This window comes from Diorhabda sublineata, chromosome 2 (assembly GCF_026230105.1).
Source record: "Diorhabda sublineata isolate icDioSubl1.1 chromosome 2, icDioSubl1.1, whole genome shotgun sequence".
Lineage (NCBI taxonomy): Eukaryota > Metazoa > Arthropoda > Insecta > Coleoptera > Chrysomelidae > Diorhabda > Diorhabda sublineata.
The window spans coordinates 31923055-32211412 of record NC_079475.1 but is presented as its reverse complement, the minus strand read 5'-3'; the positions used below and the strand labels follow the sequence as shown (position 1 = coordinate 32211412).

The following is a 288358-nucleotide window of genomic DNA, read 5'->3' as shown; positions in this document are numbered from 1 at the left end:
ATATCGCTTGGGTCTAAGTTACTAGTCATTAAATTCTCTATAAGTTTATCGTGCTGGACTTTATCAAAGGCCTTCTGGAAATCAATGAAACAGACATACATTTTTGTTTTATTCTCTGCACTTCTGTAGTAGTACTGTGATAGCGATTAATGCTTCTTTGGTTCTTAATCCTTCTCTAAAGCCAAACTGTGTTTCATCTAGTTGTTCTTCACATTTTCGATATACATTCCGTTGGATTATTTTCAAGAGTACTTTTAGTCTGTGGCCTCATCAAACTGATCATATGATATTCGTCACAGGGCTTAAAGTTGTTCTTTTTAGGCAATGGAATGAATATTGATTGAAGCCAGTCTTTTGAAATTTCCCGTGCTGTATGGATTTTGTTGAAAAATTTTGTTCGATGGTTCAAGTTTCTATCGTCCAAAGCCTTCAAGCATTCAATTAGAATGTTGTCAGATCCGGTTGCTTTTTTGGTTTTCGAGATTTTTATGGCACGCTCCACTTCGGACGAATACACAGTTTGTCGTCTGTCCGCTTTCTTCTCCCGCGTTATCTCGCTCTGCTACAAATAGACGCTTAATCTAATCTTCCCAAGTCGGTTTTTTGTTAACTGGATCTCTCCAGTTAATTCCTTCAGTTTTTTATGTAGATTAAAATAATGATGTTTATTTTTCAATTCTCCCATTTCACGACAGCTCTCTTCTATCCATCTTTTTTTGGCTTCTCTTATGCGGTGTTCTACTTGTTTCTTCAATTGTATATATTTTTGTGGGCTAATGTTCAATGTTCTTAGAGTTACGCTTTTCCTCTATAAGGTTAATGATTTCTTGGGTCATCCATGACGCCGAGGATTCGGGGCCATTTCAATTTTATGACTTATCATTGTGGCTGCTCTTGCGAATTAATAGTGCAGTAGTTTCTCCTTGCTTTCTGCATCCCAGTACCACAGCCGATTAAATCTATATGAGATTGTCGGCTGTGATTGTCCAAACCAAACTTTTAGAGGCAGTACTTGTCACTAGCCTTGGTTAAGTAATGGTGTAGCTGCTGCTCTGTGCCATCTTTCTAGGCAATCCCTTAAAGGAGGGTTGCGCTGAGTTCGTTGTTCCGAAGTCCACCTTCTCCGCCTCCCTCACCGGTGTGGTCTTCGCCCTTAACCCTATATTAATATGCTCTACAGGCCATGTAGAATGGCAATATTGCATTATTTTATATTTTATATATCAAAGTCCTCTATTTTACATTTTTCCACACAATATTTCTCCATTCCTTCCTGTTCACAGCTTTTTCTCTTTAATTCTGAATATTATTTTTTAGGTCTTCCATTAAACAGTCATACTATGTCTTTCTTGGTAACCCCTTTCTCTTTTTACCTATTGGTCTTCTCTGCAGTACTAATTTTGGCATCCGTTCTCTTAACATGTCCCAACCATCTCACTCTCTGTTCCTTAATAAACGAGATTATTGTAACCTCCATAAAGTTCCTCCAATTCTTTATTAGTTCTTCTCCTCCAGCCCTCTTCTATGTGTACTTCCCCGTAGATTCCTCTTAGAATCTTCCTTTCCCATCTTTCCAACATGGCATATGTTGTGTTGGGTCTTACTATCGTTTTATATGTTCTTATTTTTGTTTTTCTTGACACGTAATTTGACTTCATCAGTGATCCAATACTTCCTAATTTTTGTGTTCCTTCAGTTATTCTTGCTTTCTGTTTTAATTCTTCTACTCCCTTGTCGTCTATTACTACTCCTAGATACACAAAGTTGAAAACTCTTTCGAAATTGTACTCTTTGTGTCTGGTTGTCCTAAAAGACAAGTAATCTTCTGTTTCTCTTTGTGTATCTCTCATGATCATATATTTTGTCTTCTCTTGATTTATTTCTAGTCCAAAATTTTTGGCTTCCTCTTCCAATTTTATTACTGCTTTCTATGCTTCTTGGATTTTGCTAACGCTACGTCATCTGCGAAAGCTAGACATTGGCATTCGTTATTGAAGATTGTCCCATCGCTTTTTAATTGAGAATTTTGGATAATTACTTTTAAGACCATATTAAATAATCAAGTGGACAGCGGGTCACCTTGTCGGAGTCCTCTATTCACATGAAATTCTTCAGACTTATACCCTTTCCTTATCACTCCATTTTTTGCTTTATCTAAGGTTAGTCTAACTAATCTGATTATTTTTGCCGGTACTCCTAATTTGCCTAGTGTTACGTATATGTCGTTCCTATTTATTTTGTCGTATGCCTGCTTAAAATCTATATACAAGGAATAAAGTGGTATCTTGTATTCATAGCAGGTGCTTTGTAATTCTTTTAGGGATAAAATCTGGTCCGTTGTTAACCTATTAGCTCTAAAGCCTGCTTGATATTCCCCTAGCATTTTCTCGGCATATTCTTCTAGTCTAATCTTTATTATTATTTTTTTCGCAAAGCAGTTTATCGCTTTTTTTTTGGAATCGGACATATTAGTGCTTTCCTCCATTATCCCTAGGCACGGGTATACCGATATTCCCCACAATACTGGCTCCTCAACAGAACTCAGCCATCAGTTCGAAGCTGAGTCTACCCTCGCGACGTGGACGCGCCTGTTGAGACTTGCTTAAGTGTGCTCAGAGAAGTGACTGATCACCTTAGGCCGGGTTAATGCACCTGTATTAAGCCACATGCAAAGGTACCAATACTTAATCTCAGTGATTTGCAAGTTTTATTTCGTTACAAAAAGAAATGCAATAATACAAACTTTTATGTTTTATTTTTTAATAAATAACTTCGCAAACCAATTATATGTATTCACTTGTCCGTTACTCTGTTTAATTGTCACTTGCCAAACATTTTCTTTTCAGAAATGTAGTGGAAATGTTACGTATTTGATGACGCAAGATTATTATGAAACGTCGCAATTATTTCCGATTGTATGGATACTTGACGTCCTTTCAAACTTTAAAACTCCCATTCTTCCTTTAATCACCTTGGTATGTTGCCAGAACAATACGCATTCTTTCAATCTATTACACACAAGTCTAATCTCATTTGAAACAATGTGCTGCGATGCGCTATTATTATTCATTTCATATAGAAGAAGTTATGATGAAATTATAGAACCTTGTTTATAAGTTCAATTATTACAAACTTCATTGCAAGGAGAATAATAGATTGCGGCTATGAATGAAAACTCTTGAATATTTGAAATAAACGGATTAATTAATTGGTTAAACTCACATAATGATTACAGAATACGTAAATTTCGACTTAAAACACATTTTCATTAGCTTTAGATAGATGTACGAGGCGTTCTACTTTGGTTATAAACGTTGAATTTAATGACAATGTTACATTTCAAGCAGTCATTTCTATACAGCGACTACACTGGAGCGCCACACACTTGATCTACCGCTCCTCTCAATTCTTGTAGCAAGTGCTGAATGTCTGCCGAAGTTAACGTTTTCAAAACGTCATCTACTAATTAGTGGACTTAATTGTCTCATACCGATTCCTTTTTTTTTGGGGAATGTTCGGGAATATATTTTCTTTGAAATATGTATAGTTATCGAAATTGATACAACGTGTTAAAAACCTTCAATTTTGAGCCTCTAGAGCCTCATTTTATATTAAACACAACATTTCGGTGAAAATACAAAATTCTAAAAGAAGCGTAATTGATTTGTGAAACGCGATACCATCGCCTTCTATTTTTCATTTTTGCTTGGAATTAATTAAAAAGAAAATAAAAACATCAAATTTCAACAAAAACAGACTATTTTTTTCGATGATTTTCTTTCGGTATTTTTCCTTCTGTTAATAATGTTGAAAATGTAAGTGCATCTCACAGGCTGTGATAATTTTACATTTTCATTGTTTGAAATTGTTTTCTCTAATTATAATTAGTTTGTGTTTGCTTTACTATGTAGATGACTTTCCATTAATTTTAATTACTTCATATAATTGCAAAATGTCGAATCAATTTTCACTAGCAGTATCTAAGGACATCATTCTCGTTTGTGGGACTTATATTATGAATTGCTATAGAGCAATATACTCCAGAAGTTTCTCCGAACTAAAGTTCTAACAAATATTATCTTGAGGCGAATTTTTGTCGTTTATAGGTTTGTTCCAACCTGTTAGTCTGTACCAGGGATGGGGAAACTATCAAACAAAAATCAAGTACATCTTTCTTATTACAGAAATTACATTATTATCAATTGGCAGTAATGGCAGTGCGCGTCACACATAAAACAACATGTGCGAGCGCGGACGGGGATACCTGTATGAGCGAAAACCGAAAATGAAGTTCGAGTAGGTGCGTCCGTTGTCGAACGCGCTACCCATTTGAACACCAGCAAATTGGACAAGTCTTTATCTAGGACCCAATACCCAAATATAGTTGCCCATGCCCAGAAAATAATGGCTACGTATGGTACAAGCTATTTGTGCGAACAAACGTTTTCAATAATGAAACTAAGCAAAAATTGTCTTCATAATAGGCTTTCGGATGACCTCCTTTTTCCATTGTTAACAATTCAGTATCACAAATGGAACCGGCTTATGATGAAGTCATGCAGAAACAAAAACAGTTCCACATGTCACATGTTCCCACAAAGAGCAGTGCTCCTCAACCTTTTACTTCGCAGCTAACTTGAGTTCAATTAATTGCAATTAAAAATGTTATTTTTTAATATTGCACAATAAATTATTGTTTCAGAAAAATTAAAACAATATTTCTATTTTAGTAAATAATGTAATGCTACTTGGTCCGCCATATATTTCGTTAACAAAAATTGGCACGCGAAGAAAAAAGTTTCCCCATCCCTGGTCTAGATCGTTCTTGGAACGGCTGCTGGGAGCGTTTATAAATATTTTCTGCGCAATCTCCGGGTATTCACGGTACTTGTAACAGTACTTGCTATCAACAAAGTATCGAAAATATCGTCTCGGAAACAGTTCACAAACGATGCCTAAGAAGGTTGGAATGCAAAACAGAATCGTTCATATAAAGGTCCGTCTCCATTGAACAAACAATGGGGAAACAAGTTTGACAAACACGTTTATTAAGTTGCAGTTATAACAAACAATTGTTTGACAAACATTTTCTGCAAACATTTTCACCAAACAATTGCGATTCGACATGAAACATTAGTCAGTTAGGTTTTGTCAAAGAATGGGTGATTTAAACCGCCGCCGTCGTCTGGCCTGTATTGAGCAGCTTATATTTTAATGGAAGAACCTCGCTCTCGTCGATGGTTGCAGAGACAATGATTTTTACGGCGTTATGAATATAGTGGTGATGATTTCCGAAATGATTTGACAGCCGGGTATTTGTTTACAAATTTTACGAGAATGTCAAATGGGGATTTTGGATTGTTAATATCGATGATAGGACCAATGATAAGTAAACAAAATACAAATTTTCTACGTTTTCGACATAAAAAGATTGTTCATCTCTCTCTTTGTTCATTCTCTCATAGCACTTTTTCATTATCATGTAAGCTTCTTCTGAAGCTTGCCTTTTGCTAGACTTTTCATTAGAATACGTCGACGGCATGCTACTCGTGGAGCTTTTTTCTGACGATCCCACATCGGTGTTAATAGATGGCAATCCCACTTGACTCGCTATTTTCCAATTGGACTGATACAACCCTTGAAAACGTTTCCCGGGGTGTTGATTTGTCAGCCAAAAAATTAAAATAAGTTAATCCCCACTAAGGCTTCTTTTTTTCTGTGGCCCCCATCCCGGACTTACAATTTGTTGCTAGTAACTTTTTCTCTCGTCTATATTGCACTAGAAGAGTTTTAATCATTCTTTTAATCTCGGCGACATTATTTATACCTAAATTTTTTGCAATGTCATCTAATGCATCTTTTCTTTCGATTTTGTTTTTATAATCATCATTATTAGGTTTACAATAAAGGTTTACCTTCATAAAGGTTAATTAACCTTATCAAATTCTCCTGGCTCCAAAACTCTTTACTCATTTTGCGGAAAAACTACCCACACACACTTTTCCACTGAATATTTTCAATAAAAAAATACAAATAATAATGTTTATATCCAAAAATTACACCGGAAAACCACTTCAAAATACACTAAAACAAGCCAAACAGGTGGTAGGGGAAGTCACTGAGAAACAATGTTCGATCTAGGACGAGAACATTCTAGACAAACAAAAATGGCGTGACCTTTTCCTTCCATACATTAAATGTTTGTTGGGATAGCGTCCACACCAAAAACACCGGCGAACATTGTTTGTCAAATAAAAAAGTTTGTCGAAATTTTCGACAAATGTTTGGCAAACAATGTTTGTCCAGTGGGGACGCGGCTTTATAATAACCGCCCGGTTGGAACGCGGAATCTCTATTGCCCAAAATCGTGACCGTACCATAAACGGTTTTTTAATGGGTTGGATTGAACTTACGTGAAAATAATGATCATCATGTTGACATATCATGTTCAAAAACTTAGTTTATGACGATAATAATAAGTAATGCAAACTTTATTTATTATATAACGAAGTCGGTGTATATCAGTTTTGCTGAGAGAAGGTTCTAAAACTTATTTAAACTATAGTTGAAGTAAAATCATTTTCGTGGTAGAATGGATTCTTTCATATCTCAATGGCCATCTACACAAATGAAATTGAAACATGATGTTCGAGAGTGAAAAGAACCAAGGAGGGGCTGAAAACGCCGAAGCTGAAGCAACGACGTATACAAGTAAAGGACGAGGCAACAAACCGATAAGAATTCAAATCAATGGAGAAGAAATTTAATAGACGAAAAAAGTCGAATACCTGGATGCGAGAATAGATCAAGGACTCACTTTTACCACTGTGGACAAAGTGAGACCAGCAATAACAAGGCTGAGTGGATTGATTAGTAGGAAAAGCAAATTTTGATACAGGTTTTTGGAGGAGAATTATAATGCCAAAAATAAATGAAAAAAACTATTTAAAGGATCAAAATCATGTCTATTATACTAAAGATGACTAAGGAAAAACATTAGAAGGATGAGGTAAGTTAGGTAAAATAAATAATAATAATAAAAAAGAATATCATTTGAAAATAAATTTTTTAAGCTTTCGTTTTTTTTACAATAGCTAAGTACATTAAATTTTCCGTGCTAGAAAATAATGATTTTGTTGTAATAATTACAAAAATTCTGTTCACTACCAAAAGAATTAATTATTCTGCCCACAATAAAATACAAGGTGGTTAATATACAATTACTATACGCATTCTATATAAAGATTATCAGTCTGCTTCGTTATTGACGCCTGCCGAAGCGTCTATCTGAGTACCTCATACATATCTATAACTGTTGGTTTGACAAATACTTGAAGCACATTCAATATACAAACATGTTTTTGTTATTCTTTACTAGAAACTATATTTAAATCCCAGAATATTTAGATTAACATTAAAAACTGAAAGAATTTTTGACAGTTAGACAAAAGAAACCGTCATGCTATTATTGTTGATTATGAAATATTTTTCTCATAGATAAAAGAAAAAATAAATCGTAGTTTAAAATAACTGAAAGTAAGCTTTTAGCATTGATCAAAGTAAAAATAATTCCTCGCATAAAAGTCGATATTAATTACACAACTTTGCGCTTTGTAGCCAATAGATCTTAGTCTGATTCCGAGTCCGGCGATTATGAATGATTTTTTAATTACTGAAAATCATTCGCTGAGAAGAATTTCCTTTTCCATTATTCCTTTCTTTCAACATTTTTTTAATAAGCTCGAAATGGCTCTCTACGGTAAGATGGACGGTAATATTCTGAGTGGGACTCTTATTTATATGACTGAAATATAAATGCTATACGTATCCTTACGATAGCTTATCAGGTGAAGGTTCCAGAGCGTCCTAGAGATTTGGATTCGATTCATATCTCGAATCATTCGAATTATTTCTCCGAAAATGACTTAACTGGTCTTTCCTTTCCCTTTTTCTATTGCTAAAAGCGTATTTCTCAGTATTTTTAACTGTATTTTATTTTTTGCATTTTAGTTGAACTTTTTGAAACTTCTTCAATATTCACAGATGTGTTGATGATTGCATTTCGATTTTGTAAGTTTAAGATTGCGCGATTAGTTCGTTCTCTAGCTTTATATCTATAGGATACAAAACGAAATTTGAGTTCTGACGAGAGTAATCGTTATAATCAGATATTTTTATCGATTTATTGCATAAGATTCAGTCTCGGATAAGTGATAAGTGAGTTTTCAGCATACAGGTGAAACTAGTGAAAGTGCGTTATTCAATTAAATTTAGTGAACAAAGTATCTGAGTAAAAGTAATACGGAAATTATAGTGTTTATTTTAATTAGTTATTGTGCCTAAAGTGATCTTTTTTAATCAAAATAGAATATTAGGAGCAAATATACATACATTTTAAGTAAGTTTGAGAAGCATTTGAGATTTTTCTCAACATTCAAATCAAAATTGTGTCACTAGATTATGTATTCCCAAACAACTGAACAAACAATGACGCAAACTGAAGAAAACAATTTAAAAAAATAGAAAAGTACAGAGAACGACTCACAAGAAGAAACCTCACCATACGGTAACAACTTTAGCGGATACGATGGACTATTCAGCTTAAGATTTTCTTATGGAGAAGTTTTAACTAGGGTAGCAATCAATAAAATTTCTACAAAGACAAGGAAGTATAGATTTTAGAGATAACTCTTGAAAAAACAAGAATCCCTCCTATGCACACCCGAGATCATAATTTAATGACTAATGGGCTTTCCCATATGCACGTTTTAATTTTTGGTTACTCTATTTTAAATTTTGTGAAATGTATCGCTACAGAGAAATTGTTACTCGTTCCTCTATTAATGCCATTCTCTTGTAGAGTACTCTAAAAAAGGTTAAATAAGACTTTCGGGTCTGTCAGTATGTGGTCGCGGTATGACCTAAACCTGGCACATGCCCAAGGATGATACATCAAAAAAGTTAAGCTTTGAAAAAGAATTTACCTCAATACTAAACTGTAGAAGTAAGTGGAAGCAAAGCACCACACTTCCAAAACTTGGGCAACACAACAAGCATTTTCCAAGCAGAAATTCATGCAATTGAAAGTGTGTCCAGTTTAAACTAGACAGGAATTATTTTCTTCTTCTCAGTGCCGTCTTTTACCGAAGGTTGGCTAACATCATTTGATAGACTTCTCTATTTTGCGACGCGTGAATTATATTCGAAGCTTCTGCTATTTGGAAACATTCGCGTAGGTTTTTCAGCCAGGATTTTTTCTCTCTACCTAACTCTCTCCTACCTTCTATATTGCCTTCCACGATACTCTATCAGTCCAAGCAATTCTTAAAATGCATCTATACACCCACATTCACAATTTTTGCATTGTTGCTACTTTTAGTGTTCACTCTTCCACACCGTAAAGCAGCGTGGAGAGTACGTAACATTTCGTGGCTTGCCATCAGGTACCAATGCGCAGTTTGCGGTTGCTCAAGAGTTTTCTCTTACCGTTAGGTGGTATCAGCTACAGAACGATTGAAAAGCATTGGAAAATAGATAGGAGCGAATCCAATTATTGGGACAACCCACAGGAGCTGAGACAGGCGAAAACTGTCCTGGGATATTATAAACAGAGAAGATCTGCTGAATGTATCAAAACCTACGAATAATACCAGGAGTCCTAAGGGGGTACTTTCGCCTCAATGGAGACCTGAGGATGCTAGACTTAGCATATAATGCGGCGTACAGATTCTGTACGAAACCTCCGTCTGGGAGCGTATGAAATAGAAAACGAATATTTGCGGCAGCTACAGCCATCCCACATTCTGAACTAAAGTTTGATATTGATAAGCTATTTTTATGAGAAAAAGTTTGAAAGTCGCAAACCTCAATAACCAATGAATTACGCTGCTTATGAGCAATTATAGTAGACAGTTATTTAAGGGGAATAAATAATGCTTAAAGGTAAAAAAACCATAGATAAATGAAACAATCCGTGATTTGATCGCATTTACCCAATGCTCTACCAGAAACGATCATAATGACTATGATCAGATTAACTCGATCAGCTTTCCAACAATAATGAACGTGAACCGGTTTAGTTTCCTAACATTCAGATCATGATTAGGTTAACCAGCTTATAGTTTTCGAAAAGAAAATTTTTTTCATTTTCACCTAAAATTTTGTTTTTGCTCTTTCCTGGCTGCAATTTTATATAAATAATAAACAGTTTAATTTATTCTATGCATTTATTATGAACTTTCCCGTATCTAATTTTGGCCTCAAACATACAATACGAAATTGGTAATTTCATTTATAATCAATCTTTTTTTGTCAATTATTAATAAATATTGACACTGCTTTTATATTAGCTTCAAAAAACATTTTGAAATTCCCATTTTGTCCTACTTTTTTGTTTACGTTCTACGTTAAGACAAAATCTCAATCGAAGGTCGCTTTCACGCTCGGAAAATTTATAGGAAGACTGATAGATAATACAAACAAATTGACATGGAAATTATAGTCCTATTGTCTCCTCTGTATTTGAGTTGTGAGCAAAACAAATTTGATGACTTGTAGTTTATTAAGTGCTTTTACATAAGACCTTCAGTATATTGAAAGTTTCTCGTATATTTATAGAGGTGAATTTCGATGTGATATTTTTTTTTTAAAAGATAGATCTTGAACCATTTTCACTTAATCCAGAAGTTTGGTACCGTGGAAAACCTTTGTGGAGCTGAGCTATTTTTGTTGCAAACAGACATTTTTAAAGATAAGTAATTGTTGGATAAGCTGGGCGATTGAATTTATCTTTGCATTCATAAGAAAAACTATTGCTTACTTATTACTTATTATTAATTTCACCATTTTTTAATTGAAAAATTGCTAACTAGAAGTTTCTCAACATCAGTAGTACAAACTAGAGCATAGGATATTTTAAACTTGACATTTGCGATTTATCAACTACATGATTTTACACTCAACGAAAAATGTGGAATTTTTTTTTTGCCAGCGTTAAATGGGTCCACACCTTTTTTATTTGACCCAGAAGTAGTCACGCCGGGTCTATTTGACCCAGACCGTTTTTGTTTGTACTGTATTTTAGATATCGCAATGTCGTCGAGCGTACCTTTCTAATTTCTTAACTTGAGGCGGACAGTCTTTGTAAGTAGCTAGTCTGCTTTTAATCGCTAATGTGACCCTTGTGACCCAGCGCGTCTAATTAATTTCATTTTATTTTGTGTTTTAACGTAACACGACTAAAATTTCGTATTTGATTACCTTAAAGTAAAACATTTCTTATTTTGAAGGAAAAAATGTTATTGCCAAAATCTTCTTGTATTTTAAAAATCGCTAATTCCTACAAGCAAGTCTTTGGAGAGATGTTCAACCTGTTCAGAACGCAAAATAATTCATAAATTTGCACCTAGATAGTTAATTCTTTTGTAAAAAATTGCCAACATTACCCAATCTTTGAATATGCTTCGGTAGATGAAAAACGTGAATCAAGAGGTCTGTATAGTTTTAAACAGTATATACCGTGTAAAGCGATCGACTATAGCATGAAAATTTTTACGCTTGCGGACGCCAGAATGTTTGATATATTAAATTTGGAAGTTTATGCTGAACAACAACCCTAAGGACCTTACCAGCTAAGTAATGACACAAGGAGTATTGTTCTACGAATGATTAAACCTGGAACGAGAAGAAATATTACTTATAACTGGTTTACCAGCTGCGAACTCATGGATGTTTTTTCTAGATCATAGGCTGACTAAAAAAAAAGTCTTCGGTGTCTTATGTACCAAGACAAAATAAAAATGTGATACTTGTTCCTAGAATACTCCATGAAGACAGAATACATTCAGTCACAAAAGAGAAAGCCAAAGTTGATGAGGTAGATAGGAAAGCAGCAATCCACAATTGTGCAATAATGGAAACAGATTTGGTAAGACAAAAATTTCTACAGCAGTTAGCACGTGAGCTCATTAGTAATTATTGGAATTAGAGAGCAACATTAAAAAAAATTACACGTGAAAAAAGAAAGCATCGACAACATGCTCTCAATATTCGTGAAGAACATGGACTCCCTGTACCTAAAAAATGAAAGGGATGTCAAAAATATATTGGTTTAAATAACTGTGAAAAATGTTATAAATATCTATGTTTGAATCACACTTGTATTTTATTTAAAACTGTAGTGAAAAGTCAGATGCAGTTGAATCTGATAAGGAAAACTATGACTATGAGTTTAGACTGTATTTGAGGTTCTTTGGTTGTATTTTGTTGTATTTTTTTTATTTTGTATGTATTTTATATTATAGAAATCTACCAACAATATGTTGTTTAATTCAACAATACACTATGCAATTGAGTTTTGTTCAAAATTACTCAAAAATACTATTGGGTCAATATGGCCCAGCGCGACCGGCAAAAAATTGGTCGCGATTATTCCAGGGTTAATGAGTAAAATTTGGAGTTATAACAAATGCCATTGAGCATAAATACATTGACATCAATATCAATGAAAAAATATAATTGCTTCCTCTTTAGCAATCCGTCCCGTCTAAAAGTTATCGACTCAAACGTGAAATATGTAAACGATACACAAGTGTGATTTATTTAAATTATTTATTTTTTCGTTCGACTTTTTTTTACATTTACATCTTTGTATTTTATATTTTATTGCATATTGGAAATGTTTAAGAAACATAGTTTCAATAATTTTGTTTAGTTTAGAAATAGAGTTTTTATTTGTTTATTCTTATCATCTTATAAAAAAATACTACTTCAAATCAAATTGGGTTCTGTATTGAAATAAGCAGAACCTAGACATATTATCGATTGGATATTCACTAATTTTTGAAATTAATTTTAATAAATAGCTTGTAATTGAGAAGGATAATAATTCCAAGAAAAAATACAACATTGAGTAAATATAGAGGATGTTTATAAATGAATATCGGGTTTTAATGATACACATCAAGTCTATATCCGAGTTCTTCCCAAACATTGATCAGGGTGTTTTCAGTAATTGCTGCAACAGTTACTTAAATCTTGTTCCTTAATTCCACAATTTCAGCTGGTAGCCGAGGTACATAGAAACAATACTTGATGCAGACTATAGGTAGAAATCACATGGCGTCAAATCTAGTTAATGTAGTGGGTATGCAAAGCTAGCTACGTGTTTAAGACCCTTGCGACAAATTTAGCGACCGGGTACAGTGATTTTCAACCAATCGAGTACAAAGTTATGGAAGTGAAGTAGCGCACGATGATGTTCAGTGCTGCATGTTTCAATTGAAGAAAGAGCCATTTCTATAGTTATCGAGGTTATAAGTACAAGTTATAGTTGTTTCACCAAAGAAGAAAGACCGATAAACTATCCACCGGCATACGATAGACAAAACATTTTCAAGCTGCTCTTATCCCTGATTTCTTGAGTTGGCAAATGAAGCTACACCTACATTGGATCCGGGATTCTCCCAGTCCGATTCGACTCGAATGCTACCGACCGTCGGAGAAAAATCAAACACAAGAATTTCATCACAAGTACCTATATTCCTTCTTTACTCTCGACCCAATCCGATTTTGTTTATTTCCAGACTGGTATCGGACACCCGAGGTTACAACAAAATCAGTACCAGAATTAACAAGGAATTACTGATACACCTGGTTTTGTCTGTGGGATCAGCGAAAAAATTTCCTATCACAACCAAGGCGTTAAAAATGAACTATGAGGAACAATAGATTCATGTTAAAGTTAAGGATTTTTCTTCGGGACTGATACACTTCCGTAATTTAGTTTGACTACTCCATACCTTGAATATAATCAAAAGTTCTTCTATTCATTAGGTGATATTCTTTAAATTTACGATTGTGATTCCGCAAAGGTGGGGTTGTTGTAAAAAACTCTCCTCCAGATATATCCTTTCCTCTCATGTCTCTTCAGAAGGACTTTTTCTTCCGACAAAACCCAGCACCAAAACTTGTCAGAATTAGTCATCTTGACTCAACCGTGAGTTCATAACTAGATCGAATCGGTCAGGGTCGGAACCAATGCAGGCCAGACATCGGATAGGATAGGATCCAATTTAGGTGTACTTCTTATTCAGAGTTCTTCGACTTTAGATTTTGTAAGAATGTAGTTGTAAGCTTTGCCTTAAAATCATCCAGAGAATGGATACAAAAATCATCAATTGGCGTCTAGTCTTCTGAACTGATTGTTTGAGATACGAGTGAACGAAACTCTCAATTGTTCTGCAGTCTCTTTATTAACTCATGGTCGTCCTTTACTGTTCTTTTTACAAATACATCCGGTGTTTTTGATACTGATAATACCATCTACAGATGTTATTATTACTTATCACTCGAATGTAAAATGTACAATAATTACAGATTCGGTATTTGCAAACTGTGAGGTACAAAACGGTTTATTCCTGAAAATTTTTGTTAGCCCAGACTATTATTTACGTTGCTAATCTAAACAAATTAGTTTCTGTCCAATTTAACTCGACAGAGTTTTCACGAAGAAGCCGTAATAGAATCCTTAAAAATAATATGTTGTTTTAGATGGGAGCGCAATGTCCAGTTGCAAAAGTACGTGAGTGAGGACATATTGATTATGAGTTGCTATACTATAATATCATTTTTCACAAGTACCTCTAGTTTTTTGTAAATCGACATCATTACATTACCAGAGTCTTTATTATTACGTTTTGCAAACTTCTTTACACTTTACAGTTTATGAATGAATTTATATTTATTCCAATTTTTAAGGCTTTCGTTACTTTTTCTCAATACTACTTATAGAATCATTTTACAATATTTTCATTATGTCGTTGCTTCGTTTAAATAAATTATTTTTTTACATTATTCTCTTTACTTTGCTTCGTTGTTTGTGTGAGGGAGTCTCCAACTCTCGAATGATATCATTTTCATTTTTTTAAACCTGTATTCTGCACCCTAGTGTAATAAAGCGATAATAATACCTCTAGAAACCTTACACGAAAATCTTGAAGAAAATCAGAAGTCTATCAAATCAAATTTGAACTCAATTTTCATTCATGAAAACCTCATTAAAGTATCTACTTTACCTAACCTAACCGATTCATGTAAACCTGATTAAAGTATCACATTTTATTTTGAATAACATCACATACATATTACGTATGCATGAAGTATTAAAGTTTCAATTTAAGCCGATACTCATTTTGAATAAAAACCAACTAAAAATTCCTGCAAATAAATTTTTCCATAAATACATTTTACTTTGTATATTTGAGTGACTCATACACGAAAACGACTACATTCATCTTTGTTCTTAGGCCGAATACAGCGGGATCAACTCAAAAGAAGCTCATTTCTGACGCAAATCACTAAACAGTTTGCAATGAATAAAAACCTTTGTATTTGCATGGGGAATTACAGACGGGGCAACTGGTTACCAAAGTGGCAACGCCTTGGCAACCGATTTAAAAGAACTCGACCTGTTGATTTGTTGGCAACTTGAATCACCTGCTTCTGAAAGGTTTCAATGGGCGAATCTGATCATGAGAACATGTTTTTCACTTCAACAGATTAGTAATTCGTTCTGGTAAAATTACTGACATTTTTTTATTTATTTCTTTTTCGTTTTTTGAGACTATATTTGTTTCTGTCTAAAAAACCATCACAAGAAGGTAAACCCTATTACACTCGAGTAGGTCATGTGTCTGTCATGTGGAGATGTCTGTGAATATTGATCTTGAATTTCTGTATGCTATGAAGTTCGGGAAAGCTGTGCCTTGAAAGCTGATTCTACAGGCCTGCATTTCTCCAAAGAAAGGACTCGGTGTTCATGAACCACGAGTAGGACTTGCAGAAACTGCTTTAGGACAACTCAGAGGAGCATTTGCCGTGGTAGTATCGGTAAAACAGTAAGGTAGGCGACCTTTCTTCTATGCTCTAGGCAGTACAAGTTTCTGATCAACTAAGAAACTTGAGTTAAGTTTCTTTTCTGTTGTTTCGTTTGTATTGGGAGTTGGAATTCAAAATGTCGAAAATCTCTGGAAGTAGTAAATCCCAAAGAGTACAGTAAATAGTAACAGGATCGAAAAAAAAAAATAGTGTTCAAATTAATGTAGCAAAATCTTTATGATAATATGAAATGAAATATTAAAATTCAAATGAAGTAATATCAACTGGGCACTCACAATTGTCTTGATACACGCTCTTATTTAATGTACAAACCCAACTTCAAGAAATAAATACACCCCACGTTTATGGTATAAAAGGTTTTCATTGCTCAATTGCTCTACGTTTAATGGAATACTGGTACCTACTATATTGTTTTACACCAAACTGCTAATAGCTAGTATTGATTGGAGCGAATCAATTAACAGCGGAATAATTGTATTGGTGATTCTATTTGCCGGGGAACAAACTGAATTTTCGACATCAATTAACTTACTTATATCATGTATCAGCTATATGATTTGCTAATAATTTAAAATGTGAAACATTTGGTAAAACTAATGAACCAAGTTTGAAATAAAATACACTATATTTAATGTCAATACATGTGACAAATTTGGTTTTTACAAATTAAAAATAGTTTTTATAAAACATTATTCAGTGATAATAAGTTTGGCTGTTAGATCTATCCAATTATCAGATCCTGAATTTCGATACTATAATCAGTTAAGTAAAAAAAGAACAGAAATCATCAACAAAATATAATTACTATATATCCAAGGACGTTCCCAAAACTATTATTTCAATAAATATGAATAAATATTAGAATAAGTCTGATCTTTTATAAGATAATACATTATACAAATCTTTCACTAAACTAAAATCTAAAACACCAAAAAACATATCATATATCAAATACCTTGTAATGATTGTGATGCTGTCTACATAGGGCAGAAATCTCATTATTTAAAAAATAGACTAAAAGTTCATCGACATGATAAAAAATCTGTATTAACGACCACGAAATATCAAAAGAAAAACATAAATTCAATTATAAAGATTCAAAAATTCTTTAAACAGAATAAAATACAGGAAAAAGAGAATTTGTAAAAAGTTATCAATGATAAAAAAGGTCTAAATAATTTAAGTAAAATTTACAGCTCTATTTTCTAAATTTTAATACAACTACGAATAATTTAAGTGATAGCTGTTATATATTTTTGAGATATAAAAATTGAGGAATAATCAATTTTTTACGTTAAAACAGATTTCTATTTCGATTTATTTATATATTCATGATGTAGGTGATCTATTCATTAATATAATTAAGAAAATTATCGGTGTCAAGTCATATTTTGATGAGGACCGCAACAGATCGAAACGTCAAATTTGTCTTTAAAAAATTAATGTTAGTTCAGAAGAGACCAATAATAAGGACGATTTAGAAACATAAACAAAGATCTAAGAAATTAATGAAATGACATGGTTCTAGATTGTAAGTTGTGACCTGGTTCTAGATTCTAAGTTGTGAAAGCTTCGGTTACGATGCATTGATGTCTGTGGAGATCACTTGGAACATAAATAAAATCATTTCCCCAAAAATATTTGCACCTTTTTTTTTCAAAATATAAATATAATCACCCAGGATTAATGAGTCTTTAATAGAAACTAATTCGAAAGCTAATATTATTGATACTTAATAATTTAGCTTAAATTATCCTTTAAAATGATGTAATGGCAAAATGTATACGCGCTTCTATGTGTTCAAGTGCAAACGAAGTTTACGGATACCTTGTATATGGTCTACTGTAATTACAATTTCTGCATAATCAAGTTCAATTGAAAAGTGGTTTCCTCAGACACTGAACTGTTATTATAATTCATAATTTTTTGTTTATCACTCGGATTCGTTACTAATAATATTAAATATAAAAATATTTCAAAATTTCATTAAAATATTATTTTGAATAAAATATTCCTAATAATTCTTCTACTTTTATATATGCTTCGGAATAAAAACTTCTGTCTAGTCTATTCTGTAAAAAATGTTGCTGAAATCCGGATTAAGCACGCAAAGTTGTTTTTATCTAAACTATAATATTTAAATCACTAGGGAATTTCAAAAATTCGAATGATAATTAATAAAATCAAGTTTTGATGATTGTATACGTAATAAGAATAGTTCCTACACATACAACTACCTCTAACTACTTGCCATCCTGTTCTAGGGGTCAATATTCCAGCTGAAACGAGGACACAAGTCGGCATCAGATGGAGGAGGCGAAGCTAAAAATAGAATAATCTGGGCCAGAGAGACCCGCACCCCAAAATTCGAACTCGCGGGGTCGGTAGGATGATGACGCGACTGTCTGGAGCCTTTGATGCCTTGTAGCAGTGACGGTTTCTGTGGGGAAGGTTATAGTTTTACCTATGAGCTATGTGCATGCATAACTAGCAATTTCAATACAGAACGTTGTGAAATAAATCATTTATTTATATTGATAAGAAAAATTGTTAGACACAAGGTGGTGATTTGTTTTTTTGCGTTACAAATAGTATAAATTTTATACATCAATTCTGATCATTTTTGAAAGAAAATAAACAACGCAAAAGTAAAATTGAGAAGTTAATGTATTTGATACATAATTTTATTCATTTTTATATAAACCATGTTACACTGAAAAATTTTTTCGCATCAAATTTTCTAAGAAAGAAATTAGCCAAAAATTTCGGTTAAAGCTTTTGTGGTCTCTACAAGACGAGGGTGAAGTCTTTATAGAAAAATTGTTTTATTTATGTTTATAGCAACACCAAACAAAGACTCGAACACGTAGTGATAAAGTTGAATAATAACAAGATGTCACACATGGCCAAATCAGGCGAATTGTGTGGATGTTCAATGACTGTTGAAATATTTTTACCTACAAATTCTTTGTGCTGCACAGTATATGAAGTTTCATTATTTTAATGCGGCATTAACCTGCGAATATTGACTGAATCTAGAATATCATAAAAAACTTCCGTGGAAATGAAGTTTTTTAAGATATGAATAATTTTTGCTACGAGTTATACTTATACGTAAGTAATGTTTATTACTAGATTACTTTTTCAGCTTTTGAAAATAAATTGAGTCGTTCTACGACAATTTGCTTATTTATATTGATCTATAGATCACCTTCATCATGAATATCAAAATAAGGATAAAATCAACGTAGAACTTTGTTCCGATAAGAAAAATTAATTTTTCCTTGGTTTCCACATCTCAAATATATTAAATTTATCAGAATTTACAAAATAGAGCTATAAATTTTACTTAAATTATTTAGATCTTTTTTATCATTTATAGTTTTTTCGTTCTTATGAATGTGAACCATTTCTAAAAATTCCCTTTATCGTGTATTAGGTTCCATTTCAAGAATTTTTTAATCTTTATAATTGAATTTATGTTTTTTGATATCTCATGGTACTTTAATGCAGTCTTATTTTTTTATCGTATCGATGACCTCTTAGTCTATTTTCTAAACACTGAGGTGTTTGCCCTATGTAGACAACGTCACAATTAGTACAAGGCACTTATATATAATATTACTTCTTTTGTTTTTTGGTGTTTTAGATTCTAATTCAGTGAAATATTTGGATAATGTATTATGTTCTCTATGACTTATACTAATATCATATTTATTGAAATAATTCAATAATTGTTGGGAAAGTCCTTGTACATATGGTAAGGAAAATGTTGTATGTTTTGATGTTTCGTTTTAGTTTTGTTTTTAAATTGATTATTGTATATGTTTATCCTTTTCTTGAATATGTTATTCATCATTTTTTCCGGATAATTATTTTCTTTCAATGCAGTTTTGCTTTTTGAATAGCTAAGCATCTAAATTAAGGATCTGATAGTTGGATAGATCTATCAGCTAAACTTATTATCACTGAGATTTTGTGTGACATAGGATGACACGAATTGAAGTTTAAATATGTTGAGGACCAAGTTGGTTTTGTATACCATTCTGTTCTTATGTTATTTTATATAATGTGCCATCAAGAAAATTGATTCTATTATTTTGTTCAACCTCGATTGTGAATTGAAGTTTTTCATGTTAAGGATTGAATTTTTTACTTATGTTTTTAATTTGATTCTTTGGTACAGTAGTAATGCAATAATATACATATCGCAAAAAGAATGGAATATTTATATCAAGTTTGCTCAGAACTGTTTCCTCAAGATATTCTATTACCAATTGTGCTATAACACTTGAAATGGAAGCTCTCATAGCACAACAATCAATTTGTTTGTATATTTCATTTTCATATTTGAAATATGTTATTGTAAGTGTTAGTTCTATAGATTTTATAAATTCATTTTGAAGTATTCCTGTATATTCTTTAATTTTGTCCCATTTTTACATTAATATATTTTTCATAATGGTAATAGGAATATTTGTATATAAAGAAACCACATCTAACGAAATAAATACATATTTAACTTAAAGAAAAGTTGAAACGTCAAAATTTATCTTTCTTTTAAAATCTATCAAAAAAACTAATTTTGAAACAGAATAGGAATCGTGTAAATAAATAGTAAAAATATTACACAATGGATAAGACACCTTTTGATTTCTACACATTCTCAAGGAACAATAGCAAGTATTTTAGGCGTTGCGAAGTCTCCCATTAATAGATAAAATTAAAAATCAAAATAAACCTAAAGTAAACCGGATGGGGAAATGTCTAAAAAAAATGTTTAGGATAGAAAAATAACCAACAAAAACTCTTCTGGGAAACTATAACCATAGAAGGTCTGCTGAATATATCAACCTAAGTAAGAGCAACCTACGAATACTAACAGGAGTCCTATAGGGGCACTGTCGCCTCAATAAATACCTAATGACGCTACATAATGCGACATACAGATTTTGTTGCTCAGAGGACAAAACCTCTATTCACATTCTCTTGAAGTTTGAAACACTAAGATCAGATCAGCTGATTAATAGATCCTTTGGGTTGCCGTGTATATGATATCCAAATAACTACATACACACTTAAATGAAGGAGGTCTGGTACAAACCTGTACTAGAAACTCGACTACTGCCACAAGAATGGTTGTCAGATGATCTTTACGTCCGATTCGGTACCGTGTCTCAAATCAAAAAGCATAACTACTTTTCTGGCTGAAAATGTCGTCGTTTTACTCTTATTGGAGAGCGCCCCTGATATGAGCCTCCTGGAACCTTTGGGAATTTACTAAATGTTGCATCTCCAAGACATTGATTGCCACCAAGCGATATTTAATTGAACCTATCATTACAGCTTGCTCCAATAACATGCAAAAGTCTGTTTGGAGAACATACTTAAAATTTGTGATTGTATCAAAAGGCGGCAGATATGTAAATATTCGTATTTAATTCTCTGACAGCACACTTAAGATTGAGAGGAGAAATTCGGTGTATCACCTGTTGGAATACAACGACCAATAGTATAATGCGTAGATGGACGTATGGATTCATCGTTAAATTGTAGACTCTTTCTATTTGTGGTAAATGGATAGTACAATACAGGTGAGATGTGACCTACTTCTGATTATGAACAAGAAAACAAGAAAAAAAAAGGAGAAGATAAAGTCTATGAAACCCGGCCAAGGTACATAAAACGAATTTTTCCCAAGAATTTGACAGGCAGGATATAAAATGAACTGTAACAGTTATTCTGTACAGTTGCTTTCTATTCAGTTGTATTATCAATTAAATCCGTTCATTTCAAGTCAAATATAAGTCGGTCATTTTATATTCACATAGGGTGCTCATTTGTTATTGCTAGCCTAGGTTGATATAACTTGGTCGATGAATAACTTCAGATTTTATTTGTATGTTTCCACTTAAAATGGGTCACCTTCATGGATTTCTGGTATATGTTTAACGAGATGACAAAACTACTTGGAATATGGGAAATACCTCCCAACTACAGATTGCTACTATAGCTTACATTCCGATGTTTTCTATATCATCCTATCTAATAGCTTAGTTTCCTCTAATCTTCGTACTACTTGTTGATTGTATAGCATTTGCAGGGCTTAGCAAAGATCATGCTTACCTGCAAAACTTTTTATTTCTTTTTCCACTGTTGGGACACCAAAATATACAGGGTGTTCGGAGCCTTGATGCAAAAAATCAGGAGTGAGTAGATGACGTGAAAATAATGCTGTAAAAATTTTCCCATTGTAACCCTCGTTTCTAAGTTATAGGCATTTGAAGTTGCGAAATCAGAATTTATATTTAGGTATATTTTCTAAATTATACAGTCGAACAATATGAACTTTTAATAGATTATTACGTGTATCCATGTAGTGTGTTTGATACAATAAATAATTCTACACTATTATTTGATGGACATGGGTGGGTCATGTCTAATGGTTGAACATCTGTAACTTTTACAGGGACTACCTGTACAATCTAAAGATAGCAAAAATCAATTCTTTAATCCATTTTTCAACAAAACGGTACTGACTCGATAAAATTTATGGTTTAGGAGATATGTAAATTGTTAGATCGTTGTACATGCCAAGGAGACCACTCGCCATAAAGAGATATTCTGAAAAAAATTATCATCAATTATTTTTTGAAAATACTTACAGGATGTTTTAAAACACAATCAAACAATCACAATGTAATTGAACTGCATACTCTCAAATATTACTTACATAGGGAAATAATTGAAATGTAGAAGAATTTAGTTGGTTAGTCTACAATATATCAAATAAAAATAAAAAAAAAAACTATTATAAATGTTAGAGGTAGGCATCTTGCACCTCTTTACACGGAGTTTACGGAGGATATTTCTTGGAACTTGGAAGAGATTCTGTCTTATAGCGTCACAATAGAAGTTTCTTTCTGTTTTTATTTGATAAGTTGTGGGCTAACCAACTAAATTTCTCTACATTTCACTTTTTTCCTAATATAAGTAACACGATGTTCGACAGTATACAGTTCAATTAGAAATTGTTGATTGTGTTTTAATTCCTCATGTAACTATTTTCAATAAATATTTACAATTTATGATAATTTTATTTAGAATGGCATGCACAACTATCTAAAAATCTATATGTATATCTCCTAAACCATAAATTTTATCGATTTAAACAAAGATTACCTTCTTGAAAAAATCATTTTTGCTATAATGTATAGGTTGTCTCTGTAAAAGTTACGGTTTGCTAACCATTAGGCATGAGTCGTCCCTGGCCTTTAGATAGTAGTGTACAATTATTTATTCCGTCAAACACAGACATACGTAAGCATCCATTAAAAATCATAATTCATTAGTTTCACGTCATCTACTCACTCCCAATTTCTTTGCATTAAGTCCGGGATTACCCGGTATAGAAATATTGTTATTTCGTGAAAACTACTATATATTTAGAGGTTAAAAATTCTCTTATTAAAAAAATATGGACGTCCTTTAAGCTATATTGTCATTGAAAAATCGACCCAAGAAGAATTAATATTTACCTCTTTCAAACTATGATTTCAATCTTATTGAGCTTGAGCTATTATGATCGCATTTGTGATTACAAGGGAATATTATAACTTATATTGTATTTATTCCAATTTCATGAGATTAATAATTATACTATTCAATTTATTTGTAACATTTTGTTTTTTAATACATCAAAGTGTATCAGAGTGTAAAAAATACTTTATTTTCTGTGGTATATAAATGTCTCATGATAATTATTTCATTAGTGCTCATAAAATTAAATGCCACTTCTAATGCTTATCTCATAAATAACTAGATATATTATTAGGACAGTCCAAAGAGAACCTGGAAAAAAATAATTAGAAAGTCCCACGCAATAAACTTCCAAGGCATATGCCGTTTGTAACAACTGGTGCGATTTCAGTGTAGTAGTATATTCTTTTTTCCTCCATTTTTACGAAGAGTAATTTTAAAATTTTAAATATACAATTGTAGAATAGAATACCAAATGTGAAACTTTTTGTTTGTTTTTTTGTTTGTACAGTAGTGCACTAAGAATATTATGAAAATACTCGGATACATCGACACCTTTTTATTCGCCAATTCAGGACTTTTAGAGTATTGAAAACAGATGGAACATATAACAAAGAGAAAAGAACCTTTGAAATAATGTGTATATTGAATAAAATTCTCCTATTTCAAGTAGACATACCGAGAATTGGACCACAAAAGAAAATCGACAAATCATGGAAGGCACTTCCTGGAGGAGACTTGAAGAACTGAGAAACTATCCAATAGGCAATTGACGGACTATACCAGAAAATAGTTTTTCAGGCACATCTAGCAAAAATATCACAAGAAGAGAGAAGGAATATAAAGCATTTACGAAAGTTTCTGCTAATTGTTGGAACGGGGTCTCTAGAGCTATTTTCATTCATATCAACTCTGCTTTTTTCTTTATATATAATTGGGAAACACACTAATGCAGAATAAAGAAACATGAGATAAAATGATTAAACACTACCCTGACGAAACGCAGATGATTATTTCATTCAAACAAGGAGAGTTCGGAGGTATTAATTAGATAAAATCGATCAATTGGTTGATTACAGTTATTATAAACTATATTTTAGATGAAACTATAATAGGCTACATAATCTTGAGGAAAAACAGAACAGATTTAGCAGTAAAATGTGATAACTATCAATAAAAGGTACCCAAGGAAAAATAGGAATCTATGAATCTACAAACATGAAGCTCGGCGGCAGGAAAGTTTGGAATGGATGTGACGATGAAAACATAAGTGCAAATAATAAAAGCAACAAAGTAGAAAACAGATAAATGAGTACTAATCTACAGAATATAGATAGAGTGAATAATTATTAGTGCAGGAAACATAGAAAGTTGATTTGATAAGAGAATGGAAAACCGTGTATACTACTGTATGTATTGAATAGATAGTCGGTCGGTATAATGGTAATCTAGCAAATCTGCTGTATACAAATTGCTGTTTATATTAACTTATTTTGTGATAATTGGCAAATTAACATAATTTTTTTAATTCTTGATGATTTAATTAGCAGATGATCAAATATTTTCTTTCTGAAGACAATCAAATGTATTTAATATATGTTGTTGGTTTGTATGTACAAGTATCTGTAGTTTAATTAATATGTGATTATATTCTCACTTATCTATGCAATTCCATTACAACTTCGCGTAATTTGTTTTTCCCATAGTTGAAAAAAAGTTCATATTTTCCAACAGAACACGACATATATAAAAAAATAATATTTCGTTAGGCATATAGACTCTACGGAGCAAACGTCAATGTCATAGATTTTTCCAATGATAGAAAAATGATTTATTACTCTTGGGGCTTGATATACAAATACAATACATTCAATCTTACGATTTACCATTTTGATTGGTTGAACATCCACGGAATATCTCTTCCTGTGAGTGTTAACGGGTAGTAAATGTAAATCTTGATTGTTTTATTTTGTTTTCTATTCTTATAGGTTTAAGAAGCTGTGGTTGAATAAGTATGTCAAGCTTATGTGGGTTCCAGAACCTTTTGGTCTCCAGGGAAATAGAAGGGCAGATAAGTTATCACGAGTATGCTATGATTTTATGACCGGAAAGGCACCGGCTTGAAGCACACCAAAACTTTCTTTAAATGGCTTGAAACGAAGCAACTAATACTGGTCATCAGATTGATAACTGTGTAAAGCTCATCAAGATGATTGACGTCAAGATGCTCAATCTCCAAGATGTAAAGGTGAAAGAATACTCAATCCAAACTGCTTTTCTTTATGGGATGTTCGAGTGGTCAATGTTTGCAGGAGCGCAGGAGAGCACATCGAAATGTAGGTTGCTTCGCTTACCACATGAAGTAAGTCTCCGTAATCTGTACTACAACCAGTGCCGGATTAAGCCAGCGCGCAGCCTCTAGCAAATTTGCCCAAGGAGCCCTTGGTTTGCTTCAAGTTTTAAGTTTATGGTATTAAGTATTACTAAGTGTGTGCGTGACAAATCGGAACGGCTATATAGGAACACTTATACCTATCTGTGTGCGTGTAATGATACCATTTTTTGAAATAAATTCCCAGTCTTTAGGTAATAAAATAGCGCAGACCTATATAATTTTGACTGTTTTTTTACTGTTTATTAAATACTCGTATAAAGTTAAATACGAACAATCAAATTCAAATATATATTCTTTGACATCCATGATACTTGAAAAAGAATTATTTCAGCCAATTTGCCTAGGGTCAGTTAGCTGATTAGGGTTAAAATATGAGAACTGACAAGAGACTTTGGCTACCTTTTGTATTCACAACGGGGTAACAATCGTTGGTATTACAATAATATGAAATATAAAATGATGCAACTAAGATATAATGGTAGACCAGCAGAGTGCATCAAACAAACAATCTTTATTCTGCACAGTTTTTCAATATTGCCGTTTGGTATTCAAATGTTGAGAACTATAATAATTCCCAATATAATCTAATCGTACTTTTAAATAGTTTTGATCTATTATTAACTTTATTAGATTCACTTTATGGTGAAGAAAAAACAATCAAGAGTAATGGAAGTAACAAAACTATAACAAAGAAGATTTTCTGGATTTAATATTTAGAGATAAGACAGTCAATGTCAACTTCTTTAAGGAAATCACGCTTTATATTCATCAAAGTAAGATGATTAAGTCGTTCTAGGCACTTTGTATTCCTTAACTCATTTTTCATGCATTTTAATGTTGAAAAATAACGTTAGCCAAAGCAATTTCTGTGTTTGGGTAACACGACTCTAAAGAATTATTTAATAAAAGTTATAAAATTTCAGTTTGTTTGTTGCTGTCAATAACAGTAGCCACATCTGTTTTCAGCAGCTACGCGGACTGCACTAATTCTTTGCGTAGGCTATTCTCCAAATCATCTGTGTGACTATTGACCATTTTTAAGGATTTTTCCAAAATACCTTTCGATTTAAGAGATTTTAACTGACAAAATAATACAAAAGCACTAGTAATTTTATGATACGTTTTCATGAATGTAGTTAAAGCAGCCAGTAAGTTATCAATAATGATAATCAACACCTGAACTTCAAATCGTTCTTCTGATGTTTGATTTTTTACGTCGTCGATTGTAGTAGAGCTGCTGAAATGGTCGTAGTTTGAATTATGTTTGGTTCGTCTTGATATCTGTTGCTTGTATTCTTTACAGCAGGTAAGATCTTTGACTCTTGCCTCAATATCTGAAAATGTGATTCACATTGCCTGGACATAGTTAAATAATGATATATAATTATACATTTTCCTTAATTGTGTTACCGAGACAGGCGTTGGTGCTCCACAATTTGCTGGCCCTTGGCATTGCTACTCTTGCTTCGTGGCTAATCCGGTACTGACTACAGCCCATAAATTTTTTTTCATTGGGTCCGATTACAATGGCTGAATTTTTGGAAGATCGATCAGTCAGAATGCATTTCCAGTAAATTCCTTCCGAGAATTTGTTGTTGAATAATCCGTTTCTGATGATATATATAAATAATTTTTCAAGTGAAATGTTATATTTTATTACAAATTTTTATGATATTCAATGATGTGATGAAAAAAAATCAATGAAAGGAAATGATACATATTTTACATAAAATCTAGCGTCGTACCCCTATGTGTCAAATTCTTCCGGTCGCCAGTGTTATAAACATACAAGATTCTGCTCAGCCCACTCAAAATTAAGAACTTTAACGAAATTGGTCCTTTTAGAATGTAGACATTAGACAGAATGTCGAACGTAAATATTTTCTCACACATTAAGATTGGTGACACGTTATTACAAGAAGGGTATTAAGTTTTTCAGTGACACGATGTATGAAGTGTGTGTTGGTTTAGTAAAGATGGTGGTATAAAAATCTTAAAATTCGCGGAATAAAACTCGGCAGATGAGTTATTTTTATCACAGTTTATTTTTCTATCACATTTTTTGCTCGAATTTGTTATGTTAAAGTGGTGTGAAATTCACGTTAGATGGCGTAAACATTTTCTACTGAATTTAACACAGCTTTGGATTAGAGATTGTGTCAATTAATTTTGTTCACTCTTCCGATAAGCAAACCGAAACGTTATACGTCCCTTAATATTCTAATTATTCAAGATAGTACTTAAGTATTATGTGAATTTCAAAGAATGAGTACTATTCTTTGAAATACATAGATACAAAGAGTTTAAGAGACCTCAAATTGAATTGTTTTGTAGTTACATAAGATAGCGATGTGCGTATAAGATTTTTGATAAACCAAACTAAAATCCCGAAACAAGACATAATGTAAATAATAGTTGAAAAAGTTATGCCTTAAAATTTACACAAAACAGTTCATCAAGTGATAACAAAAATTTAGATGTTTGTGACATGTTAGAATTCAACATTTGAGTTAGATCGATAGATGCGAAGAGAAGTGACACAATGATGGGAAAATATAAGCCGAAACAAATGTTCAAAAAGTGGAAAAAATAAGTACAATAAATGAAATCAAGTATTGATCAAGTCGTTGAGCGTGTAATTCACACAAAGACAGACAAATGGAGGCATATCATAAGTTTTGTTATAGTTGCTATATTCATAGTTTATAGTTAATTGTGGACGGCCAAGGGGTCGTTGAGCACATAGGCCCGTTGTGCTTCACTTGACGTTACCAAAGGCCGATCAGGCGCTTTGGCTTGAACCCTTTGATGTCATTGGGCAAGTTGTAAGGAATGACTAAGTTTTAAACCGCGATCGTATTAATGCAGGTCACTCACAGATGGCGTGGTTTGCAGTTTCGTTCTCCTCCGGACTCCAACGGCACTCCGGTCGTCCGTGATGCCCATGGTGTGGAGATGGCGTCTTAGATGGCAGTGTCTGGTTAAAAGTCCGGTCACTAATTGGATTTCGCGCCTATTTAGCTCGAGCAATTATTTGTTGTGGGACGTACGAGATTCGTCTATATGTGCCTTCGCTTGTCTCATGCCAGGTGTCACTATCCATGTCTGCTAGAGTCCGCCTTGCGAGTAGACCGTTGAGAGACACGATAGCAACGCTTTTAGCCACACCAAGGATGGGTTCTGGGGTCATTGGTGAGTTCACCCATCCCAATCTGGCGAATGAATCATCCGCCTCGTCGCTGACTTTGCTACCCGAGTTACCAGGCACCCAAACGAGTTTTATTTGCAGCCATCATTCACCAGATTTTATAGGACTTTCTTGCAGTGCAGCACTAACCTAGAGAATACCTTCTCCGCCGTTATGGCTTGTATGGGTAGATTGAAATTATTGTATTCCTATGGCGTCGATTGAATATAGCGCGTCCGCATTCCATCAGAGCAAAAAAGATTCACTTATTTTGGAACGCCCACCACAGAAGCCTGCTCCGGCCAAGCCATTCTTTCTGCAGCCGTTGTATACCAGTTGGCTTCATTATTCAATATAGCGGGCTTGGAGTTACCTTTCCACTGCTCCCGCTCAGTGATGTGTGATGCTATATTGCTATCTATCAATAAACTCTGGGTACAAACGAAATTCAAATCCTTAGTTTTAATTAGAACATTTAAATTGTAGCAAAGAATTGCTGTAACATCTATGTAAATATCTGGCACTTGAAGCTATAATGTTTATTACGTTGAAAAGACGGTGCGCTAGTAAATAACGAAGGGCGATTAAAAACAGAAACAAATGTTTTCACCCAAAACTCCTTAAATAAGAGTTATACCACAATTCAATTTAATGCTTTATAAAACAGTAATTGTGAAAACTAGGAATGAGTAAGAATAACGAAATCAAAGTGAAAAAGTCTTTTTTATAGTTCCCACAAAAAGCTCTTTTATAGATACTATTACAAATCAAAAAAAGATAATATACCGTCCAGAGGGAATCTCGTTAGGATGTTCATATTTGGTGAGCAGGATAAATTTCCTGAGGTAGTTTGTTCATTTTTGGAATGGTCCTGATCCCGCCCATGTAGGGCTAGGATTGTGGTGGTTTATTTAAAGAAGTTAATTCTGGTGTAGCAGCGCGCTTCATAGTTTAAGGGATCCAGCATCAAAATTAAGTAATTGATATATTCACACGATGAGAGGGAAAAAATGTGGTTTCTTCCGTGGATATTCACCTATAATCTAATTGTGTAATCACATCCTTCAAACGAGATCAAGTTCATTGACTTATTTTTTTTATTACCAATGAATATGACGTATTTAGAATATTTCTAGATTAAATCAATTCGCGCTACAATCGTTTCACTTCCACTCCAGCTTTTATAATCTGAAGAGAGAAGAATCTACTTTGTACTGATTATGATGTAATTACAGCGATAACGTTATGCAAATGATGTAGCTGATTATATTCTCTAGATAGAGACGTCTACACTGATTTTCACAAGACATGATGTTCTTTCAACTGAGAACGCTTAAATACTATTTATTTTCTTCTTTTATATTTCTTATTGATGTTTAATCACTAGTAATACATTTCGCTCCAGAAGTTACAGTATTTTTTTGGGAGAGCTGGATATTTTTGCGTGTTAGATATAAAAGCCAAAGCAAAATTTTGTCTTTGAAATGAAAAAAAGTACTATAAAATTTGCAGGCAGAAATTTTGATGCCCTGAGATATAAGTGATATAAAACTTCGGTTTCACCTCGACTCCGAAACTTAATGGGCAATGAGTCGTGATATGTTCTTTACTGAATTCTCTATTTTTCAAAATTCCAATTAATTTAAAAAAATCTAGTGATAATAAGAAACAGATTATCGAAAACTTTAGTCGACTGTTCGTACATTTCAAAATGTATCATTCTTGATTTTTTGTCTACTGTTGTTGTGGTTGGCGTTACTCACTCAATATATCAATGAAAATCTATTTCAACCATACAAGGGTTTTTTTATACACTCCAAAGAAACAATTTGTGTGTGTGTGTGTGTGCGCGTGTGTGTGTGTGCGTGTGTGTGCGCGTGTGTGTGTGTGCGTGTGTGTGCGCGTGGTTTTTTTATTTATAAGGGGGGGGAATCCTTTTTACGGATTCCAGGCATATGTGGTACGCCTGGATATGTGAGATATGAACTCCGTACCCTTTTGTTATTCTTCTTGGGGACATTTTTATTGAGGTCACCAGCAACTGACTCAGTGTCAGTAATTCCGCTTGATTTGGCATCGCCGTCGCCGTCTGCAGTGACTCGCTTGGATTTAGGGTGACGTGGCCAAGCCGCTGTTGCATTTCATGCCAATGTTGATCCTGATTCCTTCTCAGGGCACTGCAGAGGTTCATTGACGTCGTTTTGATTTCCTTGTGGACATTTAGCTTATTTTGAAGGAAATCTTGCAGTCCATTGACTAGCTTTTCCAAATGTTCTAGCGCATCTGTTCTCTTCTTCTTCACACTGAGTAGTAGTGCGTCTTGCTGAGCATGAGGCCCATTTCCTCCATTCTTTTGTGATTGTTGATTAAGGTTCTTCATAAACTATGATATGAAGCAAAAGTTCGTCTCCGAACGCGATGCCTCCGGAAGTGGGGGGGAGATCCCTCCTACAGCTACCCCCATTGCTGTGAGAGTTTCTGGCCCTGAAGCGGGAAAATTCAACCGCTTCGACCCTGCACCTGCTTCCTTCATCGGCTTCCTCTTGCTTCCATGGGTGCGGCACGTAGATGCCGGGAGTTACCATATACACCGCGCTATAGGGATCATATCGCACATGTCTTTCGAGCAGCGTCACCCGTATCCGCTTGTGTATGTGACCCGCTGGCTAGATGTATTTCTGGCCCTCCTCGGTCCGATGGTGATGACCGACCCTTTAAAAGGCTCCCCTCGGGGAGATGCGCCTGCTAGCAGTTTCTCCTCTGCTGCAGGTGTGTGTGTGTGTGTGTGTGTGTGTGTGTGTGTGTGTGTGTGTGTGTGTGAGTAGGAGAAGGGATGGCCTCAGACTAGGCTATTGGCGACAGACATTTTTTTTAACTAGTCGATGTGCATGATTTAAATAACTATTCTTGTTTCCTTAAAGAAGATTATTATATTATCAAAAATAGCATTATTTCTGCATGCCAGTAGAGAGCTAATATTTATTGGAAGAGGAAAGCTACGATAAATCAGAGAAATGTTAATTTATACATTTCTCTGATATAGCCACTTCATTTTTCTTGTAGTTCAGAAAGATATGATTAGTATCGCCTATCGATACGTTGTCGCAGCTGCAACATCGTAACTGTAAAATACCCAATGTATAAAGGTGCAAGGTAAATGTACAACCATGATTTAATTTTAGCCGCGTTGTTATTGCTGTGGTAGATTTGGGTGAAGCTGGAAATAAAGATTTTCTGATGTTATTGTAAGTTTCTCTCTATCTGATTCTAATGGATTTCCTATGTTTGCTAGTTACATCAAACTGACAGAAGAAGTTTAAGTACTCTTCTAATTTGCAAGCTTCTTTTGCCTCGTGATCTACCATCTAGTTACCCTATGCCACTATGACCTCTTACCCATATAAGAATAATTTTTTTTATCAATGTTTAATTGTTATAATAAGTTTTTTATTTCGAAGATGAGTTCCTGATTATAAATGTTGGATGGAGGCGCTTCGATAGCTTGTAAAACTGATTTTGAATCTGTCATTAAAGAAACCTTTTAGAATCAGAATATATCCTTCAAAAACCCAAAGAATATTTTCACTACGAATTCATTAATTCAAAATTATCACACAATGCTATCCTCTTCAATACATATGCCATATGGGCAGCTATAAATCGGCTAAGTCGTTATTTCCATACTGGATATTTTTGATTGTATCTTGTATTTGGACGATCGAAAAGACTTGATGATGTCCCAAAATTATGTCCTTTCAAGACATATTTTAGTTTGTAAAAAATGAAAATGTCAAAGACTCTTGGTCATTGAGAACCCTCTTAACAAGATAAACACAGTGTGGTTGAAATTTGATAATATTAATGTACGTCTAGGAATATATATCAAATATCTAAACTATCTAGTGTCTAGAAGTTTGTATATTTTCCTCTTGTATGTTCACAATACCTACCAAGAAGCTTTAACCTTAAATCAAATTAATATAAATAATATAATTAAAAGTAGATGGAAAAGGTAGAAAAACAGGAGACGATATAGTCCTTGGTGTGATTGAACTTGGCAGCTGTAGAATTGCGGGAAAAAAATAAAATGAAAGAAACGGGAACACAGATGAAAATTACTAAAGAAGGAACGAATGGGTAGAACATATTTGAATAAAAACGAACTTATGCTCTACATAAAAAATGACTGAATTAAAATTTTTTTAGAATATAAACAAACAGGAATATGTTCTATTATATTCGCTCTGTCCCCCAAATTTATTATTCAAAATTTGCTTAAAACGAAAAGCAAACGAAGCAAACAGTGAACATTCTTTGGTACAAGTTCCTGCAGAACTAGCTTGTAGTAGTAGTTGTAGGCTAGTTGTATGGTTCAACTACGTGAAATACACTACCAAAAGCGATGACTCTTGGTAGTGTATTTTCACAAGGTAAGCACTTTGGTACATTAGAACTACCGATATTTAATCAGAAGATGAAATTCATTTATATTTGTTGTATAATGGAGACAGATAGAGGATGATTTAGAATACATGCCGAGATTTCATTCAATTCTTCAAATGGAATTGGAGGTCGATAACACATTAATATCTTCAAAAACTCAAATGTTAGAATTAAAATAGAAGTGACTAGTGGGCCATAATACGTGAACAAACTAATATTCAAAAAATTTCAAGAAAAACGTAACTACGTAGCTACGTTTTTTCATAGTTCACTTCAATATTGCGATTGAGCGATCGATTAGTTTTCCAAATACCTTGATGATACACTTTATATGCAAGAAAAAAAAATGTTGTTGCAGTCATCTAGTACCCAAATCATATTTTTACACTGTTAATTAATACATTCCGCTTTATTCTAAGAAACAATAAAATTCAGGCGACAATTAATCCTATTTTTAAGAAAAAAACTTCACAATTGCTTAACGACTGACTTTTATGGTAAATTTTTTTTGGTTTATTGAGAAACAGTAATATACTCAAATAAATTATAAGTTCATAATATTCAACAACAACAACAATATTTCTATTAACAGAATGCTTAACAAAAAATAAAATCACATAGCCTAAGATTCTATTTGTACAATGAATTACACAAAAAATGAGAGATTTGAAAGAGAAAATATTTTAATATGTTGATATTAATAATATAACCATAATATTCCGAAACTTCTTCTTCAATTAGAGAACGTTGATTTTAATTTAAATTTTTTGAAAACATTGAATATTGTCGTAAGATTGGCAACCTTGTATGTTCTCTCCGACCTATTAATAGGTCTTTGGTGGTAGGTAGTGTGAATAAATAAATAAAATAACAACAGACTTAAAATGAATCTTCGTATAAATCAAATTTGAGCAGGAGATAAAACAAAAGGCAACAGTTTGACATAAATAATTATCATCCGTCCCTTAGGGTGAAAGCTACACTTCAACATAATAACCAGGTTAAGGGTTTATTTCCATCTGACCATCCCGTATTGTTTTTTCCATTCATCAATATTTCCATGATTCAATATTCCTTTATTCCGACTTCAATAGTTCCAAACAATTATAATTTACGTCGAGGAATATTTACAGTAATTTCCACAATGGTTTTGATCTAGTACAAAAGTAGATGATAATTAAAAATCAATCGCGATGACGTCAATGGGAGCTAGCAGGTGTAATTATACTCTAAACAAGTGCCCAAGTGCGATACACCGTTGGATTTAGCTTTCATAGAAGCGTGGCCGCGTTATTTCAGGGAATAGAGTGTGATACGGAAATGTGAATGGCATAAGTTTAGAGGAGTTTAAACATTCTGAATACAAATACAACGTTTCTGAAAAGTAATCACTGGTATTCAAAATAAACCGTATCAATTCCAAGAAAATGACTAACACGTAAACGATTATTTTAACCCATTGTCTCGCGGAATAAGATTTTGTTGGAGTTTTAAAAAAAGTATGACATGTAGAGTGGGTGATAAACATTAATTACATTTTTCGATCTTTTTTTCAACCGATATCAAAATCATTAGAAATATTGTAGATTGATTTTCTACGTTTTGTATAACATTACAGAGTTATGTGGGCTGTTACGAGTGTTCACTGGAAATGTACATACATGTTTTGTTGTTTGATACAAGATTTTCACAATTCCTATTTCCATTTCGTTTTAAGTTGCATAAGTCCTCCGAAGGTGATGTCACGTATATTCTTGATGATTAGTTGACTTCAAAAATTTTTTTGGTACTTTGGATATGAATCTACATAAACACACGATAACATTTAGGGGATGGTGGGACGTGGTAGAGAAAGGGAAATAAATACGAAAATATAAAGTATAATCACTATTAATATACGACAACATGTGATTAATCTAACTCTGATTTGGAAAATCAACTATTTTAAAAACGCTAGTAAACAAAAAAATCATTAGGATTTTTCAATAATATAGTTAAGGGATATTTATTTTACCCTCTATTTATGTATCGCCTCGGATTACTTAATGTTTGTCTTATATTGATGTGACTGTGAAGGACCATAAATGTCCATTGTATAAGAGAATTTATAGTTTTTATTCTATGTGATAATATTTAGTACTTAAGGCAGGTTGTACACCTCATAGTTAAGCGATTCCAAGTGTCCCTTGGATAATTGACGTTCCATTAACTTATCAAAGTACCTACTTTCATTTTATATCATTGTGACTTTAAACGACCATAAATATCTATTTTTATAATTAATTACAGATTTTGTATTCGATAACATTTAATATTCAAGGCAGTTTGTACAGTTTGTACATTTCAATTAATTATTTTTTTGATTAATAAACACTACTACTTTTTCAAAGTAGAATTGACTTATTTAATTCACCTAAGGTTTTTTTGTAACATTAGAAAATAACAGAGATTAATTACGTTATATATTCATTGAAAATGAATGTATTTTGGAAATGAAGGTAGCTTAACGTTGTGTATCGACTATATTTTTATCTAATTGTAACATATTTCATTTTTTTCTTTAATATTGGGTCATATCTTACCTCTTCAAAAACCAGTATGGTACCTTTCGCGCTTGGTACCGTATTATCGTTTTTTTTTTCAAATCTTGTTGGAGCCTTTCGCACTGTTCTTCGCTGACAGCTCCCAAAATTCAGGGAAAGTTGATGGACGCGAATGTAGAAAATGAATTTCTAATGACATTCAGTAGACAAGCGATTTATAGGAACCTGAAAGTTCATTAACAGGTTGTTCGTGGTTTGTATTCATATTATTGGCCAAAAATCCGCTCAAGACACTGTAGCACATTAAAATTTATTATCTTCAACTTAACTGGAGAAAATCGTATCTTGTGATTTTAAAAATCATTCAACCTCTTTATTCAAATTTTTTCATTAATTCATATTCAATGTGAAGCGGAAGCACATGCATATTTGAAGATCCCAGTTGAAAATATCCGGCCAAATTTGCCTCAATCATTATTAGACACTGTACGACTTCTAAGTCCCACTAATATTACGATAAGCTCTAAATCACCACATATTTAGCACTTGTAGCGGTTGTAGTTCATATTATCTAAAAGAAGGTGCCTATTTTCGCTTAGATGGTTTTAAATTTCAATGATTTCAAATTTCAATTATGTAAAGACGCGACTTTTAAGTTATATTTCGATGAGTTTATGTATAAATGCCATTGACAAGAAGAATGTAATGAATTAACTCATCGATATCAGTACAGGTACATAACGAATTTTCTATATTGTAAAAGTGGAAAATGTTTCCACTACTTACAATAACAGTTAAGAAGTTCTAACTGTTCCTTTGGCAACCTCAAATTACGTTATGAATCATTTATCTCTTTTTGAACAATCAAATGTGGCTGGCTGAAACTGGAATCATGTGTTTATATGGGATAGGTACACTGAACTGAAGAACCGTTATATCTTAAAATAATATCTCAACCTTCCAACGGTGCCGTCGATACTGCTGAGTATGAATTGTGAGGAAAAGGTCTAATGGCGGATTGAAAATTTGCATATTCGATCTTATGCTTTCCTCTTTCTGAGTAACTTGAGTTTTTTTCCTACAAAAATAGCAATCAAAATGTTTGGTACGTTTTCGCCATATTATTGAAACTGCATAAGGTGTATTTCTTCCAACCATTGAATCAATGACACACTACATACAGCACAAAGGGGTAGTCTTGATATAAGATCGTCATTTTCCACGTCTGCACAAGCAGTGATAGCCCAATACATACATAGCTAGCAGCATATCCAAGGTTCACTTATCTTCTTAGAAAGAAATCTAATTATATAAGATCAGGTGATCACGCTGACCTTTAGATTGATTCCCGTCTACTTATCCACAAATTAGTAAATATTGGATTGAGGTACTGCCAGACATTGCGTGGGTAATGTGGTAGTGCTCCAGCTTACTGAAATCATATTGCATTCAATGGAAGTTGAGTTTTTTATGGATAAGGATATGAATTTACCAAAATCGGAATGACATAATTTTGAGGTAGTTCCAAATAATGATCGTTATTCAAGTTGCTCTTTATGAGAAAGGGACCAAATATATGATTCCTAAAAATACTTGCTCAAATATTAACCTCTCGAAGGTACCACGTGTGTTCTTCTTTAATCCAGTGAGGATTTTTCATTGATCAGTAGTGGCAGTTTTTGCTGATTGGCATAAAAGGACAATGAAAAAATGTATTCATCAAAAAATTTATCGTTTTCTAATTGGATAAACCATTTAAAGTATTTCTGAGTTTTATTGAAAACACATGCCTAAACTTCCTATTTAAGAAATGGGTGTTGTATTTAACATTCGAGGGAGTTAAAGGTGAAAGTAGGAATAATATTTTTGTGGTGAGATTGTCAATTTATTACCTAAATTTGACGTATTTAGGAATGATAATTATGTACTGACTGATTGAGGGGGTTAAATAGGAGATGAAAATTTGTATATGTCTTTGTTTTTGGAAAATCAACACGTGGTTGGAATTTCATATAAAACTCAATTGATAGTAGGGATTTCAAATTCACATTTCTAAAACTACCATTTAATGGTGTAATGAGAAACTACATTTTTAATAACCTATTCAATCTTCTCTAAAACTTATAGCATATCCATTTTCATCTTAACTATGAGTACATAAATTATTTCACTTGAATACTTATTAGTAATTTTTATGTTATTGTCTCTGACGATTATTCAAATTAACACGAGCAAAATTAATTCAATAAGTATTTAGTAGAAATATTCACGACATTAAATTTTCGTAATCTTGAATGTCACTATCAAATAATTAAATTCATCAGTTCTAGAGGCTTCCTTGACTAATATTGAAACAATCTAGAAGCTAACGTCGAATAAACACAAGTGTGGCATTGATATTCGAACCGCCAACCATCGTGGTCAAGCAGATCCTCCACCACTGATCCATCTGTGTTTGTTTATTTAAAGTTCCTACTATGTTAATAGTCAAGTTACATATTTGTTTTTGAAAGGATAATATGGTCAACGGTTTATTTTATGGAATAATAATGAATAAAATAAATATACGAGTAACGTACCTTTGTTACTGAAATAAATATCAGTCAAAGCGTCTTTTGTTGTAATTATCAATTTTCACCATTGAATTTTGTACCCATAACGTAGAACTTTTGTAGTTTTCTGAGAAAAGCGTGTAGGTAAACATTCGAATATCCTTCCGTATACTTTTATACATTATTTTCTTTAGTATATTGCTATTCTTGAGACATTTTTACTTTGAGGTATCTCGATATGTTCACTATAACATCAAATTATACTCGCCGTAACATTTTTCGTACTGCCGTTTAGATTTTTCGGGCATTAAAACGGCAAGAACCGAATTTTTGCATTTAGGAGTGGAAGGTAGTGAAATATAGCTATCAGTATAAGGCATTTCAATTTTTTTCAAAAAACTCTTTTCAGTTTTTAAAAATATAAATAGTTTTGAAAAATAAATTTTTTAAGGCATTTTTATTCACGTCTCTCATAAGTTTCGATCTTGCAGCCAAAAGATTATGAGTTGTGATTCATTGATAAGTAATCGAGGTTATTTTATAAAATAATTTCATAAAATTCTCTTCCATATAAAATTTTATTCACGCCTTATCCTCAAATATTCGTCAATTTTTGTACTAAATCGTATAGTATCATCAAGAGCAAGAAAGCAAGCGTCAATAGGTTGATATTTATATCATTATCGAATGTATTATCACTATTATTATATATTAGAGAGAAAATTCTACAATTTACCATTATATATAACGATTTCAATTTCATTTATTTTTTTTTTCATTAAAATATCACGTGCTTTTGATGCCTAAAACTTGTTAGCAGTTTTCACCAAGTTTCTCGCAAACATTTATATGTATTCTTAAGAAGGTAATTAACGATTTTTAAAATGTGGTGTCTATCAACTTTTGCTTCCATTTAGGATTTTAGGTTTTGAATCCGTCGTCACAAGGAAGTGGATGTTATTTGATAGAAAACTAACAAATAAATTGTCTTGAAAATAAATGTGACATTAAGGTTCGTATTTCGCATCAAATGCCCTTATATACTGGATCAGATAATTCTATCAATTCGATGTATAAACGTTGTTAAAATAAAATTGAGTGCCATCAGTAAATCAAGTACACAATTCGAAATAACAATTGAGTAATATTTATTTTAGCAATTATTTCCGATTTATTCTAGTTTTAGAATTGAGCCTAGACTTTGGAAATTTTGACTAAAAGTCAATAGTCAATATATAAATTATAAAATTTAGAAACCCAATGTAAAAACTTGACACAATTCAAATGATTTGCTGTTATTTGCAATCCGATACTTGTAAAGCACTTTGTGTACCGTTACCGCCTCTATAAACTTCTTTTTTGCCATTTATAGAATAAAAGAAAAACACTTGTTGCAAATACCACTCGTGGCTCGAAAAATTGTGAATAGTGCAAGCGACGCCGTGCTTATACGCCAAATTGCATCGGTTCATTTTTATATTTATTTTTTATTCCAGCAACAGCGCTCGTTATTGGCACAGGAACAAAAAATCAGATAAGGAACTATTGGAAACAATCATAACATATAAATACTTTTACGGTAGATGTTGGTTGCTTTAAACAGACTGTGGAATAGTATTGTGTGTGGTGGGTTCGTTTGCAATCGTTGAGGGTCATATGACAATTATGACCAACAAGAAGATTTCAGATTAAGTTGTGAGTGTGGCTAATGTCATAGCTTCTATCCTACTCAAACGATATTTAATTGGTTGAATAGCTAAATGATTCTTCTAACAAATGAGCTTTGAAATCTATGAAATGTGTGGAATTAGTTTTGACCTCTATTATAAGGTATCAAGTTTATTATTATATGTTTAATCCATACTTTTCTAAATATTTCATACATTTCAGCTCCATTCCCATTAACATAGTTAAGATACTCATCATCTTATTTCTGTCAGAATATTGGAAAATGATTTTCAAAAGTTTTATTTACATTTCTTCCTTTGGGAAACCAAGATTGTGATTAGTCTCTGCCCTGTTCCAATTTTCAGAACATTGAATGCAGACAATGATCACTACATGTTCGTCGAATTCTCTTTTAAGAATGATCTCTTCCACTAAAAACTCCATGATGTACCCAACAATGTTTGTATAGTTCATATTGTGTTCGTTTTAGTTGAAAAAATGCATTTAAATGCATAGGCTTAAATAATTTTAATTGAGCAACTATTTAATAGTGTAAAAATATTTTTTAATTAATTTTTTTGCACCCAGCTTTCTGTTTCGTATGATGACATCAAAATCAGAATAAAGATATTGGTGTAACACTAAAATAATCAAAAGCTACATGCAAAATGCTCTTATTGCATATTTGTAAAATATATAATTATAGTTCTATTTCCAACAAAAGTACTTTTTAATGTAGTCGTAAATAAAATATTGTATGATACTCGTGCGTGAAGTACTTTTACGCACTCGTTTCATTTTCGCAACACTTGCACAAAAGTATCACTCTACACACTTGTATCATGAATAACTAATTTAGTATTAGCTCTATTCTAGTGATCCTAAAAAATAACGCAGTTCAACATTGTAGTAATTTTGTCAGCGGTTCTATTAGATATCTATTTATTCTTTAAAATTGCAATCCAGGGAAGACAATGAGATTTATTATTTCAGCAATTTAAACACCACATATAATATTTCAAAATTCAATCTCTTTGTGTAATGTGGGCAATCACAGTCCATAACTAGGTTAAAAGAAAATTTGGTCCAAAAAATCACTTGTAAAAGTCAAAGGGTCACTTTAAAATATTTTATTTTTATATTCTATCATCATATCATAACCTATCGCGTTGTACAAGTGGAAAATTTTATAAATCATATACTAAAACGAAGGAAAATTCTTCCACTTTTCGTAATGGGGCACTATCACGAGCCACAGTGTTTCGTTGGTTTTCCGAATTCAATCGTAGTCGCACTTCTCTACAGGATGAATTTTCTAAAGATCTTCCAAAATCGGGTTTTGTGCCAGAAAAAGTCGATGCTGTGCGTAATAGATATTTACGATATAAGTGGCGTACAGATTCATATTACGAAATGATACGGGAAATTTGTCAAATCTGGCCGTTAGGCCTAGTTTGATAACTCATTGAATATCGTAATATGAATTTACGATACGAATATAGTACATTATTTTACCTACTACCAATAATGTTAATTATTTACTCAAAATTAGTCAATATTCCTGAAATTAATGATATTAGAATCATGTAACAAGCAAGTGTTGCGCTTATTGTTGATTTATTTTGCGAACTGTCAATTTTGTCGCGTTCACTTCAGTTTGGTATAATTGTATCGACATGAGTTCCGACTATGAAAGTGTGGATTGATTGGATACGAAAAAGAATATAAGCGATTCGAAGACTGGTGGAGTTCAAAAAAAGTCAGTGATATATCGGAGAAACTTTTATTAGCTTATTTTGCTGGGAAAGCTAAAAAAGAAAAGGCATCATCATTATGGACACATTATTCTATTCTGAGAACAATGATGTCTGAGAAGAAAAATGTGGACATAAGTAAATATTCACAGCTATTGGCACAGTCGAAAAAATCCAGTATATTTTCAAAGGAGAATATACACAGATTTTTGAAAGAAGCCAATGATGATCAATTCTTGATGATGAAGATAAGATTATACATAAATATGGTGGCATTTCCATGTAGCATATTATTTTTATAGGTTTCCTTAATCCTGGGTGTGTTTGGCGCCTGCCGAAGAGAAGAATTGATGAAGTTAAAAATTGGTGATATAGTTGATAGAATAACGTTCATAACGATCAAAATACCGAATACTAAAACTAAAATTCAAAGAGAATTTGCTGTTACTAGAGGAAACTGGTTTTGACTGCTTGAATAACGTCCGAAAATATATTCGACTTCGACTCAAAATATAGTCCATGACCGGTTTTTTATTTTATATAAAAATGGAAAATGTTTTTCTCAACCAATTGGTATCAATACTTTTGTTCGCATTCCAAAAGAAATAGCAACGTTTCTGGAGCTACCAAATCCATCAGAATATACAGGTCACTGTTTTACAAGATCATCAGCATCCGTACTTGCTGATACTGATGTTAATATGCACATTTTGAAGAGACAGGGTGGATGGAAATCCAGTAGTGTTGCTGAAGGATATGTAGAAACATTCTTAGAAAATAAAAAAAATATAGCTACTAAAATAATGGGAGGAGAAATCGTTTCTACAAAAAATTCAATTAAAATTCGTCAATTACCTCCACGTCAGCTGGAATAAACTAATTGTACAGGTGTTGTGTTTAATTATTATAATAAATGAGGTTTAATTTTTTATTCATGAGCTTCGTAATGTTTGATATTACATATTGGTAGTAGGTAAACTGATATTACAGGATCGTCATGTGACATACCGTCAGATTGAGGTATACTTGGGCATTAGTTTTACTCGCATACATTCAATATTGCATATATATTCGGCTGTTAAAAAGATTTGTACTCGTTGGATACCGCATAATTTGTCAATCGTGTTGTTCGCGTACGAAGCACTTCGAAGAAAATGGTTTTTTTCTTTCGGAATAACTGGACAATAGAGCAACGTAGAACGGTCAATTCTGAATTGAACATCAGCATGTGTTTCTAAGAAGTGTTTCAAAAAATCAGGGAAGCCAATCGCAGAAGACAAATCATTCTCCACCACGACAATTCGAGGTCACACACATCAGTTCAAACAAAAACGTTTTTGAACAGTCAAAACCTTGAATTGATGGGTCATAAAACACACTGCATAATATTTGTTTGACACCCAATAATTTCTTCTTATTCCAGCAGATTAAAAATAAATTGCGAGATCAATGGTTTCTTACACATGGGTTCAAACCACATGTTTTGGAGATACCTCGATCGGAATGGAAAAATACCTCGATAAATGGTTCAAACACATGGGAAACTGATTTTGAATATTTGTGATATTTTGAATAACAATAACGCCAAATCCAATTGTAAATCTTTGTTTTTATTTGTCTAGCTCCTTGTATTAGATATACCAAGAACAACTGGAATTTCAATTTTACATTTTTTATTATTCAATTTCATTTCATTTCCATAATTTTCGTTTTTTTTTCTTGACCCTTCTGTGGAATTTATATTTTCGTGCGTGGAGAAGAAGTCACTCGTGATGAGGTCAGGTGAGTGAGGTGTGTGTGGCAATGGAATTATTCGATTTGTAGCTAAAAACTCTTGGACGAAGATGGCTATGTGTGCAGATCGAAGAAATGGTGTCCTTTCCCCCACAATTCGAGCCTTTTTTCACACTAGCTTCTTAATACTTCCTGTGAGCAAAAGATCTTGACTTATCTCAACATTTCAATTAAATCGACAAGTTAAAGGGCGTCAATAACTAGACATCGCTATTTTTAAACAGTGCAAACCACTTGTAGACAATTAGAAAACAAAATTTCACAGCTGTTCACCTATAATTGACATAATAAAAAATGAAACAAGAACAAAGAAGCCAAAAGTGTTCGAGAACATCAGAGGAACCAATCGCAGAAGACAATCCGCCATGACAATGCGAGCTTTTCCACATCTGTTCAAACAAAAAAGTTTTTGAAAAGTGAAGTCCTTGTTTGGCACCCAATGTTTTCTTCTTATTGCCGCAGAAGAAAAATAAATGCCAGGTCAACGTCAACACCTGAAAAAGCGGTTGATGCGTTCAAATCACATATTTTGGGTGGTATAACTTATATGAATTTCATATTTATTGAAATAATTCGATAGTTGTTAGGATACTCTTTGTATATTATTTGGTAAGGAAATAGTAGTTTACGTAACAAGTCCCGAAAGTGGTCTTTTACTGGACGAGTGGGCAAATTGTAGGCAGGCGAGTCCTGCAAGCATAAAGACAATCAAATACATCATTTTGAATATCCATTTTATAATAAATGTCACGTTTTAAATAATACGAACCAATTGACCACAATATTAGACTATTTTATTATTTTTTTTCATTAAAGATAGTCCGGAAAGTGAATAAAAATGAGTCCGGTAAAAGCTTTTACCGGACTATCACAATAATGTTCTGGCTCGGTCTGACAAAATGAGATTTTCTTAAAAACAAACCGGAAAGTACTAATTTCTAGCCCATTTAAAAAAATGTTTTATATTTTGATGCTTAGTTTTATTCTTGATTGATTTCATAGATTGCTCGTCAGAAGTTGAACATTACCACATTCCAGCTTGCTGAAGGAGTGTTTTCATAAGTTAACAAAACTTAACTGAAAAACCTTGAAACCACAACGTCCTTTTAACGAACAGATTAATTTAAAATAGCGGCAATTGCTACAAATTTACTATGTCTATAAATAAATTAAATTCTGCAGCATTATATCCCAAAAACGTGATTCAGATTCGGATTTATTCAATGAAATTTCTTTTTTTTTTACATTATTCATATACCATTCCTTTATTAGGTATTTTTAATTTTATTTTGCATTAGAATTCAAGTTAATTTTGCTTTGGCATTTATTGTTCATATTTTTGAGAATTTGGGTGGGTTTAAACTACAGATACCGTTTTTTTTCACGTTTTATAGATGGCGTTTATTAATAACAAACTTTGGTTTAAACGTTAGCGGAAGTCTGGGAGTAATTAAAATTCAGTTTAATATGATTTTTACAATATTATAAAATGTTTTAAAAGAATGATTGAAGATTTGCACTTTATATTTGATGAAGTTGACGTTGATGATAAAGAAATTATCAAAATAAAAAGTTGTTCATCTTTTTTTATTCAACTTTCTTGAACAATTCAACTTTGAAAAAAATATTGGGAAAATTTTGGTTATAAGTCTGTTTAACTGTGATCTGTAAAGTATATCAATCGTTTTTTTTTCTAGACTATAGTCCAAACCATAGCTTAAACTTCAGCTTAATCTCCCGTTTTACCCTATGCTGTAAAATTGGCCCTTAGATGTGCTCAGACGTTAGGTTTTATTTTGTAGTAGACTTTCTATGAAACCATTACACTGAGGCGTGACGCTTAAATGCATTTTTGTATTTGGGGATCGTAAAAATACAAAATACTTCGAACATTCATGTATTTATCAGTCAGTAGAGTACATAGTGTTGAATAGGAAGCGAGAAAATGTACAAAAATAAATATAATTTGTAACAGAAACCTTAGCTATAACTTACTATACAATAAAATAATAATTTTCTAACAAAATAAAGTTATAGCTATAGAAGATCTACAATATCAAAATATAGTATTTACATTTTTTAGAAATACGCTGGATATGTACAAGTTATGTGACATGTGACGTGTAAATTATTCAAAAACTTTTTCACAAATTCATTATAATCTACAATGATGAACATTGTGACAAAATTGATTTTTTATTTATTCTTAATGAATTATCGGTGTAAAGTACTTGTTTCATACATTAAGTGTTTGAATAATTCAAAGTTTCAACAAATGAGTCAAATCAACAATATAGTGAACTTAAGAAGAGCATATAAGTACATCTGCATAAAAACAATGGTATAAGAAATAACATCTTGAATTCTCTTAATACACAATCCAATACATATTTTATTGTCTTTTTTGCATAAAAATGGACTCTGGGTTGAGAGTATTCGTCAATTACGTTTTTCATTCAAACCTATCATGTATGTGTACAACCTTATTGAATAGTACCCAAATAATTTATTTCCACTTTTATTGGCGATTAAAAAATTGCACATTTTTACTTTTTCATTTACCCCCAAACAAACTTTTTATGAATCTATCCGCCATAACATATTTTTCTTCAATTAAATCATTTTTTTAACTTTTTCAATGGTGCCTTATGTTCAATATTCGTCAATTCTTATTCAGCATCCAATATCTCATTACAAATTTAATTGAAATATGGAATAGGAAGCTCTTAACATTATGTTTGTGGAAAGTTTATATTTTCGGAAAAGAAAACACACAGCTGTCTCAATAGTTTGATCAGTCGAAGATAAGGTATACCTTCTCCATTTGTTTCACCAACTTTAGGGAGAATATTTGTTAATTCTTAAAAATATATTCGGAAAAGTTGTTTTATTGTATAACGACAATAAGAAACTGCCTGCACCGAAAGGACAGATAGCAAATTAAAAAGAGAGCTATGAATCAATGTGTAGTTTCAACACTCGTCCATTTCCTAGAGTACAAACATCCATTAAGACTTTATTCTTCTCTCAAAATAAACATCGCCTCGTTTATACTGTTGGTATGCCTCCAAGCTTTTTTAAAATATATTTTCTACTTTTTCCTTCAATATTTTCTCAATAATGTTGGTGTGAACTTTTGGCACAGTACTAATCAATATGGTGTATACATAATTTTAGAAATCTCTGTTATCTTCTGTTTTGTAGATTGTCTAAAATTGTCGAATAACATCTTTAACATATCATGTCTCTAGGTTACAATTTTCTAACGATACTTTAACTCTTCTTTTGTTCATTTTTGATTGAGGTCTGTTTCTTATATAGTTTTTGTATTATATCTTTCTCTTCTTAAAACTCTTGAAAGAAGACTATATTATACTAATTATTTTTCATCGTTTGATACCGTTTCTTTTTTCCTTGTCTTCCTTGTCCATATGAATCTCAAATACTATCTCCACTTATTGATAATTTTTTCTTTATTGTATCATTTATGAAAATGCTGTATCATTGAGTTCTTTTTAATAACTTTTTCTAGTGTTTTCCTTCTAGAATAGGTGACATACTAAAATTGCTTCTTACGTTGTTTTGGTTGACGGAAGTTAATCCGTTTAGTTTTGTAAACATATTCAATATTTATTTAATTTCCATGCATACACCCTATTGATGTATATATCCGTTTGATTATGTGTTGCTTTTTGTGAAGTTAGAAACAAATCTTTATTCCTCCTTATTCCAAAATATTCATTTGCTTGCTATGTACCTTTGAATTGACGGAAACTCTCAAAGTAACTTATTATAAAACATTTTATAGTAAGTAATATTTTATTTAAATGGTAGATGTAAATACTTCAAAATGAAACCTAACTATATATATATATATATATATATATATATATATATATATATATATATATATATATATATATATATATATATATATATATATAATTTTAATCTCTTGTGATTTCAAACTAGTTTGTTTTATAATTTTTAAAAGACGGATGAAATTTAACGTTTCGATTTCTTTTAGTAATAATATGATATTAGTATTATTAGTCATAAAAGACATAATAAATTATCTAAATATTTCACTAAATTAAAATCTAAAACACCAAAAAACAGAAGTAGTAATATTATATATCATGTAACTTATACTAATTGTGACGCTGTCTACATACGGCAGACATCTCAGTATTTATAAAATAGACTAAAAGGTCATCAATACCATAAAAAAAAGATAAAACTGCATTAACGAACTACGAAATATCGAAAAATATCCAATTTTAAAGATTCAAACATTTTGGAACGGAATCTAATACACGAAAAAGAATATTTTTCGAAATGGTTCACATTCATAAGAACGATAAATGATAAAAAAACCGAAATAATTTAGGTAAAATTTTGTAAATTCTAATAAAACTACAAATAATTTAATTGATTACTGCTACGTATTTGAGATGTGAAAACTAAGGAAAAATTAGTCTTATTAAAACAAATTTCTATTGTGATTTTATTCTTATTTTGATATTCATGATGTCGGTGATCTATTTATGAATATAAATACGCAAATTGTTAATATGATGTTTTGATAAAGACTAAAAGAAGTCTAAACGCCAAATTTTCATCTGTCCTTAAAGAATTATAAAAGACCTAAAATCAAGAACAATTAGAAGCATCTTATTTTATAAATGAAACAATAGTGTAGTTTTTTTGAATTTGAAGTATTTATTTCCTATTCATTTATATAAGTTCTAACACGTGTTCAGTTAATATTGATGTTCAACTCCTAAATCATCTTTATTACTTGATTAACAATTAACAAATGTATTGACCTCCAATTCGTATCATTAACATCGATTAAAAAAACAATAAACAAGGACTTTGAAAGTTTATAGACATTAAAGCAGGTATATATGAAATAAATCAAGAACGTTTATGGTGTAGTGAAGTTTTTTATATGCAATTTTTTGGCACTAGATATATCTGATACAATTTCATGTATTATTATTTTAATTGAATATAATCACTTTTCTCATAAGTATCCATCTATCTGATCACGCTTGTGAAAGAAAGTTACTTTAGATCAAATTGTGTGTGCATTTTTCATACCAGCATTTTGTACAATATGAGGAAAATACTTGCAACACGGAAAAGTATGGTATTTACATACAAAAATCAACACCCAGTTTCGTCAAATTCAGCTTGAATCTTTTTCACATATTATATGACTATATTTTTGCATATTAGTCAAACTCCAACTTTTTCGTGGGTAGTTGTTAAAAAAAATTGTATTCAATTTAGAAGGAAGGCCCCTAAGGTTTACAAAAATATTGCACAATACTAGTGAATCATAATATGTTACGCATATAAGTTCTCTGGTTTATCATTATTCAGAATGTCTAATAAAGATTTGGCTAAAGCAAAACTTAAATATGTCCTTATAAAGTTGAATTTTTTTTCGATCACTTTTGTTGGCATCGCTAAACATTTAATTGAAATTCACTATATTAATAAATTATAATAGTTGAATGCAATCCATAATAAATTCCCTTTATTTTTTCACTTTTCCTTTTATTCCAATTTTTTTCAGTCCTTTGACTGCCCTAATATGACGTACATATTGCTCACTCAACCTCTTGTTCAATCTTGGAATGCCAAAGTGAAGCGTATATCTTAAGGAACAATTTGGATTAATCGCTGATTCCAGATATCTCCTAAAGAATTTTGATATTAGAGTATGATTGGAAATTTAAGTTTCAACTGTATATTCGTTTCATCAATAAAAAATAACAATAGCATAGGAGAATAGCTGTGATTTTTTGATATCGGAAGCACAAATGATTTGGGCGATTACTTTTGGAAAATCAATTACAAAATTTCTATAAAATGATTAAATAACCGGGCACTTATAAGCACTAGGTGAAAGTCTTCAATATTCATAGTAACTACGACCCTTACACAACAATAATTAACACTACTTATCAATTTAACACAATATTTAGCTTCCTGCAAGTATAGACAACATAAAAGAGTTAAGTAACAACAGTCAATGAATCACTTCAATATTTAATGATATTTTCTTTATTTTCATCTCAATAATTAAATTAGGCTAATCAAAATATACGAAACAAATAACAGCAATTCACTATGGGCATCCAATGATAACTGGAACTGCTTTTATAGTATGCGGAAACTTATATGGTGCGAACAGTACCTATATAAGAAAGTCTGGACACGACCTATAACACCCATGTGTAAGAGAGAGAACTCTGTGTCCTTTTCTCCGCGGCGTCTGTCTCACCTCTGATATGGTCTCTTATAAACACACATGAATTTCTGATAAAACAACAATATATTGATCAAATACTTAAACATTGTCATTTGACTCCTACGTTTTTGTAATTTCATTATTTATGTCTATAAATCTTATTTCCTTCATAAAACTTGTGTAATTTGAATATATGTTCCAACATATATGTCCCAATAGTCAATAACATCGTTCGTTCATTTCAACAGACACTGTTTCGCGCGCTTCTATTATTGGAGTTCCCATTAATTTCTTAGTTCTTAGTGAACGACCTCTAGTGTCCTGACTTTCCTATACAGAGACTTCACATCATACAGATGGCACTAGCAACGTGGCTTTCGATGTCGTTGACAGTGATTTTTTTGCCAACACTACTTTGTTCTGGTTTGGGATCTTATAATACTTCCAGCTGTGAAATTTTGTTTTGTAGTCGATGAAAATGCTGCTTTTAATATTGAGAATAAAAAATAGCATTATACTGATGAAACTGTTGGAATAATTGGAGATAATGACTGATCAAGTGACAATTCATCATCTGTCATTGGATTGTGGGTTATCTAGGAGCTGTGTTGAGAGAAATTTGAGAATGAAACTGGTTGTTGTGAAGTAGGTACCTCGGTCTCTGACAAAAACAGAATAGAGTTGCAGGAAAAGCTTCAAACTGATCCAAATTTTCTAACAAAATCATTACTTGTGATGAATCACGGGCCTTGGAAAATGACCCAGAATCAAAGCGACACTTAAATCGACATCATCGTTACTGCGTCCAATAAAAATTAAATCAAAATTCAAAATAATGATGATTTGCTTTTTTAATGCCAAGGGCGCAGTTGATGCAAGACCCGATTTGTGACAGACGATAGACTGTATGACAATAAACTTGCACACAAAGCTGATTCCATTCAATACGATACCCCACACATCTTACCTGTCTGACATGAACCCATATGACTTTTTGTTATTTTCACGCATTAAAATATAATTGAAAGGATATAAATTCCACAACATTGGAGAGCAGATAAAAAAACGGCGAAGAAACTGTCAACTATACATAATGGTACTAAAATGCAGTGGAAACATTGGTAGAATAAATGTATTAATTCTAATGGAAAGTATCTTGTTCCAAAGGAATCCGGCTGCTTTCGAAGTCTCCCTCACTATCCCCGAATACGTAAAAATGTATTGAAACTTTTAGTCTATCAGCATCAAGATAAATTGGAAAAGGACTTTTGTTACTGAAATTAGAATCCATCATTCGGAATAGCATTTGAATAAAGAGAAAACATTTCACTGTTTTCGTTCAAAGTTGTTCAATAAATTCTCAGATGTAAACATCTATAAATCATTTTGTAAATGCATATGTATCAGTAAAGAAAGATAGAAGTTAACGAGCTCATTGTTGATACAAATTTGATCCTTTTGGATATTTAAGAAACATATCAATCAAGTTTTAAATTTTTTAATGTATCATAAAATTATCGATCGATTATATTCATTTACTAATATTATATTCAAACTCTAAATCCAAAAAAAAAATAAACAAATTGTACCTACTCATCTATTGTCAAACAATAGAAAATACCAATTTTCCATCCAAAACCGTAACATGGTAGTTGTTCAGAACGGAATACATAGAACGAAAATGGATAAAAATTAATACAAAAAACATTATAATCGGATAGAGAATTGCCTATTGGTTATGAATAGCACAAGTATTTATAAAACAAGCCATGGTTTCATGCAAGGACTCTTCCATAAACCATAGGATGGTCTACTTAACCAAATCTAACAGACTGTATTCTGACATCACAATTTACAACATAACCTCACTTTATAATAAAATGTAAACAAGCAAGATAACAATAAATGTGCTTTCTTTTATTCAAACCTCACTTTATTACGTGAATAAAAAGTGAGTAGAGTCTTAAGTTTGAAAGAAATTGTAAGCACACTTTGAGAAATGGACCAAAAAAACTAAAGCGGAGCAATATATCAATCCAAAATATTGAAGAAATATTAATTCAACTTAATGTGAACAGTATTCTTGACAATATAACCAAGATGAAAGCTTTCATATAATGGTTACACGCTTACTATAATTTGTTCGAACTATTTTTCATAACCTAACTTATCAGAAAGAGTCCTAACTTTAGACAAACATCTCACATAAAATCCAAATATTAATTCTGGAAAACCAAGAGTTGGAAAAATGAGAATACATCCACTCTATAGATACCTATGAATAGATAGTCATGTTTCATGTTGGAAAGAAATAATCCACATTTTCCTTTAACTTTTATGACCGAATTAAATGAAACTCGATAGGATCAAAATACCTAAACAAATGAAAATTATAAATATAAGAGTCAGAAGTGAACTTATGTTGTAAATCAAACTCAGAAATAATACTTGTATGGATATATGAGTCAGTTGTATCCTCAATCAAATTAATACTAATCCTTAATGATTGACTTAAACTAATAAAATTCGAATGACTCTTAAAAAACTAACTATAATGATTCACATTCCGTCTTTGATTTGAGGTGAATAATTATTGCCATACGAACTAAAACGCATTTCAAAAAGTTTAAAAAAACTTTCTCTTATCATTCGTTAGAAAATTGATATCGAGAGCTATCCATGTAATAGTTCCAAAAGTTATTAGTTGGTTGGTTTTTATAATGTTAGAGCACACGTGCCGATATTCAACGACAAAAAATAACTGGAAAATAGGAGAAACTCATCACACTGGACTCAGTGTCAAACAAATCCAATTAGTGTGAAGTTTGTGCTCAGAGGAGTATTAAAAATCACGGACGTATTCCGACAAAATTAAACTTCAGAGATCAATCAGCCGGTTTATCAATATGCTCTTCTATGAAGTAAATTTCAGAAATTGGTGCATATGCAAATTTAAAAAATTTATAAAAATCAAGAACCTAACGACTTAATCTGAGAAATTTTGTATTCATTTTTTGGTTTCCAGCCAAACCTCTATATTCTCTTCCAATTTACTAATAAGACCAGCTTCTACTAACTTTAAAGTAACTTCATTCACAATCAGCGCTTTTATCTAAGTAATTCTTCATTTTATATTTAGAATCAATACTCTTGTTTCTACTTTTCTACAATTTTCTTCTATGTACGGAATGGTATTTGTTTTCCCCTATCTATTTTCTCATTATACTCTATAATTAATGTTCACTCCAGGTTTTCTTCTTTCCTTCTAGTTCAGTGTTAATTTCATCTTACCTTTTTCTATTTTGTAGACTCCATGTCATTTAAAGGTCTTCTCCATTCATATTTGAAGTACTTTCTGATACCACAAAATATAAAGATTTTTTAACGGAGCAACGCAACTTAACGAAAGCAGCAACAAAGGATGAAGAAAGAAAAGATATCCTCTGGAGATTGCAGAATACATAGAACAGTAATAATATAATAATGATCGTGAAGGATTGTACACAATGGTAACGTAATCTATTACCAAACGCAGTTTTTCAAAGGAGACAGTCAATAACCGAAAATATTTTTGAAAGGAAAAAGTTCTGGGACTTTGTAAAGACATTTGTACTAATCGTTTGTAAAGCTAAGGAAATCAGCCGGAAAGGAAAAGATTAGAGAACTTCTCAAATAGGAATTGAAACAAAACTAGACATAGAAAAGCCTATGAAGGCATACTTTTCATAAATCAGGTTTTTTCTAATGGCATTCTCTTTTTTCGTTAAAAAGATAAGGCGCTGAGGATATTTGGTCTTGTTGTTGCATTGTGAACATCTGCGTCATTTTCAATCAGTAGTTCTTTTAAGTAACATTATAACAACTCAACTTGCTAATTTTCCATCGCTTAGCTCTTCCAACTAAATATTTAAAATGCCTTAAGATGTTCCACTATTTAATTCAACATTAGGACCCTTAGCTGCGTTCAGTACTTAATTCAAAGATTCTTAAGTAACATCCAAGAAAGTTAATTGATAATAATAAAGGTGAAGGCTATTTACATATACTGTATTGTAAATAGAGAGATATATTATAATGTATAAATGTTGTTTAGCCAGGCACAACATTTTTATATCAATCATATACTATATTATAAGATATACAAAGGATCTAGTTTTTCTTGGTGGTCCAACAAAATTTGAGCCTTCCTTATATCAAATTGTATCGAATTGAACTTATTCTGATTCAGAGAAAGATGCATGTCATCAACAGAAGCTACTAAGACTGTATGCTTGATGTAATTCCTGTTACTGTTTTACTGCTGCACAGCATTGTTAAATAGAGCCCAAGAATGGATTGGGACAATAGATATTCATCCTTTCCTTGGTACAGTTTTTTATTAAGATTATCCAGAATATCAACTTTGTATATATTTAGAGCAAGCTCGTTACTTTCCAGACATTGACCATATTGATTCAAATTGAGCAGTATTAGTTCCATTTTCCTCCTGTTATATCTGATTTGTCATTCCTCACTTCAATACACTTTTTTTCAATAACTTCTCGTTCGTTAAATAAGAAAAATAAGTTTCCATAGTTTGAACGAGTTTTTATTAATATATTCTCTCCCTGAATTTCATTGTACTCATCCCTAATTTACAGATTATATTCAGCGAGAGTGAAAAACTATTGAAATACGCTTCCATGGCTACCATTATTTCTTCGTTCGATGAAAATTGTTTTCAACGCATATATTTTTGATGTGTAGAAATAGCCAGAAGTCAGAAGGAGCCAATTCTATGGAATGAAATTGCAGCCGGCATCAGACATCAGTTTTTTCATAGCCTTAAAATTAATGCATATTTTTTCTCGCCTGTTCTATCTACGTCAAAACTAGTTCTTATTTTCTCGTTCTCTCGTTCTATGATTGCAATTAAAATGAAATTAATTTATCTAATTCCGCTATCATATGTGACACTTTGAGTCACTCCTTGACATTAGAAAACGTCACATTTTTCATAAGCTTTATATATCAGTTATGAAAAGTAGTTATGTGAAAACTTTACGTAACTGTTGTTCAAAGAATAATTTATTAATTACTGTAAAAACTGACAATAACAAGAGACAAGAACACAAAGTCAATTTTCTGAGTGAATATTCTCTTGAACTTCTTGTCTAATGTTAATGTTTTATTTGAGCTGTGATATCTGCATGTATGCCAGGGGCTTGGCCCTGAATGTTTTCTGAAATTCTTTTCTAGTTTTCTAATGAACTCTCAACATACATTCGGCTACACTGTTGGATTTCCATCTTCCGTGTTGCTTTATTTTCAGAATGTTCGCTCCTGACAGGAGAGATACTGACGAGCGTCTGAAACAATGGGTATCCCTTACGATTAGATAGACCCAGGTACTGAGCAATCTTTACTGGTAATTTTCCATTGGTATTTATGTCCACGGGTCTTATGCCACATTTTCCAATATAATATTGCACAAAAAATTCTGACGCGCTTTTCAGCAAGTCTATAATTCTATAATTTTTGAGGTCGTCAACAAGATTGACTAGCAATATTGTCAGCAATGACCACAAGTTCAGCCTTCATCCTCAATTATAAATATTTCTACATTTTCTGATTTTTTTACATGGTATCCTGCAAATCGACCTTTATGCGGACGGTGGTTCAGATCTTAACATTGAATGTGTGGTCCACATATTCGACGCCTTTAATGTTTTTAAATTCTCAAAATAAATAATTAGTACCTTTTCGTTGATGTTCTTCAAACAGTACAATCTTTCAAACTTTTGATAGGCCTGGCAGGTATTTGCATCTTGATTTTTTAGGTATTAAACTACCCACTCTTACTTTAAATGGAATGTCTGATTCGCTTTCTGTAATATCTTCTGACTTATTTTGAAAAATCGTTGTTTGCTTCTATAGAAACAATAATTGAAGATCTGCTTCCATAGTAACAATACTTATAACACCATTTGATTCCACATCAACATTTTCAATATTAATGTCCCGAGTGCATGTCAAATTGTCGATAATTTAATTTTCTCGAGTGCGCGAATGCGCACGAGAGGAAATTATGAGACAATTTGACATGCACGAGAGGGCATTTTGGCAGACAATTTCCTGAGAAAAATTTAATTTAAAATAAACAATAATTGTTCCTTTTCTTAAAATATAAAATTAAAACCAAATGATGTTTATTAATCCTAGACGAAAATTTGGCACTAGTGCAAATTATCGATAATTTGCACTAGTGCAGTATTATCGCTGAAATTTGATCGTTGCTAGGTAAACATAAAATATTACAGCTTTTTGGTTGGCTTAAATTTTTCGAAGGAAATAGTAAGTGTAATTGAAGATTTTATTAAATATTATAAAAGCGTTGTACGTAAACACGTTATGAACAGAACGAGATTGTTCAAGACGCGTGATTTGCAAAATTCGCTGGCGCTCGTTTTGACTAATATTATACTTGTTGAACAATATCACCGTTTTCATAACTAGTTACGTAAATAACTATTCTATGTCTAAAATGGATCGACCACTTTTATTATCATCATTGAATTTATTTTATTTTGACAATGTACATTTTATATTTTTCATGAGTATACTTTGTATTTAAATTTTATTTTATTTATGTGACATTTCAGTTATATGTGTTCTTCTCCTTCTTAGTTTGATCGTTATTAAAACGAGACAAATTGGGGGAACACACTATTATTCTATTCCAGTCCTTTATATATGACAAATTGTTTCCTTCGGCTAAATGTGGACAATACTGTAGGGAATTGGAAACATACTTCTTAGAAGAGTATGTCTTAGATACGACAAAATATTGTTTCTCGATACATTTTATTCCTTGGGGTTTATTTCGCATTTTGCTTTATATAACAAGAACATTTGATAAAGTCGTTTTATAGTGATAGGATTGAATTTACTGTCTTCTGTCAACACAGCAAACATATAAATAAAATAAAAGGGTAAAGTAAGTTGAAAGCATCATAATAAAATCTGAATAAAGTAGCAATAAATTTGGAATACGAATGTTAGAACTTTTAGTATACAATATAAAATGAAATTTCAAGAAGATGGGTAAGTATGAAAAGTTTCACATTAAATGAGATTCAGTAAAGCTGTGTACATACTCAATAAACATATACATTATATATATTTAGCTTTATTCCAATTTGTCTATAAAAAGTAAGAAGATACAAATTGAATGTTGTCAAAAATAATATTTTTATTGACTAAATACTATTTTTATCCTCCACGTGGACCCCATATTGCAATTATCTGAAATAGGTATCATAAAAGTTTATATGAAAACTTCTAAGGAACTATCATAAAATGATATTAACTGGGTTTAAGAGTTTCTATAATGTTAAAATTAGAACATATTTTTTTTCAATTCTTTAGCTAGTATAATAATAATAAACAATTACCAATTAATCGTTATGAATTTGTAAGCTAATTCCAAATGTTGTTTTTCATATTAATTTAAATGGTCGAAATTATGTTTTGCCTCATAGCTATAATTTATCTGAAATCGAAGGTGAATAGATACTTTAAAAAGCAAGTATTAACAATACTAACGGCAGAGGAGTACCAAAATTTGTCAAAATCCCTATTTATCAATTCGAAAGTGAACTAAATATTAAATAATCAAAAGTCCTCTTAGCATTCGATTTTGAAAAAAAAATCAACATTTAAGAGCGTACAAAATTCAATAGACGCAAGAATTGAAAGATATGGGACCCACAAATTGATTGAATTTTGTGTGCTAGATACACACACGGTCCTTATTTTTCTAATATCGGCGAGGCCGACTTCTCAATGTGAATAATGTCCGTTACTACGATATGGTACGAAACTTTTTAGACCCACAGTTTTATGAGTCAGAAGGTTCTACAACAAAGCGGACCTACTTGCCATGCATCAAATCAACAATCCTATCAGTGTCGACATAAGCCCGCTTGATTACTATGTTTATGAAAACTAACGCTTTTACAACAAATACTTCAGGTTAGAAATATCAGCAATATCAAATATATTTCAGCGTGTTATCAACAAACTTTGTTCCAGATTAGAAGAATGCCAGAACCGACACCATTTGAATAATATTATTATTTCGAAATACTTCTATTGCTACTGCTATTTTTCATAAAATAAATAATGAAAAAATACTTGATTACTGTTTTATTGAACTCGACCATGTACTAGTAGAAAAGAAGCATTCAAAATTGATAACAAATGTCAAAGGCGCGGACGCGGATTCAGACCACATATTGCTGGTAATAAGACGAAAAGAAGGAATACCAAAAAACAAATGAAAGCCTCGGGATCGAAAAATATGACGTGAGCGCATTGAAGGACGAAAAAATTTGAAAATGCAATGCTCATAAAGATATCGAGATGGAGTGGACAGAGACTGAGAAAACAATGAAGGATGTGACATAATAACGATTAGAAAGACTGGGGAAGAAGACAAAGAAAGAATGGTTTGATGAAGACTGCAAACAGGCATTAGAAGGAAGAAACCAAGAAAGACAGAGAATGCTGAAAGACTCAAAGGACGAATTAAAACAAAGATTTTTTATTAAAAGGCAAAAAAACTAAGATACTAAACGAGACCTAACAGAGATATTACAGAGACAAAGACAGCTCACTCATAGTGGGAAAAAAGGAAAACTGGACAGGTGAAGGGAATATTTCAATGAACTCCTCAACAATCAAAGAGGAGAATGATTGAACCAGTCCCTAATATGAATACTGGCAAAACCGAGATGTGACAGACTGCATGAATTATAGGGGTATCACTCTTTTGGATGTCGTATACAAAGTCCTAGCCAGAATCATGAGAAATCAAGAGACAATAAGTAGAAATCATTTATTCCAGGCGCTAGTAGCACGCGGAAACAAAGCGGAGCTACTTGCCATGCATCAAATCAACTGACCTATCAGAAGTGTCGATACATGAGGTTCATGAAAACCTAACGCAATTACAACAAATACATGAGGTCAGAAATGGCAGCAATATCAAATATATTTCATTGTGTTATTATCAATCTTTGTTCCAGACTAGGCGAATGCCAGAACCGACAACATTTGGAGAAAATTATCATTTTGAAATACTTTGCTATTTTTTATAATAATAAATAATAAAAAAAATCGTTGATTACTAATAGCTTTTGTTTTATTGAACCAATCCGATATCCTTTCCTAGTTTCAGTAAACTGTTCGTGACTTTCTTACCTAGCTAGATAATCTTCAAAAGAACATTCCCAAGTAATACATACACAGCTTACTCATTTGTTACTAAATTTTTATAAATATATAACTGCTGTGTGAGAAACATTATAGGTTCTTAAGGGTAGTTTGGAGGAAGTATTATCTTATTGTACCTTTCGGAGATCGATTTATGTTTTATAACCATTTATTCTACCTGATTCCCAAGCTTTCATAAAAGAGCTTTATTGTTGTTTTTTATGAGCTTCAAGAAAAACGTTAAACTTATTTAATACGTCCTCAAGTACCTTAGTTCGCATCGTTCATACAGAGAAGCTGCTTTCTGTTTAAGAGATTTATAAGAAGTTTCACAACGTCTATAAAACTATTCTTATAACCCTGAGTATAAAATGAATTAACGTAATTATTGAAGTTTGTTAATACATATATCATTTCAGCTTTATTATATCTGTAGTGTGTCGCTTATATCTACCTTATATTTACTTGATATGATATTTATCATTTTCGTTATAAATGGATTCATAATACGAAATACAACAATAAAATTAACAGAATGCGAAGTCATCGTAATATTTGTATTCATATTAATTATAGAACAACCTTGTCTTAAAAAGAAGTTAGTGATAGTGGCATTTGAGTCTCCTTACCAAATTGTTAACTGAGAACATTACTAAGAATAAAATAATAGTGAGCCCACAGGAAATTTGTCATTAATGCTGATAAAAGTTATTAACGGTATTAAAATTTTTATTTTCTTCTTTGGAAAAATAGATTTTGCTTAGATTCAATGGGAGGTCGTCTTTTTGGAATTATCTTAGACATATTTCACAGTAAAGTGGATTTTATTGGTGAATTTTGATGAAAGAATAATCTTTAATGTTTGATAATCAATAATATTTTTTGTACAGTCAGAAGTGACTTATGAAAGTAACAAAATATTAGGAAAACAGTTCTCTTGTGGTGCTCTATATAATTGTTATTCTGTGAATATTTTGACCACCTCAACATAACAGTCTAGGAGTATGGTCCCATTCAGATAAATAAGAGTTATTTAAATAATATTTAAACGTGTTTCTTACTATTTTTAGTACCATTTAGCTTCGGAAAATTGTTATGTAAACGGTTATTTTTCGTTAATAAAAAATAGTTGTGCTACTTAGGTTGGATCTGACAGTTCGATACCATCATCATAACAGAATTGATGCCACAATCAAATTTATAGAAAAATATTAATACGTCAACGTATTGTTTTCAATATATGTGCTTATTGGAAATCATTGCGAAAACGTTCAAATAAAAGGCTTAGTTGTGTTAACAGTACTGCCAAAATGATTATTTTTTGCTTTCTTCACAAGATAATATAATACCAACTTAATTAGAGATAAAGAACAGATTATTTCTGAAGATAATTAAGAATGTTTGGACGATGTTCACACGGTTTTGTTAAGATGTGATCATAAAAAAATACTTGTGGCAAATCATTGAATTTAGGACTAATGGCTATAAAAGATTACCGTGTACAATTGTAATAAATTTATACGAAACTTCTGTGTATGTGTGAAAGAAAATGGCTTGGAGGCAAGTCCATCAGCCACAACATTTTCCAATGGTTCTACGTAAATATTAATTTACTGATAGATCTAAAGTATGCCCATTATCTATGGTGCAGTGATATAACTCGCATGCGAACGTTTTGAAAGACTCTGTATAATAGCCAGCTTGGCAAGATAGGCGGGGTATCTCCCATGACCAGTCTTCATTCTAAATATACATTTTGCGAAAGCTTTCGTAGTGTATTTGAAAATATAGTTCGGATGTAACGGTAAAGAAGGATAAATTTGAAAATAGGTGTTATTTGAGGGTCGTGCAGCGGTATCCCAATGCTTCTGCTAGGATACGTACACTCTATCTTTTAATGAATTAATTCCTGCATATACGTTACAAAAAAACTGTAGGTACTGAATCTTATGCTGATCGATCAGCTATTTAATTACCATATATTCCAATATGTTCTTTTACCCGAATAAATGTCATACTCATAGTTAATAATATAATTCACATAAAATAGGACATTACAATCTTTCAAAATGAGTTTCTTTTGTAGCATATTTTTTTTTTGATTTCAACCAGGAAAGACTCTGTAAGATAGCATTAAGCTCTGTAGTATATATATGCTAGATGTATCGGGTAATTTGATTTGTAAAGATTCGTTATACGAAACTTAGTTTGGTACGCACGATATTGAGAAGTGATAAATTGATGACAAAAAAACAGCTCTTTAAATGAGCTGCGTTTCACAAAAAAATTTTTGGGAAACTAACGACTTGTATCCCTGAATACCAAAATATTTTGCACAATATTTGCTGTTCTTATTAGTGAACGTTTTTATAAAGTAGCAAGAATAAACTAGCAAAATTGTCGCTATTTAAGCTACATTTTAGGGAAGGTCGTACCCAATATCTAGTATTATTTGATCTCCATTCATTGAGAAAAATCTAGCTGATGAACTTGATATTGTTGCAAGAAATACAATAGATTCCATAATGACAACTGATTTGGAAATCGAAAAGATAAGGCTCCTCCATATCATTTTCTTACAGTTAAACTCTGGCTAAATAAATTTTCGTCAGGTGGATTGGTCACAGAGAAGCAATAGAATGACGGACTCAACACCTCTAAATTCCTTCTTATGGGGGCATCTAAAATGGTTTGTTTATCAAGCAAATTCTAAAAATGTGGGAAGAAGACTAACAGCTGTATATACAGTGTTCCTATTAGAAGATTTTCGGAATATTGGAGATGAAATTGAGAGCAGAATCTATTATTACTTAGAAAATACTCAACATCTTCAAAATTTGATAAAAAGAGTTGTTTTTCATCAATTTCTTTGCTTCTTGATAAACATTTATTTCATTTAGTTCCTCCAAACTTTCTAAAAAGATAATTGGAGAAAAAAATAGGAATCGTTTTTAAAGATAAGACCAATTTGATTGGTGGAAACAATGGAAGAAAGCGTTTTTTCTTCTCAATAACTATTTATTGCTAATGTACAATTTATTTCAATGGAATAAACTGAATACGATGAGTGGGTGGCTTTAAGGGAATATTTTCGAGCGGATAAATATTTTGATTTGTGATACTAATATCTTGATCTTGATCTTAGACTGAGACTTGTGCGGTGCTACGTTTGGTCAGTGCTTCTTTACGGTATGGAGGGTTGGACCCTTAGAGTAAAAAAAATCAACAAATTAGAGGCATTTGAAATGTGGGTATATCGTAGAATCCTGAAGATATCATGGACTGCCAAAGTGAGGAATGAGGATATTCTCAGGCGTATCAATAATAAAGATATCAATAAATATCAATTCCTTCAGCTGATAGTCGAGGGCAAGATTGAAGGTAAGAGAGGATTGGGACGGAAGAGGATGTCATGGTTGCGGAACGTGAGGCAGTGGACGGGTATACCAGATATTCAGACATTGATCCATACCGCTAGAGATAGAGAAGCCATGAAAAATGTGGTCGCGAACATCCATAAATGGATATGCATTAAAATAAGAAGAAGATACAAATATCTTAGTGTCGTCTACAAGTTTTGCTATTAATATGATGGAGTAGAATATCTTCTATTTTATAGTTTGTATTTGACTTGAAGAAACTGAAAGTAACTCTCTGTGGTTTCCAAACATTTTGTAGAAGGTGCAAATAATAAACAATGTTTCAATATCAATAATCCATTATTGAGGAAGGAGACTAATGATAATTTCCGATTTAAAATTCCCATTTCTATCTAGCTTTTACATAAAAAATTATTTTTAGATTCTTGATGGAAGATTTCCGTATAATTAGAGTTTTTGTAGAAATTATAGTCAAAGATTAACTATAATTTATGAATGGAAGTTTAAAATGAAAATGAAATTGACGTTCGTATTTCGTTTAATAGAAACGCGCGTCACGAAACGGTTATTTTCCTGTGCTTAATATAGAAACAAAAGAATAAAGGTATACGCTTTTTAACCATCGATTTCCGATTAAGTGGTCCTTAAAATACAGGAAAAAACTATTTATTCGCTGTGACCCGTTTCGACATGCGATAAGTATAAGGGTTCTTACCATTTACTGACTGAATTTGAATTACAAGGATTATTTTTCATCATTTTTATAATTGGACAAGTGGAGTCATCATAAATCCGAAACAATGCTGGTAGCACGGAAGTTTGAGAAATGAAACAACATTAGAATGAAGATATTAAGAAGAATACAAATTATAAAAAATAGTAAGAGAAAGATATAAACACATACATGGTGTTCCGGGACTTGATGCAAGCAATACGGGAGTGAGTAGATATCGTAATGTATATCTTATAAGCTTGATTTATGCAACACCGGTAACCACAAGGAACGAAATGATCGATATAATAAACTTCCATTGAGACGGTATAAGACAGAATCTTGAAATTCTCTTTTAAGTTGAAATATATCCTCCGTAGACACGAGTCGTTTGTAGAAGTGCAAGATACCCACTTCGAACATTTATTATAGTTTTTTTTGATAAATTGTAGGCTAGCCAACAAAATTTTTCCACATTTCAATTTTTTCCTTATGTAATTAACACAATATTCGACAGTATGCAGTTCAATTTGGAAGGTTTAATTGTGTTTTAATACTTTCTGTAAGTATTTTCAATAAATGATTACAATTTATGATAATTTTCTTTAGAATGTCTCTTTATGCCGAACGGTTTTCTTGGCGTGTACAACGATCTAAAAATCTGTATATCTGTATATCTCCTAAACCATAAATTTTTTTGAGTTGAACCAAGAGTAACTTTTTGTTAAAAAATCGATTGAAACATTCATTTTTGCTATCTTCAGATTGAACAGATTGTCCATGTAAAAGTTGCGGATTGTTAACCATTGGGCATGAGCCTCCCCTGCCCTCCAGATAGCAGTGTAGAATTATTTATTTCGTCAAAAACACCACATGGACATACATAATCATCCATTAAAACTTCAGAATGTTCGATAGTATAATTCAGAAAATATACTTAAATATAAGTTTTGATCTCGCAACTTTTAATGCCTATAAGAAAATTTTTTTCATGTCCCGTATTTCTATGACCATATACACGAAAATGATTTTACGATCAGCATCGTTAGAAAATACAATTTTCCCTGTGTGCCCAAAAGTGACAAATAACAAAACGGGCATATACCTCGAAGAGATTTACTCACATTCAAAACCAAAAGTTTTTCTGCAATGTTGACTGAATTGTAAGTAATAAACGAAAAATTTTAGTTCAACACCTCGTTCTACCAATGTCCAAAAGAACTTATATATATTGACTAAATAAACAGTTACCAAAAGGCCAATGAGTGTAAATGTTAAATTTTGAGAATGTAGATGAAATAGTAATTAGGCGCATAGGTAGAAAAAGGTCTATTAATATATTATATACTCTAAGGTGGCTCATGTAGCATCTTGACTAATGGCATTTTATTTTTCCAAATATTAGTTTTTGTAGCAAATAAACAAACTAATGAATTATGGATTTTACAATTTTCTTGTAATCAAATCATCCATGCTTCTAATAAATGTACAACATTATCTTTGTTGGAAGTCGAGGTTGCTAAAAATGAGAGCGGCTGGACTCCTAAAATTAGAGTACAGAACGAATAAGTGAAACCAAAAAATCAATATTTTATGGATTGTATGTAAAAAAAGAGTGGGATGAAACAGTGAAGACCTCAGCTGTTTACTTTCAAGAACTTGCTCAAACGTATTAGGCTTTGAAAGGAGAAAATTCTTCTTACAAACCTAAAAAGCCTCCATTTTTTTCGAAAAACGACGTAACTTATTTTGGAAGCACCAAATTAAGTTTATCAAATCCATTGAGATATAGTTCTAATCAATCAGGCCCTATATTTTCCTACTCTGGTTAATAACCTCAACAAAAGTCAATAAAGTCAGGGTTAAAAGCCAGTAGTAAAAAATCATAACATTCATTTATTTTTATTTAGAAAATTTCAAACAAACAAAAAAATTCCTCTGTAAACATCTATTTCAAGCTGAATTTTATTAAACTGGAATTTGATTTTGGTATATAGAGAAGACGTTATCATATATTTCGAGAAAAATAGTTTCTACTAATTTTATGCAATTCATAAATGTAGTGTACTCGATATAAAGTAACTTTTTCCACCCGACTTTTCACTTACTCACAATTTCACACTTGTGTGAAATCTGGCACTTTCTTCTCTAATTGTATAATTTCCTATGGTTCTTAGTGTAACTATATTTTTTGAAAAAATATAATTAACGATCATAACGTTCTTGTTTCATTCCATTAGTTGTAACTTATCATGTGTAAGCTCTTAGGCATTAATAATTTATGAACATACTGTCAGTTACATAACATTAAATACTATTCAGTGAAATAATATTAAATTACCAACAAAATTTCAAACTACGATAGACTAAGGAGATAATGAACCAAATTTTCCAAATAATTAATGGAGATATTTGTAAGAAATTGTGACTAATAATATATTGAAATATTTTTTACTTCACTTTATTCATTTCTTTGTACTAACTGAATGCTCAATAATGGATTTATTGGAAAATCATAATTTTTTTTAATGAAATTTCAATTAGTTAATTTTTATCACTGGTGTTCATGAACAGGACTCGTCTTTATGATATACTGATAGAAAACGTTTATACAAGAAAATATGAAAACGTATTCAACTGTATCACTGATAGAAAATATCTCTCTGAAGTATTATAATCTTTTTATATACAGATTGAACCAAAACTGACAAAAGCAAGAAATACAAATAAAAGTAAACCTAAAACCCAACTAATACCAAATTCACCCATAAAGTACATTTTGTCATTTTCTTTCACAAATTTAGTAGGACCAAAACTTTTCTCTCTTCTCTTGTCCTAACACAGCTACGTTTTCACCATTTTTAATTTTTTTTCTTGTTTAGTATTGAAAAATGTAGATTTTTCTAACGCAACGTAAACAACCATATTCGGTCGCTAATAAAAATAGATCCTCTTTTAAAACAAGATCTTTTAGAAAAATTCAATTTTGGAATACCATCATAGATTAATTTTTATATATAGACGACCTTCAGAAAATTTTAAAATTTGGAAACGATTTTATATCGCATTATTCTGATGATGCGTCTCATTTACCATGTTTTAAAAGATGGAAAATCGCTCAAGAAATATCGTATTTTACTGTCGTTTAAAGAATAAAGTGAATTTTTGTACAGTTTTCAATTATTATTTGTCCCTTAACTGTAATTCAATATATTCTCCGAATTATATAAACTCGCATTCAACACTCTTGATTTATTTTTGGCATGGTGATTTGGATTTTTATTTTATTAGAAATTACCATTTGACGATAATATTGATAAGTGTAACTTAAAGATTTGACTAGTCTTCACAGTCCACCATCACATATTCAAAATACACATTACTGTCATATTAGCAAAAAGTGTCAATCTACGAAATTTTCTTGTTTGGAAAGAGCCTCTAAAATTTTTCCTTCAAATATTATGGCATATTTCGATAAATATATGGCCCATATAAAAATACCGATAAAATAAATCAAAAGGGAGCATTAGTTTGGAATGTCTTGCATTTCAGGACCTTCAACTTTTCTTACTTTCTCTTAACTTCTGTAGACTTGCTGCTCCGCGAGTCTTAGGTTATTAATCGTAGCAATTAAATTTGAAAGATTAATCGCTCTAATCTCTCAGCGAATCCATGCTTCATGTTTTTTGGAACTTTACCGGACTAGTTTGTGTCAATAGTTGCATATCGAACAAGTGAATAGACAAGCAACATCGGCAAGTGGTTTAATCAACACACTTCTAATTTAACAACCGCGCTACCCCAGTATGGGTGACTGACAACATATTTTGAATCTAGACGGCATCTGTTTGGATAAGATAGGCTTTGGATAAGATAAGCATGATAACACAATCATATCTCTGACATCAAAGCAATAGCTCAAATTTATTTCATTATGCTCCTGATAAGTGCCGAAATTTGTAATTAACTAGGGAATATAGAACCTATTGATGAATTAGTTACTCTGGCCATACCTCTCCATTACTTTTTCAAATAACTTAAAACTGAACAATCTAATCATTCACTGAAAAGTAATTAAACTTCAATTAAGAATGAATGGTTATAACTGACGTAAATGTTATGACATGTTCTTAAAAATTGACATAGACACTTGACTATTTTCTAATTGAGAGTTTGAGAAGATAACATTGGTGTAGACAGGGTGGGGAATATTTCCATTTATCAAGCTTTAATATTTAATGTTGACGATCAATTATAATATAAAAACATCCAAAATTCATACTTTAAATTTATAGAATTTATATAAAAGAGTTTATATCATGTATTTTGAAGCGGATTTCATATTTATAGTTACATGAACTAACCTCTGTCTACATCACTGAAAAATACCTATTTCTACCTGATGCAACAGTCCTTGTTTCTCTGTATCACAGAATTCCTCTGCAACTTGAAGAAAAAATAGCAAACATTCTCCTCTGTAGAAATGTACAGACCACTTTGAACTATACATTTTGAACTAATCTTTGCTCATGAACAATCCCTAAATATGTTTATTATATGAAGCTATAAAAGTTAAACCTAAACCATCTTCTCACTTTGAAACCAAGGAACACGTCTAATTTTTTTAGATATTTATACTATATATACTACAAAATTAGGTTCAAAGATAAAGTTTATCGATTCAAAAAAAAAACTACGTACACGCAATTTGTTTTACGTAAGTTGATGGTTAAAAAGTATGATTCAAAGAGCCGAAGAATTTTTTGAAAAAATGTATTTCTTGCATTGTTTATATTGGCTGTTTACATTTTATTGAATAATGCTCCGGACACTGCTGGTTTTAAAGGAAGGATCGATCTTCCAATAAATCTAATTTTCTCTTCTGTTTTAATAATAACTTGATTGTTGCGGATATATATAGGATATATAGGATATATATCGTATTACAACTATGAAAATTTCATCTTTTTCCACAGCTCAATATGTTCCGAGTAAGAGATGTTCACTTCAATTTCGGACCTGTCCCGTCCAGAACTGCACTATAGATCTTTCGCCAGACATCATCGAGTACCTTGTTGTACTCTAGGATCAACTGTGATTCAGTGGTCATGCTTTGCAGAGCTATTAATACCTCTGCATTGTATGTACACTATATAAAAACTAGATTTACATGTCGAGGGACTTTTTGAATCGACAGCTTCTGGACTATGTGTTGGAGATCTAGTAGTTATGAATATCACAATTTTTAGAGAAATACTCCCTTCACTTCAAATATTTAGCTTGTATAGCTTGTCAGAAGATCCGAATAGAAGACGACGAAGAAATTTGGTTTCCAATGCCAATAGCCACAATTTTATAAAATATTTCATCAAGAAGCCAAATATTTAGAAGCTTGCTGTAGAAGAATTTCATGATTCAATTGTGAGCAACTTGGATGATATAAGAAATGAATAATATTCACCAATTTATTGAAAGCCGTTTCAACAGTTATTTTAGGTCGCAATTTTGTACTGTCGCGTACAAACGCTAACTAGTACTCCCCGACTCATTTCGATCCGTAATGAGACTCGAATGTGAGAGGACGTAGGTGGTAGGCATCATTGGCAGATTTGGATATTGATACAAAGTTATTTATAAGTGAAATTCGAAATCGTTGCGTAATATGAGACCAAATAAGCAGGGAATTTAATGATCGTAATTTAAAAAAAGGCATGGGAACAGGATAAAATGATTACAAAGTTAATACAAAGGATGGACGAGGGGATGACAGAAAAAGTGAACCCAAATACAACTTTGCGTTGTCTCTGGCTTAAAATCAATTCATCCAGAGCCCCCGCAGAATAATTCATTGCAGCCGATTATTTCTTCGCCAAGTGTTTATGACGAAAGTAACACTGAAGATACAATTTATAATGACGTTTTTTCTGAATAATAGTTTCCTAAATCCTGGTACATATAACCTTTTATCCAGGTTAATGAGTGTTGATTCGCTTTTGCTTATAAATGTTGAATTAGACTTAGGGGTAAAAGTGGTAATAAATTTAAGTGTCGAAAGCCGTGAGCACGTCAGTAATTTGATGATTTATCTTAGGGAAGAAGCAGTACGAATAAACTAATTTAACAATGTACTCGTAAGTGTTTGAATATATTTATATCGGTACATTCTATACATCTAATAGTCGAATTTAAACTAAGTAAAGTCAATCAAAAAAACACATAAAAACCGTATTTTCTATGTATTATCTAATAGATATTAGATGTAAGAAATTAACGAAAAATGCTGGTGAAACATGATTCTTGAGGAGGGAAATGAAGCGATATAGGAAAATGGAAGGAAAATATACAATATATAAATAAAACATAATGATTCCAGTTACAGTCACAGTAAATGCTAAAGTAATAAATAAATTTGAGTCTCTTAAAAACCAGTAGTGAAGAACTTGTATGATGATTGTTCTTTCAAGCAGTGAAGCAAAATTCATGTTTTAAATCAATATAATGAGATGATCTTTGAAAATTTTGATACACTGGTAGAGAGAGAATGTACTTTACAATACCCACTACTAGATCTTTTTTGTTGGACAATACTACTACTATAATACTTGCATCATAAAATATACCTTTGTGTTCATGACAGTTAAAATCTTTTTTGGTTCGCTCATAAACAAAGTACCAAGCTAAGATGTTCGGATTATAAATATCATTCATAGTTTTGTTCTTGCGGATCAGTTGAATTCGATAAAATATCCCGAAATTTAAAACAACAAATCAATATAAAATATGGTTTAGGTTAACTTCATAGTTCTATTAGCTTTATAATTTATAATCTTTTTTAATTTACACAATGTATATGACTAAGCAGGTATAGTAATGGTTTACCTTGTACAGTTAGTTAGCTAAGGCGCATGAATGAATTTTCTAATCTAAGTGTTGATTAGTTATGAAAAACGTTTCTAATAGATGAAACAAAAAACAATAATCATGGTACATTGCATATATGATGTTTTGTCTATGAAAGGACACGTTGAAATAATTGTATCGAGCATTTGATTAAGAGAAGAAAACCGCTATATCTCAGAAACTAGTGAGATGTTTTTTTGATAAATAACCAATGACCAATGATAGTAGTACCAATTTGAAATATTTGTAATCTTTGGATCGTTTTATAAGGGTTCGATATATGGATTGAATAGAATATTGTGTCATTGGTTTTTTCAGTTTTTCTAACGATAGCTGAAGGAGCATTGTTTTAAAATTAATTATGTATTACTACCGAAATACTGGAAAGTTTTGAGATAAATAACTTTTCACATATTAAAATAAATATAAATGTTTCTTGTAGCAATATCAAATTAAGAACAATTTTATGCCCCTACAAACATCCCATCCCAAATTTTTTCCTCCTAATTTGGGGGTAAGCTCTTAAGTTAGGAACCCTTGTCGCAAGCGTGTAAATGACATCCAAGCGTTTAAAAAGACTTGGGCTTCTTGACGTTAGGGCTGGGCAGTTATCAAAAAATATAATCGATTATCGATTATATAAAATAATCGATCAATCCAATGTTATCGATAAATCGGAAATAATCGATTAATCGAAAATAATCAATTTTCGATTATTCAAAAATCGGAAATAAAGCTTCAAAAGAATGATTGTGGTTCGATTCCTATAAAAAACAAGATAAAGAGCGAGTATACCATAAGGAACATATAGAAGACATTATGGTTTCATTCCCAAGTAATGAACCTACAGAAAATATTTGGAAGTAAGATTCTGATATTGAATTATGTTTAAAATATTTTAAAAAATATATATCGATTAATCGAGCACCCGATTAATCGATTATTTTTCGATTAATCGATTATTCTGCCCACCCCTAGTTGACGTTTTATAAGACTTGGCAAGCGTGTAAACTAAATTACTTTGCGTTTAATAATTTACTCTTCTTTTAGATTATGTAAAATTTCTATTTTATTCAAGCAGTACATCTGGGCACACTTATTTTTGAATAGAAAATAGATATTAAGATGTGGTTTTAACCAATGTTCTTCCAATTCTATGCTTTTTCAAAAGAATACCTGAAAATATAGCAACCCATTTTAAAATAAACAATAAAAAGTTAACAAATCTATAAGTACTAATTGAGATAAAAAGTGACGAAAAGGTTAGAACCATTTGATTAATTAAACTTTTCTATTTACCCCTTCCGGTTATTTTACTGAGCAGGACATAAAAAGATCTGAAGACTACAAATATTTTAATTTTATGGTATTCCAATGGGATTTTATCAAAGAAAAAATCTTCTAGTCGCAATTTTCAATCGTTAGTTTCTGAGATACAGCAGGTTACTTACCTTATTCAGGTATCCGGTACATCACGTATTTGATATAATATGATAATATCCAATCTTTGTTTCATTTATTATGAAAAACGTTGCCCCAAAAACACATTAACAAAAACAATACCATTCAACATATAAATAGATATATATATATATATATATATATATATATATATATATATATATATATACGCTTTGTGCACATAAAAACAACGTAATGGACCGCATTAAAATTTTTAAAAAAGTAATTTAGAAATTTAATTCAGTAAAATGTTCGACTGGTTAATGAATAACTTTGTGCTGAGTAATAATCTCTAATAAAATAATATTCTAACGTCCATAAAAGCATTTATGTATATTTACCAAGGAGAAATAATGTTTCATTATATTTTGAATACAGCTCGAAAGAAAAGTTTCGAATTAAGAGAATAATTTGAAGTTGCTACCGTTAATTATACAATTTCCAAATAAAAGTTTTGAGCTCAACCAATACTAAAACAATCCTTTTGAATAAAAAAAAAATTAATGATGGTATATTATACAGAAAAGCTCGTTTCTTACTATGGCATTTCTTCAAAGCTACGATTGAGACAGATTAGTAAATAAAACATCAAATACAGACTACATACGATGCGGAATGAAAATCAAAGTCAAAAAATTGCCATAAACTGAAAATATGAATGTGGAAATAAAATAGTAATAAGTAATAGTAGTAGTTTGTGTTAGGTCTACCATTATTTATTATTAAGTTGGAATTTTTGGAACCGTTGGGTAGTGTTCACTTTCAGTCTGTGAAAACTATAACTTGGATATCGAAAAGGATGTGCCAGTGTCTGTTGCGCAACGCATCATTATTTGTTTTTTGGTCAAAGATAAAGTAAAATCCACGAAAATGCATCGAAAATTATTTGAGCAATTTGGGGATGAGTGCCTCTTAAAGACTCTAGCGTATGAATGGTGTTCTCCCAAGAAGGGATTGCACACGCGCGTGTCCTAGAACAAGTGTTACGGATGATAACGTCAACGTTGTTATTGGACATCAGCGTAGTTTGTATTGAGCAAATAATTACAGCCAGATGTCAATACATATAAATTTTGAACAGAGATTCACACACTAAGAAGTTTGCACACGTCTCCTGCAGCGGTACAAAGAGGTCGGAGAAAATTTATTGCATCGAATATTCACCACACACGAGACTTGGATAGACTACTATTCCAGAGAGTAAACGCGTGTCTATGGAGTGGAGGAAGAAAGCCATGAGAGAAGTATTTGCGGTTGATTTTCTCATTGACCAACAAACTGTGAACACGCAGCTCGGATTACGATGTAAGCGTTGATTGGACAACACTGGAACACCCTCCTTATAGTCCAGATTTGTCGCCATTCGACAGTCGACGGACTGCGATTCGTAAGCAATGGAGGTACAATCATTCATGCGCTATTAGTTACGGGACAAGCCGAGAGATTTTTACGAAAAAGGCATCCGAAAATTTTCGGAGAGGTGGTTAAAGTGTGTAGAGTGTGACGGACACTATCTAGAAAAACTGTGAACATGTTTAGCTCTGTTTAGCTCAACCAAACCAACCAACGTTGGTTGGTTGATTTCAGTGATTGAGAATGCAAAACTCAATGACATATTTGTCGTTAGAAATTTATAAAAATATTCATTTTCATTTTAATATTTACCTCAGTTAATGCAAACTTTGTTTATAGGCAGTCGTCTAGCTATTTCAAGATAATTGAAAACTAAATGAATGTATTTATAAGAAATGAACAATTTTGAAAAATATTGTTCATTGGAGTATTATTTTTGCTTGGTAAATATTTTAATGTCTATTACATAACTTGTAGATGAAAGTACACGGATCTATTACTACTATTATCTACACGAATATGGCTTAATTTACTCTAACTATGCTTCTTCTACTATCTCTACTTTTAAAAGTTAGTTAATCAGATCTGGATTCATTTTTAATTAACCTTACCCGATTATTAAAAGGTTCACAAAATATTTCAAATATGTTTTCTTTGATTTATAAAATTCATATGTTCAATGATATTGTTCTGTTGTCCATCTTCAATAATTATTGTCATATCTTTTCCATTACCAGGGATTTAGTATTGACTAAATTCAATTCATAAATAATTACAATAAAGACTAGTGTTGAAATTCCTGTTAACTAAAAAGATACAACAATAAAGGAACCTCATAATTAACAAATTTAAACTGTTTTCAACATTTATGATATACGTCAAAGCAAAATTTATTGATACAGCTGCTGAGCTATCTTACAGCCGATATATTTAATACTAAATCAGTCAGTCTTTATACCAACATATAAGGTATTCTTTTTAGTCCTTCTTTTTTACCCCCTCCTTATTAATATTTAAATGTTTGTATCATTAAAAGTCGAGAGGCTGGACGTTATGGACAATTGTTAAAGTTCAATCCCAAACATAATTAAATATAAGAAAAATCTTACTGAGCTTTTTTAAGGACCGACAATTGACGTGTCAAACTTTCCTCTGATGTAATTATTCTCTTTTTCATCGCAGGGCGTAGGTCGGAATTTTGTTGGTTCTGAAAAAAAAAATGAAACTATAATTTATCTATTTCTATATAAACATCATTATGATTAACTACATGAGTTGTTTTCACGAGGGGAGTCCCAGAAGTATCTGGCCCAACAAAAATTTTGGGAAAAAATATATTTATTTTTTTTTAGCTCCTTTAACCCTTTTTATCAACTCAAGCTCCTCAAAATAGCCATTAACTGGCATTACACATCTTGATAGCTTTTTCTTTCTCAAGATATTCATTGGAAATTATCCCACGCGCATCCCAAAAAACCGACGCCATGACCTTTACTGCAAACGGAACGGACTTTGCCTTCTTTGAACCGCTTCTACTTTTTCAGTCCATTGTTTTGATTGTTCTTTTGTTTTGGGTGTGAAGTGATGGACACATATATCATCAATGCTTATGAAACGGATCACAAATTTAGCTTTATTTATGTGAAACATTGCCACACAACCAATGGAAACATATTCATGATGCCGTCTTTGTTCCATTGTGAGCAAACACGGCATCCATCTTGCGCACAGCTTTTTTATGTCTAAATTTTGAGTTAATATGTGATAGACCGAACTTTTTCTACTACGTCTGCTAACTCGCGCACTTTCAGTCAACGATCATCCAGTACCGCTTTCTGGATTTCCTTCAACATTTGTGGAGTCGTCACCTCATTTGGTTGACCACTGCGATGCTGGTATTCGCAGGTCGTACGGCTTCGTTTAAAATCAGCTACCCAATATTTTACTGTGGATAATGAAGGAGCAGTCTCACCTAGAGTAGAATCTAGTTCAACTTGGTTCATATTAGTTGGTCTAATGTCTTTCAAATAAAAGTATTCTATTACATAACTATGACCAATTTTTTCCATGTTTACAAATTCATCGAAAACGTTCACAATTGATGGCTGCCAAACAAATACTAAACAACGTGGCGTCTTCAAGCTTGAACATATGGTGTATAGATTGTATAATTTCTAATATAGTGGTATTTTTCAACTACCGCCATCTCTAGGTCCAGCCAGGTACTTATGGGACTATCCTTGTACATAGTTCTATTTATCTAGTGCCCACATTCTCTACTAAAATTCGTTTTAAGCCGGAGAACTCCCCTGATATAAATAGGGGACCATGGGGGAAATCGGCGCAATAACGCCAATAATATTTCCATAATCAAAGAACAAGGATTTTAATTTAAGTCTTTGATAATTTATATCCTAACCAAAATCCCATAAGAAGATCTACTGTCAGTAAATTAGTCAAAAAGTTAACGAAACTTGTTCAATAAAAGATTTATCCAAGAGGGCCCAGAAAAACTGCATCAACTGAAAACAAATTTTTAGATGTTTGTGTCCTGTTAGAAGACGATGCACACTTGAGTACTAGACAAATATTCAGGGAAATTTATATTTAGCAAACATCCCTAATGAAAATTTATGTGACAATAAATTTCATCCTTACAAGTAACGTTGGTTCAAAATTTCTCAGATGACGATTTTGATAGACGTGAAGAGTTTGCAGACCTAATGGTGCGAAAATTTTACAATCAAAATAATCCAAATTGTTGCATGGGCTGGAATAATAGGCTACAAAATAATTGGTCCCTTTTTCATTGAGGGTAACTTCAATGGTGTGGCGTATTTAGATCTATTGGAAAATATTATTGGGTTGGCTCGGATATTTCGAAATCCAAATACAAGTAAGTATTTTCAATTAAATTAAAAAAAAACTTCACTATTAGAAATTTTCAGACAATAACAATATCCTAAACGACAATATTTGGTCACAATTCCGTTAAACTTTTTACTAACTTACTGACACCAAACCTTGTTACGAGATTTGTATTAACACATAAATTATCGAATGCCCCCCGCGATCACCCGACATGAATCCTTCAACTACTTCCTGTAGGGTCACTTAAAAAACATCGTTTATAAAACAAATCCTGCCAATATTCAGGAATTAAAAGATAGGATTACCACAAAATGTTGCAAAATGTATTGCGAAGTTTTAAAAATCGCATGGCTTGTTATATTGAAGTTAAATGGACAAATTTTGAGCATCTGCTGGAAAGATTTTTAAAAACACAAAATATATAGGGTAATCTATTTTAAATATTAAAGTTCATTATTATTCCGGAAAAAGGAGAGATCTGACAACAATGTAGATACCACTATAATACCGACTATTTCACAAGACCCTTGTAAACAAAAATTTATAAAAATCGTACAAGTAGTTTCCGTGATAATTGAGGCGTACCATACATAATACTCACTCTATATACATATATAATCAATAATTGTATCATTTAATGTTTCAAAGTTTCATCTGTTTTCTATATATTCACGGAAATAAAATATTAATCCATAAATCAAGGATTCACCATAGGTTGTATTGAATCTTTTATGTGACATAGATACGTCATTCTAATCTAAAAATAAAGCTTCACGTGAACGAAGACTAAAATTACGTATTAGTCTATTTTTCGCCGAAAATAATTCCAACTACGTGGAATATAGTAAATCCTCGGGGCATTCACAACTTCACGAACTAGAGGAATTCAAGTCGCGTTTTCCAACGAAACTTCCCATCACGAAATGACACTGTTTCTGGGAACTTGCCAGAACTCCAACGTGTAGGACGATACGTGGGTAGCAGGATCGGCATTTCAACTGGGATTAATAATGGTTCTAACAGGTAGTCGTTTCACATGTAAGTAGTGATAATGGGTTTCACATTTCGTCAATGAAAATGTTTTTATTGCATTAAATTAGTGGAATAAAGATAAAGATAAATCATTTTTTGCTGCTTTGAACATATCATCTATTGTTGAACTATCTACATGGAAACGCCGCAATCACCAGCCCCTTCTGAGGTACGTGTTGAGCTACTCAATTTGAGCGAATTTTCAAACTACAAATGGGAGCTGTTGGATATTCGCTCAGACAAAAAGTAGGACTCTCTGCCAGTATTTCTTTGGAAAATTCAAAATATTCCTTTCTTATTCATATTTGAATTCATTTGCCTAATCCGTAAGTATGCTTCTCCGTTTTAGAAAGGTCATTGATCAACTGTCCACTTAGGAACACGGAGGACGATCTTTATCTACCTACTCCACTTTCAAAGTGAGTTAAAGGATTAATACTGTAGAATGCGAAAAAAGGCGGGATTATTTGCCAATTGCAATCAAATCTATAACATCTTTTCCTTCATTTTCCAAAAAAACGAGGGCATATTTACTGGAAAGTTCCTTCACCACTGTAATCGACTTGTATTCTGATATAAATATTTAATTCTGAACATTCTAGACACAAATTTTCATATATTTTAGGATTTCCAGATACTTAATTTTATTATTTGCTTTATTCACATCGTTGACTTTATTTGGTTTTGACAATGTATACATTTAATGTATATTACATATAAAATTTTGACCGTAGAGTAGACAACCACGTTAAAAAGAATTGCGTCAGCCACACTATCCCATAGTTGAGGTGGAAAAAATTCATAAATTTTATAATCATATTTTATTAAGGCCAATCTACGAATTTCTTATCAACTAACTACCAAAAGCGTCTATTTGTATATTACTTCGATAAATATGTAAATAAAAAAACTGATTTAAATAACCTTCAAAGTGTATCTAATGGATTTGGGAAAACAAACCTTACAAAATGTCTGTCTAAACCGTTCCTTAGAATTGTTATGGATCCCTATATATAGCGGCAATGTTATTACCGATGAACTCATCAAATTTAGATCTTTTCACTCACTGATAGGGCCGTAGCTTGCATTGGAAATACCTTACACGCGGATTTAGGAACACTTTAACCTTTGGGAAGAGGAAAATATGAAGAGACCTGTTTATATATCTAAAGGTATTCATACTTCTTGCTGTGGAACTGAGACTTTTTATAGCTAATTTATTAAACCCATGTACATAGAGGTTTTGTCCTCTACAAGTTAAGACTGTTTATAATCGTAAATTATTCTTACTAGGTTGATAAAGACAATGTTCATATTTAGGTTTCATCCCTTAAACTATGACACACATTCTTTGTAACTGTCAGTCTCATTAACTTCTTACATATTTAGGTATGTCTTGAAGAATGTGAATAAAGACAAAAACACTAGATATCAAAAGTAAAAATAAAGGTAAAAGTGAATCAGCACATAGGAGAAAATATCGTTTCATAAAATTGTTAAAAGTGGATGAATATGTGTATTACTGAAAATAAAAACCAATATAAGATAATGGGAACATAAGAACCATTTATAACTATAAAAATCCAAGACAACTTGTATTAAACATAAAATAATGAGAAAACAATCATATTTTCACTTCTAACTAATTCTGAAAGCGTTGAAACCTCTTTATGAATCTAGATACATCTAAAGCAATTGAAAATTCTACTCAAGTCCTTTAAATTTTATTCAACCGACCCTGCGTGATTCTAGCGCACTGCAGAGATGAATGAAATCACCAGTGGAATGAGAAAATCGAAGACAAAGCCCTGCTGGTTGCCGGGTTTTCGTCTCTCAATGAAATTTTAGAGCATAACGCAACCACTTGTTTTCTAAGATCGTTTTATAGGTATTGAGAGATTTGAAATGTATTAATTAAATCGATCATGTATTTTGAGAATTATCTCAAAGGTGTAATGCATTCCATGTAATCCTTATTATTTTTTATCTAATAAATGTTATAGCTACATTTGCTGTTATCTCCGCCGAAGTTAAAATAATACATTTCGGTGGATATGACTGCTACAACAACAAATTTGACGTTTCAATAAATTATTATTATTAAAGGTTATTGAAAGTAACAATGGATTGTTTATTTGAAAAAGAACGAATTGATATTTTAATGATATTATGATATGGTGATAGGCGTAGAAGTCAACAAGAAGCGTGTTATATCTTTATAATAATTTATATCCTAACCGAAATTTACTGTCAGTAAATTAGTAAAAAAATTTAACGAAACTGATTCAGTAAAAGATTTATCCAAATCAGGGCGCAGAAAAACTGTATCAACTGAAAACAGATCTTTACATGTTTGTGTCCCGTTAGAAGACAATCCACACTTGAGTACCTGACAAATATCCAGGGAACTTGATATTTCGCAAACATCTGTAATGAAAATTTTATGTGATTATAAATTCCATCCATACAAAGTATTGTTGGTTCAAGAGTTATCAGACCTAATTATAGAAAAATGTTACAATCCAAACGATCCAATTTTTTAAATTAATGTTATGTTTTGCGACGAGGCCACTTGTATTAATGGAAACGTAAATCGGTATAATTGTAGATACTGGTCACGTAATAATCCTCGTTTGATGCATGAATCCCACACCCAATATCCCTAAAAACCGAATGTATGGGATGGAATAATAGGCTAAAAAATAATTGGTCTCTTTTTCATTGAGGTAAATTAAATGGTTCGGCGCATTTAGATTTATTGGAAAATAGTATTAAACCTGAATCGACTCAGATATTTTCAAATCCATGTAAGTATTTTCAATTACAACTAAAACAAAACTTCATTTTTAGAAATTTTCAGAAAATAACAATATCCCAAACGACAATATTTGGTCACAGTTCCGTTAAACTTTTTACTAACTTACTGACACCAGATCTTGTTACGAGATTTGTATTAGCATATAAATTATTAAAGAATATACGAATTAAACGAGTTTATTCATAGCCATCTAAATGTACAATATTTATTGTAACTTTAAATTTAGCTATAACGAAATTAAGTGTCGACAATATTACATGAAAGATAATCAGTATTTCTCAAGAATTTCCAAAAAGAAAAAATATATTCATTTGAAATAACAAAGTTCATTATTTTTTCCGAAAAAATAAAGATCTGACAAAAATGTAAATACCACCATGATACGGCCGTATCACAAGACCCTTGTAAACAAAAATTTATAAGAATCGTACAAGTCGTTTCCGTGATAATAGCGGCGTTCCATACATAAAACTCACTCTGTATTTTTTTGTCATTGTTGTAACTTGTAACTATCTATCACATAACATAAAATAAAATTCCCAAATCGTTTCATCTCCAGGGATCGTCAATATTTCCAGATATCTATTTTTTTACTGTCTCCCTAGATGATATTAAAAAAAATCGATTTAATGATGCAGGGACCGATAACTCGGTAAACACTCGATGTATTTCAGGAAAATAGGCGTAGATTCTACGAAGTGTGATCGAAAAAGACGGAAAATTATTTTATTGACAACTAAGCAAAAAAGTTTCAAAAGTTGAATTGATTTTATTTAAAATATCACCTTTTGCTAGTAAGTAATCTCAACATTGAGGCTATGAATATAAAAAGTTTTTCGTTGAGTTTAGGATGTGCCAGGTACTATATTGGATCAGACACGTCGCATTGAAGGTGATGAAGAAAGCCTTAGTCTCCTTTCTCGTACCATAACGAGATTTGAATTTTATTCTTGATGTCAAAGGTCATCCCGACAATTATTCGTCCTCAACCTCCCAATTTATACAGTCTATAAATTATTAAATTATCTTGGAAACTTCAATTCTCTTCTCACTTTCCCTCAAGTGCTGAACATCAATAATTGATGAATGACATTGCAGACATCATTTCACTAAATCAGTTCAGTAGCAAGCTCCAATGGGTTTAATTGTATACATATTTTTCCTGTTTCCTGTTCCTTCTTTTTACTCATCCCTAGTGAAGTCTCTGATTATTACATCATATTACATCATTACATTATTACATATTCTTTCAATTCTCTCGCTTCTTTCTTTGTCCATCAATATCTTCTCAGTGATTCTAATCAACACTTACATCTTAACTGTCCCTAGTTTTTTCTCGTCAGAGATGTTCAATGCATTATATATTCGGACATTTTAACACCTTCAATCCAAACTACCGTTCTAAAATTTGTAAACTATACATTCTGTAAAGAGATTATATTATAGGCTATTGACTACAGTATACTAATTAGTGCATTTCAATATAGGTAAATACAATTTATTGACTCAAAAGCAGTGTTTCTTGATTTCCGATTTCTGGAACATAAACAACTTAAGAAGGAAATGAGTTTATTAGAAGGCGAGATGACGCTTGCATCTTCGCTAAATAACATCTAGATTGCAAATATGATATAAGTAAATTCGAAACTCAATGGGGTACAAAACGTAAAATAGGAGGAGTCTTTTTTATAAGGGCTGAAAATAACAGTTTTGTTCAGTACAATATTCGAGAAAATGCATCTCTTACAGCAGTGTAGAACTTTGAGATTCGCTTGTTGAGCCAATTAAGTGTTCTTCTCCTGGATCTAGCCAGAGGTGTCCATTTGAAAAACTTACTTTGTTTAATCTTTCGTGGTGTAGTAGATATCTAGCTTCTTGTTTGCCAGTCTTCAATAATAAAATAATGGTTAAATATTTCATAAGGGTTGAAAATAACAGTTTTGTTCAGTACAATATTCGAGAAAATGCTTCTCTTACAGCAGTGTAGAACTTTGAGATTCGCTTGTTGAGCCAATTAAGTGTTCTTCTCCTGGATCTAGCCAGAGGTGTCCATTTGAAAAACTTACGTTGTTTAATCTTAATCTTTAATCAACACGTCCTTCTTGTTTGCCATGCATTATCAACTTCCTCATTAGCGATTAGTACTAAATTACTTAGAGCTCCTGCTAAGAATAAAGGATTCAAATACCAAAAGGTATACTCATAGATCACTTCTTAGCGAACTTTACAAAGTCGTTGTTGTCTGACTGGTATGGGTTATGGGGTACCCAATAGATCAATAGGGCAAAGTGTGAGGTAAATTAACTACCTTACGTCCTAGCTCATCTAATCTAATTTAACTTAGAATAAAATTAGGAGTATACATCATGGTGCATGTAGTATTAATTATGTATACAGTGTAATTTATTATCAGATACTTATATTGTGGCATCTGAAATTCTTAGAAAACTGATAATTTAAGTTTGTTCATAGAGGTAATAATTACAGATTAAAATACGAAAATTTCGACATATTTTTAATTTAAATGTGATTATAGTTTCTACATATGCTGATATCTAAGTTGAGTACTATCTGTAAATGTTTACTATTTATTTTCAAAAATGTCACAAAAATTATAAGAAAATTTATGGAATTTCACAGAGTAAGAGCAGAAAAAATCAATTTAAAATACCAAGTACTACTTAGATTCGGTTTCTAGTACCTACATATGTTTAAATTTTATTTCTGACATCTGTTGTGGATATTTTTATTTGTGTGTTGCACTCACGGTGGTAATATATTTACCGAAACGTCGATTTTTCAACTGAAACTGTTTAGGAATCTTCTATTTAAGACCTTTATTATTATTATACTTTAACGTCTTTTATCAGCATTCCAAACTGATAAAATAACAATATTTCAAAACAACTACTTGTGATAATTAGAGGTGAGAAAAATCCTAAGATAAAACAAAAATGACGATATTCCACGACGCTAAAAATATTTACCTTGTAATTGGATCTTTGCTTCATGCGGAAATTATTATAAGCCGTTTCAAATTACCGTCATTTGAAGTGTATATATTTCAGCTAAGTTTAAATAAAACGGAATTTATCATTCGACTGTCTGCTAATTGCCTCATACTTCAGTAAATATAATGACAGACTTTATTAGATGACTTTTTGGTGAAACATTTGAGAACATATGTCATAAACAAACTGACATGTTTATAAAATTATTAAGTTACATTTGGAACCAGTTAGTGGAGACACCAAGAATAACAAATAAAGAAGGTTCTTAGATTTGCTAATCACAATAACGATGAGCTGGATCTCGAGATGGGTACTCTTTTAGCAAGTAAAGTTAAATGAGATGATAACGGTGTAACTTTGACATCACATTATTTTCTGTGAGAAATTGAGATTCGCTAGTTGAGCCAATTTTAGTCATTTATGATATTTTCACATATTCTTACATGTTTTTACATATTTTTACATGTTTTTACATATTTTTACATATTTTTACATGTTTTTACATATTTTTACACATTTTCACATATTTCTACATATTTTTACACGTTTTTAAATATTTTTTGCGCTTTTGACCAAATCACAATATATTATAACGAGCATATATAACAACTAGGAAACCATCCTCAAATGAAATAAAAAGTTCTAATTTCTAAATACAAATCGCAATATTCTAATTCTTATATTTATGGAACTAAGTCTTTGCCAGATAGTTTATGAGCGTTTTCATCCAAAATTTTAATATTTGATGCAAAGATATGTTTATATATGTATTGGTTTTATGGTTATTGAATTTATGAGTTAAATTTCACGTTTAAAATCTTAAAGCCACGTGCGGTTTAAGAGACTATTTAAAATATGATTAGCAAAATTATGAGCTTATTCAATTCAATAATATTGTTTCGGATATATTATGGGAATATTTCATTTATTACTTTAAGCAAATCGTGTATAGGAAAATGAACAATAATTTAAACTTACACACTTTGCATTATATGGAGCTATCCTCTTCGAAATGAATAGAACAAACACGCGCTAATATAATAAATAAATTAATACATAAATAAGGGGTACCGTATCTAATTATTTCCAACCAGACTGAAACCGTTTTTGTTAATAATTACAAGTGAATCGATATGTAACATAATTGTGTATGATATATTGTGATTTACGATATTGATTCACCATATTTTAAATTAATTTTGTCCTCTGGACGACAGGGTCCCTGTGATCGCAAAATTGCAAAATTTTTATATAAATCGACAACTATTAATTAGAGGAACAAAATGCACTCGGTAAGCGACGATTTATTTTTTATTTATTTAAAAAAAAAGCAGAAATGTTTTTCTGTCATCGTAGATTTCCATAAAAAACGGTCTATTCGATAGGAAATTTTGTGAATTAATGAAAAAAATCGGCTTATCAATTTTTTCCAGCTTCGGCTTAGCTCTTTAAAGGATGTGATTGGGTGATAAAATTTCGGAAAACTTTTTGTTTTAATTTGCTTATTTTTATGAAAATTTTAAAAATATCGTGAATCGCCTTCAATTACATCCATTTAAAGTTGTAAAAAGATAAATAGAATTGAAGGAAATATAGGAAATTTTTTTTCGAGTTCATTTTAATACATAAAAATAAGCAAATAAAAAAAAGTTTTCGTTCCTCTAATTAATAGCCTGATTAATAGCTGTCGATTTATATAAAAAATTTGTAATTCCGTGATCACGGGTCTTTTGAGAATGACGGACTATATCCACTGCTTTGCCAAGTCTTTTTTTTTCGGAAACCAATATACCTGTTTCTTGGGTATTTCGATTAGTGTTTTGCATGTAGTAAGATTTTAAAATAAAATAATAACAGTTAGGTCAACTCTATAATAGCCCCTAAACACAATAAAAAAAACAAACCGACAAAAACCCAGTAAATACGTATAATTCCAATCTGATCTTAATGGCGAAGTGACGACATGCGAGAAGCATTTCAAATTTGAGCCGACAAATCAGCATACCAGTGTATGTGTATCGAGTATAAAAGTATAACAATAATAAAAATTACTTACATCAATTAGTTGAAAATTGAGGTGTTTAGATTCGATTATTTCTTTTAAAAATCAATATCCTAATTTATAGTTTACTGATTCTGATTGCTATAGAAATCGTTGTTAATTTTCATTAGTTAAATTATGAATGACATAACCAAAAAAGGAGTGATTTTTTGCGTGGAGAAGGCAGATTGAAACCACGGAAATGGGGCACTTCTTGACAGTGAACGAGTAACCACCCTATCCCCACCCTTCTCTTGATAATGTCTTCAAAGTGGGAGTTGAAACGTAGAGAATTGTCAAAATTCTAACGTGGTTCAATGCGTGAACCTACTTCTTTTGTTTATAATCCTAACTGATTTTAGGTCTCTATTATCTAATTAAAAGCATATCATATTAACGTTTCGATGAAATCATCATATGCAGCTTATTCCTACGAGTTTTTACGTGGCTGCCTCCCTCATGCTAGGTAGAAATCGTAAGAGAATAGAATGGATAAGGCAAAAGACCAGGTAATAGACGTCATCCACAGAATCAAATCCCTCAAATGGCAAGAGATACTTGGCAAGAAGGACTGATATATGTACAACAAAATTACAACATGGTATCCACGAGACATTAAAAGTCCCCGGAGAAAACTTAAGCTATGATGGGAACATCATAATACACATATCACCTCAGTGGAAATCTATTCATGCATTTTGGCCATATTCTCAAAATAAGATTCATGAAAATTGCTATATCAGAATAAATCAAAATTTATACCCAAATCCTTCGTTGGTTTCAATCGCGCCAAGAGTTCAATTGAAACATCGCTTAAGACAAAATTGGTTGTTTGGCTACAAATTTTTTGTCATTGTTCTCGTCTTTTATTGTCGTTGTATTTTAACTATTAAAAAATAAAATATTTGTACAAAACTTAGCCTTCTGCGCAATCTAACCTCTTTGTTATTTGTTTGGGCGACTCTTAGAACAAAGAACAAAACTATGACAAATTTGTTTTAATTGTCATGAAAGTTGCTATACTACCTGGTGATTGAATCTATTGGATAAGCCGCCACTATTACATTTTTTTATCGTACTTCTTCTGCTGATACGGCTAATTTCATAGTTCTTCAAGTTCTATTTCCATTCTATTTCTCACAACCACGAAGTATCGATACAAGTAGTTCAAACAATACACCAATAAAATTCCCAGAATATGGCTCTTTTCTGCTACTGCCTGCGCAAGTATTCAGGACGTACCAACTGTTTTCATTGCTTGCCAAATATTTTTTCAATCTATTCTTTATGTTCTTTTCCTAAGTTGACAAGTAAAAACGGTTGTCAACACAACTACATCCCGCGTCATGATTTAAACAAGTAGTTTTTGAAAAGAAGCGCGCTCTACCGGTAAAAACTCTACCCCTCTTAAATTGATACAATTTTTTCAACATTAAATTTGGAGTCTTTATCTGTACTTTATTCTAACACCTTTCACAATTCAGACCCGAATTCCTCCTCTTTTCAATCTCCGCAGTGAAGCAATACACATCTTATGTTTAACTTTAAACAGTGTACACTCAAGATATATTAAACTCAATTAATCTAGACTTTGTCTTCTTAAAGACATGCTCTTAATTGGTTTGATTTAGTAATTGTCGGTTGTAATTATACAAAATTGAGTGAAATAATTGCTTTGATTAATCTCTCCCTCTTCACTTCTTTACAACAGTACAAAGTAATGAAGATTTCTTTTTCCGTTGATGTAAAATTTGTAATTATGTATGTTAGTTTTGTCCTCAGTTTCGTTACTTATAAATTATGATGATTTTCTTACTCCTTCTCAAAATCTCGAACAATATTATACAGATATTTATTATACAGGGGTTAGTCTTACCTGGAGCAGTTAGATCTGTTTATGGTACATCTTAGTCAAACTAAGTAGACTCTCAAAAAGGTGCATTCGGGTGTAACGCACCATAGTGTGTTGAATTCGATTAAAGCTCAACCTCGTTTCATTTGAAACACTTCTTATGCAGCGTAGTATTTGACAATATTAAACTGGTTTAAATTTATTCTGAGAGTAAAAAGATTCACATTCATGAAGTAAATCTTGGTACAATTGTTCTTTAAGAATGATTTAAATAATAGCTGCTAATGATGACAAAGTTAAAACAGTATATTGTGAATATATACGTACAAGAATGTAAAGGGAAGTTGGTCATATGAGAACTTTTTTTTCTAAGAATTAATAAAAAAATTTGAGGATAATAGAGCTAGTGAATTATTCCTAACAAAAATTATATTATTGATATCATTAGTTTTGATTCCTCTCGACCTAATAATTTTAAATTATTATTAATGGAAAACTTGCGCTGACCAAAAAAACAGTTTAATTTCTATTGGATTCAGAGAGGTTAAATTGACATATTAATTCACACCCTTATCATCCAGCCTCCCTAAATTCGATACCTGTTATGTGTAATGCATGTTGTAAAAATCTGTCTGGTCCGGGTAAAAACTATTGGCTGTGGACTAAGAAGAATTATTATAGTAAAAATTACAAAAGTTCCCATTGAAGTAGGTCTTTACTGCTTTTGAGAGCCCTTTATAGGCTTCTTTACCTCACTCAATTAACCATTTACATAGAAAGAAATATGTATGAGTACATTTGGATATACAAATCATCATTACATTCCATTTACTTTTCTGTATAGTTTAGAATCGTGAATTTACGTAAATCTAAATCTTGGAAAAGTGACAATTTTTCCATGCCATTAAAATATTACATGCGGTTGTGAATTTCGATGAGAAAGTTTAGTTTCTCCTAGTCACCTTCGACATCCATTGTGCGAATCTTTAAACTACAAAAGAGAGCTATTAGATATTTACTCGGACTAAACAGCAGCGCTCACTGCAGGGACTTCTTTAAAAAATTAAAAATTCTGACTCTTCCTTCCTTATTTATCTCTGAATCCATTTGCCTAATTCGTAAACACGAATCTCCAGTTTCAGAAAGATCGTTGCACGGATATCTACCTACTTCACGTTCAGAATTAGTTAAAGGCTCAATATTTTACAATGCAAAAAATGCACAATCACTTGCCAATTGAAATCAAATATAATTGTAATGTAAATAAATAAATAAATTGTAATAAAAACATAGCTGTTATAAAACTGTTTGTTTTAATTTTCAAGAAAACTTAAGTGTTAAAAAACTGTCAAAAGAAGAATAAAAATAAAGAAAAATCCGTCGTTAAAAATAAAGATATATCAATTATAAAATATTCACCAATGAGTTTTTAAAGTACTGAATATTTAGTCGTGCACTCTGAAAACTGTTAATGAACACACTGTTTACACTACCACTACACCAACACTAATTACACTGTCTGACGGGCGTTTCGATAACCAAATTCGTCTTCAGAGACTGAAGGTAAACAGTGTAGTAAACAGTTATTGTGAGCGCTGGCCTATTCTTAACCCGAAGGAAACAATACGTCAAATGCTGGTGGACGACACTGTAATGTATCTTCGGGCTAACCAATGATGGTTGACCAAACTCGTTGTATTGAAACATCAAAATTACTTCGAAATAAACTATTTATTAAATAATAAATATGTTCCCAATATTAAGAATATTAAGAAATCTATTTACAGACCGCTCTTAAATACTGAAAAATCATATTTTATGAAAAATTATAATTATCTATGAGTATGGTCGTTTGAGTCACATCGATACAAATAAGGTACGTAATTTGATACCTTAATGTTACTCAAGTGTCCAAGGGACACCTGTAATCAATCATCTATGATGTGGGTCTCCATTAAGATCATGTACCATAAATATTAATGAATACAATATACCTTGAATTTGAGTAGCTAAATAATTCTTCACAGTCACATTAATATGAAACAGAAATTTGGTAATCCGAGAGGATACGTTAATGGAAGGTAGAAATAAGAAACGTTATTATATCCTTCAACTAAATAACTAACAGATCCCAATGGTTCACACCAGGGTTAAATTAAATTCCACACAAGAGATTATATCTCTGCTTGGGTTACATTTGTGCAATGTTTTTAAATCTAAATAATTTTAATTAAATAAAACAGACACATTGTCTCGAATAATTACCAGAATTATAAATAGAAAGTAAAAAGTAGGCCTACGTAATTTTAAAGCAAGAATCATCTACTAAATGAGATTAGAATCTAGAATGCATTTGGAAATTAGAGATTGAATACCAAATTCTCTGCGTCTCCATTGAACAAACAATGGAGAAACAAGTTTGTCAAACATGTTTGTCCAGTGGGAACGCGGATTAATTCTAACCACCCAAAAAAAAATAAACGTTTCATGTCAATGGAATTATGAATATAATACACTAATTGCGATAAGAGCAGCACACGATGTGATGTGGACGTTAAGTATTTAAAGTACATTTAGTTTAATATTAAGAGAGTAGAAGATTACCTACCCAAAATATTCACTAGTGTTTAGAATCAATATACTCATATCAATGATAAAACTACGTCAGTTAGATACTAATCCATATAAACACGGTAGCCTACGTTTTTTATTAAATTTGCTCTTTATTTAGTATTCAAACACTGACGTCATGGAACTAGTTTATTGAATAGAGTCCTCCTACTCACATTAACTCTTATCTAATCGAAATATTCTGAGCTGACATTGCCTCTTACTATCACACAATCATTGTTGATTTATTGGACAATTCGAAATTTTCAGTAAATTGCCCTATCATCTTATTTCATATACTAGAGGGAACAAATAATAGCCGGAATAGCATTAGCGTGGGCGGAGGTTTTTGTAATGATGTTTGTGCAGCGCATAACGTATTACCAGTTCTGTGCCATCTGTGATATCGACTTGGGTTGCTCAGTTTGTCTGCAGTGATTTTTTGCTAGCACTTAGTTCTCGTTTCGATTTTTATTATGTCAACTACAAGTGAACATGCAGCTATAAAAGTTTGTTTTCTACTCGTCTAAAAGTGGTTTGGACAGTTTAAAAATGGCGATATGTTAATTTATGACAAGTTTAATTATGGACGCCCTTTAATTTATCAATTTAATCGAAATTTTGACACAGGTCAAGATCTAGTGTTCTCAGAAAGTGTTAAGGAGATAGTGTTCGTAAAAAAAGACTCGATTTGTGGCGGACAGGAGACTCGTTCTTCAATCTCCACACACAGCCATCTTTATTCAACAGTTTTGGCTAAAAATTGCCACACACACCTTACTTGACCTGCCTGGTCACATGTGACATTTTCTTATTTCCATGCATAAAAAGAGGCATAAAAGGACCGATTCCGCAGCAGTAAAGGGATCAAGAAAACAAACGAGGATAACATTAAATTATAAATAATAATATAATAATAATAAATAAAGATCCAGTCGTTCCTTGGATCTCTACTACTCAAGTTTTGAGATAGACAAATAGAAACAAATATTTATAATTGAAAATGGTTTTATTGATTTTCATAATATTCCCCATTTAAACACTTTCTCATGCGTTTGAATCATTCCGATAGAAGAACCTCCAAAACCTTAGATTTGAAGACATCAGCCGCTTCTTCAGGTGAAGAAAATTGTTGACTTGCCAATTTATTTTAGATCTGCGGGTATAGAAGGAAATCATTGCGCGTCAAACAAATCTTGTGCAGTGGATGACCCATTAATTCAATGTTTTAAGTGTCCAAAAACGTTTTTGTTTGAACCGATGTGTGGGAGCTCGCATTGTCGTGGTGGAGAATTATCTTGTGCGATTGGTTTACTTGATTTTTTCGAACACTTTTGACAAACTAATGCTGGGATACCATTCAGAATTGACCGCTCTACGTTGCTCTAATGGAACGGTGGCGACATGTGCAGTTATTCCGAAAAACAGGCAACCATTTGCTTGGAAGTTCTTCGTGCGCGAACAGCTTGTGTTGGATTTGGCTAGTGTTGAAAGACCCATACAGTCGATTGTTTGTTAGTTTCGGGTTCATATGCGTACATCCATGATTCTTCGCCTATCATGATTTTTTTACACCAATCGACACGACCTTTTTTTTGAGCTATTGTCAAATTATGTTCACGCATCATAGAATGAATGCGAATGGAACTAATGCCTCAATCTCATAGTATTTTGTATAACTGTCTTGCAATATCAGTATATGCACGCCATAGATGTTTTCTGGCACAACAGCTGATTTTTCACGACCTTCACTAAAAAACTAAAGTAGCAGCCGTCGAATAAGTGCCAAAAAAAATAATTTTCGATCTTGACGTTTTGACATCAGGCTGTGATAACAATATCTTTATTTCATCTTAGATCATTATAACAAAAACTTATTCACGAAACCTGAACTGTTTACTGCTTCAATAAATAATTGACGTGATTACTGTCGTTCTTATTTTACCCTTATCACCACCTTTGTACCGATGGACTTCTGCATCCACCCCTGCTCGTAATGAATACTTAATGTGAATTTGAACTTTGTTGAACGTTTAAATTTATAAGTAACTTCTTATAATCACACATTATCGTCTGATGTAAAATATTATATAAATTTAGTGCGAAATTACGGTAATATACAAAATGCCCGCCTACGTTGGTTGTTTCAATTAAGCAGGTATGTAACTGAAGGCGCCAGACAACAAATAAACATACCTTTTAGGAAATGTGTTGAAAGACACCTACTCATATAGTCAATAATTTCCTTCCACTAGTCGAAGTTATGATAAATGCATACAATAGGTAATAGTTGAAATTTTCACTATTACAAGTCGAAACTCTATATTTTGTTCAAAGTAGATATACTAATAACTATACAATTTAGCGATCAAATATCATACAATTATTTGTTAATACGATATCTTTGCTATCACCAAACCAACCCAATAATTAAATGATATTTCAACTATCGGACAAAAATTCGGGCCAGTACATGGTATCATAAGGATCCAAAACGTTGTGCTGGAGGAAAAAAGGGAAGGTGAAAAGATGTGGTTTCCTGTATAGTACCGACGAATAACAACTGGGCAGCAATGATGCGATACAAAATAAGATTACCGCGGTTCCTTGGTACTGAATATGCCAGGATCGATTGTGATACACTAACTGAAGTTCGATCAAATACGTGAAACTCAACTAATTTCCAGAACCAGCGCAGCTTGGCTAGTGTCGAGTAGGTGTCATTCGAGGTTAATCGCTCCAATACCGAGTAGACGATTGATTGATCAACACTTGGATCGAAAACATCGCACTTGGTTCAAGTGAGCAAGAAGGAGAGGATGTTGTAAAACAGTGTAGAGGGTAGATAAACGTAGTTATGTTGGTTTTTCTTTGAACGTGCTATCAGGTATAGTGAAGGTGAATTGCATGCAGATAAGAAATTAAAGAAGTTATAAAATAATTCCATTGCAGGCAATTCCAAAAGAAGGCAACTTAAGATTCCATAGGTCAGGTGATCGATCGAGGTAGTTGCTTAGGGAAACTGTCGAAGGGTGAAAACTGACAGGAACGAACAAAATATTAGAAAACTGAATACAAAAATATTGGGCAATACTATTAAGAATAAACTCAACAAAATGTAGGAAAATGTTGGAATTTTGGTTAAACAGTACGAGCATATAATTTGGCTTTTTTGCACAATTAGCTTCGGATGTTAGCGCTTAAAAAAATATGTTGTTTCAAAAATAAGATAAAAATTAGAAATATAGAAGTGATATTATACCAAACAAAAGTCTGATTACACGATATAGTTAGAGAATGATTAAAAAATCGGTTAAGAGGATTTTTTTGTCCACAGTCCCTAGGTAATTAATACACGTATTGTGAATTGATGAGAATAATCGGAAGACTATTGTAAAATTATTATAAAAGAATTTCTTTACAATTCGAAAAGACTCATCTACAGTCCATAAAATGCGTAGGAAAGCACTCTCAACAATGGCTTTAGTCAATCTCATAATTTTGCGATATGAACAAATTTATGGTATTTTCCCGTATCACAAATAACATACTCATACTTCATATCAATTCTGTCTCTAATTCAATTATCTCATCACGAAGTGATTATTTTTCTATAACTCTTTCATATCTGAATAGGAATTTTTTAACAATGTACCCCGTCAACATCACTAAAAAGGTGATGATGATATTACTTCTGTACATTTATTTTATTCCCTATTACTCATTCTATGGCAACCAATCGCCTATATTCTTCAAAAAATTAGGATTAAACATGCTATCGAAAAACAAAAATATACTTACAAGTTCAAAGCTCTTTTCCATGTCTAGCAAGTGTTTGATTGTATCATATACTGACGGCGTCCTTTTCCTTTCTTCATTACTTCTAGACATCATAGTTAAAAGGGGAGCGGCAAATGCGTGTCGAACGGGAGTAGCCGGTCTCATCTGGAATTCCTCTTTCTGTCCTGTTTGTGCTATTGATTGTGTTGTGGCTGTAGAAGCTTGAGTTGTTGGAATCATTTTAACAATCGGCTTACGTTCGGAATAAATAGCAGTATCTTCAGTAGGTACAAGTAACTCATTTGACGTGAATTTACTTCTTTTTTCTTCTTGTTTTTCAATTTTCTGTTTTCTTTGTCTATTCTTTCTTTGCTGTTTATTTTCTTGGTTGCTTTGAGCCCAATGTATATTGGTATTTCTGGGTTTCTTGTTCTCTCTTTCCCTATTCACTTTTTGTAGTTGTTTCAATTCCCTCACAGTTTCATCTTCTGGTGTATGTGTAGGTCTTCTGTTCATTTCTTCTATTTTAGCAAACGCTTCATCGTAATCATCATAGTTATCTGTGTGAGGTTTATTGTTCAACGAATCTTGGTACATTTGTGTTAAAATCAAATTTTGTAAGAAAGCAGCGTTCACGTCATCCATGTTACTATCATCAGAAGCATCTTCATAATAAGATTCGTGACCAATAGGTTGATTTTCTTCCCTATCTTCCCGTTCCATGCCTTGGAATACTTCATCGGGATCATTGTAATCATAATAAGTGGCGTAACTTTGACTAGGCCAGTGTTCTTGGTAGTAGTATGGAAATACAGGTTGATATATTTTATACTTCGAAGGAACGTAGTAAGGTAGAGGATACGACTGTTGAGGGTAGTAGTAGCTTGAGTGGTAGGAGTCACTGTACGGATACATCTTGTAGTAGTTGATGGGTTCTGGGTAATGGTGAGGTACCACTGATTGATAGGAAGAATAAGGATCATATGAGCTAACACTGGTATGTTGATTCGATCGACCATACCGTTTGGTTCCATAGATTGGAAGAGAATAAGAAAATGTTTCTGTTGTATGAAGAATAACTATCAGTTGGAGTAAACGAAGGAGTTGTAGCGTCACCTAAAACAAATAGTTGTAGTTGAATTTAAGAGAAGATTTCCATTTTTATAATTTATAATATGATAATCAAAGTCTTATACACATTATAGCCATTAGTAGCATAGAAAATTATTTCGTCCTTCGACACTAGACTGTAGACTTTTAACAATACACAACTGTCCCGCTCCCTCAACTAACAACATTTTTTTTTAGTCAATAATTTGTCAAACAAAAATTGTTTTTCTAAATGAAGTTTGCAAAAAGACATGAAATATACTGCGATAAGCTGAAGTGTATCTTGGAGGCTTCTGTTTTTTTTTTCTTAAAACTGTGATAATAATCCTCAAATTGAGTATTCAATTTTATGGACTAATGTTATATGTACGGCTTGTTTTGGCTATCTTAAGAAAAATTTAAATGTTGTAGCTTCAAACTATAGTTTTTTTAGATAATCTCTGTCACTTTTTATTAAGAAAATTCAATTTCTAAGATGTACATGAACACTATTAAAAAAGATTTGTACAATATACTAGGTTCTAAATAAGTGAAAAATAACTAAAAAACAGAATTTTTATTAAAATTAATATAATTATTTGAAAATATTAATACTTAATTAAATAAACAAAATATATAATTTTCAAATACATTTCTTTATAACTCATCATTTTCTGGAATACTTCATTATTTCAGGCACTTCAAATTTTCTTCGAAAGTTTTCATTGGAATAATTTCTCTAATTTCATCTCATCCAAATTCGATTTCATCCTTTTTTTGCTAGCTATTTCCTGTAATGGCCACCACTTCTGACCATTGTAGATATTAGATATCGGTTACTATACAATGTTTTGATAATTCGACCAGGATAAAATGCAAATTCATACTTTATAGTAACGTATGTGTTATGTATAATGTATAATGTATAATAGGGAATATGCATACATTTTTTTCAATTTTTAATTCATTCTCTACATAGCTATAGCTCGATAGAAAATAGTATTGGACCAATTTGGCTTGTTTCGTATGCCGTTATTTTCGCGGGCTTTGCTTTTCTATACAAAAACTATCAGTCTACTTCGTTCTTGAGACCTACTGAACTAATAAAATTTCCCGAGAAAATTTGAATTGACAAGGTTTGTGTTAGTCAGTTAGTGTTTTAAGTTAGAAAAGGATTTGAGATGCTTGAGAGCCTCAAAGTTCAATTTAAAATTAAGTCGCAAAATTTAGGATTGATTCATAAACAAACGACGAAGTAAAAAAAAGTATGTAACAAAGAATATAAACTACTGCATATTAATTTACAAGAACTAAATATGTTCCAAATCGTATGAAGATCGTTCAAATTTTATATTTTCAAATTTAATCAACCAAATTATAGATGGGATGTAGAAAGTAATATTTCAAAGGAAAAGTATTTGGAAGAGAATGCTGAAATGCGTCTTGATTGAGTGTTTGACGTAAGTATGACCAAAATCCGACAAGTCGTCCGGCGCCAGCGTCAAAAGATGAAGAGGTGGTAATTGGTCGTGGGTAGAAAATTGATGAAATAGGGCGGATGCCAGTAGCGCAACAAATATAAAAAGATATTAGAAAGATTTTTTTCCTTTATCAATTTTCACTTACTAACTTTTTTGAAAATACAACCATTTAACTCGTTTCCGAATGTTTCTGCTTACGTCGAATATTTGTGACGAACTATTGTGGAGATCCGCAGAGAAATTTTTGGATAATCACGAATAGTATCCGATTTTTAAAGCTAACAACATATGTTCTCAAATTATTAATTACACTACAGATGCATTATCAAAACAGTGAATTCCTCGGAATGAATCGGCACGAAAGAAGGTAAAGATGAGTTTCTCAGTCAGTAAATTCGTGGCGACAGTTTTTTGAGATATACACATTTTGATCACCTCACAAAGAATGAGGACTATGCCAATTTTATTTTAGATAAATTTCTCGAGGAATCATAAAAGATATCGTTTCACCTAGAAACATTTTCTTTGTACCAGAATAATACATAGTCGGATAATAATCCATAAATTCAGAAATAATTTCCTCCCTCATTCGCCCTATTCACGGAATTCAACTCCAATTGACTATTTCTCATTTGAAAACCTAAAGACTAGATGATTTTACTTCCGACATTAAAGATCTTACAAGAAAATACCTATTTTGATGATCCCAATCATTCTCATTTGAAAGGGATACATCAATTAAAGAGATGTGCTTGGATCTCGAGGCTAAGTTGCAAAATACGAAGTAAGGCTGTTGAAAAATGGTGTGTTATGCGCCGTAAAAGAGTTCCAATATTGTTTCAAACAATAAAAGATTCAGATGAAGCAATGTATTAATAAGATGATAATAGGTAAAATATATTAATTATTAAGTATTACTATTTTACAGCGTCAGACTCATTTAATGTCTGGAATACTCCGTGTTTCATTCAAAAAGTAACAGACTTATTGGAACGTCCTCGTAACAATTAAATTACTTGAAGTTACAAACTGCGAACAACAATAAACGTTTCTAATTCTCTCAACAGAATAGGAGCTTAAAGTTGAAAGCAGTATTTTACAAAATAAACAAACTGTATGTAAACTGAATGTAATTGTTTGTATGACGTTATTTTGTAGTGCTTGATTTGTTTGGCAATAACAGCATGATTTTCATTTATAAACCCCAAGATCTCAAGCGAATATTTTAGAAACGGGTTAAATTTCGATGAATAGCAAAATCGTTGTATTATTTGGCAAACCACATAAATAAATTAAAAAAATATCTAGTGATACGACTGTATAATTTTGGAAACAAAATCATAGAATTCCATCGTTTTCATCAATTATATTTTGCGAATATATCAACAGAATCCAAAATAACATTATTTTCTCTGATGCAATATATACTTTGTATGTAACAATCAACAAAATTGTCGATGTATAGCGAACTTTTACTGAAATCCAAGACGAATTTTCAAAGGTATTTACCAACAAAAAAACATACAAATTACGAAAAATTTGCAAAAACATTCATATTTTTCAATAGTGTTCAATACACAAAGGATTTTTTAGTTAAAAGTATAATTCTATGAGTGAATGGATAGAAACATTTATTTTTGAGATTTTGATAGTATTCAAATGTATAATTTGTCTATACATAAATTTCGAAAACTTAAACATATACGAGGTCCGGCTATTAAATAAAAAGACTGCGCGTTTAGAGGGTACCCTACACGGGCTCCAACTACAACTAAGTACTATAAATTGTTGCAAGGGGCCTATGGAGACAATTCTCTATCTCGTGCGCATGTTTTTGAGTAGTGTAAGCGCTTTAGTAAGGGCCAAGAGAGCACTGAAGGTGACCAGCGCCCAGGTCGCCCTGTGACTTCAACTCCGGAAACAGTGACCAAAATCATCCAAATTGTGCATACAGATCGTCGATTGAACATCCGGATGATTACCGAGGCTGTAAATGCCGATAAAGAAACGGTTAGAAAAATTTTACACGTGGAATTACACATGATAAAAGTCTATGCGAATTTTGTGCCAAATAATCTGAGTCCTGACCAAAATTATTTGGCCAGTAAGCACACTCCAGTGCTCCAACACCCGCCGTAATCATCAGATTTAGCACCGTTTTTTTTGTTTCGAGATAAAATCTGGTTTGAAAGGAATCCGATTCAAGTTGATGGAAACGGTAGTAAAGCAAAAAACGACATAGCTCCTAAAAGCCCTCACCAAAGAAAACTTCCAGAACTGCTTCGATCTATGGAAAAAACGTATGGAAAGGTGTGTGGGGAGAGGAGGGGAGTAGCTTGAAAAGGAGTATGCGAATGTAGAATAATTTTTATAATAAAATCGTTTTCAGTAACCAGTCTCGTTATTTAATTAATAGCCAGACCTCGTAACCCGAATCGAAAGCTAAAGGCAAAAATTAATTTATTTCAACCTCATCTGTTACATAATGTGAAAAACGTGAATATACTTTTAAAAGATATTTATAAGATCATTTTATTGAAGAATGTGCAGTTTCTATTAGATACCAATAAATTGCAGTTTAGAAACTAATAAGTAGAATCGAATTTGAATTCTGATAATTTATTCTAATTCTTATTTATTTTTAAATAAAAGAGAAGATTATTGACAGTATCTACATCTTTTGGCCAAAGATATTTTCGCTACATACTATATAATATATTCTATTTTCAAAAATACATTTAGAATCAGCTCTAGTTCCTGACTTTCAACTATCTGCAACCAATAAAAACTTTACTTAAAACAAATAATCTTTGAGCTCTAGGAAACTTCGTTTAAATGGTCTTTTCTTCCATAATGCATATCCTGATGCATACGCTTTCTCTGCACTCGCTCACATCTTCTAAATTTTCCGGAAACCTGTCCAAGTGACTATGGAGGAAGTGGAGTTATAAACTGAGATTACACCCCATACTTTGTAATTGTAGTCTTCTACAATATAATTTTCAGATTTTCTAAAACTGTTCAAGCCTTTATTCCTGGCTTACTCATAGAATTTCTAATTTGAGCGTCTTCCGTAAGTTGTCTCATGTGGGATCCATCAAAAAACCGGTTTTAATTTTTTCAATAATGAGCTAAGGAAATTGTTGGCAAATGTGAGAATATCAGTTCCCATCTTTATCTAGTAATTTAACTGTTCATGATGCCCAATTTTATACAGAGTACTTCTAAATTCATGCGATAAAATCCAGGAGGAGACTGCTGGTATGAAATTATATGGGTCTCTCCTATGTTGGCGATATTCATACTGAATAAATACACTGTTTACACCACCATTACATCAAGACTCACAATTACACTGTCTGAAACGCGTTTCGATAACCAAGTTATCGTCTTCAGACACTCAAGGTAAACAGTTTACTTTCAGTCTTTGAAGACGATAACCAACTTATCGAAAGCGCGTCAGACAGTATAATATTGTGTGTTGGTGTAAACAGTGTATTCAGGATCTTTCCCCTATCAAAATTTCGATATCACCCTTAAAAGGTGATGACTAAAATTGAATTTTTATTTTAAACAATTTCAGTAATGCTAGAAACTTGAAATTATCTTATTTTAGTGCACTCGCAGAATGACCTATTACATCATACGGCATAAAATTAACAACCCTTACTTTATTTCATATCAAAACTTTATTTCAAGATGAAGTTATATGAAAGAAAATTATAACTTAAAATCTTTGTTTTATTTGAAAAAATTATTTATTCTTGATTTTTTTCCCAAAACCAATTGCTACAGAGAAAAAAAAAAGGATTTTAGGCTTCATCTTGAAAAAAGCTTTGATATGAAATAAAGTAAGGGTTTCTAATACCCGTTCTTTGCGAGTGCACGAAAAATATCAAGTTTCTAGTTTTCTGAAATTCTAGAAAGAAAAAAATTAAAACTCGATTCTAGTCCCCACATTTTAAAGGTGATATCTCGGAAACGTATGAATTTAGAAAAACCCTGTATTTAATGGTGGAAGGATAGTTTGGTCACGGGCGACTTATGAATTCTGGACTATATTTACCTCTGCAATCTCTTTCTCTTTCTTCATACCCAATGCTCTTGTTTCCTCCGTATATACAGCAACAATAATTTGGATTGTTTAAAGCCTACGTCTCTTTTATAATACAAAAACTTTACTCTCCAATCTAACACAGTAATAGAAGCTTGATATCGATTAATATATATTATTAAATGATAAAAATCGAATAACATTGTACTCCAGCAGTTCAAAAAATTTTGAGGGTAGATTTGGCAAAAACAAGTCATAAGTTCATAATCATATGTTCAAAAATAATTTTTCTGAAATTCCTTCATATTGCAATAAAATCTGTTAATGTTGTTTTGACTACGAAAACGAACTAAAGCAGACCGGCATTTTTTATATTAAATGCGCAGTGAGTTTATGACATATTGAAATAAAATAAATATTTAAAAATTTATTTTTATGTTGTATCATTTGTAACTAAATGTTCTTAAAGAAAGTTATGCCAAATGTTTGGTCTATAATTGAATCAGAAGAGGCTTTCTTACCAAAATTATCTGTAGTACCCAATCAGTGAATAAACCATCATGGCGGCATATAATATTAAAAAAAAACTCAAATTAGCAAATCGAAAAATGTTTTTATAAATACATAAATCATTCTAGATTAATTTCCTTCTCCGAAAATATTTCATTTAACGTTCATCTTTGATAGCTAACTTATCTAAAAAGTTTGACATCTTCATATAACCTTTGCCCTTTCAAATTCCGTAACAGGTATCTGGCCATTCAGGCTTTGAGAAACGCCCACAGAACATCATTTGTTGTGAAAATTTAACACAAATAAAAAAAATAACGGTATTTTGTGATTATAACTAAATTGGTGCATATTGTTAAAACAATAAAAATATGTTCTAATGTAAAACAAATTAGATTAGAGAAAACATTGAAAATAGAGATGCAATTTAGAAAAATCATACGCGTTCCATAACATTATTGATAAATATTGATTGAATTAAATATATAATTGAAAAAACAATAAATAAAAACTGCATTTATATTTTCATTATTGGAATGTAAAAAAATTATATATGAAAGTTTTGCTTAGAAAATAACTTACCATATTTTTTTAAAACGTCGCGGAAACTTCGTAGCAACCACTTCACAAACAACTTTACGCTTTACTTTATTATCGAAAAATGTTCATACCCCTTGTTAACCCCTATATATAACCACATGTTCCCCTCACAATTGGAGGGGGTTTCACCCACACAAAATGAATGAAAATTCCTGTAGTGGGGGCACTGGCGACAATCTCTCTCATTCGTAGCATATTCAACAAGCTGTTCTGGGATTGGTCGGTGTATTTTCGTTGTATTGATCGGTACTACAAGGCATCATCAATAATAAATGCCTCTTTCTGCCGGCATTATTTTAGAACAGGTTATGAGCTATTTAGAGCAAAAATAATGTTGGCGAGCTTAGATTTTCATACCACAATTATGAGCTGTGGATAAACATTATTTATTTATCGGTTTGATTCCATCAAAATTTTTTCCACTATATTCTAAGATGGCCGTGTGATGTTCACCTTTTTGTACTTATCTTATCTCATAATAATAAATTGACTTTTCTGTTAGAGCCATTTGCATATTGACCATTATCCGTTTGGTAATTCTACTTTAAAGCCGACTAAAAAGGAGGGAAATCGCTAATTTTTCAATTAGCCATATATACATTACTTCATCCTATAATTGGTGAAATTTTTTTCGAATGATTACTCCTAACAAATGCAAAACGTTTATCCTCACATAACTTTCAAATTTTGTAAATCAATTATTGTAGTGCATTAATCACTTCTGCTTTATAGCCACTTAGCGATTTCCCATTTCAAATAGATTATTATCAAGTGGCACTTCTTAATTTTTATTTCTCTTTCATATATCTTTGATGCTAAATAGTCTTGATTCTCAAACTCATCTGGTTGAAAATTAATGTTTGAAACAAAATCTTTTGAAAAACATTGAAATAGATCAAAGCGATTTGGCGAAAAAAGTCTGACCATAAAAATCAAGATTGGGGAATAGGCTCCTTTTAAGAAAGAAGCATATAAACACTGCATTCAAGTTTCCATACACTTTTTGTAAGCCTCAGTTGGAATGACTTACGGTTCCTCAAGCGAATTTTTTACTGCTTAAATAGACTCATGACGCTTTCCGCAAATTTTTACGTTTCGAAAAGAAGAAAGTCACAGGAAGCCAATTTTGGACATACATTAGTTGAGCAATGACTCTTACGATGAATTGCTTCGCAAAGACGCTTGAAAGCGGCCAAATAGTACTACTACCATTTGATTTTCTGCGACGAATTCATGATGAACCACACCACGGTAATAAAAAAATATGCGCATCACGTAAATTTTGGACCAGCATTGAGGATTTTTTATTAATTTTTGTACGCCTCACATTTTCCTTTTTATCGAATAATGTCTGCTTATCCTCCAACTCATCTTTAAATGAACTTACTGTAATCAGCTGTGCTTTTTGAGTACTCCGTGATTTTGTTTTTATGCAACCAGACTTAATAATATGTCTTCTAGTATTTCAGAATTGGAAGTGGATACCTTTGCTTTAAAACTAGAAGTAGATGAGACCTCCGCTTCGGGCCTGGAAGTAGATGCCTCTACTTTGGGGTTAGAGATGGAAGTTCTTAAAGTAGATACTTTTGCATTAGGTTTCAAAGTGGGCTCTTTCGATTTTTATGTAGATTCTGCTTCAGGTTTGGTGGTCCCATTAGCCTTAACGTAGTAAGCTAGAAGCTCATCATCACTATCAGAATAACTTTCATTTTCAGATCTCCTACTTATATTCAAGGATTGATTCAAGTTTAATACATCCGCAGAAGCAAAATCTGAGAAAACATTTCGATCTATCAGCCAAATTCCAGATCTTTGTAAATGCGCTCATTGCATTTGCCATCACAGGATTTCTGCCATAGGCGTTTCCAATAAGTTGTGCATCTTGATATTGAGAGACAGCTAACCCTCGATGAGACCTTAACCATTTTTTATTTGCCTCGGTATAGTACAATAGTTTGAAAACTGCCACTTCTAAACGTTGGAGTCTATGGCTCATATGACCTGGAAGCTGTAGAATAATGACCTCATTATTGCGAGTAAGTTCAATCGCTTCAAAATTTTTTTCAAATGCGTGCAGTGACCGTAGAACACAAGTAAAACTTTATTGTTTACTGTGGCTTAACAAATTCGATGAATGTTTTCAACCAAGTAACAAAAAGGTTTTTGTTTATATAGTCAGTAAGGCAAATTTCTACTAAGCAGTCTGGATGAGCTCCAACGCTCTTATCTGGATTTACACTTTTTCGTTTGAATATCAACATTGGTATGACAAATTGGCAGTTAAAATATTAAGTTACATTGCGTAAATTACAATTCGCTCTGCACAGTATTTTTTCTTTCAACTTTTGACTTTTCATTGCCCATATTGGCCTCTCGGTCGCATCAAGTTTTCTGTATATAGCACAAATATTAACTTCTTAATCTAGTCAATCGTGTTTAAAAACCATTAAAGATGTAACACGCAATATTGTTACAAAGACGTACTTTTCTTACGAAAACTCTGTCATGTAACAATCTTCATTTTACCATGTGTCAATGTTAGAATGGGCCTTTGTGTTTGCAAATAGGTTTTAGCAACATACATTAGAGAGAGCATCAAACTCCTGAATATTTATAGACATCGTCCATAACTCTATCTTACCCACTTCCCCTCGAGCAAAAACTAATAGAGTGGTTTAGTAAGAAAGTTCAATTAGCTTTGTTTTCATTGTCATCTGATTCGCTTGAATTAAAAATAATGTCAATGAACTCTTACCTTTCTTGTTGTAAATGGATCAGACTTGATAATATACAAAAGAGAGTAAAATAACGGTGAAATAAGTCATCCTAAATTACAGAAAAAGGCTGTGAAGGTGTATTGGGTTATATGTTTGGTACGACATACAGAGAGCATAACGAAAATAGCATAACGATCTGTAGCATATCTATAAATACAACACAACACAAAAGGAACCACGTATACTCATTAGTGTGAAGCCTTGAAACGTTCATATTTGAATGGCCTCTAATGGTTATTATTACAGTAATTTAGTGCTTCAAAACTACAAGGTAGAATTTACAAAAGTTTGAGCTTGCTCTTTCAAGAAAAGTTTGTCTGTCACTGTTTATTAAAGTAGTGTCAACCCTTACTTTTCCAATGGGATATGCAGTATCCACCCAAATCTCTTTCTGCTATTTGACGCTGAATTATGCAAAGTAATGTACGTTTCAATTGATATTTACCAAACTATAATATTTATATCTGTAATGTTCTCAAAAGAAACAATAAAATACTAAAAGAAATTTATAGAGATTCCAGATTTTGATCCGATCTATATTGATTTTTTTAAGCGGTATATTAGTTGCTACAAAAATAAATAAATTTAAATAACTAAATGACGCGCTAAAACGCATTTGTTGTCATGTGACTGAGTGTGACGTAGAAAGTAAGTAAACAGCATTGAAAGATAATACAAATGTTTTAACATCGAAAGCTTTAATCAAAACATAACTTTCAAAGTTATCATCTTTATGACTACATTTTAATAAAGTACAAGGAAACAAATGTGATAATGACGTTACTATAAAAAAGTCTAATTACTAGTACTTATGTATCTGCTTTTACTTCACGTATTTCAGCCGAAGTAAATAATCGATTATTAGCAAAGAACATAGATTGTCCGATCTTGCTTCGATAAATCCTATGTCGGCCATCATTTCAATTAGAATAGTCTTTTAAACATTTACAAAAAACAATTCTCACTAAACAACCAATTACCTCCACTCACAACAACAGAATGGCGTTTGAAAGACGACACGTATCGACCACGTTTCAGTATTTACTTACTTTCTACGTCACAACAGCAGTAACCAATAGAAGTTCCAATTAATTCGCACTTTTGATCTTTTACGCAGTGCTTTCACTGTTATTAACGATATCCATTATGAATAAATAAATACTTGATGAAGAATTACAAAAATAAATTGCAAAACATGAAAATCGACTGCCAGGGTATTATCTGAATCAGGTACGTATACTGGCATGAAAGTTTTCTTTCAGAAGACTGAAAGTAAGAAATCAACCATCTCATATATTATACAATGGTTTTTGAAAAATAATTCAATTTGCTAAATTTTAAGAATTTCATAAAAATATTAAACAGAAAATATTAGTCAAACGATTTCTATTATTTAAGCAATCAAAAACGACATTGAAATTCATCTTAAGCTATTGAACCAATTTTTTTGGAATATGAGGAAATTTTTCATCATTTATTTTTGAAGGTATGGGCTTTCAAATCCTAGATTTGCGTTAGATTTCAAGGGTTTTGAATTAGTAAGACTGTCCCAGATTGTCTCACAAAATACCTACTATTTTGGCTATAAGATTAATACATTATCAAAATGCACTTGATGGAGTGAAACAATATCAGTATTTGTTTGAAACTGGTGCAAATTAGTTTGATAGAAATATGTAAAATTATCTAAACCAGTTTTCTCAAAATTATAGCTAATTTAGACAATTTACTTTGGTCCTTAACAGCTCATTTACGGTGATCACTATCATTATACACCTAAACCTAAATCTCACCAACTTAATTATTTTAGAAGAATCAGAATCTTTTCAAGGTATCAAGATCGAATACTGATTTCCATAAAGATTAAAAAAGTAATGTTTCTCTTTTTATAATCAAAAAACCAAAAGAATAAGTATGCATGAATTGTTGACTTTAGTTTTTACACTTCCTTTTTGATAGAGACACTAGTTTGTAGACTAGATGACCTAAGGAGTACTTACGTAGCATCTTATCAAAAACAGATTATCGCCATCAACGAATTCCATGTGGGTTAGGTGAAAATACCAGTAACCAGTTATATTTCGTGCCTGTTTAAGTGGAGCAGTTGATTGGTATGACAGAAACCTCATATTCGTGTGCCACAGCTTGTCTCATACCAGGTGTTTCTCCCTTAGAACTGAGCTAATTTCTTAGACATTTGATAAATATACTAAAAAGGAGAGGGAGCAACTGGTGTTTTTGCTGATTCTCTAAATGTAGATTACATTTTTTAGTCTCATTCCTCTTCTGAAGTCTATCAGCGTTTATACGGAATCTTCACCAATAGCTTTCTAATGTATATTTAGTACCATGATCTGCCAGTTTGTTAAGTTGTAGTAGTGACATAGATTATGCTCCACGGTTTCCTACTATAATTAATATAATCTACACAGGCACTCTTTTATAAATGGTGAAAAGTTGTATTGTTAGTAGACTTACGATAATTTAGAACATTTTCTTGTTTTTTCAACTTGCCTGTCTTGAATTTTAGCTATCCAAACAATATATGGAGCATCTACAATAAACTATTAATGAGTAAAAGCAGACGAACAGTAATTATTCCCAGACGAACGTAAAACGAAAAAAATAATTAAAAGACATTGATTTCTAAATTTAAATTGAAAGAGCGAATGTTATATTTATTTTATACTTATTTTTCTCTTTTCACATGTATCAACTTCCAATTTAATAACCTTTTAAGGCTTCACAAATATTTGAAGTCGTTTGGAAATTATTTGTCTGCGTTATTTATCATTAATCTTTTTCTTTGTAGTTTTATTAAATACCAGAGACTGGCCTATTTAGTAGTTTCCCGCCTGCAGATTTTCATTCATAAAATACCACAGCAGTGAAGTTGCCGATTGTCTAATTCAATGGGACTGGGGCAACGATTTGTTTTCCAAATTTTTTTGACAGGATGGGATTCGTGTAGGTAGATCAAAATTGCATAGCAAAATCTTCTTGGAGCTATCATAAATCAGAATATTTTCATTAAAATCCTGCTCAAGAATTAATAATAAAATCATAAGTTTTCAATCAAGACTTCAAATTTGAGGTGTTTTGAATATAAAGGGAGCAAATGCTTATACAGAGGAATTGTTGTATAAGAAATTACATTGTCTTAATAAAATTACTGCCTCTGCAACGGCCTTATGATAACTAATAACTACCCCAATTAAAAATTTAAATTATAAGGATTCTCCAATAGTAATATTTTTTTAATTTTTGATCGTTTTTTTCTGCGGAATAGATGGATTCAAATACCTGTCACTATTGACTAGTTTACTAGTTATACTTTCTCTAAACAGTGGAATCAGATCTTTTTAAAGATTCCAATCTTCTGTACTGACGTCACGGAGCTTCATAAACTTTTAAGTCGCCCTTTAATTGTCACACAGAATACATAATTGTTCCACCTGAAGCCAATGGTCATTGCAATTTAAACTTCATAGATGATGTCACTGTTCGCAACCGCGCCACGCCCTTTTCACCCATACAATTTTGGTTTATCAGAGTGAACTTCCATCAAAACGTGTAGGCGATTCAACCATAAGAACGAAACAATTAACTTTTGACAATATCGAGCTTGACTTTGCAGTTTGTTTTATATATAACACAACCATAAATTAACAGAAATATTTATTACACGTTTTCATCAATCCTCCATGTTGTGAAACTACATAACTCAATATACGTCACGCGGCCTTTCAACATCAGTGGATTGGGAATGTCAGTGGAACGAACCATAATATATGAATTGAAATATTAATAATGACATCAACTGAAAGCTGCAGCATCTTCCTCCCTATGTGGAAGAACTCTGTGCTATTACCTGAAACTGTAGTTTTACCTGATCCTCGAGCACAAATCATTCCTTGAAACACCTTCAAACTAAGCACCCAATGGTCAAAGTCAATTAAGTCAAAACTTGAAATATAGCAGAACGGTCTCATATGTCGACCATGATGCATACAGGAACCATGTGCTCCTGAGGTTTTTTCTTTTTCTTTGCAAAACCTGCAGAATTCAGTATGTTCCATTTTACAAAAACAGTCTTGAATATTTGAGATCGTATTCGTTTCCCTTTCAAATGATCGACTGAGGTTATGGATGATTGTATGTCTAAGAAAATTGCTATTTCTCTTTTCAGGTAGTTCCTGAACAAATTGAATTGCGAACACGTTCCAATGGCTAGAGTATTTTGTTTTTGACAATATTATTGTGATTTTGGAAGCTTCAAAGCACCGTTAATTCTCACGGAACTATATTTGGAAGTCAATATATTGTCATCGGCTACTATAAATAGTAGAAAACCAACATTTACTACACCATTGATCTTGATATTTTATGTTAATCAGTGTTTCTCACTATTTGATTCACTAAAAAAGTTGTAACTATGACCAGCTTATAGTTGTTTTGTGATGTGTGAATATCATTTGTATATTTACTAGGTCAACTAGAAAGGAATAAATACCATTAACACTCATATAAATGTACATGTTAACTAACACTTGTTACTTCTTACAATACTAATTACACATTCAGTATACAGTTCCTTCTCATTTGTTTTTGTATATCCACCACTTATATATTTATATAACATCCAAGTAATGTTTGAAGAAGCTCTTGATATTATTTCCCAGACATGTTTGAAAACAATTCTCGCGCGTTTAATTTTTAATAAAATTTAAATGACCTCTTTTGAATATATTAGTATTTTTATAGTTTTTTATAGTTGAGTACATGGACTCAATATTCAGTACACCTTCCACTTTTAAAAAATTTTTCCACAACAATTTATCTGTATTATTTACTAATTTTCAATCACTTTAGTGTTTTATTTGAACAGTTACTTTCATTTATACATATAAGAGTTTTCGTAGTGGGAAACTGGCAAAATAAACACCAAAGTGTAAACTCTAATATATTGCGAGCTTTGGAATACTTATGTTTTCATCGTCTGGGACTGAAATTATGGTCAAGTACAATATATATATATATATATATATATATATATATATATATATATATATATATATATATAACAAATAAATAACAATAATACTTACAATAATTAATTAAGATTTTCGGTGATATTGGATTCAAAATTAATTAATTCAAATTCAATTAATCAATATTTCTATCAACGTCACTTTGCATATTGAATCTTAATTAATTATTGTAAGTAAAATTTCATTATTTTCATACATTTATACATATTTCTTATATTGTAATTGACCATAATTTCAGTCCCAGACGATGAACACATAATATATTAAAGTTAGTCCTCTTTGGTGTTACATTTCCACATTCTCAATAAATAGCCGCTCATAATATAGCTGGCAAATCAACGAATATTGTATATATCTTCTCTGAAGATCGTGATTTCAATCGAAGTTTTTGTCGATATTACATACCCAATGGTTAGCAGTTGCAGGGGTTTGTTATCACTGACTAGTTTCGACGTTATTACGTCTCATCAAAGTGCTTTAACAACCCTTGTTCGGTATATACATATAGGAGTGCGACAAATTGGTCAAAGTACAATATGAAAATACGTTTTTCGTGATGATTTGTCTTGATTTTAGGTCTCTTTTCTATGAACAACAAAATAACATGGAAATCTCGCGTTTCGACCCTCTTCTGTAAAAATGTGTATAAAAGTATAAGAATATTGAAAATTACTATATTAATCAAATGAGGATTGTATATAATATTAAATTGATCAAATTCATAAATTTTTCAAAAATCAATATTCAAAATGACTGACATAATATGGGGTCTATTGATTCTAGTTGCTATTCAAATTGTGATTAGGTATAGTTAGTTGGCTACTGATAGCGTTGAATTTTTGTACAATTTGTTATTTCAACGGAAGGGATGAAATTATTATCTACATATTTTTTAATAAAGAAAAGTTTTAATGATAAAACAAATATAATAAAGTCCAAAAATAATATTTTCTACTTTATTATATCTGTATCAAAAATAATATTTTGGACTTTATTATGTCTGTTTTACCTTTCAAGTATCAACTTCATTGGTAAATTCATAGTAGTTCAGGTTTCTTATGATTATTTATTAAAATGAGGCTCATAATCTTGTATGGTTATGCGAAAATTCACATAAAAATTCTTTAAAGATGAGGGTATCTCAATTGTGACACACTGTTAATATAGAATCAGAGACATAGTTACATGACATTATCATCAATATTATGAATAAAAATAAGGTAATATACATATAAAATTTATGTATTGACCACAAAAACAACGACGCAACGCATTTATAACAACACGTGTGATGTAAACAATAATTGTAAACAAGCATACAAGCATAAAATTGAACTAATTCAATTCAACATTTTGTATTGTTTAAGAGTAAATATCTGTTAATACTCATGGAATTTTAATTGCAAGTAAACATATTCGTATATCAATTTTCTTCTTTCGCTCAAATATACAAAAATCTCCATTAAAAATTATCCACTATTATAAAACGTGGAATATGTCTTTTCAGTCCATAACTTTTGATATGTGTATATCTATAATAGTTATCTCAATAATAGGAAGCAAGTCATTAAAGTAGACAACGAATATATAACATAAATATCTAGTAATGAACGAGACTGCTCTTGCGGTCTTGGTCTTACTTTAAAAAGCATGACCTGCTTAAGTCCAAAAGACCACAAACTTATATCGTTCTTTGTCACCTCAATGGAAGTCTTGCGTTAGCTGAAATCTGTACGGTTTCATACGCAAAACGTCGGCCCAAAATACGCCGAACAGATGTCGAAAGATGTTAAGATGCGCTTTACGTCTTTATTGGATACACTGGAATGATCACTAAATTGCTGCTTTTGCTTTGAGATATAAAAATATTAATGCTATATTATTTGGTATGAAATTCACGTTACACAAACTCACATCTAGCCAGTCATTTAACACATATTTCTTTCTCTTATAAAGACGCTTTAACAACTTACGAGTTGAAAGATGACAGATGACTGCTACCTAGAGGAGACCACGTGAAATCTCCAAGCATCTTTATGTAGGATACAATCAGTACTGGAATATCTTAAGGTAATTTAAGAAAACTTACCATAAATGTTTCATCGTTTCTCCTTTATGTGCGTGTCCATTTAATTTCTAGGATGTGTTTGGTCGTTCAAATTTGCCTCTCTGATTACACAATTATTGAATGTTTTGAAGTATTCTGATATGTATCTGACACGACCTGAGTTTTTGTGTATTGGGGCCTTTATACCTACCGTACATGAGATGGGGGCTCACTAAGCCTAACATGGTGGATGGGACTAGCCCTCAGGTAAGACAGATATCGATTTTCAGCTGTAAAACAAATTGACCATGTTTGCTGTTTTAAAATTTGAAAATACGAACATATCTCCGCCCTAGTGCCGGTTCTGCCTAGATATATTGACAATCTAATATTCTGCGGCTAAAATTTCAATCGGCATTTCTCTTGTGGATTTTGGGAGTTGACCACAATGAGGACAAATACTCTTCCAATGTTGGTTTCGATGGTATAGGTTGATTGGTGTTTTTATAGGGAGTCTAAAATTGTCATTTTCGAACACCTTCTGCGGCTGATACTTGTAATACGTTGTATACGTATTGAGAAGACGGAACTTGCTGGTCAGTTTCTGGTGGATTATGTTGCACACTTGGTTATGCCGGTGTAGATAGTCGGTATTAGCTAACACATTACAAGCAGATGTTCTATGTTGGATGGTCTCTAATGTTTGTTGGCACTTTCTGCATTTGTCAGATTGAGTGTTCGGATCCTTAATAATATTGTTCTCATTAGTTATTTGTGTTAATAACTTGATCCTGAATAGCCATAATGAAGCTTTCAGTCTCTGGAAAGAGATTGCCGCTAGTAAGCCATCTGTTTGAAGCTTCCTTGTCAACATGCGGTTGCTTGAGGTCATGATGATGTCTACCGTGTAGTGCCTTTCGTGACCACTGTTCCAGCTTCTAGGTGTCCAATACTATATTTAAGTCAGATTCTGGCGATGCGAGGTTGAGAGGTGAATAGTTCTTATCCGCTTTGGATATAATCGATTTCGATTTAATATGAAAGAATTCACGTAGTTTCATTACCTGTCGAGAGTGCAGGTTGATAAAGTCGATCAAACCTCTTCCACCCTCCTTTCGAGGTAATGTTGTTCTAATAGTGGATGACTTCGGGTCGTGGTTATTGTTCTTCGTCATCATTGTTCGTGTCAACCTCTAAATACCCTCTAGCTCTGTTTTCGTCCACTTCAGGATTCCAAAAGATTACGTTAAAACTGGTATGATTGCATAAGTGACTCCACTCTTTTGGTTGCTTGCCGAAGTATCACAGAGTCCATGATAAGTTGTTCTTTGTATCCTTGATGATCTCTTCTGCAACATTTCAGTTCCTCTGCTAAGATGTTATTTTCTTCAACGTGCCTTATAAATTCTGTTACAAGCTGTAAGTATGTTATATAAAGTGGGTAGGCACGTGATAGGTCTGTACTGAGTGGGGTCATCCGTCTGGGAGTCCATTGGAAGCAAATGAGTGAAACCCAGTGCTAAAAACGTTGGAATATCTTCTGGGTTATGTAGGAGGTGAGAAAATTGCTTCGCTAAATCCCTGTGTACGCTCGGAAATTTCTTATACCAGAAGTTTTAGATATTATCAACTCCCGGTGCTTTCCAGTTGTTAGTATTTGGATTAGGTCAGTAATTTCTTTCAGTGTGAAATCATCAAACTGCATCGGAGCAATATTTAATCGCATCTCTCCGGCTGCTATCCAGTCGGCATTTCTCTTGTGGATTCTGGGAGTTGACCACAATGAGGACCAATAATTTTTCAACGTCGGTTTCGATGGTATAGGTTGATTGGTGTTTTTATGGAGAGTAGCTACAAGTTTCCTGTAAAATACTTTTTGATTGCTATGAAAAGTATTATTCTGTAGCTTCTTTGTACACTTAATGTAGATCAATATAAATGTTATTTATGTTCTGGATACTGTGTTTGAGAACCTATTTTCTTGAATATTTTTTCTGATGTGGTTTCTCAAGCGTTTAGAGGGTGTGCACAATTCTTGTACTCCGTTAGACGTCCTAACTCACTCCTAATGGAATCGATGGAACGTTTCAGGCCACCAGGGTTTTTTGGTGGTGTTATTGGTACGGATATTTGTCACATATATTTGCTGATTATGTAGACGAAGTACTGTAACAGCTCCACAATAAATAAGTGAATGAAGCCGCTCGAGCGTATTGTACTCGGCGCAGACGCCTCCCATTAATAAATCGACCCCTGCAATGATGTTATTAGAGTTTTTGTTGCTCCTCAGCTTATTATTACTATTATTATCATTATTATTATTACTGTTATTATTATTATTATCATTATTATTATTATTATTATTATTATTATTATTATTATTATAGCAAAATAAAATAGCAGAATAGAGCAGTCTACTTTGTGGCAGTCAATTTTAAAATTTCTAAAAAAATTGAATTTTCAAAATATTTGACCAGATCTAACATTGAGATCAAAAACTTATATTGATCACGGCAGACGTCTACATTGCGTACATACATCAGCAAATAATAAAATCTTAGCCACTACTGGGTTAGTAAATGTACGTTCCTGATTTACATCAATATAATTCACTTTGATTTATTTCATCACTGTATTTAGAGGAATTAATATTTATAATATAATAACCCAGCTGAGCTCAAAGGTTGACTAACTTGGAAGAAAATAAACTTATTTTGAAACACCAAATTCAACAAAGTATGTTCTAAAAATAAATAGCTTGTAATTTTGCCTTTGTTACAGCTTGACTTTTTGTTTGAAATCTAATTGTATTTTTTGTTTTGTTGCCTTCCAGCCACGCAGTTTCTGGATACTTATTCTCAATAGAAAACTCGTATCAAAGACGTAAACACAAACATCAAGAAGTGTAAACACGTATCTTATAAACTTCAGCACGAGTGTCGGAAACAAACATTTTGTCTATTTTGTCGTATCAATACAATTGAATGTACAAAACAATATCTATTTAACAGAAATGGCTGACAATAATGGGGAAATTCAAATTGGGTGGTGAATAAAACGACTTGTGTAGACCATCCTTAAGCTGGCCACTCCCGGTACTGCGGCGTCGTACAATTTCGTCGCATCCAACTAAATCGAATGCAATTGGATCGTGTGTGGCCTTGCATCCAACTAAATCGCACAATTTGACTGCAGACAGAAAAGGCTGACTGCTGCAGTACAGCAATGTCGGTTGGATTAACATTTTAGCTGTATGACTGATTTGTTTAAACTTTTCTTGTTTTAAAATTTATTTTCTCATAACTTCAAATATGGAAAATGGTTTATGAGGAAAATTTCTTTCCTGAATTTGTCTATGGAACGTTTAGAAAAAAAAAAGAAAAATTTAGAGGGGTTAATAAAGAAGCAAACGAAGATTTTGTGAGAAAAAAAATTAATAATTTTAGAACATCTTATAAAAGAGAACTAAAATTAGAAAGAACTCAAGTAAGTCCGGAATGGAGACTGATGATATCTATAAACCGAAATTATGATATTTTGAACTACTATCGTTCCTGAATGATCAAGATGTACCCAGCGCAGCGATTTCCAATCTATCGGAGGAGGAAGAAGTAAGTAAATAAAAAATATATATGTTCACATCTTTATTTTACCATGGGCTAGCTCCTTCATTGTTAAAATATGACATAAAATCTTCTCTTGTTATTTTGCAGCCTGGGAATAATTTTTTGCACTTGAAGGTCAATTAAATCCTCTGAGCTGACTCGAAGCCCTAATGTGTGTGTTCCAGTTGCAGTCCAAATGTTGTGGAGGGGTATATCCCTTCGGAGTTTTATTTCGCAAATAGTACGATACACCAGTATACACTAGTACTATTTTTTCAATTGCGTTTGGATTAACATTAATGTCAGTATGACTCAACCAAATTATACGATCTTGTCGTTCGATCCTATCGTACGACGCCGCAGTACCGTGAGTGGTTAGCTTTAGACTGAAATCTTGAATATAGTGTTTTTGCTCGCCACAAAATACGAAAAGACATCAATGTTCACGATAAAATGCTGATATTACTGAGGTTCATCTTATATTGGTGTTGCAAGTGTCACGAATGTTTACTACTTTGCCGCATTTATTAAACAATTACGGAGTTATTGATTTCAACACGTTGAGCCCTAGTGAATATTGTTAAGCCTTCTAACCGGCCCTAATAAGTTGTATAAAGGATACATTTGCAAGGAAAAATATTGCAAATAATAAGTTCCATAAAATTACATTTTTTGGGTGCAAACGTAAGCAAACGTGCAAAATTACTATTTTTTTTTTGTTTTTTAACCACAAGGACCGTAAAGCCGGTCCTGTTGATTATGTTAAAAGAATCTAAAATTTGGTGTAGGCGCCGGGTAGAACTTTCCAAGATCAGTTATAAAGCGGCAATTGAATTGTTTTTTATAACCTGCTCACAGTATGTCATTTTCATTTTTAGAGAATCAATTTCTAAGAAGGAATTTTTTTTTTCACATCAGAAATAACGAGAAATTCGATCTATTTAAATAAGCGATTGTTTATCAGCCATTTAGACTGTAAAAATTTGATGTTATCCGGAACACATCGGCATAGTCACGTAAACGGTGAATTAAAATAAATTATAGAAGCTCTTAGTAATAAGTAAGTGAATAATTAAGTATTAGTAGATAAATTCGTGAATAGTTTAGTATTTAGTGCATAGTTTAAGGTTAGTGTATGAAACCATTAAGTAAGTGAAAAACACCGTGTTTATAAATTCCGTGAAAAACAAATTAAAAAATAAATAAATAAATAAATAAACGTCACAGTATGATATATATGAGATAAATTATCAAATTAATGCACTGTGAATGAACTAATTGATCGATGTCTTCGCTTTCATAAGAAGAATGATCTGCTACAAGTAACTGATTGACTGGCTGTCTTCAGTACATCCCAGGCTATCACAATAAGATAATACCAGATCTGCCAATAATTCCGATATATCTCACTAAGAAAAAATATACAGAAGCGAAAATACTCTGAATATAAGAAATGAGGAAGTTTTCCAAGTTCTTTTTCCTTTAAAATAAAATATCTAAAGTCTGTTCTGCACTCTAGGAGGTCATGAAACAGGAGCGACTGGGAATGTGTGGGGGCGGCAGCTTTACCTGGGCTTTTTAATGGCACGGGGCGGCTCTTTAAGCCCCCAAACCGTGCGGTCTCTTCATTTATAGTTTTACGCCAACGGTGAAACGTATATCACGTCCGTGTGAGGATGACAGGGAAATAAGCGGTTTTTTTATTACGATTTGTCTCCGTGAAACATTTAGTTTTAAAAATATTATAAGAGATTAAAACATATATTAGAATATACAGATGAAAAATAAATTATATCAAAGATTAAGATACATATTTTCTGTTTTCCAACAGCAAGATTCTATTAATTGAAAAATGTTTTAGAAGAAACATCAGAATCATCTTTTTTAATATGCATTATGATTAGAGGTGACAAATTCCGAAAATTATATTTTTTCAACAATGAATTTAATGCACTTTGTTATTTTGTACATTTAGATTGAATTTTGGAGCGACCAACTGACTTTGCATAGTTTCTGAGTCTTGATAACAATACAGAATTTATTTAAAAAGTCTTTATTAATATTACATGAATTAATTTTTTTATGAAGCAAAATAATTTCAACAAAAGATAGGGTTACTAATTTTAAAATGATATTTATTGAAAAAATGAAAATAATAGTTATTTATACAACAAGTGAGTGAAGTAATACCTTTTTTCACGAGTAGGACGGTTTGCGGCAATTCCTACATGTAGAAAAAAGTTACTTTACTCACAAGTTTCAAACAAAATTTTCTTCTACGTCCGTAGACTTAAAAAATTCGACAAAACCCTTATCACTTTTCATTTTGTAATAATAATATTAAAAGTACAACTGTGAGCATTATTAATTTGAAGTGATTTTTTTAAAAGGTATAGATAGTTACAACTTGGGTTTTCCATTTTCCATTTCTACACTGCAAAAAGAAATGATCTGTTTTGACGAAGTTGGACATGAGATTTTTGTATCATGTACTCTGATAATTAAAACATTTCCAGTATTATTAATATCGTTACACTTCATTTTCCAATTCCTCCCTGCGCAGAGCTCCTGCGATTCCGAATATTAAAGCAACCTGATAGATGTTACAATAATATCTAACATTTTGGATTTAATTTCAAAGTAAACTATCAACACTCTTTCTGTGAAGCTGTTTATACCTTTAACAGTACGCCACACACAAAAAAATAATTTTATTCCTTATATTTATGTTTAGTTGTAACGAATTATAGCATAATCATTAATGATTGATTTTCTCAATATCTCATGCTGCATAAAAAGTTTTGTTTTATTATTTCTGTGTAATTTAGATATTTCTAGCATTACATAAATATTGTAACGGGAACACAGCCGCACCCCAGTCAGATCTGGATGTAATGGAATTTATAAAAGAAATAGTAAGTCGCTTCATCTATTGGATAACTATTCAACTGCTGCTCTAGATGTTTCTAAAGAAGTTAGATGTAACTAGACACAGAAAGTTCTACCAAGTTTTGGAGCATCACAAAAGTATATATGAGCACACAGTTTTGTTGAAGAATGAATATTAGAAAGCTAAGTGTTAAATTAAATTGTGCAATTTTATCGACAAACCTTTACGTGAGAAGCGTTCCCACATACTTTATTTTGAAACAAAATAAGTTTTTCTAATGTTATGAAACATTTCATACACTCTCATAGATCTTCCAATATCAAATGCAGAAAACAGTTATGCGAGGGATAATCAATATTTCATAAATTGGGTAAGTATCGAACAAACCGTGAGTCCACGTGGACACATCATCTCCACTATTTACCAATGAAAACATCGAATCGGAAACATAAATGCATTTCTATTGGCCGAAGCTGTATGTACACAATATTCCTGCCAGAGGCAGTCTGCGACCAGGGACTTTGTTTGGTGAGATTTATTTAATTATAAATTTCTTTAAATAAATAGAAATGTGGCGTTCTTTACACCATGGGCAAATGAAGACAATGAAATCGCTCAGTGTAGTGAGAATAAAGACAGGTATGAATTTAATAATGAAGATTTATATATACAAACACAGCAAGTTATTTTAAATATATTCGAATGTTTAAAAAGGAAAATATTCAGCTATCTGATAATGCAATCATAATAAGAATTGCTAAATTAACTAGAGTAAATAAATTTTCTATTCATCGAAGAGTCACGAAAGGGGTTGCTGTGGATCATTTATAGGACCAAAAAACTGAAATCAGTTGACGAAGCTACTAAAGATTTTATATGTAGGACAATTTATAGTTTATATAAAGAGAAAGGGCTGCGACATTAGAAGTAATACAGCAAAAGGTAGCAGATTATTCAGAATAAAAATTATACCAGTTTAGAAACATTGCGTCAAGTTTTGTCAGCAAGAGGTTTTAAACACAAAAAACTGAATAAACGGATGGCAATAACCGAATCGTGAAGGATCTTTCGATGACAAGATTATTTGCGTCAGATAAAAGACTACCGAAGTACTAATTTTCTCAAGGGAATCTGCTAAAAAAATAGAAAAATTTGCAGTTGATTATCATGAAGATATTCCATCACAGTCAGTTATCGTTAACCTACCACTCGCGGCAACTCCTTAAGATACCAAATAATAGAAGTAACAAAGCTCAAATTTTAGCATTTATGTCTGAAAAAAGACCCAATAAACAAAGAATTGCTTACTGTTATTAAAGGTCTAATTTATTATATTGACAAACTGTGCATAGACCAGGCTCGTACTCTTCTCAGACTACCTCCTAACTATTGCATATTTAACCCTATAGAGTTAATATGGGCAAACGTAAATCAGAATTACGAAGTAATCAGTCTTTAGAACTGAGTAAAGAGGTTGTAGACCTCGTAAAGAAAGTTCTTGCAGCAGACCGTCAAGAGCTTTGGAAAAACTGTGTTGAACATGTTATCAAAGAAGAAGATGAGTATGTGGTACCACCCTCTTCACAACCCATCATAATTCAATCAAATGATGACACTAGTTCAGACAATTCTGACTACCATGATTTAAGATACTTTGGAATTGAAATGTTTTTTGTTTTGTTTGTTTTTTGCTTTGAAATTTCATTTTCCAGAAATAAACGAATAGGGTACAAAAAGAGATCAGTTCACGTCTGGTACCCTGTTTAAACCAAACGCCCATACAGGCAAGTACATTTTACTCGTCTATTTTCGTTTTATAATTTAATATTCAAGCAAGTTGAGGAGGTATAATAATGATTTGTTTCCAAGTAGGACTACCATTAAATGCATCCGTCCAAATAACGGCGTATAATGCCGTCCAAATTATAATGATTCGATTGTCTTTTAACGAATACTTTCTCACATAAGAAACAATATTTCAATCCTCATAGGAGAGCCAATTAGTTTAATGACAAAAAATTTTTAACTGAAATCGTGTCAAATATTCTTACTTAAACTTACTGAAATTAGTTCATACTCATTTTTCTATGAAAATAACTGCTCTATTAACAAAAATATATCTTATTATTTTCATTTTAACATCTTTTGTCACTAAGTAGCAGACTTAATCACTCTTAATAATTGAAATTTTCATGTAAGCCTTCTAAACGTGTTTTTATTTTTTTTTTTTTACTTTTACTAATCAATAGCCCTATATACATACTAGTGAGTCAAAATACATTGTCCGTTTATTAGTTGCAGCCCATATGGATCACACGTTTGAATAAAATAGCATCAATTGTTTGTATACGAACCGTTGTCAGTTGATGAGCACTAAATGAGTTAACTGGAAATCGCCATAAAGGCTCGGCTTTAAAAACGCGGACGAAACTAAATTACACTTTTGAATGAGTAACCTAATTGATAATATATTAAATAAGTGAAATTTTATTGAATATAACAGATATATTCTATTATATAGCACCAGTAAAAAATTTTTTCTGTTGGTCATTTAATTAAAGGAGGATTAAACTATGAAAAAAAGTCAATGAGATTACCTCGCTTTGTATTCAGACCTGTAATTTGAATTTCTCAGCTATATTCTTCTACAAAGAACATGTAGGTAGGTAATGTCAGAAGAAAGATTTTTTTATAACTATTTTTATATAATATATTTTATTTTTCTTAGATTTGTTCAACATGAACCAATAGTTGCAAGTAAAAATAACACTCCAGGTATTAGTGATAAAGATAAAATAAACCAACTAAGTGAACTGATGGAAAACTTGAAAAATCTCCAGAGCAATGTTATACAGATAAAATCAAGGCTTTTTATCAAAATGTTGATTCACGTATGCCAATTCAACATTAAACTAACTTGATTGGCATGAATTGAAGCTTATATAAATGTTTAGAAGAACCAAGCCAGAGTTATTTGATCCCCTTTACACGACAACTGAGTTTACTGAATATGGTAAAAAATGAATTTCAGATCATTTACTGAAACAAGTAATAAACTCTAGAGGCAACAGGATTCGTAATTTTGAAACAAATTGCTTGGTTGGCAAATTTGCCAGTTATATAATTTCTACTGATGGTATTCCTATTGCGTTAATGTCCTTTCAGAGAAGAATTCAAAGGAATTAGTGAAACTGCAACCTAATATCAATAAAAGTAATTTTATACTTTAGCGATCCCCTCGTTTTTTGGCTCTAGAAAATCGAAATTCGATGAATTTTTTTCTTAAATATTCGTTTTATGAAAAAAATATGGAAAATATCTCACCTGAAGATTCAATTGAAGTTATACAATTTTATGACTTTAAATGTGATCATAAACGCACTTCTTTGCATATAATCGTTCATAACTTTTTTACAAAGCATCAAACGCAGCTCTTCTATTTTTTTTTGTTAATCTACACAAAAAAAACGAATATTTTGGAAAAAAAAAATTGAAAAATGTTTGTTCATTTATTTTTTATCTTTAACAGTCAACTTTAGTAAGATACCATTTTTTTAATGGTGAAAATTTTCAATTTTTCAAAGTTAACTTTTAATATTGTGCATTTGATTACAATAAGTGATTGAACTCTAGTTTAAACCAAGGATATACAAAATTGCTCTATTTTACAGGTCACGGTAAAACACATTTTTCCGATATTTGTTTTAAAGATGAATTGTTTGAGAAAGTTGTATAAAAAAAATTAATAAATAACAGTTTGCAATTGCAATTTATCTGGCAATGAAGAACTACTTTTGGTTAACCTTGCGAAAAAATTCAAGGAAACCTAAAGAATAACTTTTTGTTTCTCGGCACGTCGACAATGTTTATAATTTCCTCATCATCATCGTCGAGTTCATCAAATATAAAGTGCGATTCTTCAATCATTGCATAAAAACCCTTTATAATCTTGTGAAATTGTAAGTAATATGTAAAAGTTAGGTCCGGATCCTCCGTTTCATATTAAACTGAAGTTCAAACTACCCCCAGACCGGCTGTAACATTTAAACTGAAGTTTTGTAAACGCCATCTATAAAATGTGAAAAAATGGATATCTGCAGTTTAAACTGACGTTTGATATTTAAACTAAAATTGGGCCTAAAAACGTGAAGTTCATCTGTTATATTCAATAACCATATAAATAAGACATTTGTGAACATGTCTGCATCAAATATTACTTTTGGAATAAATATAAAACTTTATAACGGATATTTAGCATATATTATTCTTCACATTTTGATTCCAACGTGACGTCACATTATACGAGAGAGAAATAGCGCGTGCATGCGCACAAGCATACCGGTGTATGTGTGTCATTATTTGCAAGCCATTATCGACAGTTAATGACCAAATCAGAATCGTTGTAGTAAGCATACTTCATTATGATCTGGTTCAGGATTTTGTTTTACCGCAACTATTAGGACGTTGAGAAAAGTTGACCTATAGATTGACTTGCTACACACTTCTGTTGTATGTCTGATATTTGTATGTAGAATATAACTATACCAAATTTGAAAAGTTTGGGATACTCAATTATATGAAACAAGAACAGTTAATAAATTTCAATTCATGTTTTCTAAAACTTTATGGCAAACCTATTGCAAGTTCTTTACTTACACCGATCCCTGTACAAAATACGAGAGTCAGAAGATTAAAAAAATATATCTCTACAGTAGCCCAAATATTTATTCAGGACGGCACGCGCCTAGATAAAAATAATAGACTTAATACTTAAGTTTAAGGTGATTTATTTATGCTTTATGTCTCACCGATGAGATCCGCAAGCCGCTTTAGCCTTTGTCTTCAGTCACTTTGATAAAAGCCGCCGCTGAGATTAGACGCTATAGTTGTAAACAAGCGACTTTCGGCTATATAACTTCAAAACAAGTCGAGATTGCTTACACCGCATTTTTTTGTATTTCTATTTTTATTTCGGCTTTTTATTTATCAAAGGCGCCGACTCGAGTATTTTTAAGAATGTCTCGAGTCAGTCGATGATTAGCGTTCGGAGCGATAAGTACCTATTTGCTAAAAACGAAGTTTTTTTGTTCTACTCCTGTATTCCGATTGTATCAGTTTTGTACATATCTTCTTTGGACTGAACTCTTCTACTCAGTAACGATCGTGCGTTAATTTGACCCCACCACCCTGACAAGTAATTATTAATAAAGAAGAATGGAACGTTGGCTTAAAGGCGTTAAACGTGTTGCAACAACATCTTCTAACGAAGCCGAATGTTCAAAAGCAGTACGCGCGGAGTGTACAGCAATTATCGATGATAATGATGCAACGACGTCAAGTTCCACGGTTTCAAAGGCGAAAAAAAGGAAATATGATGAATCATACTTCATCAGTTTCGGATTTGTTGATTCCAACGGCTTACCTCTCTGCATGTTATGTAGTAAACTGCTTCCTAATAGTTCCATGGCACTTGCCAAGTTGCGCCGACATTTAGAAACTATACACCCCGAGTCTAAAGACAAGAATAGAGAATTTTTTGTACGTAAAAAAGAACAGTTATTGGAAAGTCAAAAAACTATGATGCAAGTAACCCAAACTATCAATGAAAAGGTCACAAAGGCATCATATTTAGTTAGCTATTGCATTGCACAAGAAGGTGAAGCGCACACTATCGCTGAGATTTAAATAAAACCATGTGTGTTAGACATAACAAAATGTATGCTCGATGAAAAATCTGCAGAGCATATTTCTACTGTGCCACTATCAAACGATACTGTTTCACGTCGAATTCATGATCTGGTAAGCTACGTCAAACAAGAGCTAGTTACACGTCTACAAAAAACACGATTCGTCTTGCAAATGGATGAGTCTACTGATGTCGCTGATCTGGCTATCTTGCTGGTTATGGTGAGATATCCATATGAAAGTTCTTTTGAAGAAGACATGCTTATGTGTTCACCGTTGCCCACAAACACTACCGGAGAAGAAATTTTTACTAAAATAAATATATTTTTTGAAGAAAATAATCTCAGTTGGAAGGATTGCATTGACATTTGTACAAATGGGGCCAAGGCGATGACGGGTAAAACAGCAGGAGTCGTGTCACGAATACAAAAAAAAGCACCTAATTGTGGTTCCAGTCATTGTCTCCTGCATAGACAAACACTAGCAATGAAGGAAGCAAATGCCGTCAAACCTAAAATTAGTAATGGATGAAGCGGTAAAAATTATTAATTTTATCAAATCACGACCACTACAATCCCGATTGTTCTCATTATTGTGTGAAGATTATGGTAGCAAACATAAAACACTGCTGCTCCATACAGAAGTGCGATGGCTGTCTCGGGGTAAAACTTTAACAAGGCTATTTGAACTTAAAGCCGAGTTACAAATGTTTCTTTCAGATACTTCTTTTCATTTGAAAGACCGTTTGTATGATAAAACTTGGTTGTTCCGACTGTCTTTCATGGCGGATATCTTTCAAAAACTGAACGAATTAAATTTATCATTGCAAGGTAAACAGACAACAGTGTTCCAGGCCTGTAACAAAATAACTGCCTTTAAAAGAAAATTAGATTTTTGGATTATTTGCGTTAGTAACAGAGAAATAGAAATCTTTACGTTACTCAGTCAGTTTGTTAGCGATAACGACTCAGAAATGTTTCAAGATGATGTATTTGAAGAATTGGTCCAATATCTCACTTCGATGCGCGCATCTTTTGAGAAGTATTTTCCCGAAGAACAGAATACAAAATTGAAACTGAATTCATGGATTCATAATCCTTTTTTACCCACCTTGCAAAAGCCCGAAAGTATGTCAAATGAGATATATGGATCTCTTTTAGAAATGTCATCAGACACAAGTATGGAGTCATTGTTCAAAACGACATCTCTCAACGATTATTGGTGCAGAATCCGTGATGAATACCCAATGCTTGCCAAAATGGCTCTGAATATTCTTCTTCCATTTCCAACAACATATTTGTGCGAAACAGGATTCTCAACCTATGCAGCCACGAAAACAAAATACCAGAATAGACTGGACGCCGAACCTGATATGAGACTTGAGCTGTCTTCTATCAAACCTGATATCAACCAATTAATGAAAAATAAAAAACAGTTTCATACTTCCCATTAGTTATTTTTTTTTTTCTTTTTTAATATCTTCTATTTCTATTATTATACTTGTTATGTAAGTAAGTAATAAGTATATGTTACATTCTACGTTTATTATGCTTATTAATAAAGAATATACTTTTAGAGACTATTGTTTTATTGTAGGGTTCCGTCAAGTATTTCGCTTTCCAAAAGGGTTCCGTCACTAAAAAAGTTTGAGAACCGCTGATCTATGCTATAAGAATAGCATCATAGATTAGATAGCACCAAACAAACTGCGAACGACAGTTGTAAAAGTGCGCATGCGACCGATCTTTAACGAATTTGGAATCAGACACAAACAAAGTTGTAAGTTTAGAAAACAAACATTGTAACGTAAATATGAATGGGGAGTTTTTGTTTAAATTGTAATTTTCAAAAATTAATTAATAGTTTTGACATGATTAAGTAATAGAAAATTAATTTAACTGGCCATGAGATATAAGTATAAGTTTAATGGTAAAGTGAAAGAAAAATGGAAAAATCTTTTGCCCAAGTTCGTAAAGAACTAGACGATCTAGGCTATACAGAAACTTTTAGGCCAGAATGTCTACCGTTAATTCGAAGGCTTCTTGGCGATTTAAAAATCACCACAGAAAGTCTAAGGAAATACATGAAAATATCTCAGCAAGCTTTAGAGGTTAGAATATACAGAAACAAATTTTTGTTTTTGACATGTATGGTTGTTATAAATATACATTAATGTAGACATTTAATACTCTAAACTAAATAATGAGCTTTACCCCAAACTTACCTTATAGATTCAGTTAAAAACAAAAAAAAAATTAATGTTGTCGCATTAAATACATAATTGTTTGTTGGGTATAGACAATCAACTAGTATTAATTTTAATATCTTTATAGGAACGTGATAGTTTGCAACTAGGTGCTGAACCATACAAATGTGATAATGCAAAACTTATCAAGGAATGTAATGAATTGCATTTAGCTTTTATTCAGTTTAAGGAGCAACACGAGAAGGTTCAAAGAGGTAATTATTAAAATATTGGTCAGATATTTACACTATATTGAATCACATTTACAGTACTTTCCAATAAATTTTATTGTTTCAGATTTGCGGACTAAAATAATATCTTTAGAAAATCAGTTAACGGATTGTGGGATAGAAAAGCAAAAGCTTCTCGATAAATTGAGAGATTTGCAGTTTGATCTGAAACATCCAATTAGTAAAGGTAATTTTAAATGATATTTTATGCTATTTTTGTGACATATATTATATTATTTGCCATAAATCCTGATTCAACTGTAGCAGTTTTCTATTTACATATTGAGGAAGTTGTTTTGAAGTAGCTGATTGAAACATACACATGCAATGGATTAACCAAACCAAAGATTTTGTTTCAAAGCCAAAGTCTAACTTCCTTGAATAAGAAAAATGCTACTTGTAATATTATAGTTTTAGTGTGTTGTATATTGGACTTAGGTTCAATTCTGCTCAAATCAAATGCACAAGTTAAATTCTAAACCATTACATCTTATTAATAACCAAAAAATACCAAAAATTGAAAATAGTAATGTGAAATTGCTTACTCTTCAAATATATTTCATTCCACCTGAACTCATTGCCAGCTTTTATGAAATATTCAAATACTTCCTGTAAATATTCCTAGAGATAGCAACAATAATGTAATTTTTACTTATTATTTCAAAGTACAGTGACTGAATTGCATACCATCACCCCCCGAAAATGAAATGAAAACTTATTTAATATGTTTTTTTCTTATCAATTCCTAAGACTAAAAATCTTATCTGGATTAATCACTATATTGCTTAATTCTAGTTTTATACACTTTCACTGATTTACCTCCAATTTTCAAAATAACATTTACACATTTGTCCTCAACAATTTGTCCATTTTATTCACTTTATTATCTTTTCATATTGAAATTTTTTCACCTAATTGATAATTAATTTTTTTAGCAATTTTTCTCAAAATATGCCTATCTTTTACATTTTTTATCTAAAATATTATTTCTTGCGTCATCCCAATCCTTCTATAGTCTAAATTTGAGCTCTTGTCAATGATTATTAAAGTTATACCAGAGATCTATACTATTGGTAACATAACTTGGAATTATACAATATTTTCCAAAAATGAGGTCAGTGATTGTATATATTTTGTACATGTATTTATACTATTATTATATGAAAAAGACCAATGCGCTTCAGTTTATACCCTTGGTAACTTGCATTCAAAGATATCCTGATAAATATTTATGCGATTTTCTAAAAAACCCAAGGTTTCGAGGTAGTGTGTTGTGGAATATAATTGGTTTATTTTCAACAACTTTAAAGTCTCTTTAAATATATTTGACAAAAATTCAGCTCCCTAATCCGTGTCAATACCCGAGGGATAGAAAAATGTTTTCAAAAGTTGAAGTAGCTGTTGTAGTTGTTGTCAACTTTTGCTTAATAATACTAGAATATTTGATATATATTAAGCTGCGGGAGCTATTTCAGAGTGCACGTCCCTGACTTGGCTCATAATTTGTTACTTAATAATTGATGTTGTTCCTACAAATGTTCCCAAGAAATGAGTAGTCCCCTATCCTAATATTAACTTGAGTAGTCAAGTGCAAGAGCTCAACAACAGAGGTAGCTAACTTTGCCGAGTTCTCTTTTCTAATTATAAACAAATTCAAAATATTATATTCATTACAAACTTTTTCCAGATGTTCTAACGAAGTACCAAGTCATACACTAGTCGACCATTCTGAATAATATAAAAAATTTGCAATTATTTTGAACTTATTATGATTATAACTTTAACTGTGAATGTGACTGTGATTAACTAGTCTTATTTTTAATTTTAACAAATTCTGTATATAACATTGCTTGTAATTCCACTGCGTTAGCTGAAAATTTAAGTAACTCTGTTAGATTCACTATTTGTATATAAATAAACTGATTTCTTGTTTTTTGTGCTATGCTCGTATCATTATATTTAATCATTATATTTAATCCCATTATTCATCAATCATTTCATTCGATTCTCTAGCGTCAGTATGTACAATAAATTCGTGATTTAGAAAAAATTTGGATATCATAGGATTGATGAATTTTACAGTTTTTCAATGTTTCGAGTGATTTTGGACAATCTTTTCATCAATCAAAAGCTACACCCTTTTTAGCTAATCGATTCAAAGATTATGCAATGTCCGCAAAATTCTTGACACCTACATACCCTTATTGCACCATTCTGAGATCTGAGATCCAAAAAGATAAAAATTTTGAAATTAGATATGACAATACTGTCAAAAGTCTAATTGGCATCACGTTCTTCAAGAAGATGTAATTCAATATTTGTCATATAGCATAGCCAAGAAAGTAGTTGTTTTTTCTTTCTAGGAAAGATTAGACCCTTCTTAATATCTAAAAAAATCGAGGTGATTACAGGAGTACTATAATACTTTTTAAATAAAATAAATAATTGACAAAATAGATAATGAATAATTTTTCATTAGATATTCTCACAAGGCTTTCTAAATTTTCAGGTAATCTTCAAAAGTCACGGGAACAGCAGTCAAAAACAAAACTGACAGAAAAAAGCAGACAATTTCATTTGAGTACTGCAATGGCGTCTGCGGAATCTAGAGTAGCATTTTTAAGTCAACAAGTCAAGAAATTAAAAGATGAACAATTGCATTTGTTGAAAAATAATGATTTTTTAAATTCACAGGTATACAAAACTTCTTTTTATAGATAAAAAAGTAGATACTAATACAGAAACAGAAAAGACTAAACAAGATAAAATACGACTAAGTTGGAATTTTTGCAACCTTTAGTGACATTCATACTGAAATATTACTACTAACCCAATCATATTAGGGCTGTTTCAATAAGAAAACTGCCCCGTACAAACATTATTTAAAAATGGAGTGCGCCTCTTGTTGGCATTATATAATGCTCCAAAATCTGAGGACAACATTGATGATTTCTGCTGCTCGCAATTCTCTGTGAAGTACTAAACCTAAATTGAAATAAAAAAAAATCAATTCTGAATCTACTTTCAGTTGAATAAATAAGCTCACCTACAGCTTCATAATTAAACATTTTTTTTTGAAGTGAACCCATTTCTTTATAAAAATCTCTGGAATCTCACAACTGCTATTTTCTATGAATTCGTAAGCATCTACTGTTAAACAGTGTGTTCCATATATAGGATGCAAAATTGAAAAACAAAAGAAACCATACTATGAAACAATAAATATGAATCATTAAATTAATATTATCATTGTGGTGTGAACAAATAAAAAGATTCGAAATGAGGAAAATAATCGGAGAAGAATTTAGAACACATAATGGCCAATTAAGAAAACTATCATTTGAGATGGTCTGAATTTTTCAAGAATGGCCAACATATAAATCATATAAATAGTACATCTAGATATTGATATTAATGGATAAATAAGAAATAAATAAACTTAACAAAAAGTGGTATGGTTTAGTAGCAGAGAATCTGAATAAAAGCTATAAGATGTAGGTCAAAGAAAAAAATAGGGCATAATAAAAACACTATTTTATATTGCCAAATTGCAAAACTGGAGCTTTTTTATTGTGTCCATACATTTAGTTCTCATGAAATTGTATGCCAGAAGCTTGTAGTTTTTTGTATGCTTTAGGTTCTGTGAAAAGTACAGTATCGTCAGAAAAAATGTATTCATTTCGTGTTTCTCATATGTTATCCTGGGTTTTCCTCATTTAGTATTAAATATATATATATATATATATATATATATATATATATATATATATATATATATATATAATAAAACAGTTAAATGTATGAGTAATAAAAGTAATTTCCAATAGTGTTGTGGGTTGAGCACTCAAAACAGAACTGTCCAAGAGTTTTTTAAAATTCCAACGTTTTGATATTTATAGTGTTACACTATCTGATTATTGTTTTCCTTCTACTTTCACATTTTTTTTGTCTAATTGTTTATCTTCATCAACATTTGAGTTATGGTTATAGTATATGGAATAGAGTTTCAATAATTTCATAAAATTTATCTATCCACAATGAGAGAGAGGTAGAGTTATTATACTTTGTGGCTTTTGAATGTCCCTTTTTTCCGTTTGTATTTTTGTATTTCGTCATCACAAATATTTGTTAATAGTTTCAGGAAATTGATTAATGTAAATATTGGAATCTCTTTTATAACCGAATTCAGATGGCTTTTTAATAGGAATTTGAGCTTGTGGAAGCATCTCAGAGCTTTTTTCTTATTAAAAAAGAAGCTGAAAGAAGAAAAGAATGTTGGAAAAAACATGAATTTATTTCTTTTACAATTTTTTTGAAGGTTTTTAAACAAAGTTTTCTCAACTGAGTCATGATGAGACTGTAATCGTGAGAGTTCTTTTGCTTCACTGAAGTCATCTAATAATGATTTTTGATACATTTTTGCTGCTAAATCTGCTTCGATTGAGAGTTCACAATGAGGCTGTAATCTCAAGTTCCAGGATTGAAACTTTCTATCAGGATGTAGTATTCAGCTTAATTTATATACAACTTATATTGAGATTAGGTGAATAACACTAATATGGATATAGTCTCCTTTTCAGTGAAATAAATTTTATGAATCAAAAGAAATAATTGAAAAGGTGGAAACACCTTACCAAGAACAATTTTACTCATTAAAAATTTGCTGTAAATTTATCCTGAACCAAAAAAAGGAAAAATTCTTATCAAATGTGTATTTAGAACATATAACGAATATAATGGGAGTTATCTGAAGAATTCTAGGAGGTTGCAACTCTCAACACTTCTTGACTATCTGTGATTTTGTGATGGGCTGTGTCCTATTAATAGTATGGCAGATGCACGAGAAATATCAGATCAGAAGATCACATGAAATGTTGCTAAGTAAACTAGAATTAAAATGAAAACTACCTATCCACAATAATTAACAATATATATTTGATGAAAAGGTAACAGGCGTATTGGCACATTAGTAGGCCAAAAAAGAGTATATTATTTTTTATATATTATGCAATAATATTGAAATAATGAAAGATAAAAAATTTTCAGCTAGAAAATCGAAATGAAGAAATAAAACGATTGAATGCTTTATTAGAAGGAGGAAGACCAATTAAAGCAATAAACAAAGACTGTTGTTATAAAAATATAGACAATAAAATTGGATCTCTTCAAGATGAAATTGACAAACTAAAGAGGGAGAAAAATTCACTTCAGAATCAATTAACAGGTTAGCTTAAAACTTATAGAATATTTGGTAATCATGTTAGGTTGACAAAAAATATGTTATATTTTTTCAAATAATTCAAAGTCTATTAGAAGTATATTGTTACTACTAAATAACAATAACATATTTTTTTAGAAGTACAATACAATACAAACTAAACTTTTTTGATGGTAATTTTTTGGTTTATGCAGCAAATTATAAATTTCTGGTAAACCAATAGAAATTGCAGGGGCGCCTTTAAAAGTTTAAAAATTCTGACTATTCCTTCCTTATTCATCTTTGAATCCATTTGTCTAATTCGTAAACACACTTCTCCAATTTCAGAAAGGTCATTGCACGGCTATCCACTTACGAACGCAGAGCACGACCTTTACCTATCTACTCCACGTTCAAAATTTGTTAATTGCTCAATATTTTACAATGAAAAAAATGCACAACCACTTGCCACTTGAGATCAAATCGATATCATCTTTTCCCACTTTCCGTAATAATTTGAAGACATATTTACTGCAAAGTGCCTTTTACTCTATAAACGCCTTCTATTCTAATAATAATATTTAATTCCGGGTATGTTACATACTGGTTTAATTTTTGCTACGGGCTTATATACTAATAATTTTGTCAACCATTGAGGTTTTCTTCTATATATTGAAATTTTATTTTATTTTTTTTTATCTTCATTAAATTATGTTTATGTTTGTTTTTTTAGTTTTTACAAGCTTTTTTCTACAAATTGTAACAATTTTTTGACAATAAAGCATTTCTCTCTCTCTCTACATTTTTCAAAGAACCATTCAAATGAAACTTTATAAGACTTTGTAATACAAAAAATAAGGTCTATAAGTTACGACAAAAATCAGATCCCTTCATTTCATGAAAAAAAAGCATTGCCACACTAATTGAAATTCAATGTTATAAATTTGCACATAACTTTAATTGAATACAAATAATAGAATCAAGGAGTTTGAATGGTTAAGGAAGCTTGATTCTGAAAAAAATTATGGTTATTACAGAGAAAGTATTTTTTAATTTTTTAAAAAATTGTTTCTTAATAAAAATAACTCAAAAAATATGAAAGATACATTAAAACTACTTTTTTCTAATAATATTTTTTTTTCTCAACTTCAGAATTAAGATATAACCTTTCAAAGTTTAAAGTAGCGTGTGACTAGTACCCTTTGAACGTTTCCCTTCTAAAAATAAGGGGTTCAATGTATTCCAAACCTTTCTAGCCTAATAGATTATAAATCCTCCCACAAAAGGGTTTTTTAATCTAATAACTAGCTCAAATCAAGCACTACAAAAATATCAATTTTACAAAAGTAATATTTTTAATTGTATAAATGGGATCATAAATGCTTTTTCTCAGCTTTTTTGCAAAAAGGGATGATTTTTGAGGGTGTAAAATTTGTGATACAGAAACATATGAGATGAATACAATAAAAAGAACACTTTCAATATAAATTAAGTAAAATAAAGTACTATAATTGTTTTTTTTTTTCAATTTTATCATAAGAGGGATTTGGTTTTTAAGGGTTGAAATACATGGATTAAGGGTTGGAAAACATAAATATTATCCCAAAACATCATGTGATCTTTTATCTTATATACATTTTTTTTATAACTTTCTACATGCTTTAACTTTTATTTTATTGAATTTTGATAATAAGGGGTAGTTTTCACCCCTCACAATAATTTGCACAAATTGGCATAGGGTAAATTTTAAAGTGAAGGATAAATAGAACTTAATTCCAAAATTTCACGCAAACCCATGCTTCTTGATGGAATTCTGAGGTGATACCATATTTTTACCATTGCTCACTGGACTACCTGTAATCGGAAAATCTCTCTAATCAAGGAAAAACTTCATCAAGCCCCATAAAACAGAGAGTTAACCGACAGATTTTACTCCACTAGTATAATTTTCTTGTAGTTTCCAAATGTCTTAGAATCGTTTGAGCAAAGGCATGTGTTTTCCGTTATCCCAGATGTCTTATTGAATAATAATTGTCCAATAATTTCCATATAAAAAACATTTAATTTGAACAATTTTACTAAAGATTAATTTGTCATCCCATAATAGTTTCAGATGGGTATAAGAAAATATTTAATAAACTTGTTATACCTTGATGTAATTCAGATGTAATTGATTTTCATATTTTTTCTTTATTTATTCTAACAAAGGATTCATCCCAAGAAAGACAATGTAACTCTTTTTCTTCTACTAGAGAATTTTTAGAAATTCCAGTAAATACTCTAGCAGATTGAGTTACATTACAATCCTTCCTCGATATTACGTCACGGGTTGTATTATTTTTTTCTCTAACTTGTACTTCTCTTTTGGTAGTATCTGGAATACTACAATTTGTTCTGCTTTTAAAATTTAAAACGGACTCTTCTAAACTTAGTAAAGTGTCTAGAGACCTTGTAGGTATTTCATAATGTCTCAAAGGGCCCATTAATTTTGACAAAGGGGTTATATTTATAAATTCCTTTCCAGTCAATAGAAGGTCCGTCTTTTTCTTCTCTATCTTAGGTTTACTGATTTGAATGTAGTAATTATATATGGAGAACCATGCATAAACTGCAGGGCCGTGGTCTACGATCTGTGATATTATAAAATCTAGACAAGTCAAATGTAACCCTTTTTGCAAAAAACAACTGTAACATCCTGCACTAAGGGTTAAAAAATTTACAAAGATCGTTCTTACGAGTCCAATCACTAACCAAGGGATGATTAAAAAGGATTTCGTTTCGAAAACGGCTGGCCAAAGAATAATTACATAGAGGATAAGGAATACTCTTGATGTGAACGCTCTTACTATTACAACAAAAGATAGCACATATTTCATGAATTCTTCCATATTGTGTTTACGTATTTCTTTACTGAATCTAAATTTCCAAATTTCGTCCAAGTTAGAATCTACATGTGCTGGCGATTTATCAAAACTCAATATCCAAATGGCGATTATTATTATAAGAATAACTTCTACCGATTTTTTTAGACGCAAATAATCGGTTATCATTTTAATGAAATGAATAATGTAACTTTTGTTTGTTAAAAATTGTTTCCACTAAAATTTTTGATGACTTTGATCATAACTTGTTAACCTAAAATGGTCACATTGACACTTGCATGAAGTCTTGTTTCAATATTTTATTATTATTCACCTATTAATAAAGGTCCTTTTGCATATTATTCCGAAAAATTACGAGACCCTTCTTATTTTTTGATTACGATGAATATAAGTATTCTTATTATAGTAAATAAAAGTAAAATCATTACTATGCTATCGTGAAACTTTCAGTATCCTCGAACAATTTTTTCAAAATAAAACTAATACATCACTCAATAAGTTGTATGACTGACACACAGATGACGCTGCCATTGTCAAATCCATACGACCAACTTTCAAAAAACTAAATGTAAAATTTCATGACATTTCGATTAGTCAAAAAAAGTGACAGCCATTTAAGTGAAGCTACTTTTGTTATTCTCCAAACAATGGATTCAAAACAATTCCGTGTATCAATAATTTATAATTGCTTCTTAATAAATAAAAATACTCTACAAGCTCAGAAATGGCTTCAAAGCTGTTGTCCCCGTTGATATGTGACAATTGATGAAACATAGATATATCAGTTCAACGCTCATCATCTGATTGGACTGCAGCCGGTGAACCACTTCCAAAGGCACAACTATGGAGGAGAAGGAGGAACATCTCTGAGTTAAAAAATGTGAGCTGATTTTTGATGGGAAAATAGGTGGCGCTGATTATAGAGGGTATTCTTTTTTTACTATTTTTTTAATATTCTTATACGTTGCTTAATTCTTTTCACCACCTACATAATATTATGTTTTCGTTAGATTATAGAATCTGAAGCTAGTTTCAGATATAGTAAGTGTTTAACTTCAGATCTCAATCCCATAGTACAATCAGCGCCACGTATTATCCCTACAGAATTCAGACCATATTTTAAACGTACCGTCCATAAGAGATGTTCCTCCTTCTCTACACTCCATAGGCACAACAGTCGGCTGGGGAAGTTATGGCTTCAGTATTTTGGGATGCGCATGGAATATTGTTCAAAAGACTATCCATGCGCGGAGTTTGAAGAAACATAAAACAAATAAAAATTTATATTTTTCATAAAAAGTACTTATTGGTTATTATTGTCACTTAAAAAACATTTCTCTCTTAGTACAAACTTTTTGTGTAGCTATATCTTATAATGTATCTACACAACAGTCAAATACCCCATTATCTATTGTGGAATTAACATTTTAGAAGCATTAGCTAGACAACATGAAGCCATGAGAAGAGCCCTTAATTTAGCAGAAAGGAATAAACTTTTAGAGCACGAAATGAAAGATATCGATCAAATTGCACTTACAGTGGAAGCAGAATGTAATAATACAGTCAAAAGCAACTTTGAAAAAGTTACAAAGTGAGTTCTTGTGAAAATTGTGTATTATTTCATTCATTTTCTTCCATTTCTTCTATTTGGTTAGTTTTTATTTTGATTTCTTAAGTAGATAACTATATAAATCTATAGATAAGTCATGTAATTTATTTCTAATAAGTCAAAGTAGTGGAATCTGTGAAGTCCTAACAAAATTGAATTATTATTTAATGTGATAAATTTTCATTTTCAAAGCTCATAGAAGAGAAACAATAAAAATATTGTTGGTTGTAGTTAATCGTTAATTGCTGTGTAGATTGCAGGATAGTATGAACGAGTCGTTGATAAAAATACAAACATTGGAAATGGAAAATAATAAATTGAAATTGGAAAAAAAGGAACTTATTTCAGAGATAGAAACTATCAAGTTTGAAAAGAAAAATCTGCAAATGTTATTGGAAACAGAAACGGAAGACAAGAAGAGATTAACGGATAGAATTAATAATTTTACTGTTATAGGCAAGTATTAAATTTCCATTTTATATTTAGATATAAGATTGTTCACTACCTCTGCACCAATTAATTGGTATGATGTTTGATATAAATATCACCAATGGTTCCATGAATTCCAACTTAGTACATTTCTTTGTTGAAGTCTTGTTGTATTTTTTCCATTTAGCAGAGGTACTGTACAATTCATCCACCTATCCTGACCAGCTACAATATAACAAAATTGTCCAATTAAATGCTTGAAATCAGATAGATATGCTTTAATCATTTTTATTGTTATGTCTTCTGATGAAGTATGCCCATCTTGATGTACATTCACAATGTTCCATTTAATGGGAAATTATTTATAGAACAAGGTTTGAATATGGAAATTGACAGGCTGTTAAGGTTATCTGGTGAACAGAAACGGAAAATAGCAGAATTAGAATCTGAAGTTTTTGCTGTAAAATTACGTTCTTCGAATTTGGAAAATAAGACAATTCATACTGTAAGTATAAGACGAGGATGGTCCCAGAAGTACCTAGCCAATAAAGAAAACAAAGATTTTAGAAAAAAAAATATTTATTTTTCAACATAATCTTTTAGCTCCATACACTTTTCCCAGCGATGTTCAATAAGTTACGATACCCTTTTTATTATAAAAATCGTCAATTTCTTCATTGAAACGCTGCAGTAAGTTCACATAATACTCGCTGTTGATAGTTTTTCCTTTTTCAAAATAGTCAAGGTAATTTTTTCTATGTTTAAAAATCCACTGAAAACGTTCACTATTGATGGCTGCCAAACAAATACTAAACAATGTGGCGTATTCAAACGTATAGATTTAGTACTTTTTAAGAAGTGGTATTTTTCAAGCAACTACTGCCTTCTCTACATCAGGCTAGGTACTTCTGGGATCACCCTTATATAATATTGTATCAAATATACCCCAAGTGATAATAATATCTACTTCCTGAGCCCATAAATATCCAAATAATAAACATCTTGCTATTGGTACATTGATGTTGCGGTTTTGTTTTAATGAAATCCCGAACATTATATTATAGCGCTACTAAACTCTAATTTAATTTGAGCTGTGCAGCTATTACTATGCTTTGTAATTAGATCATAATCTATGATAAGAATCTAACATAATAGCTTTAGCGCACTTTACTAATGCCATAGTTCGCAGTGGCCGTTGTAAGATGTTCCCGATGAAATTCAGTTGCTTTGTCCGAATATGACTGTCGAGAAACTTCATTTAAAATTCTGCGGCCTCAAATTTGTTGAATAGAGATTAAGTTAGGTGTAATATTCAGAAAAGTGTTAGGTTACAAATATGTCTAAACATAAATTTCATTTTCCCCCTTTTTCCTCCGAAGAAGCTGATACACAGTATAGTAAAAAATCAGTTCTCTACTCAAAACTAAAGTGATGTTAATCTGGAAGCTTTTCATTTGGCCTGTCAAGTGTCAGTGAATATTTTTTTGTGAAAATTGGTATACCTAATGTGTCATAATTTACTTAAAGGTAAAGTGCAACCTGAATAGTGACTAATCTGATATTTTAACTGATTCTTACTAAAATAACTTTTGGTGTATTAAAAATAACCATTGGTCGGAAAACATTACATAAATTATCATATTATAAACCGGTTTGTTAAAATATAATAAATAAATGTTTATTTACCAGAAAAATTACAAATTATTTCAATGCACAATATTTATTCATATTTATTTTACAATAATTTGAAGTATAAAAAGTACAATGAAGAGGAAAGAAAACGTTGTTGGTCCATTTACATTTAGTATTATTTTAACTGTGATATAACTTTTCAATCTTCAATAATGCAAAATCTAATCCCATAAAAACTAAATGTTGTGCATGGGATTATCTTCTGTTCATTTAAGTATCTATCTAAAATTGAATAGGTGAGTAAATAAAAACCTAACAGCATTGATATTGCGAATTATTTTTTCCTTCTTCTGTTCCTCTCCTCCCTGTTAATCAATAAGTTTATGATCGATCTGTATTTAAGAGAAGTATCTTAGACACACTTTTAATAAAATCTACAGAATTAATAATTTTTAATTTGTTGTTATTAGATGTTATATGTTAAAAGGTTTATTATTGTTTATTTTTGTTATCAGAGAAATGAAGATGCCAGTAATATAATGAAAAAACAAGTGACTAGTACAAAGGAATCTATACATACTAAAAAGCCATCATCCGGACGAAAAATTCATAAAAAAACATGTAAAAAATCTTTGACAAAATCCGAACCCTTAGCCAAAGAAGAATCTCAACAAAGTAATGCCGAAAAAGAGAAATTTTCATCTGTTGCTTTACAGTATGATCCACAAATGGGATCTAAATGTTGTTGTGAGGCTGGAGGCTGTGTTAAATGGATGAGAGAGCTATTAGAAAAGGATATAAAACTGAGACAAGACCAGGTAATAATGAATAAATATAAAAAAATACTAATCTTTGAAATATTTTAAAATATGTTATCTGACCATAACTAGCCTGAACCGAGAAGAAGAAAACACCCTAAATCTTTTTTATTACAATCTGTAAATGTCTGAAAGAAATAACGTTGAGTATTTACATCAGTATTTTATTTCGCAAAATGTTTCACTTGATATAACATTGGAACTGTCTTTATTTCAACATCTGTGTTGAGTATTATTTATAGTTTATATCATAATAATTATATTTTACTTGTTTCTAAAATACTGAGGGTATTACACTGAAACTAAAAAACAATCCTTTATATACAGTACAATATCGTAAATCCGGAATCGCTGAGAAAGGATTGGTTCCGGATTTTAGATTTTTCCGTATTTTAGATTATACGACCATTTGAATGCATTTATGGTAGCGTCATCTATCGCGCTAACGAGAAATAATGTCGCAATACATAATAATATAAACAGAGGGTGAGGTATGCACAAAATATGATAAAACCCCGTTTAATACTGCGCAAAAACACGTTTATAAATGATAATAATAAAAAGATTAAATACTTTATAAATATATTCTTCATGCTATTGTTATGTATGGTTTCGCTATCTAGTGTTAAATACAGAAGCTAAAAATTACGATACGAAGGAATCAGACCGGATATTAGATATACCGCGTTTTAGATGTTAAAATTTACAATGCTCAACTGTATTATGTAATATATTATTATCATTTCAAATACAAATCACTAGTTTCTAATGGGAACAAATGGTGCAAAAAGATACAAGTCCACAAAAATCGAAAGTTGAAATATTAGCTGGATATCATTCTTTGACTCATTAAGACCAGAAAAATACAAGTCATAATTTTTTTGCTATTTAAAATTTATCATTTGAAGCAAGAAAATACAAGACTCATGCATCGCTCACTTTGGTGCACAGAAAATTTAAAATGAATATTATCCAAAGTTTACATTTTTCGCTTCAAATCATTCAAAAGGATCTTTATCCCCTTTAAAATCTATGTAGAAATGAATTATTGTCCATAAAAATATTATTTTAAATGGAATTTTATTTACACGTGCAATTTGGTTCAGACCGGACTTTATCCACTCTAGTTTTTACAATCAGAAATCAGATGTAGGTTCAAAAAGATTTTTATCCACACACGTATATTTTTCACTTCAATATTGTTTACAACTTGTTTACTAGCGGATTTAGTGAAATATATTCATTTTTTGAGTGACAAGTTATGGAATTTGAATGAGTTTAAGTAGTAATGCTAATCAGGGTAGCAAAAAGAGACGAACACATTTTACAAAACATCTGCATAGAATTACATGTACTATAATATTAGGAGAGGATATTAAAGAAAATAGAGGGAAGATGAAATTGCAAATAAAACAGAATAAAGTGAATGAATTTATAGGTAACTTAAAAGCCACTGAAAGACACTATAATGGACAAAAATTTAAGAGACTATTCACAAGTCTCAATATAACGAGGCTTTGGATATTTACAATTCCGCAGTTGAAGAAGCTTTCAACGTTCGACGCATTTTTTTTTTTTTTCATAATAAATTCTCAAAAAACTTCATAGGATTCGGAAGCCCAGTTTCATATGTATACAGTTATGGATTTCGAAAAACATGAGCTTAAATATTGTGATCCTCCCAAAAAAGTGACTATTTTGAACAAATTGCGTATTCACAAATTAAGGGCAAAACAATTCAATGTATTGATGAAAGTAGAGGAACCGGATTCACAGGTATTTTGTGTCGATCTCCGAGTGCAAAATCTTCCCAAATTGGTAAGGCTTATTAATTAAGACAATTAACCTTTATATAATATCTGCATAACTGATTATGAAACCCACTCTCCATTTTTTTTACACTCGGAATGAAACTCAAGCAGGAAAGGGAGCAAATGAAATTGCGTCCGCTTTGGTTAATTTTCTCTTCAAGAAATAAGAATAACCTTCCCAGTCAGAGGGCACTCATTTTTGCCTCCAGATAGGGTCTTTGGAAGACTTGAAGAAAGACTAAAGCAAGATGAAACTTAACAAACATGAGACTAGTTATGAATACTTAAGAAACTTGCAGGTTAAAGGAAAAATTAAAGAAAAAAAATTGACAAAACAGAGCGAAATTATGAATATTTCAATTTATTACTCTTGTTTAATGGAAACCTTTTTTTTAGGCTACACAACAAATCGAATCATTACGTAGTGAAAAGGAATTCTATCTGAAAGAATACCATAAAATATTGGAACAAAATAAATCGACACCACCTTTTGAAAAATCTAGCAAGGTAAATGCAAAATGTATATGTATATAAAGAAATTTCCTCAATCCTGCTAATATACAATACAACACGGTATTGTATAAAAACAAATAACCCGCTTAACATTGCAATTATCTGTAGAGAAATTTGAACCACATTAAATTGATCTTCTTCATCTGATGCGTCTATTTTGTGATAGATACCATCTTCTGGTCTGTTAATGATTCTGAATTTGTTCTTATTTACTAATGTCTCAATTCTATTGCCCTTTCTCTTGTTACTATGAAATAATATCTTTAATGATCATACATAGCATATGTAGCAATTATGAGTTACCAATAAATGTATAATTAACACGGAACTTTTAAGTTTAAGTAACATTTACCAGTCGCATCTAAGAGTACAGATTAATTTTTTTTTTTTGGAAATACATTATTTTTTGTCTTGCACTGGCAACGTATTCTAGAACACAAAATCTACACTCCTCAGATCCTGCTAGGCCATATCTCATCAGATGCTTTTTAAAGCCGCTCTCCCATTAGCAAGTACAGTTTCTGTACAGAACTGGCAGCCTGTACCGCATACATACAGACGCTATCAAATATTATCAAATACAGACATTTGGATTGGTCGGTAGGATTCGTTTTCGGTACCAATTGGAGAAAACAAATGCAATGGGTAACTATTTAATAAGCTTACTTCCAGATCTTACTGACATGGATGAAAATGAAATAAGTTAGCCAAGATGTTTTCGGTATTATTTTTTCTCTATTTTCTGCAAATATATTTTTTTCGCAGCAGGTAGAAGAGTTAATGAACAAAATTCGTGATAAAGATCAACTAATTAGTTCTCTTCAAGAAGATTTAAAACAATTGACTAGCGAAAAGTACTCTTTAACGTCTAGATTGGAAGCTCAAAGTAGGGAACTGTCTACAATTGATTTAGAAGAGACTTGCTCGAAAGTAAGTAAGTCGTATATTCATTTATTTCAAAATTTCATCAAATATGAAAAACCTCAACATCTTATAATAAGCTTCAATATATAATATAATATTTTTTTATGTGAATAATTATAATTCAAACAAAACTGTTCGTGGTCCAGTTGCTAATGAATATTTATTCTACTAAATCAAAGTATTTATACATTAATTTTCATCCACTTTTTGGTTTCTAAAAATATTTTCTATTATCATAACTATAGTTGTTCTATCTATTGAAAAAATTTTTCTCAACCTTTAGAATTAATTATTATACCAAACCATAAAAATTATAACTATATTCAGCTTAGAATAATTTACCACTGGTACTCATACTGTGTTTATTGTCATACATTCAAATGATTTCAGACATGCTGCAAAAGAAAAGCAAGAGAATTGGAAGTCCACCGTGAAGAAGTAAAACATTTAGAAAAAGAAAATAATTCCTTAAAAGCAAAAATACAGGTAATCGAAAGTTATGGAAATTTGTTATGTACTTTTTGTCCATATTTATCTCCGTCAAAATTTCGGCTTTTAAGCAGTATGTACAAATTAATTAGGTCTTCTAGTAGGTATCACCCCTTATCAATCTCCCTCTTCAGTTTACATTTCAGCTTCTCCATTGTCGATATATTCTATCTGATTTAACCTGATCGTTGAAAGGAAAAGTACGTGAGCTGCAGACTGGTATAGGCCTTCTTAAGCTTTGTCAGTACACATATATGCTTCATAGTCTCAAATCCGATTATGACATCTCCTATCACTTCCATGTCACCCCACTATTTTTACTACAGTGCAGGTAAAAGTCTATTTTGCAATTATGATAAATAAATTCACAACTAGTCCATAAACTAACTCATTCTAGTTATGGCAACATAGCGCTAATTTCTGTCATTATTCGAAGTGTTATTATAGTTCTTGTATTTATTTGAACTTATTGCCGTTTGTAACTGTGGGATGATGTTTCTATCTTGTGCCATTTAAGTTGTGTTACTGCTTAACCTCTTCTCAGTTTCTTTTAGTAACTACATTAACCTCCCATACTATTTTAATCAATCTATTATCCTTATTTCTATGTAGTTGGCTCCATCAAACTCAATTATATCTCTTCAATATAATAATAGAATGGGTTTATTTTGAGTTCTGTCTGATAAAAGTGTGTATGATGCTGAATTACCTAAAATGGAATTTTTGGTATCTTTGGTGATATTTATAAGTTGAACTTCAGTGTCTGAAGATGATTATTTCGTGATCTAAACGCGCGTTCCAAATATTAATGATTATGAATATTAATTATATTATTATATATATATTATTATATTATTATATTTTCATTTCCCTTTTATAACATTTCAAATTTACACTATCGAAGACTTTTTCCAAGTCTTGTCTCATCAAGACAATGCTTCAGATCACTGATCCGTTATTGCAATGGCCAAATTTAATAAATTAAAGTTTGAATTGCTACCTCATGCACCCTATTTGCCAGATTTAGTCCCCTCGGATTATTTTCAGTTCCCAGACTTTAAAAAATTGCTGGGTGGTCAAAAATTTTCCAAATAATGAACATGTGAGGAAGGCAGCTAATGGCTATTTTGAGGAGCTTGACGATTCTTATATAAGGTATCGAACTTATTGAACATCACTGAGAAAAGTGTATGGAGCTAAAAGGAGATTACGTTGGAATATAAATATATTTTTTTCCCAAAATTTTGGTGTTTTCTTTGTTGGACCAGGATCATTCTCGTATATTATTCGTCTTTGCTAATCTTTTGGTATTTTTTTTCTTCTAAGCTGTCTAGTATACTTTCAGCAATAATGCTGTTGCCTTTTATCTCATGTTTTCCATTATTTTGTGTCCTGTGGCTTTATCATCATCGATTATGATTTATATCCAGTCAATCTCGAAAATATACTCTCCATCTTTGAATAAATTAACTGTCATGTATAACATTTCTCCTCTACTTCAGTCATTACTATTCTCATCAAAGTTTTTCTGACTTTTGTTATTTCTAATGTTAATTATTATGGGAGGCTGCTGCTATTTCTTACAGTGTTGAATTAGGTATACTTTACTTCAAATAATGAATAATTTTAAAAATATCATAAAATATGATATGACAAATTATAATTAAACATCATTACAAACTTTAATTCCGACCCCTCACTTTACTAATATTTCCTTTAAAAACTCCTGACCTGCGAGCAGTCCATTCTCAGGTACTGATTGTGCCGATTCAACCCCAGTAACACAGTTCATTAAAGATATAACCCCCACTCCAAGCCGTCTAAAAAACTTCCAAGGGCGCTGTGTGATTCGTACCATCCAATCACACAATTCCGTTGCCATAGAAACTCTTCTTACCCCCAGGCTCACCAATATACGTCCACTTGCCTCCATCAAAGCTCAAGAGGAAACTTCCCTATCCACCTCTCCGTTTTCTGCGGTTTTTTGTAACCTGGTGAACCAGTTCACTAGCCAAATGGCCGACGAGAGGGAATAATGTAGCCGCAGATGTACCCACCCGCCCGCCATAAAAAATTTCCAAAGTACAAAAACTTCGAAAAACAAATAAAAATTCAAAATATAGGGTAACTGTTTTTAGTTAGACTAGAGCTCTCTTTTCGTTTTCTTCTGGCCCTTAGTCATCCGTTTACCCCTTTTCAGTCAACACAGCACAACCACAATGCAATCACCATAACCCCAGCCTTGCAGAGGAGCAACTCCAATATCAGGGCCAACTCCAACAAACCTTCCAATATAAAAAAAATCTCTTATCCTATCCAAAAATTCTAATTAAGCAGACTATAAATATCTCAGATTTTCTTAAGTATCTTGATTTGTAACAATCGCAATCTAGTTTTTATTTTTTTCTATAAACCATATATTTGCTTGATTCAGGCACTCAACGAAACTTCAGTTTTCAACGAAGAACAAATGAAGAAGGCGTTCTTAGATATGGAACAACATATCATCAAACTCGAAAATGAAAGACGAGATTTAGTAATTACCCAAAGTAGCAGTAGATCAAATATAGCTCATTTGGAAGACGACTGTCAACAACTCAGGGAAAAACTAAAGTTAGCTCAGATCGACGCTAATAATCAAAGAGCGAACTATGACCAACTTAAGTAAGAGAATTTATAACAACGAGTGTATAGAAATATATTTGATTTCTTTAATTTATTATTTCTTAGACCTTTTGATATATTAATGCATCTAAATGTTCTTGATTTAAGGTCTCTTCTGTTTTAAAATTAGTTTTTTTTAATAATTTCTAAAGATAAAAAGAATAATATCAAAATAGAAAATGTTCTAATAAGAAAAAATTATTTTTCCTTAGTCCTTACATCTTAAATATGTCGCAGTACTGGATCAATCAAATTATTCGTAGTTTTATTAGAATTTACAAAATAGAGCTATAAATTTTACTTAAATTATTTGATATTTCATGGTTCGTTACCGCAGTTTTATTTTTTTAATGTATTGATGATCTTTAAGAACATTTAGATGCATTAATATATTCGATTATATCTAATTAACGTATCTTTATTTTCAGAATACTTCATGATCAATCCAATAGAGCTTTAGCCGATACACAAACTCAATTACTTAGAGCCGAAACGGAACTGCAAGGTTTACAGTCCAAAATGAATCTTAGTCATAGAGAATCATCTCATTACGAACGAGAAATTGCGAGGTTACAGGGCGATATAGAGGTTATGAAGAGTCAGTTATCAAAAATCGATAAAGAAAAGGATGAATTATTGGTATGTTAATTTCAATTGTTCGAGCAATAGAGCACCATATAATTTGTTACAGAACGCTGTTGATGATAAAACGGAACAAATAGATAGATTGGAGACGCAGTTGAAAGAAAAAAGGAATCAGCTAAGCGCCATGGAACTGGAGAATAGAGATTTAAAGAGGCAAATGTGGTAAGTTTATATCTCAAAAAATATTTATCTCATTGCAGTCAAATTCTTCTTTCCACAAGAAATATTCCACTTTCAGTATACAAGCAAATTGATTTATCCCAAATAACACAAACTAAAAGTATGGTATACATTTACTTGAAGCTTCTCATGCATATATTATGGCTGCATGTTTTGCGTCGCATCTTCTTGATACATCGAATATCTCGATTTAAATATATTACGTTTTGACAGTGAAATTCCTAGAAAATTGTTAACCTTGTGGATGGAGGGTGGTACAAATTGAACTGTCTCTTTCCCACACAAGTTTAATGAACGTCAAATCAGGCGACATAGTAAAATATTAAAGCCAGTTTCTTAAGGAAACTTCTTATGCTAAATACCTATACAAGGTAATGAAGTGATTTGTAAAACATCAACATAATATTCTGCTGTCATATTGCTCGATGAAAGGAATAGTCTTTCAAACCAATAATCTTGGGCACATTTCTTTCAAAATATCACGTCTATTAACGGTGGTGTCTCACCCTGTTATGACTGTCATGACTATAAATAAATGTAACAGTTTGATAATATTTTCATAATTAAGTTGAAGAACAATTTCCGATCTAAGATAAGGTATCGGAATCCTTCATAGTCAACAAAGGCTGGAGACAGGGTTAATGCATTTCCCTAATACTTTTAAAAATATCTAATTCAAAAGCTTTAACAACTTAACAATAAAAAATTCAGAGTAAAGGGGATCAAAATCGACGATGACACCTGTTTATTCTCCAATTTGCAGGTAATATGAGCAAATTTGAAATACATGGGGCAAAAGACACACTACTTATGTATAGGAGAGAACACAATCGACATACAACTGGAAAACAACGAAATTATAACTATAGGTGAAAACTATAAATATCTAGGAGATATTTTTGACAAAGAAGGGACAGATGATACAGAAATAAAATGTAGAATAATTTAGAGCACGAACAATAACTAAATCACTAAAGGGAATCCTGTTGACTTCTTGATAAAAGTAAAAAGAAAAATGAGGATCTACAATACAATGATTAGAAACAGAAAAGAACAACTAAAGAAAAAAATAGAAGCCGTGAAAATAGGCGCCCTAATAAGAGTAAATAGAGTCAAGGCTAGATCTGCTTAAAAACGACACAATAAAAGAGAAGCATAGCCTGAAAGAAACGATTATAGAATATATTGAGGAAAAGTGGTTGATTGGTAGGGCACATGCAGATGATGGGGGAGGAAAGATTGCCAAAAAAATAATACAGTGAATCTCACAGGACCAGAAACAGAAAGAGAGGAAGGTAATGATTATCATGGATGCATAGAATAAGAAAGTCAGTGAAATCTGAACGATAAGAGCTGCAGTGACAAGAAATAGTAGCAATTGAGTACAAAGTCGTAGGGCGTTTTGAACCCGCTTTATATCCAGGATTTATATTCAGGTGGCGATTGCTCGTATGACATTAAGATGGGTCTTTCCAATAACAAACTTTCCTAAGCCCTCCCCTTTCCGAGATATCACCCTTAAAAAGTGATGAATAAAATTGAGTTTTTATTTTTTTTAGAATTTCAGTAAAGCTAGACACTTGAAATCCTATTATTTTGCGTGTATTCGCAAAGGACTAACTACGGGTATTTTTTCAATATTTCTATTACATTTTACAGGGGTGAAGTTAGCAACCCTCGATAGTTGTCATTTTCAGAATTACTGTGCTGCTGCTACTTCTATCTAACGGAAACCAAGTAAAAAACTCCAGAGATTTCTCTTTCTAACAGTATTTTGTTCGGACACATTGGATTTATAGAAAGATAGTTACGATTTTTCGAAACCAGATGATTTTTTTTGAACTTTATAGTATAGTGTAGATTCATTTCTCAATTCTGGTCATTAAAATGAAAAATCTCACTTGCTTTTTTTACATACTTGTACAAGTGATTTGATTGATCCAATTTTGACCATTCACCGAACCTAACACTATTTTTTACTTGTCACAATTTCATTGTCTGGCGCACGTTTTGACGACCAAGTTAATGTCTTCAGGTAGTAGTAAAGAGTATGTTCAGTACAAAATTGATGAACTAAGTACTTGTAATACTATTTTTCTTTTATTTGATCTATACTGAATTAAACTTTAATAAAATACCATCCTAAGTATACATAAAACAACAAAAATAAATAAAACACTCAATTTATTCAGTTCACAAATCTTAAACATACAAAATAATACTACAGTTATTACACATTCATGACTTGGATATCTGTTCGGTTTCCATTCAAATATTCTGCTAAAACTACAGTTGGTGACATGCACACGGTAACAGTCTCATTTCCAACTGTTCTTACTTTCCTAGCGTAACCCGGTATACATTCACAAATACCCAAACGTTCTTTGGTAACCTCTCCAATAACTTCATCCCTACCATTACGCTTAGGCACTAGCCAAGAACCCCTCGAGCATGGTCCTTGCGTATACATTTTATGGCACTCTCCTTTAAATCGGATCATTCCTTTAGAACGATCACAAAGTTCACGTACTGGTTCACAGTCTTGTTTGGCACAAGCACATACACCGTTATAACTTATACCGTCCACTGAAGGTCTAGTATCGAAGTCGAAAGCAACAACACGATTAATGGAACACGGACCTCGTGATCCTATACGGTAACAGCGATTCTGGTCAGGAAAATAGAGACTACCACGTTCGCAAGGCTGGCGTATGCATGTGGTGGAATCTAGTAGAATATAACCTTTGACACAAGGGCCTTGTGTGTAAAGGCGATAACAAGATGTAGAATTTTGATAAGAGACGTATCCGGATCTACAGCTGCATGTAGCATATTTATCTCTGGGATGTGAAAGGATGTACTGTTGTCCTGGAGCACAAGGGCCTATTGTACCTAAAACAGACATTAAAGACATATTAAAGATAATTTCAAGATATTCAATTTCTATACTAGGCTTAGTAGTGATTAACTTTGTAATGTCAAATGACTAGTTTCGACTAGAAAAACGTGGGAGAATAAGCATTAAGAAGAAAGGTACGATATGAGACTCACAATGTAGCGTTCGATACTGCACCCAGCATGCGACTGGGAATTTGATATGCGTATGACGTTTAGTATGAATTTTAACTGGATCAATTCAGTAGATTGTGCAAAGACATTGTTTTTGTGAAACTGTAAAGCCTCTAAAAATAATTGACAATAATTTTTCTTCAAGCTTAGGCCGTGTGCAATAGAGACTTTTGCAAGTGCTTACGGAGAGAAGGTAAAGACCGTTGCACATATAGACTTTTTAATAGATTCGTTCTGCCCCAGTTAAACCTACCAGAAGCCGTTGTCCTTGAAAAATATAATAAGGCACCATGGCTTGAACTTTTCAATGTCACTAGGCAAACTGTAAGGCTTGCCCATGTGTTCCAATCTGGCATGTGTAAGTGATGGACACTGACTGATAAACATGGTCAGAAGTTTCTTCCTCTTCCATGCACCACCAAGAATCCGGTTCATCTGACTAGTCAATAGGATGGAGATGGTATCTCATATGACCGTGACTGGTTCAAAAATCAATCAACAGTTGTACTTCACACCTGTTCAATCGGAGCAGTAGAGTCATAAGACTGGCCTATCTATGTGTGCCTTAGCTTGTATCATGCCAGGTGTTTCCATCCCTTTCCACAGAGTATACCTTGTCAGCAGACTATTCAGAGATGTGATTCAGAGACAGGTGAATATCACCATCATGTCATTAGTAAATGATAAGATATAATGCAAGAGAATTGTGAATGAGAAGGATAAAGAAATGAGTACAACTCAAACTAACAATGGCAATAACGTAGCACTAAAGAAAAAAGTTATTCATAAATTTTCTATCCTACATAAGCAATAATTGCACTGATGAAAAACCCTGCCATGAAATAAACTATTTGAGAGTTTATAATTATAAAATTTTACCTAATTCGAAACACTGTTGACTTTCTTCGTGGTAATTAGGTAAATCGTTTGAGCATCCACACGTTTTGTCCGGTAAAAAGAGATGTCCTTTCTCTAAACAAGGTCCCTTGGTATAATGTTGATAACATAACTTATCTATATCCCTAGAACATAAAACTAAATTAGATTATCCGTTTTATATGAACGCTTACAATTTAGAAACCGTCTATAAAATCAAAAATATTGTTTGACATAAAATAGGGTACTTTCATGGTTTGATGAAAAAATAGTTTTGGATAGTTTATATACAACTTTCATTATATATTTTTTTAAATTCTTTGATCAATATTTATAGACAAAAAAATTTTATAGGTAGTTTAAACATTTGAGTTAGGCCGCCATATTATAAATATGAATAAATATGAATACGAAGTAAATACGATAGTTATTCTCTCGGTTACTCAATTTATTTACTTCATAACTAGAGAAATATTTTATTTCTACGTAACCAATAAATAATAACTGTATTATAACAACACACACTACGTTGTCGGCAACGATAACCTCGTGATCATAATCGTAATAGTAAAATGACAAACAATTTATTAATTCCTTTGAACTGAAAGGCAGTAACTATTTGAAATTGCAATCTATTTCAGACAAGTCAATATAATCAAAAATTCATGTACAAATACAAATGTCACCAAATGAATAAAGTTGTAGTAGATGATCAGCTGAGCTTCCTCTGCACATGCCTAAGTTCAAGACATATTACATCTTGCGTTACTTATTTTGCTTCGTGTCGAAATGACGTAAAATCAGTTTTGAGCTAGAGCATAATAATCATGAGCCACTATTAACATTGACACACTGGAATGGACAGAAATGAAATAGCTGACTTGCAATATTAGGGGCGGATAAACCTTACATACAACCTGAATACTTTTGTAGAATCGGTTACAGGACAATAGAAAAGATGGTAGATAGGAAAAACCAATTTCTTGGACAATCTACATGGGTTGAAGTAAGAAAAGATCCTTATAGAAAACAATAACCAAAGAAGATCTATTGAACAATCTACGGAACTCCATAACATATCACCTGTGAGCATATGATGTAAGAAACGTTTTAAAAATAGTGGAATTAATAGATTAGTTATAAACATTGAGTATCATCAGTACTACAGCAAGAAAATAGCACACAATAGGAAGCAGCAAGAAATGAGTTACATAAATTTATTTTCAGGTTTAATTAACAACGTAAAAAAAGTTTTAAATTGTTGTTTACTAAGAGTACTCAGTAAATAATTTTCTGAAATGGTTCCAGTTTGTAATATCAGGAAGTAACTATTAATTGAGTACTTGTGGAAAGAATTTCAATTTTTTGAACGCATAAAGAATAGAAATCTGGGCTATATAGAGAGAGGAAAATAGATATAATTAAGACTAATATTGTAAAGTAAGATGAGAGAAAAAACATGTAGAGGGCATATAAAACTTTCATCATTCAGTAATCTTAGAGTGGTATTACTGGTACATCAAATATCTGTTAATAATAAGTAATAATTCAGTTGTGTCGCATCAAATAAACAGTGTGTATCGGTGCTCCGAGATAATACTCGAAAATTGGTATAATTGGTACACAGAGTTTGCCATTAAAGTTAAAAAATCGCAGTTGTTTAGTAAATTAACAGTGATATACTTTTTATTTTGTTAGCGTTTCGTTGCACCTCAGCTATTCAATTGTAATTGTTTAGGACAGGTAATTTAAGAACTAAATAAAACATATTATACGGAAAAAAAATTGAAAGAAACAATTTGTTCCAACTGGTAAGATTGATAAGGCGGATAGGAGGCAATTTCCGAACCGTTGAGGTAAATGAACTCCTTTCGATGTCAAAGTTGAATTAATTATTGACCAGTGGTGATATACGACTATACGAGTGTGAAAGAGAAGTAAGAAAAAATGTCGACAAATGTACTGACAAACAAGAGAAAAAGGAGAAGAAATAATGAAGAAGTGGATTTTACAAAAAAAGCAGAAAAATCTTCGGGGCACCTACCAAAAAAGAAGATACAACTGATAACATGATGCACTTATTACAACAGTTAGCATTGTATGTTAATGATATTGAGAAGGAGCAAAGCCTATACGCAGAATAAATAAGAGCGGATAATGAGAGGTTAAGGAAAGAAAATGAAATTATCCAGAAGGAAAGCCGGCAAAGAAAAATAGAACAGACAGAATTAAATAACAGGGTGGAGATACTAGAAAAAGAAAAGAAAAGAGATAATGTGGTTATAACCAGTTCAAAAATGTATAACAATGATAAGAAAATAAAACTAGGAGAGGAAACATGTTTGGTCCAATTGGGTAACGCCGACAAAAGTGAGCGAGTAATGAAGGCGAAGAGAAAAGAATGGAAAGAGGAAAGAATCTACATTAGCAATGAAGGCGAGGTGCGAGAAGAGGGAAAAAATAGATAAAATGGGGTTCTAGAATCTAGTAATAGATGGCAATGTTTGGAAATGGAATCGAACAAAAGGAAAACTGAATGCACATTTGCCCTAACAGTAGAACAAGCGATAGTATTAGCTAATAATGAGACTACCGCCATGAATAAGTACGGGAATAGTATTAACAGTAGAGCAAAAAATATGTGGAATAGAAAAAAGTATTTATATGATAGATATGATTTATAGTAATGAAAATAACGATGTGACGATTATTTCGATCATAATTCAATCCACAAAGAAATCTGGATCTCTCCAAATAGCCGCTCAAGAAATAAAATTATGTATTAGTGGAAATAAAGCACACAAGATTGATAATGGATGTCAGAAGTTAAAGAGGAGCAGACGCATCAAACCACATATTGATGGTGACAAAACTAAAGGAAGAAACGCTAAAAACCAAATAGACACAAAATGACCACAACTTTAGAGAATAAGCAATCGTGGAAAGAGGTCGAAATGGAATGGGGAGAAAAAGAAGAGCAATGAAGGAAGTGACTTAAAACAGCTAGGGAGGGTAACAATGAGAACAGAAAATTAATGGTTTGATGAAGATTGTCGACAAGCATTGAGAAAAAGAAACAGGACAAGAGAATTAATGGTAAATATTCCGACTGATGAAAAAAAGTATACAGATCAAAGAAAAAACGCAAAAAAATTTGCAGAAGTAAGAAACGGGAAAATTTAGAAAGATATAAGAAATTTCTACCGAGATTCAAAAAGGAGCAACGGATCAGAGATACTATCAAAATATAATCAGATGTCTAATAGGAAACAGAAAAGGAAAATTGGATAGGTGGAGGCAATACTTTGATGAACTGCTAAATGAAGAAATAAAGAAAAACGGAGAAGGTGAGTCGCGGGAAGAGGACGAACGTTTTGAAAAATAATAAAATTGCCGGAATCAATGGAAGAGAGGAGTGTTAAGAAGATTAATGCAGAAGAAGAACGAATGCAGAGATTAAAAGGTTGTATGATTAGGCAAAGATCAGCTATATATTAAGGGCAAAAAGACTTCGTTCGTTGGGTCATATAGCCAGAATGGAAGAAAACATGTGAGTAAAGAGAGACTCAAAATACAGGATTTCTACTATTCAGCTATGAAATCATTTCGAAGATAAATTCTACCGTTCTTCAAAGGAGAAAACAACTACTTTCTTGACTAATGCCTCGACGAATATTGATTTATAACTCCTCTGAAGAGCGTGATGTCAATCAACCCTTTTGTCGATATTAACATCCTCAATGGCTCGCAATTGCAAGAAGAGGTTGTAACTACTGACTAGTTTCGACGTCATTATGTTTCATCAGAGCAAACCACTGGTCAGTTAGAAATCGAACGTAGTCACCGATAATATAGATTTTGATGGAAAATGAGGTTTGTAAAATGTATCAAAATACTCTATTTCTACTATTCACCTCTGAAATAATTTCGAAATTCAATATTTCCAAAATGAATTCTGCCGTTCTGCAAAGGAGACTACTTTCCTGGTTAATGCCTCAATATTGAATTACAACTTCTCTGAAGAGGAGTGTATATATATATATATATATATATATATATATATATATATATATATATATATATATATATATATATATTGCATACTAGTGAATAATATAATAGAGATAATAAATTTGTTATTTCACAATTACCTATAGTCTTGTAACTCTACATCATCACATTTACACTCAGGAATTTTAGTTTTTACGTCCTCTGTTACAAGTAATCCTTTTTGACATGGTCCTCTGCTATATTTGGGATAACATTTTCCATCTTTCGGCCAATAAAGTGTATTTTCTTCGGAACATGTTTTAAGCTGTTTACATGTACCCCATTGTCGCTTTGAACTGAAATAATAATCAAGAATTTATGCTTCTAAGAAATATATATACTAAAATTGCAAATTTCCTTTTTAGAAAAATATTGGTACTGATTGAATACACATTGAAATTATTTTCACTTACTTTTCACTTTTATATTTTGTGTCTGGTCCGAAATAATATCCATAATTGCAAGGACCCGAAGTGAATAACTGATAACAAGCGCCATCTGTGGCAGACTGTGCAGTTTTGGGAACACATCTACATTCAGCTGACAAATTTTTACCAGTTTTATTAAGAGATGGGGTCAGCTCCATACCATTCGGACAGGGGTAGCCAACCTAGAAGTCGAAATAAATATTAATGCATAAAAAACTGACATTCAAGAATTCTCACATGTGTAATTTATCATTTATTGAAAATCATTTAATAATATTGCATACAACCTGGAATATTTTATAACATTTCCCATCTGGTGGCCAGAATAGAAGCTGCCATCCTCTAGGGTGAGAAGCACACGGATTCAACTTTGGGTTTGCCCAAGGAGGTGCCATTACAGCACCTTTTGTGTATGGTATCCAAAAGAGGTAAAAAAATAATTCCAGTTGACATACCCATACCTGAAAACACGGTTACGTTAATATTAGGTTGAGGAAAAAGTAATTTCTTTCATGTTTTTAATATTTTCAAAGTTAATTTATTGATAGATTTTATACACCAATTAATTATATGTTTGTCTTTCCCCCTTTTCTGTGGGAAAAATGATCAATTCGAACAATTCTTTCACTAAACTAACAATATTATAAAAAATATAATAAATATGTAAATTTTAACTTATAATATAAATTATATAAATTAAAATTAAATAAATTATATAAAATATAATATAAAAATATAAAACTGCGACATTGTTACGCATTTTACGTTATTTTCTGAAAGAGTCTCGTAAATACCGTCATTTATTCTACCGAAGTTCAAGGTAGTTTATTTCTGAATTACATAACACTACACATATTTTATGGTAACTTCTAAACGTAGGTAGGTACTTGAAACAAAACCAGTACTGCTGTTGAACGTTTAAGTTTATACTAAATTGCTTCACTCATTTGTTAGAAAGAGATAACGAAATAAATATATCATTCATTTTTAGTTTGTTATATAAATGATTTTTCAGTCGTAACATTTAAATTGGAGTAAAAAGAATGGTATAATCTTGATTAATAATAAATCCATTTTTGGAAAAGAAGTATTTTTAAATAAATCAACTCATTGCTCCAAGTCAACAATTAACTGTAAACATAGACTTTTTAGATCAGCTTGTAGCAGCAGATACCAAGAAAATAATCTACAGAACATAGAATAGGGGCTCTAATTACTTACAAATTCTACACAAAAACTTTGGAAAAATCTCTGAGGCTTACTTATATTTATATATTTCATGACAATGTTATTTAATCTTATCAATTCCTTCTATTTTATTACTTGAAACAACTACTTAAAAAAAATTTATTATTTATAACTCTAAACAGCTCTCAAAGTTGCATATGTACCCCAAAGCAGTGAAATTTTGAGAACTAAATTTAAACAATATAAATTTGGGAATTTGTAATGTCATCATGATAATTATTCCGAAATATTGCAGATGCTCTCGTTTCTTCACTACTCAAGTGAATACATCGGTGATCGATAAGTAGTTATGAGCTTTGTTCGCGGGGCAAATTCCGAATCAGATTAAAGTCCTCTGAAAATTCACTGTTAAAGTGCAGGAAGTCTTTTTCTGACTGTTCCTTCAGGTCGTGCGCCAGCTTTAACAGACTCAAATCTTATTATTCAAATGTGAGGATTTTAGTCACCAGTATTGCACACACTTTTCAAATTTTCATGTAAAATTTGACGCAACTGCACGAATACTTAGCCGACGGTCAGATCGAACAAGATTATCGACTTTTTCGATATTTTCATCTGATTTTGACGTGGAAGGGCGACCCGAATGTGTTAATTACCTTCAACAACTTCTCTCCCATTTTGAAAAGGCTCGAACAACTTAAAACCACGTAAACGTGACAAAGATTCATTGCCATAAACGTGTTTCATTGAATTATAAGTTGCAATAATTGCAATTTTTCCAATTTTCATGTGAAATTTCTCAACAATCCGTTGCTCTATTTTTTCGTCGTTCATTTTTACGGCAGAACAAAAAAACCACCTACCATACAAATCTAGGAAACGACTACACTGGTTTGTCTACAGATATCGCATTTAAAACAGTAGGTTTTCATGCTAAACAGCAGCCTTTGGCGCATGTGTACTTTTTCTGTAGCAGCACTACTCTCGTTACTTAATAGCCACACCTTGTATATTGTGTGCCTTCATTCATTTATTTTGCATTACCATAAGCTCCTATTTTTTCTTAGAATCGATACAAAGCTCTTAAAATGTTGGCAGTAAGTTCCTGAACATCTAAGAAAAACACATTTTTTGCCAAAAATCGATTTTTTTCATCAATGTAATTTACTTCAAGAGCAATACAATCATTCTAACGCTTCTTCAATTTCTCGATGTCGTGCTTGTAGAAGGATTTGTCTTTTGCCTCAAAGTAGGCTTCAATTTCAACAATCGCTTCTTCATTTCTTACCAGTGAGAATTTTTTTGAGATCCAGTAGTCACTGGGGGCCAGATCTGGACTATACGGTGGATGAGAAAGCAATTCGAATTGTGATTCGTTCAATGCAACCATCGTTACCATCGACTTGTGAATTGGTGTATTATCTTGGTGAAACAGTGGTTTTTTCTTCGACATATGAGGTCGTTTTTCCTTGATTTTTGCATGAAGATGATCCGTCAACTCTATGTAGTATTCGCTATTGATTGTCTCTCCCTTTTGGAGATAGTCGATAAACAATATTCCACTCGCATCCCAAAATACTGAAGTCATAACCTTCCCAACTGACTTTTGTACCTTTGAACACTTCGGACGAGGTACCACCGACTGTAATCCACTCAGATGATGATCGTTTATTACGAGTAAACATGGACAAACTCTGTTTTGAATCATCAACAAGTTGTTGTTTTTGATCGACTGTGAGTATACACGACACCCACTTTGAAAAACCCTTCTTGTGGTCAAATTTTCATGCATAATTGCAAACACACTACCTTCTGATGTCTTTGCGGCCTCAGCCAAGTCACGCAATTTCAATTTACGATTGGATATAACCAATTTGGATACTTTCTTGAGGTTTTCTGGAGTAACCACCGCAATTGAACGACCAGATTGTTCACCATCATCGGTGTCTGTACGACCACGTTTAAATTCAGCAAACCAATAACAAATGGTTCTTTTCGATGGAGCAGGGTCCGGATAACACTTTTGAAGCCATTACTGAGCTTGTACAGTATTTTTTTTAATCAAGAAGCAATGATAAATTAACTCATAAAATTGTTATGAATCCATTGTTGTAGAAGTAGATTCACTTAAATGATGGTCACTTTTTTCATATTAATCGAATTGTCATGAAATTTTACACATAATCTCTTGAAAGAAAGAACTAATTTCTCTAAAATTGCACAATTCATTCTGATAGCTGAAAGCAATTTATTAGTTCTTGTAGTATTTTTCAATTCTACAATAGTTTGATGGAGAGGAGGATTATATTATCGCTGTAAACAAGCTTTTCACTTAATTTAAATAACTTATACCGATTTGTTTGAGCAATCGAAAAATGTTAAACAAAAATTCCTCATCGACAACACCGTGTTGGCGTAACTACAATGTTGACAATGTTATCTAACAATCGTTAATGGTAATCGGTTTTTTAACAACTATCAAAAAGAAAGTCTTGTTCTAATTTGAATACAATTATGTCAGTTGCACGATATCTTTTTGATTTGTCCCATTATTATGCAGAAATTTATCGTTTGGGTGGTGTTTCACATTTTTTATTGGGAATAAAAAACGGTATTCTTCAATTTGTTGTATCTAGAATTAACGAGAAAGTAAAAAATGCTGTATAAATTAAACGTGATCATACTGGGAGTAATACTTATTACTAATATTTGTTCTCTCTCAAACAAAACAGTACATGCATAAACATTTTTAAATACTTCCCAAAATTAACCGAAAGCATATTTGTATAGGTTAAGCTGGTTTCATACAAATCATGAGCTCTAAGAACCCCACAAATTTTCGAGTATGTTCCATGATTACAGAGTGTACCAATTTTACGAAAAAGCTCAATAGATCATAAATAAATGAAAATTATCATTAAGTTTCAATATATTCTGCCCTTATTCCCGAATACTTTTCGAAAGTCTGACTAAAGCTTCTATGCCACTTCAAAAATATGATGCATCTTTAGAGTTATACTGCTCCTACACCGTCTGTTTAATTTCATCATCGTTTTTAGATTTTTTATTTCTTAACTCGGCCTTTAGCTTTTCTAATAAAAAATAATAGGACGAGGTCAGATAAGGGATATATGGTGGGTGTTAAATCTCTGTGCAGCATTGTCATGAAGCAAGCACACACTTCAGCTACTTTGCCACGCCTTTTTCGATAGTTTTTTGGCGCAACTTCCTTAGTAATTCATAGTAATATACCACGCTCACGGTTATATTTGAGCTTTTCATGACCTGTTCTTTTTTTGCTACCCGCAATTTCTTCTATTTTCACTCTCCGTCACTCAAAACAATTTCTTCCACTAATTTAATATTTTCTCATCGTCATCGTCACACGTGGGTCATCTTGTAAAGATTCTCGTCACCGGAGAAACAACTTTGACCTATTTTTAATTGTTGAAAATGATGGTCACCATAAACATAACATAAAAACATTAGGTAAAAAATATTTTTTGATACAAACTCACCTTATTTGAAATAAACAGAAAAAGAAAATTATTGGCGTAAATTTTGGTACAATTGGTCTACAAGAATTATGTTGAGTTGATGATGACAAAATTGGAAAATTGTAATATCCTGCATAACTCAGTATATCATTCACTTCAGATTTGGTACGTTTGTGTCAGAGGTGCTCTACAATAAGCCTTTTTCTTCGCACACTCAGTTTAAATTTCTTGTTTGTCTGTTTAGATCTAATTTTTAATTATATTTAATCAACCAATTGATTTGAACTTTCGCATACTTTCTCTATTTTGATGACAATATTTAATAATGTGTGAATAAATGAATTTAATTAATTTTCATATTCTATTTTGCATTTTTGCCAATGTATAATATTTCTAATCAAATTAACTTGATTTAAAGGAAAGCTAGTCAATAGGAACTATTAAGTACTTTCTGGCAATTAGCTGAAAAATCCGCTATTGAGTAAAGTTGATGGGTACTAACGTACAGTATTGAAGATTATTTAAGAATGATCTTAATGTCATAGCTGCAGTATTTCGAAATTGTGACTTATGTATTTCATTCCATTGGGAATGTACATGATGTAACGAAAAATCTAGAATAATTTTTCATTATTCCAAACAATAGACTGCTCTAGTTTCTCGTACTGATTTCATCAAAACAATTATTAAAAGCGTAATGACGATCTACTTAATATTGCATTAATTGTTATATAATGTAACAATACAAAATTAGTGGAAAAAGTTTCAGAAAAATAAATTTGCTATCCTATTATGTTGAAAAAATAATTAGTTGTCATTACGTTTCACATTTTTCCCAGTAGTTCAATTATTTATATTTTAATGCTATTGATAATATTGTTTTCTCTGCTAGATATTTTTTATTTTATATTATTAATATACCAACAAATGAAATTATTATCACCTATAATATTACTAATATTAATTTTAAACACTCATTTTTCAAAAAAGTATCGAACTTCCGAGAAACTGCTTGAAATCTTTAGAAAGTGTTACCTTATTTTCCAACGGAAAGTTAGCCAATTTACGTGGCAGTAAGATCTCTCAGAAAAATCGAAACTTTTTATAAATTTTAAAATTTCCGAAAAAGATTAAAAACATTACCAAACTTTTTTGAGGATCCAAATATTCAATTCTACTGAAAGTTATTTATCACAAGCTATCTATATTAATTTCAACTCCCGTAACGTTTACTCCCTTACATCTTACAACTTAAATAAATAAAAAATTATTTGTAAAAATTGGGCAATCAAAAAATAATGTAAACTCGTGGGATATTCGCTACCAAAATTTTATACTGAAATAATAAGAAACAAAAATAGAATTTTTGACATCAATAAGCATTTATTTTGGTTTGATTGGTGACTTAATAAATAAGGTGGCTATGACATGTGAAATATCGATAAAAAATTCATACTACATTTGAAGATATCCAAAAATCTTTGCATTTTCTATGCGAGCGAGTTTTTTATCAGCATTATGCAATTTCGGAAACAACCTTCCAATTTATTTACTTCATTAGCCGAGGGACGTCATTTTATTCGACAACTGCTAAGTACAAGGTCGCGTATTTCCTTAACCATTCCTGGAGTACTTACAGTTAATGACGGCCCCGATGTTCTGCATTATCCGTGTTTATATGGCATTTTTAAAGCAAACATGATAATATTTATGTAATTTTTCCACGGTTTCTTCAGTTGTTTTTTCGCTTAAAAATGTTTAATTAACAGTAGAAATTCTTGTTTTTCAATATTCACTCAAACTTAAACTAATTCAACTGTCAAATTTAAGTGGAATGACACGAAAAACATTACGGAAACTAATAATACGATCGCCGCAGCTAAAGTATTGTCTTCTGGAAAGTGGCTCTTCCGTCAAACTGCCCTCATAATTATCCATCTCTTTTGCGTCTTAATTACGAGGATGGTCCCAGAAATACCTAGTATGATCTAGAGATGGCGGTAGTTGCTTGAAAAATACCACTGTATTAGAAAGTACAAAATCTATACAGCATCTGTTTCAAGTTTGAAGTCGCCACGTTGCTTAGTATTTGTTTGGCAGCTATCAATACCGAACATTTTCAGTGTTTTTCATTTGAAAGATCTTAGTCCAAGCAATATAAAAGTTTTACTAGATTATACTCTGAGTGAGTAGCAGTGTTTAAACGCGGGAGTACGACCTGCGAAGACCAGCATAGTACAGGTCGACCTAATGAGGTGACGATTCCAGAAATTTTGAAAGAAAATCCACAAAGCTATATTGGATAATCGTCGACTAAAGATGCGTGAGCCAGCAGACATAGTAGGCGTTTCAAAAAGTGCGGTACATCGCATATCAAAAGAAAATTTTGACATGAGAAAGCTGTGCGCACGATGGGTGCCGCGTTTCTTCACAATAGAACAAAAACAGCCGCGTGAAGATATTTCCATCGAGTGTTTGGCAATGTTTCACAGAAATAAAGCCGAAACCAGGCAAGGTCATGGCGTTGGTTTTTTTGGAAAGCGCGTAGGATAATTTTTATTAATTATCTTAAAAAAAGAAAAACTTTCATCGGCGAGTATTATGCGAACTTATTGCAATGTTTTAGGGAAGAAATGAAGCACAAGCGATCGTGACTGGCTAACAACAAAGTGTTGTTTCATCAAGACAACGCACCAGCTCACACATCCGTTATTGCAACGGCCAAAATTAATGAATTAAAGTTTTATTTGCTACCTCATGGCTATTTTGAGGAGCTTGACGATTATTATAATAAAAAGAGTATCGAACTTATTGAAAATAGCTGGAAAAATTGTATGGATCTTAAAGGAGATTACGTTGAAAAATAAATATATTTTTTGTTCAAAATTTCCAAGTACTTCTGGAACCACCCTCGTATATTCTACTACTACAAATTACGTAATTTCAAGTTATTACTATTATTCCTAATTCGAATGGTATTTGGCCAATCTTGATATATTTTTTGTCTAATTGTGAAAGCTTCATCAATCATAATTCTGAATCCAATTCAATTTGTTCAAACAAAATGAAGTATATCAATTTTTTTCAAGCACGAATAATTTATAATTGTATTTGGTTCTTTTGATTATTACAATTAAATGTCGTTTATTCAAATTATACATAATATAATTGAGCAATCGAATCGATCATTCAAAATTACGGATATTAAATGAATCATGAAGAAATCAAATAATCACTACGAACATAACTATTAAAAATAAAATTTACCAATCACCTCCATTATTCAAGTCGCAATCCGATACGGAAGTATTAAGAATACGTACGAGGATACATAAATTACACTGGCCTACACCATTTTTGTAACAAAAATCAGACAATTATTTTTATAATCATAATACCGGAAAAACATTTATAAAGCCCTAATTCGTACCACTTTTCGGTGTGTTCTTTAGATCCATATTTCTTGGCAGGTCTGTATTTATAATCAAAAATATTTTATTGTGGGTTTATTCTCATATTCAGTTTACATTGGAGTTTGAAAGTGAATTATATCAAAATTGTCAGTTCATACGCGCCGCAGTTGTAAAATTTCTCTTACTGTATTTATGGATAATAAGAACCTACTAACCATTTTGATAAATGTATGTCAAAGACTGAGAGTTACTCAGGAAGAAAAGTGAAAATTGAATATCAAAATTTGTAATCTGCAATAAGACCCATTTCTCACAATGCAAACTTACAAGTACCAACGGCACCTTTAGATTGACAAGATATTATTTTGGGAAATAATTAGAATAATATGAGGGTTGTTACTTAAGTTTTGAGATATGGCAACACTGATGTGAATATGTTAAATGTGATATTTTTAACGGTTCATCTTGGTCAAAAATAGAATCGATCTAAAAATCTACATATCTCTCAAACCATAACTTTCATCGAGTTAAACAAACAACATTTTTTTATTAAAAAATCATTTGTGCTATCTTTAGATTGTACCCTGTAAAAGTACGGCACCTGGACTTCAGATAGTAGTGTAGAATTATTTATTCCGTTTGTTCTGTGAAACACTCTACAATGACATATGTATCCATACTTTGAAAATTCATAATGTTAGAATTAATTTAGAATTTAAATATAAGTTCTGATTTCGCAGCTTTCAAGGTCTATATCTCAGAGGAAACGAGGGGTCGTATGAGAAATGTTTTTTTTATGTCACAGCATTATTTTCACGTCATCTATTCACTTGCGAATTTTTTGCATCAAGTTCTGGAACACTCTGTATATTAAGGGTATTTTATATGTTCTGGTAAAGTTTGATAATATTTCTTCGTTTATAAGCCATGTTTTGTATATCATTATCCTTTCTAAAAATCTCCTACTATGTAGACGGTGATTGAAATGAATATTATAAAATCGTGTTGGAAAAAAAGCACTCAAGTTATTTAATACGATCTATTATATCATAGAAATAATTACCTTCAGATGCTATCTACCAATCTAACGAAAAGGAACCAGGAAATATATTTTTTGTTAGAATATCATAACGGTTGTCGTAGTATGATGTAATTAACGTTGTTCATTGTTTGTTTGCTCATGAACGTAATTTCTATTTCATGATTATCATAGAAATAAATATTTACAAGTCTATATTAGACACAGTGGTGGATTCACCAACAGGATGAGTAATCTGTAGCCTAGGGCGGCAAATTTTGTCTAGCAATGTTCTATTTAAGATTCCAAAAAAATTATTGCTTACACTGGAAAGATGAGTTTTGAAGGGCAGAGAAAAAGCTTATAAAAAGTATACTAGAGAAATGAATGAAAAAAGACGACAAAAATTGTAGAATTCTGCCACAGAATAATCTTCGGAACTTATTAAATGTATCTGCCATTTTTATTTACGAAGGTAGCTGACTAAATAATATTTTGGCACTGAAGATGACAGAATTTTATACCATAAGTGGGTATAGTTAAGTAAATGTTCAAAGCACCTTCACAAAGTTTTTCATAAGTTCCAGTTTATTGTGTAAAGAAGTAGAATAATATTTGGATCTACCAACCACTTATATCTGATGGTATACTTATTTCGAATAGACCATTCTTCTCTTATATAATTATGCTTTCTGGCTTTACAGTCCTACAGACAAAGAGAACAAGAATATCTGGTAAATCCAATCCAATAATACCCGATAACTTTGAGGTCACACTTTCCATTGATGTTTTTCTTATTTTATTAATTTCATTAACGTACACATTCATTCATAGCTCTCTTTACATTACATTTCATTTCATGTCTTGTTAGAATTGATGATTTCTTATAAAATCGACAATTTTTTTAAAAATAAATTTGTTGTTATATGCAAGTGACTGATGTAAAATTATCCCAATTTTAGTAAAGTCTCTTCTAACGTTGGTGACATTTTAGGCGTGATTGATCTAATCCCAAGCGTGATTTGTATTTTTATTTCATCTAAGTTGAGAGGCTTAGTGTCGTATAAAATACTTTTGTTATATTCCCGCAATAAGTCTAATGGCGTCAGATTAGGAAAACGTGCTGGCCATTCTATCGATCCTTGCCACCCTATCCACAGATTTGGAAAAATGCGGTTCAGGTAATGCCGGACATAATTTGGTAATGGCGCGCTGCTCCATCTTGCTTAAACTTTATTCTAATCACACCCTTGTGGGTGGATCAGGATATAAGTTTGTCATAGGTGACACGACATTATATTGGAGCAGTTCTAAATATTTATCTCCATTTAAGTTGCCATCAATAAAAATAGGACTTACGATGTGATTTCCTACAATTCCTGTCCAAACATTATATTTTTCAGGATATTGCGTATGTTCTCTCATCCAGTGAGGATTCCCATTAGACCAATAGCGGCAATTTTGACGATTATCATCAAAGTGAAGTGTAAATCAAAAAACAAACTCCTTCTAACTGGTTAACATTTTTACCTAACTTAACGAAAAATACGTTTTTAAATGAGCTTTTATAGGAATGCATTCTATTTTTCTTAAATATTCCAAGAATTGATATGTAGCTAATTGAACAGTGAGACTTCTTTTAGACCAGAATTATGTGAGCTTTCTTGAAAATAACTCACTGCTTGGACGGCTACTTTTATGATATATCTTACATGACCAACCTCCGGAAATTGCTTTTCTATTTTACTAATTGTTCCTTGGGATATAGGGGGCACATTTGGAATTTATTCGTGATATAACCAATGATTTGTAGACTTATAATATTATGCACAGTTAACAATAACAGGACTGTCATGCAAATAGACAGCACGTTGTTAAGGCTATGAGTTTTAAATTTAAAATAAATAAAACTTTTTTAGTATTTTTTTCAATTCATATCAGTAAAATAGAAACGCTAGAATGGTTTTTTCTTCATACCTCGGTGGAAAGTACATACTTTCGTCGCTAGTAGCAGGGACGATAGTTTAACATCTGGAAGTCTGGAAGAGACTTCAACTTTCAGCCCTTGTAGTGTATACGATTTTTCTTCATAGCCGGTCGGGGCAAGCATTAAAAACATGCTTATCAACATTTAAATTTGACAGAAAAAAATTAACAACGTACTGGCTATAAAGAAAAATCGTATACACTACACGGGCCGAAATCTCGATCCTGCCTCGGAAATAATGACGCGCAGGGCCGAAAATTTAACTTTCGTCCCTTGGAGTGTAATATATATGCTATAAACCTAACCATGCCTCCACGTGTTGCAATAAATAATTGATTTATATAAGACTTCTTTTATCCTATTTTTTTTTTCATCATATTCTGTAAATCTAATAGTCTGTTATCCGAATTTTAGCTAAAGTCCCCGGAGAATAGACAAACGCTTGGTCATTTTTTGACGAATAATCTATTGTCCGGCATTAAGCTAATATTCCGGGAAAATAGGCATGCTTAGCGCGCCATCAGCCAACTACCTATTATCCTGGGATATTAGCTAAAATCCCAACTTGCCTATTGACCTACGTCATGTATATGTATATATAGATTTGAGGTCTCGTATACACTGCAACCCAAAGAATCTATTGTGTCCTCCTTTCTTGCTGCGATACTGGAGACAGGAGAACCCAGTGTTCACAGCTTATCCATCATTCCCACTCCTTTTAGAAAGTCTAGAATGTGGGATGGCTCCAACTGCCAGAGATCTCCGTCTTCTATTCCATACGCTCCCAGGTGGGGTGCTCTGGAGTACCTTAGTGTTCTATTATATAATGATTGGTTTTGCTCCTATATACCTTCTTTTCCAGTGCTTTTTCCATTGTTCCTTAGCTGAGACAGTAGAGGTTCGGGTCCCATGAAGGACTTGTCCGAACACAAATTTCAATTGCATAGATTTTTGCTCGAAAAATACTTGGTGCCAAGGCTTTCAGAGTGTTTGGTTCTGGGCCCGTACACTCCTATTCCAGTTCCCTCTGCTGTTTTTGCTATTGCTTACTTTCTCAATATCTAGAGTTAAATGAGAAATAAGTATTGAGTGTAATATAGCGAATTTGTGAAACAATGCTAAGGATTGAGAAGTTAAGTAGAACAGGTGTTCAGGTCCTCCGTTATCTGTTCGAAGAGAACAAATCAAACCGATCCATCACATGCAACTAATTACTTCAAAGACGCCAAACAGAATATATTCTTGACCGCTTGGCCACTGATGATAAAAAATGATAATCAAATACGCAAAAGGCATTGGCTGTTTCCAAATAAATAAGTACTGCAAAGTTGGGTTTATATCTGTGTGTTTGTTGGAATATACATGGAATTCTTCATTGTAAAGTACTGAAACCTGGACAAACTGTAGATGCAGCTCTTTATTGTTAATAATAGGATCGAATAAACCAAAATTTAATCAAAAAGTATCCAGCGATTGTTAACAGAGAAAGTGAATTTAGCAGCATATACCAATTTATTACGATCGCTACATTTCCTTAATGGCAAAAAATTTGAAAATTTGATTGATGTCCAGAATGCTATCTCGAGATATTTTACTCAAAATCACTAAATGTTATTCTTTTGAATTTCATTTAAAGAAGTGACATTGATTGCCCATCCCTTTTTGTATTTGTGATTGTCTTAAGATACTAAGTATAAGTGTAAAAAACCGAAAATTTGTAAATAAACAAACAAAATCGTGGGTAATTATACACTTTCGCGGTCACCTGGTTTTTTGGCTCTAGAAAATCGAAAAATGGATGGATTTTAATGATCTTGGTCTCAAAATGTTCCATTTTACGGCGGATTTATAAAAAAAATATACGAAAATTAAAAAAAATAAATATTTTTTACAGTTTCATGACTTTAAATGCAAAAAAAATGACTTTCTACATATAATCCTTCGTAACTGTTTCTGACGTCGTGGAATCAAGTTCGTATATTTTTTTTCGCAATTTACATAAAAAAATGAATATTTTAAAAAAAAATTTCAAAAAAGTAAATTTTTTTGAGTAATTGTGAGTTGTGGGATTTTGTTAATAATAAATTGAAATATATTGACAATGAATTACAACAATTGTGAATTGAATACATTTGAAGCACTTAACAATATTCAGTGATACAAAACAACCTAACCTAACCAAAATTATAAAATTTATCTATTTTTCGATTTTTAATGGTCCAAAAACTATTAACATTGAAGAATATAGTACGAAACTATTCATGAAAATTGATTGTTTTTCATCGATTTCATTTTAAGCTAAAAAAACTGAAAAACTCATTTTTTTGGATTTTTTTTAAAATTGTTTATTAATTTATGTAGAATACAAAAAAAATATAAAAGCTTTATCTGATAATGAGATAATTTTTTGTAAAGGATTATTTTGCAAAACCGTTTTTTTTTACGATTTAAAACAGTAAAACTATGAGAAATTTTCATTCTACTAATTTTTTTTATAAATCCGCCCAGGTGACCATGAAAGTGTATAATTACCAAATTGTGAAATATTTTCAACGCCTAGCAAGCATTACTTCAAAAATACCAAATTTAATATAAGTTGTTTCATTTTTTGCTAGTATATTATTTTTTGTTGCAGTACACAGTGATGTAAACAAATACAATAGTATTTAATTAAATATATATATATATATATATATATATATATATATATATATATATATATATATATATATATATATATATATTCTGGTTTTTTTATAAGTTAACAAAGTCAACAAAAATATATCTTCGTGCAATAAACATCATTCTATGATTAATGTAAGAAAATAAAAAATCATTTACCCATTTCATAAAAAAATCTCGCATCTTTTCCTTTTCTTAACAATCCAAATTGGAACGAGAACAAAGTCACATTATCCGCCGGTATCAGACATCATCAACACACTAATAAACAAATCCGCAGCTTGACGCGATTATACAATATTCTTTTCAAGGTTTTTCAGTTGCTCTCACTAGGAAATGCCCGCCGTTTTTTGCCAATAAGCGTCTTTCAATGCCGTAATATGTTGCAAGCCGGTACTTATTATACAAAGGCGAAAAAAGTACGATTTTTAACTATTTATTATTATTTATTTTCAATTAAATGTAACACTTAACGTAATTATTCGGTAACGATGTACATTGTCTTTACGTAATACCTACCGGTAAACGAAATTTCTTAGCGACAACTGCATCCCGCGAACTCGACGACGAAGTTTGGTTTGTGTGCGATATTCGAATTATGTATATGTGACGTGTAAAGACTTGGAAGGCTTGGAGGAGTGTATGCCGAGGAGAAGGTGTCGCTAATAGTGAAGATTTCTGTTTTGATTTTATTGTATTCCTTCAATATTTCCTAGACCGAGGATGCTTTTTGATGCTTTTCCACGTGTGCTCTAGTTATTGAATTTGTTAACAGGTATCTTAAAGCAGAAGTTTGTTAAGTAATAAATCATAATCATGCAGATTATGAAACTTCAAATTTAGATATGAAAAAACAAACATTTATAAAAAATTTATTTTAATTCAATTGGACAAAACTTGAGGAGAAATATATCAGAATTAGTCCAGGAGCCACCGCCTGTTTTTTGCAGTCATTAATAAAGGGATGAATATTCATGATTAGTAACTTTTTTATATCATAATATAAATTAGCAGTAACTATACTGCGTATATCTGAATTCGATGGTCCAATGTATTGCGCTCGACGGCGGGTTAAAAATATTGTGACTTAATAGTCGAAAGTTAGACATTGTCATACTCAGAACACTTAACACACGATTACAAATGAGTTATTTGCGCCCGACTTAGTAAACTGGCTAAATTTCTTGAAATTCTTTCACGTTTTACGCCTACATATTATGTCTACATAGGTCACGAATTAAACTTTATCTCGTATACATTGAGGCTGTAAATGGATAATCTTATTTTCTCAGTAATTATAAATGCAATTGAATAATCTCGTGAGGTCAATTTTTATACTCTGCATATCTTAATACGGGTCACTCCAAATTTTCGTGATTTTAGCCATTTTTACTTTTCACATATTTATAAGAATTAATAAGTGTGTAACACATCACTCAATAAGTCATGTGACTAACTAAGGGAATCCCTAATGCCAAAAATCGATTTTATTCATCAATGTAATTTCCTTCAAGACCAATACAATCATTCTAATGCTTTTCTAACTTCTCGATACCGTGCTTGTAGAAAGATTTGTGTTTTGTCTCAAAATAGGCTTCAGTTTCAGCAATTGCTACTTCATTTTAGCTGAATCTCTTACCAGCAAGCTTTTTTATCAGCAAATAGCCAGATTATACGGCGGATGAGGAAACAATTCGAAGTGTAATTCATTCAATTTAACCATCGTTGACATCCACATGTGAATCGGTGTATTATCTTGGTGAAACAGTGGTTTTTTCTTCGATATATGAAGCTGTTTTTCCTTAATTTTTGCATGAAGATGATCCAACAACTCTATGTAGAATCCACTATTGATTATCTTTCCTTTTTGGAGGTAGTCGATGAACAATATTCCATGCGCACCCAAAATACTGAAGACCTAATCTTCCTAGCTGACTTTTGTACCTTTGGACGCTTAGGACTTGGTTCACCGGCTGCAGTCCACTCAGATTATGATCGTTTTCATTCCGGAGTGATATGATAGATCCAGGTTCCATCCATTGTAACATACTGATGGAAAAAATCTGATTTATTATGTGTAAACATGGCCAAACACTGCTCTGATTCATCAACACTGTGTTGTTTTTGATCGACTGTGAGTAAACACGGCATCCACTTTCTTTCTCATGGTCAAATGTTCATGCATAATTGTAAAAGATATCAGAAAACAGTGTCTTCTAATGATCTTTACGGCCTCAGTTATCTCACGTAGTTCCAATTTACGTTTAGATATAACCAATTTGTGGACTTTCTTGAGGTTTTCTGAAGTAACCACCTCAATTGGACTACCAGAACGTTCAACATCATCGGTGTCTATACGACCACGTTTAAATGCAGCAAACCAATAACAAATGCGGCAGAGTCCGGATAACACTTTTGATGCCAATGCTGAGCTAGTACAGATTTTTTTTCATCAAGAAGCAATGATAAATTAACACACGAAATTGTTCTGAATCCATTGTTGGCAAATAAGAAAAGTAGCTTCACTTAAATGGTTGTCACTTTTTACTGACTAAGCGAAATGTCATGAACTTCTATACATGGTATTTTCAAAGTTGGTACTTCATAAACGTCATATGGATTTGACAATGGCAGCGCCATCTTTGTATCAGTCACATGGCTTATTGAGTGATGTGAGCGATATTGGCCTCGGTAAAAATTCTCGAACTAAGCAAACGTTGCAATAGTTATTTGTCAATGCACCAACTGTATAATTAAAAATTTTGATAACAGCACGTGCTTTAGTAACTTCAAAATTTTCTGGTTCAAAGTTTGAAACATATCTTTGTAGGGTAGCTTTATTATTACTTTAAGGAACAAAAATACGGTACAAGAAAAAAATAGCAAAGGCTTCCACTATTTTTATGTTAGATTCCTATGAGAATAGTTTATTGCAGCTTTTCAGGAATTACTTTGCAAATTTGAAAAAAAAATGTAGATTATTCGTTCGTTGCTTTAAATCCACCTCGTGTGCGTTCATAAAACATCACTTATTACGCATTAGTTTCACACGTAGGTATAATTCATTCATCTACAATATAATTTATTATATAAATAAATAAACTAGATATTGAATAGTTTATTACATAACGAGCGCGGAAAGTGACATTTAATACACGGGTGTGAATGTTTATATTTCCATCGAATACAATATTTTTTCCACAATCCCCCAATGCAATAAACTTTCCTCAAATCAACAATTCATTTTATATTATTTACATACCTATTGTAATTTTTTTTATATGTGACGACTATAAAAATTTATTATAATATTAATGTTTGTACTATTTGTAAAATTTAAAGGAGACGTTTGGAAATTTATAGTTTGCGATATTCCTTGAACAGATTGCAACTTTCCTGGTTCGACCCATAATGATACTGATTCCGTCAAAGCTCTAGAATACGTCGTGGACGTTTCATTCACTGCTCAGAAAATTTTATTTGTAACTTGGCTTTCAATTACGTTTGTTGGCGTAATTTTTTCAAAAATTTTAGAAAATTCACTAGTTAATGTGAAAGATATTGATTTTTTTGTTTTGGGGTCCGGTGATTTCAATAAATGCTGCAGATCTCAGATGTTCGAAGTTATCGATTAACGAATAAATTAAGCAATTTGTTGAGTTGTTGAAGTTTTCGACTTTTTTGGTGTATAACCATCGTACATACGCTTTAGTAGTGCCTTTAGCTTACTCAGTAATATGCAAATTATGATAAATTTTAAGAGTGCTTCGAGTAATGTGTTCAAAGACCATTTAGTTTGATTTTCTAAGATAGTGCTACTACATAGACCAGAGGTGTCAAACTCAATTTTACAGGCGGCCATATACTAAATTTTGAATTCTAGGGCGGGCCAGATTGAAAATAAATAAAATGAATTGAATTATTATAACATTTTATTTATTAAATTATATAAGTATATAATATACGGTTGTTAAAAATCATATCAAAGTTATAAAAGATGGTAGGTAATTATGTTGAGCTCAAAGATTCAGATACCTGACTTCTCTTGTTTTTGACAAGCTCATTCATGTCAGGTATCATATTCGTTGTAGTTATTTTAAGCATTAGTTGAAGATATTCATTCGTGCGATGTTCTTATTTATTTTCATGACGAAAAACATCTGCTCACATAATTAGATGTTACCAAACATGCTGAGAATGCATGCTGCATGCTTTTTAAATCCGGGTATTTATCCAAACTCTTGAAATATGGTGTAAATGTAAGAGCGTTAATCTCATTAAATCTTTCTTTCAAAATACTGTCCGATTAAAGACCTATCAACTCCATTTACAAATGAACTGGTGCCTGTGAAGCTTTAAAATTGAATGGATTATTGAAAAATAAGAATTCCATTTCATTCAATTGTGAAATCCATTTCATTCACTGTGCCAAATGATTTTAACTGAGGGAAATGGTCGAAAGTTTGATTTTTCACCTGATTTTCCAACAGCCTCAACTTTCTTACAAAGACTTGAATATATGAATACATTTGAGTGACAATCAGATTTTTACCCTGTAACTTTATATTCAGATCAGTCAAGTGTTTATTTATATATACCAAAAAAGCACAATCAATACACCTGTCATTCATAATCAATTGATTTGCCTTTTTCTAACATGAAAGCTTGAATAGGGTTACGTAATGCAAAAAATCATTCTAAAACCACTCCTCGACTGAGCAACAAACTTCGATAAAATAAGGGACATCAAAAAGCTTTTCGTCCAAATCTTGTAAAACTGAACTGTCGGTGATTTAGTCCTCTGCTCCTTATAAAATTTACAATTTTAATTATAGGTTGCATGACATGGTCGATTTTTAAATGTTTTGATGCCAATGATTCCTGAGGAATTATACAGTGAAATCCCACAAAATTCCCCGATGTTTTCTTTTTTAATTTAGTTACAACGCCCGAATGTTTGCCAGCCATTGCAGGAACGCCATCCGTAGTTGTGCTGCTAAGTATACATATCCCAGTCGAGTTCATATTCTGCTATCAAATGCTTAATTGCAGAATAAATATCATTTGCTGTTGTAGTAACTGTTCATGGAATGCACTTTAATATATTCCTTAATTTCTCCTTCAGTTGAAGAACAAAATTTTGAAATAAATCAGTGTTTCTTGAGAGCGAAATATTTTGATTTATAGACTTTTGAGATTGAAATGAAACATCGGCAACTTTTAACATACAGTCTTTAATAAAATCATCATCAGTGAAAGATTTTGATCTTTGGCGATTTATAATAAAATAAAATAATAATAATAAAACTTGTTTTATGGCATCTTTACTCTCTATTGGCTTTAGTGAACATCGATTGTCGACCTTGAAGTTTAGATTTTAAAGATGACAATGTGTCGATTCTTATTTTTTTAGGATAACAATACCAATTTTAACTTGAATGATTTGAATGATTCATAGTGTCTCTTCAAATTAAACTCCTTACAAACAGCAACTGTTGGATTATAAATCAAACACAGTGGTTTACCTTTCCATTCTATGAAAAAATATGCAATTTCCCATTTAGACTGAAAAACTCTGCACTCACTATCAACTTTACGTTTTTGTGACATTATGCCAAAATCGTAACAATTATTGGCACAACAATTATGGATATCGCAAGCGCACAATCACTTCAATACCTTCACAACCACTACCTCGCAGTACAATTGAATTCCTTCTCCAACCGTATCGATTTCGATCACTCGACTCAACTGACTCAGGTCGCGCCGACGCACTCGTTTTATATGGTTCTAAGGAATGTTCTAATCTAGACTCAAGCGCGTGGAAAATTCTATCGTTCTCGACAAAAATAATAGGATATTTTCGATTGCTGCTAAGAGATGACGATACAGTCTTTCTCTCTCGCTTATCTAGGCATGCCCTGCCCTTTAAATTACGTATAAACGCGTAGACTTGAGAGGACGAATATTTAAGATATCCGTATAGGAATCGAATGAAGTCTAAAAGATCTATAAAACATGATTCTTTTTTCTGTGACACATTCTAGCCCAGGGGCCGGAAGCGGAGTTTCTCGGTAAAAGATTGTAAGTTGTATTTTCAGCCTCTGTTTAAATATTTTACAGTCATGATGAAAGTAAGTACATCCTACTTTCATCATCACTTGAAGCGATATCGGTGATATCATGATATCACATGATATCACACGGTGATATCGACAATCATGAACTAGATGTCTAATAATATTAGATATTTACCTACTCATTTTACTTTTGACAATATAAATTGAGATAATTAAACATCAAATATGTTTGATAATTGTATTATTTGCATTTTCTATTGCGACACGAGATAGCGACAAAAATTTTCTACCGCACTTTAAGCAGAGATTTTTTTTTTTTTTTTTTTAAATAAATTCCAATTAATTCATTCAATTATCAAAAATGAATTGCTTTTTGATTATATTTTTATGAAATAATAATCGCTTGCATTGCTTGAAAAGAGTAGAAATTATATCCGATTTTTAAACATTTGTTTTCAAGTCTTATGAAATAATCAAAAACCTTTTATAAACCTTAGAAGCATTTGAAAAGCTTCTCCGTTCTTCTGGAGTCTTGGCGTTAGTTTTTTTAGATGTTCTACTTTCTTGTGTACTGTACACCCAAATTCCTGGTTATAAAGATATCGAAATTAATAGAAATGCTTAGTTCAGAGTGTACACCAAAGCAGAAAAGCTTAAATTTGTTCATGTGAGCTACTACTAGTCAACAGCTTAACCAGCCATTATTAAATACGGCCTTAATAAGTTCAAATAACGTCGAGACTAATAAACGACGTCAGTGATGTTTAATGATTTTTTCTATTCAAATACAAACGGATTCACAAAAGTTATTAATTCAAATTTATCGTAATAGAAATTAATAAAAAAAATATACGTGACTAAATAAATTCAATAGAATTTCCTTTAGAAACACATAGAAGGTCATTAACGAAAATACCGCTAAACGACCTTCGAATATTCAAATAAAGCTTAAAATCTGGTGTCGCGACCAACTGATGCACCGTTATGAGGAGAAAGTAAAATTAGATAATCAAAATTTTTCCGATACGCAACATCAGATGATTACGGAATATAAATATTTTGATATTAAACTCTTGTGAAATTCTATGACAAAAATGAACTAGATTTCTAACAAGAACTTATAAGTTGTGTGTACTTAGCGTTTAATCTTCATTTTCTTTTATCCCTAGCCTAGACCTATCAGGAAGTATTAAGTATCAAAGAAAATACTAAACGATGTGCTCCCATAAAATTAAGTTTTATTCTATGTTGAAAGAAATTACCAAAAAGTTTACTAAATGATAATGTAGTAGCGTCAAAGACTATAAATACTAAGGAGATTGAAAACTGGAAGTCAATTAAGAACTAAAATCGATGAGTACGTCCTTTGACCTCAAAACATATGAAAATATGCAACAAGTCGCCAAATATGTTCCGGCAAGCGAATCAATTTAAATTTATTGGTTGTTTTCTCCTTTTTTTTTTAATACAATACCGTATTTTTTATCACACCTCGTATGTTTAGTCACAAATATTTTCAAGAACTTTCTAAAATATCATGTGAATGTTAGGAAATAGTATCTTTGATATAATATTTCGAAAAACGACAATAGTATATTTTGACTGACACGACTATATTTTTTTTAAACTCCAATTTGAAAAAACATCACGTTTTCTAAAGACAATACCAGATGGTAGTTTGCAAGGAATACACATAAATAACATAAACGGGTATTTTGATCACGCTTTTCGAATAACACACTGCATATAAAGTGATAGATTTAAAAGAAAAGTGGAGTTGAGAAATAAATTTACATCTTTACAAAAATGAGGACGATCAAACAATACTAAAAAGCAGTTACAACATGCTTTACTCGATGATCAGATATTTTGATAGAATAAGTATTACAAAATATGTTAATGGATGATTGGTAATCTATAGGAAAGTGTTTTAATAATACCTAGAAGCAAGTCACGTAATAATTAAGTGTAAAGTAAGAAGTATTCTGGAAAAAGTAAGGCGGAAATTGAAAGATTTGCCAAAATTAACGAAAAAATTTAATTGTATGAAAAAATCTATTTCCATCGAATTAGATCGGAAATCTACGAAAGGATAATATAGTATTACCCTGCTGTGGATACTAGGGCACACTGGAATAGAAGTGAATTAGCAAAGAGGTTTGACATCCTTTAGGGGACCAGAACACATTGTGCTAAGACAAACCGAGACAAAACTGGTAATATAATTGACGAGATCTAATAGAGGTTTTAAGAGAATATTGTAGACTGAATAGATACCTCGAGAAACTCAAACTATTGAAAGAAATCGACTATATATTCTGCAAGTACGAAACGGAAACATCTATTCATATATTTGTTGAATGCAAAACAGAGTCAGTCTCAGGAACGTAATTGAATAATTTCGTAAGGAAGAAATCCTAAAGTGTTTATAAAATAATTTTGAGAAACAAGTTCAAGCTAGAATCCAAAATTACTTGTATAATAGTAAAAAATATGATTTTAGAATTATAAAAATTCGAAAATGTAGAATTCAACTAAAAACAATGAGAGGAAAATATTCCTTCTTCTTATGTGAAAAAAAAAGTTGCAGTTTTTTTTGATAAAAGCAATCCTCCCTTGCAAAGACATAGCTTTCTATGTTCTGTTACTCTAAAGCAGGGGTCTCCAAACTTTGAAACCTTCGGGCCAGGATAATTTTTTTCGTCACATCCCAAGGACTAAAACAATAGTTTCCATAAGTCTCATTAATGTTTTTTTGTTTTTGTTTCATTAGTTGGGATTAATTCCATATTGTATTTTGGAGACCACTGATCTAAAGTAAGCTCAATAATACTATAAGTAATGGTCGATGACGACTTGACTCCTCTCGTATCTATCAATTTAACATCAGAATGACAGGAGTGACCACGACAAAACATTGAAACCAGTATTTCGACGTGCTATTGGTGAACGTGTGTTGCTTTAATGTAAAAGAAGTTGCCAGCTGCTTGTTAACAATCCGTAACTTTTACAGGGACAACCTGTACAATCTAAAGATAGCAAAAAGGTACTCTTTGCTTAACTCGATAAAATTCGTGGTTTAGGAGATATGTAGATAGATAGTTGAACATGCCAAGGAAACCATTCGTCATAAAGAGCCATTCTGAATAAAATTTGAGTTACAGTCACATAAACATAGCTGTCGCTTTTGATTCTCCTGACAAGTGCGAATTGCGACCTGTTATTCGTTTATTGCAGGTGGAAGGGAACATTGCAGGGGTTAGAGAAAATTGGAAGTTCATCATTCAATAAAATACTGACAAGTGATTGTAATATTTTCACTTAACCAAGTGGCTTAGAGGGCGTCGCTTCCAATCATGGAGGCTGGATTTTATGAAGAGGATGTTGCATAGCTTGTTCTCAGATATGACAAATGCCTTAATTGTCAAGGTGAATATGTAGAGAAATAATCTGTATCGATCCGTTTGTCATGAACAAACCTTTTCGATAAATTAGTTATTACATTATTTAATATAAAAATCTATGAATAATTCACATACAACTTATACTTATATAACATACTTTATATAATAACACAGGGGTGGCTAGTGCTAGCTTTCAGAAAATTAAGAACTCAAAAAAATAATGATTACATAATTTCAATAATAATAATCCGAAATAATACATCATTCTCAATTACTTATCCAAACAAAAATTGTTAATATATTGCAGGCACCTCGTAATACCTTGACAAGAAAAACTGCAAACAAAATGTCCTACGTTATAATCGAAGCGGTCTAAACAGTGTGGTGTGATTAGAGAAATTCGTATCCAAGAAATATTACTCACGAAATTTATATCACAAATGATTGGAATTGTGGTTGTTACCAAAAAAATCCATTATACTTTTTCCCCGCTGATAAAGCTTGGACCTAAATAAAGATAAACAATTTAGAGCACTTAAGTTCGAAGTTAAAAAGACAGAAAAACTCCAAAAGCCATCTTTATATTTGTATGGAATATGAGTTATTAGGATCAACCAATATTACGGCTCTATTAAATTGTGCTGAATATTCAAATATACAGAATAGGTATTTATAATCAAAAAAAATCTCTCAACATAATTAAGTTACTGGGAGTGTTTGCGGTTTATTATTAATTGAAGTCAAACAGTAAAGATATAAAGTAGGGTGAGTCAATTCGTATTTTTCTCGAGTAAAAGCCACTTCAATAATTTCAACATGGTCGATAAAATCAATAGAAATTTTTTGGAAACATGGCAGGACACCTGAACTCTTTTAACACGAGCCGCCTATGTAAGAACGTAATTGAATTTATTTGTAAGGTTTGTTTGGTATTGATTATATAAATAGCCTTTTTGCATTTGCTTTTTTTTATCTTCTATTGCAATGCAGTTTCTAGGGTATATTAACATTACCAAATTATATAACCAGCTATATAATATGCACATGTATAATAATGTGACTTGTTCGTATTTACGAGGATGGTCCCAAAAGTAGGTACCTGGCCCAACAAAGGAAATACAAAAATTTTGGAAAAAAAATTTATTTAGTTTTCAAAATAATCTCCTTTTAGTTCCATACACTTTTCTCATCGATGTTCAATATATTAGATACCCCTTTTTATAGTAAGAATCTTCAAGCTCCTCAGAATAGCAATTAACTGCCGAAATCACCTCTTCATTGTCGGAAAATCTTTGATCACCGAGCCATTTGTTCAAGTCTGGGAACAGAAAATGATCCGATAGGACTAAATCTGGCGAATTGGGTGCATGGGGTAGCAATTGAAACTTTAATTCATTATTTTTGACGATTGCAATAAGGGTTGACTGAGGATGTATTGTCTTGATGAAACAACACTTTCTTTTTAAACAAATGCGGCTATTTTTGCTTGATTTCTTCGTTCAAACGTTGCAATAAAGTTCGCATAACACTCGCCGCATTGTTTTGATTGTTCTTTTGTTTCGAGTGTGAAGTGATGGTCTCACGATTCATCCATGGCTGCTAGATCGCCCACTATCAGTCGACGATCATCCAGTACCAATTTTTGGATTTTCTTTTTGGAATTGTTACCTCATTTGGTCAAGCACCGCGATACTGGTCTTACTAGAATCTATTTAGTAGGTCTTTCAGGGTAGTTTTCTTCAGCATACTGGTGATGGGTGTGTCTTCTATTAGGTAGCACATTATTATACTGGTCTTCTCAGGCGGTACCGCTTCTTTTAAACTCTGCTATCCAATATTTTACTGTTGGCAACAAAGGAGCAGTCTCACCTATAGTAGATTCTAGTTCAGCTTTTATATTTGTTGGGCTTAGGCCTTTCAAATAAAAGTATTGTATGACATAATGATGACCAATTATTATTACCAATATTACCTCCCGTTAGCGCAATACGCATTTCACTGAATGATTTATCTAATTAGACTAAGAACAAGAGACAGACGCGCGACATACTCCAGAACCCGCGGGGAAAGGTGACGCGCCGGCGATGTCTATCTTGTCGATGTTGTTGATTCAGTTTCTGTTTTTATTACGCATGCCGCGTGCGCCTTGTGCGTGATGGAGATACTGCCGAATCAACAACGTCGACAGTGAGATGAACAGGCTTAGACCGGCAGTGAGGCGGCGCGCAGTACTGTAACCGCAAAACGAGTGAATAGCAACGAGCGTGCGACGGATGTATTTAAGTTTTTTAGTAAAACTTGAGACATTATTGCTCTCCGGGAAGTTAACCATTATTTCCGGGCAATCCGGGAGTCAGAACAACAGATGGTTCTGTGTTAGCTGGTAGTAGCGCAGCGATAGAAGTGAAATCAGTCAATTGGTAAGTGACTTGTGATATGAAAGTAACCCGTGTCAGAAGCGTGTACAACAAAATAACCATGTATGGAATATCACAATGAATTAGTGATAGCGTTTGGGAATAATGTTCTACCATACTGTACAGTACCACGGTAACATGTGTCAACCAGTGATTATCAAGGTTCAAGATAACCGGTCATTGTGTAGTGTACAGACACATGCTATCATTGAGCAGCTCATGAATGAAGACAGGTGATGAATGCTACTGGAGAGTAGAGAGGTGGCGTTGAGAAACCGTCCACAGGATAATACCAAAGGAGCTGCGGTATAATAGAGTTTTATTTCTATTCACTAATTTACTGTAAAATTCTATTACATTTCTCTCACTGAGAACGGGTTTTAAGATGTAAGGGCGCGCGGTACTATTGGCTGTCATAGGGTCATCTGTTGTTCTATGAGTATGACTGCAGAACTGTCAGGCGACACCTATTCGAAACTGATCCGTTTACAAATCTACAAGAAAAAAATAATCGCAAAATAATAAACCATAACGTTAATAATAGGTAGATAGTTGTACATTTTAATAAGGTAACTAGTCTCCTACTTCACTGCAACTTTCTTAAATTTTTTGTGGTCCTCCAAATCTAAGTTATATTCTCCAATTAAACTCTTATGAAGTTCATCAGTTTGGTGAATGAATGTTTCAGTTCTTTGCCAGTGACTTTCTTCAACATAGTACTGCGAATCTCATGTTTGTTGAACTATCGCAGTTATATAGTATATACTATACTCAAGAACTCCTTTGTTGCTTGTCTTTGTTTCGATGAATTCTTATACATTACTACTCCCACATTTTAATGGCCACTTTAGATCTTGATTTTACAAAGTCGCAAAAAGTTCCCGGTCCAACGAAGATCGTTAGCGAAGGGTGTAATGAATACATTTCTACGATCCCAAAAAAAAGCAACAATCGATGGAATGGCGACACTCTGGTTCTCCAAGACCTAAGAAGTTTCGTGTCCAAAAATCAGCTGGAAAAGTTCTTGCTTCAGTTTTTTGGGATTGCCATGGAGTAATCATGATTTATTTTTTGGATAAGGGTTGAACAATAATTGGAGATTACTATTCGACATTACTGACCACTCTACGGGAAAAAAATTAAGAGAAAAGACGCGAAAAGCTATTCAAATGTGTTTTTTTGCAGGACAACGTCCCTGCACACAAATCTCATGTTGCCATGCAAAAAATACGTGATTTAGGATTTGAATTACTACAACACCCCCCTTATTCACCAGATTTGGCTACGTCCGACTATCATCTCTTTCCTCAACTGAAAAAAAAGGTTCTATAGTAGGCTAAGAATTTTTCAATATATCCTCGTACTCCTTAGAAATTCCCTGGTCGCTATTCAAAATATATTTTGTTTTATTTGTCGATAAAATTGTTAAATGTAAAAATTTTTATATATTAGAAATTTGAAATTGTTTACTCTATTTTTTTTCAGTAAAATCAATGAAGAATCATCTTCGCACGAAATGGAATCAAGAAATTGCAGACAAACCATACATATTCTCCAACAAGATATAGATAATGAGCGAAAATTGAAAGAAGCTGCTTTACAAGAAAACAGGTATATTCTAGTTAATCAACAAATCTCTCATTTAGAACTGTTTCTCAGTAACAGTTGCATGAACATCAGGATAGGGGCTCAGAGCTTACTAGAAACTATTTAGTAGGTCCTTCAGGGTAGTTTTCTTCAGCATACTGATGATGGGTGTGTCTTCTATAAGGTACCACATTATTGAGAGCTATTCAATCCTGGTGGTATATTTGTTTGAATAGTTTTTAATTTCTTCTTCAATATATTTGATATGGAGATCTCAGAATTTAAATTGGATTGGAACATTCTTACACGGCATCTGTTATAATATTAAGATTGTTACCGTTCATTTATTTCTATATTTGGTATGGACTGAATATTGTTTTGTTGACTAGGATTTTCTCTACCAGTTAATTTGTTAATAGTAATAGTTGATTTAGTCTCAGGTTTTTTATCTGCGTTCATACTTAAGTATTTGACCTCCCCTCTAGATTGGTTAATATCCGTTTTAAAATTACCTATGAGAAAGTTTCACGATGGTTAGTAAAAGTTACGTGTCGTGTCGTGTTAACATTAGCTGTATATATAAGCTACAACACTGGTTCAAATTCACAGCATTTATTTGGTAGAGCAAAGTTGATGCAATTATATTTTGATGTACCAGACTCTATCGAAAACCTGCAATATGTCCAGAATAACGCTCAAATGCTACTTTTTCTCTACCAAAGATGAATATAGTCGTAAACATAATGGATTTGTTATATATCATGGCGAGTTGTAGACAAAATCCAATGGTATGACTTGTTGCTGTACCACTATCGCTTGTAATCGAGATAAAAACAATTTGTCTAAAATTTTAGATGCTATTATTGAGCTTATCGGTTTATAAAATTTCACATCAATTTTACAATTGTCTAAGTCTTAGCTAGGATATTTTTGTTTATACTTTTCTTACTGTAAGGTTTTTAGAAGGCATATCAAGTTGAGAAGGACCGCCGAGAAATAAATTGACTTCATTTTTTGCGTTTTGGGTTGATATCGTTAGGATTGGATTGAAAGAGTATCTATTTCGCATGTTAAGGGATTTTGTTGCATATCTTTATTGAGCTTTTCATTTGTCTTTGTTTGAGGTTATTTTAATTTCCTTTAAATTTTCTGTCAAGACTTATCTCGAATGTACTTCGACTATATTCTGTTGAACTTTTTGGATACTATGGCCGAAATGGACAGTTTGCTATCTACTAAATTTATGATAGTTCCATGAGATTGTTAACTAAAATTTAACTTCTTATGGTTACGCTTTCTATTTCTTAGACGTTTGCAAGACGATCTCTCTTGCATTTCTCTAGATTGTCGTGATGCAAGGAAAGAACTAGAAATTGCTAAAAGACAAGTAGAAGATCTTAAAAGGCAACTTCAACACTACGTAGCCGAAGTAAAACGGACAGAAGATCTAATAACTCAAAAAGAATTAGAAAGAACTGAAATATTAGATCAGTTCAAGAGTTTATCGCAGGAGAATAACGTTTTGGAAACTACCAATCATACATTAGAGAGCGAGGCTACTCAATCTAGAGTTCAATTGTCTGTTGCTTTGGATCATGCGTCAGATCTGGAAAGGAAAGTTGAAAATCAAGAAGCTCTTATAAAAAGTTACGAAAAACAGGTAATTAGAAACAGGTGAAATGTTTAAGTTAAATACTAATATTGTTTTGCTATTACAGATATCAGAATTGAGCAATCAAGTCGCAAGTCTAGAAATTCAACTTAAACAGGGTAGTTGTATGATAGATAGAGTATCAACTGAGCTGAAGCAACTAAAAGATTTGTGCGTTAGGCTCGACGGTGATAAAGATGATTTGAAGAAAAAATTGAGAAACCAAGAAGATGAAACAATAAAAGTAAGTAACGAACTAAGATAGAAAGTCTGTAAACATTAGTGATATTCGTGCCTTACTACCACTAGACTGTGGAGGTTTCTTCTTCTGGAGGATGACCACTGATAACCATTTCATTTTTAAAAAGTTTAAACAAATAAAACTGTTTTGATATATTAGGCAGTCATTTTGCTTCGATTTACGGAAACGTTCTGACTGTATGCAAGCTTTCATCTATTAACAGTAAAACAAAGTATTACCACTGAGGTTTTTATGATTTTATTTCGAAACATTTTTTTCGAAAACGTTAACAATTACTACATCAACACTTTATAATAAAATTATCATCTTCAGAGACGATAATTTGGTTATCGAAACGCCAGTTAGGTAATATGTTTAGTGGTATTAATCAGTGTGTTATTAAAATAGGAAAATATCCAATACAAAACAAAAGCTCATTCTATTCTATTCTGGTGTGCTGGATCTACTTTGATTAGTATATTCTATACGACCCAGTCTTCTCTCTTACCGACATATTCTAGTTAAAACATTTGATATGGTCAATTAGGTACAGTTGAGGTGGTTTTTATAATAAAAAAAGTCCAAGTGTGAGGAAAAGTCAATCTTATAACAAATAGAAGTTACTATTTTATATCTATACAAAAATTAGTGTCAATTATTGTAAGCAACTTTTCCTTGAAATTTTTATAAAAATATTCATCTCTCGTAATATTTTATCTGAAAAAAATCTCCTTAGATTATCTTTTGATAACGTATTAAGTGGTTCAACATAGTTTTCCATTTGGCCTGACCATATGCAAAGATGCTACTAGATTGTCTCATAAGTACGTTCCTTCACTAACTGCTAGAAATTGTGGAATTGTTTCTGTGGCAATGATTGCTTCTCATCCACCGTATAGTTCAGATTTGGCTCTCAGTGACTACTGGCTACTCGCTGATCTCAAAAAACGTTCGCCGGTATGAAATTCAGCTCAAATGAAAAAGCAATTGCTAAAACTAAAGCCTATTTTGAGGCAAAAGACAAATCCTTCTACAAGCACAGCATCGAGAAGTTAGTGACACGTTGGAATGATTGTATTGCTCTTGAAGGAGATTAATTGATAAATAAAATCGTTTTTTGTGTTTTTCTTATTTAGTCACACGACTTTGAGTGAGTGATGTGTTATGTTACCTATTCTGTTATTGGCATTATTGCTCGTTAAATGGTATATTATTTCACGATTCACCATGTAATATGTTTTGAAGCCAGATAACAACAGTTCATGTCTAAATATTGTATAGGAAAACTAAATTTATAATTCATTCTCACCGTTCAAGTAGTTAACAAAAAATATTGAATATGTTGTGTTGACATTTATCTATAATTTAATTGGGTTAATTTAATAAACATTTATACGCTTTATTCCGAATGAGTTTTATATTTTTGTTATTTTTCGAATAGATTGAACGCCAGGTAGACTTTCTCACAAGGGAAAATAAAGAGCTGAAACGAGCATTGGAAAAAGATCATGATAGCCAGGAAGGTTTGGAAAGACTCTTAAAAGAAGCAAGACAAGAAGTAATTGACCAAAGATTATTAAACGAAGACTTGCAGTCTGAAGTAAACAAGATGAGAAAAAAAATTGATGAACTACAAGAAAGATTGTGAGTACAATCTTATATTCATTTATGAATTAGTCAAATCTGAAATTTAATTATCTTCTTAAACTAATTGTTGACAAACAAAAATTGAGTTTTAACTTTAGTGTAAACGATTTGTTAATTTATGTACTTTCCTCGGTATCGATATCAATTGAAATTATCCTCACAAAATAGTTATTTATTAGACAAACTGAAATAAACTAATAAGCATACAAGTTGATATTCATGTTGGTAATACTCTATTTAATAAATTGCAGAAGCTCTACTACTGAACAATTGGATCTCTTCCAAACAAAAGCTTTTGAATGTAGTCAACAAAATAAACAATTGAGAAGGGACATCGCAAACGAACGATTTAGTAGAGCTAGGGAGGATGGTGATAAACAGTATCCATCACTTTAATTTTGGTGTAAAAGAATTGATATAATGTTTCTTCAAATTTTTTATGTTCACAACTTGATATTTATAGAAAAAAAAACAGTAAGCCAGTGCTAATTTATTAAAGTCACTTATGAATATAATTGGAAAACTGATTAGATTTTTCAATTATATAAATGTATTTACGCTTCTATGGAAAGGTTCCAGAATTATTTAATTGTTTTCAAATCCTGTTATTTTTACCAACCCACACGTCGTCAAGGTCATATTCCCCTTGCTGAGAAACAGTGCTCACTATTTTTGATTTAAGCCGTCCTCGTATACGCTTTTCCAAAAAGTGAAGCAACCTGACTGTAGACCGATTTTAGGGAACCGAAAAATCCGACATCTAGTGGTTGTAAGTTCTAATGGCAAACTAACAAGATGGATATCATTTTCCCTATAAAAATATATGGCTTCGAGATTGTATGTGAAGAATGATTGTCCAGAACTAAAGCACCAGATTTTCGATATTCGACCGTACATAGTTTTGAACACTCACAATTTTTGGAATTCTATTGGGAACTGTTAGCATCCCAGTTTTATCCATATTAAAAATCCAATGGTGCGCACTAAGCTTACTTTTTCCGGTTGTCTCATAGCTAAAAATTATATTTTTGGCAAAACGTTGTTATCCATTTCTTCCCAACAACTTAGGTTGTCTTATTAAAAGGATGATTCAACTTCAATTCCTCTGCGAATTGATATACAACTGCTTGTAATTCCTTTATTGCCAACCCGTAAAAACGTTGATCCGACTGTTTTATTTTGTTTACTAAATCAAGTTCTTGCTTCAAATCAAAAACGGGCTTAAACGACCTAAAGATGTGGGAATATGATTTCAACCGTATTCTCTGGCTAAGCATCTTCTGGACTGTCCATTGTTAATGTTTTCTTTTATTTCATCCAAAATTTTCTGTGTAAATTACAATTTGATAGATAATTGAAGTTACAAAGGTCTTCGTCATTACAACTTTGAGTTACAGAGGTGCGAATTCCAAATTATTCCTTTAAGTTATAGAGGAGTCGTATTTTAAGTAAAAGAGGTTCTGGGAACACAACATTTTATGAATTTATGGAGGTTATTACGTTATCGAGTTTTAAGTTATTAAGGTTTTACTATATTTTTATAAATTTGACATTTATTGATCGTTTTCTAATAATAATATAATCAGTCTCACAATATTATCAAATGTTCATTTATTCGAAAATTATATAAACACTACTTTTGTCCTACGTTCAAATTTATTCCAAATAGTACTGGTTTTTTGTTTTTCTAGTTTTGTTAAAAATTATTGTGCTTTTACATATTTCACACTTTTTTTACATTCTTTTCTTCATTCTTAAAACACATTAAATCCTTTTCAAACTTAAAACACTTACTTAAATTGGATGTATTTAATATTGCTAATATTCCATTTTGATTGAAAAAGTTCACTTTAACCACAATGATTGATCAAAAAAGAACTATAATTCGCAAGTGTAAATGAATATTTTTAGAACCAAAACATACTTTTGTGGCTTGATATTAAGCTTTTTACATTGGATACCTAATATACAAGAGTTGTCTGAAAAGTTTTCGACATAACAAAGAAACAAGAAATTTTTTACAATCACTTTTTTAATTTTTCAACTTTTAAGTCTATACACTTAGTTCTCCGATACCTTTTTAACCCTTTTAAATAGGCATTTACGTCTGATGAAAACCTCACTCCTGGAAGTGAAACTTTAAGGTTAGTAAATAAGAAAAAGTCAATATCGATAGTGAATACAGTGGGCGATCTACCAATTCGAAGTGTAATTCGTGGATTTTAGATATCGCAATCAAGTGTGAGAACGTCGCTTTTTTGCAATTTCTCCCTTTACCTCATCTAATCTCCTGTTATTGTTTCACCTTTTTGAAGATAGTTGATTAACACAAAAACCGTCACATCACTTTTCTGACCAACGAAACATTCTTTACCTTTTTGGAGCAGGTTCTCTCTTTGCAATCCACTGTCTTGGCTGTTTTAACATTTCAAGAGGGTAGCGGCGGATCCATGTTTCATCCACAGTTATAAATCGACTCAAAAAATCCTACTTATTTTGCATCAATAAGGCTTGGAAAATCTTCATTTGAATGCGCTTATGGTCCTAACGTGTCCTAACGGTCGTTCAGTACCATTTGGTTAACTTGTTCGACGACATCGCTGATTGTCGTCAGTGAAGCTGATAGGGTCACGTTTGAATTCATGTACTCAAAATTTAACGATTGTAAATAATGGTGTGGAGTCTTTTCTTTTATTTGCGTATGCGTATTTTCTTGCAAAAACAAACACTATTTAATACATATTTTTGGAAAAATATTCACAACGACGACTCACTCATACTATTGTCAAACACAAACTATGTGTCAAAAATATTTTTCCCTCTTTATACTGATAGGCAAGCTCTGACATCTTTAGGCTGAAGTCGGAAACTTTTTAGACAACAGTCTTATATGTTTAGGATTGATTTTACTTAAATACTTTTCTTCCGCACTAGTTTCGTTTAACTAGAAAAAAATATTTAACAATAAAAAATAAGAGTATACAAGTTTTTCTTGTCCATCTGTCAAAAATGTTGCTACCAATTCAAAAATTTTAGGGTCGTCATAAAATTGACATTGGCTAGATAATCTTCCAGACCTCAATCACAAAGCAGACTGATAAGTTTTATATAATATGCGTAATAAAGTTGTATGTAATTTCATACTTATTACTTGACATTTTAATTCGAATAGGCTATTAATTCAGTTAGTATCATGTAAAAAGTGATTTTAATTCAATTGAATGACTTATTGGAAGAGAAGAATGTTTAAAAAATGTGTTACTATCGATAATATCCAAGATTGAAATAAGGAACCCTTTCAGAGCGAAGTATGGTTATTTTACTACTTATAAACAATTGTACTAATAAGAATTATTATCAATCTATCCTACATTTCATTTTCTGTAATATGTTTCTCCTTTTTTCGGTCATCCTCAAATTAACAGCTCTCTGTATTTTATTATTGTCAGTAGACCAAGAGCTCATTAACATGGTTTGATTCCTTGTACAATATTATATAATATATTCAATTGACTCACTTTTTAGTTACTTTTAAAAAGCATTATTTTAATCCTTAAAGCTAAGTACAAAAATAATTGATTTTATTGAAAACTGAGATTTTGGTGTATTATCAGACCTTATCGATGTTATCTATAAAATAAGTCCAAAAGTTTTTATACTAATTTTTTGTAAGACTAAATAATTTGTATATTCTTAACGATGGAGGTTGATGTGTCCGCTGTCACATCAACAAACGTCCACTATTGCTACAAACATCAGAATATATCGCTACTAATGGATTTTGACGTACCATTATTAATTTATTAATTTTATTCTTTTCCTTGCTCTACAGGAGTTATTATATTGATGTTAATGTCGTATTAGAATATCATTTTAACTTATATGTAATGGAATTTTACAAGAACAAGATGTATTTTATAAATTAAGTTTTATTATAAAATTTTTAAAATATTTTTATATTAATTTATAGTATGTGCCTTAATTTATGTGAAATCGCTATTAAACTAATATATATCTATCATTTTAATAAAATTATACAATTTTCTACAACTTATTTGTATTAACCCAGTACTCAAAAATATATTTAATTGATTACCGAAGTCTAAAATTGTGGATAGCCATCTATTTTCCTAGATAAATTATGATTACCGTATACTTCATGTCCTTTCCTTTACCCCAATTAACGTTTCTGCGTACCTTACTTCATGATTGACAAACTTCTCTGGAAAACACCATGATATGAGTGTCTCATTGTACCTATGATCAAATTCATATTACCCAGATTAGAACCTCGCTTTTAAGTTTTCGAAATGTACTAAACATAATTCAAATCCTCCCTTTATACAGCATGTAAAATACTATCTAGTTTGTAGGTAATATCGCTCTTTTGAGTCCAAATTAATTTTTCAGCATAGTTTTGTTATTTACTTGTGTTCTATTTTGTAGGCCATCCGTGGAACCACGGTATTTCAATATTTCCCTCTGAGCTGTAGTTAAGTTTACCTTTTTTGACAAATTCATTAAACTTTTATTACCCGGGATGGCTCAATCCGTTTAGGTCTGGAAAGTACTATATAATTATTAAATATCTTGATTGATATCTGAAACCCCATACATATTTTCTAATGTTTTTTTTTTCAACTTTCCTACTACTTTTCTTTGACTGTGTACCCAAAATATTTGACTCTAGACAAACCTGCTGTGCCAAAAATAAACTATATGTAGTCTATTTTTCTTTGAATCGCTAGCATTTTACTAATACAGTGATTTTACATTCGACTTCCTGTCGCTTGGATACTTGGACTAAAACCTGAAGTGATAAGTGACTAATTTGTAGCAACTGTACTTTTCTTGTGGGTCCTGAGCGAAAGTCTAATACATCTTATACTAACCATTACCGTTATTCTTATTGTCTTATTGGCAGTTTATTCACTAAATCATATTTTGATGTGCTTTATTATTTTGTCTGTTTTCTTAGTCTTTCCATACAAAATGTTTTATCATATTGAGTATAGTACAATTGTGAATCCACAAAATATCTTTAGAAAAATTAAAATATACTAATATAGAATACTAAAATTTATACACAAATTTTTATTTAAAATTTGACCCTGTATTTGTAGGCGTCGTCATAATCGCATTCTCCTTCTTCTCCAGGTGTTTCTGTTGGATAAAATACGGATACCGGAGAATTACCTTGCATGTACTTCTCACTATTGTATAACTCAAATAGTTTGTATTCCCAAATATTTTTATTTTTAGCTGTAGCTCTATTTTCCATTATTTTTGTATAATTTTCTTTAAACTCACGGAATTTTTCGATCCAGTCCCGATCTTCTTGGCACAGTGAATGTTCCCCTAAAATTATTTTAATTCAATAATGGTATCGAATTAGTTATTACTCAAAAGTTAAACATACCTTTTTATCTGAAATTTATTGTGAAAATACTACATACAATTCCAAAAAAAAATTTTTTGGGGACAAGCCTCTTAACTAATCAAAACTAAGGAAGTACATCAGTTCCAAAATCTGATCTGGAGGAATTATTTGAGGAAGTGTATGACAAAAAAGAAAAAATGGTATGTTATGTACACTCTGTTTATAAGAAGGAACATATCAAATCTGATACAAAATATGGTTAAAAAGAATACTTATAAGTTCCTTAAAATTTCCGAAGACTTTGCAACTAAAGCTTTTGCAGATAAAAGTGATTGGAACCGCCTTCAAAAATATTGAAAGATTCAAGGATAACTTTGAAGAAACCTCTTATATCATGTTATATATCACCAAAGATAACTAATTTGTAAATATCAACATTTGAAATGAACAAACCTATCATTGTAATTTTCTCCTTGACTTCGTCATACCTTGTTTTAAACTTCACATAATTTTGATACCATGAAGAATCCTCAAATTTCAAATCTGACATGGTTTTCTTAGATTTGGCAAAGATTTTAGCTTCCAATGTTTGTAAACTAATTTTATGGCGTTTAACTTTAGGTATTATTTTCTCTGTACTTGCTTCTATCGTTCGAATTTTCAATTTACCTTTACCTAATCTTGGAGCTATATTATTAAAAAATACATGTTCAGGAAGAAGAAGTGCACCGTTTTCTCCAGCAGTGGCTGAAAACATGGAGCCGATATTTTATAACTTATACATGAAACTATGACATTGTCGGTTTGGTGGAAACATCGTGGAATAAATAATGTACAAATGTCTATGAATAGGATCTAAGATTACAGTTTATGTATTGGTTGGCCGAGATATTGTTGAGTCTAGCTGTGGTTATCGAAGCATAGACTGGTTGAAGTTCAGCTGCTTTAACTTTGCTGACCTGAGTTTAGAGTAATTGGTATAAAATGTACTAAAAATACTACTGTAAAGAGGTTAGATAGAGTGGTTAGCTCAGACATCCGGGCTCTGTTGTTACTCAAAATATATCCCACTTTCTCTCCCTTTACCACTTTACTACATTGATTACCTTCATATCTTGTGCGACCCTTTTCTGATTTAACAATTCTACAAACTTTATTGGGTTCATTTAAGACTTTACAATATCTGAGTTGTATATATTTTAATATCTTCCACTTTTCACAATTTTTGTTTAAAAAATAATGTGTAGTTTATTTGAAAAAATTAATTTATTACCACTCCACTCTCGTCCTTTGATATCTAATAATGTTATAGGTCCAACTGGCTTATTACCAGCGAACTCTGCCAAAATATGAAGTCCTTCATCCACAGTGTACATGGCAGATCCCACATATTGACCATTATCTATGTGTCCTATATATCTAGCACCATTTGGAAAATTAATCTCCGCCTCTTCTTCCGATATTAACTTGTCATTGTACCATTTTCCTTTGTAAGACTGAAATAAGAACCTTTAATTCCCAATACAAATTTCAAAAATCATTTTCATTAATATTATATACTATTCAATATTGTATATTTATTTCGCTTAAATTGACATATTAAGTAGAATATTTAATGTTTCAATAAATAATATAACATGCGTTACTTTATTAACAATAGCTGGTAAGAAATATCTTTATTAAGTACGGAAAACATACCTGCCCATCTTGTGTATAATATATTCCTTCTCCTTCTCTCCAAACGAGACCTTTCCTATGAGCAACATATTCTCCTTCATATCTGTCACCGTTTGGAAAATTGAACGAACCAGTTCCTCTATAAAAATCGGGATCTGCATCAATAAGTTGATTTATATTCGAGGGCATCCTCTCATCCAACTTTTTTATCGATTTCGCCATTTCGAGAATTCAAATATGACTTTATTTTGACAGTTTGATTAGCTGTCATTTTGAATCGAATAAAATATAAATCTTGTTTTTTATAAATGATCACAAATGGACATCGATAGGACAACCAGCTTTCTGTATGTAAAAATAATACATAACCTCATATTATAAAATCGCACTCATTCCGAATATTGGATTGGTTGGTCGATACTGGAGGGCATTCATTTATACGAATTAGAACAAGTTGAAACATGCAAACTAGTAGCGGGCTTTTTTTTGCTACTATAGGGTACTTGCATTTTTTAAAACGTAACTATTTTTTGTTCATTTTATAAGTTCTTGATATGAAATAATGGCAGAAAGTAAAATATTTATTTAAAAGTGAGAAAATAATATCTAAATATTGTACTGTTATAACACTGTTTTGGCATCATAAAAAAACTCAGTCGTGATATTTTTACATCTTTGCGCAAAATACGATTTATATACCATTTTTCAATCAAAGTTTAATAATAACACTAGAATAACCGAGAGAATAACTGTCGTATTTACTTTGTATAATATGTTCAGTATTTATAATATCTATGACGTCACGGAATATGGCGGCCTTACTGAAATCTTTAAACTACCTTCAGAATTTTTGAGATTTCAATAATTTTTTTATCTATATATATATTGATCAAAGAATTGCAAAGAAATTAAAATAAAAGCTTTATATAAACTATCCAAAACTATTTTTTTCTCAAACCATGAAAGTATTCGACAAATTTTTGTGGATCATTCACCAGAAAGGTTGATAAATTAGTACATAGTTTCTATTTTTGTTGATGTTTCTTCTAGTTGTTCATCTTGTAATGTTTCTTAAATTGAAGGCATAGCTGCTGAAACTCCTCTATAAATAATAACTATCTTGAACTATATAGGACTTCCATTTGCTTCTGATTGATTAAGAGTAAAGAATACTTCAGGAGAAAATTTGGCAGACAAAAACAATGTTGTGAAAGAAATTTTATTGTATATGATTTATAAAAATTAACAAAAGACTAAAATTTGATTAACGCAATTTTTTATTAGCAGTTTCACTTTCACTTCCTTTTTCTTTAGTGACAACCGGTGGTTTATTTCCATTTTTGGTCTTCGAGATATTTCAACTTATTTTACCGATCAAAGGATAGTTAAAAATCACAATAGTACTTCTTCCATGGCTTGGCTACATACATAGCAGTCGGCATTGAATATTGAACAAAAACTAGTGTCGAATTGTCTCTGTCTTCCTAGTTTGATAATAATTGTTTAATGATATTTACGTAGAAAAAACTTGAAGTAATTTCAAATTAGACTTCTAGGAAACTTTTAAACATAAACTTGTGCCCATTTTCTTGTGGGGAATTAGAAAAGCTTCAGCTATCAGGGTGATTCGACATAGAATTTTTTCAGACTGCACAATCAGATAGGTTACATTTATTGTTTCTTAATTGTAAATTTAACTCATTTACAAATATTTTTAAGATGACTTGTTTACAACTAATGTCTTCCTTGTACTGTTCAATTCCTGAAAATATGTTTAAGAATCTTTGAACACATGTCTTGCACTGTGAAAGAGCTATAAGCGTTAAATGAAATCCCGAAATAAACTTTTAAGAGGTTCTATAATAGAACCATTTGAGTAACAGTTATAAAATACACAACTTTGAACTACATAGTCGTGTCTTACTTGAGGTTACCAAAGGCCGACGTCCTTTGAGAAGCCGATCAGGTGCTTTGGTTTGAACCCTTTGATGTCATTAGTCAAGTTGTGTAGCTTGCCCAAGTGTTTAAAACGCGCTCACATGAGTGTAGGACACTCACAGATGACGTGGTCTGCGGTCTCGTCCTCCTCCATGCACCAATGGCACTCCGTATCGTCTGTGATTCCCATGGCGTGGAGATGGCGTCTTAGATGACAGTGTCCGTTCACTAGTCGGATTTCGCGCTTGCAGCCATCACTCACTCATTCTGTAGAACTCGACTGAACAATTGGGAAGAAGAGAAAAACCAAAGATTTATTTTTGGTGATTTGATGAACTATAAGTTTTCTGTTTAGAAGCTGAGCGTTTTGAATCTTGAGTACAACTTTTGTATGATGTGAATTTGATGGAGTAAATCAAATCTGAATAAGGACTAGTTGAAAAAGTAGAACGTGATAGTTCTAAGTACGCAGTCTTTTGCTCTGTTGCTTCTTTTGAGATGTGAGATGTCTTGGAATCCAGCTAATCCTCTTGCTAATGTAATATGGTAATTGTCTTATTCGTAGCATGATTGGATTACATGTGCTGGCAGTTTGCGAGTCATATTATTTTATGAATACTTGAACTTATTAACTTTCGAGTTATAGTCCAACTTACATATGGTTAATAATTAAAAGTTTATTTCCACTTACTCCACTCCAGTAACTTAAAATGCCTACATATAATAAGTCGAGTAACTGAAACATTGTCAAATCCATATGACTTTTATGAAGTTCCAAATTTCAAAAGACTATGTGTAAAATTTCATGACATTACGATTTCGTCAAAAAAACTGACAGCCATTTAAGTGAGTACAAGCTCAACAATGGCTTCAAAAGTGTTAACTGCACTCTGCTCCATCGAAATAAACCATTTATTATTGGTTTGCTCAATATAAACGTGGTCGTAAAGCGATGATAGTGAACGTTCTGGTCGTCCAATTGAGGTGGTTATTCCAGAAAACATCCAAAAAGTCCACAAATTGGTTATATCTAATCGTAAATTCAAATTGCATGAGATAACTGAGGCCGTAAAGATACCAGAAAGTACGGTATTTACAATTATGCATAAAATTTGACCATGAGAAAGCTTGTTTTAAAATGGGTGCCGCGTTTACTCACAATAGATCAAAATAAATAAAATTTTTGCGTCGATATGTGACAATGGATGAAACATGGATCATCACTTCACTGTGGAATCCATTACTTTACTCCGGAATCAAAACTATCATCATCTGAGTGGACTGCAGTAGATGAACCACGTCCGAAGCGTCCAAAAGCACAACAGTCAGCTGGGAAGGTTATGGCTTTAGTATTTTGGGATGCGCATGGAATAATGTTCATCGACTACCTCCAAAAGGGAGAGACAATCGTTAGCGAATACCACATAGAGTTGTTGGATCATTTTCATGCAACAATTAAGGGAAAACGACCTCATATGTCAAAGAAAAATCACTATTTCACCAAGACAATGCACCGATTCAGAAGTCGATGGCAACGATGGTTAAATTGAAAGAATTATACTTCGAATTGCTTTCTCATCTACCAGTCCAGATCTGGCCCCCAGTAACTACTTGCTATTCGCTGATTTCAAAAAAATACTCTCCGGTAAAAAATTCAGCTCAAATGAAGAAGCAAATGGGGAAACTCAAGTCTATTTAGAGACAAATCACAAATCCTTCTACAAGAATGGAAATTAGAGAAGCGTTGAAATGATTGTATTACTCTTGAAGGAGATGAATTGATAAATAAAATCGATTTTTGGCAAAAAATGTGTTTTTCTTAGTTAGACACACGACTTATTGAATGATGTAATATATGTCAAGCTTCTCAAAATGAGTTTTACTTAATCGCTAATGTTTACTAACGTTGTTTTCGTGGTGCTTCTTTTTCTCAAATAAAAATAAATTACCCTAGTAATTTTCTTTATTGTTTTATTTTCCCACTGATACAGAACTTCTGCATTTGTTTCACATCCTCATAATCTTTTCAAGAGATGGCTTCTAGCTATAAATACTTAATATTTTAATTGAACATTTTTGTATGGAAATTATTATTTTATCTTTGGAAGTTTTATTTTCGCCTTATCAATAAATAATAACTTAAACAATTTATTGTTATTATTACTTTTCTCGAGAACTACCGTCAAATAACGATTAAATTCCCGTTATTTAAATTTACCAGTATTTTTTGAGAATTGGAATAAATAACATTGTCCTAAACCACCCAATTAAAGGTGTCTTGTAGCAAATATGTGTCTTAAATATTTTCTATAGCAAACATCACTGCTGCTATTCGTTAAAAAATAATGGAAGTATAAAAAATGTAACAATTTTGTAATATTACATAAGGTAACATTTTCAGTGAATAACTATAGATATTTTTTGCTTCTATTGTCTCTATCTTGTATTCAATGGTTAATCGAGTAAACAAAACATTTCAAACGTTAAGGCGCTACTAGAAAATGTTCTTCAGTGAAATATCTGGAGTAATAGATAAATCATTTTAAAAAATACATTCCTTTCATTTGTATGTTTCTATTTAATATTTCATTTTAAGAAAACGCTTGTAGAGAAACATCTGACATCCCTTCGATTTGACTTTTAAATTTTATTTTATTATCTTTATCCCAAAAATCAATATACTTCTTGTTGTGTATTTACCTGTGTCTTGTCTTGTTCCTTATTATATAGATCAAATTGATTTTACTGAAAATATAATTTGGTAGAAATATTTCTTTCACTTGGAAGTAAGCAATTTAATAAAAGAATTGGTCACAATTAATAATCAAATAATGATTGTGGTCTTGCGCTTTTTTTGCCAAAATCATTTATGAATTTTTATTGATTTTGATAAATTCAAACTCAATTTTTCTCAGAACGAACCACGAAACTACAACTATTAAGAACATGCAAGTGATATCGTGCACTTCTCCAGTGGCTGCAATTGTTGAAGACAATGTGTCTGAATTACCGTCTACCAAAAAACAAATTAGTAGCGTGGAAGATAATTCAAGAAATACTCTTCATTCAAAAGCTTCATGTGTTAACAATAATAGATATGGCAAGAACCCTTATTGTGAAAAATGCTCTTCAGAAAAAAATACGACTACGCAATTATCATCAAGAATACATCCACCTCAATCCAAACAAACGTCAAATCCTTTGAAAGAACTTGATAAAGAAACATGTAGCGATAAGAAAAACACTTTAACTGGCTCACGAATTTTGAACAACGAATTTTCCCATAACACACTATGTGAGGAAAACAGAGAAAAACGCAATTATCAATTACCACGTTCTAAAAAATTTTATTTGATTGAAAATGAAAAACATTATTCGAGAACAGGCGATCACACATTTCGATCTAGAAGTTATCCTTCAACGGAGACAGAAAAATCCGAAACTGGCCAAACAGGTAATCATTATTTATTGAACTAATCCCTCATTTACTGTATTTTCCAATAATAGTTCGTTTTCCTTGATTTTACAATCCAAATATAACTGAACTGATTTTTTATTTTCTTATTTATTTAAGTATTTGAGCACAACGGTGGGATGCATTTATACAAACGGTGTATCTTACATAATTACACTAACTATTTACTAAAACTCAACATCTAATTTATTTAAATGCACTGTTTGATTTACTTGCCCTGATATATTCACTGTGACACCTAATTATTCTTCTAAGACCTACGAGTCTCTTTTTATACACTATCATCTCATTCTAGAATTTTCGATTCCTGGTAATCTCTAGTTTGCCGTAAATAAACAAAATAGCCTTCTTCTTGGAAAGAATGCAAATAGGCCACAAAAAGTAGGTAAACAGATCTTATAAAACAAATTCTCAACGCATCCGCCAACCTCTAGCTTCGAAAACATATTAGAACAAAACCACCAACTTCACGGTCTATGTCAATAGGCGAGATCGTACAAAATTTATGTCCTATAATTGTTGTGGTCCTGAATTTTAGGACTAGTTGGTTTCATTCCACACAAAGAACAAGGCTTCCTCGACTACTGAAATTTTCATACCACTTACGTAATATCGGCGTGGACATTGTAGGCGAAAGTTAAAGCTGGAAAGCATATCTTGAACAATATAGACTCACAAAATGGCAATTATAGTGAATATGTGCAGTTTAGTTGAATTATTTGGCATGGACTGCAACTGCAACTAATGGAATCAATTAACAAGGAATGACCAATTATTGATAAATAGCTGAAGGTTATGTTCGTGACGTAACTAAGAATCTTAATTACTTTTGTTTTTAATTACTTTGATGAACATAAGATTCAATTGCTTTCAGACACCCCAATTTTTTTTATCTATACGCATTTTTATTTTTTAATAAAAAATTCAACAAAATCACAGTACATTAGAGTAAAATAAATAATAACAATTGACTATTCTATTAATTTAAATAAATAGTTGAGTCTTAGTGAAAAGTAAATTATTATAAGTTAGTGTAGTGTTAAGTATTTAAATAAATTGAGAACGTAAGAGACAGTGTTTATTAATTCACGCCACGAATAGAAATCATATAAATAAATAAGAAAAACATCACGATAAAAACAGAACTTGCATTAGTATAAACAATATAGCTGCGACAGGAGGTGACGTCAAAAACATAACCTAGAAATGCGAAACTTTCCATGTATTCAACACTCCTGGTTAGTTGACTTTTATTGATTTTAAATTTGCGTTTTTGACTAGCTCAAAAGTTTGTGACTCGATACGTCCCATTTTTAGAAATAGCGGTAAGTTTAGATGAAGGCCCTATTAATATTTTATGGATAAAGCAGGGAACGGCGGCGTCATAAATGAAGTCCATTGATCCTTCGTGACCACAACAGGTCTTATATGGAACTATACTAAAGATGTTATAATCTTTAAGGCTGTTAATTGAAATGCACTCATTATCAGCTTTAAAATTAAGATTAAGATAGAATTAAATTATTTCAGCAAAATTCATTCAAATAAAATATTTTCCATCAACACTTCAATTCCATCACAAAAGTTTATTTTCCTTATAGGTTCCAGCTATGAATAAAAAAAACTCACTACTAATATTTGCAGAAGGCTACCCTGAATAATTATATTGTAACCCATCATTTATTCTACTTTCTCGTGTAATTTGACCTTTGCTTATATGATTACACAAGTATCGAATATTCTACAGAGTTCTTATTATGTTGAAGGACCTAAGAGTATATTCGAAAGAGAATCATCATAGACACCATAATGATGTTATACACCTCGAAAAAAATGAACTTGATTCAATGAATTTGGATATTTAAGAAAATTTTACTGAAAATTTTATACGTGTCATTTTAAACCGGTCAAATGTTATAACAACTTCTATATGGACAGTTTCTATAATTGGTTAGGTTAGGTTCTATCCTCCGAGGTTCCAGCTCGGTTTTACGCATTCTCAAGCATGCGCAGTATAGATAAAGTGTCTTGAACGAGAGAGAAAATGAATATTGTCGGCACCGTAACATAGGGGCGTTATTTCCCATTTTTTTCTATATATGCCTTTACCCAAATGTCTTGACAGCTGTCACGTGCGAATGTTATAATAATAGAGGCATATGCCCAAAATATATTCTTATTCCATATTGTTGATTTTGATTTCCTCGTATGCTTATCTATCTCAATATTTTTTCCAAACTTTACAAAACGCAACATTTTCTTCTCACAAATAAAACTTTGATATACTTTTGAAATTTGTGATGAAAGCGTCAAACGAATAGGTCATATCATAGGCACCTTATTTTATTAACCTAACCTAACCTTATTTTATTAAGTCACCAAACATCAAACCAAAATAAATGCTAATTAATATGTCTGAAATTTTTCTTATTTAGTATAATATGTTCGTACCAAATCTCTCACGAGTTTGAATTAATTTCCGGAAATGATTTCTCGGTTGCGAATTTTTTACATACATGTCCCTCGGCCAGGGCCTCGCACTTTTCGCGATTTTCACAAAATTCACACCTCGAAAAAATGTTCGGTAATAATTGTGGCTCTAGAGGGATTACAAGTAATTGTTCTGAAATTAACAAGGACCACTACTGTATTTCATTTTAATTTTTTGTAGAAAAAAATATTGCGGATGAAAAGAAAACAATATGCGGATCTTACGACGAGAAAAGAGACTCAGAGAAAGATACAGATGCAGAACAAGTAATACAAGTAGTTGATTTGGGTGGTTGTTTGAAAGATAAAATTGGAAATGAAAAGTTGTCCGAAAGAGAAAACAAAAATATTGGAAAAACAGATTTTATAAAAAACACTTGCAGTTGTTTGGAACGGAATTGTGATTGCTGTAAACAATTATTAAGTAAAAATAGAGAAAAAAGCCCATGCAAATTGATTTGCAAATGCCATTGTAGTTATTATGGAGATGATATTCTAAATCAAAGTGTATGCTGTTCAAATTGCCCCATGAATCTTCAGTTTCAAAATATATTTTATGATAAGCAACGTTCCAGGACGAATGTTTGAAATCACATCTGTTTGTAATCTAAAGATTATTTTGATAAATCGTTGACAATATAAAAAATGGTTGTTCTTATTAATCTGGATAATTCAAAATCCTTTATAGACACGATAAAATTAATTTTGAAATTCAATAAGCTATCCTTCGAAACAGTTGTTTTACTATAATTTTCTTATCATAATAATTTTGTTTAATCGACCCTACTCCAATATCTACAATTGTGATAATGGAAAGGTGACATCAATCAGCACAAATAAAGCTTTCTTTGAAAAAACATTTTAACAAAGTTTTACAATTTTTTCACTTTTTCTGTAGATTTTGGTATGGTTCTTCCCTATCTACCTTTCATTCCATTTTTCAGTTTGGATTTTTAATTCTTCGTATTTTATGTGAGGGTGGGCGCAAACAATATTTTTAAGTTAAGCCATTTTTACATCAAAGAGAAAATGCTTGAATAACCCGCAGTGTTTTATTTCATTTTTAGTGAATGTCATTAAAAATTAATCAATGATTTTGATTAATTTAAAGTACATTTGCGTATATTGGTTAGTGAATGTTTCTGCCTTGTTGATATAAATAAAACATATTAAAATGATGAATTAATCCTGATATACATTATGCAACGACCAACTTTGTGAAATAGTTCGGTTCAGCATACTTTGATATCAATTTAACGTCCAACAACCACAGCAAATTCTTATCAAATCGAAATTTACAACAGAATAGACGAAGATAAGGTCAAAAGACTCTGGTAACGTACTGAAAAGTTCGATAAAAGTATTTTTTTGACCAAAACTTCTTAAATGGCTCATTTGTTTGTCATGTTCGGAAAGGTTCCCGTGATCAGGATTATGAACTAAAGAACTAGGTTCATGGGTATAACCGGGTTCGGAATTTTGAAAATTCTCGACGTTTCGGCTCCCACTTTGGAGTCATTATCAAGAGAAGGATGGGGAAAGGGTGTTTATTCGTTCATTGGTAAGAAGTGATCCGATTCCGTCTTCTCAATCTGCCTACTCCACGCAACGAATCATCTTTTTTTTGTTGATTCCAAGGATTCAATCAGCCTTCTTGGAATTTCATCGAGGAAATGAAAAGCTGAATACTTCCGTTTATAAAATTGTCCCCAATGGCGCCACCATATATCTAGAAAAGACAAAAAAAATCTTATCAACAAATCCAAAGTTCTTTCTGTCATCAAAGCCAAATTCATACCTTGAGAAAAATTATCTCCCATTCCCCTTCGGTCTTCCGAAATTTCACAAACCCGATTATCCATTACGTCCCATTGCTAATGCATTTCATTATCCTGTCCAACTTCTGGCCAAATAACACGCTGAAATTCTTCAGCCAATTGCTGAACAATCCCAATCCTATTCAAAAGTTTCGATATTTCTCCCACAATTATTCTTTATTCTTGTCAGCTTTGATATTATCTCCTTATTTACCAACATCCTCATCCATAAAACTTTCTATCTTACAATTCACGATGGAGGAGGAGTCATCTCTACCGTTCCTTGACGTCATAATCAAAAAACCTCCTCCACATGGTTTCTCTCACTCCATCTATCGCAAACCTACTAACACTAATCGTTTCCTCAACGTTCAATTCCATCATCATCCGGGCCAACTCAATTCTGTTGAGTATCTTGATACACTCGTATCACGATCCAACTCGTTGACTGAACAATCCAGTCGACCATCGGAAATCAATTTTGTGAAACAACATCCAACTCCAAACAACATGGTGTCCATACCGGACACACAATCGATATCAATAGAGCCAAAACCATCACCCCACTCCGCTCCTTCAAGTCCAGGATTATTCGAGAAGCTATCGAAATAGAGAAACATTCAAACTGTCTGAAAACAAGGGACGTCAGCCAGAGATTACCGGCAACTTGGAAATACCTTCTCCATCCACTTCGCTCCATTACCACTCCGGCCAACAATAACATATCCTCTAAAACCACCCGAGAAGCCGATCTCCACACATTTATAACCCCTCCCGCCAATAATATATTTCCCACGCGCGCCAAAAACCCAAAACCCGCCAATAGATCCCCTATAATTACAAGGTCCAGGCGACTAGTTCCCCAGTTAGATTAAGACCAGTAGTGATTGTTTTAGTCTCAACAGGGTTCTCCATGGTAAGCATATTATTTTTATTTTCTGTTTTAATCATTATATTTTTGTTTCAGCTTTTCATTTCCTCGTTGAAATTCCAAGGAGGCCTTGGAATCACCTAAGGTGTGTGTAAAGTAGGCAGATTGAGACCACAGAATTGAATCACTTTTTAATTACCAATGAACGAATAACCATCCTTCTCTTGATAATGTTTGTAATCCTGACCGCGGAAATCTATTAGATATTCAATGGAATTTATTGGTATAAATATTAAGTTATCAGGCAAGTATTTAAAAAAAATCATTATACCATAATTATTACACACTTTCGAGAAATTCAATAAAACCTCGAAATGTAAATTTGTGGTGATTTTATTTTAATTAAGAAGGTGTTTCTGGCTTTTCCGCCTTTTTTATTAATTTTTAACATCGTTGGTTAAAAAGCTGGTGGAATCCAATTTAATATTAGTTGTTCATCCCATTTGAGTACTTGTTATTTATATACTTTAACTGAGGCCAAATACCACTTCCTGAGGAAGAGTTTCCTACCAGGAAAGTAAGGTTATATACCAATTTTTTTTAAAATGGCGAGTGATTGAAAATTCAGAATATAATAAAGATTCGTTTATTGTACAACTAATTATGTATTCTAAATACAACTAATATAAATCGATCAGTCGAAAAGTATTAACAATTGTACAAAATGTCTTACTCCTATACACGGAACAGTTTAAATAAAAATCAAAATATCCACCTAACAGGTCACTAACTGTTTCTTATCCTGACAATTTGACATCTAACACTATGAAACATTAAGATGCGTTTTTAACGTATCACTAGAAAAAAATGTTTATATCTTGCACATATTCAGATATTAAATGGATCAAAAAGTCAGCATAATAATTATAAATAGTACAAAATAAAACAATAAAACTATTTACATGTTCAACATTTATCTTAGGGAGGAAATAAATAATTGAATTCATTTTATATTACTCAATTTCCTTCTACAGATAAAGGATCCGTTTTTATTATTTCTGGCATCACGCCCTGAAACAGAAACAACATATGTTGAAAATATCCAAACTTCATTAGTTAATGTTACAATTATAATTTTCAAAGATGATAAATTGGTTACAGAAACGCATCAAGGACGGTATAATTGTGAGCATCGGAGCAGTTGTAATAAATAGTGTGATCATTATAATACCACCAATAGTTTCAGACATTTCAATTTATTCAAAATACTCATTAAAAAGTATATAAATTGATAAGTCATTGAACATGATTAACAAAATGTATTAGGTAAATTGTTTTCTAAAAAATTATTCAATTTTTTCTCTTACCTCTATAATTATAGGTGCACCCATTTCAATGTTACCATACGATACTCCTATTGTACCTTGAACCTCATGATGCGTTTGTTGCTGTTGGTGTCGCTGTTGTTGATGATGCAACCTCTCTTGTTCTTCCCTAAAACAATTATATTTACTTTCGTATTACATTATTTTGAAAGAGATGTTGAAGATTTCATTAAAGCTTATTTTTTATCATTTACAGTCTGATTGAAATGTGTATAAAACCACTGTTAAATTTCATTCAAATTCATTCTTGACAGAGTTTTATTCACCTTAAGTATACAAAGTTGATACTATAATGTATCTTCGGGCTAACCAATGATGGTTTACTATATTCTTTGTATTAAAACATTAAAATTACTTTGAAGTAAACTATTAAACAATAATGGTTGACCATATTATTTATTATGTCGAAACAAATACAACAATCATAGTCATTGATGAAATTGGCCAAAAACCTTTTTTCTTGTTATTTATTAATTTTGATTCATCATCCCAATTCATTTACCCACGTTCTTAAAATAATAAAGAATAATATATAGCACCCAGTTGTCTTCAGTTTACTTTTAAAAAACAACACATGTTTCAAAATCAGTGCTAGTAAAAGGCAACATAACAATATTCGGCCAGTAATATGAAGATTCAGTTTAAAACATTAACTATCATCATATATTGGCAAGCTTTTATATTGCTATGGTATGAAAACTGTTGAAGCTTAAATTTATATAATTAGTTGTCTAGAGTAAATAGCACAAAATTAATACCATACGTTACCCAGTGTTACCTTAGTATGTTGAGTTTTGAGTAAAAATTAGCCTACTAGTAATGACTAATGAAATATTGATGAAAATATATATTATCACGAAATCAACAAATATTAATCACAATTATATTGCGTTTGATGATACATATACTAAATTACCTTCGTTTTTTAACTGATCCTGAGTGAAAACGGCCACCTTCTCCTCTTATCCTATTCATTGCATGTCGGTGTCTTGATTCATGAAGATATTTCTAAAAACAAATAAAAATTTGTAATTTCAATATAAGTTATAACGAACTGTACACTGAGAGTTAGGATATAATAGGGAAACAAAAAATATTGATATTTTTGAAAATTACTTAATAGAATCTGAGTAACAACAAAAAGACTACAAGGAATATATAGAGAAAATAAAGTACATCATAGCGGGAATTATAAATTACATGAATATAACACAAATGTCGATTAATTTGAGCATCATTTTTCCTCCTTTCCTCTTGATTAAGTTTTGAGATGTGATTAAAAAATGCGGTGAATGAATTTGTATAGCAGCAATTAGTGCTGCATCTATTCCAACAGTTCATAACCTCATGCATTTTGTAGAAATACATTTGGACCCATTCTGGTTTGCAGGGATTTTCCCTAAAAGTCCCTTTTTGAAAAAAGGGATATCAATAATAAATAAATGAGTATTTTTTTATATATAATCCCCTACCAAGTGTAAGCCAGGTAAGACAATACCCGAAATCAAGCAGTTAAAATATAACATTTTTCATTTACAGTTGATTGATGACAACACAATATTCATAAAATCTATTAAACTGCTTGTGTAGAATTTGAGATTTCCATAATTTTATGTAGATTATTCAACCTATTATTTGATCAAAGTTTTTCTTCTTTTATTTTTCAAATAAAGATATTAAAATTCAGATTTGCATACCTTGATTCATTAAACAGAATAATTTTATATGAATAACATAAATATTTTAAATTATGTTATTCGAACATAAAAGAGAATAAAAAAGAGAATTTTAGAGACTTTGGGAACCTCACTAAAGCCCTGGGCTTCTCTGTGAAATCACGTTTCGTCAAACAATACGTTATGTTTCAAATAGAAAAAAAGTGCCAAAAAAGCTCACGAAATGTTGAAATCTGTAACAGTGATAGTGAGGTAACTTTAAAAACTGTTTATAAAGTGTATAAACCCTTTAAAAGTAAATTAAGTACTCAATAGCGCAATCTTGTGCAAAGATTTCCAAAGCGCCGTTAAGAACTTAAAATGTCATTGCAAAACAATCTATGGACAAAGAGGTCTGAAAAATGAACCAAACTTCAACAACTTGAGAATGTACTGCGAGTCAAATCGCTATTGATTTCTCTTTTTTAAAGTCGCTTAAAGGTTTACTGTTGATCACATTAGCTTTACTCACCAGATTTAATAGCATGTGAATTTTTGATCTCTCCGAAAATTTGAAAAAAAAACGTGATTTAAAGGAAACTACACTAATGCTGAAATTTATTTAAATAAAACTTCGTATTAGGAAATTAAGGAAACGGAAGAATTCCTATGAGGAAATTTCATATTGAATCTGGGAAATTCACATTTTAATTTGACTACAGAGTTTGAAACAAAACTTAATTTGAAGGAAATTAAAAAACATTAGAATTCAATTAAATACTTGAAATTAAGGTGACCTGACGTCCCGGATTGGCCGAAGATAATCTCGGATGTTCACCTTGCGTCCCGGATTTTTCTAAAGCAATATTTGTCCCGGATTCAGGTTTTTTGTACCGTATTGTCCCGAATTTTTGAAAGGATTCTAATTTTCGATATTTACTTTAAATAAACTTCAACTAGAATTATTTTTACAAAATTTTCACCGAAAAAATTGTGCATATCTCTGCACGTTTTAAACCATTTGAAGCATACACTCTCGATTCTGTGAATCCCCTTCCGCCGAACGCTCAGAGACACGATGTGTAGAAGAGAAAGCGCAGAATCGAGATAGTTGGACAGTATGGAGATACCTCCTTAGCATAAGTCAGGTTTTTGTCAGTTCAAGGTTAAGTTAATATTCAGTTTGTGATTTTTATTTGCTTTTGTTGTAAGGCAAGTTATTTAATTATTTTTTTTTATAAATGAAATAGTGAATTATTTTTTATAGAAATGGGTTCTAAAAAAAATGTAGATTCAATGAAGAGTTAAATATCCTTGTATAAAAAAAAAACGATTAGCGCTTCTGATGTCAGGTGCAAATTTTTCAATCAGTCATGGTGAACGTATCGATACTAAAGCTTATTTTAACATTAGAATGATATATACGACGAGTATGCTTTTATGAAATTATATGATAAGGAAGAAAAATGCTTCTACCGTAAAAATATTTTCTTTAATAAATAGTATTTGGACAAGTAACAAGACTACTTGAAATAGACACACTTAAAGCGATATGATTTACCAAAGTTAATTATGAAGAAAATTGTAGATTTTTATACAATCCTTCAAAGTGAAAAAGACCTACTGGAAAAGATCCATAGTTCAGAAAAATATAAAAAGTTTTGTACTTGGTAAATCTGTTTAAAAAAATTTAGTTCATTAAAAAAAATTTCATTTTTATTATATCTTATAATAATATTTGTCATGTATAATTTAAATTTAAAAATGACGATGAGATTCACCACTAAGCGGCATATTATCAAGAATGAGGTAAATCAAATTTATTTAAAAAGTTTTAGGAAAAGAAACGTACAATTATTATAGAATGATAATCAAAACATTAAAGTTTAAAACTTATAAACAACCAGTTTTTCCAAATATGCTTTTAAAACAATATAAATAAGAAATGTATTCATATCTAAAAATTCAAATGTCCGTTCATTAATTCAAAGGTTAATATTCTATATCTTTTTTGATAGAGAAACAACTGAAGTACAAATATATAGATTACCATAAAAAACAATTAAAAGAACAATATGGGATAATAGCAAAAGTTCAGATATGAAGAAATTAATTAGCGCTTGCTAGGATCCCAAGCCGGTTGTATCTTTGCACAGACATGATTTGCCTGATTTTGACAACAATAAATTACAAGGATAGAGTGTTGAGTTTTTGTCCGGTGGCTACATTTGGCACTAAAAATTTCAAAATGCAAACTTAATGTAAAACCTCTTTATCAAGTATTTGACAAAATTGATTACTTTATTTACTTACCGGTCTTTCTTTGGGAATCTTTCCTTCAGCTTCTAACTTTGCTCTCGCTTGTCTTCTCTTGAGTATTCTTCTATATTGCTTTGCATTTACATATAATGGCTCTTCTTCTAGGAACTCTGTACCTGGTATTTGAACCCTTTGGAACGGTTGGCCTGCAGTATTTGGGACCATCTTAAAAATTAGAAGAGGGATCAAAAATTGAAACGAGATTATTAATAAACATAGAAAATATTCTTTTAATATAGATCTCTCTTAGTTGGAAACACATGAAAATCATTAATTTTGTTATTCTTTGTACAAAGTTCGGCCTCTTGCAAAATTGATATTAAAATCATAAGATACCACCAAATTGTTTCAGTCATATATGCGGTTTGTCACAAAATATGGATTTTACCCAAAAGTGCACTTGAAAATTATGGTCATAAGCAATAACATCCGTTTAAGGGAAGGTGTGATGTTTGGGAGATGAAAAATTTGGAACATCATGATTGTATTTTGCAAGAATGGCTGCAAGAAATTAATTTCCCTCCAAAACACTGGAATTTCATTTTGTGTGAGGTTTCCTGAGTCTAAAGACGAAACCAAGGTAATGAAAGAAGAAAAGCTAAGAAAGGTTGTTTGACGAAAATGTCTGATTAAAAAAAATACTGGTAACAAAGGATCCTATTCTATCTCCGTAACACACTCTAGTGTGAAATATTTTTGGACGAATAGTCTGTATTTATTGAGTTGTAACATTCTTGTCACTGCATTTTTACTTTCATTTCACTTCTATCAATAACTTCTTTTTGTCAAAGGATATTTTTGGATTTCACCTAACAAATTTCATTTCAATTATTTTTAAAATAATTGAATAAAACTTTCGCAACAGTCACTAGTTCTTCTACCATTTTTATGTGTCTTATAAATTCCAGCTTTTTGATATACACTATTAAATATTTATCGTCACTAACAAATAATTTGGATGCCTGTAAATTGTATGGATGCATTGAAGTTACATGTAATTATAGTTGAATTTGCATTAGTATCGTAAAAGAAACAATAGAAAAAATATTACTATTAATGAAAATGGAGGTAATTGCATATTTGAATGTAACTTTTAGGTCCTGGTTTAAAGTACTCGATTAAAAAATAGTTTTTTTGGGAAACAGTATAAAACTGTTTATTATATTAAGAATTAAGACTATTCTTTAACAAAATAAGAAATAAATATGCATACATCTGAAAAACACAATATAAACTAAATAAAAATAAAATCTCTAAAAGCTTATTTTTATAATGTCTAAAAAAAGGTAAATAATTTTCAAATTAATAGAAACCTTCAGTACTTTTTATTCCCGTAATACTATTGAAAATAAGAAATTTTATGACAGCATCAACTATATGAAAATTGTGGTGAGTTTACATATTTTATAAGACTTTTGAAGATTTATCAGTTCAAAAAAACTTCAATAAATGTTTGGCTTTCATTTTCCTATTTTTAAATGTGGTTTTCAATGTTTTTTTTATTTTCCTCTTTTTAAATATCATAAAAACGAGGTTTCAACTTTTTTAGATGTCATAACAACAAAGTATTTTGAAAAAAAAAATATTTATTTTATTTGCAGATCTAAGTATAATAAAAAACTCAAATATGAAAGACTAACAAAATTCACATAATTTCAAATGCCAAATTTCAATAATTAAAATAGTTTCTGCATAAAATTAATTGTAACAAAGTATTAGATATTAAATTGTTATGCTGTGTAAAAAATTTCTGCTCAGTCCTACCATCAAAAGTGCTTCAAATTACAATGTCAAATTTAGAACCAAACAAATAAACAGACACAAAAGTAAGCTAATGAAAACATGAACAACAAGAAATTTAACATCAACTATTTTCCTTTCAATGAAAAGGAACAACACATCAACTTTTCTTTATTTTAAGCAAAAAATGTTTTCGATTAATATCTCACCAAAAAAAGTCAATAAAGCAAATTTTAAAACTACATTAGGAATGAGCTTATCTTAACGTACATCTGTGGTGTTTCTCACCATGACTAAATTTCCGTTAGCCATAGCTAGTTGATTGGGCGAAGTAGCTGCTGTCAACGTTTGAGGTACCACTTGTGATGTAGGAGACGCCACCGTCGTTTGAGCAACTCCATTTGTCGTAGCCTGAGTCGTACCCGCTATTTGTACCAAATTACCATTTATATTTATAACTGAAAAGAAATATATATATAATATAAAGATATATCTGTATGTTTAACGGAAAAATGACTTCCAATATAAAAATTTATTAATATTTCAGAAGTTTTGCATTTATCACCTATTCATTTATTTGAAATCACTTTTCGCCAAGTCATAGATCGGTATCAAAGCATGTCAGAAAATCGTCATAATATTAGCCAGTTATAGTTTTTCTTTTTTCTAAGTAATCAATGAATATTATCTGATCAAATGGCCTTGACAAGGCCAAAAAAAAACATTTATTGCTTTCTTGAGAACATGTTTGGGGCGAAGTCTATTATTTTGATAGTATATTTTTTCTGGAGTATAATAGTATACCCAAATTTCATCTACTGTGACTTATCGACAGAAAAATTCAGTTGGATTACAATTGAAGATATTTCAATACAAAGGTTCCGCTTTTAGTAACCAATTCTGGTGTAATTTAAAAAAAATAATACATATGTTCAATATCATTCGTTAAATCGTTTGTAATAATTATTGAACACCTAGAAACTGTTATACAACTGAATAATGGTATATTAACACAGAAAAACAATGGAGATATGAAATATCATGAAAAAAGACAAGTATTTGAGTTGAGTTTAATTTTGAATTAAAACTTTTTTATGTGTTGAGGAGGTATCTAGACTCAATATTGGTGATCGATCTTTGAAGGAAGTAACCAAACATTGTGAAATGAAGGAAAAAAATCCCATTCATATATGTTAGTAATTACCTACCTGTTGGTGTTGCTTGTTGAATTCCTCCTCCTTCTAGTGTCATTGGATGATAGAGGAACGTTTGACCATCAGATGTCTGCACTAGTTGTGGTTGTTGTTGTGGTTGCACTAATACCTGACCTGTCTGCAGACTGCTTACCGGTACCACCTTGACAGAATAAAAACAAATTTTAAATTTAGATTGAGAGGATTTAAGGATAATATATATTTTTATTTTTTATCTATTTAAATAAATGTTTGTTATAGCAATTAATCTTTTGACGTTTAGGCATACTATTAGGCGGCATTCACTTACAAAGAAGAAGCAATTGACTTTTGGAAAACTTTTCAATTTTTACAACCAATTGTATGTTTTTTTGTTATTCAATGGTTACTTTAGTTATTTCATTCATAAAAATGTGACAATGAGGTTATTTACCACTCAGGTATTTATACTAATTTTTATATCACCAATTACTTATACTGCATCTACACCAAATAGTATGTCTTATACCCTTATGTGTTTAAATAAACACTGAAAGTTTGAGCCCCTTCTGGCTCATCATGTTTGCATCGAACATGAATCTTCAACAATGCAAAAACAGCAAAGGCGGAAAAACATTTAACGTGTTTTAGGGAACAATGAAATACACAGGGAAATAATAGTAAAAATTTATAAAAGGGTAGTTATACCTATACTCACAATTGGTTCCGAAACATGGACAGTGACCAAAAGATACAGGAATAAGATAAAAACAACAGAAATGAGATTCATACAGAAAATAGAGTAGACAACATCAAAAATGAAACATACAGACAAATATTAAATACAATTCACGTAGAACAATACATAGAAGAAAATCAACTAAGATGGTTCAGATATATCGAAAGGATGAGTGAGAAAAGGATTACAAAAAGAATACTAGAAGCTAGAACAGTAACAGCGAAAACGAATTAAACTTAAATATAACTCACCTCATTTTACGTCAAATGATGTAATTATTATTAACAAAAAAAAATGGAAAACATCGAAGGTTTGTCCAAGGAATGGGAAAAGTTGGATAAGAACGAATAAAATAAAGCTAAGCCTTCAGAAAGTTTAAAACAAAAAGAAAAAGAGTGGGGGACCTTTTTGTAATTGCTTATGCCAATGCTTTCGATTTGATATAAATTCAAGAAAATAAAAATTATCTAAGCGCTTGATGACAAAAAGGATGTCCTGGTAAAATGGGATGTGTTGATAAAATCTTTGTAATGAAAGAATTAAAGTACATAGAGAAAAAAAAATAAAAAACGTTATTTGAAAAAATCAAATACCTCCAAATGAATGAGAAGATGGCTCGTCTCAAAGTGAAAATAATTATATGTTGAATAAGGTGATTTCAATTGGTGATCCTCCTCAGAAGAAAAGAGTTTGAAGAAATGTGTTGGACAATAATGTTTTGATTTAGCCAAATTAAGTGATACAACAGCTGCAATTATATAAACCAATACATTGAAAAGTATTGGTTAATATAATAATATTGTATCAGAAAAAGGTATTGAACAGTTATTTACAGTTCAAATATTACAATTCGGAAGAAGAGAAAAAATAGCATGTGCCATTAGTTATGTCCTAGAATCATGGGGAAACACAGATAAAGTTAAGTGCATATGACCACGGCAAATACCAGGATTCGTAGTGGTGTGTATATCCTTTTACAACAAAAGTTTCAAATGGAAATGCTGAAAACATTGATTTTAACAATTATAAATATTATTTACTTTTTGTGTTAAATATTATATTTTCTAAAATAGGGTTCGGTTATTCATTTATTTTCTTCAAATATTAAATTTTAGTTGGTGGCAGCGACCCCTAAAACTATATTATTAATGAAAAAAATTATTTTTTACAGAACATAACAAAATGACAGGATGCCCCAGAAAAACTTTTTACCATATTTTGAGGACCACCCTAATGTTCATATCTACAAAGTTAAGTCGTCTATTATTGTTTTTGCTATAAATCTGTTTCCGGTAGATAGTCCTATTGGGTTTTATTTGACTGCAAGGTTTTGCATTTGTATAACACTAAACTTTTTAAAATGGCATTTTCCCATTAATACTCATCATAGTTCTTAAGTGTAAATTATTTATCAAATCCATCAATACACCCATACTTAATTTTTTGACAAATTTACCAACACCAATTTCGTAAAATGGTTTTGATCAGTTTTATGTAAATTTATATTACCACCTTGAAAATTTGGATATAAATGTCAAAATAACTTTCCAAATCATACATATTAAAATACTGAAAACCTCGAATTAAAATAAAGAACCATTTGAATGAGTGACTATGTGTAAAGTGACCATATTTTCTAGAGTTGAATGCAGGAAACTTAGCTACATATCATAAAAGAATGAGTCAAGTGGGAAAATTGGGAAATAAATTTTAATAATTCCAATTTGAATGAAACTTGAAAGAAACTACTTAAATATAAATCACAAAACAAACTTTTAAATATTTCTAAAACAAATACAATAATAATAACCATTATGTATTCCTAAAAATAAAAACTTATATAGAACATTACAACAAAACAAATTTTATGAATACAAATTACTTATTTTTACTCTAATCAGTCTAAACATGTCTGACTAGTTTTACAAATATTTTTCTAAGGAGTAACTTTTTTCAAATACCTTCATTTTGCAAAATAGAATAGTAGAATTTGTTTAGACTCAAGTCCAGATTGTGGTTTATGTTTATCATTGCTTTTATTGTTTCTACATTTTACTGAAATTTTTTTGTTGTCCACATTTTGTTAACTAACAAAAAAACCCTTTCAGTTGAGTCATGTGTACCAGGAAATTCATATGTAGAGATGTCAATTGAGACATTTTACTTACTTTTGAAGTCGACTTCTTTTAAAAACTGAACTAATCACGCTTTTCCCCATTTTCGCTGGGCCATCAGAACAGAATATCAACCACGACTCATATAGGTGGATAGACACCCTAGGAAAACCATCCTAGGTATCAGGGGGTTAAATGGTAGTGGGTGGCCAAGGCGGCTACCATCATTCTGTTATTCACATTTATAGATAGGTGGATGGTCACCAGGCAGGTATTGGGTTAAATGCTGAGCTAACAGAACTTTTCTTTATATCTTACAGAGACATCGACCACAGTTCACAGTGTCAATAATAACTGTGACAACAACTGAAAACACTGCACTGATAAGACCATTGCAAGATTAATGAAAAGGAGAACTAGAAGAACAAGCTTAGCATGCCCTAGAGAGAGAAATGAAATGTCAAGTATCACCACTAAAATATAAAGAAAATAGTCTCTCACAAAAACAGGATTGTACAGACAGTACTTTAATTATATGGCATGCAATTCTGTGTTCATGTATTCATACCTAACCTATAAAATTTGATCATGGTTGATGAGTTATGGATAACCCATTATTAAAAATGAAAAATGTAATTTTCTTTGATATTATTTCAGTGAAATCTTGACTAAATTTGAAGTCTTCTTACCTGTATTTGCTGTAATCCTTGTGCTGCCCCAGCTGCTGCAACTTGAATTTGCCCACCTGATGGTACGGTATGAACCATTATTTGCTGACCATTAGCCCCTTGAATGACTTGTCCAGCATTCATCTGCATCACTTGAACTTGTCCAGGAGCAACTCCTTGAATAGGTTGGATGACAACTTGGCCATCTGCTGTCGTGGTTATCTGTTGTTCCATGTAGGATAATTTTCACTTGAAAACTGAAAATATAATATATTTCTAATTAATTATTAATCCTAGTATCAATAAATTTATTCACATTTCGCCCAATACCTGTGTCTTTCAATAATGGTTTTCAACATATTATAGAAACGAATATTTTATAAATTCTAAATTTAGCAAGGAGCAATCAAAACTATGATCATACTAATGTTTATAAATGTGTATAAAACATATAAAAATGGGTTTCAAGAAGTAAAAAATAATGTTTATTTTATATTTGTAGTGAATTGAATCTTTAAATACCTATAACAACGTATTATACCCAACAGCATGTAAAAGCTGTAAGCACACATGTTGACTCAAATAATATAATGTAATGAATATCCTTTAATGAACAAACTTGAGAAATAAACAAATAAGGCAATATTTCAATAAATTATGAGGTACATAAATATTAACAAAAATTAATTTTTTACACAGAATTGTATAACCTCACTTTTGTTTTAACCTCATTGTTGGTTGAAAATGTTTTGACATGGCGATAAGCTTACTTGAAAATAAGAAATGTTAATTATGTACTTACAAATATAACTTTGAAGACATCATTTGATAAATATTGAGAGTCCTTGTAAAACTGAGGATTTTTTAATAATTTACAGCGTTTTTTATAAGGACGTGCTTCAAATTTACAAGAAAAGATGATGAAAATAATCCACGTAGGTACTAACTTAATATGAACATCAGTTTCACTACAAGGTCTTTGTTCTACAAGTGTCGCCATTACATATATAAAGTCGAAAATCAAGTATTAGTATAAATTATTATATTAGCAACAAATATTTGGTTTGAACTGGCGGTTCAACCCCCAATTGTATTCTAGAATATGTTTGATAATTTGTGAACTTACATTGGATATTTTAGTGTGCACTTTCCCAATGATTGGTCGACAAATTGTAGACCAATGGTCTCAACGCACTACACACAAACACGGTACGTATTGGTTCTACTCACTACCACTCCCTTACCAGCAAATTCGGTCGACGCTCCGTCGGCTTATCGATGAGTAGAAATTTTACAGGCGCGGGAAACTGGCGGCCAATTACAAAAGTAGAAAAGGAAAAGTGACTTATATGTTTTAAAAACACACAACCCTCGTCACCGTTGAGTTTTAATGGCAAAACAGCTAACAAACTCAATATTTTTTATCCTATTAAAATTTAAAACTTTTATTTAAATACATAACTACAAAATAGACACTAATTTGACAGTTTATATTTTCAGCCAACTGAGCCTCGGGTAAATAGGTAATGAATATTTTCATAAATTATTATAATACAATTTAGTTCTACTTCGTATTTTTTCAAATATGTTAGATTGAATATTTTTAAAAGGAATTTTTTTATTTATTAAATTTATCCGACGGTGTCATCTATGAAATACTAGACAAAATAAAAATACAAATCCCCTTTCTAGTTATTGCTTTGGAAATTTTATTATCACATTTTTCAGTAACTTAGCTTAACCCTATCGAAATAATTTAAGGTATAATTAAATAATGACTTCAATTGATTTAAAACAAAAAGTTTGTTATTATAAACACGTAAACGGTAGCGCCATCTACTCTAAGAATATTATAACAATACATTAACTTTGAATAGATTCCTCTCAATATTTGAAGTCGGTAAGGAAGTAATTATATTTGAAACTTGAGATTTATATCATAAATCACCTGAATTTAGATGGTTTACGACAATGTAATTTATTCTTATGAAGGGTAGAAGTAAGGAGAACCGTCTTGTGAGAGGGATTAGTTGAAAATGTATCCAGCTCTAAACAGCAAATTATAATACGATGAATGGCCAAAATAGCACTAGTGTAGCATGATATGAATTTAGCAGTTATATATTTTATGTACAATTTTCGAATGAATTTGTATATTAATAATTTCTTTGAAATAGTTATGACTTTCAAAAAAGAATTTAATTTACTATCCTACTCCAATAGTTTATGACGTTCTTTTTAAAATTCTTCCACTTGCTACGATAGCGCCACCTTAATTTGCCTCCTTTCAACACACTGTTCGATAGACCGAGATGGCTCTCCTTACCCCTACCCTCCATATTTGTTCTAACCAAGTTAACATCGACTGGGGTTTTAACCATAGATTACCTTTGTTTAGATGAATCACAACAATGTTATTTGTTAGAATCAAATTGATATAGACTAGGAGTCTCAACTTGAATATAACATCCTTCGTTAAATACTGGGGAATTTAATTTTATTCATGGTGCGTAATTTGAATTATCTGAATGTAGTTCATACTGGTACCTAACTAATGAATATTCAAATTTATGTTATTCTTCATATTTTTCAAAATGGCATATTTTCGAGATAAATATCACAAATGATGAAATTTTGAGACCTATTATAAAAAAATTAATTTGAAAATTTGTTAGTTGAAATATTGTTAGAGGAAAAATATTTAAATTATTGTAAGAGCACTTATTTCCTTACTCAAGTAAAATGTAGACAAAAAATATTTTGAAGTAATCTGATAATTCTTCAAATATAGTAATAATCTAAACATAAAGTGTGTGTATTTATTCATAAGGTGAAATAAAATTGAAAAATGAATATTTTTCAAATAAAATATTACATACAAAAATAGCTAATTGAAATGTTACATATTAAGTAATTATATCCAATTTTGATACATTTTATCACTTGAACTTTATAAGTTATCTATTAAAACATTTCAAGTCTTTATGAAGATTTGGGAACAAATGTATTACATTATTAGATTTATAATGTTATACAACATTTATTAAAAGTAATTTTAAAAAATTAACAACAACACTATACATAATCAAAAGTACACAGAAACAGGATATACAATATGTACATGGGATTATGGATTTTTTTTTGGCTTCATCTAAACCCCCCCAAAAAGGGGGGCAATCGCAATAATTAATAGAACATGGAAGATTATCTTGGTCTGCATTAATTCTAACTAGTGAGCATACATTTGTATATTGAAACATTTTATTGAGTTTTATTAATATCATAATTTTCGTATTTACAAATAGGTTCCAAATGTTTTTCATTAACTTCTGATTCTCAACCCTCCATAGATCTTTGTAATCTTCATTATCCTTCATATCACCCTTCTCTAACTTAATAAAGTTTATCTTTTTTCTTCTGTTGTCTAATACAAAATTTGTTTGAGATATTGATCTTCTCTGGACATATCCATATCATCTTAGCTGAACTTTCAGCTATTCTGTAATACATTCTTAATAGGTACCTATATTCTATTTTGAAATTTCTAACTGTATCAAATTTCAAAATTCTTATTATGTGACTTTGTGAGCTCAAGAATTTCAATTGTTTTTTCTTTGAGTAGCCTCTCTGCCATAAACTATTGTTGATAAGTTGAAATCTCTGGATCCATTCATATCAATATTAATACTAAACACTGCTTATGCTACTAGGAAGTTTTCCTTTAGTCTCTGAAGAAGATATAACTTAATTATTGAAACGTGTGAAAAATAGTATAATAGTGTGTGTTAATGTACTATTCAAGTAAACAGTGTGTTTAGAATACATTGTTGGGTTCCTCAATAAAGCCGTTATATATCCAGCATTGGTTATTTCACTCCTACTGAACACACTGTTTACTCTACGACTACACTGTCTGACGCGCGTTTCGATAACCTAGTTATCGTCTTTAGGTACTAAAGGAAACCTCTTAACCTAATCTACCTAATTTGTACTTAATTATCCCATCAATGAACTTCCTTCTGTGAAAAATTATTTCATCAGAAAATGTCACATGCATTTCTTAACGGTTTATAAACTGTTTGTCTCTAATTAAACTTACATCCCACTCTATAATTTGGTAGTTGAGAAATGAATGTGACATTTCCCGCTAGAATTATTTTTCGCAGAAAGAAGTTCATTGATGGGATAATTAAGTATAAATTAGGTAGATCAGGTTAATATGTTTTAGTTTTCCTTTAGTGACTAAAAACGATAACTTGGTTAGGAAAACGTCCGTCAGATAATGTAATTGTAAACGTTGGATTAAACAGTGTGTTTTTAGTATATCACAGTTTTAGAAATTCCAACTTATTTCAGTCCTAAAATATGCCATTAGGTTATCAGGTGACTGCTAGCTCTTTGGGTAATTGCTCATTGATATTATCAATTTTATCATTGTCAGATGGATTTTTTTATTCTTTAAATAAAATCAATTGATATTATTTAGTAGCAACTCATTTATCAACTTTAGTACATAGATTTTCCATTTATGTAGACATTTGAAACAGTACATTCACTCCTGTCCCATCAATCTTCAAAATGAATTTAATGTGTGGAAATAGTATGTTTAATAAGAGTCAAGGTAGACTACATCTTTTTTAAATATAAAAAATTACAAATTGCAAAACAATTTTGAATGTGATTTATGGCCTCCTTAAGGTAAGAAAAACTTGTCTTGTGAACATAGATTTTCCTTTAGTTTTCATGATATCTATAATAAATTTACATTTTTTATTTGCATTAAATCAAATATGATTTCTATTCCTATAAGAAAACCACTATTTTATTTCTCAAATCAATGTGAAAATTTCTAAATATCTTATAGGAGCAATGTAAAGGTTTAAAAATACCAATCTAGAATATATCACCTATTACTGATTGGTGAATAAAAAAACTCTTGTCCTATTTTTAGTCTAAAATAAATATCACTTTTATTAAAATAACCTCTTCTGAACTATGTATACAACACAAGCTATGAAAAACGCAAATGCAAAACACATTAAAATTTTATCTGTAAATTCACGTCTCCCATATTTAGCTAACAATTTACCAGATTGTCCAATCACACCTGAAGTAACTTTAAGTTCCTGTTGTGTACCAGTCACACTGTCAGAGGAGCTAGCCAATGTTTCCAAAGTGACTGCACTTTTATTTGTAGTATCTGCTAATTGTCTACTAATAGAGAGTAGTTGATCTGTTACATTAGAGCTAATTGTGGCCATATGTTCTTTATTACGTTTCTGGCGTTGTTTTAGGGTTGTTTCTTCATTTTTAGGTTTCAGTAATTCTTCTTTTGCACATTTTTCTATAGCAAGCATAGATTTAAGGTTGGCTTTTTTAAAAGCAGCCATACTACTTGCCAATTGTTCTCTATGTAAAAGAACATCTTTGAGTAAATGTGGCTGCTTACTTTCTTTTGCAATATCGCTTAGCTTTCCTATTAATTTTCTTAGAGTACTTATTTTTGAACGACCTGCATTATTTAATGCTTGTAGTTCTACAAGAGGCCCCACACATTCATCAATATCTTGAATTAAAGCTTTAAGCTGCAGATTATTTTCGGTAATTCCTTGTCGAATTGTCTCTAATACGAACACAGGTGAATCCATTATTTATATAATATTGTATAACAATCGGTTTAATTCACACCCTAACATAGAAATCTTTATTAAGGAATGTTAAATTTTATAAGAAAAACTTGTTAGCTTACAACATAACCTAACTTACTTGTTATTGTCATTGCCACGTCAGTATGAAGGTCTTGTATGCACCGGAATAAAGACAGCTTCCATAGCTACATACCCAATAAAAGGCCAGGGTAAATAATCTTACATATCTATAAAGGCATACGTCCTGTTGAATGTAATTTCTGTTAAAATAACTGAATCAAAAATCAAATATTTGCATTTAAAGTGATTAGATATGCAAATGAAAATATTAAGTTCATAAATATTATTTTGTATATAACACTTCGTGTATAAGTTTGTTTGGTTTTACAATATTTTTCATAATTTGAAGGTACCTATATACTATATGTTTTATTTAATGTGACGATTCAAAAAATATAAGATAACTCGAAAACTATTAATTTTATTTTAGGCATATTTCTTGTTTCCGGCTTTTGATTAAATGATTTTAACAAGTTGAATTAATTATTATTACCCATATCTGTAATAAACTATTTAAAATGCCGGTGCTTGTATCAGATGAAGTTTTGGATTCTTTAATATGCAGTTTTTGTGAAAAATATCTTTCTGTTGGTCCCATAAAAATTTACAATAACCGAAAAGTAAAATGTGGAAGATGTCCAGAAATTCCAAACGACCCTGGAATAGATTCCATTTATTTGATACTTGCAGAAAAAATTTTATTCAAGTGTATCAATGTATATGAAGGATGCAGAAATATCTTGCCCTACAATGATGCAAAGAAATACGAAGAAACTTGTTTGAGTACTAAATTTTTGTGTCCTATTTGTATGGAAAATATATGGATTTATTTATTGAAAAATCATGTTATGCAAAAACATAAGCAAGTACTTTTAAATAGTAATTATATTTCACTTAATCTACAAGATATTCCATCAGTTACAAGTAAAATTTATTTTTATCATAATCTTAACAATTTATTTGTTGTAAATATAAGTTTTGATAAATTTGCAGAGAATCAATTACAGGTTAATGCTAGGTTGATAGGCTACAATCAACAAGAGGCTGTTGGAACACAAAGATATATTTTTAGATATTGTTCAAAGTTCAGTATAGAATCTCCAATAAAACCGTTGTATTCCAACAATTCCCATAATTTTGATATTTCCAAAATAAAAATGAATAATCCAAAATGTCAAGGAGTATCTTATATTGAATTTGATTTCCAAATCAATAGTATATACAAAACATTCAATATACCTCAGGAGAAAGTTTCTGGTTTTGATATGTGTAAATCAAGTCTTCAATTATCAGAAAAAGATATCTCTGCAGCTAGACAAAGTGGTGATATGTTACTGGGGAAAATAAGTTTAGAATGTTATTTTTGTAATCAGCTTTGTCTGAACTCTGTATTATATTATCAAAGTCATTATCTTTATGAAAATTCTCAGCATCACTTCCTATGTTATTATTGTTCGATTTATTACAAAACTTTCAACAATGAAAACTTTCTTAGAGCTACAGAAACAATACTTCCGTATAGTGTCTACAGTAAATTACAGTATTTTTGCTATTGGAATTGTGGGTATGCTTTCAATGCTTCTAACTTATATAGTCACCAGTTTATTTGTATAAAACAGTCAAATATGAAATGTGTAAAAAACACCTGTAATTTTATTTCAACTTATACAGATTTTGAGAATCATTATGAAGAAGTGCACCATTTTTCAAAGTTTGAATGAGTAAAATATTTTCATACAACTGAATTTTCCATATATTTTATGTCTGAACCTTTATGGCCTTATTGTATTTGCTATGTAAAATTTACACAATATTTAGTTAGCATTAAATTTATTTGGTACCAATTGCATATATTGATTCATATAACATATCACTACAATAATTGTACCAAAGATGATTATTATGTACTTATGGAAGGAAATTTGAAGCTTTTACTGTTTAATGATGACGTCTTTTGGGCTTCTGTAGAAGGGAAAGGAGGAAAGGTCCCGATTTCACATAAACTAAATGTAAAATGTGTATTTCTAGAAGATGGAAGGCATCTTTTTTAAAATTTTATTATAAAAAGTAGATTTGTCTGTGAAAAACACAAATTTGGAAGTATTTGAAAATATGATTAAATATGGCGCTTTTCATTCAAAAAATCTTATGTTTTGTTTAAGTACTTCTGGGATTCTGTTTGACTGGAAATAATTTTATATTGTAGCTGTAGTTAATGTCCATATTACTATGAAAACCACGTTGAAATATTACAGTTTGATACTAGTGACAGTAAATATATATACAAATCACTCACAACTTAGACAGGATTTCCATAATCTATCCTACCCAACGCAAACTAGTAATAGTAAATGTGATTTTATTTCCACGGGGAAAAATTTTTTTTTCGGCAACCGTCCGGAAAGTACCTATTTTCCAGAGGCTTTTTCTTTGAGAAAATGTAGCTTAATAAAAAAGTTTTTTTCAAAGTTTGAATCGTTTTTTGTTGCGATTATTATAATAAATAATGGAATTCCGCAGCTGCCCAAAAAATCTAAGCTAAGGTACGAAAGTATTCATAGTTTATTCACAGAATGGATGGATTTGGTACTTCCACTCTTTAAAGCATCTACTCGATGCTGATGTAAATACTAAACATTGCCACATTTCCAAAGGTTACCACATTTCTTGAAAGGAAGAACGTTGTATGCTTAAATGAATAAAATATTAAATTGTTTTTATTCTTTAGAAAAAAAATTGGTTTTAATTTACTTTTATTTTGTCTTATTACTTTAAATGCAGATTTTTCTTGTTATAAATTGTTCATTATTTGTATCGGTACTCCAAAAAACTAATAAAATGTTTTTACTAATATCAAGATTTTTAATTTATGCTTTTACTGATTCTCTTAGTAGAAGTGAAAGTGAAACGGGACGCTTTTTGTGCCGAATTTTACTTTCACGAGAGACAGAATTAAAAAAATTGAATGAAAAGTTACATAAAATGTATACCACAATGTAAAGTTGTAATGTTATGACACTATTATTTTGGAATTTTCAATTAGAAAGAAAAGGAGTAAAAGCTATTTTAATACTCTTTCATTTACTATATTACCGTACATGTATTTGCATTGTAAGAGAAAGCTGTCATCTTAAAAAATTTTCTATTTAAAAAAGAAAAAATATTAAATATCTGGTTAAATACTATTTTGATCAAAGTAAAATTAACTTAAAAACAAATCAACATTTCTAATAATCAAGTTGATTTAAACCAAACTTTCGTTTATTTATTATATTTTAATTTAATTGATTAAAATGTTATTAAAAAATGAATATTAATTATATTAATACTAAGGTCAAGATAATACATTTTAGGAAATTTTTCGTTTTAAAGATTATTTTTTTAACTTTATGTTTCTTTATTTCTATGAAGATTTTCCCGCTCTTGTTTTTCGGGAAGGGTGGGGTAGATTTTCCCGCTCTTGTTTTTCGGGAAGGGGGGTAGATTGTCCCGTATTCAGCAATCAAGGATCTGGCAACCCTGGACTGTATTGGTGGTACTGTTTTTTATTCTTGTTCTTTGGTTAGAAAAATATTCACGTTATTGCGCCGATTTCCGCCGTAGTGTTTTATTTTGCACTCTCCTTCATAACTCCAGAGCCAACATAACCTAAATCTAGTTTAATTTTGTTTGTACTGCGGTCGGTCACCTGTGCGTGTTGTGTAAGTGTGAATATACAGTACTGTAGTGTTTTTTGTTGTGTTCGAAATATGAGATTTTTGAAATGTGAAAGGAAAGTTAAATGGCTACTAAAACTAGCAAAATAGTTAAACTTTAGCAAAGCAACTAGAAAAAAAACCGTGCGAAGCTTCAATAATATTGCACAACGTCTTCCGAGGCAACTTTTGAAAATCGGTTGACGAAGCATTTTTTCTGTAGTTCTCCCCTTTAAGTGGATCTATTCAGGAAAAACCTATGCAGTTGGACGTATTATTAAATGCCGAAAATTCATTTATGGTCAGTACCGGATGGTTTGGCCAATTGAATAAGCACCATGGTATACCACAGTTAACTATAACTGGGGAACAGCTTTTTTCTGATCATGCTGCAGCGCAGGAGTACCTTGCTAAATTTGATAGCTAAATCAATTTATTCGCCCCAACAAATTTATGACGCCGACGAAACCGATTTTAAAATGAGTAAGGACCGAGTAACATTAATGGCTTATTAAATACTGCCGGTAAGCATAAACTTCCTCTCATGATAATGGGAAAGGTGCTAAGCCTCGAGCCTTTAAACATATCAACATGAAGTCACTTACAGACACGAGAAAAGAGGCTGGATGGGCGGCAAAATATTCAAAAAATGGTTTCATGATAAATTCGTGCCTTCTGTTAAACAGTTTAGTAAGGAAAATGATCTACTTCCACGTGCAATCCTTTTGATTGACAATACCTCGTCCCACCCAGACATTGAAGAATTTACTTGCCGTGAGATAAAGTCGGCCTTTTTATCACCAAATGTGACTCCTTTACTACAGCCAATGAACTAGGAAGTTTTGCGGGAGCTGAAGTTGAAATACTAAAACGGTTTTTGAAAAATTTTTAATTCAAGACCATATCATCCCTTTGGTACAAAAGATTAAAGAAACAACCGTAAAGATGTTGTCTATTGGGCAGCTGAGTTTTGGGAAAATGTTACAGTTGGGGCAATAAGAAAATCTTGGAATAAACAATGGAGACTCCAAGTTATGAGGATGCAGTCGAAGCAGACGTGAATGAATGGATGGCGGCAGATGCCGATAGCGCCGAATCTTTGACAGATAATGACATTATCGCAGACGTGACGTTCGAACAGGTTCAGTGCAACGAGGAGGGGAGCGGCGATGAGCCAGGATGCGCGGAGGGACAGAATAAAGTCTCGCACAATGAGACAGCAGCTGCTCTTGACCTTGCCCTTCGCTACTTGGAGTAACAGTCTACTGCCACATCGCGTATGTCTTGTTCACGAGAAAATGGCAGAACTGCGCGACTAAAAACAAAAGTTTATTCTTTTATTATTATTATTTATTATTTTGTTTATTGTTTGCGGGAGGAAAAAATGTCTCATGCGTAATTACACTCGTAACTAGGGACTATTTATTCTCTTGCTTTGACAAAGTGTTAATTGCTGTCATTAGTAATAAATAATTATTAATATCATAAAAAGTGAAATTAATATCGTACTTTCGACCGGCTATGAAGAAAAATCGTATACAATACACGGGCCAAAAGTTAACTTCTCGATCCTGCTCATCATGATACCCGAGGCTAAGCCGGAAATTTAACTTTCGGCCCTTGTAGTATACTAATTCATTTCTTGTCAACATAATTCACCTTGTCTTAATTATGTGAAATATATATTTACAATAGACCAAAATTATGTACTTCATTTACAAACAATTTCTGGAACGTGTTCGGATTACCCGTGATCGGACTAGCGGGACTCAAGTGTACATTAAAATCGAAAAACAACTTGGAAAAATTTAAACAACAACTTTACAGGTTATTAGGTATTTCATCACAATCTGGCTACATATTGACACGGGGAACGAACATAACGTTGTTTACATTAAAACTGAATATTGTTTACATTCAAATTATATTGTGACGCGCGTTTCGATAACCAAATTATCGTCTTCAGAGATTGAAGGTAAACTGTTTACACCACTACACCAACAATCACAATTGTACAGAGAATGAAGGTAAACTGTTTACCCTCAGTCTCTGTGTAATTGTGATTGTTAGTGTAGTGATGGTGTAAACAGTGTGTTCATTACGAATATCACAGTAATAATCACATAAAATACAGTCCCCTAGGCAAATCAAATTATCCAGTTCTCAACTATATTTTTATCCACAGCTGTGCTTATATTTGTATTTAAATGAATAATTTAGTAAGATGAAAAAAGTCCATGAGAGTCCGCGAAAGCAGTAGATAAACAAATTTCAATGAGGACTTTTTCTGATTTTGTAAAATTTTGAGTTCGTTTCATAATTTCATTTATTTATTTTTCTAAATCTCCACCACTATAAGATATCTTTAATGTACATCTTGTGGTTCATGGTGCAAATAACACTAAACAAAGACTAAAATAACAGGGTTGGTTAACTAGGATTAGACTTAAAAAAAGCTGAAGGTCGATGTAGGTTCTTTAAAAATTATATTAGTAAAAGAAGACTGTTTTCACAAAGAATTAATTTGCAATGACTGATAGAGAACAACCAGATTTGCAAGAATTATTCCTAACAAATTTTTCTTGGTTATATAGGGCGTCTCAAAACGATCCAACTATTTCAAGTCAGTGAGAAGCAAACAAAGCGTATTTCTAGAACAATCGATCGCTTATTCGAGCTCATCAGTTGTATCGATTACATTATCGACTGCACAACATTGCAAAAGCTGCAAGCAATTTAAACAATGTCGTTGTTTAAAAATTTTTGTTTATCTTGCAATTCATACCAACAAATACATAAAAAAATAAGTATAATGTATTTTTTTCCAACTAGGAGTTATGAGCATATTCGAATTGGGGCATATTTTATTATAAATAATTGGAACAATTTTACAAATACTATATTTCATGTACCAATTACATAATACAAAATATATTAAACCTTTTCAGATGGTTAGTGGTAGGTACATATAAATATATAAAAATAGCAGGGAGCAGATATTTTCTATTACCTGTAGGATAAAATCGGAATTGTTATTGGAAAATTTCGGATAGAAATAAATAAGATACTCTAAAATCATTGGATTTAGAATATTCTAAAGGAAATAATTCATTACATTTATACAAATTGGTCAACAAATCCACCATCATAGGTTTAGATATGTCTATATTACTAACCAAAGAATCATCATGCCATTCTTTAAGCAATATATCATCTATTTTGACAAATTTGAATAAAACTTTAGCCACATGATGATCTTTAAGGCATTCTTCTCCAAATAATATATGAAGGTTCTTTTCCAAGACCCACAGTAATAAAGTATCAGTATTTGTACGGGAAGTCTGGCAAGACAGGATCAGTTTTGATGCGTTGTGTAAAGAAAGTTTAAGAGTATTTTTTATGACTTGAAAACAGTCTTCTAAACTTGATGAGGCAATTGAAGTATTGTCATTTGAAAACATCACTGTATTAAACCATAATTTAATAGTGTTGTTGTTATGTTTTTTTCCTAACCATTTTAAACAAAATTTACAAACCAATACATTATTTGATACTTTCAAGTTAATTGCACATTCAATGTTAATATGTACAAAACATTGGGAATAAAATAAGTCATTTGGTTTTGGGTCTAAACTGATGCTACCAGAATTCCCATGATTATGACAGAACCAATCACTGGCATCTAAAGTTTCTGATGGTAATGGTAATACTCGATGAAATTGAAGATGGTTTGAAAGTGATTTTTTACAATTAGCACATTGTATAATATACCGTGAATTAGTTGACAATAATGGTTTATTACTTAACGATTCTATACTAGCTACTGTGTTTTGTAAAAATTCTGCCTTAAAACTACCTTTGTTTTCATGAGTTATTTCTGTCAAGAATCTGAAACTTAAAAAATTAACAGTCACTCTCAATGAAGATAAACTATTTGTCACTATTTTCATATTCTTGCAACCAATTTTAGTGATTTCCTTATTTATTAATAGCAATATGGCATCATGTTCAAGAACAACTTCTATGGGATTCCTATTAGAACACAACTTAATAAATGCATTTACACATTGTAGTCGAGGTCTAATTTCCAAAAGAACAGTCTTGTACACTTCTGCCATTTTAAGAAATATTTAAAACACCGTGTTCTTGAAGTTTTTTACACAATACATCATTCTCTCTAACAACAAATGGTATTGTTGCTTTTTGGTAGTAATCAGGTAAAAGTTCAATATTATTGATGACTTGTGACAAAAGATGTGCTTTTTCTGTTAGAATTCCTGGTGCATCATGTTGTAAAAAACCAAAATGTATGTGAAGGTGATAGAATGATGGGTGATAGTGAAGATATATTCTTAATCTTGACTCGTCTAATCCAAACTTGGCTTTGATGGCTTCCTGCAATTAAAAAAAAGTTCGAGGATTCTAACTTTGATAAATATAACTACACTTAAGTAAACATATTTTAAACAGTAGTGGTACATATTGAATGGGACATATATACAATATCAAGTAAAATTTTTAACCAATTTCATTACAAGGATGCTTAGATGTAACTGGCCTGACATAGAGATGGTGGTAGTTGTTTGAAAAATACCACTGTATTAGAAAGTACACAATCTATACAGCATATGTTTAAAGTTTGAAAACTGAACTAGATTCTATTCTGGGTGAGACTGGTCCTTCGCTATCAGCAGTTAAATATTGGGTGGTAGAGTTTAAACGAGGACATATGACCTGCAACCAACAAAGAAGGTAAAGACTGTTCCATCTGCAGACAAGGTCATGGCTTCATTTTTTTTGAATGCACATGGGATAATTTCAGTTATTGCAATTGCCAAAATTTATTAATTTAAATCTGAATTGCTACCTCATGCACCCTATCCGTCAGATTTAGTCCCCTTGGATTATTTTCTGTAACCAGACTTGAAAAAATGACTCAGTGAGCCAAGAGTTTCCAGCAATGAAGAGGTAATGTTGGCAGTTATTGGCTATTTCCAAAATTTTTGTGTTTTCTTTATTGGGCCAGGTACTTCTGGGAATATCCTCATTCAATTTATCTTACTTAATTTCTCTAGTGGATGTCCACTTCAAATTATTAGAGTGTAGTGAGAAATATTTGGCTCACTTTTCTAGTCAGTTTGCATTTCACTTTGTGCCATAAGTTGAGATATTGTAATTAAAAATTAAATTAAAAAAATGTACACAAAATATGAGAAAATACAGATATTAAAATGGCATTTTGGGGGTCACTCATAAAAAATTATCAATTTATTTGACCTTATGCAGATATGCCCATTTTCTACATAGTACAATATTATTCAAAAATTGTATTGTATTAAAAAATTTTTATCTACTACATAAGAAGTCAATCAATAGATTTAGGAAAAATAGAGAAATAAATAAGTTAACATAAGTGAAGGAACGTAATGAATTATGATGTAAAATCAAAACAAAATTTTTCTGAAAAAATATATTCTCTACAACTGAATGCATGTTTTTGATACATTGTAAATGTAAGGGTCAATTATAAGATATTTATTTCAAGAAAAAATGTCAAAAAAATTAATGTATTGAAGAAAATTTGTTATAGCTCCCTTCTAGATTAATAGAAATTAAACAAGAAATAAAATTATTTCAACATTTCTACTACTTCTTATTAACTTTAAGGAGATTTGCTTCCAGTAAGACAGTTGTCCGGCTCACAATAAATGTGAGGCTCAAAATTATTTGGAAAAAAAATTCTTTGAAGTTTAAAATAAAATATGAAAAAGCCACTGCTGAGATTTGGGTGGATATACACTTTTTGATTTTTTTATGCCCATGAAGAAAATGTAATCTGTTCCATTCAATATTTATAATTTCTTTATTTGACACTATTTTTAAATTTGTGAAGACAGGGATCAGAAGATTATTCGATTTTTTTGAGTTTTATAATCACCAGAGGAAAATGAGAGTGACACTAGTGCAGAGAAGTGATAAATTAAAGCAGGGAAGTGACATAGCATTGATTATCAGCTAAAATCAGATAAAATGCCATATTCTTTATTGTTTTAGCAAAGAGAAACAATAATAAAAATAAGTCCAATGGAATTCAAATAACGTATATTCACCCATATACGAGAGTGCTTCTGTATAATAAATTTGGATATTGTGTAGCTTAATAGGGCATATGGTTATGCTGAAAGATTTCAACAGAGTTTTGTCATGTATGATATGAAAACTATAAGATTGTCTACAATCATGATTATGTAAGAAAGATATAAACTAACTGCATATAAAGTAAAAGGGCACTGGAGAGTAACGATTTAAACTTAATTTATATACATTATTGACAGTTATAGTATTAAGCATTCCTTTATAAACACCAGCACATTAAATTAAATTATTACATTAGTTGAGAGTAAAGTGATGACTTTGATTATTTAATATGTAAAATGCTGAAAATTAATAGATACTCACCACCCCTTTCTTTTTTATGTTCCTAAGCAATTCCAAATGATTTCCTGTCAAATCTCTCATAGATTTTATATCCCGTCTATTGATGACAGCTAACAAATAGAGAGTATTTACATGTCCATTCCACTTCAAATCTGGTAGCATTACAAAACCATTGTCTGGATCTGTATCTTCAAATATTATTCTTTCCACTTCTGATTTATGTTCAATGATATTATATACCCACTACAAAAAATTCAATTAATTGAAACAAGTTTGAAAACTCTTGAAATACCAGGTGGCAATAGATTTGGGAGGAGTCTATGCATTTTTGAAGCAGAACAATAAGTCTTGTACAAAATATCTTGAAGAGTGGCTGTAAAGAAAAAATGACACCTCAAAACAATCTCCAATGATGGTTATGTCATGTGAAGTAGATAGAGGCACACCAGTAAGACCAATTTGTCGATCAAGTCGTACAGCAAAGAGCGTTTTAAAGAGGAAAGTAAATCTTACTATATATACACAATATCTGCACATTTGATTTCTTTTTATACTGTCTCCCATTAGAGGATTCCTTAATTGTGAACTACTGTTTTTAAAATTTGTGTTGGTGATCATAGGAGAATGAAGCAAAATGAAGAATTAATATTTAATAAAGAGTGTGATAAATTGAATCACTAAAAGCAACATTTTTTAATATATCACTGGAGCTTGTAATAAGTAATGTGCATAAAAGGAATTTAAGAAGTAGAAGTCAAATAGTTGCATATGAAAACAACATAAGTCCTAATTACAAATGCATACAATTGGTTATTTCCATATGAATATCCCAACATTTGAACTTTTTTTCCTCATAGTGCATATCCCAATGAATAAATTGGTATTGCTCATTTGGTACTAAAAGTATAAGGTCTCATTTTTTATAAAGTTAATTAGCCAATGGGATTTATTTAATTAAATTGATGAAATATAAAAATTTTTACGCAAAAATATACTAGAATTTGGAGCCATTGGGTATAGACATATGATACATTAAAGTTGAATTGCAATTTTTTCCTATTTTTATTGTTTTGCAAATATGAGAGTATAGCTTTGGACAGCAGAATAGATTTGCCTCTATGTTTAGGAAGTTTTAAATAAGGATTCTTTCAATGAGAGAAAATAATAGATGAACAAATAACTTTCTTTTCAGTCAATCTAATATTTATAGTCTTGCCTATGATAATATATTTACTGGAAAATTGAAAACTAATAATTAAATTAAAATATACCTGTAGATGCAGGGATTCGTCTGTTAATTGTGGAAGAACTACTTCTTTATATATTGCTGGAGTTTCGTCAACGATATATAACTTTTGGGTCGAAAATTTAATAATATGCTTCTCAGTTGCTGGATGGATCACCGTTGTTTTAATAACTAAAAATCTAATAATGAGAAAATTGAATCTGTTATAAATATTGTTTCATTTACCACTTAAATCTTTGTCCGCGAAATATTTATAATCCCCATAAATATCGTTTTGAAATGTCTTTTCTAAAGGATTTGTATCTGTAAAGTGGTTTTTATACGATGCCAAGTCTTCTTCTTCAAACGCAGTTTTCTGTAAAATTACTACTGCATCACCTTCTTTTGAGTCGAATGTTCCCCTCAAAATGAGTCTTTTTAGATTGGTGTTATTTGATAAAACACTTTTTATGTTAAAACTTGACAGATCGTTAAGGTCATTATGGATACTGTCTTCAGAAGTTGTTTTTTCATCGATATCTAACTTTATTCTCTTAGGAATAGGGCTTTCTGCTGAGTCTACTGAATGCAATGCTGACATTTTTAACCAAGCTTCTAATGGCTTCTTCTTCGTTTTTCTTATCTTGGACTATATTTTGGTCGATAATTCATCAGCATGGTAATTGTATGGAGACAAGAGAGACTTGATTATTATTACTAAATGTCCTAGAATTAATGATTATATTCACTGCCTTGATAATTAGAAAATAAAAAGCTCATTTTTCTAAATTATTTAAGAATGTTATGGGGAATTTATTAAGCAAGGTCATATAACATACCTGAGAAGAGGAATTGAGTAGAACGGGAAGAGATCTGATAGTCTATTGGATAGGACGTGCAGATAACAAATTAATTAAAGTAAAAGAATATGAGAGAGAAAAATGTCAATATTATTTTCATATACAAGACTTGGTGGTACAAATTGTTCAAATATTTAACATCCTCAGATATAGGAGCTGAATATAAGGTCACTAAGGACACAGATCAATTATATCACTATAGAACAGAAGAGTTGATTGACATGTTTTGAAAACAAATTGAGGTTACCATTTGGAATGAGGAGAAATTTTTGTAATTGGTGGTTTCATTTTAATAATAGATTTAATTACTTATAAGTTAATTCTTGATTTATAATTGATTTTAGTGAAATTCGTCATGTCGGTACTTTCCAGAATTCAAGGATTTGCTTCTAGACACAAGAACAAATTTTTAATTGGGGGTGCATTTATATCGGGATCAATAATACTTACGAAATATGCTCAGTATAAGTTTAAAGAGTGGCAAGAAAAAGAAACTTCAGAGTTCTTTGATCGAAATCGCAAACAAAATCATTTTGAAAGTATTGGAAGAACTACTAATCAGACGTTGTCTAACTTTTCAGTATCATTACTAGACTTAATTTCAGAAATAATTAATACTGATGAAGTTATTGAAAACATTAAAGCAAACCCAGATAAGAAAGTAGAATTATGGAACAGTTTAAAGGTAGAGTTATAAATTTAAGTATGTGAGCAATTTGGTTTAGGTCTATACTATAAACCAGTTTTCCGCAACAAATAAGACGTTTCAATTACTATAGTGAAAACTTTATGAAATAACCATGTTTCCCAAAAATTGATAACTGTTTCAATATGTGATAGGAATAATTTGGTCTTTACTCAGCACTTGAAAATATTTTCTTCATTAGTAAAACAAGGCTGTTCACCCGAAGAAAAGTTTCCTTAGATAGTCTTACAACTTCCTTGAATTTCATAATATTTTTGAACACATCTAAATATGTAATTCATTGAAAACAATGTTTGAAATTTTCTGCCCTTGAGTTACCTTAAAATAACATAGATCAATTAAAAAATCTGTATTTCTGTCTAATTGCCAAGTAGTTCACTTTTTCGTTTTATATTTATTTATAAATCTTTTCATTTGAATTTACACTTGATACCTTGCAATTGTGATATTTATTTATAAATGCAGAGAATTACTTCTATTTTATATTACTTCTATAAACATTCCTATAAAGATTCCTGCTTCATTCCATTTCTTGTGATTGTGCCAAACAATTTTCAAAGAAGGCTTATTATTTTGTTACTCTGGCATACTTAATATTTTTTCTCTTTCAGCTGTTAGTGTTTACAAAAGTATCAGTTACAGTATATTCCATTGTGATGCTTGCTGTAGTTTTAAACGTACAGTTGACGGTAATTGGTGGATACATGTACAAAGATCCAAATCGTGTACCTACAGACATACAAGAGAAATATTTATCACTGTCAGAAAAATTTATAAATCTTGGTATACAAAAATTGGCTGAACTTATAGAATATGAGGTAGTTGTTAGTGCAATAATCGTATTAATAACAAATACAATACATTCAATGATTTTAAAATGATTTAAAAAAAAATTGACTTTAAAACATTATGTAAATCAATGATGTTTTTTCAGATGAAAAAATTAGTTAGTGGTATGGAATTATCCAAACTGTTGAAGTTGGGTGACATAGAGAGTTTGTTTTGGTCACTTCAAGTATCTCTTTCGTCTTTAAAGGATGGTCCAATTGAACAATTTAGAAAATATATTATTCCAGAGGAAAATAATAGTTCTGATTCTGTATATGACAGCATGGTAAGTTTTAATTCCACTAATACAGTTTTATTTTCATTTGAGAAAATATGTCATTTTATAGTGAATCCTGAATCACAAGTGATAATAACTGAAAAATCTGATGATTTTGTGCCAACTAATGGGGTTGTATAATTTGTTCAATTTGAGCTTTTCACTTCATCTACTGATCCATTTATGATAATGTAAATTAAACCTTCTCATTACAGAACAGTTTTGAAGTACATATATTAAAATCGTATTGTTCTTATTAGCATTGACTCTGGAATGATTGTTATTTACTTGCGTTTATCGTATGAATTTTCATATATTTTTCATTTATATATGAAAAATTTATATAGTAGAAAACAAATGATTTATAATAATTCCCAAACTTTATTATTTCACTTGCATATAGAAAAAAAGGAAATAGTAAGTTGAAGTAATCATTTTATAAATTTATCAACACTGTTAAATTGTTTTTAGTTGATGTTTACTTATTGTTTTCGCCTGACTTCTGACCAGCAAATGCAATTGCTGCAATTACAGTTTTATTTATTTCAAATCCACAATTATACCCTAGTGTAAGGTAATATTTATATTTACTTACTTACTATTAAACATCTTACTATAACACTAGTTAGTACACACTATTTGTTTGAATGAGAATTTTATTAATTTGAATCACTTTTTAGAATATGTGAATTTAGTGATATGGGAATTTCTATTTTATCAATTTGTAGGTATAGTCTGATAACATAGTAGTATTTAATGACCTAAATTTCTTGATTTGAGGTAACTCGTAAAATAGCAATAACAAAATAAAACTAGTACATTTCGCAGAATCAAAGTAAAATACATTTCACTTGATCATGCCCATGAAATATTCTCTGAATGTCTAGATACCGGCAATGAGAGTATAAAAATCAAAGAGCCTAGTTTCTTCTAGTTATGTACATCTCATTAACACATTCGCGGACACTCATTTCTGTTGATATGTGTCTAATGAGACAGTGCCGTCATAAGCCGCAACGTCCATTATGTCCAATGACAAAATGAGTAATAAAGTAACCATCCAACTTTACCACATTGCTAAGTAAGAATAAAGGCTGAGAAAAGGAATAAATCACTCAAACTTCCCAGAAAATACCACTAAATTGTGAATAAATGGTCAAGAACTACTGCAGGAGGTGACACTGGAATACTTGGGAATGGTAACAAATCATCATTCCTGTAAGACTCCTATTTGAGCATTTGATAGACAGATAAAAAACTTCATTGTGATAGTCAAGCAGCTATCAATTCACTAAGATCTGATTTCATTAATTTCAAGCTGGCATGGAAGTGCCATAGGAAATTTGATAAAATAGGGATAAAAGGAAATAAAGAGCCCTTCTGCAGTGCGGGAAAATGCATCTATGAGTAAGAGTTTTGGAAGAGAATCACTTCAATGCTACTTTCTTGAGCTAAATTAACAAGTTTATTCCAAACCTAACCAAAAGTATTGGGATCTGGACAAAAACAACCTACACTTCCTCATTGGATTCCATGCAGGCCATTGCGGGCTTAGGAAGCATCTGATGAGATTCATTCTACTAGAAATTATGGAAGCAAAGATGTTGAAAATAGCTCTGATGTAACCTCTGATTCTATCCAATTTGAGGTGATTTTAGACCCAAAAAAGTGTGAGATGTTTGACAAACAGTTTTATATATTTGGAGAACTTTTCTAGTTTAAGTCCATTTTTGAATAAGTTAATTTAGATACTGAACATTATTAATATTATTTTTTCAATACCTTGCATGGATGTTTGTTTCAGGTAAGAGATACAGCTGATCTACTTGAAAGTGAAGAAGTAAAATCACTAGTAACGCATTGTATTAACCAAGGTTTCATAACGTTAGGAGATCAACTGGCAGAATTATATTCAAAAAGTGACATGACAACAAATGGTAGTGGGGAATCATTTATAAATCCTTTTGAATTACAGAAACCTTTAGCCAAATTAATACCTTTAATTAATGGTTTATTAACAAAACAATCATTTCCACAAGTTCTTATTCAACAACTCAATACAAATAAAAAAATACAAACATTTAATGCCAATATTTATGAAAGTTTATTGTGATAGTAATATGTATAATTAAATTTATTTTTACTGAATATATTTTCATGACATTCAAGTGTTTTTAGTGTGGTCACCTAATTATATGAGACATACTCAGAGATTGGACCTTTAACCGGACATGGTCATCAAGTCGTCATATCCATACTATAAGCATCATTGGACGACCCTGGGTGCCGCTGGTATATGGAGTAGGAAGAAACTGGAGATCACGTCATCTAGTATTGTCCAGCATTCAAACACTTCAAACCCCACATGACAGGCCTATGTGCTTAACAGCTTTTGACTGCCCACTATCTCACTATAAGCTATGACTAAAACATGTTTAACCTTTTCATTGCGACGCCCTCCTATAGTCAAACCAGTAAGACTTGTACGGTGTGCTAGGCCCTGCTTCATTAGGTCTAGATGAATGTCCCATGATGCAGATCACCCCTAAAGTCGATAACAAGATTTTCTGTATTTAACTGCTGCAACCGTCTAAAATAGGCCAATAAACGTTTTCTAATGAATTTCTTTACAAAGTCAACCATTCAATAGTTTTAGAACGCCTCACTAAAAGTCGAAATTGGTTTTAATATTTCCTCTATAATTAATTTGATTCATATTTTTGAATCGAATTTACGCTAAATGAAATTATTTGTTATCGTCGGCGTTGTTGGTTTTCTGCAGTTTCCTTGCAACCTGGTGAACCGGTTTTCCAGCCAAATGGCCGACTATAGGAAATAACGCAGCTGTACCCGCCCGCCTCCTAAATTTTCAAATAAAAAAAATTCAATTTGAGAACCTTTTTGCTTGCAAGCTCCCTTTCGCTTTTTTTTAGTTAGGCAAACAACCCCAGCCTTGCAGAGGAGCAATTCCCATATCAGGGCCCATTCCAACAAACCCTCCTCATTATCCTATCAAATTTGACCTGTGAATCTCTATCTCTCCACACTTGTTATATTTTATTTCTTAAACTGCTGAAAATTCTGTGAACGACTATGTAATTCAAAATAAACCATATTTTCTTTATAATACAGTTATTTTCAAAATGTTTTTTTTTTAATTACAAAAATGTTATTGACAAAGCTTTTTTTTAATCACGACAACATAATTGCAATAACTTCTTTTTTAGTAAAACAGTGAAGAAAACAATTTTTCTCAACTCAATAAAGGTTGACACACCAAAACCGTAAAGTGATAATGATAATTAAAAATTATTCATAACATCACTTCGATTTCTTGTTGAGTGCTAAAAAAATTATATTAAACGAAATGAATATTAAAATTTCTAAGACATTATTATATGAAGTAGGCATCAAAAAGGCTACATAAAATAAAAAAAATGTTTTGTATCCAACTTTATCAAGTTTCTAAATTAATATTTAATACTTCAATTTCTTTTTTAAGGAAGTTTTCCTTTAATGGACTAGTACCGGTTATTTTTTTCGTTTTCTCGTAATTTCATATAAAACTATTGTTTATTATTTTGTGATAATAAAGTGTTACATAAAATATTTTTTTAATCTTTTCTTTCTTCAACATCAATTTATAGAGGGCGTCAAAGTTGAGACTGAGAAAATGATTGCCTCCCTCTTCGTTGACATAATCTCGAATTTCGTAAATATGAAATAAAAAATTCAAAAAGCTTTTTAAAGAGGAAGGTAGCTAATATCGCAATTTCCCATCATTGAATAAAAAATTGAAAAAAAAAACAAAATACAGGTATTAAAAAATGTGTAAAATTAACGTTTTTTTTTCACTTTTTCTCCCATGGCAAATTTTTTGGTATATTAGGGTAAAATACAACAAATCAAATAAAACGCACAAAGAATTTAATAAATATGTCGATTGGTTACAAAGAATAACTTGTTTAAAGTTTGAAGAGCAGCTGTCGATCGCTCCTCGCTCCAAACTGCATGTAGACTACATAAATGAAATTTTACATGTTTTGTGAAAGTAAAATTCCTCAGTTGTTAAGAGTTTTTGAAATATTCACATAAAACTAAATTTCCTAAATTTCTTTTTTTATTAAGAACTTTATGTACTTAAAAATTATATTAATATATTTTTTATACATTATGAATTGAATGAGCTATATTTCTATTTTTCATTATAGCCTGTTTGATTAACAAGTGTATTGAATTTTGTTGAAATCTAGTTTTTACATCTACATCTATTTGAGCAATGAATAGATGTGATTTTGGATGTGTGAATAACTATGAAAATTATTAGATATATTTATTAACATTAGAATGTTATTACATTACATTAAAGTTTATCTTTTATTTGATACTATTTATAAGACAAATATATAATTGAAACTTCACAATCAACTACAATTATTAGTGTTTTCTATAATAACTAGGTTAAAATGTCTATTGAATGAATAAGAATAGCTGTTACTCGAAATAATTCAATTATTTGTTATAGTCTGAATATTCATTTTGACATGTGTTGCTGAAATCCATTTCACCAATCCCAATACCACTGTAACATTGAAGAGATAAAGAATTGACAAGATTATTGCCAATACCATATCTAAATGTTATTAAGGAAAATATATTTATATATAATATTAAGAGTATAAATCTTAGGGCGATGTCTTGTTTTGAATGAGACAAAAGAGAAGAATGAGTAATCTGAATGAAACTATTTGTTTTTTAATAGTTACATTATATATGTTGTTATATAATAAATCAGATTAAATACTACACTGCTTTGATTTCTTTTGAAACGCCTCAGTAACATGGGATATGTTCAGAGTTGTCTTTCCATCTTTTTGCGAAGGTAAATTCCACAGCTGTTTTCAATAGATAATTATGTATGTACATTTTGTTATGCTGTCCCTTAAACTCAGTCATCTTTTGCAACTTTCTCATAATTTCATTTTTCTTTCTTACTGAGACATCTGTAATATTGAACCTGGGATAAAGGGAACTTTCTTATATATACATTTTTTTGATGTCCCCAATGTTTATCTACTTTCTTTCATTTTTGTTTCTCAATGCATTTATCGTTTGTTTTATGTTGCACTCTCTAGTTACAACAGATTAAAAGGATTTACACTTAGACTACAGATCTGCATATCTATGTTGAGTTATGATTCTAGAAAAAATACTGTCAATTCTCCTGACAGGTGAAACATTGAACTTTTATTTTCAAATGTTGTTCAGATCTGGGTTGTCTTGATTAGTAGACAAGACACTATTCCACTATACATTTGAGGTCATACTTAGGCCAATAATAAAAATTTCCATTTTTCATATGCCTGGAACTTATTGATAATAAAGTCTCAAGGCTAGTAGCATGGAAATTCCTTGACAATTTCATATATTCTTTGAAGCTTCTTTTGATGTATTTGAGAAATTAATGTTGGGCATGTTATTCAATAACAAATTATCACTAGAATTGTGAACACAAATAGGATTTTAAGTATATAATCATTATTAAACAATTTTAGTGACAAATTGGAATAAATTTGATAACGTATTTGTTAGTCATTTGTTGATCATATATGTTTTATTGAACTGTAATTTTGAGATTTTATGACTTCATCCATATTTATCAATTCAATAATTAATTACCGTTCATGAACATATAATAGATATATTATTTTGAAATTTTGGCTTATATATTGTGAAACAAAATGAGGTTAATGGATTTTGTAAACAATAACCATTAGAAAAAGGATACGAAACATTGCTCTTTCCCATTTTTCAACCATATACAATTCAGTCACTAAGAGATATCTAAAATACCAATAGCTTATAAAATCCCTAATTGCTTTCAACATGTTTAAAACTTTTTCAGAACAACTTAGAATAATAACTAAAATCAAATTGACAATAGCAATAAAAATTTTTAACTTCTGTTACCTCCCTCTTCTTCTTTGACAGTTCGACTATTTCTTGCCTGTACAACAGCTAGCCACTCAAGTTTTTTTATGTTACCTGGAAGACTATCATTTTTATTCGCCAGTGTGATTTCGAATCAGTTTAGGGACTTATTGTATCGTAGAGTTATTATTAAAGTTAAAGAGAGCGAGGTATAGGAGCTTGCCTGTTATCCAAAACTGTTGATATAGGGAGGAAGAACATCGCTTTACCACACTCATTCTCTCTCTACTCTATTCTGATTGGATAGGCTTGACGTCGACGTTTCGAGTGGTAGGAGCGACAAAGGAGGGAATAACAAGTTTTGATTTTATTGGCGAGTGGAGGGAGATAGAGAGTGGTAAACCGATGCTCTTTCTCTCCCTTCCAATATTACAATACCACTTACATGTCGGTCTCTCTATGGATGGTGTATACATTTTCAAAATTGTCGTTCGCGGGCTACTCAATTCCAAATTTTTAGTGTTCGCGGTTCACATTAAGTATTGATTACGTTCGCGGTAAATTCGTAGTCAAACTTATGCTGTACAATAATTCTAAATTGATAACCAACTGTTTCGGAATCGATTCTAAATTCACTCGCAAATAAAGCTATTGTTTATAATATATAGATGTCACCATAAACTTGCAAATACCGTTAAGAGTATAATCTATCTCGCGATATTGTAAACGGTTGAAGGATTGTAATCTGTATTGTACTGTTTACAATTTCCAGGCAATGTTTTTCGGTAGATTATAATCTATCGATGTGAAAGTGTTAAATTACAATTTCTTCTTCTTTTTCTTCTTCATCGTACGTTAGGGCAAAGTCCTGTGTTTGCATCAATTGCCTAGCTGCAGCTGGGATGATGAAGACCAGCTTTCATACCATCTTGTAGGTGGTCGTCCAGGTGGTCGGGATGTTTATTGTAATGACTCCTTTGTACAGCATATGCTTCAAGTTTGAAGACGCCATGTTGTTTAGAATTTGTTTGGAAGTCACGTTTTCAGTGAATTTGTGAACATGGAATAAAAATGGTCATCTTTATGTGATATAATACTTTTATTTGAAAGGCATTAGCCCAACCAATCTATAAGCTGAACTCGATTCCACTTTGGATGAGACTGCTCCTTCGTTATCAACAGTAAAATATTGGGTGGTAGAGTTTAAACGAGGCCGTACGAAGACCAGCATCGCAGTGGTCAACCAAATGAAGTGACGACTCCAGAAATGTTGAAGAAAATCCACAAAGCTGTACTGGATGATCGTTGTCTGAAAGTGCGCAAGCTAGATGACAAAGTAGGCATTTGAAAACGTGCGTACATAGCATTACCTAACTGAAAATTTGTGCAAGATGGGTGCCGCATTTGCTCAGAATGGAACAAAAACAGCGTTGTGAAGATGTTTCTATCGATGGCAATTTTTACAGAAATAAAGCCGCTATTTTTGCACCGGCTCCAAAGAAAGCAAATACCGTTCAATCCACAGGCAAGGTCATGGTTTCTGTTTTTTGCGATGCTCTTGGCATAATTTTCATTGAATATCTTGAAAAAGTGTTGATTCATCAAGAACATGCACCAGCTCACACATCCGTTATTACAATGGCCAAAATTAATGAACGCGACATTTAGTCCCATCGGATCATTTTCTGTTCCTAAACTTGAAAAAATGGCTTGGTGATCAAAGATTTTTCAATAATGAAGAGGTGATGTCGGCAGTTAATGGCTATTTTGAGGAGCTTGAAGATTTTTATTATAAAAAGGGTATCGAAATTATTGAACATCACTGGGAAAAGTGTATGGTGCTAGGAGAGGGTGTAGGCTAGGAGATTACGTTGAAAAATATATTTTTTTGCCCAAAATTTGTGTTTTTTTTGTTCGGCCAGGTACTTCTGGGACCATCCTCGTACACTAACTATTCACTAATACTTACACGGTTGGTTAACTATTTACTAATATTTATCTACATACTTAACATCTAATTTATTTAAATACTCTTGTCACTGTCTCGATGTATTTACAATGACATCCAATCGTTGAGTGACTCACGGCTGTTAGAGTTTCGCTTTATGTATTGAAATCATTTCTAGAATATTCGAATTATCATAATGTCGAGACTGCATTAAACACACAAAAAGGCCTTTTTGAAAATTATTTCTATGCAAAGCAGGCACAATAAACAGGCCACAAAAAATAAAAACAAAATAATTGGCTCATCCGCCAAACTTTAACTTCTATAACAGTATGGGGGAGTTCGTAATAATACCTAGGATTAAAAATAAGATTTTTTTTTATCGACCAAAAAAGTTTTGAAATTTTTGGTTCTTAAACTTGCATCTCATTTTTATATTAAATGCACCAAGAAATGGAAAAAAAATAGTTAAAATGTCCATTTTTTAATTTTCTGTCAATTCATTCAAGAAAAAAAATTTCAAATACACGTCTCGGAAACAAATAGGGTTGATTCCACCTCCAAACCTTTACCCTTAGAATTTATAATAGAAAATATGGAATCATGAAGAAAATTTGCTACAAATGTGAAAATATATTTAATAAAAAGGAGACAAAGCAGAGATAATACAAATGTACAGCACATACAATAATTATAGTGTAAATTTTGTAGTGATAATAGTAGAAATGAAACTGAAATATTCATATATTTGTGTTGAAGTGAAAAATTTGAATACTTCCCTATTAACAGACTATTTTCGAGAATTAGAGAAAAATGAAGAGTTAATCTAAATCTGGTATATGAATGGCAACTTTGTTATTTTGGTACGTTTTGTGATGATATCGGAGTAATGTATGCCATTTGAAGTTTGATTTAAAATGCAAATACCTTGTAAAATCTACAAATTTACAAAAATTACTGAAAATTTCGAATGCAAATAAATTGAAACGCTTTGCGTATTATTTTGCGTTTCGACAGGTTTTTACGAATGTTGTAAAAGTGAAACACTGGAATTCAACATGACGCATTGCAAGTTACGAAATTTAAAATTTTAAAATCATAAATTGTATTGAAGAAGTAGCCAAGAGGGCAAATTATACAATATCCACATATGCATTCCTCTAGAGAGTATTTTTCAACAAAAAAGAAATAAAAAAAGGTACAAAAAGGAGGATATACTGTCAATGCTGATTTATGATGGTTGCGAATCCTGGGTGATAACAAACAAATTGAAACAAAAAATAACAACGTGCGAAATAAAAATACTGGGAAAATAGCGAGGGTTAAATACTAGACAAAATAAGGAACGACACAATTGGATGCGATTTAAACGAAGTGAGTGCAGTGCAAAAATCGAACAATTAAGATGTTTTAGACATATAGTGAGGACAGAACAATTGAGGTAATATGGGAAACTAACAAAAAAAGGGAAGAGGTAGACCTAGAAGGAAATGGAGTACGGAAATAGTGAATAATATGGACAAGAGAGGACTGAACTGGAGACGGGCTAAACCAATTCCTAAATGATGTAAGAAATCATTTTAATAACATTTTCCCAATAGGTGGATTGGTCGGGGAGGCCCATTTGCATGGCCGCCACATTCTCCTGAATTAAATACTATGGATTCATTTTTTTTTGAGATGTCTTAAAACCTGGGTGTATACAATATCGGTAAACGCAAGGAACGAAATGAGTATGCAGTTCAATTAGAAATATTTGATTGTGTTTTAATACCTCTTGTGAGTATTATCAGTGAATAATTACAATTTATGATAATTATTGTCAGAATGTCTCTTTATGGCGAACGGTTTTCTTGGCATGTACAACGATCTAAATATCTACATATCTCCTAAACCATAAATTTTATCGAGATAAACAAAGAGTACCGTTTTGTTGAAAAATCGATTTTTGCTATATTTAGATTGTACAGGTTGTGTAAAAATCTTGGACTGTTAACCCCTGGCCTTTAGATAGTAGTGTAGTATAATTTATTCTATCAAATATGGACATAGTACGTAATCATCCATTGAAAATTCATTATGTTCGAATGTATAATTTAGAAAATAACTTAGAAACGAGGAGTCGTATGAGATTTTTTTTTCATGGTAGCATTATTTTCATCTACTCACTCCCGAATTTTTTGCATTAAGTCCCGGAGCACCCTGTAGTGTCCTTCTCAATTACTCTACCTAACAAGTTTTAAGAATATATTTATTTTTCGAAACTTTGTTTGTTTGTACAATACCAATTATGGATTTTATGGGTTCATAACTTCAGTTCTTAGAAATAACGCCATACTGTTTTCAATAATTTGTATCAAGAGAAGTAATTCAAATAATCACAAGACACAAGTTCATACGTACATTCTCTGCAACAAAATAATGAAATTTGCCAAAGTTTAATTAATTCCGCAGATTGTTGAAAATAAATCAAACGGAAGTAATAACACAAAGCCGAAATTCACTACACAAACGATGACCCGACTGCTACCGAGAAACTTGTTTAATCTTAGAAACTTAGCATAGTTAGTGAGGTAGTAGCCAGATTGAAACTATTCGAGTCGTCCCCTTCCATGTATACTAACAACCCATTTCATTGATTGCAAATAAAAGCCGTTGCACATCCACAAATATCACTCATATGGGGGTGCATACAATTACCGATGGGCATTGAATTTCACAAAGTCGAGAATTGCACAAATGATATCACACTAAACAGACAAACAAAGCGAAACGATAACAGTTTCGCCGATAATACCAACAATTTCCTTTCGCACCGTTAATTTACCAAATAGATAAGAATTAATGGTACTAATAAAAACTGGAAAAACAAGAAAGATAACCCGTTGCATTTAGAAACTATTTATTGTATACAACAAAAGGAAATAATTATATAGCAAGTGAGTCTTACATAATGGGTAATTTCAAGTTTTTGTGTATGGAATAACATATAGTATTGTAATGTTTTTCCTATTTAATAATTTATTTAAATTCTTTTTCAACGGTGGGGTGAATATATATACTATCTGTTACTTACTTAATTTATTTAAACATTAACACTAGTCTTAACTAACTTATACATTAACTAATTATTAACCACATTTTTATAATTCTAGAAAGTAAAGAAACAAAAACTAATAAATAAAATAACCTTTCTAGAAAGTAGTTCTGAAATAATAACATAAATATCTCGCCGCTGTTTATAAAAAGCATATAAAAGGCGCCGCCAATTCACCAAATTTTAGAATTCGATTATCATCGGATAGAACCGGCTTCATGGCCTATGTCGTGAACGAGCTTGTAATAGTATTTTCCTACTGATGCTATAAAATATTTTTTCTTGAACCATTAAAAGTAAAGCGTTTCTAATAGTTTACTTTTTCAAAACTGTGAGATGAGAATTTTATGACCGCTATAATCGTTGTATGGCACACGACGAAAACTATATTGAATAATAAAATGAAATTCTATAAAAACAAATCCTCCTACCTCTATCTAAAGTATACATATCCTGGCCTCATTGTAGGGTGTAGAGTCGTACTTTCCCTTCCTAGGGAGGAAAAGTAAAATTAACGTTATGGGTGGGATTTAATAGTATCGACATTTATAAAAAAAGTCCTAAATGAGATCTGACATGTTTTTTTGTCTACTATAGAACAGGAAAATGTATCAAAGGATTGGAAAAAATAATATTGGTAAAGTACCTAAAAAATGCAGAATTCTTACAACTGACTAATGCCATAAATTATACCGGGCATAGTTTCAGAAGAACCTCGGCAAGTTTACTTGCAAATTCTGAAGAAGATATTTTTTCTTTAAAACAACTCGGAGGCTGGAACTCTACAAATACTCCTGAAAGATATGTGCAGAAATCTCCTGCAAAAAATTTAACCTTAATTATGGGTATCCCTGAAATTAATGACATTGATTGTAATCAGCTTAGTGCGAGTACTTTCGGGAGATACCAGCTGAATAATAATATTGCTAATGAAAATATCACGAGATTGCGTTGGTTCTAGATCTCACTTCTAGTAGTATTCAAATAAGCACTGCTCAAAATTGCACGTTTAACATTAGTATAAATAATAAATAGATTTTGGTTATTAGTTCCATAAATAAATAATTTAAACATGACTTGTTATTTTAGGGAGGCGGAAAACTCACATGTAAAAATCTTTTGATCCCTTCATCCACGGAAGGAAAATTATCGTTTTCCTCCCTCTTCATACAAATTACTATTATATGTTGGTAAGCGTACTTTTCTGTCCACCGTTATGTTATCAACATTTCATCATCTATACTTGTCAACTTAGTTTAATTGTTAAGTTTTAGGTACATGTTTCCCTCTCATCAATTGGTTCTTGGGGTGTGGAGTTGTGTAAATAACTGAATAAATAAAAGTTAGGAGGTGAATCAGAACCTGTTGGAAGTTAATCAAGATTTTACTACCTGTACATTCATATGGTACCTGATAAATATTAAACCTGATCTTGAGCCATAAGCAAATACACATCATGCCGATATATTGAAAAATTCTTAGCCAACTATAGAACCAAACAAAATTTCAATGTCAAAATATTTTATTACTCAAGATATTCTCCTCTTAATTGGATACAATTGAACCTGTAACGTCTCTAGACCTTTCAAAAAAAAATGTTTCTTCTTGGTCTGCATACCAGACCTCCACAGCTTTTATTACCTCCTCGTTGAAAGAGGGGATAAATCTGGTGAATAAGGGGGGTGTTCTAGTAATTCTAACCCTAAATCACGAATTTTTTGCATGGCAACATGATTGTAAAAACAAAACACCTTTGGATAGTTTTCCGCGTCTTCTCTCTTTAATTTTTCCCATAGAGTGGTCAGTAATGTCGAATAGTAATCTCCAGTTATTGTTCTACCCTTATCCAGAAAATCAAACATTATTACTCCATGGCAATCCCAAAAAACTGAAGCAAGAACTTTTCCAGCAGATTTTTGGAACTGAAACTTAGGTCTTGAGGAACCAGGAATGCAGTTTCCCGGTGACAGCATAAGTAATATTGACATAATAATTGGAACTATTAATAATAGAACAAGAAAAGACAATTTTGAGGAGTCAAAAAATGTTAAAATCCGTTCAGTCAATTTATATAATTTATTTTTAAAGGAAAGTGCTTAGAATTTACAAATTTCTTAGGATATCTCGTAATACGAAAAAGATATTAACATGCGGTTTTCGCTATTCTGTTGCTAATTTGGTCTACTTTCATATTCCTTGATCAAAACTGCATGTTTCTATTCAACATTTTTCAAGGATAGCTAGATTTAAAAAAAAAATAAATAAATAGCGCCCTCTAGCGTATACGTTACTGATTAGGTTGTTTCGAAATTATAACTCTTATATTGGTAGAAAGGAGCTTTCTTCAAAAAGACTAAGTTTGCATAGATAGGTTAAGTAGAACTGGACTTACAGGCGTTTTTTCAAAATAAAGTTCCCGCTTCCCCCCCATCTCTTATTTGAAGAGATATACCGAAACTTGTAAAATCAAATATACGTTGAATTTCTTGAAGAATACGATAATCATAGTTCAAATGCATCTTAATTAGGCAAAATTTGTAAATTATTCATTTTATAATTTTTGGTATTCAATTACGCCCTCTGGCGGTTGTCCTACAACTCTTTGAATAATTTCCTGGTTTTTCTTGAGGTCACTTTTGTTATAAATTCTTTTTTCCTGAAGCTGTACTATAAACGGTTCCCCAGATATGGACAAGAGCCATTCTTATTGGGACACCCGGTACATGTGGCTTAACGAAAAATTGAGGGCTCCGACGTTTGCTTTGACTTGGTAGAATTGGGATGAATCAATGAACACAATTTTTCTCAGAACAACTGTATAGCAACCTGAAGACCAACAATAATGCACTCCATCGTTGCACTCTACACACGATGAATTTTTGAGAAGCACCCTTTGAAATAACTTAAATAAGTTCTTTATTTTTATATAGGAATGGACCAGTTCATCTAGTACTTTTAGCAGAAAAATAGCCCAATAAAAGGAAGTAAAAGTGATAGCGATCAAATATTGATCAGTTATTAAAACGTAAAATATTAAAGCTAAATAGCGAGTTAATTATCTGTCAGCGGTGTTCTTTCTACAGTAACACTAGTTTATATAATAATATAACAAAGAATAGTTATTTTCCTAACAAGTCGGAAAGTGATACTTTCCCGCACGCGACTGCAGTTGTCCCGAACGACGCGGAGCGGAGTTCGGGCAAGCGGTCAAGTGCGGGAAAGACACTTTACGCATGTGTTAGGAACATTATTTTTTCTACGACCGTATATACAAAAAAGTGTACCAACCAATTTTTCAAAAATTATTTTATTCCAACAATATAAAAAACTGTAACTAAAAACTACTAATTATTATAAATATTACAAACAATTTGTTGCATTCTGTAGACTAGTAAGAATTGCCGGTCCAGTGTAGTTATTTGGTTTCAACTGGACGGTAGATGACGTCGATGAGGATGGATGGCATCGGTTGCAGGTCGCATAAAGATGACGATGACGGTGACGGCAACGGTTTTAAGTCAGTTGGCAGGTAACAGCTCGGAATTAGTTTCATTTGCAGCCTTGAAAATGGCTTCGGGAAGTTCTTCCTCGGTTGATGATGAATTAATATTATTGTATCGGATTCGGTTTAATGTGGTTTAATTTAGAAGAAGATTGCACTTATTCGGTTACTTCCAAGACGCTTTGAACAACTTTGATGTTTTAGTAACAATTACATGGTTATATAAAAAATATCTGTATTATTTTATATTTTCAAAAAATTAAAAATGCTACAAAACGCTAGAAAAGGTTTAAATTTTGTTTGATGGACTATTTCGTAAATATTCATTTACCTGTAGTAACAATAGTTATAATCCCAGAAGTGAAAAACTATCTAATATGGTCAAAATGTGCATAATTTTACTTTCCCGCACTAGTGCGGGAAAGTGACACTTTCAAAACTAAAATGCGTGCGGGAAAGTGGGTTAAAACGCACGGTCGTAGAAAAATATATTTTAATATCAAAGAAAAGAGCTATATTGGTTAGTTTCTTTGAGTAAATGAATTAACCCGTGTTGCGCGGCATGTGGATTCGTTCTGGGATGATCTTCTTAATTATGTAGACAACTTCTAGAAAACGGAAGGATGGATTTATAAACACTGTATATTTCACATAATTTATTTATGCACTAACTATTCCTAACACTTACACGGTTAACTATTTACTAATATACATACTTAACATGCCATGCAATCACTGTGACATCAAATCGTTGACTAGTAGGCTGCTAGAGATAAGCTTTATATATTAAAATCAATTTTAGTGCGTTCGAATTACCGAAATTTTTTGTTTGCTGTGAACAAACAAGAACGACGTTTTGGAAATTGTTTCTATAAAAACATAAACATAACATAAAAATGAATAGAAACAAATAACCAGCACATCCACCAACTTTAGTTTCGATAACATATTAGAATAGGACTGGCTTCATAGTCTATATCATTGGGCAAGTTTGTAATAGTTTTGTTGCAATTATATGTCAGCAAATGAAGGCCAGCATATGGACCAATGACTCCACCAGCCCATAAATCGTATCAAATAGTAATTTACTATAGATGTATGGTATTTTTACACAAGTTTGTAGACAATTCTCACTCCAAATGCAACAATTCTGCTCATTTACGTAACCATTTAATAACCAAAACTGGGCTTCATTGGAAATCAAAATTATCTTTCAAGCCTAATGTTGCGAACAATTCAATAACTCTCCCGCTCGCTCCGGCCCTGTCACAGAGTTAATATTAAACAGGGTCAACGCAACAGACGAGTGTTAACGAGGAAATAAATAAGAGATTAATAATTCCAAGTGGTAGACGAGAAAACGTTGCTTTATGTAATGTACAACTATTATTGGTTATAAATTTATAAATTCAGTAAGACTTATGTAAAGTAAAGAATCATATACAGTTCATTTGTTTAAAATGAAACCAACACAATACTTTCGTAAATTCTTCCCAGCTTTCCTGTACAGCAGTTAGAGCTTCTTCAGTGCGCACTTTTCGACGTCCAGTTCAACCACCTCGTTCGGCGTCTCATGGGATGTACCTTGGATCAGTGAGAATGATCCACAGTTACGACATTCCATGTTGTGGTCGGATGAAGCAATATTCAAGCTAGCCGGTACGGTCAATCGGCATAACTGCATGTACTGGAACGACCATAATTCTTACGTCTTCATTGACGAAGAATTTAACCTATCTGGTGTTTGTGTGTGAGTAGGGAACCATGCGGGAGGTCTCGTGGGTGCGTACTTTTTTGCGGGTCACGCCAAAGTGGAAATGTTCGAAGATTTACATAGGAAAATTGATCCAATATTCGCGACCATCTGTTATTTCATGCAGGATGAAGCTTCGTCGCACTACGCGTTTTGTGTGCGGGAGTACCTTAATGATCATTTTGGAGAATGGATAAGCAGACGAGGATTCGTTAAGTGATCTGCACGGTAATGTGACCTGACCACCTGTGATTTCTTCCTGTGGGGTCTTTTCAAGGACCACGCACCTTTCTCGACCTCCGAACTGGAATTGAAGAAGAATTTGAAACTTTTCGCGAACAGATTGACATGCTTCACCAGATCTGTCTCTCTGTAGAGAAACATTGCCGTAAATACATTGATTAAGCTTTGCATCAATTTTAACACTTAAAGTAACCCTTTTTCGAATCCCTTTCGAATTTCTTTCAATAAATTCATTTTGACTCTTCATTTTTTTTTCTTAATATAAATCGGTTGCCCAACTTATGCTTATCCTTATATAATTTCCAAAAATTAGAATCCAATCAAAATAAAATTTGATGATGCGATACTAGATCTATATAATTTATTTTACAAATTAGTTTGATTGAATGAATTGAAATTTATCTTCATTATATTTTGCAATCATCTTTGCAAATTATATTAACGAATTATGTTTGAATTAAGTTTTCCAGATAGTGTAATTAAGCTGAAAGTCTGCATGTAGGAAGATTATATATTTGGTAAAGATGAATTATCCAGTCGGAAAAACCTTATTAGGGTGAACTGGTATATGAACTGAAATTCGTATTCAAAGTCACATACGCCATCTTAGTCTGAATGAAGGTAATCCACTGCGCCATCACTTTATAGAATAAACCAATCTCCAGCTACTGAAACTACAAAGTTAGTCACTGAACTGAATGGAATTGGATGATGAAACTCGGCCGTCTTTTAGGGAGGTAGACAAAATATCTACTAAATCAATCAGGTCGTTTTTCCATATCCGTTAATATGAAAGAGGCATCTTTCACCTCATTACTTAAGATACAGTGACGTCCTAGAATAAAGGATGAATTCATTTTCTATGTAATTATGAATTCAAATGAATATAATTTTGTAGATGAAACTAATCAATAACTATTCCTCCATTTGGCTCTTCAATCCTCTTCAGCCGCTTGAAGTGAATATGACGGCAGTGTGTTAGTTTCCGCTATGTTTTTTATATAATCTGTCAAAATTGACAAGTAGATTTGTTTTATACTCGTATGAAGAAAACAGTTCTATTGTTGAGTACACATAGAGTATACGCATACATACGGATACATACATACGCATTTCCAATGTTAATTAAACATTCTTTTTTATATGAAAAAACAATGAAAGAACTCAAGAAAGAGTTACATATACTTTTTGTTGGAAATGCGTAGCATGGAAAGATTTGTGAATGGTTGTCTGCTTTTAAAAGTCGCAATATTAATACGCATTACGTTAAACCATCCTTAACAGTTTACCATCATGCGGTCCAGAACTGATTAATCTGTGCTATTGTACTTAGCGGTCATCGCTTATTGCTAGTGAAAAGCTCGCTCACATAAAAAATTGAGCTTCGATTTTCCGTCGCCATATGCCATATTGAAACCTGGATATACCATTTTGCCCCAGAAACGATAATTAAAGGTGAAACAATAGAATTCATCCGAGAAACGTGTTCTGAAGCAAGCGAAAACCCGTTTCAGGCTAGGCAGGCAGGTTTATTCGAAAACCAGGAGAGATAATAAATTTTCGATTTAATTGACCGATTATACCCCGGGAAAACAATTAACGAGTTTTAGAAGAATTTTTTGAATATTTTATTAGGAAACTAGTAGAGACAATAAGAAGAGCTAAAACAGTGCACAAAAATTCTGCAAGAATAAATGAAGAAATGCCATGAAAAATTGGCGGCAAGTCTCGATAAAATTTATGACGAAGTGCCAGTACAAACGGTTTAGATGGAGAACTTGAATATGAGAATCGGCGTTCAATCAATTTGGAGCAAAATAGGCTGCTGTAGAAAAATTGTACAGGTATTAGATGGCTTGAGCGATAGTAAAACAACAACAAAAGTTTCTAATATGTGGATAAAAAATGTGTCTTCCGTTGAATACGCCACAATCACTGAAGAGCGCAACAGTCCGTACAAAACTCAAACCACCCTCCTTTGATGGTAAATCACTTTGGTGCAACGACACCATGGTGCAGCCAGTGAAGGTGAGGCGTCCAGAAGTCCCCGGGAATGAAAAAGACAATGGAACATTTTTAATGCAACTGTCGTACCAAACAAAGTATTGAATAGAATAATCGAGAAAGTAGATGGTTAGAAAATAATATCTCAAACGATCTTACCCACATCAAGACGACGAGAGATACTCATAGAGATTCATGGTGGTATTAGTAAAGCATAGTTTAGAGCGACTAAAACCATGTAGAAATTACGGGAAAGGTTCTATCGTAGACGTAGCTTATTGATGCCGTATCACACAGACTAAGAACATGGAGAGCCATGAAACAGTATAACATGGAGAAACCTTTCGAATAAATAGCAATTGATGTGGCAGGACTTCTTCAGTGTATGAAAAATGAGAATCGTTATATCTATGTGGTCGAAGACTAGTTTAGTAAATGGAAGGAAGTCTACGTTCTTCAGGAAACAGAAAAAGTCATGGAAGCCTTGGTGGAAAACATGTTTAGTCAATTCTGTGTGCGTTTTAACTACACTCCGATTTTCTAGTCTCAAATGTTCTAGAAGATTAGCGAAATCTTGAATTGCGAAATGATTTAATAGAACCTTAGAGAGCCATCTTCAAATATTTATCAGTGAACATCCTGGCGATTGGGACGAACACATACCCTTGATAATGATGGCTTACCAATTGCCTGTGCATGAGGCTACGAGAAAAGCTCCAGCATGTATCGTGTTAGGAGGAAGAGAGCTTCAGCTTCGATCTTTTAGCCGTAATAAAATAAAGATTGAAAGTGATCACATGAGAAGCTGATATAACATAAGGATCAACGATCTGTTGTTCCAGAATCAATAAATGCATATGGAGCAAGTATTTTGTGTGTTTTAGATTGTGATTTCACAGTTATCAATAATTCAAACTAATGAAGGTGGGTTATAAAAATTGAGCAGCGTTAAGAATTATTCACGTGGTAGGGTCAATAAGCCCTTGGCCTCGGATAGTAAATATGATAAAATTTTATCAGTAGCAAGTCTCAAAAAGTTTTACAGAAGATTTCAAATTTCCGCTTCGAACCATTTTATTATGATAGAGCTTGAACGACCACTAAATCAAGTTGTTTCGGAAATTTCGGAAAGCTTGAGTTTTGCTGTGGGTTGTTTATGGTAACTTGTGTCCATCAGTTTCAGCAATTAAAAATTGGTTTATTTTGTTTCCCTGGGGATGAGAATCATTAGAAGATTAACCACATGCAGAAGGTTCTGAAGTACTTTTAAGTGACCGGTGCTTAAAAACAAAAGAAATTTCAGCACAGACCTGTATGAATTTTTAGTGCGATCAATTGTAACAAGTGATGAAACTGTGCCCTTTGATCCGACATTGAAGACAGATTCTATGGAGTGGCAACGGAAAGGAGAGCCCGTGTCCAAAGAAGGAAAGGTCACGAAAAGCACCAAAAAAGTGATTGCTACACTATTTTGCAACTGCGAGAGTATCCTTCCGTTTGATTATAAGGAATCAAAGCAACCTTAAATGCGCCATATCATTCTCACTGAGGCGCGGCAAAATCTAGTCTACAATGCTTCGCTTACCAATGCGGAGAATAAACACCCACAATTTAGCCTTGATCTAGCCCTGTCTGATTATTTTTTGTTCAAAAAGCCGAATTAAACAGGTGGTGTACCAACATTTCGACTCTAAAGATACATTATATTTTTATAGTGGCATAGAAGCTTTAGTTCTGAGAAGTGTGTGGAAATGAAGGTAGAATATATTGAAAAATAATTGTAGTTTTTCTTTATTTATGACTTTTCTTTACATGTTATGCTAAAAACTTACTACGTAAGTTGTTAATATTAGGGAACTTTTACATAGAGACTTGCTTCTCAGATTAATCAGTTGTTCAAGTTTCTTTATCTAATAATCAGAGTAGATTTATATAATGAAATATATTGTAAAAAGGTATTGATACATACGAAATTAATAAGAAATGTTTGATGAGCGCCTGTGAGGTGGATTTTGTTATTTTTTCCTTCAAGTGAGACCAAAACTACTATATCATAATTCTTATTGTTCCTAAAAACTTCATGCTACAAATTTTTATGTGTTATTTTAATTTTTTTCTGGAAAATAAGCATTATTCATTATTATTTTTGGTTTATAATGTATGATTTTAAAGCATTCATTAGTTTTTGAAATATATACTATGTTAAACCACATTAGCCGTAGATAATGACTGTATAAAATGTACGTGCTTAATAAACTTTTATCACTAATCTCTCGCTGACCAGAAGTGAGTTCGTTTAGGGTGGTTTATTACAAATTCAGTTAATGTTCGCTCATATTATTGTACAACTTGGACTATAAGGAGCTTAGTCGTGTGTACGGAGAGTAATAATCATTAAGCTCCTATATTAATTAAATTCGATAAGACAACAAACAAGACTTAATGGATTCGTTTTTGGTAGGATGTCGGTTTTCCTAAATTTCTGTTTAATAATTCACCAAACAATGGGTACAAAAGGATGTACCGTGTATTCACCGTCAATTTCGAGACCTATGAAGACTGAAAGACGGAAGCCTCAGGCGCCATTTCACCCGGATAAAAGCTCCAGTCTGTCGGGGAAGAAAATATCTGCTCCAGACTTCTAGAGTTCTTCGTCTTATCCCTTGTAATTCTGAATAACATCAGTTGGTAGCTACATGTAAATGTAGCTATAGTTGTTTCTTTGTTGGTTTAATTGAGGAGCATCTTGAGTTGGTTTCGTTTTAATATTATTTAATTGAATATTTAGACGTTTAATAGACCTATAGAATGTATAGTTATCATGTAAACAGCTCAATATTATACCATTCATTTCAAAATGACAAACACAGTATTACTTTTAAGCGAAGTCAAAATTTTCTCACTTCTCCATTGATTTTCATTTCAATATAAGATTCCATAGAATGAATAATATCTAAAATATATGAAGATTATGCGGATGTTCTAATAATCTAAATCAGAATTGTCAAATTTACTAAGAAAAGTAGTTTTCATAAATATAATTGTTACCTAATACATAATTTTAGGTATTAGGTATTGAGATAATAAATGAAAAATCACAATAACATCAAACAGTTATTTATACTACTAGTAAAGTTTTCCACGATGAAGTAAAATTCATATTTTATTTTATTTTATTTTCTACAAGTAATAAGTCTTTATATTAACTTTTTTTAAGTGACCCCACAGATAATAGTCTACAGGATTCTCGTAGGGTGATCGCGGGGGCTATTCGATAAAACCACGCCTTCCAATCCATCTTTAGGGAAACACATTATTTAGGTATTGCCGCAAACGCATAGTGAGGTGGGATACCATCTTGTTGTAGCCAAATATTGTCGTTTGGGATATCGTTATTGTCTGAAAATTTCTAATAATAAAGTTTTTTTAATGTAATTGAAAATACTTATTTGGATTTGGAAATATCCAAGCCAACTCAGGTATAATACTATTTTACAATAAATATAAATACGCCGGACCATTTAAGTTTCCCTCAATAAAATAGGGACCAATTATCTTGTTGCCTATTATTCCAGCGCAAACATTCAGTTTTTCGGATTATTGAATGTGTGACTCACGCATCCAATGAGGATAGTTACGTGACCAGTGTCTACAATTATGCCTATTTACGTTTCCATTATTACAAAAGAAGCCTCATTGCAAAACATAACATTACCTTAAAAATTTCTATTACGGATGTTTTGCGAAATATCGAGTTCCTTGGATATTTGTCTAGTACTCAAGTGTGGATCGTCTTCTAACAGGCCAACTTCAGTTGATGCAGTTTTTTCTGCGCCCTGATTTGAATAAACCTTTTACTGAACCAGTTTCGTTAAACTTTTTCTTGTTATGGAATTTCGGTTAGGATATAAATTATTAAAGATATTACACGTTTCTTGTTAGCTTCTACGACTATCACCATATCCTAATATCGTTAAAATGTCAATTCGTTCTTTTCAGATAAACGATTCATTGTGATTTTCAATAAACTTCAACAATAATAATTTATCGAAACGTCAAGTTTGTTATCTTAGCAGTTATAGCCAACTAAATTAAATATTTTAGCTTCGGCGGAATAGGGAACATTGGATGAAAAATAATAAGTATTTCTTTTGTATTTCGAAACGTGAAAAATATACAGGGTGATCCATTTGAAATACCAAAGTTACATTATTTTTCCGGAAAAAGGAAAGACTTTGTATAAGAAATGAAACAAAACAAAAAAGTCAAGTAAATATGAATTATATAATATGAAACCATATTATTGTATAAATATTGGATCACAATCAATGTACGTTTTTAGTTTATGTTAGATCAAGACTGTCAATTAATTCATGTATATATTTTCTTGGTCTTATCCTCAAATAACGTTTTAGTGCAGTCTTGAATCTTTTTACTGTATTTTATTTTTTCATCATCTGGTAGGTTGATATATAAAACAGTCCTTAAGTACAAATAACTCTGTTCCATGCTCTTGCTCATCTAGCCTGATGTCTTCAGAATGACATCAGATTATTTACTAACTTCTTCGTTGCAAACAAGTAGATTATTAGATTCTAGAAAGTTAGCAAACAAAGGAAAAGGCTTTCCTAGAAATCATATCATAAAAACAGCTCGCCACTGTATAGAAAAAACATGTAAACAGCCTTTCCGAGAACCACCTTCTTCATAACCGAATAGGACTGGCCTCACGGTACATGTCGTGAACGTGTTCGTAACAATCTTAAATATGTTGAATAAAATGAAGTTGATAGGAAACTTTTTATTTTCTTACGAAAATCTGATTATACGTGGGTACATTCATATTTGTAGAAGGGAATTGAGCCTGTTGCCTTTTACTTTTTCCTCACATATTTACTCGTATACCGGAGTGTTTCATTGTAGAAACTTGTCAGCTTTCGTTTCATCCAAAAATACAAACAGTTGTTACCGCGCAAAAAAATTTGTTTCAAGACAGAATCTAATTGTTGTTAATATATAACTAGAATTTCTTTTAATGCTTTACTTGCTGAAAAGAGTGAAGAACTGTTGAAGTTCGGCTTTAAGTCAAAGAAAAGCTAAGCGCTTCAACTCTTTTATGCATAGAGTCAGTCAGGCAGACAGATGTCATATGGCACCCAGTGGAAAATATGATACATTTAGGTAGACAAAAGTCGAGTCGAAAATTTGGATTTCTTTAAGTGATTGATTGGTTAGTAAGCCGTTTGATTCTAATATTTCCCACCATACATTGTTTACATACATGGTAAATAAGTAAGTCATTTCTGTTTACATGGCAGTGAGATTATCTATTCGATGACCGTTTATAATGTTCAAGATGTGTGTAGCACAAAGACCTTCTACTTTTATTTAACAATGGAGATGTAAGACATCATATTACCACACGTCATAGAATATACACTATCTATGTGCAGAGCTAATTTAGCAATTTGTAAATGTATGCCCCTAATCAATAACGAAAAACTATCTAAACCACAAGTTACTCCTATGATTTGTTTATACGATTTGCAATCTTCCTTTCAATGTTTCAAAGAATTTTTGCGATTTTGCGAATTGAGTGATATATAATAATTACGAGAAGGGAATTTTTGACAGAGTGGCTTAAGTTTTCCAAAAAAATCGTCAAAGCCAATTAATTATCAAGAAGATGTGGAGATTGGCCGTTCGTTTGAAAATTAGAGTAAGACAATGTCACAGAAAACTGAAAGATGTTTTCAATAATACTCTAGTTGGCTTGGTTTAGATGAATTGATTTTAGTATTTCAGTTATCCAATCTACTTGTCAATCACCCGTACGCTCTGAAAAATATTTAGAACGTTCTTGTGAGAAAGGAAAGGTCAGCTAGTTTTTGCAATTTATATGAAGCAACCATATAACGATTCAAGGTTATATTCTTCAATGATTTTCATCAGGATACAAAATCGACGCCAACGGAGACTCGTCTGAAACTAAACGGCTCTAGTTAGATTTGTATTGCTTGTATGGAGTAACTCCCACGATTCATGAAATCTTTCACTATAACGTTCGTATTATCGAAAATCGATGTGTTTCAATTGGATAATTGAATAAAGAGGCTCATAAAGCCAGAAACAAAGATTTTCGACGTTTCAGGGTACGGAATACGTAAAAAATTTCAAGATTATTTGTTGACAACTTGTGGTTGTATCCGACTCTATTGTTGGTTTTCTATCGAAACCTGCCAAAAGAAAATAAAACACCGTTACATGTAAACGTTTTATATTTACTTAGGTAGAATTCTTCGAACTAATATGCTTATAAAACTTGAGTCACTGTGACTTGCCTCAGTTATCAGATTAATTGGGATCGTCATATTATGTTAAAAGTGTCGAAATAATTTATTATTATAATAATGAATATCAATTATGTCTGATTTTGTTTTTTAAATTGATATAAATTCTATTTAATTAAAAAATCAAAAATTAAAAGTTTCACAATCTATAATTTGGAGAATTTTAGATTTTAGTAGATAAATTTGATTTTCGAGTGGATGCTTTTATTATTTTTTTGGTAATCATGGATTCCAAAGCTTGAATATGGACAAGTTTCATAATTTCTCCAACTAAATCATCAATATTTTCCACTCAGTGGCGGGCGATATAATTAATGATTTTCAGAATTCTATGGCACGCAAAAATGTTTTATGATGTTTTTATATTTTAACTTAAAGTGTAACCAGGGTTGCCAGATCCTTTGTTGCTGAACACGAGATAATCTACCCCCTCGGTCCCGAAAAGCAAGAGCGGGAAAATCTTCATAGAAATAAAGAAACATAAGGTTAAAAAAAGCTGATCCACAATCTTAGTTAAATCATCAAAATTAAAATCATGGTTTAAGCTTATTCGCCTTATGATGTAGGTGGTTTTCTTCAGAAGAATAAAACAATTTTTTTAACAATTAATAGCTGTTTGTTGCGGGATAATACAATGTTTACTAAAATATTTTATGTAACTTTTCATTATTTTTTTTAATTCTGTAACTCGTGAAAGTAAAATACGGGACAAACAGCTTTCCGTTTCACTTTGTCCTGGGACGTGTGTCAAGTTAAAGAAATAAAGGACTATCCGGGACATCCGGGCATCTGGACACCAACAGATAATCAAGAGAGAATATTTAGTTTATTGTTGTTGAACTTTAAGTGTAATAAAAAGTTTCAACGTTACTCATTGAGTTAGCTTCATTTATATTATATACTCGGTAAGTATTGATTAGTTCCAAAACATACCTCAACTTACTTTAAAAATTGTACAAGATTGAAATTATATTGATTTTAAATATTTGATTTTATATATTTTATATATATATATATATATATATATATATATATATATATATATATATATATATATATATATATAATTTCATTTAACAATTTTTCGTCTTCAAAATAATTAACAATCTTACATAAAACCTCAGTTCTCAAATTATAAAGCTGAAATTTTTTGATGAAAAATGTAATTTAACTAATTGTGGAGTAAGGTATCTAATTTTAAAAGTCAGAGGACTCTAAAGTTGAATAGCTTGCAGGCTGCCACTTCTTGCAGTTTATCATTGAAAAAGAGAGTAATTCACTATATTGATTTGTATAACAGCCACATAAATATAGAAGGATCGGCAAAGATTGTTTGTCTATTGCCATAAAAATTGCGATGTGAAGCAACGTATTAATACTCCAATAAATGATGCCAAACAAAGTGTTATTACAGTTTAAGAAACCGTGCTTTTGGCGTACTTTCACGAAAAGTCTACTATAATAAAGTCTCCATGAATCTTATGCTGGAGTGCATGCTTTTCATATAAAATATTTCCAAAGTATCCTAAACTTCGAGCATTTTTGAAAAGAAGAATAATGGAAGATATTTCCTTTGTTGGTAGTTGTCACTTGACAAATATAGAGTACTTTTCAAAATAATAGGATACCCGTTTTTTATTATGTAAGTTATTATCACCCAAGGGTGGTAAGTTGATTTATAACTGGCCGTCAAGGACAATAGATACCTTTTTGGTAATTGTTACTCAAGTCCTTCAGAACAATGTCAAAATGAATTGTTTACAGTATAGGGAAGAGAAAACACGGTTGATTGTGCATTCGACTAAGCACTCACGACAATCAGGTACGACCACGGTCTTTCCTGTTTCATTCAGTACAGAGCATTATAATTCTAAACCCAAGTGAAATGATGTTGAAATATTATGTTCATCTACAAAAATTTCTTTCTTGTAAAATAAAATTATTTTTAGGTATGTTAATCTTAGTTATTCATTTTGAAAGTACAGTTTTTTCTTTCAAGAAACATTTGGTAAACACGTTGTCAACCTTGTAAAGGATTTATTTTATTATTTCAGAGAAGCAAGGGTAAAAATACTCGAAGAGAGTCATGAAACCAGGTATAATATTTAAGTGTAGCTTAGGCCCCAAATGTTTCTTACTATTACAATCTATATAGAAATATAGTTAGTTCTCTCTGATCCTTTAGATCGTATAGACGTACCTTCTATTCTCTATTTTAATAAACAATATTTTTCTTAAAACGAAACTATTTAATCAATATTAAACAATAAACTCTACCAAAATCAATAATCCCAACAAATGGACTATGAAGCGTTTTAAACTTTGGGGTAAATAATAACAAATGACCAAATAAACAAAATAATGTCAAGATTCTGATAGGTTAAATCATTATGTTTTTTGCGGAGGTAGTAAAATGGTTCAAAAGTACTCAACAATATCTATTACTGCATTAAATGATAAGATAGATTCTGATGGTTTCAATTCGACCAAACTATTGACATGGGTTGTCGTCAGCGTTAGTCATGAGGTTATTAGTGACGTTCTCGCCGCGACCACAATGATCGTAGTTGCTATGTGGAATACCCAAAATAGTATTTGTGAACGCTTAGTGTAATGCACCATGAGAAGTATCAGGTCCTTTTCAAAGCAGATATTTTTCTAATCGAACCTTTCCAGGAAATCTGAGCAGACCCGTTGACGCAACAGCTTTTGGTCAGGAGTCAGATTTTTTGGCAGCAACTTCGCACAGACTTTTGCCATCTGTAATTCTTCGTGTAAAATTTTTCTAACCGTTTCTTTATCGGCGTTTATCGCCTCAAAAATCATCCGGATGCTCATTTGACGATCTTCACGCACAATTTGGTTGGTTTTGGTTTCCGGAGCTGAAAAAGTTATAGGGCGATCTGGGCGCTGGTCATCTTCAGAGATCTTTCGGCCCTCAATAAAACGCTTACACCACTCAAAAACACGCGCCCGAGAAGATAGATATTTGTCCCCATAGGCCTTTTGCAACATTTTATAGCACTCAGTCGGAGTTTTTTCAATTTAACGAGAAATTTGAGATTGATACAATGCTCCTGTTTTTGTTCACACATGGTTTTCGGCACGAGAAAAAAACACGTTCGTTTCAAACCGCTACTGCACCAATAAAGGGATTGTTCACTGAAATCGACCTCACGCACTCGGTTAGAACAACGAAAGAAGATAATGTTATCTCTCAGCTAGTGGAATTGAGTCTACGTTAGTATGAAAGCGTTTGAACCTTTCCAAACTTATTTCCCCTACTTTCAACTTTAAATATTCACCATCTTCTCATGCAGCATGAGAGATCTTTGCGTAATTATTTTTATATCTAAATGCTCATGTAATATATTGTACATAGGCAACCGGGTAAACTCTTTCAATTCCATTGATGGTAGTGTTTTTATTAGATGAATCGATATCATATTACTAAATAATATCAATCATGTTAAATTCATTATTTCGAGATCCAAAACATCGATATATCTATTATCCCTATCCAAAACGATGACTGATCCAAGTTTATTAACCGTTATCTTTTATTTCGAGAGATCATATTATGACTGGACTATAATTAGATCATAAACTGATTTTAATCATTGTTTGACAACAAAATCGTGCGGTTAATTGTGATTTGTGAAACTACCGGTTCTTTTTATGAAAAATTGTTAACATTCACAAAAATAAAGGAGAACTGCAAATAGTTTATCGCAATCCAATTATATAAATCACTCATGTTGTGTGAAAGGTCAAACGTAAGAAACGATTTATCGGCACACGAGATCAATGTAAAATACAAAACACTTGCGTGGTGAGAATGAATCCAGTACAAATCCCATATTTGGTGAAAATATCCTTTTGTTTTCGTTCAAAGTACACTTATTCCCATGGAAAATTACACTTTTGAAGACTGATACTGTATCTATAAATAAAATAGTCAATACTTTATTATAATAATGTCTTCAACTTTCTTAGACCTTTTTATATGTTTTTATGATAAATCGTTTCAATTATAGATCTCTTTTGGCTGGAGCTACGAAAACGTGAACCCACCGATTAGCTACAAATAATTCATTGGTCTGGTTTATATGATTCACTCCAGGAATTTTCTTTTGTTATGGTTTCTTTCAATGTATAGAATTTTTTCTATGTGAAATTTTAATGTTTGTGTCCCCTTTGAATTCCTTACTTATTTTTAACAATAGTTATTTGTATGCCAAGGACTCAAATTTATACTTTGTTGGACTCGTCCAACAAAGTAGTATTTCAGCCGCAGCGTACACAACAATTTTTAAACGACGCATAAGAATGTAACAAGAATTCTATTATATTTTCTCTGTTCAAAGTTTTTGGCTTTTTTGCAGTGTCAACATTGAAGTGGCCGAAGTCACATTTAAGGAAGTTAAAGTTTGTCGACTCCAGAGCGTCCCGAAAGTGTTTTGCAGTACGGAACTGTCACTTTCACTACATAGAACATTCAAAACGCAACTTTCGGTATGTAAATGAATACAGAATGAACAACTTTCAGATGGCATCGTCTAAAATGAATTTTGATGTATGGCATAGAAATAAAAACTATCCTTTAAGTATCAGGAATGTTTTTACATTTTCATCATTGCCCACCTCATCATGGGTGTGTCTTCTAGCGGTGGTGTGTTTTCAATAGTTTGATAGGATATTCGTTCTTTGAAGTGTATCTATGAGTATTTTATAATTTTTTTTTGTGTGTTACATTTTTGCGATTTTTCTACTAAATTCCCCTTCATTTGTATGGGTGATTTTATTTGAAGTTGAGATATCTCCCCGAACTGGTAGGTTGTACGTACCAGTCAAGGATTATCTTGTTTTCATTGGTTCGTATACGTTTTGTATCTAGGGAAGGTACACATATGTTGGATTCTTTTTCTACTGTGAATTGGATACGTTCGTTGTAACCAATCAACCTAACCAAGGTTTCAAGAACAGTCTCAATTATAGTAATCTTTCCATACACTCCGATAGCAGATCATCCATGATCTTCTGTGCAAAAATGGGTAGTACGGAGCTTTCCATTGGTATTCCAAAAGTTTGTTTGTAGTATTGATTATTGAGACTGATAATAAACAATTAAATTCGCGCTGTGCTATTTATGCTTACATAAATTCCTTAACTAACTAACGTAACTGGAATAGCATTGGCATGGGTGGAGCTTTTATAGTACTGATTTCTGCCCCTAGGTTTAGTGCCGCGCGGATGTTTACCTGCCACGTTCTGTTCGTCTGATTCGTTTTTTTATGATGACAAATTTAAGTGAACAGCGTGCAGCTGTAAAATTTTGTTTTCTACTCGGTAAAAACGCTGCTGAAACTGCCCAGGTCGATGAATATGTTGAAAGAATTCGAAAGCTTGTGCGCGCACACCATCGACAGACATTTGATCAACTGTCTGAAATCAGTGGAATGTCTTGGAGCTGGGTTCAGCAATTAGGTGACTGGTTCTTTCACCATGACAACGCACCTGCACACTCAGCCATCAATGTTAGCCAGTTTTTGGTTAAAAATAACATGGTTCTGCTGCCCCACGCACCTTACTCGCCTGACCTGGCTCCGTGCGACTTTTTCTTGTTTCCACACATGAAAAGGGGCATGAAAGGGCGGCGATTTGAAAACATTGAAGAAATCAAGAAAATTTCTAAAGATGAGTTCAAACAATGTTTCGAACAGTGGAAGCATCGCTGCGCGCTGGGACAATTGTATTACTTGTAATCGAGAGTATTTTGAAGAGGATGAGGTTGATTTGTAAATATTTATAAATATATAGCATTGAAAAAAAAATCCGGTTATTCGAACAACGCTTGTAATGGAATGCTAAGTAAATTTTATTTTATTTATAAGGGACTGATCTGAAAAATTTTTTATGACTCCAAATTCGAGCTATAAAAATCTTTTATGTGGTACGTTTCTAACTGTCGAATTTTGTATATCACGAATAATTAAAATTCATTCAATATTCCATTGTAGCCAGATTATTGGGTGATATACAATTTATTGAATGCTAATGAGCATAGTTATACAGGAATTTGGGGTAAAGGCCGTGCCACTAGGTCACTTGAAACATGAAGGTGATAATGTGGTCGTCCAAAGAGCGGCGATTAATCGCGGCCACTGCATACTTGAGCGTCTTCCTTCTCCGGACGAATTTAGTAAAACCCTTCAGGCTAGTGCCGAGCATTTCTGCTACATCACGCTCGTGCTTAACTTTGGCTTGTTTACCAACTCAATACTATTCTACACTTACACAATTTATATTATCTTGACGACTGCATGCTATATAGTTTGAATCTTGTAAAATGTTTACTGCAAACAGAGTTCTATATTTCGATATTTGATCGAGTCGATTAGTAGTATAAATCCAACGTTACTCAAAAATAACAGTCAAAAGTCCTTAACTCTATTTAATTGATAGATCCAAAATTATTGCAAAAATTGTATATGTGGTTCGTTTTTCTGTTATTTATTATGTTTGAATTTCATAAATTATTTCTAATTTTCATTATAATTAGGTTATAAAATTTGAGTTGATTTTAGGTTAGTTTGGATATCAAATCAGTTTAAAATAACGTTTCCATATAAAAAGAATAACGATTCTAATGAAGTAATGGTAATCGTAAAAAAGCTTATGATGACGTGGCTTAGCTATTTAATGACCAAAATAACACTTTTAGGATTGGAAAACTTTTTTGTATCGTCAACAATTGGTTTGAAGTCTGTTGGTGAAGTACAGTTATTCCAAAAGGAAGAATGAAGTATATAATTGACGTAGTTAAGATATTTATCTTCACCTGTAACTTAGCATTTGCCTATATGACTATGTAGTCATGAATTATTTTTAAAAATATATTTAGACGCATTTTTAAAATTTTTTTTATTAATTCAAACTTGGTGGTCTGTTTTCAGGTCACCTCTGTATTATTTCTAATAAGTGGAGAGAGAGAGAGAGAGAGAGAGAGAGAGAGAGAGAGAAATGCTTATAAAAGTCAAAAAACAAACAAACAAAACCATAATGGGTAACGAAATTATAGTTAAAAGTAATAGGTAATAATTAGTAAATAAGTCCATAGCAGAAATTGAAGCAGTTGAATAGCCAACTGGCTTTCCATCTTTTGGGTGGCTCTCCAGGTAGTAGCTCTTCCTTTTTCTTTGCTCAATGTATAAAGTATGTTACCTTGTTGCCAAATATCTGTGTTTCTGATAATGACGACGACTTTCGTTTTTTCTATTTATTATTTCTGCTACTCTTAACTTATTTTTAATTCCATTTCTTCTTTTGGACCCGTTCTGATCTGACTCATAATTACTTTTATTTGATCTGAGCCTATAACCAGGCAGCGGATAGTGAATTTCCCACTCTGTATACAACTCTTAAAAACGTTTTATTCTCCTACGTATGTGTTTTTGATAAACTTGATTCATTCTAAGCACTTTATATGGAATTTTCACACTTCGCACAAGAAATTCAATTTGTTATTTGAAATAACAAAGAAATTCTTTGTTTTATCCATTTTAACAATCGCCAAATACATTTAAGATGAACTGACAGGAAGAAGCACTGTGAACAAACTGAATAATAGATCAAACACAAACTCCGCGTGTGTATAGAGAATAGTCGCCTCAAAAAAGAATTTCGACAATCCTTTGAAACGGTTTTTTTTGTAATGATGAGGAAATAACTGTTAACAGAAGGAAACATTAAAAGTACAGCAAAAATATTTCAACAACTGAATAATATTTTCTCCTCGATACTTGTTTAAAATCGATCTCAACGCGAGAAATCGCCAAAAGTATATAAGGAATGATTTTTTTGCGGTTATATTTTTGGCAACACTATTTTTGACAGATCACGCGTGAATCAGGTCTTTTAAAATTATTGAATTTTACTATCAAAATTCATGTTTGGTTAAAAGAGAGCATCGCGCACTTCTTCCAATTTATGAGCAGTTTGGTCGGCCTACTGAAGGAAATATTCGAAAGCTTGTGACTAAATTTCGAACCCAGTTTACACTATTGGACATTAAACCACTAAAACGTAAAAGTATAGTTAAGACCGAAGAAAATAATGCGGCTGTATCCGCCAGTGTTACTGATGACCGTGAAATATAGATTTGCCGCCGTTTTCAGCAATTGGGCCTCTGTTACTCCACTACGTGGAAAATTTTGCAAAAAGATTTGGTTTTAAAACCTTATAAGATACGGTTGGTGCAAGAATTTAAGTCACACGATCTCCCACAACGTCTAACATTTAGTGAATGGGCGTTGGCAAAGTTGGAGACGAAAAAATTGTGTTCAGCGACGAAGCCCATTTCTGGTTGAATGGAAACGCGAACAAGCAAAATTGTCGCATGTGGAGTGAAGACCAGCCAGAAGTATTGCAAGAGCTACCAATGCATCCCGAAAAAGTTACTGTTTGATGTGGATTATAGGCCAGTGGCATCATCGGGCCGTACTTCTTCACAAGCGACGATAGCCGGAACGTTACTGTGAATGGCGAGCGCTACGGTGTAATTATTGACGATTTTTTGTGACCAAGATGGAAGAATTGGATATGCCTGACATGTGGTGCCACATGCCACACGGCACGCGAAACAATGACCAAATTGAGAGCTGCCTTCGGTGAACAGTTCATCTTACGTTTGGGACCCGTAATTGGTCGCCTAGATCGTGTGATTTAATGGCTTTGAACTATTTCAGCGATTGACGCACTGAAAGCCAATATTGAAGGATAAATTCGTGAAATATCGGCCGATATGTAGGAGAGAGTGTGCCAAAATTGGACCTTGCGTATGGAATATCTTAAGCGGATCTGCAGCCAACATTAAATTATACTGATCGTCCTATCGATTCCAATAAAGATTACATCAATTCTTTCAAATTTTTTGTATTTTTTTTTCAAAATCAAATCCTATATCTCTCAAAAAAATCACTGATTATTTCATTTTTCATTGATTGGTATGCGTGAATTTTCACATATCGCATGAGAGAAGAGGGGCCAAGATTCAGTCACTGTGAAGCTGTGCACGTGTACATTTGGCTGTGTTTAAAATTTATAATGCTTGGTGGTAACCATTTTGTATTGATTTCACTCAACCATTTTAAAGTTACGCCGAGCATTGTGTATTTATGGGTGGTGTTGTATATCATATTTTGATATATGAGTGATCATTATTCCTTTTACATTTTTGGGAGAGACATTCTACGCTATCTTTAGTAGGTAAACTAGTTTTTACCGTACCAGATTGATGACATATTTGTACTAGTACATTTAGAATAAGGTTTAGAGTTTGACAACTTACGTGAGATTTTTATTTGTAATGACTTTCGATACCATTCACAAAATTATTTTAGTGAAATTTCAGATTTCAAGCCTTTAGCCTTGTAGGTTATTTGGGGAGTTGTTATGATTCTTCAGTCACTCTCTCTATACACCTAACACCTAACCTATACAGAAGTTATTTTGTACAAGATACAAGTACTTTAGACTTTTAATAGACTGGGCAGGACATTCAGAGAGTAGATAATCTGCTGTTTACTTGGCTTGCTCTCGGAGTATGCTGTTGTCTTCTTAAGTTGTTATTTAATGAAGCAGTGACATGTCAGAACACCGAAAAGTAGTTTGATGTCGTTTTTGGTCAGTACGAGAAGTTTTTTTAATATCTAAGTTAAAATGGTAATGAATCTTTTGAATTGTCTTAAGCCTAGAATGTTTCTCCAGTGAGACTCCATCTAATTCTTTAGCCATTCAGTTCGTTATTGATGTGAAATCTCATGAGGGCCTTCAAAATTATTCTACAAATTGTAAATTGAGCACAAAAGGGACAATTAGCCCAAACAAATAAAATGAAAACTTTATTCATTTACTTTTGTTTTACCGTCCAAGTGTAAAGACAGCGAAATTATTTATTGAATCTCTAAGGAAATGTGGGTCTAACTAACAGAAGTTTTTGTGTTTGCGAAACTTCTCCGGCGTCTTTTGATAATTATAATTCGAAGAATCTACGCCTTCTTCGGTTGGTGAACTTGATCCTATAGTTTATGTACGAGGGCAGTTTTAAAACCATCCCAAAAATAATCTTTTCGAAGCATCACAAAATATGCGTTTGTCTTTGCTACCCCCTCATTTGCCTGAATTCGTTTCCCATCAAGGTATTTTTTATGTTGAAGAATAGAAAGTAATCGTAAGGAGCCATATTAGGTAAATATAGCAGATGAAGCAATACATTGTAATGCATTTCGACTAATTTCTATGCATCAATAGCAAATGAGTGTACAGATGCATTGTGATGGAGCAACACCCTTTACTTCAAAAAATATATATAATCAATAGAGATTACATAACACTGTGGCCTTTACGTTAGTGGCCTGAAAAAAAGTTTTTGGTTTCCTCGCAAAACTTAGTTTACGTGTAAAAATATGTTTATTTTAAGCGAGCTTCTGATCAGCATTAAAAAATCACGGCACCTACTTAGCAAATACTTTTTTAATGTAAAATGGAATGAGGTTTAATAAACATTCCAGTTGTTAGAGTGAATGTTAATACCGACGATAAATGGGTTTGGATAGTTTTAGAACATTATTTACATAACTTTTCCTCTGTTTCTTCCTTATTTTTCCTCGTAAATGATGTTGTCTAATCAACACACGAAACTACTCTTTTTCCTATATTTAACTAGCAAAGGAAACAGTTTTTTTGTATGAGTATATAATCTGACTTATTTATGTGAATTGACAGAAAGTATCAAAAACAAGCAGGCAACTAACAGTATATTCACCTCTGATAAGTCAATCTTTCGTAAAATCGTTTTTGTGTTTTAAAACCTTTCTATGACTATAGATTACCTCATTGGGTGTACATAAAATAATTTTAGTACATAATAGTGAAATATATGGCTAAGTACTTTTTTAAATAAAAAAATCTTTTGTTGCTAAGTAAATCGCAGTGTATTGGATATCTAACATGACGCGTCAGTATTATAACGATTATAGTTCCCATCAATATCATGTGTGTTGTGAATATATTCTAGTTTCATTCTGGGAATAGTTATTTATGCAACTAGTGGAAAAAGTAAGTGTTTATTTGGCCAACGAGGCCATTAGGTCGAGTTTGACAAAACGTCGAGAACAATAAACACTTTTTGCACGAGTTTCATACAATATTTTTTCTACGTTCATAAAAAATTATTTAGTTGCAGAAAAATAAAAAGCGTAATTTAAGAGCAAAATATTTAATAATTAATTAACACCATCAGTTAACATTGAGAAAGTTCGGAACTAGTAATTAGGAATAATTTAACTTAAACATTATTTGCACCATTAATATTAAAAGTAAGTAGATGTACAATTTATGGAATGTTCAATATTGATATTTCTCAGTGAAATATTTTCTAATTCTACTTCTTGATTTGTGACTTTTCTAAATGTACTAGTACTCGGTCCATCCGTCGTGTCGTTTGAGCTCTAGTATATCTACGTCAGTATCTGCAGATGATCTCTTGAAGCAGGGACTTGTGTACAACTCAGGGTTCTCCAATTTCAGAAATTTTGTAATTCAATACGGGGTTTTAGCAAACGTGTTTACACCAATAGTTTGGACAGTGGACTTTTCATCTCGGTAATTGATAAAACATTTATGTGGAATATGACTGGGAAGTATTTCGTGTATTTACGGTATCTATCGATCAAATTTCTTTCTTCAACCTCACTTCTAATGACAAAACTTCGTTCCTTGTCAATTTTTGGAACGTAGCACCTAACTTACTTATCCTATATCTTTATTTCTCAATTTTGGGAGCTCACCTCTACGAAATGCCCCTGCGATGCTAAATATTCCAGCGACCTACAACAAGTAATTTTAAACAATAATTACTGACTTTTTTTATCAAATACTCGGAGCTTCTTTTAGACATTGATAATTGTGTTCCCTATAAAATACTTTTGACTTTTTGTACCTGCAGAGTGCTGCTGCATAAATGCCATTAGTTTAGTTTTTATTTTCATATAGTTTTCTTGATTTACTAAGTAATAAGTTTAATGACGCTGTATTTGCTTTTTCACTAACTTCTGGTGGGGTCCCAACAAATCCTTCTTCAACTTTATCATCTATTTTTCCAAAAATACTGATTTTTAAGCTTAATTTAATTGTCAAAATTAATTTTTAATTGTGATCGCGTATGTTTGAGGCATTTACGTTTGTATTTGTAGCATTTTAGAAAAAAATTCATTTTTTAGTAATTTCATAATCCAGTGCATACTAAATATGATCGATAATGAAATAAAATCCGCAATTCTTTGAAACGTATTACAATCTCACAGAAAAAGAACTAAATATTTCGATCATTTGAAGACTATAATGTCAGATGGGTGCAATAAATAGTTATTGCACTAGTGCAATAAAGATCCACTTTTTCCAGTAAATATAGTTTAATAAAGTAGTGTTTATTGCATGAACGTAGAAAAAGTTACTTTACCGGTCTTATGATGTAATATATATCATTAACAATCTCACTAATGTCGATCACAACTGACAGACATTGGATTGATATTATATTTTTTCCACACTAATATTTTATTTTAGTTATAGAATAAAACATAATATACATGGCAATTTATTGATATATGGTGTTCTGTTGTAGCTGTTAGTTTATGAACTTGGAGTTGTCAAAAATTTATTATTAAATACGCTTGTTTCAAAATTGATGACAGTATTTCAAATACAGTGGCGTAGATTCTTTTTATACACAATTCTCTATTTTGTACTGCGAAATATTCAGAAAATATTGTACTATGCTTTGAAAATTGTAATGTAGGTACATCTAAAAATATACGTTTTATCATTTGACTTCTAAATAAAATGGCGAACAATTAATATTGTGTGTGCTTTCGAGGAAGATGCGTTTTACTATACTAATAATGAGAATAGGAAGGCTTTGTCTGTCTAAATTGCTTGGATAGTTCGTTTGCAGTCCAATTTGTCACCTTCGATTTATTCCATGAAGGATTTCTAAAATTTAAGGTTCTTCCAAGCGTCGCTTTTCAAGTGGGTCTCTTCCATTATGTCAAATCCTAGAACTTTTTCTATTGAGAGTTTCACAATTACAGAGTGCGATTCATAGTGTCCTCTTCCATTCCATTGAACCCGCAGCTTGGGTCATGTCGATAATTTCGATATTGCATTTATAACAGCCGATTTTCGCATACCCTGGAATTAAACCTTTTCCTCTGCTTAGTTGCACTATGCCATGCGTCTCTGAGGTTCCCCTTTCCCACAGCTTAAGCGTTAGTTTTCTACATCCAGGAATCTAGAGCAGCTCATTAAGTGCTTTATAGCGTTCCAGAATGAACTTGGATTCTATGATCCTGATATACAATGCTATTATTGCCGTGGCGCTGACTATAAAGACTTGTACACTAATGTGGTTGTTATTTCCAGCAACAAGTTGTCCCTCAGTGATAATGACCACTAGTGGTCTGCATAATAAAAGCGTGCCTTCATCAGGTTTGTAAAACCCTGCTCCAATCAGTTCATTTATTGGAATTCATCTGTATATTAGGTGTTACCATCTATTATCTATTATCTCATTCTGATCCAATTCCTTTCTGCTGCCCAGCTTGACCATTTATCATGTAGATACGTTTAATTCTGTTAAGGGTACTCCAACCTTTCCAGGCATGTAAAACCCTGCTCCAATCAGTTCATTTATTGGAATTCATCTGTATATTAGGTGTTACCATCTATTATCTATTATCTCATTCTGATCCAATTCCTTTCTGCTGCCCAGCTTGACCATTTATCATGTAGATACGTTTAATTCTGTTAAGGGTACTCCAACGTTTCCAGACTTGTAAAACTCTGCTCCAATCAGTTCATTTATTGGAATTCATCTGTATAATAGGTGTTACCATCTATTATCTATTATCTCATTCTGATCCAATTCCTTTCTGCTGCCCAGCTTGACCATTTATCATGTATATACGTTTAATTCTGTTAAGGGTACTCCAACCTTTCCAAGTTTCCTCTGCCCGTGACACGTTCTTTCCGCTATAGTTTTATGAAGGCTGATCTGCAGAGGCCCTTAAGAGGTCCCACAGGAGACCCACCTATGCGTACCGCCTCTGCTGCCTCCTGCAGCATCATTCCTACGAGTTTTTCTAGCCTCGTTATTTAGTCTAATAGAAGAACTGTAGCCTCAGCTGCCTTTATTGGCTCAACATAGCAGCTATATGGTTGCCATGAAGTCCCTGTATGTTCTTTTTAGAAATGTTCGCTCTTCAGGACAACTCCTAGATATTTGCACTCCTTGCTGTAGTGCAGCTTAATTCCGGTTAGTAATATTGTTTTCTTTATTCCATTCCATCATAAAGACTATATGTCTTAGTCTTAGTCGTCTTTTGAGTCCTTTGTTTGGTTACGAAGTCTCCTGTACTTTTAGAGCTCCTCGAGTGAATTGTAATATGATGTCGAGAAAGGAGTGAGGATTAAACGATCTTCAGCTTAGCCCACTAAAGCGCACACCATTGCCTTTCTTTCCTCCAATAGCTCCTCTACTAACAGATTCTATAGTATCCCTCCTTCAATGAAAGTTTCACCCTTGTTGGACGCGATCGTCCGGTTGGTCCAGTCTTCTCTTTCTGAAAACGTGATAGTGATTCTTAATTATATTTTATTATTTTGAATTGAAAATGAACATATATTTGGTATTTGTCTTTTGGAAGGTCTTTTGAATCGAACTTCAGGGTTTATTATTTCTGTGCACACGTTAATTGATTTGACGTTGGACGTATTTGTTGCCAATAATTTTCTCCCTCAAACCTCTACTCCAAGCGAGCGGCAAACCCCCAAAAAGACGTTTAGAAACCCGAAAAAGTAACCATATCCGCACTAAGGGCAAAAAGTGGCATATGTTTTTGAGGTCGCTGAATCCGAATAAGGAGATTGTTTTTTAATAAATTTGTGGGAACCTTGTCAAAATCGAATTTAAAAAATACTTATCTATAAACATTGAGTCATAATTTTTTGCATTCAATTCGCGACAAGTCAGTGAAACAATAATTTTTCTTTATAAAAATTCAAGAATATAATTTTCAATTATTTTCTAAAGTATCTGATGTCCTAAATTTCCAAAGCATTCTCCGGCCGAGCGCGAAATTTTGGAAAAATTTTTTCATGGTATTATGACTTCGCACATTGAAATGAAAAAGTTTTAAATTACCCATCTCTACATATAGAATTTAAAAGTACATAGTTTAAGGAAGATTTCCTGTTTTATTTGAATAATAATCTCTGCAACTACATAAATCACAACATTCCAAATCAGCTTTCCCGCATACATCAATAAAACATGAATGTTTTCTGTGAGTAGGAGCAATAAAAATTTGTAATTACTCCATTGCAGAATTTTCATCGTAGTAAGCAGGAGAAATATTTCCATCATTATCAACTAACCATCCACATTCTTTCAAGTCTTTACTAGTTACATTTGAATTATTGGCTTGCTTGCACTCACTGATTTGTCACAGACATTGCAAAACGTGTTTTTGCAAGGTAGGTATGATAGTGGTAATTTGTTTGTACTTACATATCTGAACATAGCTAAATCGTATCTTAAAGAATTAACATCTAATTGGGCAGCTTTGGCTTCATCTTTTGGATCGTATAACATAGATATAAATTTGCTGCTCCATCGTATCTTCGACAAGAACGTCTTCCATATTAGTCTATTCAAGAGCTGAAAAACTTCTTCAAACTATGTACTTTTAGACTGTACTGTACTGTAGTGATGAATAATTGAAAACTGTGCCACTCAACTTTTTTATTTCAATGTGCGAAGTCATGATACCATGAAAAATTTCCTGCTTGGAAAAAAATGCTTTGGAAATTTCGGATAGCTTTTGATACTTGATAGTTGAAGATTATGTTATTGAGTTTTCAAGATCAAATATTGACTTTTCGCCGAGTAGTCGCGAGTTAAAAGCAAAAAATGATGATACAATGTTTTTCGAACAATTTTCTTAAAATTCGACTTAGATAAGGTTGACAACTTCATATTCGGATTCAGCGACCTCGAAATCATATGTATCGAGCATTATTAGCCATTAATACTGGTCCTTACTATGCATTTTTGGGGGTGGTTGCGGCTCGCCTACTTCAAATGCAAAAGCAGTGGATTCTTTTCTTTTACTTTTGTGAATGTCGTCCTAGTCTGTATAATATTTCAAAGGAAAAAGTTCTTTCTTTCTATTTTAATGATTATTATTCTAAGAATTATTCCACATTGCTTTGTTTTTTCTTCCTTAATGTTATTCAATTCTTGTTAAAACTAAATTCAGAGTCTCAAGTTGACACAAGTAGTTCGAAGTCTTTATTTTTCAAACGAACATTTTCAAATATGTGAAATCGCCAATACAACAGAAAAACCTAGCACAACAGACTAAAAACCGATCCACGTAAATCGTATATAACACTTTGCGAGAAAGACTGTAGGGTTTCGCATATAAAGCACTCCGTGGAAATAAAACAAACACTATTTCTGTTTCCTAATAGCTAAGAGCTTCTTTATCCCCAAAACGGTAGGAACGTTTAAGGATGAGTTTAAAATAAAAGAAACAAGTTACAGTCTAAGAAAATACTGTGAGAGCAGGACGATAAATTGGAACATGCGGAACGTGCTCTATTTAAAGGATGTATTGTGAACTTAATTTATGGGAAAATTTTTCGGTCCATGCCTATTGTACAGTATTTTTCAGTAATTAGGAAAAATTAATGCTTATTTTCGCTTTTGGGTAGAAAAAACGTGTTGTCCATTTCTCTATGTACAAGGTTTGTTTGAAAAATGTTCTAATAAATAATATTTTATCGATATTCTGTAAATATATTAAGCAAGTTTCTCATTTTTTGTATTCTCTAACTCAACCATCTAAGTTTCGACATAGAGAATTTCCAGATGCGCTGCGAAAACTTTGATTATCGACACCGAGAGCTAATTTGATATTCACAGTGTTTACAAATAATTTGGAGTGTTCAAATGGTGAGAACTCAATAAATCACGTACATCGTGAGTTACCTAGAACAAAAACCAACATGAGGAACGGATTAGAAGTACAGACTTAGTACAAATATAAAAATTTTTTTCACTAGAATCTCAAAGAAATTTGAATTTTAGATGAAATAATTTCCAAGGAGGTTTTTCTACAAATAATGCAGAAGGAACAAAAGAAACTAGTATTTATACGAAGTAAAAGCAGTAGTTTGACGTACCTGAAAATAGAATAAAAGCATTCTTGAGATATGTATACTCCAAAGTTAATGCTCTATTAGATAAAAATGATAAATTATTCAAAATTCGTCCAATGATAAATTGTTTTGTGTGTTTGTTTATAGACAGATATAAACCCATTAACTGATAATATTATGTCCAATTGAAAAATTAAAAAGGGCAAGATTTGCCAATCTAGATCGGGATATTGCTAATATTTTGAAGTATATGAAGAAAAATAAACAGAAACAAATTTACCAGCTACCAGTTACTTAAGGAATCGTGAATAAACTGATGAAGTATATACTTCAGATGGTTATACAGTTTTCCTAGACAACTGCTATTTATCTCCAGTTTTATCTCATAATTTGAAAAATAGAAAGTAAATGCAGTAGTAACAATTCCTTGTATAGAGAAAATATGCCACCAATGTACAAAATAAACGCAAAAGAAGAAAAGAAATTGACACAAGGTGATGTCCAAACTATGCTCAGACATGATATAATATAATAATATATAATATAATACAATAATATAATTTGACAAAAATATTTACGAGGATATATTGAAAAATTCTTAGGCTACTATAGAACTATATTTTATTACTCAGCATATTCTCCTCTTAATTGGAAACATTTATTACAGCGAACCTGTAACGTCTCTAGACCTTAAAAAAATGTTTCTTCTTGTTCTGAACACCAGACCTTTTATTACCTCCTCGTTGGAAGAAAATTTACGACCTTTCAAACTTTTGTGGAAAGAGTTGATATTCGGACGGAGCCAAATCTGGTGAATAAGGGGGGTGTTCTCGTAATTCAAACCCTAAATCACAAATTTTTTTCATAGCAACATGAGATTTGTGTGCAGGGGCGTTGTCCTGCAAAAACAAAACACGTCTGGATAGCTTTCCGCTTTCACTTTAATTTTTGCCCGTAGAGTGGTCAGTAATGTCGAATAATAATCTCCAGTTATTGTTCTACCTTTATTCAAAAAATCAATCATGGCAATCCTAAAAAACTGAAGCAAGAACTTTTCCAGCAGATTTTTGGACAACTTCTTAGGTATTGGAGAGCCAGAGTGTCGCCATTCCATCGATTGTTGCTTTGTTTCTGGATCGTAGAAATGTATCCAAGTCCATCCATACTAACAATTCGGTTTAAGAAGTCTACATCGTTTTCAAATCGAGCACATTTGGGGTTCCATTTTGCAGCAATTTTTCTCACGTCCAAATTGACGTAAACTATATGATGAACGTGTGTGTATGAAATATTCAGTGCTACAGATATCCGTTTTAGCCCAATTCGACGGTTTGATAAAATCATGTCATGAACTGCATCGATATTTTCGCGGACTGACACATAAACTGGCCTTCCCGATCGGTCATCATCTTCAATGGAAAATTTAACTTTTGAAGGTTCCAGTCCAATTTTTCACGATCGCATACGAAGGACATTGATCACCAAGGGTATTAATCATATCTTCGTAAATCTGCTTACCTCTTAACCTTTTTAAATACAGGTAGTTGATGATGGTTCGATACTCTAATTTTTCGATTTTCACAATTTCGGTGGACATCTTGTTTCTTTTAATTTATTGCTTCCTCTGGTTTAAGTTTTTGATATCAAACTTTACAATGACACTTCTAATAAGTTATTGTTCGTTCCTATGGTAACGCAATATTTTGTTTATGCTTGGAACTGGTCTAGGCTAATTAGATATGAATACATCCTCTTATATAACACATAGGGTTAAAAATGACTACGAATTAATGTTACAAACAAGTCTCCGCCCTGTCCTGCTTAGATGTAGTGGAATTCTAAAATTCGGCAAATGCCGAATTTTAGGTGGTGCCTTTGATATACTTTTTATAAGCCGCGGAATCCGCTTAATGTTTGTTTTATATAAGTTTTTTATTATAGCAGGCGGTTTATTTACATTGTTTCTTTTTAATAATTTCTATGAAGGTCTATTTATTTGTTTCGCTTCTTTATTTTCTAGAGTCTTTAGGAATTTATTTAAGGATATAAAAGGGGTTTGTGTTAGTTAGTTTGTAATAAAAAGTCGTAGTTAACAGACCGTAATAGAAAGTAATCGAAGAATTTAAATAAATTATTCAAGTTATTTGAGTGTTAGTGATAAGTGAATTATTGTAAATAAGTGTAATGTATAGTGTTTAAGTAAATTAAGAACGAAAGAGACAATATTCATCAATTCACCCCACAAATAGAAAGAGTGTAAATAAAGTAGAAAAACAACAATAATATTATATTGTTACGAACGAGTCCAGGGTCCTGGAGCCGTTCCTGTCTGGTTGTAGTGGAATTCTAAAATTCGGCGAGACGCGACAAGTTTGATATACCCGGAATTCGTTCGATGTTTGTTTTTATCATAGCAGGCGATTTGTTTACATTATTTCCGTTAAACTAATTTCTAGGAAGGTTTATTTAGTTATTTATGTTGCTTCTTTATTTTCTAGAATTTTTTAAAACTTTGGATATATAAACGACTTCGTTTAGAGCAGTTTAGTTTGTTTATAATGAATAATTATAGTGAATAGAAGGACATAGAAAGTAACCGAAGAATTTAAATAAATTATATAAGTTAATGAAGTGTTACTGATAAGTTAGTTATTATAAGTTAGTTAAGTGTAATGGAAAGTGTTCAAAGAATTTTAGAGACAGGTGTAAATTCACCCCACGAATAGAAAGGGTGTAAATAAATTACATATAAAACTTAAGGCAGTCATCGACTAGGCTTTCTTTCCACTAATACGGATGTACATAAAAATATGTCTGAGGTGCAAAGGGAAAAAAATAGCGACTATAGAATACGTATTGCGGAAATCATTTTAGAGAATTTTACGATACCATCATCTACGAGATGAGGAAGGCTAATGGCGGAGCATGGTCTTTACGATTGGTGGATGCACAATAGGCACATTTCTCAAAACAAATTCCTACGAATCTTGTCAAAAAAAACCGGTTCAGGCTTTGTTACATGTATTCATTACTGAAAAAAAAAAATGAATCACGATGGAAATGTGAGAAATGCCTTACAAAATTTGGAGATGAAGATTAAACTAATATCCGAATAACAAAAAAATTATAGTGCTATGTTGTAGCGTTTCAATTTTGTTTCAAGTTTAGTATCAAGAATTTTCAAATAGAAAGTGTATTTATTAAATAGTGATGTTAGTCAACACATTATGTCATATTATATATTATTAGGTATGTACACTTTATCATATGATACCTCAACACTTTTTATAATGAGTTTTCAATCGTCTCAATGATGCGAGATTAGGGTAGTTATGAGGGTTTTGATGAAGTGAACTAAAACTACTTATGATTTCATACGTAGACCTTCATAATTAAGTTATGAATGTTAAAATGGAAGTATTCTACATGGAAGTTTAATCTGAAATTACTTCAACTACCTTTATGTCTTTTGTCAAGCCATATAATTACCCAGAAAGATCTTTCAAGTCGAGTTCAGTTTCCGTCGTATAAATAATGAAACAAACTTAAACAACATGTTTTATTTGAAAATCGAAGTGATAAATAGAAAATAATCGAGGGTATCTCTATCCTCCACATCTTACCGTAAATCGTTATAATTTCCGATGCAGAAATCTACTGAAATGACAACAGTTATATACTTGTACCATTTATATTCAAGACTGTTAACTAGGAAAGCTAAATAACCCACCCTTTGGTCCATTCATCGTGAAATTTGGCATTTCCAACAAATACCAATTCCCGCCTTCGTTATCCTTGGTGCACGTGCCTTTTTTGTCGAGATTATTGGATAATGTACTTATAGCTTGTGTCAGCTTACACCACATTCATAATTGTATCGGTGTAGTGATTCAGTGGTGTAGTATTACAAGATTTGGCTACAATATTTTTGAAGTCTCCTTAATTATCCAATATTTTTTGGTCATTGGTTTTGGTTTTTTACTAATTTTAGGAAAGTCTTTGACATGATTGGTTTCTCTGAGTTTGTTCTAAATTTTGCTCACAGTGAATTGTGAAGTTAGTTCTCGGTTTGGGGTATTTATTATTAAATAACTTACATAGCTATTTCCATTCACAACCAATTTCTATTCTCTGCGTTTCAATCATGTCATGTCATAGATACGAAGAATTTTTGAATATGTCTACTACAATGACAGTATTAATCACTTAACAGAAAGTCAATTCAGTTGTGATGTTATGTTGATAAGGTAACTAGATTTTTTAAAACTGTAAAGAGTGGGTAGATAAGACAATTCATTACGAGTGACTACCAACACAAAATTTATTTTTGGGTGTCAATACATACATCATAATAATACATTTTATTAAGAAATCTGTTGAAATTTCATCAATAATGATATGGCTTGATAGATAGTTGAAAGACCATTCAAATAATGTATTATAGCACACACATTTCCAATAGAAAATTTTATTAATGACGTCATAACGCTCATGGATGACGGGTTTCAGGATTTTTCCTTAAAGTCGCCGGTTTACGAAATAACGAATGATTTCTTTCATTTGCACTATACTGTATATTATTATAAAAGTTATTTTTTCGATTAATGAATTGAATAATATCAAAGTGTGAATTCAAAATAAACAATCCCAATACTTTTTCATTGAACTTATTTATCTCATATATATATATATATATATATATATATATATATATATATTCCACTCGTACATAAAATAGTATATTACATAACAAGTTTGGAAAGTGATACATTTCGCACTAGTTACTGTTTTGCCGTAGCGGCGAGTGCTGAAACGTAACGAGTGCTAAATACACTTTCCAACGAGTTGTGTACACTATTTTTCCTACGAACATGTAAAAAATTCTTGAAATTCTTTTAAATAAGAAAGTCAACTAAACAATATCACACATGTGTTGAAAAGTATATAAACACATGCCACTTGTTGCTGTATAGATGAGGTGCACAAACTTGCATTGTTTTTGGGTTGTGCAGCGTCATTAGTTCAGCACTTTGTTCAACACTGTTCAATGTTTCTATTTGCAAATTCTTTGTTTAATGTGCTTGTGTTGCTAACGGCATTCATTATTTCATTAGCAGTCAATAATCTATTAGCTGCATAGTTATCTGTGTACTGCTCAGCCACTGTAGAGGATTTCCATCCTCCGTGGCGTTTTAATGAAGTGAGATCTACTCCTGTATCCACCAAAATTGTGGCCAGTATATTGTTCTGGATTCGGAAGATTTAAAAACTTTGCCACTATCTTTGGCACTCTGCCTATTTTGTTTATACCCACTACTTGCTGGGTGCATTTTTCATTTTTATAATTGAGAAAAACCTTAGTTGAGTGGTTGGTCGCCTAGGATTGGCATTTTTTTTAATATATTATAAAACTGTCCAGTAATTATGAATTTTCTGGACACCTAGTTTTTTGTGTTATTTATTTTTATCACAGCAGCTGTACCCAAATCCTCTATATCGTTTATACTTTTGTATTTAAGGTATAAATTGATACCTTACTCTAGTTTTCCCCGGCAATAATTTGAGAGAAATGTTTTTAGCATCTTCTATTATTTCTGGAGGAGTACTTTCAAAATCACTAGAATCCATTTTGTTGCCATCACAATACTAATTTTACAAAATGACTGCTTGTGTGTTTGAAAATTAATACTACAGGCTGCTTCATATAATTTTTAAACTTTTAATTTTCCTTTTAGTAAAATCAAGACAGTCATGAAGAATATACTATGGAGAATAAATTTTCATTCGACTACTTTATACAGTGATAACACTTAATTTTGAGGTTTAAATTGTCTTGTAGACACTAGTATGTATTTGAACACAAATCACAACAAACTTTTTTTGTTGTAAACCATTTATGTAATACTCCTATATGAACAGTTGGTATTGGAAAAAACGTCCGAACGTTACGGTGCCGACAATATTACAGACACTTAAACTACACTGTGCATGCTTGACAAACCGAGCTGGAACTTCGAAGGATTTTGTTGCCATTCTGTCTTCCTTAGTCGGAACAGCTTCCACTTATAGAAACTGTCCATATAAAAGTATTACATATGTGGTGTAAACAGTAATATAACCTCAAAAAATCATATTGTCTACTTCTTCAGTCTTCTTAAATTTGGCCTTTTGTTTTCCGCCAACCAGCCATTTCATAATGTATTCGCGTATTCCCTCTATCGTTCGAGACCATATATAACGTAAGAAAAAGAAGCATTTCAATATATGTATGTTTTGTTATTGTTTTAGTACATGTGTGAAATAAGCTACTTTCTTAGATAAAAATGAGTGTGTAATCTATCATTTTCATAAGTGGTCGCAGGAAAAATATATTCTCATATCACATTCAAGTCTTTCATTTATGAACATTTTGTACTCATTGATGTCGTGAATCCATTTATTTTGAATGCTTAGTGTTAGTTAGGGAAAGATTTATTTTATATTTACAAATATGTAAATTTATTTCATTGCCAAAGAATGAAGCGTTTCTCATTTTCCATTTTCTTTTGATGAACATTTAGGGAGTTTCCGAGGTACAGAAACTTGGAATATTATAAATGCAAAATAAGTTTCTCGAGGAAAGATAATCATTTCGCAAATATATGGTACGAATCCCTGCTGTAGAGTTTCGTTCGCAGTACAGAGTCATCGAGAAAGGGGTTTGGGATTTTTGAAGTTTGGGGAACAATTCGTAATATGAATAATAGAGGATTGTAACGTTATTTTGCAAATTAATTTGACAGGATGAAATTTATTAACAGTCAATATTACACTATTAAAAATTTCGTAACTATTACTTTGTAAATATAACACTTTGTACGGTACTCCATCAGAGCATACAGTAATAGCCAACTTCTTCTGGGAGCATCTAGAAGATATTTTAAGTCTTAATCGTCATTTCTTCTATAGCTTCTACTACATTAAGTTCTGAGCAGTATCGTCAGACGGCGTGTGTCTCCGTCACAATATTTATTTGTTCATAGAAACAAAGACATCTAACCGTTAGTCTATCTCTTACTATGTATTCTAAACTATTTTACATATTTGCTATTTTATGACCCACTAGAAGTCTCAGATTATTAATTCTTACTATTATTATAAATGTGAATGATGTAAGTTTGTATTAGAAGTAACATAGGATAATTTTTATGTAGAAAATTTGTTTTTTATGGAAGATGAGGAAATTGTTTGTCAAAAAATCTAAAAATCTAGTTTCCTCAACGCCATCTAGCATTCCATTGATTAAGTTTTAGCCCTAAATACTGTAATACCGTTCCACTCTATTACCGACGTCTACGTCAATATCCAATCTATTATGATTCCAATTATTCCCACTGACTTTCCATTCCAATTCAAAGGGGTTCAGTTTCCCGTCAAGCTTAGCTTTGCTGTTACTATAAACAAAGCACAAAGGCAGATATTACAGGTAGTGGGAGTGCATTTAGAAAAGCCATGGTTTTCTCATGGTCAACTATATGTTCACGTGTGTTATTTATTTTTGTTACAGAGAAAAATATTTTAACGTTTGTTGTTGTATTTTAATAAAGTAGGTTTTAATTTTTTGAAACTTCATTGTATGCACTAATTTTTGAAAATTCATAATCCTAGCACAGCAGTAAAAGTTAGTTATCAGATTGATTTATTTCTTTTATAATGATCTCTGACACTCATTTAATAGCCCAGTCATATTAGGGGCTCCATCTTGAAATGCAAGATAATAAGCTGAAATTTAGAACTACAAAACCTTTGTATTGTCGTTCTAAAAATTGTCTCAAAAGTCACCATAGCTATCGTGTTCGCGTCTTAAGACTTAAGTCTTAAGGTCATCAGTTTTTTGCGATTATCTCGGTTCCTATTGCTCAAATAAGATTTGTATTTATTATAAAAGTTGTAGAGTATAAAATTCTCTACAACTTTTGGTTAAACTTTTTTCCCATACAAGCAACCATTTTTGGGGTAGAGTGCGAAGAGTGCGCAGCGAACAGTCATATAATATGGGCTTATGCAAGGGCATGCGTGAGTTACGGTTATCACGTTATAGTCAATTACTTACTAAAAATTATAAATAGTAAGCAATTCCTATTATTTATGTACAAATTATTAGTAATTTATATTTAACTATAGTATATTATTAATTCTGTATTATATATTTTAAAACAAAAAAACAGTGAGGAAACAGATTTTACAAATATTTTTATTCATCATTAAATATGGCATATTATACATTTATTAAAATGTGAGATTAAATATTAAAATTTATTGTCAATGGAAGCTAGTTATCTTCTTCTTCGTCTTCTTGTTGTCGCTCAAAAATGTTCAATTCATTATCATCATCCTCATTATCGGTCATATTTAACTCCAAACCTACCAGAATTTTAGGATCGTATGTGCTTTCTTCATCGGTATTATATGGATATAGTGGAGCGTTGAGGCAAGCTGGTCCATTGAACTGGCCACAAGATAAAGAACATAGTAGCCCCGATTTTCTGCATTCACAGTAGGACCCACAACCATTTTTGTAATTGCAAAATATTATGTTAAGTAGTTGGGCTGGTGCTGGGGGTAATAACGTACTAAAGGGCTCCAGGATTTTATTTTCAAGTACTAAACTAAAATATAATCTTGACTAATACAAAGTGGTTCATTAAAAGAGAAAGTGACCTTGAATACACTAGTCATCTGTCCCGGCTATAAATAGAAAAGGCCACAGGGTAAGGAGAATTATTTCCAGGTATACAAGTATTAAAAAAATATATACATTTTAAAGAATAGATATATAATGTCCTTTTAACTTAGAATATAATTAAAATATATATAATCCAGAATTAATAATATACTATAATTAAATATAAATAATTAAAATTAATAATTAATAATTAGTACATAAATAATGGGCACTGTTTAATAATTATAATTTTTTAGTAAGGAATTGACTTTATACAACGTACTGATACCGAAACTCACGCTTAACCTTGCCTAAGCCCATATCGATGGTTTTTTAACGCAACCTCGTAACTCGATTTTTGAATATCGGTTAATATCGTCGCATCGATTTGTAAAGTTATAAATAAAAATATTCATCCAATTTTTTTAATTTCTCAATTCAAAAAACTGTGTCATGCGCAAACTGGTATCTTAAAATTCAATATGGCGCATAAACAAGTTCCCTCTCAGCAGTGTGATTTAGTTAGTATTAAGTTGTGAGGACTAAAATATAGTCAAGACAAGATGATGTTTAAGTTATCCTTTGATAACAAATGGGAGGATTTTCCATATCCAAGAAAATTTCTGTCAATACTGAAATGAAGGATTTATATTCCAAAGAAATACCGTTAACTAAGCAAAAATACATGGACATATTATCTCTTAAACAATTAATGCATAAGGACTATCACGATTTTTATGAAAATTTAAAATACGTGAATAATGAAAATTAAAAATGATATTTTTTAAAATCTGCAAGTTTTGTCTGTATAGGCAATGAAAAAATAGTTACTTGCTTAACAAGTGTGGAAAGTGATACTTTCCCGCACGCGACTGCAGTTATTTGATATTTTTTTCTTCAGATTCTGCGCCGGAGTCTGCTAGGAACGTTGCCGAAGAACGTCTGAAACTGTGTCCTGTATAACGTTCCGGATTAGGTAGGTGTAAATATGCAGCAATCTCTGCTGGCATCTTACCAAAAGTGTTTACGCCAACGCATTCAACTGAGCATTTTCCATTCTTATAATAAATAAAAAATCGGCGGTGTGGAGTGGTAGGTGGTCGTAAATCTGCGTACTTTCTGTACTGCGTCAAATAGGTTCCATCATTTATTTTTTAGATAAAACAAATGATCTTGACGAATGATTTTTAGAATCAGAAATTTTCACAACAATTTGGTTGCCTTTATCTTGAATGTCGTCGACAGTGACATTTACAAGCTCGGATCTGCAGAGAGCGCCAGCCAGTGCAAAAATGGTACTCACTTTAATCATCAGGTATACCTCATCGGGAGCTAGCATAACCCTGGATATATCTTCTTTGGTAAAACTTTGCGCTTTCTGTGCTCGAAAACCAATATTTTTTTGTTTAAGAAACGACGTTACCTTATGGAAGTTTCTTATATACAAATTTTGTTTTATTTTTACTAAACTTTTTACCATCGAATAGCGGGACCATAATGTATTAGATTTCAAAACCTTACTTCTGAAAAATACGTCAGAAATACCTCTTCCTTATAAGTTTTGGCCCCTTTCTCCTTACACCATGTAACAAAATAGTCGTATTGCTTCTCATACCTTAGTCTGGATTTGGCAGGTAACAGCTCGGAATTAGCTTCATTTGCAGCCTTCAAAATGGCTTCGGGAAGTTCTTCGTCGGATGAATCCATTAATATTATTGTATCGGATTCGGTTTAATGAGGTTTAATTTAGAAGAAGATTGTACTTATTCGGTCACTTCCAAGACGTTTTGAACAACTTTGACGTTTTAATAACAATTACACGCCTGGGTTGTCATAGCAACTGATATCAAACCCGGGTGGCTGTTTTGTGACACTTCTTTGAAGAATGTACAAGGTTATATAAAAAATATCTTTATTATTTCATATCCATTCCAAAAATTAAAAATGCTTCAAAAAGCTATAAAAGGTTTAAATTTTATTTGATGGACTATTTCGTAAATATTTATTTACCTGTAGTAACAATAGTTATAACCTCCGAAGTAAAAAACTATAATAATAAAATTATGCACATTTTGACCATATTAGATAGTTTTTCACTTCTGAGATTATAACTATTGTTACTACAGGTAAATAAATATTTACGAAATAGTCCATCGAACAAAATTTAAACCTTTTCTAGCTTTTTGTAGCATTTTTAATTTTTTGAAAATATAAAATAATACAGATATTTTTTATATAACCATGTAATTGTTACTAAAACGTCAAAGTTGTTCAAAACGTCCTGGAAGTGACCGAATAAGTGCAATCTTCTTCTAAATTAAACCACATTAAACCGAATCCGATACAATAATATTAATTCATCATCAACCGAGGAAGAACTTCCCGAAGCCATTTTGAAGGCTGGAAATGAAACTAATTTCGAGCTGTTACCTGCCAACTGACTTAAAACCGTTGCCGTCATCGTCATCTTTATGCGACCTGCAACCGATGCCATCCATCCTCATCGACGTCATCTACCCTCCAGTTGAAACCAAATAACTCCACTTGATCGGCAATTCTTACTAATCTACAGAATGCAACAAATTGTGTTTTCAATATTAATATTTATAATAATTTATAATAATAATTACTTGACCGCTTGCCCGAACTCCGCTCCGCGTCGTTCGGGACAACTGCAGTCGCGTGCGGGAAAGTATCACTTTCCGCACTTGTTAGGAAAATAGCTATTATGGTTATTTTATTTATGATAATTCTATTCGAAAAGTCGTTGAAAGTGATTAAAAGTATTAATGATACTATGTAATATTAATAGTAATACTAGGATTAAGACAACAAATTTATCTAGATTTAAAAGAGTAATATATTGTAGTGATTAAGAACTCTTATTATTTAAAAGTTTAATACTTTTGTTCGCAAAATAAAATAATTTACAAAACTTTTTCATATATTTATATTTCTACTACGCAATAACGTATGTTACGTTTTTTCCTCTGCAGCAAACACGTATCTTAGAAAATAAAAGAAAAAATAATAATTAAATGTTTTAAATACTAAACTTATCTTGAAAATTTATGAAGATCGCGAATATTTCTTAAATTAATAAAAAAATTTTCAATTTAATTATAAAAAGTTTTTTGTCATTCCTGAAAAGTAGTAGTTTTTGAGGTTTGCGCTCTATCCCAAAAATGGTTGATTATATGGAAAAAAAGTGCAAAAAAAATTGTAGAGAATTTTTTACTCTATAGCTATATTATAATAAATAAAAATCTCAGTTGAGCAATAAGAACCGAGATATTCACAAAAAAACCGATTTTAATGACCTTTGACATCTCGAAAAAACTTTATATAAATCAGAACCATGCCTCCTAATTCTATTGTCTGGATTTCCATTCTGCTGCAAAATTAAATTGTTGTCCTTGTCTCATGTCTTCAGCTAGAGGAACAGAATTTCTAACTTCTAAATACTTCTAAATAAAAAATTTTTCGTATTACTCATCAAAAGTGAAAACAATTATATTTCTGCCTAGTGTCTCAACAAACATCCTTTTCGAAGAGTCAATCGACCTTTTCTTATTACTATTCAGTTTTTGTGATAAATTTAATTGTAAAATGTAAAGACGATTTGGTTATTTTTGATCACAATAATTGAACTGTAATTGTAAAAAGGTTAGGTAGACACTTCCATGGACTATAGCGTTTTAATCAGAGTGTGATTGTAGTCTAATAACGTTTTAAGTATTAATCAACTACCTTATACAATTTTATTGACGGACCCTGCTCACAAAACGCTACAATATCAATAATGACTCACAATGAATATAAAGAGATTTGTCAAAGCGCCGTACACTATTGATATGAGTTTTTTGGTGCTTTTGTTATGTATAAATCACTTTCCCCAATTGTTTGTTGTGGTTTAGCCATTGTTTGTTATCTTGGGGTATTTGCTTTGGGGTGTAAATAA

At 31.7% G+C, this 288358-nt stretch overlaps 10 protein-coding genes across 14 annotated transcripts; 3 read left to right on the top strand and 7 right to left on the bottom strand.

Annotated features, from left to right (window-relative positions):
• Positions 1-72577: 72577 nt before the first annotated feature.
• Positions 72578-100910, bottom strand: LOC130453067 (uncharacterized). The gene is made up of 3 exons (XM_056792661.1): positions 100830-100910; positions 93135-94229; positions 72578-74305 (listed from the first exon to the last, which is right to left on the bottom strand). The coding sequence occupies exons 1-3, from the start codon at positions 100830-100832 to the stop codon at positions 74204-74206; spliced, it is 1200 nt and encodes a 399-aa protein (XP_056648639.1). The 5' UTR covers positions 100833-100910; the 3' UTR covers positions 72578-74203.
• Positions 100911-124650: 23740 nt separating this feature from the next.
• LOC130453239 (centrosomal protein of 135 kDa) lies at positions 124651-188446 on the top strand. Its single transcript, XM_056792864.1, has 20 exons — positions 124651-125012; positions 125236-125362; positions 125445-125564; positions 127887-128071; positions 130424-130601; positions 134888-135047; positions 135319-135521; positions 135863-135999; positions 137642-137944; positions 140152-140262; positions 141034-141198; positions 141583-141678; positions 144116-144345; positions 144774-144984; positions 145037-145152; positions 180765-180890; positions 182175-182526; positions 182585-182761; positions 184200-184402; positions 184657-188446. The coding sequence occupies exons 1-20, from the start codon at positions 124848-124850 to the stop codon at positions 184799-184801; spliced, it is 3510 nt and encodes a 1169-aa protein (XP_056648842.1). The 5' UTR covers positions 124651-124847; the 3' UTR covers positions 184802-188446.
• On the bottom strand, positions 132422-133709 carry LOC130453241 (uncharacterized). Its single transcript, XM_056792867.1, has one exon. The coding sequence runs from the start codon at positions 133622-133624 to the stop codon at positions 132752-132754; it is 873 nt and encodes a 290-aa protein (XP_056648845.1). The 5' UTR covers positions 133625-133709; the 3' UTR covers positions 132422-132751.
• Positions 147338-167960, bottom strand: LOC130453240 (uncharacterized). 2 transcript variants are annotated; one of them, XM_056792865.1, is made up of 6 exons: positions 167538-167960; positions 153881-154054; positions 153579-153775; positions 153267-153461; positions 149119-149261; positions 147338-148062 (listed from the first exon to the last, which is right to left on the bottom strand). In XM_056792865.1, exons 1-6 carry the CDS (start codon positions 167559-167561, stop codon positions 147401-147403), a joined length of 1395 nt encoding a protein of 464 aa, XP_056648843.1. In that variant the 5' UTR covers positions 167562-167960; the 3' UTR covers positions 147338-147400. The 2 variants fall into 2 exon arrangements, with proteins under 2 accessions (XP_056648843.1, XP_056648844.1); XM_056792866.1 differs by lacking the exon at positions 167538-167960 and adding an exon at positions 154388-154494.
• Positions 188447-202683: 14237 nt separating the features above from the next.
• LOC130452702 (nuclear transcription factor Y subunit alpha) lies at positions 202684-215107 on the bottom strand. 4 transcript variants are annotated; one of them, XM_056792111.1, is made up of 8 exons: positions 214972-215107; positions 213867-214102; positions 210361-210508; positions 209423-209610; positions 207407-207577; positions 204355-204446; positions 203421-203547; positions 202684-203124 (listed from the first exon to the last, which is right to left on the bottom strand). In XM_056792111.1, the coding sequence occupies exons 2-8, from the start codon at positions 214077-214079 to the stop codon at positions 203071-203073; spliced, it is 993 nt and encodes a 330-aa protein (XP_056648089.1). In that variant the 5' UTR covers positions 214080-214102; positions 214972-215107; the 3' UTR covers positions 202684-203070. The 4 variants fall into 4 exon arrangements, with proteins under 4 accessions (XP_056648089.1, XP_056648093.1, XP_056648091.1 ...); XM_056792115.1 differs by having other exon boundaries at positions 209441-209610; XM_056792113.1 differs by having other exon boundaries at positions 214648-214978.
• A 3214-nt stretch (positions 215108-218321) lies between these two features.
• Positions 218322-219632, bottom strand: LOC130452611 (vesicle transport protein SEC20). Its single transcript, XM_056791956.1, has one exon. It carries the CDS (start codon positions 219491-219493, stop codon positions 218819-218821), a length of 675 nt encoding a protein of 224 aa, XP_056647934.1. The 5' UTR covers positions 219494-219632; the 3' UTR covers positions 218322-218818.
• Positions 219633-219734: 102 nt separating this feature from the next.
• On the top strand, positions 219735-221410 carry LOC130452610 (uncharacterized). The gene is made up of 2 exons (XM_056791954.1): positions 219735-219902; positions 219984-221410. The coding sequence occupies exon 2, from the start codon at positions 220072-220074 to the stop codon at positions 221272-221274; it is 1203 nt and encodes a 400-aa protein (XP_056647932.1). The 5' UTR covers positions 219735-219902; positions 219984-220071; the 3' UTR covers positions 221275-221410.
• A 4720-nt stretch (positions 221411-226130) lies between these two features.
• LOC130452607 (E3 ubiquitin-protein ligase E3D) lies at positions 226131-227366 on the bottom strand. Its single transcript, XM_056791950.1, has one exon. It carries the CDS (start codon positions 227364-227366, stop codon positions 226281-226283), a length of 1086 nt encoding a protein of 361 aa, XP_056647928.1. The 3' UTR covers positions 226131-226280.
• Positions 226131-231637, bottom strand: LOC130452609 (m7GpppX diphosphatase). Its single transcript, XM_056791953.1, has 4 exons — positions 231158-231637; positions 230958-231103; positions 229708-229929; positions 226131-227643 (listed from the first exon to the last, which is right to left on the bottom strand). The coding sequence occupies exons 1-4, from the start codon at positions 231510-231512 to the stop codon at positions 227368-227370; spliced, it is 999 nt and encodes a 332-aa protein (XP_056647931.1). The 5' UTR covers positions 231513-231637; the 3' UTR covers positions 226131-227367.
• Positions 231638-231739: 102 nt separating this feature from the next.
• Positions 231740-237191, top strand: LOC130452608 (peroxisomal biogenesis factor 3). The gene is made up of 4 exons (XM_056791952.1): positions 231740-232456; positions 233089-233295; positions 233412-233591; positions 235387-237191. The coding sequence occupies exons 1-4, from the start codon at positions 232127-232129 to the stop codon at positions 235693-235695; spliced, it is 1026 nt and encodes a 341-aa protein (XP_056647930.1). The 5' UTR covers positions 231740-232126; the 3' UTR covers positions 235696-237191.
• The last annotated feature ends 51167 nt before the right edge of the window (positions 237192-288358 follow it).

Bases quoted from the DNA above. Each gene is read 5' to 3' on its own strand.
- LOC130452610 (XM_056791954.1), top strand. From the start codon at position 220,072: ATGCCGGTGCTTGTATCAGATGAAGTTTTGGATTCTTTAATATGCAGT.
- LOC130452702 (XM_056792111.1), bottom strand. From the start codon at position 214,079: ATGGAACAACAGATAACCACGACAGCAGATGGCCAAGTTGTCATCCAA. The intron at 210,509-213,866 runs GTAAGAAGACTT...TATTCTGTCAAG, and splicing joins AAGGATTACAGCAAATACAG to GTGGTACCGGTAAGCAGTCT. The intron at 203,125-203,420 runs GTAAGAGAAAAA...TTTCTGTTTCAG, and splicing joins GTGCACCTATAATTATAGAG to GGCGTGATGCCAGAAATAAT.
- LOC130452609 (XM_056791953.1), bottom strand. From the start codon at position 231,512: ATGTCAGCATTGCATTCAGTAGACTCAGCAGAAAGCCCTATTCCTAAG. The intron at 229,930-230,957 runs GTATATTTTAAT...AATTTTTTGTAG, and splicing joins ACGAATCCCTGCATCTACAG to TGGGTATATAATATCATTGA. The intron at 227,644-229,707 runs GTGAGTATCTAT...TTTTAATTGCAG, and splicing joins ACATAAAAAAGAAAGGGGTG to GAAGCCATCAAAGCCAAGTT.
- LOC130452608 (XM_056791952.1), top strand. From the start codon at position 232,127: ATGTCGGTACTTTCCAGAATTCAAGGATTTGCTTCTAGACACAAGAAC. The intron at 232,457-233,088 runs GTAGAGTTATAA...TTTCTCTTTCAG, and splicing joins AATTATGGAACAGTTTAAAG to CTGTTAGTGTTTACAAAAGT. The intron at 233,296-233,411 runs GTAGTTGTTAGT...ATGTTTTTTCAG, and splicing joins CTGAACTTATAGAATATGAG to ATGAAAAAATTAGTTAGTGG.
- LOC130452607 (XM_056791950.1), bottom strand. From the start codon at position 227,366: ATGGCAGAAGTGTACAAGACTGTTCTTTTGGAAATTAGACCTCGACTA.
- LOC130453241 (XM_056792867.1), bottom strand. From the start codon at position 133,624: ATGATAACCGATTATTTGCGTCTAAAAAAATCGGTAGAAGTTATTCTT.
- LOC130452611 (XM_056791956.1), bottom strand. From the start codon at position 219,493: ATGGATTCACCTGTGTTCGTATTAGAGACAATTCGACAAGGAATTACC.
- LOC130453240 (XM_056792865.1), bottom strand. From the start codon at position 167,561: ATGCGAGATTTTTTTATGAAATGG. The intron at 153,462-153,578 runs GTAAGTGAAAAT...TTATTATTTCAG, and splicing joins ACAAAATATAAAAGTGAAAA to TTCAAAGCGACAATGGGGTA. The intron at 149,262-153,266 runs GTAATTGTGAAA...TTTATGTTCTAG, and splicing joins GTAGAGTTACAAGACTATAG to GGATATAGATAAGTTATGTT.
- LOC130453067 (XM_056792661.1), bottom strand. The intron at 74,306-93,134 runs GTAAGTATATTT...TTTTTTTTTCAG, and splicing joins TGGAAAAGAGCTTTGAACTT to AACCAACAAAATTCCGACCT.
- LOC130453239 (XM_056792864.1), top strand. From the start codon at position 124,848: ATGGAAAAATCTTTTGCCCAAGTTCGTAAAGAACTAGACGATCTAGGC. The intron at 128,072-130,423 runs GTATACAAAACT...AAAAATTTTCAG, and splicing joins ATGATTTTTTAAATTCACAG to CTAGAAAATCGAAATGAAGA. The intron at 144,346-144,773 runs GTAAGAGAATTT...CTTTATTTTCAG, and splicing joins GCGAACTATGACCAACTTAA to AATACTTCATGATCAATCCA.